A 288358-nucleotide genomic window follows, 5' to 3' on the forward strand; every position below is an offset into this window, starting at 1 on the left:
TTTTCATATTTTTTATCGCATGCGATTTTTTCAATTTGACTTATAATATTTTGTAATATTTTTTCACCTTACAACACAGGTTGGGGATATTATATAAGTATTGCAAATATCGTCCGATCCTCACGAACATTTTTACAAGGGTAGGGTTGGGCTCAGAAGGGCTAGGCCTATTGTTTTCAAAGATGTCCGCAATATATTAGGGGTTGAAATGGACCAACAACTAAAAACATTCCTGATTTTGCAGCCGTTATAAAGGTCACAAATAGAAACCAAAGGACACGAAATCTCGCATGAAGTTAGAGTTTAGGACAGCGGGTAGAATGGACCACTAATTTTGTGTGAAAAAATACCAGCATTACTTACAGGCGATATCCGAAATACTCAGAAGGCGAACTTCTGGTTTTTTATGCCAAATATAGTAGACAAGCAAATCATATAGATGAATCTAAATGATTTGATGAATCTTGGAGATACAGAGGGGCTTCTTGCTTTTCGATATAATTGCAAAATATTTAGGGGTTCAAATTAACCAAAAACATAAATGTTTTTTTCCGATCACACAATTGAAGCCAATCAGGGAAGAATTCTAGCATTTTGGATGACCATTGGATTATATTTAATCCAATCTTCCAATATCGAAATTTTCCAATATGGATTCGGACATAAGGGGGCTTCTAACATATTGGAGTGTTGTAGGGTATCACATGGTCGGCCCCGCACGACTAAAGCCTTTGCTTACTTGTTTTATTTTAAAATACATTTCTGTGGGTAATTTGCTTGAGTTTTATCGGTTTCGTTTCTATAGACCAGAACCGGAGAACAAAAATAATAATTTCATTATGGCGAATAACATAATTTCATTATGTCGAGATGGAAAAAAACTACGCGACAGATGTCTTCCCATTTTTGTCTTCTATGCTGTTATGTTGTCAAAAGTTAGTTAATAACACTGTACAACAAAATTTAATTTTTTCAATATTCAGCAGATTATGAAAGTAAAGTTAAACAAGTAAAATAGTGTCTCTCGGTTTTGCCGGCAGATGTATACCACCAGCCCTGAACTATGACTATTCTATTTGTACACCCTTTTTGGGGGAGGTTCCGAAGCAATTGACCAATAATGACCATTTGGTATCTGACCTAAGACTAATGTAAATGTTACAACGTTTCAGGTTTATATGTGCAAATTTTTGGAAAATGTGGAAATATGCCTGAGGTAACAGATATAGCGGACCGAAATATTCCATTTTTATACTTCATCTAATACAGATAAAAATATTGAAATGTTCAAAATTCGAAGGAAATCGAACATTTATATACAATTCTATGCGAAATCATAAATTTCGATAAATTTCATATTCATATCAAATTGTAAATTGTGACCCTTTGAGGGTTAGGTACCAGAAGGGTTTCGCAGATATATATTTTCTTCACAACAGATCGTGCATAAGCAAGACAATTTGGATGCGTGAAATCTTAATGGAGTTCGATGTTTATTTCGCTTTCTTTGAGGGTTTTGTTTTGAAAATCTAACCCTATGTGGGGGAGGTACCAGACCATATTTTTAACAGATTTTGTGTTGATGGAAATATTGAGATGTGCCAAGTTTGAATGGAATCGGATGTTAATTTCGTGTTTTGTGAGCTTCATAAGTGTTCAAAATGTTGACCCTTTGTGGGGGACGTACCAGAAGGAGTGGACCGATATATCCCGTCTTCACACCAGACCTTGGGTTAATAAAAATATTGTGATGTGTGTAATTTGGAGAGAATCGTATGCCTATTTCAAATTTTATGATAGTTTTTGTTATTCAAAACTTTGATCCTTTGCGGGGGAGGTACCAGAAGGAATGGTCTGATCTTTACGGTCTTTATAGCAGATTTTGTGTTGATGGAAATATTGAGATATGCCAAGTCTGAATTTAATCGGATGTTACTTTAGTGTTTTATGAGCTTCATAGTTATTAAAAATTTTGACCCGTTGTGGGGGAGGTATCAGTAGGAATCGGCCGATATATTCCATCTTTACACCAGATCTTCGGTTAATAAAAATATTGGAATGTGTGAAATTTGATATTGCCCATCTCCAAACTCGATCTAAGATTGACAAAAATATTACGATGTACCAAGTTTGGACCAAATCGTATACTCCCTTCGAGAGTCATCGTGCGCACCAGCCGGACAGACGGACGGACATTGCTAGATCGACTTCAAATGTCCTGAAACGGATTTGGTCCAAAGAGGCCTAGGGTCTAAAACCGTTATTTTGACTAGGCACGTTTTGACCGTATCAAATGATATATACCCTCTCTAGCCATATGGCTGTGGGTATAAAAAATTATGACGGATAATTTCGGATATTTCATTCATTTTATATAAGATACGTGTATAGTTTTTGAGGAAAATATAGAAAATATGGATGTTCTAAAAAGTTGTTATTTATGATCTTATGTATATTTTTGTAGTAGATCATTTTCTAGTATTTTCAACGATTTCGTATCTTTAGACCAAAACCGGAGATAGAAATTAATTCACGACACGTGTCTTCTCGTTTTTGATCTTCTATCATGTTGCGGTGTTAAAAGGTTTTTTAATGTCTGTTGTCTGGAAAAATTACACACCGTCTAAAGGAAGAGAAAAAATATCTATAGGCTAAGCCTGTAAATATTAAAATATTCAAACTCATAAAAAATCTTGAAATATTACAGATCATCGAAAGGGAAATGTACCCTTTCAAATTAGGGATCATTAGACATAGCCGAGCAAACGTTGGCCAAAATCAGATAACTTACAACTTCTTTTTTCTTAGAATTTAGAATTTTATGACACCTAACTCGCGCATGTTTCCGCAGATAGTGCCATTAAAATTAATAAGGTTTTTATGTTGATGTGACATCTCCAATCAAAACTTTCCATGCAGAATCCCAAAACAAAATTATTGGATTCCCATCTAGCAAACTAGCAAGCTTATTAAAAATTCATACTCAGTCTATTATTCCACAACATAAAAAATATCAACAATAATAGCGCTCCAAGACAATATAATTTTTGAAGAACTTATACAAAATGCAAATTGAGTTCACACAAATTAACATATGTAAAATAATTAAATCCGGACCTCGAGCCATCTTCAGGTTTTTTTATTTGTTGTTGTGATTTTTTTCTTATCAAAGACACACTGTTGTTGTTCCAATTTTTAAGAGCTTCGCATAGAAGAACTAACCACCGGAGGAATCTTACCTTCAATCAACACAGAAATAGTTTATCGCACAGAATTAGAATGGTTAAAACACAAAAATTAGCATCTTGAAATATTGAATTTTTTTTTTTTTTGAAAATGTGTTTCTTTAATTGAGGCAAATTCATGGTCAATGTTAAGTATTGATTAGATATGTGCATACGTTTGATGACAACCACGGCGACGCCGACCGCCACAATAACTGCCACCTATAAACCGTACAGTAGACTACAATAAATTTAATAGCCCATCGAAAAATATTGAAATATTAAATGTGCCAGTGAATGAAGTTTGAGGGCCTGACGTTATTAACGATTTGCATAACATTTGTAGTGTTCAGCATCTTGAAATATGAAAAACACCATGGTTAGTTAGTTTGTTTGCAAAGTGAATTTGATATAGGCCGTGACTTATTGAGCCACATCTTTAGAAATTTGTGGAATTTTTTCGAATTTTTGTGAATGGCAAACAATTTGTTAATGATTAGTTCTGTAACCCATAAACAAAGAGAATTTACAATTTGTTTTGTTCAATTCTCAGGGTCAATATTACTTCTCGTAATAAAATCAAGTTTTCAATGACTAGGCAATTTTTTAAAATACATTTTTCTGAATTACATCCGAATCAAAATGGACTAAAAAAACCTATTCGGAAACAGAATAACATGAGAAAAAAAGTAACTTCGGAAGGGTAAAACTAGAAAAAAATCATAGTGAATCACACAGAAATCGAACCATTAGGTCTCTAAATAAAAAATTCTGAATACTCATTTTCATAGGCCATGCGAGTGTGGGTCATTTTCAGAAAATTTGGTATTTAAACTTTTTATTGGGTACGATCCCCTTAGGTAGATGTACTATTGTATTATGTGTATTTTCGGAGGTTTTCATAGAGCCCTCCTTTAAGGATACCCTCCGTCGTATACACATTTATTCTTGAAAATTAGCATCGCAAGTTTCTAATAAAAATATAGGTCTATATTGACAGATTTTAAATCGTTATACTTTTGAAATAATGGAAGGTATATAAATTTCGAATCGGCTCTTGGTGGCAGGTTGGTAGATATTTTTTTGGTAGTTACTGTTGCAAATATATACTTAATGAACGCATTATTAGGTAATAAGATTTCTGTTTAGGAAATATATTGAGATGAGAATAATTTTAGGAATAAAATATATGAAGTTTTCTGAAAATTAGAAGATCTACTATCTATAGAAGAACTATGTATGGTCTCCTGTCTCTGAAATATCTGTTTAGATAATGGTTTTTAAATGTCTTCTATCTATAGAATATTTTAGGAAATCCTTTTACCGATGGAAGACTTTTAAAGGACTTTTTATGTGTTATAAGAACTATTTGTCAAATGAAGAATATCTCAATAATTTCTAAAGATTTTTTGTCTATAGAAGTCTTATAAAAGGACCCACATCCAATTTTTCTGTTCAAAACTATTTCAAAATCACCATATGTAAAACCTAGATACTAACAATGACCTCAACTACACACCAACAGTTATTGCATTATAAGATTACACGGTTTCAGGCTTATTCTCTCACCCAATACAACATTTTGTACAAATAAGTAATTTTCGTTCAATACCAGTACACATTTGCAAAACAACCACCAGAGACCTCAATATCAAATTTCGGGATTCCTGCTCTATGGATTTACTCAATGCCAAATTTAGTAACATTTAGTACTTTTTGTATAATTTTGGTACTCATTTGCAAAACGTTCCCATATTTCAATCCTACACACCAACAGTTATCTTAATATAAATTTTCATGGTTTCAGCTCTATCCAATAACAAATTTAGTACACTTCAACGGTAATCTTAACTCTAAATTCGAGCCCTATCGGTTAAAATAAATACAAAATGTTGAATTTCCAAAAGTTCATACATACACACAATCTACACTTCAAGTTTCAAAAACTACCTCCATACGTCTATCATACAATCCTATAGAAATCTTAATTTCAAATTTAAGAATTCCAGCTCTATCGATTCACCCAAATCGAAATTGTACTAGATTTATAACATTTAAGTACGTATAAGTATAAATTTCCAAAACTGGCTCTATATCCCAATCCAACATTAACATTGTTTATCAATTTCAGGATATCAGCTCTATTGATTCACCCAAATCAAAATTGTATCAAATTTAGTTCACTTAAGTACAAATTTTCATAACTTCCTACATCATACGGTTCAATAGAAATCTTATTTTCAAGTTTCAAAATCCTAACTCCACCGGTTCACCGAAAATTTAAATTGTACCAAATTTAGTAGCGAATATAAGTACGAATGTTTAAAACAACCTACATACTCCAATCCTACGATATATTATAAATTTTATTTCTAAATTGTACAACTCTAACTAAATAAATTTTATGATTCCAACTACTTCTTCCAAATTTTAAATTGTACCAAATTTAGTACAATTAAGTACATTTTCGAAAACTTCCCACATACCTCAATAATACAATGCAATACTAATCTTATTTCCAAATATCAGCTCTATCCGTTCATCAAAATTTGTACAAAATTTAGTAACACTTAATATTTTTTCTGCACGTAAGTACACATTTAGAATAGTAGCTCCATTTCCCAATTCTAGGAAATACATTTAAGTACTTTTCGTACACTTATAGTGCGAAAAACCCTTTGGTACATCTATTATACACTCCATGAGTGACCCTCATTCCAAATCTAAGAGTTCTAGCTCTATTGCTTACTCAAATACAAAGGGTACCATATTTAGTACTTTCCCTACCGTTCTGGGACGAATTTCCTAGAACCCAACCTTAACTAACATTTTCGGACCAAAATGTATCCTCTCCCAAAATTTCAAGATTTCAACTTCTGCCTTTTCGTATGGACGTTCATGAATATTTAAGTCAATCATTTACTTTATCCTTTAATCAGAGAGAGAGAGAGAGATAGAGAGAGAGAGAAAGCTCATTCGGAATTACCTCTCGTTGTGGTAATTCAGAATTATTCTCTCTGTGGAATTCTTGCCATCCCATCGTACTCAACGTCTATTTTCAACCATATGACTAGAGAGGATTTATATCATTTGATACGGTCGAAACGTTCCTAATCGAAATAACGGTTTTAGGTTTCTTGGGACCAAATCCATTTTAGAACATTGGGAGTCGATCTAGCGATGTCCGTCCGTCTGTCTGGCTGGTTTGTGACTCCGATAACTCTCAAAGGGAGTATCCCATTTGATCCAAACTTGGTATATGGTAATATTATTGTCAAACTTAGTTCGTGATCGGAGATGGACAATATCGGTCCACTCCTTTTGGTACCTCCCCCACATAAAGTTGAAATTTTCAAAGAAAATGTTTTACTTTAGAAAGAGAGAGAGAGAAAGGATAATCCGATTTTGTTCCACCTTCGCAAATCCTAATATTTGCATCAGTTCTAGGTCAGGTTCGCTCTATTAAGTATATCCGCCACAAAGGGTCAAAATTTTGAACGATAAAATGCGATGATTATTAACCCAAGGTCTGCTATGAAGATCGGTCAACAAAGGGTCAATATTTTGAATATCAATGAAGCTCCTAAAATACGAAATTAACATCCGATTTCACTCAGACTTGGCAAATCTTAATATTTTTATAAACACATGATCTGATATAAGATGGTAGAGATCGGATCGTATCTTCTGGTAGCCCCCCCATAAAGGGTGGAATAGATAAGCATACGGTTCTCTTCATATTTCACGCATCCCATTAGTTTTACTAACACAAGATCTGCTTTGAAAATGGGATATATCGCAGGATTATATCGATATATCCCATTTTCACAGCAGATCTTCTGTTATCAATGAGTTCAAATAAGCATCCAACTATCTTCAAATTTCACACATTTATACATTTTTGCTAACACAAGTTCTTTTGTGCGAAGCCCTTCTGGTACCTGACCCACTAAGGGTCATAATTTCCAATACTTATATCTGTCATAACTTGCGAAATAAGTCGACGATTCTTTATAACTTGCATATCTAAATATTTCTCTTAATCAGAAATCTGATATGAATATGTAATTAATCGGAATTTATGATTTCGTATTAAATTCGATACAAATGATGGATTTTCCTTAAAAGTGGAATATTTCCGTTCGCTGTATCTGGTACCTCACTCATATTTCCACATTTGTCAGAAATGTGCACATATCTCATATAAAGTATAGGAAGTAGACGATGCAGTCAAATATGGGACTTGCAATATTTATATCAAACATAGGTCAGATACGATAACTCAAGACTGGGGATATACACCTGCCGGCAAAATGGACTGATACTATGAAACTTGTTTTTTGTTTAACTTTTCGCACCCACAAATTTTGCCCTGCTGATTCCTTTAATGAAAGTACATATGAATGAAGTGGTATCTTAGGGTACCGCTCTATCTATGGAATAATTTTTATAGCCGATATGGGCTTTTTAGTGGCAAATAGGTCAGGTGGGTTATTCTATAGGAGCCCAAAAATACTTCCCTATGAACAAGGTCTGCGTCGTTATAAACGTCTCGGATCGACGTCTCTGAAAACGACCAGGAGGTATTCTATATAGATGGTCAGAAAAGGGTGTCTATACAATTTTGTCAAAGTTACTTAAATGGGATTGAAGTACATAGTCGGTTCTATATGTCCCAGACTCAACATTCACATTTACAAAAATGTCTTGTAAATAACGTGTATTTTAAAAATTCATCCATCAAAAACCGATTTAATAACGGCCTGAGAAACATATTTCCTCTTTTGCAATTCCATAAATACCAGTGTTGATTCTTTTCGTACAGCTACCCAATTCAGCTGAACAACCCTTATAATTCATCCCTTAAAATGTCAATAAATATTGTAGGGGGTTTTCGCACACAGAAGCAACATATGATGTCCTCGCATAACAAATCACTGCGCATGACCGACAAATGTCAGTTTGTTCATGACTAATCTGGAACTTGCTTCTGTTTATCGCCAAAAAATAAAGTCGCATAAATCGCATAGTCATAGACAGAAAAGTGAAAAATAGAGGTGACAAAGCCGGCTGAAAAAAAATTAAAAAAAAATATATAATTTAAACAAAGTGTGTTCGAAACCAAAGCGAAAAAGAAAATCAAAACAGAGGATTCTTTAGAAAAAACTAAAAACGCAAAAAGCACATAACACCTAATCATCATCATTACCAAACTTGCTGGATGGATAGTAGATTCCTCCCTTTCGCATGGCATGTTTTCGTTGTTATTGTTGTTGTCTGATGACCTTAAAAAAATATTGAGAATTAAGAGAAAAAGAAAAGCAGAAAAAAACAAAACAAATTAAATTAAATACAACGACTGTCAGAATGATACAAACGATTATTTTTAACTATTCTACTGGCTAATATTCTAATGATGTTTCATTCGGACTTGTATCGGTGTGTGTGTGCGACCGGCGTGTGTGTGTGTGTGTGTTTGTTGGTGGCTGCGTGTGTTAATATTTTTTTACTAATTTCATAATTTGTAGAATCTTGTGAATACGGATGAAAAATATTTTGTTTTTTTTTTCGGAAATTATAGAAAAAGTCTTTGGACCCATTCGACCCTCATTTCCTGATTTCCTCTATCTCATCTTTTTTTTTTTTTTTGATTTTTGTTTTTGCAAATTCTGGTTTGGCACCTTATTTCGTCATAGAAATCTGGCGCTAAGCCATACATGTGATATATCACGTTGTAGCTAAATGTTTAATTAATTGTCTTTTGAAGCCTTTGTCTTCTGAAACTAATTTCATTTCAATATTCGATAGAATTCAGAATTTGAAATCAGGTCTCAAATATTGGTTCCTATAGAGGAACTGATTGAAGTCTCCTTAGAAGGACATACGGGCGTATATATAGACCTAGTAGGGGCGTTTCTAAAGACGGCCAGGAGATCTATCTATAGACGGCCAGGAGATCTATCTAAAGTCGGTTAGGAGATCTACCTATAGACGGCCTGAAGGGCGTGTCCATAGATGGCCAGGAGATCTATCTACAGACGAACGTCTCTATAGCCGACCTATAGGGCGTCTCCATTCGAAACCAGAAGGCCGGGCTTCTCAAGAGACGACCTTAAGGACATCTCAATAGACGACCAGAAGGACATCTCCATACACGACATAAAAGGCGTCTCTAGAGACGACCTCAAGGGCGTCTCTATAGACGGCCCCAAGGGCGTTTCTATAGACGGCCCCAAGGGCGTCTCTATAGACGGCCCCAAGGGCGTCTCTATAGACGGCCCCAAGGGCGTCTCTATAGACGGTCCCAAGGGCGTCTCTATAGACGGCCTCAAGGGCGTCTCTATAGATGGCCTCAAGGGCGTCTCTATAGATGGCCTCAAGGGGGTCTCTATAGACGGCCTCAAGGGGGTCTCTATAAACGGCCTCAAGGGGGTCTCTATAGACGGCCTCAAGGGCGTCTCTATAGATGGCCTCAAAGGGTCTCTATCGACGGCCTCAAGGGCGTCTCTATAGACGGCCTCAGGGGCGTCTCTATAGACGGCCTCAAGGTCGTCTCTATAGACGGCCTCAAGGTCGTCTCTATAGACGGCCTCAAGGTCGTCTCTATAGACGGCCTCAAGGTCGTCTCTATAGACGGCCTCAAGGTCGTCTCTATAGATGGCCTTAAGGGCGTCTCTATAGACGGCCTTAAGGGCGTCTCTATAGACGGCCTAAGAGGGCGTCTCTAGAGACGGCCTAAGAGGGCGTCTCTAGAGACGGCCTCAAGGGCGTCTCTATAGACAGCCTAAGAGGGCGTCTCTATAGACAGCCTAAGAGGGCGTCTCTAGAGACGGCCTCAAGGGCGTCTCTATAGACAGCCTCAGAGGGCGTCTCTATAGACAGCCTAAGAGGGCGTCTCTATAGACGGCCTTAAGGGCGTCTCTATAGACGGCCTCAAGGGCGTCTCTATAGACGGCCTCAAGGGCGTCTCTATAGACGGCCTCAGGGGCGTCTCTATAGACGGCCTCAAGGTCGTCTCTATAGACGGCCTTAAGGGCGTCTCTATAGACGGCCTCAAGGGCGTCTCTATAGACGGCCTCCTGAAGGGCACCTCTATAGACGGCCTCCTGAAGGGCACCTCTATAGACGGCCTCCTGAAGGGCACTATAGACGGCCTCCTGAAGGGCATCTCTATAGACAGCTTCAGAGGGCGTCTCTATAGACAGACTCAGAGGCTGCTCCATAGACCGCCTGAAGGGCTTCTCTAAAGGCAGCCTGAAGGGCGTCTCTATAGACGGCCTCCTGAAGGGTGTCTCTATAGACGGGCTGAAGGGCGTATACAGCCTCAGGAGCGTCTCCATTGACAAAGTCGTCTCTACAGACGACCTATAGGGCGTCTCTCTAGACGGCGTCTTTACTACCTATAGGACCTCCCTACAGACGACCTATAGGGCCTCTCTACAGACTGCGACTCTACGACTTATGGGCCGTCTCTATATACGATCTATGAAACGTCTCTATAGACGACCTGTAGGGCCTCTCTACATACGATCTATAGGGAGTCTATATAGACGTCTTTATAGACATACTATAGGACGTCTCTACATACGACATATATAAGGCATAACAATGCCACAAAAATGTTATACTACTTGGAGTATAAAAACCCATTTTCCCGGTTCATCGACTGCCCCAAAATTGTTGTGCTATATTTTTTTTATTAGAAAGCCATTGAATTCAAATAAAAATATCAAAACAAATTTTTGATTTGTGCATTGAGGAAAGAATGAAATTGTCACAATATGTCATACGTCAATCGCAGTAAACCTGTTTAGGTGTTTCAATATTTTCAGATACGTTTGAAAATGTCATTATAACCAACAAAAAAATTCCAAAATATGCCGGGCCATCAACAATTATTGCGGTTTTTTTTTCGTTTGTTGTTCATCTGAAAGAACATAAAAAAATGTTGACTCCAAACCTGACCTGTTTAAGTGGATTTGTTGTTGTTGTTGTATTTTTTCTCATTAAGAAGATCTAATATAATCGTATATTTTGTGTTTTTCAATGGGTATTGAAAAGATACAATAAAAGAGAAACACACATACAGTTTCCTTGTTTTAATAGTTCAGGGTTAATGATTGTTTGTTTTAATAAAAAACTATTATTATTTTTTTTTTTTTTTGTATTCAGTTGAGGCGAAATTCTGACCAGTTTAGATCTTTTTTTTCAATAATAGTAATATAGCGGCCAAATGAAAAACCAGAATAGTTCAAGGGGATTAATAATGATTATTGATTGAAAAACAACAGAAGAAGGTCACACATTAAAAAAAAAACAAATTTAGAAGGCCAAAGTGGGGTTCCGATCGTTTTGAGTGCAATACATTAAAAAAAATAGGTGTAAACCTTATATAGTTCTTACCATAAGAATGAGTATAAACTTTGGATAATCGAAGGGTTCTATAAAATGGGAGGTAATCAAAACTGGATTTGCGTCAAAAAAAAAGTGACACCTGGTGCGTGGGTGTGAAATACAAAAGATTAAATTCGCTATATATGGCTACGAAGTTCAACATTTGTACACCCGGAACTTAAAGTAGGTATGGAGTATGAAGTTTGGAGGGTAAAAACATATGAGTCGATTTTTTTTTCAATTCCTACTAAACGCTGCTAAAAAGTACTAACTGAATGTGACATTAGTTTTATGTATATTATGTACTATAGCACCCAAAAATATTTTTGAAAAATCGTTCCAAAAGTTAATAAACGAAAATTGGTATTAATCTGTACATGAAAATGAAAGAGAATTTCAAATGGGCCCTTTATGGGGTTTAAATGGTACAAGGTGGATCGACCTCCTTATTTTTGCTCAATTTGTTCCTGTCTGCATAAATTGTTTTAGTTTAGTTTGTTACCTACTCCTGAAATCAGTTCCATACTCATATGACAAAAAAAAAAGAATCAAATGGTTTTAACATTTTTATATGCAGGACTTTTTGGATTTAACGAACTGTATAAAATTAGTCCTTTTCTTTTAGTTGAAAAACTTACAAAGACAATTATATATTGATTGAATTTAATTGAAAAAAAAATTAATTTTTTTGAACTTATAGTGTCTGCTAAAAATCCCAGAAAACAAAACACAATGTCCTTTGGGAATCCTCATTTTTATATCTAATGTCCTCGCTCAATTCACACCTATTGCTTTTTCTCCTTATGTAGCCCCCATATAACGGTATTTTGATGATTTTAGCGACATTATTTACCGGAATCGTTTCAAAGTTGGCATTTGAAGTTCGTAATAGATGCTGCTGCATAAAACAGAGAATGGGCCATGTAGGTCCACGTCTTCGTATAACCCCCATATACCGTACCCCCCGATATTCGGTATTTTGATGATTTTAGCGACATTATTTACCGGGATTTATAATGGATACTTCAGCCCATGCCAGAAAATTGTCTGTGCAGGTCCACGTCTTCGTATAGCCCCCATATAACGGTACCCCCTATATTCGGTGTTTTGATGATTTTAGCTACATTTAAACAGATTTTTCTTCAAGTTTCGCATTAAAATATTGTAATAACTTATGACAAAAGTTGCCTATGCAGGTCCACGTCGTCGTATAGGCATTCGGTATTTTTAAGATTTTAACAGAATTTTTAACCGATTTTATTTTTTTTTTTTTTTGGAAATTGTCAAATTTGTACCAAATGGTGGAGGGTATTAAAAGTTCGGCCCGGCCGAACTTACAGCTTTTTTACTTGTTATACCCTACAACACTACGTGATGGGGGTCAACAATTATGTAACACTTCGAAATATTGGTCCCCGACATAGGAAACTATATATGGATCTTCCTATCTCGCCGAACTGAATCGATCTAGCTATGTATGTCCGTCGGTCCATGTTAATTATCTATAGGCCGCAATTTTGACCCGATTCTCAGGAAATTGAAACTGTAGTTGGGGTCATGGTCAGAATAGAAGTCTTTTGCATTTGGAGAGGATCGCATAATATTTACGGGTTGAAATGGACCAACAACTGAAAAGTTTTCTGGTTTTAAAGTTGCTCTATAGGTCGTAATTATAGACAAATCGACGCGGTAGTTAGCATGGGGCTAGAGTTTACGGCTGGACAGAAATCTAATATTTTGTTTGATCAGCGGACAGTATTTAGCGTGTAAAATAGACCATAACTTTTATGTAAAACATGGTAGTAAATTAAAGTCGCAAATATCGTCCGATTTTCCCTAAATATTGTTTGGAGGTAGTTATAGGGTTCAAATAGACCAAAACATTTAAATTTTCCTGATTTTGCAGTCGCTCTACGAGTCACAATTAAAAACCAATCAACACAGAATTTTACATGAAGAGAGAGAGAGAGAGAGAGAGAGAGAGGGAGAGAGGGAGAGAGGGAGAGAGGGAGAGAGAGTAAGGAAAAGGAAAATGTCTAGCATTTTGGAAATGGATTTGAATACCAATCATTACGATAGAGAGGGTTAAATATATGGCAAATGCCCCGGCCAAAAACCAAAGGCTGTATGGCATTATTAAAAAAAAAAAAAAACGAAAAAATGGGTTTGGACCTAAGGAGGTTTTCCCATATATTGTAGTGTTGTAGGTCTGCCCGCATGACTATAACTTTTGCTTACTTGTTGTTTTTTTTGCAATTTTTACTTGACTTTTTTCGAGTTGATGCATGAAGTAACATAGAATTTAAATTTAGGTAGAAAGTGTCAAAGAAAGAAATATTCGACACAAAATTTCACCATAAATTTCCAAGTAAACTATGTATGTAGCTTTGACATTTTTCAAGATTATTACATTCGAAATTCGTATGTTAGAAGGACAATAGATGGGTTTTAAGTCTTTAAGTCTGTAATTTTAACACATTTCTATTTTTAGTCTCTTTCAAATTTACTTTCTTGAGAATCATACAATAAATAAAATTTCACTATCAAATGGCCAGTGATGGTTGTCGATCATACCTCCAAAATAATTTCAGGTTCTTAGGTCAAACTTTTTAATCATTTTTACAATTTTCGCCATATGTAAAGGGGCTAAAATATTTTGAGATATATTTTGGAACATTTAATATAGAGCTTTGAAAATTAATGGAAAGTTTTAGATTATTTCAAGAACCATTGGATTAAAAATTTTTTCACATCGGCCCACTTTTTGGTAGAGTTCCTATCTCCTACATTGCCTGAAATGCCTTTCGAAACCTTTTGGGGGCCAAACTGACAAAAATGAGATTTTCAAGCAAAATACTCTAAAAATATCAACAATTAATAAATATTTCTTTTCTTAGCCGCACTACATGCCCCTAACAAAAATCCAAAAATTTGTAATTCATAAACATTAACCGGTTTTGTGAGCTCTTAGAAAACCTACTTTGCCAAAATAGATCAAGCTATGTAATTGACGGCGAAAACACAATTACAAAGAAATTACAAAATATCAAAATAGGCCAATATCAGACATCGAATCAAAACAAAACCGAAAAGAAAACAAAAAGGAAAATGCAAAGCTAACCAACGGTCACTTGCTTCGCCAGTGGTCAGTCGGCAAAGAAATTGAAGGTCTAGTGTGGGCTAAAAAGCATTTTCTTGTTTTCTTCGTTTTTGGCCATTGTGGCTGTGAAAAGTGTTTTTTGTTTTTTTTTTTTTTTTGTTGGGGGTTTTCTCTATTTATTTACTTTTATTTTCTATTGAAGCACAAAAAAATATACCGCACAATTTGAAAGCATAGACAATTATTTAAGCTTTGCAAAAGACAAGCTTTAACAATGACGTCACTGAATGTAAGGCTTGGAGCTTCAACTAAGCCACACACACACAAGATCAGGTAGCAAAATCACATTCAATATTAAGCGGCAGCAAACCAAAAAAAAGAAAAAAAAAAAAAAAAAACAAAACAAAGTAGACAAACACGCATACAGGTGCAAAGTCAATATTAAAGCCAGGTTTAGACCGCTTAGCCACTCAGGCAGTCGGATAGTCAGTCAGCTAGTCAGTCAGCCAGTGTTTGGTTTTGGAGTTTGTTGTGATTTTTTTTGTGAGGCTGCTTTTGTTTTTGTTTTTGCTTTTGCGTTTTATGTTTTTTTGCTTTTGCCTTCTGTTTTCTTAAAGTCGAGAAGGCTTTGCATTTCAACTTAACAATCACAAAAGTTTTCTGCGCTCAAGAGAGCGGACGTGTAAACGCGGCTAAAAGCAATCCAACAAAAAATAAATCCATCTCCCTTTTCAAGAAAAAAAAATAACATCGTTTTCCCAACGTCTAATTTGCATTTTCCGATTCTAATGCAACCAACAGAAACAACAACTTAACACAATTTATTTTCGAAATTTCCAAAGAAGAAAAAAACAACGTGCTGTAATCTTATGAAAAATTAAATAAAAAAAACAAAACAAAAATAATAAAAGTGGAAAAAAATTTTAAAAAAAATCCCAACAAAAAATAAAACGTGCAAAATTTTTTTAAAATTAAAACAAAGTGTTTAAATATTGTTTAATTTTTTAACTAAATCACAAAAATTGCTCCCAAATCTCTCGTCATGGTTGAAGAAAATAACAACAACAGAGCTTCAGAAAATGGCCATTTGGCCCATGGCGCCCAATCAGCCAATGCCGGCAAGGCTACTCCTTTGACTTTCTATGAAAATTTGAAAAGTTGGGTGGAAGCCATTGCCGATGTAATGATGTTCATCCTATGCTCCATTGGCTTTATTTTAAAGGTGAGTAATGTCGGATTTTGAAATAATTTTGTTGTTTATAAGGAATATGATTTATGTTTAATTATGAAATTATATGAGCCATAAAAAAAATGCCAAAACAATTGTGTGTTGAGCCATTTTGATGTTTAATATCCACCAGTCCGCTCTGAACCAATTATGCTTGCATAAATCGCTATCACACATGAATTGTAATGTTAAAATTGTAAAACGACAATAACAATTTTGACCTTGACATCTAAAGCTTGCAATAAAGTCGGCTGAATTGTGAAAAATATGACCTGAAATCGGACAGGCTTATGGAAGTTTCTACAGATTGAGAGTCGATTGTAAGAAAACTGAAGTTTGGCGTTAATGTTGTTTAAACCTCTATTTAATTATGCTTCCATACTGAAAATATTGAAATGCAGACAGAATCGTTTTTTTTTTATAAATTTTTTAACATTTTAGACCTTAGAAGTTGTAGAATTTAAGGGTTTTCAATTTAATTTGTGATAAATTGGCTTCTTGGATAGAAAGTTCTGCTAAGGAAAAATTTATATACATTTTTTTTAAAAGTTAAAAAATCCAGACTTAGGATACATATTGTTTTTTTTTTTTTTTTTTTTTGGGAAATTGTCTTTTAAAATCACGAATCCGAGAAGTGATCTACCCACTGAGATGTTGGGCTAGAATTTATAAAAAATACATAAAATCGGCCGGCTTTGCAATTTTGTTTATTTGTTGAGAGAGAGAGAGAGAGAGAGATTTTTAAAACATATTTGGCTGAAAAATGTGACAAGAAAAAATAAAAAAATACTCGTACTGTTTCATTGGGTCAGAGGTCTTTTTCTGGTACCGCAGGTGGTTGGAACTCACAGGGAATCTCAACTCACTGCGTCACCATCATAGATCCTTCAGATCTTGTCGGGGGTAACTTCTAATCAAATCGGTTGCCGTTCGCCAGTGTCAAAGCGGAAGAGGTGAATAGGCCTTGCTCCTCGCAGTGAGAAAGCTACGTCCATGTAAATGTGGTAATTAGACTGCTCCATCAGTGTAGCACTTGTGTTGCATCGTGCCTTAAATTTTTCTCTCATTTTGGGTGACCAGTCCCGTGTTGTATGGAGCAAAACCTGGTAATAGTTTCGACTACGAAGTCTGACCGGAGACAATTCTGATGCCGCGGGTGTCAGGAGCCCCTAGATCTGTTGATCTAGCCTGACTATGGAGAGGCCCCTGTTTTGGGTGCAACGCGGTGGTTGTGGTTTATACCCAAATCGCGGGTAGAGCTTCGGCTCGATGTGGTGTTGCATTCTCAACCGGGTGCTGCGACCCATAGAGCAGCAGAGGTGTAAGATAGTTCTCAACTCCTTACCAAGAGGGAATTGAAGCCCATATAGATCTAGAACCCTGTGGAGGGCTACCACTCTCTAAGAGAACTCTGGGTAATTCCAAAGGGGCGCTGGCCGACGTATCGTATCGCGACCCTGTGCAATCATGATTGAAGCCGTCAAGGCGATAATCATGTAAAACCCCTCGACTTCATGTTTCATAGGGTCAATAACAAAATATGAATCGATTTGGCGAGCGTTAGCCACTCCAGAGCTCCGATTTGCTTATTTTCAATCGGGAGCGAAACTTGCTCGCAACCAGGATTGCTCGAAGAGTGGGAGTTTTATTATTGAGTCTACTCTTCACTCTTTTGTTTTGTGTGGAAAAACTTCCGAGTCAATCCTATTTGAAAAATTAGAGTGGGAGCAGAATTGCTCAAAATAGAGAGTTCGTTCTAAGAGTGAAAATGTGTGAAAAAAAAATATTTCAATGTTGCTCTGTACTGTAGAAGAGTGGGGGCAGATGGGGATGTGATCTTGTAGAATAAAAAAAATCCAGTATGGAAAGGTCAAAATTCGGGCGGGGCCGATTATATTATACCCCACACCAATATGAGCATTTAGTAGAGCTCACGTAACAAAAAAAAAATATGTTGGAAATTTATGTGAAGTAGATCACAACAACTATGAAACATGACATCGATAAGGAGATCATATTAGAAAATATTTATTGGAGCAATAGATATACCAGACCTAGTTTTACCAAATGGTAAAATTCGGATATATATGAAAAAAGCTATTTAATTTGGGCTGATATTACATATCTGGCGAGTAACAGCCGTAAAATCGAAAGAAGATTTATATCGGAGCTATATGCAAATCTAAACCGATCTCGATAAATTTTGACATACATATTTTCCAGCAGTATCTGATGCCCGGAATCAAATATCATTGTTGTGGAGTGCATAGTATGCATGTAAGGGACTCAGAAGCCCAAATCGCATGAAATATATGGGAGCTATACATATATCTGAACCGATTTTCACCAAATAATGTAATGTAATTGCCCAAATCCAGTTCATTTGGGCTGATATTAGCCATTTGGTGCACAATAAACCCAATATCGGATAAAGATTTGTATTAGAGCTATATACTAATCCGATCCGATTTTGATAAAATTGCGTAGAGTTATTTTTGAGCTCCATAAGTTATCTGATACCAAATATAATTCTTGTGGAGTGCATTTTACGCATGTGAGAGACTTAAAATCAAAAATCGGATAACATATATATGGGAGCTATAGCTACAGGATGAGATAAAAAAACTGCAACAAAGTCAAACGCCATAATTGTTACGTTTTTTTTTTTAATTTTTTTTTTGAATGAAAGCAAAAAATGTCGAAAATAGCATCAAATTTTAGAATCATTTTAGATTTTTTTTGGAATTGGTCACATTTGCCACGAATTATGGCCTTCAAACGACCACTGAAGCCGTCACACGCTGCGCGAATATTGCTCTGCGGCACTTTGGCCCATTCCCGGCGAAGCGCTTGCTTTCCAAAATACTCCAGACATAATAGTCCAACGGATTGGTATCCGGAGATTTTGGTGACCATTGTGCACTGGAAATGAAGCGATTATTCTCATTTTGTAAACATTCTTGGGTGGCGCATGCTGAGTGCGATGATGCTGAGTCCTGTTGGAGTGTCCAAGGTCTGCGGCCAAAATGTTTGCGTGCCCAAGGCATTAAGACACAATCCAGAATATTATCGCGATAATATTCAGCATTTATTCTGACGCCAGGGTCGATTAATACAAGCGGAGAGGGACCATCGGCTGCTGTGGTGGCCCACATCATCACCATGGCCGTCGCATGAGTTCTTATGGCCAACCGAAGGTGCACATTTTCCGCTGACCTCTTTGGCAAGTAAACACGATCATTTTGTTTGTTTACAAACCGCTGGACAACGAATGTTTTCTCATCGGAGAAAACCATATTCGCCAGTTCACCAATTTCGGCCAAGCAACTCTTTAGCTCTTTGATTCTATTTTCTTTCTGTTGCGGTGTAAGTCCTTGCACTTTTTGGAGTTCTTTACTTTTCGAACCATTCCTGCTGATGTTGCTTTTTTCTTCCGACCACTTCCTTGACGTCGGGCTACTCTACACGGTAACGAGCGATGGTGCGAGACACAGAAGATTTATTCGCATTGAAATGCTGGAGTGCTCTAACGATAGCCACTTGTGGTTTTCCAGCCAAATATAAAGAAAACACACTATCACGCTTGAATTCCGTCACGAATAACTTTTTTTCAGAAAAATTCTCACCAAAATTCTTTTGTACGCTTGTAAACAATGCAATGAGCTGTCACTCGAATAATTTTAACAGCTGTCGGACTAGTGGCTTATAAATGACTGCAGTCTGAAGTTAGTTGCAGTTTTTGATCTCACCCAGTATTCATATGCCTACAGAGGCATTAGATGCGGCCAAAACATTCCTCATCGAAATAATGGTTTTAGACGGAATCGGAATGGTTTTGTCTGTCATCAGATGCGAAAATGGACAATATTAGCAATATTTGATTAAATAACTTAATTTTTCTGGCCTTTGGGAAAATCAAATTAATCGTTCTAACTTGACCCATATTTTTGAGGCTCTACCTGACAATTTTTTTGGTCACATTTTGGGGAACTAAAGAAAAAATACAAAATGTTGACATTTGTGTTCCGTGCTTCTTGTGGAGTGGCGAGACACACAGGAACGAAAAGTCATAAAATCTCAATACCTTTGAATCATTTATTTCTAATATAAAAACACTCCATAGTATTTTGCTGTTTAAAGGAGATTCGATTATGCCTAAAATTGTCCTTAGAAAAAATATCTTAGCCATATTCTGGCTCTTCCTTGGAAAAACTAAAAAAATGTCCATACAAAGTCTTTTTGAAGTCCTTTAAAATATTTTTTACAAAATCAACGGTTACGGTTCTTTAATTTTTTTTAAATCCACGGTTATGACGAATTGCTTGAAAAAATAATTCTTAAAAAATTCACGATTGTTGTTGATTCTTATATTTTTTTTAAAGCTTCACAGTTTTGACTTATCCTTATATATCCTATTAATAAAAAAAATCTACGATTATTACAAAACGTGGAGAAAAAAAGCTGGTTTTTTAAGCCACTATTATTACTTATCGTTTAAATATATTTTTTTAAAAAAATCCTTGCTTATAATTAGTGTGATAAAAAAATCTATGACTTTTGCAAGTCAAGTAGAATTATTTTTTAAACACTTTTGTAAAATCCCCACACTTTGCGGATGGTCTATCTGTTAATTTTTTTTTTTTTTTTGTAAATATCGTGAATAAAATATTAAAAAACACAAATTTTGAATAAATCTTGGAAAATTATTTTTTAAGAATTAATGCACGATTATAACAAGTTCTTTATTATTTTTTAAAACTACGGTTATGACTAATTGTTTGAAAAAAAAAAATTTCTTAAAAAATTCACGATTGTTGTTGATTCCTATTATTTTTTTAAAGCTCCACAATTTTAACTTATCCTTATATATCCTATTATTAGTTTAATAAACAATAATTTCAAAAAATCTACGCTTATTATAAAACGTGAAGAAAAAAGCTGGTTTTTTAAAATCACGATTATGACTTATCGTTTAAAAATATTTTTTAAAAAATCCTTGCTTATAATTAGTGTGATAAAAAAAATCTACGACTTTTGCAAGTCATGTAGAATTGTTTTTTAAACACTTTTGTAAAATCCCCACATTTTGCGGATGGTCTATCTGTTAAAAAAAAAACTTTTTTTGTAAATACCGTGAATAAAATATTAAAAAACACAAATTTTGGATAAATCTTGGAAAATTATTTTTTAAGAATTAATGCACGATTATAACAATTCTTTAATTTTTTTCAAAAATCCACGGTTATGACTAATTGTTTGAAAAAAAAATATTTCTTAAAAAATCCACGATTGTTGTTGATTCTGATTATGTTTTAAAGCTTTACAATTTTGACTTATCCTTATATATCCTATTATTAGTTTAATAAAAAATGATTTTAAAAAATTTACGCTTATTATAAAACGTGGAGAAAAAACTTTTTTTAAACCACGGTTATGACTTATCGTTAAAAAATATTTTATTTAAAAAAATCCTTGCTTATAATTAGTGTGAGTAAATATAATTTAAAAAATCTACAAGTTTCCGAGTCATGTAGAATTATATTTTAAATACATTTGTAAAAACACTACCATTATTGCAAGATTATTAAATTGTTAACAAATATTTTTTAAATCCACATTTTGCGGATGGTGTATCCGCTAAAAAAAAAAAAAAAAAAAAAAAAAAAAACATTTTTTTTGTATATACCTTGAATAAAATATTAAAAAAACACAAATTTTCGATAAATCTTGGAAAATATTTTTTAAGACCTTTCCTTTTCTCTTCATATTCAATAGCTGTTTTCAAATGTACTGCAATAGCATACGGAATTTCTATACAGGGACTAAGTAATTGTGAATTTTTCCATTGGTTTTGAACAATACCGCTTAATTTGGGAAGCCCCCAACAAATATCATCCCCTCTACATGGCGTACAAAAAAACGAACAAATATTACAAAACAAATTAATTTTGTGAATTGGTGAAGCATAACATTCTACGTACATGCAAACACACTCACATTTTAGAATTTATTTATTTTAACAAAATTTATTTATTTATTTAACTTACGCTTAATGGAATAGAATTTCAATTAAGCATGAACAACATTTTCAATTTTTTTCAAAAATCAATTATAATTTATAATATTTAGAAGTGGCTAGATAGCTCAACGACCTTCGCAATGAAAGACTTAGAAAACAAACTTCTTGGGGCCAAAAAAAAAAGAGATGTCCAAAGTTCTTAGTTCCGAGTAAAATTGATTGCCATTAATGACAACGTCGCTCTAAACGCTAAACTGACTTCCTTAATCCAAAAAAAAAAAAAAAATACGACAAATCAAGATTTAGAATCGCGAAATTAATAGGTTCTTGTGAAACACAAATATATATGTGTTAAAATACATACATACACAAACATACAAATATATATAAGTATGTGTATAATCAAAATTCTTCTGGTGTTTAAAGAATTTGTAGATGTTTATTTTTTTATGGACCGTTGGCTCTCATTCTAATTCAAATTATTTTCATTTCGTTTTGTCTTCTTTTTCCGTTGGATTTAATTTGAATTTTTCTATGAATTATGGTTTATGCCATAATTAAAGCTGATCGGATCGAAGGTCAAGTTCGAGCATAAAATCGCGTTTAATAAAGGAATCTAAAGTGTTTAACTGGACATTAGAGAAAAATGTGTTTAATATGTTAAATTGGTGTTTAAATTGATATGGAGATATTGAAATTATAACATGTGTCTTGAAGCAGTAGACGAGTAAATAATGAAAGAGATTAATCATATATTGCATCAAAAGAGGTAGGATTCTATTATAATCTCTATCACAGTGTGGCGGATGGGTGGAGTTTATAAAACTGACGTCATTGAATCATTTCAAATAATCCTCATTGTCTCGAGCAAATATTTTCTAAAAGACAGCGATTTATAAAAAACTTCAAACTTCGTAAAATACCGATGCTTTACTTTTGAAAATTTTTAGAGATCGCAATAATTTCTAGGAGAACAATCACAACCTATGCAAAGTTTCTCAGCAATTGCCTTTCGTCGTCACAAGGGGAATTCAAAATCACGTTTGAAAATTTAAATCCCAATAGCCAAAATTTTGTTATTTTCACAGAAATGTTTTAGCCAATGACAATCTAAAATGATGCATTTCTGTCCTGTCCTAAACTTTAATCTCTAGAAAAATTCCGCTTCGATGTTTTTATAATTGTGACCTGTAGAGCTACTGCAAAATCAGGAAGAATTCAGTTTTTGGTCAATTTCAACCGCTTAATATTTTACGAACATTCCCCTGCGAAATATCCTGAGGATCGAGCCATAATTGTGACCTGCAGAGTGACAACAAATTAAATAGACATACGAACGGACACACATATACAGATCGACTCAGCTTGGCGCGATAGGAATGTCGATATACTACTTGGAAGGTATGCGTCTGAAATTACGAAGTTGTACAAACTTTTCAATCCAATCAAACTTATAATACCTCCAATACCTGTTGAAGTCTATAAATATTCAATATTGATCCATACTGTATCGGCTGAGTTTGGATGCTTGGAAATCTGAAACTCCATATTAAAGGTATTTTAAAATGATATACAATTTGCTATTTTGGGTTCGCATTGGGAATAAAATATTCCAAAAAAAAAAAAAAAACAAAAGTAAGTAACTCCTAATCTGGGAGATTCTGAGTACAAGTGATTTATGTTGTCATGGTGGAGGGTACAAATCTGCCAAAATTTGCTTTGTTATTTAAGTTTTTCCATTTGAGGAAGTTCTTTACAAGATTTGAAAATAAATATGAGACCTCACTCTTTTTGCTTCTGATTTCAGTATAACCTCTGTAAGCCTTTCAATGTGTTCAATATTACTATGCCCTCAGCCAAACGGCAACGGCCTCATGGATATAACGGTTTTAGACCCTAGGTTTCTTTTGGACCAAATCTGTTTCAGGACATTTGGAGTCGATCTAGTGATGTCCGTCCGTCCGTCTGTCTGGCTGGCTGGTGCGCACGATATCTTTCAAAGGGAGGATCTCACGCACATTTCACCATTTTCCAAAAATTATCCCATATCTCATAAAATTGGAAGAAAGTTGTCGGTATAGCCCAAATCTGCTACGTTGCAGCATTAATATCAGACACAGGTCAGATATATGACAATATTGGCCCACAAAGGGTCAACAGTTTGAAAAATCATAAGCCAAGGCTGGAAGTATACATCTGTCGGCAAAACCGACAGATACTATTTAACTAGTTTCGTAGTTGCAAAAATTTCGTCCTCTTTATACCCTACAACACTATGTGTTGGGGGTATTATAAGTTTGATTGGGCCAGAATTTATGTAACACCTCGAAATATTGGTTTCCCATATAGGAAAGTATATATGGATCTCCCTAGCTCGCCGAGCTGTGTCGATCTAGCTATGTATGTCCGTCCGTTCGTCTGTCCGTCTGTCCATGTTAATTTGTAATCACGCTACAAGTCGCAATTATGTTCCGATCCTAACGAAATTTTGCACGAAGGTAAGGTTAGGGTCAGAATAGAAGCCAATTTCTTTTGGAGATGATCGCCAAATGTTTAGGGGTTGAAATGGACCAAATACTGAAAAAATGTCGGATTTTGCAGTAGCTATACAGGTCGCAATTATAGACCAATCAACGCGGAATTTCGCATGTGGCTAGAGTTTAGGGCGGGGAAGAGGCCTACCAATTTAGGTGGTCATCGGATAATATTTAGCGGGTAAAATAGACCATATCTTTTGTGTTGAAAAAATTCAAAATTTTTCATTAAACCGCGAATATTTTAAATCCCGGCGAAATCACAAAGCCATGACAAGGTTACTTCTGACCTTTACATTGATGTTAACATCCAACAAATCGGATATATAGCAAAATATGTGCGATATATATGTTTATCAAAGAAGATATGCTTGAAAAATCTCTTATATGTCGAGAACGGCTGAACCGATTTCGACAGTTCTCATTTATTCAGAATGACCTCTTGGCAGGAAAGAAAAAACGTCGAAAAAATCGCATAAAAATATCTCTCTAAAGATGAAAACATTGATTTTGAAAAATTTTCTCATATTTTTTTAATTTTGTCATATTTTTGGCATATTTTCATTTTGAATTAAACATTTGTTAATATTTCTACAGGTTACAAAACTATGTAGTTAGGACATCAGGATACCATATACAGATCGCATTTATGGCCCGATCCTTATGAAATTTTGCATGGGGGTAAGATGAGGGTCAGAATAGAAGCCTACTCTTTTTGGAAATGATCGCCATATATTAAGGGTTTGAAATGGACCAAAAAACTGCAAAATTGTCAGCAGGTCGTAATTATCGCCCGATCCTCACGCACATTTGAATGGGGGTTACCGCACATTGCAAAGGCCAAGCAGTTTCGGATGGCCATCCAAAAATATTCAATGTGTGCAATAGTTTGCCAACTTTTGTAGACTAAATACGAAAATGTCCATTCCAGCGACATCTACCAATAAATTGGAAATGAGCAAATTCGTTTAAGTTGCTATTATCCGAAAATTAGAGAACGAAACATGATGGTTTTCTTTTATTATATGTCACAATATCTTGTGGAGTTCTTTCGAGTATCTCGCCTATATAAACTGTATGGTTTATTATAGTGTTGTAGGGTATTCAACGGTCGGCCCCGCTCGACTGTAGCCTTTGCTTACTTGTTTTTGGGTAATTTTAATAATAACATATTTTATGGAAAATAATTATCCTATTTCAAACCCTCCACCATACTATGGAGGAAATATTAAGCTTGTCATTTCATTTCTCGAAAAAGTGACTTTAGGCTCCATACATTATACATATTCCTGATAAATCTGTTTGTTGGTCATTTTGTGGCAATCATTCTAGTTTCCGAATGGCATAAAGTAGATGGGAAAAAATTTTACTCAAATGTATTTTAGGTTCTAGAATTTTTAATATTAAAATTGGTTCATATAGGTCCATTATTTTGTATAGCTTTATATAGCTGCATTCACAGATTTAAGATGTTTTAGTCATAAAATTAACCCAAATTCGCTTGTAAAGTGGCAGTTTTTATTCCTAGTCGGTATTTTTATGCTTTGTGTCACAATTTTCAGCAAAATGTTTCCTAATTTGGTATTTGGAACAAGTAATGGGTACTACCTCCTATGACAGGACAACGACTTCGTACCCCCATTTTCATATTTGTCCGATTTACTTACTTAATTCGTAGATAGCGAAAGGAGCATTCGATTGTGTACAAACTTTGCAAATCCAAATATTTTTGTCAGTGGTAGGTCAGGTGTGGTACTTTTTGAAACCTTTATCAGAAAGGGTCAAATTTTACTTTAAGTTATTTATAACCCTTACAAATCGAACACTCGTTAATGAACCTTAATATTAGGTATCAAATTATGTATTCCAATATCTTTAGGGCATCCGATAAGGTTTAAATTTTGCAGTATTTTCATTAATTAAATTCAATTTGGAAGAGCTGCATAGGTACGTTCCTTCTGTCCCCTTTAAAAGTTTACAAAAAAATTATATAACCAAAATAGGGTCCATCCCTCAGAAAATTTCAGGATTGCAACCATCTCCTTGCCTGTGGCGTTGCTTCAGTATTTCCATCGAAGGAATTATGATGGAATTTTTAATACGGGTTCGAAAAAGGGATAATGGAAAGTAGTTCTATAGCTTCGAGTTTCTTTTAAAAAATAATAGGTTTTAGAAATTCTATCAGTAAATAAAAATGCAATATAAATTGCCAGCTCCAGCACATAGCGATATATAGAGACATTGCGATTTGGTCCTCCGGTATGCAAATCGATATCATCTATTTGAAATCCTGTGAATTTAATTCTTATTCACTCAAAAAATCGAATTAATTCAATTGGCCCTCGAACCACTTCAAAGTTTGCATTCACATATTTAAAACAAATTACCTACCAGAAACTTCTGACAACAATCTCCAATATATATTTACATATTTTTTAAATTACATTTAAATTGATTTTTAACATCTACTGCTTAAGGCTGACACTGTTCTCCCAATGCAGAAAACCGCTCCAACAAAAGCGATCACAAGATACATCCATAAATTACCAAAGAAAAAAAGACCATCAACTAATAGATTTTATCTGATTTGATGCTTACATGTGATTAACTCAAGCTAAAGATGGTGCTTTAGTCCGCCTTCAACATAAATTTAAAATAAAAAACATATTCGAAAAAAATGAAAAAAAAAAAAATAAAACAAAAAAACAGACACCAAAACAATAACAACAATTAAACCTGTCGAAGCGAGCACCAAAAATAACCTACAGTAACCGGTAACTGGTTAGGGAAGGTCAGTGATGGTTAAAAAAATGCTACAGAATCACAAAAAGACAACAACAACAAACAGTAACAAGCTTCTCTTTTTTTGTTTGGATACTTCGGAGGCTGCGTAGTATGCAGTTATGGCTAGCGTCAATATCTGCATGAGCAAAAAAAAAATATTTATTCTTGCATTTTTTTCCTCTCAGCTTCTCAGCAAGCCAAAAAAACGCGCGTGGTGCATATAATTAAATAATTTCAATATAATTAAATAAAAATTGAAACGTTTTTTAATGACAATCAAGCAAAAAAAATACAGTCGTCTGAGAAACAACTACAAAATTTTCCATATCAATTTATGCTTCACCACGGGCAAAAGGGCCATTAACGCTCACCATCAACTGCCAAATCATCTTGAAACCCATCATTTTCCCCAGATACCCAACCAAGCGGCTGACCATTTAAATTAACAACACTCTCAGTCAAATCAACACCCAAGAGGAGAATCCCCAACTCAAGCTATATTGCCGGCTACGTCGTCAAGCTAAAAGCAGAGAGGGAGTCAGCTCGGCGAGTGCATAAAAACAACAGCAATAACCAAATTGCTAACAACAGTTTACTAAAGTACATAATGTTTCATTTATGAAAATATAATTTACGAACAGATGTTGTCGCTTCTTTATCAGCGTCTTTTTTCGATTTTTTTCTGTTTCTTCTTTTTTTTTTTGTTTGCGAATGATATGCGAGACCATAATTATGATTTTGAAAGACACAAGCTTACAGTTTTTTTGGGATATAGTCTTATGTGACCCATTCAGCCGGGTCTGAATTTAAATTTTCCTATAGAAAATATTCAACCTTTCTTATGGGAAATATCATTTAGCCTTCGTATATTAAGTTAGTCTTTTGTAACTTCTCGAAGTACCCACTTTATTCCCTAAAAAAGTCGATTTAGCCATCTCTGTCCGTGGAAATTATTTTAGCTTCCGAACGGAATGGATATACTAGGAGCGTAGAATTTTCCGTATTAAAAAATTGGGTCATATAGGTCCACGTATATGGTATATCTGTACCTGTACCGGTAGATTTAAAAAGTTTTGGGTATTTTGGTCTCAGTTTTAAACCGAATTGGTTGTTTGTGTTCTCAGTAAATGGGAAATATCCTTGCAAAGAACGTGTTGTATGACCCCCATATAATGTTACCTCCCTATAATCCATATTATATTGATTTTAGCGATATTAACCAACAGAGTTTTTCAAAGTCTGTATTTTGTCTTGACTGTAGATAATATATTCTCTAATAGAAAATAATATACAAATACCCTCTAGATATTGAAAATATCTATTCCGATTTCTTCCCAAATTTAGCAGACTTACCTCTAGATTAAATTCTACAAAATGCATTGCAGATGTTGCATATTTGGCTCTCAATATAGTCCAACATCCAACAGGGCTCGTCGTTGGATCAAACATACAGACACACATTTTCGTATAGCCCAATATAATTGTACCTCAAGATATTTGGTAAATCGATTTTATGATTTATGTCAAACGTTCCATTTTTCGACGACAATGTTTCAAATTTGGTATTTGAAGTTCGTAATGGTTACCACTTCCTATGACAGAAAGTTACCTATACAGGTTCAAATCTTCGTAAAGTTCCCATATTTTGCCAGCTTTACCAACATTTTTGCCAGCTTAATAATATCACCCTTTTTGGCAGATAATTGGCTATACAGGACCCTGCTGTCGTATAGCCTCTATATAACTTACCAGCAAGTGCCTGCTAATTCTCCAGCGTAAAGTCCTGGCCATATCCAATTTTTTCTGTCCAAAACCATTTTAAAATATCTAACCCTAGAAACCAATAGGAAACTTAGTATTGAATTTCAGGATTTCAGCTCTATCCCTTCACTCAATACCAAATTTAGTAAGATTTAGTCGCAAATTAGTACCATTTAGTCCTTTTCCAACAATAAATATACACATTCTAAAAACTACCTTCATACGTCAATTCCAGATACCAACAGAGACCTAAATATCAAATTTCAGAACTTAAGCTCTTTTCCTACACCCAATACCAAATTAAATACTCTTTAGTACCTTTCGTACAAATATAGTACACATTTCGATCGCTCAATTCCAACTACCATCAGAGGCCTCAATATCAAACTTGTGGATTCCAGCTCTATCCATTTACTCAACGGCGAATTTAGTACCATTTAGTACTTTTCGTACAATTATGGTACACATTTGCAAAACCACCACCAGATCTCAACCGCAGACACCAACAGTGACATCTATATAAAAATTAGTACCATTTAGTACTTTTCGTGCACTTGTAGTACATATTCCCGAAACCAACTCCATATCTCCAGGCTAAACATGAAAAGCGACTCCTATACCAAATTTCAGATTTCAATAACAAATAAACTACCATTTAGTACCATAAATAGTACCAAATAAACTACCATTCAATACCAAATAAACTACCATTTAGTACCATAAATAGTACTATTTAGTACTTTTTAAGCACTTCTAAAGTACATTCCCTAAACCACCTCTTTATTACAAACCTACCATCAACAGGGTCACCAAATACAAAATTTCAAAATTCCAGCTTCGTCCCTTCACCCTAAACCAAATTGTTTAAAATTTACTACCGCTTAGTACAGTTCGCAAACTTATTACACATTTCCACCAAGCCACCTTCATATGTCAAACTTTTTTTCCAACCTTGTTTTCCATATCCGAACTTTTCGTAACCTCCTAGTAAGAATTTCCAAAAACCCTTTGGTACATTCATCCTGAACTCCATCAGTGACTGTCATTTCAAATTTCAGAAGTTTAGCTCATTCCGTTTGTCCAATGAAAAGTATTCAACTTTTAGTAATTTTCGTACCCTTTTATTACGAATTTCCAAAAACCCTACTCACCGAGACTGACTCTCGTGGAAAATTTTAAGATTTTAGCTGCATCCATTTCGCCTGGGTCTTGATTATCTGTCAGTCAGCTATTCCACTATCCTTTTATATTTATAGCGTATACATATGTCTGTCCACGGTACAATAAAATCAAATTGAAAACGGCACCTCCCAGTATTTTAATGATTTTAGCTACATTCTTCACCGGAATTGATTCAAATTTGATATTTAAAGGTCGTTGTGGAAACTACAGCCTATGACAGAAAATTGTCTGTGCAGGACCACGTCTTCGTATAGTCCCCCTATATTGGTACCTCTCGATATTCGGTGTTTTGATGACTTTAGCTACATTATTCACCGATTTTTTTCAAGAGTCGCATTAGAATATTGTAATGACTTATGACAAAAGTTACCTATGCACGTCGTCGTATAGACCCTAATATAATGGCTACCTTCGGTATTTTTAAAATTTTAACAGATTGCAAAAAATTACCAAATTCGTTCAAAATGCTGAAGGGTATTCAAAGTTCGGCCGAACTTACAGCTTTTATATTTGTTTTCATTGTCTTCTCATAGTAGTTCTGACATTACAAGCCAAAGAGGTAGACCTCTATACTTGCAATTTTTTCAAAGTTACCCTACCTTCTCTTCATTGTACCAAGTGTCTGCCTATCTTTTAACTCACTTTTAAAGACAGATACAAATTTATCACAGGCTTTATACTTTTCCTTCGATGTTTGTTATGGAAATTGTTTTCGGCCCACGTTTTGTTATAGTGGGTAGGAGGTTATTTCTTGCAAACAATATTCAATGTAAGTCCAACATTTTTGGAATAGCCTTCTATGCACCCTAATTTATGGTTTTTTGGAAGTTTTGGTACCAATTTACAAAAACAAAAAAAAAAAATTTACTGGATATTTCCGTTTCTTTGTGGGTTTGCCCTGGAAAAAAGTATATTCTCTATAACATATATAATATATAACGTATCTTTCAAATTTCACGAAAATTGAGGATAGTTGTGGACTTGGCCATAAGTCAAATTTTCACATCGTGAAGGGTATAAAAGATGAGCCCAGCTAATCTTGACGTTTTTTACCAGAACTATTTTTAAGAGGTGATATCTCAAAATGTTTGCATAATATTCTTTTAAACATCAAAGTAGCCAATCCGGGCTAAATTGAAAATTTTCGAATTAATTTCCAGAAAATTCTTAATATATTTAAAAACTAAAATATTCGTATGCTAGTGTTAATTTTTGTTGTTGCTGGCACATTAACTTAATCATTTCAACGCAAAAGCTGTCAAACAGTCATGGGTTTCGATGGCTTTTTGCCGCCTTTTTTTCGGTTCAACCTGTTGAATTGGTAATGTAAAAATTATGCGTGAAGGTTTTTTTCTTCGTCGGTATTATTATTAAAATTCGAATGGTTTTTTAATGCATGCAAAATTATCAGACAACGGAGAAGAAGAACGCGGCAAAGGAAATCGAAAATTTATGACAAAAAAAAAATAAAGAACTGAAAAAATGTATCTTATGTTGTTATTATTTAACTTGAGCGGGGATATCACGTTTCATTTTAAGGCTGCTCTTGGAATTTGTATTTTAAGATGGCTGACTGGATCAATAGTAACTTAAACAAAAAATATAAATATTTTTAAAAAAGGAAAAATATGACAAAAATGAAAAAAATTAATAAAAATACTAATTTCGAATTTTGAAAAAATTGATCCCTTTTTTTCTTAAGGAAATTTCATGTCCTTGACCCCAATTGCCACCTGATATTCCACACAGCCAAAAAAGTACATGTAAACCAAAATTGAATCCATAAAATTAAATTATCAATTCCCTCCATTTTTTTTCAATATCCTCCCATTTTTATCGAATTAAAAATAAGCATGCAATTTTAGAAAAACCACAATGCAAAACATATAATTTTAGCATATTAAATATTATTAAAATAATCTCTTACAAAGCCATAAAAACCTACAAAGAATTAACTGAAACTTGATTTCTTCCCCTCAAAAAAAAAAAAAAAAAAAAAAAAATCCAAAATCAAAAAAGAAAACAACTCTGATTTATTGATACCCCATGATCAACATGACAGCTAGCCATCGACAGTACCTTCAATCCATCTCTCGAATGCCGTTGTTAATAAATCAATTATTTTGTTATGATAAACCAGATATGTGCTGGGCATCGGCCATCGGTCAACGAAAATTATTCATGGCACATTAAAGCGTTATACAAAATTATGGACAATAAGGTGAACTGGTTTTAAAAAGAAAGAAAAAAAACTCAAAACATAAACACCACAATTCAAAGGTGATTGAGAAGTATTTAAAATTTTTGGTTCAATAACTGTTTTTTTTTTTTTTCATGGGAGTTTTTTTTTTTTCTCAATAGCTGAATATCTTGTTAACCTTAGGTCATGTTCTCGATGCGTGATAAGGCCTATGATATTAGCTGTTAAGCAACCAGAATCGATAGCGGATTAGATAAACATTGTTTTCGAGTTGTTGAAAGTCTAGGCAAGTGCATTGAAATTTGTAATAACGATTTCCGTTACCTAAGGCATGTTGTAAATGGCCTTCTGAGGATGGCCTTTGGTGTTTAATTTTAACTAAACAAAATTAATAATTACGACTTTAACCAAAAATGTTCAAATGAATTGGTTGTAATATGCTCTCTGTTGAGTTTTGGAAAAAAAAACTCTATTAATGTCTGAAGAAAATATTGTGCGAAGGTCCTGGATTACAGCACCTGAAAAAAATATTCTTAAAGAATAAAAATTCAAAAATATTTTTAAATGCTCAATAAAATTTTTCCGCTTTTGTCTGTAAAAAAAATATAAAAAACGGCGATTAAAAAATGAAAAAAAAATATTAAAATTAAAAAATATATTTTTAAAAAGTAAAAAAATTAAAAGTATATAATTCCATTATGCCTATATATCATGAATTATTTAAGAACTTGAATTATGTCAAAATCTGTTATCCCCACCATACCTGGCATTTAGTGGGGAGCTTAACATGGGATGTACCAATTCCTGCAAATACTGAAAAATTTGCTAAACGGTTTTCTGCCGGTTACAAACCGAGGTGTTCATTTGAAAAACACGATGATGACTTCAAAATATCAATGACTGGAGAATACTGTTATATGGGGTTCATTTAAAAACCTATATTTAAATTGGACAGTTTTTTTTTCGAGGATCTGGTTTTACGGCAATAGGCCACAATGAAAACTGATATTGAAAAAAAATCGTAGATGCAAATTTATATCCAATTCTATTGAAAATAAAACGTGCTTCATCAAAATAGCGGTCTTAGACGCTAGATCTCTTTGGGCCAAATACGTTTCAGGGATTTTGTAGTCGATCTAGCGATGTCCTTGCGCGCGATAAGTCTCGAAGGGAGTATCCGTAATATTTGTATCAAACTATATAGATCAATTTCGGAGCAATATCGGTTCACTACCTCACAAAAGGTCGGAATTTTAAAAAAATATATATTTTACTACAGAGAAAGAAAAAGGATAATCCAAATTTGGTCCAACTTTGCAAATCTTAGTGTTTGAATCGGTGCTAGGTGAAAATGAAAATAGACAATATCGGTTCACTCCATCAAGTACCTCCTCCACAAAGCGTGAAAAATTTGAATTATTATAACTCTCATAAAATGTGATATAAGGGTCCGATTGTCTTCAGATTACACACCACAATATTTTTATTACCCACATCAATATTTCCATCAACACAAGATCTGTTATAAAGATCGTAAAGATCGGACCATACATCCCCCACATATTCTTCAAAGAAAACGAAATAAGCATCCAACTCTTATTAAAATTTCACATCTGGTACCTCACCCACACAGGGTAACAATTTTCAATACTCATATCTGTCTTAACTTGCTAAACAAGTTAGGGATACTTTACAATTGAACACTTCGGAACGCTATATCTGTTACCTTACGCATATCTCCACATTTTCCAAAAATGTGCACATATCTCATATAAAGTATAGGAAGTACTTGATATCGTCGTAATATTAATATTGTAATATCTTTATTAATTTTAGATCAGATATGAATTGGTCAATATTGACCAACTGGTTCGGAACTTTCCCAATAAACCTGTCGGCAAAACCGACAAAAATTCAAAATTGAAGCTTTTTAAAAAAGTTCAGATAATCTCTTAAAACATAAGAAAGAGACCCATACTCAAACAAGTAAGCAAAGGCCATTGCGGGGCCGACCATGTGATACCCTACAACACGACAATATGTTCGAAGTCTCCTTATGTCCAAATCTATTTTGGAAGATGTCGTTTTTGAAATAATGTCAAAGAGGCCTGCCCCGATGTTACCCTTAGGTTTTGACCCGGACAATTTGGCCAATAATTTTCACACGAAAGTTGTTGTTCATTTTACAGCTAAATATAATCCAAATGGTCATCCAAAATGCTAGACTTCTTCCCTGTCCTTAGCTCTCTTCTGATGCATAATTCCGTATCGATGGGTATTCATTTGCGGTCTATAGAGTGACTCCAAAATTAAAAAAATGTAAATTTGTTTAGTTCATTTGAGCCCCTAAATGTACACCTTAAAAAATAGGCTTTTATTCTGACCTTAACCCCATGCAAAATTTCGTGAGGATTGGACTATAATTGCGACATGTATATAATGCCCTCAAAACGTAGTGAAAATTTACATATCAAAATTGTAAGTCAATTTGAAAACATCGCATGCGATAAAAAATATGATAAAAATTGAAAATATGTGACAAAAAAATTACTTTTTTATTGGATATTTTTACGCGATATTCTTAGATATTATGCTTTTCTGATAGAGACCATTCCGAATTAATGAGAATTGTGAAAATCAGTCGAGCGATTTCTGACTTATAAACAGAATAACTAAGATATATTTATTTTACATGTATATTGTACCGATCTTGCTATGTATCCCACATGTTGGCTATCAGCTTCACTGTAATGGTCAGAAGTGACCTTTTTATGTATTTGTGATTTGGTCGGGATTAAAAATATTCGTCTTATGAATGAAATGAAATATTCGTCTTATAAAAATATTATTGTCTTATGACCGTCCAAGTTAGTAGGCTTCTGCCCAGCCCTAAACTCTAACTTCATGCAAAATTCCTCGAATTCCTAGAATTTTTTCTCTTTTTGGTTCGATCAACTTCAAATACAATAGGCTTCTATTCTGAGTCTAACCCCACTTCCATTTTTAATTTCGTGAGGATCGGGCCATAATTACGACCTGTAGCGTGACTGCAAATTAACATGGACAGACAGACGGACATAGACAGCTAGATCGACTCAACTCGGCGAGATAGGAGTTGAGTTCCCTATGACGGGGACCAATATTCCGAGGTGTTACATAATTGGTGGCCCAATCAAATTTATAATATCCCCAACACATAATGTCGTAGGGTACAACAATTCCATAAAAACTTTATATAATTGGTTTTTCTTCTTTTTTTCTAACCAAATTCATGATAATAGCTCTGATAGTCCTTGAATTTTGTTATTTAAAAATTGCAAAATTTGCCCGAAATTAATTTTGAATTGAATTTTGTTATTTAAAAATTTCAAGATTTTGTTTAAATGCCCTTTGGAAAATTTCCTAAAACTCCGTGGAAGCTTAAGTTCTTCAACATATATTTTCGTGATATTCTGTACACTCAGAATTGTCGAGCTTAAAGGGGATATCACGAAAATATATGTTGAAGACTTTAAGCTCCCACGGAGTTTTAGGAAATTTTTCCAAAGGACTTTTAAAACAAAGTCTTGAAATTTTTAAATAACAAAATTCAATTCAAAATTAATTTCGGGCACTCTTATAGAGTTTTAAAATTTATACCTCACATATTGAAAATCCAAAATTGCTCACGTAATATTTTAAGCAACAATATTGTCATCAACCTAAAATAAATTAACCATGCGAAAATAAATTTCCCAAAGTAAATCATATGTCTTCTTCATTTACAAATACATAATAGAAAATTGACGACTATTAAGAGATCCAAAAAAAAAAAAAACAATTTCTTCAATACCATTGAACAAAAATGATTCCAAAACTACAATTAACCTCAACGAGAAAATTGCACTTGTGAATAAAAAATAATATTTAACTAACCGTTCATTTGCATGCAAAAATTGTAATGTAATGTTGAGTTTTTTTTTTTTTTTGTTGACTACTTGATGGGTCGTTATTGTCGATTGGATGTTTAAACAAATAAAGTGCAAACGTGCACTATCATGACATGGCTATTTTGAAAACCATAGGAAAAAAATCTCAAAAAAAAAAAACGTGCATGCATTTCTGAAAAGGGTTTAGTAATCACTGAACATATCAATGGATATTGTTAAAGCATTCATGGGCCTTTGTCGAAAATTGCCTTCATTGTTATATTTCAAAGTTGCAAGTTGGAAAAGCTCAAGTCATCGCCATCATCATACTTTGTTGGTGTCGGAACTTAAAAAAAACGCAAAACAAAACAATGACATAGGTATATTTTTCATATTGTTTTGTGGTTGTTGTCCGACACACGAAAAATCAAAAAAATCACAAAAACTGCAACACTACTAATAACGCCGGCGGAATGTTGGATGACTGAACAACATTCCTTTTGTTGTTGATAATCGCTTTATTGGCATTGTTTGTTTGTCGGTTATGGCAAATTACACGGCCTGTGCGATTTCAATGGGACTTGCAACTCAAGTGCTGTTGGTGTTTTTGTAACTGGCATTCATATTTATTTGCTGGGTCGATTGATTACTTTTAATTGCAGTCATTGATATTTGAGTTATGGCTTATATTTGCCACTACTGTTATTACTTAAGTTAATCTTTATTAACCATCTCGATCGCCTGCAATTGAAATGAAGGCAACTTTGTACTTCGCTATTGGGTTTTATGGTCAATACAAAGTGCTTTCAAATTAAAATGAGGTTTTTATATATTTAGTTCGAATTGCTATTGCATTGGTTTGATGATGGAAAAGTTGTGCTTGTTTCTTAAGTCTTTTGTTTAGTGGTGGGAAATAGTTGTGGATTTTTTTTTATAACCTCCACCATACTATGGAGGGTATATTAACTTTGCCATTCCGTTTGTAACTCCTCGAAATACTCATGTCAGACCCAGCAAAGCATATCTATTTTTGATCAGCGTAAAATTCTAAGTCGATTTAGCGATGTCCGTCCGTCTGTCTGTCCGTCTTGCTGTCTGTTGTAATCACGCTATCTTTCGAACGAATTGAGATAGAAGGCTAAAATTTTGCACACATGTTTATTTTGCCAGTAGGCAGGTTAAGTTCATAAATGGGTCATGTAGGTCCATGTTTTCATATGGCCCCCATATAACGGTACCTCCGGATATTCGGTATTTTGATGATTTTGGCGACATTCATTCACCGAAATTGTTTCAAATTTGGTATTTGACGTTCGTAATAGATACTACAGCCTATGACAGAAAATTGCCTGTGCAGATCCATGTCTTCGTATGGACCCTATATATAAGTACCTACCGATATCCGGTATTTTTACGATTTTAGCGACATTATCCAACGGAATTGTTTCAAATTTGGGGTTTGAAGTTCAAAACGGATACTACAGCCTGTGACCGAAAATTATCCGTGCAGGTTCACATCTTCGTATAGCCCCCATATAATGGTTCCTCCCAATATTCGATATTTTGATGATTTTAGCGTCATTATTCACCGGAGTAATTTCAAATTACGTATTTAAAGTTCGTAATGGGTACTACAGCCTGTGACAGAAAATTGTCTATGCAGGTCACGTCTTCGTATAGTCCCCATACAAAGGTACCTCCCTATATTCGACATTTTGATGATTTTAGGTACAATACTCCCCGGAGTAGTTTCAAATTACGTATTTAAAGTTCGTAATGGGTGCTACAGCCTGTGACAGAAAATTGTCTATGCAGCTCCAGGTCTTCGTATATGCCCCATATATCAGTAACTCCCTATATTCGGCATTTTGATGATTTTAGGTACAATACTCACTGAAATTTTTTGAGATGTCGTATTTGAAGGTCGTAATGAATGCTACAGCCTGTGACCGAAAATTTTCTATGCAGGTCCAGGTCTGCGTATAGCTCCGATATAACGGTACCTCCCTATATACGGTATTATGATGCTTTAAGCAACATTTCTCACCGTTTATTTCAAGTTTCGAATTTGAATATGGTAATGGCTTATGACAAACAAAGCCTATGTAGGCTCACGTCGTAGAGACCACAATATAATGGCTATATTCGGTATTTTTAAGATTTTAACAGCATTTTTAACGGATTTTATTTTTTTGAAAATTTCCAAATTCGTTCCAAATGGTGGAGGGTATTCAAAGTTCGGTCGGGCCGAACTTACTGCTTTTTAACTTGTTATACCTTTAGCCATATCGGTAGAGAGGGTATATATGATATGATACGGTCAAAACGTGCCACACCGAAATAACGATTTTAGATCCTAGGTCTATTTGGGCCAAATCTGTTTCAGGGCATTTGAAGTCGATCTAGCGATGTAAATCAGCCTACTTGTCTGGATGGCTGCTGCGCACGATAACTCTCGAAGGTAGTATCCGCTTTGATCCAAACTCGGTACATCATAATATTACTATCAAACTTAGATCGAGTTCGGTAATGGGCAATATCGGTCCACCCTTTTTGTACCTCTTCACAAAAGGTCGAAATTTCTAAAGAAATTATTTTACTGCACAGGAATGATAATTCGATTTTGCTTCAACTTTGTAAAACATAATATTTGCATCAGTGTTAGGTCAGGTGCGAAAATGGACAATATCGGTCCACTCCATCAAATACTTACCCCCAAAAAATAAAGATGGTAGAGATCGGTGCATTCATTCTGATACCTCCCCCACAAATGGTCAAAGTTTTGAACAGTCAATACGATAATAAAATCCTTAATAAGCATATGGCTCTCTTCATATTTCACCCATCCCATTATGTCTACTAACTTATGATCTGAAGTGAATATTGAAAATATTCTTCTTTTGGTACCGACCCCACGAAGGGTCAAAATTTTAAATATCCATGAAGCTCAAAAAAAAAAAAAAAAAAAAGCGGAAATTAACATTCGATTACATTCAGACTTGGTACTTCTTAATATTTCCATTAACACAAGATATGTTATAAAGGTGGTAGAGTTTGGTACCTCCCCCACAGAGGGTCAAAGTTTTGAATAATCAAAACGATAATAAAATCCGAAGAAGGATCCGATTCACTTAATATTTCACACGTCACATTATGTCCACTAACACAAGATTTGCTGTGAAGATGGGATATATCGGTTGACCCTTTGTGGGTGAGGTACTTGATGGAGTGGACCAATAGACGTCCGTTTTCGCACTTGACTTAACGCTGATGGAAATATTAAGATTTGCAAACTTGGAGAAAAATCGGATCTTTCTTTTGTCTTTCTGTGCAGTAAAATATTATTTTTAAAATTCCGACCTTTTATGAGGAGGTATCAGAAGGAGTGGATCGATAATGCCCATCTTCGAACTCTATTTAAGTTTGACAATAATATTACGATGTAGCATCTTTGGACCAAATCGGTTACTCCCTTCGAGAGTTATTGTGCGCACCAGCCAGACATACATACGAACGGATAGACAGACTGACGGACGGACGGACATTCCTTGATCGACTCCAAATATCCTGAAACGAATTTTATCCAAAGAGACACAGGGTCTAAAACCGTTATTTCTGTGAAGCACTTTTTGGCCGTATCAAATGGCATATATTAGCCATATGGCTGAGGGTTTAAAACACATTTCAGAGTTAAAGCCGAATTCTCCTACATGACGTCAAAGAAAAAAATATTTCCTATTACATTCTACTATTAGTCGCCAAAGAACAAAAATCTATATTTCCATTTAATATCGAGTAAATGTGTCTATCTCTCATCCTCTCGCAACATGGTCAATTACAGTCTAACAACTTCTAGTTTTAAGAAACCTGCTTTTGCCACGTGTAGCTCTTCTAAAAATAGATTAATTAATTCATCTATAATTAAATAAATCAAATAATTAAGAATGACCATAAAAACCCCGGTTATTAAACAATAATAATTAAATACAATATAATACATATAATTATCTTCAGTCTAACAATATCTCTATAATATCCCGTCAATGTGATTATTCTAAATAACAAAAAAACTTGACAACTATTAAAAAAATTAATGATGTACTCAAAGTGACACACTCGACAAAAAGTTGTACTACAAAGTGACAAGACCAGTCCTTAACTACGTCAACCATGAGTCGTTGGAAATAATGCTGTGACGTAACAGACGTAACAGTAGAAGCAAAACAAGAAAACTGGTTGATAATCATTGCAAAAGGTACTGTGTTACTTTTGGAAAATAACATTAACAATTTTTGTTAGTAACTCGAATACGGATGGTAATATTATTTTCAAACTTAGATCGAATTGGGAAATGGGCAATATCAGTCTACTCCTTCTAGTACCTCCCACACAAAATGTCGTAATTTTCAAAAAAAAAAAAAAAATATATATATATATATATATATATATATATATATTTTCCTGAAAAGAAAGAGAAAGGATTAATTGATTTTGCTCCAATTTTGCGAATCTTAATATTTACATCAGTGCTTTGGACAATATCGGTCCACTCCATCAAATACCTACTCCCACAAAGGATCAACATTTTGAATAATTATAGCTCTTATGAAATGTGATGTAAGAGTCCGATTGTCTTCAAATTACACACATCCCTAAATTTTTAATAACCCAAGGTCTGGAGTGAAGATGGAGTATATTGGTCCACTGCTTGTGGTATCTCCCCCCTTTTGTGGGGGACGATATCATTTACGATATCCTAAAGCTCATAAAAAGCGAAATTAACATCCAATTCCCTTTGGACTTGTCACATCTCACTACTTCTACCAACACAAGATTTGTTATAATGATGGTGGAGATCGGACCATTCCTTTTGACATCTCCCCCAAAAAGGGTCAAAATTTTGAGTAACCGTGAAGCTCATAAAACGCGAAATCAACATCCGATTCCATTCACACTTGACAAATATCAATATTTCTATCAATACAAGGTATGTTAGAAAGATGGTAGGGATCGGATCATTTCTTCTGGTACCTCCTCCACAAAAGGTCAAAGTTTTAAATAACTAAAAGGATTATAAAATCCGAAATAAGCATCAGTTTCTCTTCATATTTCAAACATCCCATTATTTCTACTGACACAAGATATGATGATATATCGGCGTACTCCTTCTCGTACCTCCCCCACAACGGGTCAAAGTTTTGAATATCCTTGAAGCTCATAAAACGCGAAATTAACATCCGATTCCATTCAGACATGACACATCTGAAAATGTTTATCAACACTAGATCTGTTATAAAGATGGAAGAGATAGGTCTACTCCTTCTGGTACCTCCTCACAAAAGGATTAATGTTTCGAATAGCCAAAACGATTATTAGAATCGAAATAAGCATCCGGTTCTCTTCATATTTCACATATGCCATTATTTCTATTAACATAAGATCTGCTGTGAAGATGGGATATATCTGTCCACTCTTTCTGGTATATCCCCGACAAAGGGTCAAAATTTTGAATATTCATCAAGCTCAGAAAAAGCGAATATAAAATCCGGTTCCATTCAGACTTGAAACATCTCAATATTTCTATCAATAGAAGATCTGTTAAAAAGATGGTAGAGATCGGAACATTCCTTCCGGTACCTCCCCCACAAAGGTTCAATGGTTTGAATAGCCAAAACGATTATAAAATCTGAAATAAGCATCCGATTCTCTTCATAGTTTACACATCCCATTATTTCTACTAACACAAGATCTGCTGCTACTAACACAAGATCTGCTGTGAAAAAATGTATCGGTCCACTCCTTCTGGTATTTCCCCACAAAGAGGTCAAAATTTTTAATATTCATGAAGCTCATATAATGCGAAATTAACATCCGGTTCCCATCAGACCTCGCTCATCTCAATATTTCTATCAACACAAGATCTGTTATAAGGATGGAAGAGATCGGCCTATTCCTTCTGGTCCCTCCACACATATGGTCAATGTTTTGAAAAACCAAAACGATCAGAAATTCCGAATTAAGTATCCGATTCTCTTTATATTTCACACGTCCTATTCTTTCTATTAACACAAGATCTGTTGTGATGGAGGGATATATTGACCCACTCTTTCTGCTACCTCCCCCACAAAGGGCTAAAGTTTTCAATAACCAAAAGCGATCATAAAACCCGAAATAAGCATCCTGTCATCTTCAAATTTCACACGTCACAAATTTTTTATTTTCCCCAAGTGTGGGAGATAGGATATATCGGTCCACTTCTTCTGATCATCCCCACAAAGAATTAAAATTTTTTTTTTTTTTTTTTTTTTTTTTTTTTTTTGAAGATCATAAAACACGAAATTAACATCCCATTCCATTCAGATTTGTTAAATCGAAAATATTTCTATCAACACAAGATCTATTGCAAAGATGGTAGAGATCGAACCATTCCTTCTGGTACTTCTGGTACTGAAATTTCGTTCTATTTTCTTGTAATTTTGTCCATACCAATTTTTTGATCTGTATTAGATGAAGCATGAAAATGGAATTCTTTTGGCCACTATATCTGGTACCTCATTCACTTTTTAACATTTTCCAAAAAATATCATATATTTGACATAAAGCGAAGGAAGTAGTCGATATAGTCCAAACCTGGCACGTCGCAATCTTTATATCATATTTATTTAGGTCCGATACGAGATGGACATTATTGGCCCATTCCTTCGGAACCTACTCCAGAGAGGGTCAACAATTTGAATAATCATAACAGAAGTCAAAATATATTTAAATAATCGAACATTGGCTGAGGGTGTACATCAGACGGGAAACCTGAGAATGATACTTCTTAACTTGTTATACCCTCCACCATGGGTAGGAGGGTATATTAACTTTGTCATTCCGTTTGTAACACCTCTAAATATTCGTCGTAGACCCCATAAAGTATATATATTCATAATCAGCATAAAATTCTAAGACGATTTAGCGATGTCCGTCTGTCTGTCTGTCTGTCCGTCTGTCTGTCTGTCTGTCTGTCCGTCTGTCTGTCTGTTGAAATCACGATAGAGCCCACATTATTTGACGTAGACCTTTGAAATTTGGCACAAGTATGTGTATTGTCCCTAGGATGGTTGGTATTGAAAATGAGATATATCGGTCCACGTTCTGGTATAGTCCCCATATAACGGTACCTCCCGATATTCGGTATTTTGATGATTTATGCCACATTTTTTCACGGATTTATCTGAAAATTGGTATTTGTAGGTCATGACGGGTCCCTGAGCGTGTGGCGAAACATTGCATGTATAGGTCCACGTTTTGGTATAGCCCCCATATAACGGTACCTACCGATATTCGGTATTTTGATGATTTATGCCACATTTTTTCACGGATTTGTCTGAAAATTGGTATTTGTAGGTCACAACGGGTCCCTGAGCGTGTAGCAAAACATTGCATGTATAGGTCCACGTTCTGGTATAGTCCCCATATAACGGTACCTCCCGATATTCGGTATTTTGATGATTTATGCCACATTTTTTTCACTGATTTGTGTAAAAGTTGGTATTTGTGGGTCATAATGGGTCCTAGCTCGTGTGGCGAAACATTGTAATTATAGGTGCACGTGTTGGTGTAGCCCCTATATAACGGTACCTCCCGATATTCGCATTTTAATGTTTTTTGCCACATTTTTTCTAATGTTCTTTTACCCTAGGGTGGAGGGTATTAAAAGTTTGGCCCGGCCGAACTTAATGTTTTTTTACTTGTTTTTGTACAAATAGGGTTAATTTATTATATTAATTGTATGTTGTATGTTTCATAAAAGTTTTTCAAAAAAAAAAATCGAAAATTGATAAAATTTTCGAAGTGGGAACAATTTTTGGTTCCAGGTTGTTTATGGATCTTTACTTTTCATAAATACCTTTCAAAAATTGTTCAAAATATACCTTCTAGGTGCCTTCCATATAAATACATATCTTCTAGAGGCTACTCTTTTTACAAAATATCTTCCATTAGCAGAAACACTCCTTTTTTCAAAACAGAACATTTGATTTCTTCATGCCTACACAGCACCTACTACAAAATTTTTTTAAGTCTTGGGGTAACACAGTGAGATCATCCAACTCCTACCACGCCACCTACATTCGTATCCAAACAACAGCACCAAAGTAAATTTTTACAACTAATTAGCAACCTTTTTGTTTTTCAACAGCATAAATAAGACATCACTTAGCAGTTTATGTTGCTTTAAAAAAAAAACATAACTTGAAACGAAGCTAATTGAATATTTCACTTCGAAGAGAAAAAAATATGTTGGCAATCATGCAGGCAGTTATGACACAATTGCACTCAACACCAGCAGCAACAACAAAAACTATGTTTCCCTTATTTATGTCGCTTCTGCCACAAAAGAGAAACAACAGCAACAGAACAATTGCAATTTTTCCCCCACACTTTCAGCTGTAAATGCCGCTTTCATAACAACGGTGTTGGTAACGCCTCTCGTCATTGCACCGAGAAAACAATTTAATTAAACAAAAGACTTAAGAAACATACACGAAACATTAATGGGCAGCCGCAATTTTTCAGCGGCATTCTTTATGGGTGGCTTGTGCTGCAGGGGGAAATTCAGACATGCATTATTTTTGTATAAGGGAAGAATTATCGGTTTTCTCCAACATTCAAAATAGACAAATGAATAAATAATAATAGATAATAATTAATAAATATATAAATGGTAAATATGATGAATAGAAAAAAAAAAAAAACAATTGTAATCTCTAATCTAACTTCATTAAAAAAAGAGTAAAGTAATTGACTGAATGATAGACTGACTTAACGATTCATCAATGCCCAAATGAAACGGCTGAAGCTTAAATCTTGAATATTTGGAATTAAAAAAAAATTGGGTAAGGGTCACTCTTACTCCGTAGGGGTCAGATAATCCAGGATTTTAGGAATTTCGTACTAGAACGGTGCGAAAAGTATTAAAAGGTACTAACTATGGTACCCTTTGTATTTTTAAGAAAGCAGTAGAGCTAGAACTCTTAAATATACAGGGTGAGATGAAAAAACTGCAACCAACTACAGACTGCTTCAGAATTTTCAAGGAAAAAGGTTATTCGTGATGGAATTCAAGCGTGATAGTGTGATTTCTTTATATTCGGTTGGAAAACCACAATCGACTTTCGTTAGAGCACTCCAGCATTTAAATGTGAAAAAATCTTGTGGGTCTCGTAACTATCGCTCGTTGCCGTGATACTGGTAGCGTAGCCCGACGTCAAAGAAGTGGACGGAAGAAAACAGCAACAACAGTAGAAATGGTCGCAGTGGCCGAAAAATAGCTTGTGATCTCTACATATCGCAAAATTCCATTCGGCAAATATTGAAAAATGAACCTGGGGGTAAAGCCATTGAAATTCCAAAAAGTGCCAGAGCTTACAGCGCAACAGAAAGAAAATAGACTCAAAAGAGCTAAAGAGTTGCTTCGCTTTGTCGAAAGTGGTGAACTGCCGAATTTGCTAATCGTGTTTACTTGGCAAAGAGGTCAGCTGAAAATGTGCAACTTCGGTTGGCCACTAGATCGCAAGCGCCGGCCATGATGATGGTGAAGGCCGCCATAACAGCCGATGGTCGCTCTACGTATTAATCGACCGTGGCATCAGAATAAATGCCGAATATTATCACGAAAATATTCTGGAGGGTGTATTAAAGCCTTTGGCACGAAAAACATTTTGGCCTCAGACCTTGGACATTCCAACAGGACTCAGCACCATCGTACTCAGAACGCCCCACCCAATAATGGTTACAAAATGAGGTTCCTCGCTTCATTTCTAGCGCACAATGGCCACCAAATTCTACGTATATCAATCCGTTGGACTATTGTGTCTGGAGTAATTTTGGAAAGCAAGGTTGGCACAAAAAAATACCACAGTGTCGATCACCTCAAGCAAGCGCTCCGTCGGAATTTGACCAAAATACCGCAGAGCAACATTCGGCCAGTGTGTGACAATTTTATTGGCTGTTTGAAGGCCATAATTCGTGCCAAAGGTGACCAATTCGAACAAATCTAAACTTCTAAATTTTGATGCTATTTCGACATTTTTGACTTTGTTGCAGTTTTTTGTCTCACCCTGTATAGTACTATATTTGGTACAATTTGGAATTGGGTAAAGCGATCATGTTTGATATCTGAAATTTGGTTTAAAGGTCGTACTAAATTGGGTATTGGGTGAGGGAATAGAGCTGGAATTCCGAAATTTGATATTGAGGTCTCTGTTGGTATCTGGGATTGAAAAATGGTTTTGGAAATGTGTACTAAATAGTATTAAATTTGGTATTGGGCGAAAACGTAGAGCTGAAATTCTAGAATTTGAATTGATGTCACTGTTGGTGTCTGTGGTTGAGATATGGAGGCTATATTGGAAATATGAACTATACTTTTTCAAAAAGTACTAAGTGGTACCAAATTGGGTGTTGGGTGAAGGAATAGAGCTGGAATCCCGAAATTTGATATTGAGGTCTCTGTTGGTATCTGTGCTTAAGATATGAAGCTGAATTAGGTACTAGTTTGGTATAGAGTTGAAATCCTGAAATTTGATATTGAGGTCACTGTTGGTATCAAAGGCTTACATATGGAGACATTGGAATAGTTTTGACCAGAAAAATTGAATGTGGGTCTATTGTTCAATGGTTTTGTTAATATCCTCCTCAGGTAAATATTTTCCCATTATTCTTTCTGAAAGAGGAGGAAAGTCTGAAAATTTAGAACGATGTATGATGTTTCGATTCAGTCTGAAAATTTAAATCGATGTATGAAGTTTTTCAAATTGAACCAATTATGTTTTTTCAGCACTAAAAAGACCTAATATGGCCTGTTGGAACGAATTTAAAATTTTAAGGTGTATTTTTCGCTGACGAAGCATGGGATATTTGCTAGTAAATACTATGTTATTATTTATTATATAATAAATTATATTTTATATACTATAAATTTAAAATTATACACATGTTTATAACTTATTTAAATTTTATTAATATAAATAATATTTATTAATTTTATAAATTAATAATTATGAGTTATAATTTTGAATTATAAAATATAAATGATATATTATATATTATTGATATACCGACCAATACTTTGCCAATTTTTGTTTCAAGCATCCATATTTTTCCCATAGCATAAATCCCAATTCATTTTTATTTTTAGATTATCTCATACAAAAACGATAACTTCTATTGGCGTTTTGACACGATCTCAAACTCACCCATATGTTCTCTAATATCCATTTAATAATAATAACAACAATAGCAGCAAATCATTAATCAAGCACGAAGTGTTTAGAAAATATTGCATGAAAACCGTTTGGTTATTTTTTTCTTTTGATTTATTTTGCACACTCCCAAGCCAATATCGTGACTATCATGAAAAGAACGAAAATCATATGTCTGGGCATGAGTGGAGGAGATTCATGACAATGATTTATCGATTTTTAATAGATATTCTCGTTTGGAAATTTAAATGGCTATTTTAGATGATTTGTTTTTTTATTTATTTATTTATTCATTTTTTTTTTTGGCAAATTAACGGAAATAATGGCTCGTGTTGCGCATTTCCGTTGTTGTGCAAAAGAAACGGTTTAAAGGCAGAATTAAAGGGATGGAATAAAGTGATGCTATTAATTTTATCAATTATAAAAAATTAGTTATTTTAAAGCACATAAAGAAATTTTAAACAGTTAAGAATATTGAAAAAAATCTAATTTCGAAATTTTCTTTTATATTTTCAGGTAAATTTCTGAATATTTTTCTGACTCACGTAAGTTATAGTTATCAATATATAAATAAAGGAGTAGTGGTATGTACCTGACTGACTGATCTACAGTCAACGCCCACTCGAAACGTCTGAAGGTAGAATGGTTTTTGCTCGGGGGTAGTGTGGAATGTGATTAGGCTGGGATTTTGGGAATTCGTACTAAGTACTAAAAAATTGAATACCTTGTATTGGACAAACGGAATGAGCTAGAATTTGGAATGACAGTCGTTGATGGAGTGAAAAAGTGATAAAAAAAAGTTCTAAAATGATATAAAAATTCTAAAATGGTACTAGAATTCTAAAATGGTACCATTTGGTATTATGTGAACGGATATAGAGCTAAAACTAGAAATTCGGTATGGGAATTGGTGTTAGTTAAGGTGAACGGATGAAGCTGGAATTTTGAAATTTTGTATAGGGGTTCTTGTTTGTGGCAGATTTGTGATAAAGAGATGGTTTTGCAAATTTGTAATACAAGTGCACGAAAAGTACTATATTTGGTATTAGGGGAAAAGATAGTGCTTGCAGCTTGAAGTTTTATGTTAGGATCTTCGTTTATGTATAGCCTTAACATATGTAGGTGGTTTTGGAAATATTTATTATAATTGTACGAAAAGTACTAAATTGTACTTAATTTTGTTTTGAGTCAAGGAATAGAGATAAAATTCTGAAATTTCATATTTAGAAAACTGATGGTATCTGTGTTGGAGATTTGGCGGTGGTTCGGAAATGCGTCTTATATTCGTATGAAAAGTACTAAATGATACTAAATTTGAAGCAGAAGCTGAGATTTTGAAATTTTGTTTTGAGGTCCCTGTCGGTGGTTGGTTTGTGACAAAGAAGTGGATGTGGAATGGATGTACTACAAGTGCACGAATAGTACTTTGTTTGGTATTTGGTACTAAATAGTGCTATATTTGGTAAAATTTGATATTAAAATTAAAATTTTGAAATTTTGTATTTGGGGTCTCTTTTGGTAGTTGGTTTGTGTCAAAGAGCTGGTTTTGGAAATATGTTCTACAAGTGAATTAATAGTACTAAATAGCACTATATTTGGTACTAAATAGTTCTATATTTGAGGTTAAAATCTGAAATTTTCGTTTTAGGATCGCTGTTCATATGTAGCCTGGACATGTGGAGGTCGTTTTGAAATGATTACTATAATTGTACGAAAAGTACTGAATGGTACTATATTTGGTATTGAGTGAAGGGATAGAGATATAGTTCTGAAATTTAGTATTAAGATTACTGATGGTATCTGTGTTTGAGATTTGACGGTGATATGGCAATGTGTCATATATTTGTACGCAAAGTACTAAATAGTACTAAATTTGGAATTGGTCTGAATTGGCTGGAATCATCAAATTAGTTAGTTAGTATTTGGAATGGGATATTGAGGCGGTGTGGAAATGTGTAATTCTGAAATTTAATATTAGGATTACGGATGGTATCTGTATTTAAGATTTGACGGTGGTATGGAATTGTGTCATATATTTGTACGCAAAGTACTAAATAGTACTAAATTTGGTATTGGTCTGAAGGATAAGGCTGGAATCCTCAAATTTGTTATTGAGTATTTGGAATGGGATATTGAGGTGGTTTTGAAAATGTGTACTGGTTTTGGAAATGTGTGGGATTGGGTCAAGGAATCGAGATAGAATCCTGAAATTTGAATAGATATCCCTGTTGGAGTTTGTGGTTAAGATATGGATGCGGTATTGGAAATGTGTACTATAATTGTACGAAAAGTACTAAATGGTACTAAATTTGTTATTGGATGGAGGGATAGGTTTGGAATCCTTAAATTTGATATTGAGGTCTCTGTTAGTTCTGGTGTTGATGTTGAAGGTGATTTTGGAAATGTGCCCAATGGTAATAAATTTGGTATTCGGTCAAGTTCGAAAAGTACTAAGTGGTACTAAATTAAGATATGGTGGCGGTTTGCAAATATGTACTATAATTATACGAAAAGTAACAACTGGTACTAAATTTGGTATTGGGTGAAGGAAGGAGCTGGAATCCCCAAATTTTATATTGAGGTGTCTGCTGATATCTGGTTGAAATGATTTTAAAAATGTGTGCTATAATTGTACGAAAACTACTAAGTGTTAATAAATTTGCTATTTAGTAAAAGGATAGGGCTGGAATCCTTAAATTTGAAATTGAGCTCTCTGCAGGTTTGAGATTTGACCGTGGTTTGGATATTCGTCCAATATTTGTACGAAAAGTTCTTAGTGGTACTACATCAGGTATATGGGGGAATGGATAGAGATGGAATCCTAAAAATATGATGTGGATGTTACTGTTGGTTGCTATAGTTGAAAGACGGAGCTGGTTTTGAAAATGTGGACTATGATTGCACCAAATGGTACCAGATTCTGGCAATGGGGGAAATTCCAGAGTTGAAATTTGATATTAAAATCAGTGTTGGTATCAGAGTTCCTGATATGGAAATTGTTTTGAAAATGCCTAATTTAGCTGCACAGAAAGAAGAGATGGTTTTGGAAGTTCGTGCAAAATGCCACAAAATTCGCCGTGTTGGAATAAAAATTAAATTTTGTAATTTGTTATTAATTCCACTGCTGATCTAATGGTTGGCGAGTATAAATATTTGCGTAGTATAAATATTTGAAAAATATGGTACATTGTCCATTTTCGTACCTGACCAACAAATGGTACAAATATTTGAATTTACAAATCATCATTTCTTGTTCTGTGAAAATTGTGACTTTTTGTGTGAGAGCTACCAGAAGGGTGAACCGATATTGCCCATCTCCCTCTCCAAAGTTTGATAATAATATTTTGAGATACCAAGTTTGGACTAAATAGAATTTTCCCTTCAATAGCTTCAATATCCTGTCCAACAGCCAGCCACAGAAGACATACGGACAGACACCCGTACATCGACACTAAATGTCCTGAAATGGATTTGGTCCAAAGAGACCTAGTGTCTTAAACCGTAATTTCGATGAGGCACATTTTATATTCGATGAGGCACGTTTTGGAATTTAATTTTTTTTTTGGATTATTTAAGAAAAATTAAATTTTAAAAATTATATAAATATTATGAATAATTAATAAATTATTTTTTAAAAGATATGGAATGGATATTTTTATAAAAAATATTAAAAAAATAGAAGATATCGCTCATTTTCTCAAAAAATAACCATAGGTGGTTTTCTTTCTATACAAAATAGAAGTTCTTCTATATGCTGAATAATAAGGTCTTCTGTCTTCGGTTTTGATTTAGAGAAAGACTATTCTCATATGAAATTTCAGTGAAGTCTTTTACAGATATTGTTGAAAAAAAGTTTTCTAGCTGAAGAAACTTTTTAATTTGCACCGGTCTCTAGAACATCAATACATTTTTATTTCAATAGAACATCGTCTTTCTTTAAAAGGACTTCTATATATTGATATCCCTAAGGACATATCATTGTTTAACATTTATTTGGTCTAATGGAATTCTTTTTTCGGTTTTAATTTAGCTTTGAGAATATCTCTCAATTTTTTTTGAGCGTCTCTTGTTTCGTTGCTAAATTCTTGCTCTCAATTTTCAAATGTCAAAAGTCGATTTCAGATTGCGATATCATCTGCATCTTACTTGTAAAATATCTAATATATTTTTTTTTTTGCATCTGTTCTCAATGTTGGCTAATCTTATGTTGATCATACAAATACAGAAAATGTCACAGTTCTATTCGACCAATATGTCATTGGATAATAATTCGAAGGCTATCAAGAAAATGCAGAGCTAGAAAATTGTCTTAGCTCTAAACACAATATCCAAGTTATATTTTACATTACAAATTTGAACATAATCATAGTGATTTACTGCAATGCTCGGCTTAGTTGCTGGTTTACATTCTTGATCGCCAAGTTGTTGGCAATAGACCAGTTCCAAAGCGGCTCATGGCAGCAGCAGTTGGCGGAAAAACTGGTTTTGATTTTTTTTATAGAACAATTGTTAGTATGGAAAATGAAATTGAAAATCATAGATATTAAAAAGTTGTCTATTGACATCATTGGTGGCTGTTAGATTAATGGATAAAAGAGAACCAATAATGAAACTGAAATTGCAAAGTAGATGGTATAGACATTGCTATATGATGTACTTTGTACTCAAATTAAGATTTTTTATATATTTTCTTTTCTTCTTCTTGAGACCAGCCAGGGCCTCAATTATCGTTCTATGGGAAGAAATGTCAAAATGAAAAAATATAAATAAATATTTTTTAATTACTTATTTTTCGTAGAGCAGGAATCAATCCCAGAAATTTAAATAAAAAATATTTTTCAAACAAACTAATTTTCTGGGACATGGACCAAAGGACTAATTAAACAAAATATTTAGGAAAATTATATAAGTCTGGAGCATGGCCAATGGGGGGCTTAACCTCATATTGCTATTATTTGTAAAAATAATTTCCATTCAAATTCTGAATAAAGGAAAGGTACGATAAGCAAGGAAACTTCAAAAGTCGGACGGGGCCGACTATATGATACCATACACCACTATGCGTATTTAGTAGAACTCCCGTAACAATAAATTTTGTATTAGGAATTTATATGAAGTAGATCATACCACGTATGAACCTTATTCGAATGCCTACCATGGGTTTAGAGTAGTCACAATTTGGGAACTATATCGAACTCTGAATCGATTTTAAACACATTTGACAGAGGCAATTGTACTTCTAGTACCAAATAACTTTACTGTATGGTGCATCATATGACTTCGATAAGAATTATATTAAAACATATTCATTAGAGCAATAGATACCGGACCGAGTTTCAACAAATAGTAAAATCGGGTTGAATACGAAAAAATATATCCAATTTGGGCTGATAGTGAATATATGGGGGACAACAACAGCAAAATCAGGTGAATATACAGGGTGAGATGAAAAATTTGCAAGCACCATCAGACTGCTGTAATTTCTAAGCCACTCGTCCGACAGCTGTTAAAATTATTCCTGTGGTAGCTCATTATATTGTTTACAAGCGTTCAAAAACATTTCGTTGAGAATTTTCTAGAAAAAAGGTTATTCGTGATGGAATTCAAGCGTGATAGTGTGATATTGTATTTGGCTGGGAAACCACAAGTGGCTATCGTTAGAGTACTCCAGCATTTAAATGTGAATACATCTTTTGTATCTCGTACCATCGCTCGTTACCGTGATACTGGTAGCGTAGCCCGACGTCAAGGAAGTGGACGGAAGAAAACAGCAACATCAGCAGAAATGGTACAAAAAGTAAAGAAGCGACTTGATCGAAACCCGCGTCGCAGTGGCCAATAAATGGCTCGTGCGCTGAACATATCGCAATATTCCCTTCGGCAAATATTGAAAAATGAGCTCGGGGTAAAGCCATTGAGATTCCAAAAAGTGCAAGAAGTTACACCGTAACAGAAAAAAATAATAGACTCAAAAGAACTAAAGAGTTGCGAGTTGCTTCGCTTCGCGAACTTCCGAATTTGGTTTTCTCCGATGAGAAAACATTCGTTGTCCAGCAGTTTGTAAACAAATAAAATGATCGTGTTTACTTGACAAAGAGGTCAGTTGAAAATGTGCACCTTCGGATGGCCACCAGAACTCAAGCGCCGGCCATGGTGATGGTGTCATGGCCGTCATAACAGCCGATGGTCGCTCTCCGTTCGTATTAATCGACCGTGGCATCAGAATCAATGCCGAATATTATCGCGAAAATATTCTGGAGGGTGTATTAAAGCCTTAGGCACGCAAAAAATATGGTCGCAGACCTTGGACATTCCAACAGGACTCAGCACGCGTCACCCAAGAATAGAAAATGAGGTTCCTCGCTACATTTCCAGCGCACAATGGCCACCAAAATCTCCGGATACCAATCCGTTGGACTATTGTGTCTGGAGTATTTTGGAAAGCAAGGTTGTCACTAAAAAATACTAAAGTGTCGATCACCTCAAGCAAGTGCTTAGCCGGGAATTGGCCGAAATACCACATAGCAATATACGAGCAGCGTTTGATGGTTTCATTGGCCGTTTGAAGGTCATAATTTGTGTCAAAGGAGACCAATTCGAATCAAATCAAATCTAAACTTATTAAAAAAAAAAAATTGATGCCATTTCCGTCATTTTTGCTTTCATTCAAAAAAATTAAAAAAAAAATATGACGTTTGGCTTTGTTGCAGTTTTTCATCTCACCCTGTATATGAATTCGATAAGATAGTTGAACCGATTTTCACCAAAATTTTAAATACTTGCTTCTAGTCTGAATTTCGTCTGGTTTGATATTAGACATTTTTTCCACAATAATCCTAAAATCGGAAGCTATATTCAAATATAAACCGATCTTGACAAAACTTTGGGCACTTATTTCTGAGCTGTATCTGATATCTAGTACCAAAGACCATTGTTGTGGAGTGCATATTATGCATGTGAGTGCATATTATGTGCACATGAAAGCTATAGCTATATCTGAACTGATTTTCTCCAAATTTGTAGTACTTGTTTCTAGGATGAAATCAGTTGAAATTGCCATAATTCAGTCCATTTTGGCTGATATTAGCCAATGCCCAATAAACCTGAAATCGGGAAATATGTGTATATATGGGAGCTATATCCAAATCTAAACCAATCTTGATAAAATTTTAGGCACTAATTTCCGAGTTGCTGATAGGTACCAAAGATCATTGTTATGGGGTGTATATTAAGCATGTGAGGGACTTAAAATTGGATGAAACATATATATGGGATCTATAGCTATCTGAATCGATTTTCGTCAAATTTAATGTAATTGCTTTTAGACTGAATTCGGTCGGATGTGGCAAAATTCAGGTAAATTGTGCTGATATTGGCCATTTGGTGCACAATTAACCCGAAATCGGTTGAGCTAAACCATCGATTGAGCTAAATGCGGTAGAGCTAAATGCGACCTGCATTTTGTTCCCAGAAATTCATGGACAAACGGGCGGATGGACCGACTGACATGCATAAATCGACTCAGAAAGTTATTCTTTGAAGATCCTCAAAGGTAACTATGGATCTATCTCGCTTCCTTCTCGATGTTACATAAAAATGCACAAAGAAATAATTCCCTTTACCGCTTTGTGGTGTAAGGTTTAAAAAATTGAAAAATAAGCAACGCTATTTTATTCCATTCAATTATTGTTTAAAAAATGTTCAAAATAAAAAGTCTCTTCTGTTTACTTTATTATTCATTCGCATATACAAAACAAAAAAACTGCTAAAACATTTTCATTTTTATTTTCATGTATCTGTTCCTCATTCCTCAAAATTGTATAATTGTTGCTATTAATGTCTCGTTATTAGTTACACATCGATGCATTTTGGAAAAAAAAACGCCAAAAAAACACGTCGTAAATTTCATTGAACCTTACGGTGACACCTACGTAGATAGCTTGTCAGGTACGAAATACAACAACAACCAAAGCGTAATGCTTGAGCCCAACAACAACAAAAATGTCATGTGAACTTTATAGCTTAGCATAAAATGTCAATACACTTTGAATTGTCAACAACAACAATGATGATGTTGATGATGTTGATGATTGTTGCTGGTCTCTTGATAGATTGATAAAACAAATAACTCAAAAAAAAACGAAAATTAATGTGTTTGACCTGTAGTAACCCTGGCTTAGTTGGGTATTTTTAGAAATGGTTGGAGCTGTTTTTTGTTTTTTAAGAATAGTCTCATTTTATTGACATTGGAAAAATTCCAGTCAAAGTTAACAGCAATAAAATATGTTTGTTTAATATTTAAATTTTTGAAATATTTGTTTTGCAATATTTATGCAGAACTTATAAAAATAAAAAACAAGTTCCTTTTCATGTTGCAAAAAATTATTCTTGCATAGGTCACAAAACGTGTTAATATTTAGGGTGACATATGTGGGTATAACATAGAGAACCACTTAACAATCTAGTTTTTTTTTTAAATTTTAAAAAAAAAATCGATTTAAAATTCCGAGCTCGTGAAACTGATTCCAAGTTTGGTAGGAAAAAATAGAAAAAAATTATGAATTTAAAAATCCACGTTTTTTATAAAAAATTGCTTCATGGCTACTCAAAATGTTGACCCTTTGCGGTCAACGGAGTGGACCGATATACCGCATCATCACACCATGCCTTGATTTAGTGGAAATAATGGAACGTGTGCAATATGAAAAGAATCGGATGCTTATTTCGGATTTTATGATCGTTTTGGTTATTCAAAATTTTGACCCTTTGTGGGGGAGGTACCGGAAGGTTTAAAAATTATAAATTTAAAAATCCATGTCTTATATGAAAAATATTATAAATTTAGAAATCAACATTTTATAGAAAAAACTAAAAATTTAAAAAGCCACGTTTTTAATAAAAAAAATAAATTAAAAAATCCATGTCTTATAGGAAAAATTATAAATTTAAAAATCCACGTTTTATAGAAAAAAATATAAATTCAAAAATCAACGTTCTATAGACAAAAAATTATGAATTTAAAAATCCACGTTTTATAGAAAAAATTATAAATATAAAAATCCACGTTTTATAGGAAAAAATTTAAATTTAAAAAATCCAAGTTTTATAGGAAAAAATTTAAATTTAAAAAAATCACGTTTTATAGAAAAAATTATAAATTTAAAAATCCTCGTTTTATAGAAAAAATTATAAATTTAAAAATCCACGTTTTATAGAAAAAATTATAAATTTAAAAATCCACGTTTTATAGAAAAAATTATAAATTTAAAAAAATCCACGTTTGTAGCTCTGCTGGTCTTGGAAAAAATTTATTTCAAAAATCCACGTTTGTAGCTCTGCTGGTCTTGGAAAAAATTTAATTCAAAAATCCACGTTTGTAGCTCTGCTGGTCTTGGAAAAAATTTAATTCAAAAATCCACGTTTGTAGCTCTGCTGGTCTTGGAAAAAATTTAATTCAAAAATCCACGTTTGTAGCTCTGCTGGTCATGGAAAAAATTTAATTTAAAAATCCACGTTTGTAGCTCTGCTTGTTTTGGAAAAAAATCAATTTAAAAATCCGTATTCGTAGCTCTGCTGGTCGTGGAAAAACTTAATTTAAAAATCCACGTCTGTAGCTGGGATGGTCTGGGAGAAAAATTAAATTTGAAAATCCACGTCTGTAGCTTGGATAAAAATCAGTTTAAAATCCACGTTTGTAGCCCTGCTGGTCTTGGAAAAAATTCAATTTAAAAATCCACATTTGTAGCTCTGATGTTTAAGTTACAATAATTCTTAAAAAACATTCTCGTAGAAAACGAATAAAAAACAGTGACCCTCTCTTATCAGGCCATTCAAAAATAAACAAAAGACTTAAGACACGAACTTGATAGCTCTGCCCAAACACAGCAACTAAGGCCTCCTACATGACAATTTTTCACAATTGCATTTGATCAGTCCAAGATAAAAATACCATCGATTACACATGCAAAAAGCAACAACAACAATTTTCCATCTCTTCATGTATGTAAATGCCAACAACAACCAGCTAAATATGCCATCAGCATGGCAACATTCATTACTGCACCACACCACCACCATTAAATGATGCAATGGATACCCTCTCCGTCCTCTATAAATCCAAAGAAAAAATTTACCCAAAATTTCAAATGCAACAACATATCAAAGCCAAATAGACAACCAGCCTGTCAGACAACCAATGCTAGCACTTCCACAAGAAACAAGTAAAAAAAAAAAGAATTTGGTGGTTAGGCTTTGTTGCAAGTGTTCCAAGTGGGGACAAGAAGACTTCAAAAGAGGAGAGGTGTTTTTTTATCAATTACCAATCATTTTGTTAGCCGACAACTTTGCAGCAACAAACCATAATAACTCGTGATACACGATCCTCCAAAACGCCAAAAAAAAACAACAGCAGCAACAACTAAAACAAACATCTCTCATTGCCTAGGCAAGTCTAGTATAACCACTTTACTGACCTTCTTCAAGACGTCTTGAAAAAGTGAATATTGCAATTTGTTGTCTATTGTGTGAGGCAGGCTTGTTTTTGTTTTTGTATATATATATGTGTATAATTTATACAATTTATCCACCTGTGTTGGTGTGTGTGTGTGAATTTGTTATTAGCCACAACAATATCAACAATTACAAACAACTCGTTATTCTTTGTGCAAAAAAGAAAAGAGCTTTTTGTGTCTGTGTCTGTTTTGCAAACCTCTTGAGTGCCAACGAAAAATGCCGGTAGCTGGTGTATTGGGAATGAATATTTATCTAAGAGTACTTGTGAAAATCGAGGTTGAATTAGCTTTTTCATTTGGTTTTGTAAACTCAAAACAACACCATGGGCTTTAATCAATAATGGTACTTGTTGTGGTTTTAAGTGGCCATTCTTAAAACAAAAAGAACACAACGGAAATAGAATTTCAACATTATCGATATGGAGAGAAGGTAGCACAGATGTACCAATATGTTTTGAAATATTACATTCAGTATTCGATACAAACTAAAAGTATTGTGGGATTATTTTTATACCCTACAACACAATGTGTTGGGAGTATCATAAGTAGTTTGGATGGTATTTCAAAAAAATTCAATTTAAAAATCCACGTTTGTAGTTTGGATGGTATTTCAAAAAAATTCAATTTAAAAATCCACGTTTGTAGTTTGGATGGTATTTCAAAAAAATTCAATTTAAAAATCCACGTTTGTAGTTTGGATGGTATTTCAAAAAAATTCAATTTAAAAATCCACGTTTGTAGTTTGGATGGTATTTCAAAAAAAAAATCAATTTAAAAATCCACGTTTGTAGTTTGGATGGTATTTCAAAAAAATTCAATTTAAAAATCCACGTTTGTAGTTTGGATGGTATTTCAAAAAAATTCAATTTAAAAATCCACGTTTGTAGTTTGGATGGTATTTCAAAAAAAATCATTTTATAAATCCACGTTTGTAGTTTGGATGGTATTTCAAAAAAAAATCAATTTAAAAATCCACGTTTGTAGTTTGGATGGTATTTCAAAAAAATTCAATTTAAAAATCCACGTTTGTAGTTTGGATGGTATTTCAAAAAAATTCAATTTAAAAATCCACGTTTGTAGTTTGGATGGTATTTCAAAAAAATTCAATTTAAAAATCCACGTTTGTAGTTTGGATGGTATTTCAAAAAAATGCAATTTAAAAATCCACGTTTGTAGTTTGGATGGTATTTCAAAAAAATTCAATTTAAAAATCCACGTTTGTAGTTTGGATGGTATTTCAAAAAAATTCAATTTAAAAATCCACGTTTGTAGTTTGGATGGTATTTCAAAAAAAAAAAATCAATTTAAAAATCCACGTTTGTAGTTTGGATGGTATTTCAAAAAAATTCAATTTAAAAATCCACGTTTGTAGATTGGATGGTATTTCAAAAAAATTCATTTTATAAATCCACGTTTGTAGTTTGGATGGTATTTCAAAAAAATTCAATTTAAAAATACACGTTTGTAGTTTGGATGGTATTTCAAAAAAAAATCAATTTAAAAATCCACGTTTGTAGTTTGGATGGTATTTCAAAAAAAAAAAAATCAATTTAAAAATCCACGTTTGTAGTTTGGATGGTATTTCAAAAAAAAAAAAATCAATTTAAAAATCCACGTTTGTAGTTTGGATGGTATTTAAAAAAAAAAATCAATTTAAAAATCCACGTTTGTAGTTTGGATGGTATTTCAAAAAATTCAATTTAAAAATCCACGTTTGTAGTTTGGATGGTATTTCAAAAAAATTCAATTTAAAAATTCACGTTTGTAGCTCCGCTGCTCTTGGAAAAAATTCAATTTAAAAATCCACGTCTGTAATTGGGGTGGTATTTAAAAAAAATCAATTTAAAAATCCACGTTTGTAATTTGGATGGTATTTCAAAAAAATTAAATTTAAAAATCCACTTTTGTAGGTGGGATGGTCTTGGAAAAAAATTCATTATAAAAATCCACGTTTGTAGCTCCGCTGGTCTTGGAAAAAAAAGTTTAAGACAGGGCAGAAGCCAACCAATTTGGATGATCATTGGATAATATTTAGAGGGCGATAGGGTCAATAACTTCTGTGTAAAAAAAAAATCGATTAAATTGCGTTACCGTGATACTGGTAGCGTAGTCCGGCATCAAGGAAGTGGATGGAAGAAAACAGCAACACCAGCAGAAATGGTTCGAAACCCGCGTAGCAATGGCCGAAAAATGGCTCGTGAGCTGAACATATCTCAATATTCCATTAGGCAAATATTGAAAAATAAGCTCCGTGTAAAGCCATTGAGATTCAACAAAAAAGGGCAAGAACTTACACCACAACAGAAAGAAAATAGACTCAAAAGAGCTAAAGAGTTGCTTCGTTTAGCCGAAAGTTGAGAACTGCCGAATTTGGTTTTCTTTGGTTTGTAAGCACAGAAAATGATCGTGTTTACTAGCCAAAGACGTCAGCTGAAAATGTGCACTTCGGTTGGCCGCCATAACAGCCGATGCTCGATCTTCGCTCATATTAATCGACCGTGGCATCAGAATAAATACCGAATATTATCGCGAATGAATTCTGGAGGGTTTATTAAAGCCCTGGGCACGCAAACATTTTGGTCGTAGACCTTGGACTTTCCACCAGGACTCAGGACAATCGCACTCAGCACGCGCCACCCAAGAATGGTTACAAAATTAGGTCTCTCGCTTTATTTCCTGCGCACAATGGCCACCAAAATCTCCGGATACCAATCCGTCGGACTATTGTGTCTGGAGTATTGAAGGCTATAATTCATGCCAAAGAGGCCAGCTAAAAATGTTCGTTAGGCCACCAACGCCGGACATGGTGATGGTTTGGGCCATCACTTATATTAACCAACCGTGGCATCAGAATAAATGCCGAATATTATCGTGAAAATATTCTGAAGGTTGTATTAAAGCCTTGAGCACCCAAACATTTTGGACGCAGACCTTGAACATTCCAAACAGAACTGAGAACCATGTCGATCACCTTCGCCGGTAATGGACCAAAATACCGCAGAGCAACATTCGGGTAGCGTGCAACGGTTTCATTGGCCGTTTGAAGGCCATAATTCGTACCAAAGTGACCAATTCGAACAAATCTAATCTTATTCTAAAATCTGATGCTATTTCCGACATTTTTTGCTTTCATTCAATAAAATTAAAAAAAATTGTAAAAATTATGGCGTTTGACTTTGTTGCAGTTTTTATCTCACCCTGTACAAAGTAATGATGCCAGTTTCTACGCATATAACTCAAGAAAGGCGGGACCGATTTTGACAATTTTCACCAATTTAGAATGACCTCTTAGTAGAAAAAAATTAAATCTAACAAAATCACATAAAATATGCCAATAGAAATGTAGAAGACTCTCCCAGAGCTCTTATTGGCATAAAAAGTTTAAAGAAGTATTTTATTATTTTATAGACATGTATCTTTTCATGAGATATTCTAATGATAGAAGAATTTATCTATTCATACAAGACATATAAAAAGTCTGTTGTCCAAAACGGAAATTAGTTGCGCTTAGCTTAAATGATTAATAAATATAACAAACAATGATTTAATTACCAATTTGCATTTTGAATTAAATTAAAGCATAACTGTCACGCACACAGCTGTCTAGACTTCCGAAAGAGTGTGCATTGATCAAAAGCTTTCAGAGAGATAAATACATTTTTATCATTCTCCCTCTCTCTCCCTCTCTCTCTCTCTGTTGTGTTTCATTTTCCGTTTGCAATCGAAAATTTACTTTTCAAATTGAAAATGAAATTGTTTTGGTTTTCTTGGGTTTTGTTGCCGGGCATGGATATTAGATACCGTTTAGCGTGCATTATCTATGGCTATATTAGCTTTGGATCTTAGCCTTTAAACAGGCTCTGGCTATGAAAAAACATAAAAAAGCCGGTGAAATAAACAAAAAAGTAAAGAAATGAAAACCAAGCAACCACACTCACACATAAAGTTGAACTACGTCAACAAGCAACTGGCCGAATGTGTGTTTTTGCAAATCTGGCCATAAATGTTCATTGACTAGTCAGCCAGCTAGTCAGTCGGTCGGTCAGCCATGGTAACAGATAAAATTACATGGATGTGAGTCAATATTATTTCAGTAGCGTTGGATTCTTTTAAAACATTACTGGCTGCCTGGCTGATGTCGGTTTGTTGTGGTATTTTGGTTGGTCGTTTTTTTGTGGTTATTTTTTAAAGCCACTGCCAAGACAGTGGCATAATCCGGTGGAAGTAACACTTGCCGAACGAAGCCAAACAAAAACCACAACAGTCACAATTTGGCTATGGATTTTCTTTAGTGGAATTTATTTATTTTATTTTATTTATTTATTTATTTTTTTTTTTGTCGATGACTTTTGTTATTGTTTTCTTGTCACGTTTAAAGTTCGCACATTTTGACAGTTTGACATGCATTCGCCGACAGTTTAAATGGCCCGAGAGAGTGTGTCTGAATGGAAGAGAGACAGAGAGTTTGAAATGACAGCCAGTTATGATGCCTTGTTAAGGTTGTTAATCCATTTAGTTTGTTAAGTAATTACTGTCGGCATTTATTACAACTAAAAGTCGGGCTATAAATAATTGCTTAATTAGGTTGAGGTTTTGTGCATTTTATTTTTTTTTTTTTGAGGCTGAGACCTGTGCCAATTTAGAGGGAATTAAACATAATAATGTGTAGGTGTGATCCTCTGAAATTTAAGCAAATTATGTACATTAGTCTTACATTGTTTATTGATTGATAGGTAATAATTTGACAATTATACTTAATAAATGATTTAAAATCCTAAGGACTATTATAGCCCTACAAAAAATTAATAAAAATCAACGATTATGGTCCCAAAAAATTATTTGAAATACAAAATGATAGTCTTGCAAAATTTTTCAGAAATAAACAAGCGTTTTTTATTGACAAAAAATTTACAAATTTCTTTTGTTCAGAGACTCCCAATGAAATTTTACCTAGAATAATTCGTTCTTTGAAACTTTGCCCAAAAAATTAAGTCTAAGGCGAGATTTTTACTTAGATTGAATAAATGTTAAATTAACAGTAAAAAATCAAGCACAAGATTTCCACGTGTGGTACATAAATTTCGAATATAACTTTAAAAAATAAAAAATAACTCGAAAAAAGTCCAAGGAACAATTGATAAACAAAATTAGGGAATATTTTCGGATTTTTTTTTTTTTGGAACATTGATGTTATTGTGTTATTGATCGAAAAAAGGGTCGAGGAAAAATTGATCAACAAAAATAGGAAATATGTTAGAATTTTTTTTTTTTTTTTTTTGAAAATTAGTGTTTTTAAATTTTTGATCGAAAAAAAGGCTGAAGAAAAGTTAATCAAAATTTATATAAAATCCACATTTATTAAAAATTAATTAAAATTCCACGATTATAATCCTTTGCAATTAAAAAAAGCAGCAGGTTCGTCCGGGCCGAATTTTGAATACCCTCCACCATTTGAAACGAATTTGAAATTTTTTAAAAAAATAAAATCCGTTAAAAATGTGATTTAAATCTTAAAAATACCAAAAACCTTGGAAAAAATCAAGTGAATAATGTAGCTAAAATCATCAAAATAATGAATATAGGTAGATACCGTTATATCGGGACTATACGGAGACCTGGACCTACCTAGACAATTTCATTTCACAGGCTGTAATACCTATTAGGAACTTCAAATACGAAAGTTCAAACAATTGCGGTGAATATTGTACCTGAAATCGTCAATATACCGAATATTGGGAGGTGCTGATATATGGGGCCTATACGAAGAACAGGACCTGCATGTGGATTTTCAGATAATTAAATTGAAAATGTTGGCTACAATCAACAATACCGAATATGGGAGTACCGTTATGTGTGTGTATGTTTATTCGTTTTGACTCTAGCATGATTGCAACAGACGGATAGATGGACAGACGGACGGACAGAAAGGGTTTTATCGTCTTAGAATTGTAAGCTGATCTAGAATATATATACTTTGTTATGTCTAAAATTATTATTTCCATGAGCTACAAACGGAATGACGAACTTAATATACCCTCCATATTATGTATGCTGAAGTGTATAAAAATGTTTAAAAATCCACGTTTATAGAAAATTATTAAAAAAACTAATTCAAATTCCATGGTTATAATTCTTAAAAAAATATTTAGAAGTCCTTGAAAAAATATTCTAAAGATCCAAGATTATTATCCATCAAAGATGTAATGAAAATCCAATATATATACTTTAAAAATAATTTAAAAGTCCTTGAAAAAATATTTAACTATCCACGAAATTCCGAAACCTAGGTATTCCCTGCCTTACCCCCTGTTAAACATTACCATCGTTCTCCACTAATAAACAAACGTTGTTTTTATAAAAAAAATAATGGGATAAAAAATCTACGAAATCTTTAAAAAAAATATATAAAAATCCACGAAATCCTAGAAAAAAAATATTTAAAAACAAACGAAATCCTTGAAGAAAACATATAAAAATACACGAAATCCCTAAAAAATATTTAAAAATTCACGAAATCCTTGAAGAAAACATATAAAAATACACGAAATCCTTGAAAAAATATTAAAAAATTCACGAAATCCTTGAAAAAAAAAATATTTAAAAATCCACGTTTTTAGATCTGCTAGCCCATGAAAACAATTATTTAAAAATCCAAGTTTTTAGATCTGCTAGGCCAGGAAAACAATTATTTAAAAATCCACGTTTTTAGATCTGCTAGCCCATGAAAACAATTATTTAAAAATCCACGTTTTTAGATCTGCTAGTCCTTGAAAACAATTATTTAAAAATCCACGAAATCCGTGAAAGGAAATATTTAAAAATCCACGAAATCTGTGAAAGGAAATATTTAAAAATCCAGTTTTTTAGATCTGATAGCCCTTTATAAAAATTATTTAAAAATCCACAAAATCCTAGAAAAAAATTATTTAAAAATCCACGAAATCCTAGAAAAAATTATTTAAAAATCTACGAAATCTTTGAAAAACCCCACGTTTATAGAGCTGATAATCCTTAAATAAAACTATTTAAAAATTCACATTTAAAATCCTTATAAAATTATTTCAAAATCATTGTTTATAAACCTGGCAGTACTAGAAAAAATTGTTTAAAAATCTACCTTCAAAGTCCTTAAAAAATTTGTTTAAAAATCTTCGATTAAAGTCCTTGAAAAAATTATTTTAGGTCCACATTTAAAGTCCTGGAAAAAATAATTTTTAAATCCACGTTTATATATCTAATAATCCTTAAAAATATTTAAATATATTTTAAAATCCTAAAAAAAATATTTGAAAATCATTGTTTATAGACCTGGCAGTCCTTGAAAATTTTTGTTTAAAATTCTACTTTTAAAGTCCTTGAAAATTTTTGTTTAAAATTTTACTTTTAAAGTCCTTGAAAAAAATTTAAAAATCCACGTTTAAAGTCCTTGGAAATATTCAAAGATCTTGAATAAATAATTTATGTTTATATTCTAATAGTCCTTGAAAAGAGAATATTTAAAAATCCACGTTTAAAATCCTTGAAAAAATAATTTTAAAATCCATGTTTATATATCTAATAGTCCTTGAAACAACCTATTTAAAAATCCACGTTTAAAATCCTTAAAAAATTATTTTAAAATCATAGTTCATAGATCTGACAGTCCTTGAAAAACATATTTAAAAATTTACGTTTAAAGTCCTACGCTTAAAGTATGTTTAAAATCCTTGAAAAAAAGTTTAAAAACCAACGTTTATATGTCTCATGGTCCTTGAATATTCCTTGAATATTTTTTTAAATCCATCAGAGATCTGATAGACCTTGTTATTTAAAAATCCGTAATAATTATTTAAATAATATATTTAATAATAGATATCCCTCCTCCTATATTCGAGGATTTTCAAAATATTTTTCAAATTATTTGAAGTTCCTTTTTCCCTAAGAAATTCTACCAAAGGAACCTATTTCATTTACTCTGTCAGAACCGATATTTTCTTGTTACCATTCTCCAAACCCATAACTTCCTTACAATCAGCATACAACTTTGTTTAAAACCCCACATATCAAGCTAATTAACATTCACCTCTACGATAAATCAATGCGATCGAATGACATTTTTTGCACAATTAACCTTCAAGGCACTGGGGACAATGTCGCCCCAATACCAACCCTCACAACTGGTAACAAGAGCACTTTAAATTGTATCTCCACGATTTACATAAGTGATAGGAGTGCAAATAAACCAAAAAAAAAAAATAATGCTCTGATATTGCCATGACCTTGAAAGAATCAGCGACCTAAAGAGGTGACAGGTTGGTACTTTGCAGTCTGATGACATTTAAGTGCAATGCATTAAATTTCAAGCTGCAATCTGGAAGCGATGGTTATCGTCCAACCAACGTCCATCGTTCACCCGGTGATTATTCAGCAAACTTTTGGCGATTGTGCAGGGGTCTTCTTCTTTTCGTTCCACAAAAAAAAATGTCATCTGTATGAAATGTTGTTTGGTTTGTTTACTTCGTGTTCCCCGTGGAAGTTCTCCATTGTGGCAAACAACTTCAAGAAGACTCAACGGACGACAACAAAAAAACAGTCATAAAATGCTGCCATAAAAAACGAGGTGTAATGTTGCCGTTGTAAATCATGTTAATGACTAAATAATGGCATTTTGAATTTACTTTAATGACAGCTGGTTGGTCAATTCGGCAGAAGCTTGACAAATATGCCAACCGAAATGTTTTTAAACATAATAATAATTAAATAAAAATTGTCAACAACATACTTGGGCTGGCAGTCGTTTTTGTGGTGGGAATTTCAGAAAAGATGCTGAAGGGGAGAAATTATTTTTTTAAGCAGCGGAAGGAAGTTTATGGTTGATTAACATGTAATACTCGTAATTGAGGTAACGTTTTGGGGGGTGAACTGAAAATGCAAAATGAAGAAAAAATTGTATTTGGAGCATTCCCAAAAAAAATCCAAATTTTTACGAGATTTTGAAAAATAATTCAAAATTACAATTTTCCCTACCGGACTTCTGAGTAAGCAGTGTAACATTTGCCCAAACTTTTTAATTTTTTTTCTTGTTTTATGTGATTGGATATAATTTTTTCTATTGTGGAAAATATTTCTTCTTCACACCTGAGAGGCTGAAAATGCTTTCCTTTATTAAAATCCACCAATATTGTCCACGAATAAAGATCATCAAAAATATAGCTCTCCAAGAAAATCTAAAAATCCAATTCAAAAATTCTTTCAAAAAATATGTAGAAATTTACAAGTGTTATTCTCATAAAAATATTCTTAAATCTTCTATTATAGCTCTTCAAAAATATTTCAAAATTGATCATTGTTGTCCTTGTAACTATTATTTATTTATCCACAAAAAATCAAGATTAGTCCTTGAAAATTTTTTTTAAAAATCCTCGAAAACTGATCTTAAAGAAATTTCAAAAATTATTGTCCTGATATTTTTGAAAAAATGTATATCATCTAATAACGCTTAAAATTTTTTCAAATAAAAAAAATGGGAAAGATATTAAAATTCAGGATTAAAGCTATTAAAAAATATGTAAAAATCTGTCGCTATTGTCTTTAAAAAATTTCTTAAGTTACACGAATAAGCGCATCAAATTCACTTCTAAATGCCCTCGAAAAATATATAGAAATCCCCCAATATTATCCTTATAACACCCGTTTTAACCCTATAGCAACTATTTATAAATAATTTAAATAGACTTTAAAAAAGTCCATGATTATATTCCTTGAACAAATTTTTTAATAATCGACGATAATTCTTCTTGAAAAATTTTTAAAAATACACATTTTTTGTTCTGAAAATAATAATATTAAAGGATACACAATTATAGTCCTAAAAACTTTATTCAAACATCCAGAATTACTGTTTAAACCCTACAACACTTTGTGTTGGGGGTATTATAAGTTTGATTGGGCCAAAAATTATGTAACACCTCGAAATATTGATTTCCCACATAGGAAAGTATATATGGATCTTCCTATCTCGCCGAGCTGAGTCGATCTAGCTATGTATGTCCGTCCGTCCGTCTGTCCGTCTGTCCATGTTAATTTGTAATCACTCTACAGGTCGCAATTATGGCCCGATCTTCACGAAATTTAGAATGAAGGTGCGGATAAGGTCAGAATAGAACCCTATTTCTTTTGGAGATGATCGCACAATATTTAGGTGTCGAAATGGAAAAATTTCCTGATTTTGCAGTTGCTCTACAGGTCGCAATTATGGACCAATCAACGCGGAAATTTGCATGGGGCTAAAGCTTCGGGCTGGGCAGAAGCCTTCCGATTTTGATGGTCATCGGGTAATATTTAGTGGGTGAAAAGGACTATAACATTTGTGTTAAATAAAAGCCAAATTTCCATTATACCGCGAATATTTTTAGTCCCGGCGAAATCATAAATAGACGAACAGGTCAATTCTGACCTTTACGTAGATGCCGATAGTAAATATATCGGATATATATAGCGAAATATATACAATGTGTATATACAAAGGAAAGGAATGATAGATGGAATGCTTATATTTCAAGAATGGCTGGACCGATTTTGACAAATTTTGTCAATTCAGAATGCCCTCTTGACATAAAAGTGTGAAATCTAAGAAAATCGCATACAAATAAGTCAAAAATGATCTTAATATAGATTTTTTAGTATTTTGTGACATTTTTATTTTTTCATATTTTTGTCGCATGCGATTTTTTCAATTTGACTTATAATATTAAGGTGTAATATTTTTCCACCTTACAACACAGGTTTGGGATATTATATACAGATTGCAATTATCGTCCGATCCTCACGAAAAGGATAGGGTTAGGCTCAGAAGGGCTAGGCCTATTGTTTTCAAAGATGTCCGCAATATATTTAGGGGTTGAAATGGACCAACAACCAAAAATGTTCCAGATTTTGCAGCCGTTATAAAGGTCATAAATAGAAACCAAAGGACACGAAATCTCGCATGAAGTAAGAGTTTAGGACAGCGGGTATAATGGACCACTACTTTTGTCTGAAAAATACCAACATTACTCACAGGCGATAGCCGAAATACACAAAATGCGAACTTCTGCCTTTTTTGCTGATTTCGTTGACGAATATAGCCAAATATCGTAGACAAGAAGATCGTTTACAAGAGTCTAAATTTGGAGATACAGAGGGGCCTCTTGCTTTTGGAGATGATCGCAAAATACGACGGAGTGCGTAAATATTGGGCAAATGTCCCTGGTCAAAATGCTAAGGGTAATATCTGGGCAGTGCTCCGTCACATAATTTCAAAAGCGAAATCTTCCAAAATGAATTTGGACATAAGGGGGCTTCGAACATATTGTAGTGTTGTAGGGTATCACATGGTCGGCCCCGCACGACTATAGCCTTTGCTTACTTGTTTTAAAATGTTTTTTTAAAAATTCGTTATTATTGATCTTTACAAAAATTTTGTAATCATACATAATCCCGATTTTAGACCTTGACAAATTATTTAAGATTCCGCGAGTAGAATTATTTATTCAATTCTTCAAAAAATATTAAAAATTCCACGTTTATAGATCTGATAGTCATTCAGGAGGAATTATTTTTAAATGCACAACAATTGATCTTCAATTAAACAGCATTTAAACAGGTCATTTAAAAATCGATGTTAATAGACCCTCAACAAAATATTTAGAAATTAAAAAAAAATATTTTAAAATCCACAACTTCAGTCTTATTAACTTAAAATATTAAAAAATCCACGTTTATAGATCTGATAGTCGTTCTAGAAAAACTATTTATAAATTCACGATTATCGATCTTCAATAATTTTTCAAAAATCCCAAAATTATTGTTCTTGCAACAATATTCAAAAATCCATGTTTATGGTCCTTAAACCAATCATTTAAAATCAATGATGCTAGTCCTTCACAAAAATTATTTCAAAATAAATAATTATTTTAATTTATTAAAACAAATATTAATTTCACAAATCCACAATTATTGTCTTAAATACCATATTTAAAAATCAACGATTACAGTTCCGGAACAAATAATTTAAAAATCTAAAATTATGGTCCTTTCAAAAATTATTTTATTTTAATCAAAGATTTTTCACAAAATTTTCAAAACCAAAAAAATATTGTCCCTAAAATATTAAAAAAAATTAAGGACTATAGAACAAGAGATTTATTTCAAAAAAATATTTAAACATCAAGTATTACAGTTTTTTTTTTATAATTATTAAAAATCCCTGGTTGTCCTTTAAAAACAATGTCTTTAAATCCTTCATAAAAATATAGATCGCAATGTTCTTCAAAAATATGTATGATAAAACATATATGTTTTAGATCTACTAGCCATCTTCAAAAAATATCTAAAAATCCACGAATATAGTTCTTTGAAAAAATACTTAAAAATCCAAGATTATTGATCTTCGAAAATTGATCAAAAACCCCCAACAATCTTAAATCATCTTAAACAAAAATCCACGATAATCATCTCTAAAAATATTTTAAATCCACATTTGTATCCATTGGACAAATGATTTAAAATTCCACGATATAGTTTCAAAAATGACTCGAAAATCCAGCTTTGAAAACGGTCAAACAAATCTTTGAAAATCAAAATTTAGTTTTTCAAAAAATAAAAATTTCCTATTCCAAAATATTATTTGATAGTCCTTTAAAAAAAAATTATTCAAAAATCCACGTACACTGGTGGCCAAAACTAAAGCAACTAAAATCGCAAAGACAATAAATGTCCTGTAACTTTTACAAAAATAAAAAATCGTAACTATTTTTCCAGTTTTAAATGAGGTCTTTAATTCAATTTTAAGAAACTAAAAATAAATATACAAAAATAATTTTGAACGAAAAATAATATATGGAAAACTAAAATTACCCAATTTTTTGCTTGGTCAAAACTAAAGCAACTTTTTGATTTTTTATTTTAAAATAATTAAATTTTGGCTAACAGTCGATAGCATCCATTATTTTTGATAGCAGCTGCACACCTACGAGGCATTGAACCTATAACACGCTCAATTTGATCCTTGGGTATGCTTTTCCAGGCACCCCGAAAAATTTGTGCTTATTTATTTAGAAAATTTTGTGCTTATTTGTTTCCGAATCTCGCTTGATCTTCCTATCTACGATAATCCATAGGTTGTCTCTGGAGTTTAGGTCAGGTGATTGTGCCGGCCATGACAAAATATCGATTTTTGACTCCCGCAACAAATATTTGACATGTTTCGATGCAAGTTTGGGATCATTGTCATGCTGAAACACCCAAATGTGCCGAATATTTTACTCAGCGTAAGGGAACAACGTGATGTCCAACACATCTTTGTAAACAAACCGATCCATAACTTCCTTTCCTTCATGGATAGACCCAAGTCCATAGAAAGAAAAACAGCGCCACGCCATTTTTGACCCTCCCTCATGCTTCACTGTACCTTTGCAACACTGCGGCTTAAGTGCTTCATTTTTTGGTCTTCTCACCGCAACATTTTTCACGTCTGAGCCTTTAACATTAAACGTATACTCATCCAGAAATAATGTTTTTCCATTGAGCTTGATTCCACCTAATATTATCGTTTCCGAAAGCCTTTTTGATTTTTTCAGATATAAATGGCTTTTTTGATGTCTTACGGACATGCGGACCAGCTGCCATTACTCGTCTACGCACTGATCTCGAGCTTATATCCAATGATTGCTCTCTCACCAATCCAGTTGAACTCTTAAATGGTTGGTTTTTTATTTCTCTCACAATTTCTGGATCAGTACGGGTTGAAATTTTTCACGGCCTTCATCCGTTATAGACTGTTACTACTGATCCAGTTTCAAAAAACCGACTTAGTATACAGAAATAATTATGAAATCACATAAATATTTATGAAATATTTCTCGGAAATCATTTTCTGTGATATGTTGTTTTGATAGTCACTGATAATTTGCTGTTTTATTCAGGTACTGTATTTGCTTCTAGCCATTTTTAAAAATTTTTTGGGCGGTACTTAAAAAACGAAAAGAAAAACACATACTGTTGTAAAAAATTTCTCAAAAAGGATTTATGACAAGCGAAATTGTCGAAGGAAGCAAAAAGCGATAAATATAACAGTAAAAACAACTGAAATTGCAGCAGTTATATGAATGTACAACAGAGTTGCTTTAGTTTTGTCCAAGCCAAAATCGGGGTAATTGACTTTAGCATACATTATTTTTTATATAAAAAGGAATTTTGGTTTTTTGTTTCAGGTTTTTAAAAAGTGAATAAGGTACCTAATTTAAAACAAGAAAAACTTTGTCATTTCCTTACTTTTTAAAGAAGTTACAGGGCATTCATTCTCCTTGTAATTTCAGTTGCTTTAGTTTTGGCCACCAGTGTATATAGATCAGATAGTCCTACAAAAAATTATTTAAAAATCGTGATTGTTGTTGTTTTTAAAATTTTGGAGATTTTTATGATCGTAGATTGTTATTAATAATATTTTGACGCGAATTCTGTCAATTCTTTCAAAATTCCTTAAAATATCCGCCAGAAACCCTATATAAGCATTAATTAATATTAATGTTCTTCTCTCCATTAAAATTTGACACAATCTTTGGAGTTATGACTAGAATGAGTGGTCTAGAAAATAGTCGAAAATTTTCAACCATCTAATCTTCCTAAAATCGGCCATACAGTTTCCCAGAAAATAAAAACCCTTCATGTCGCCGATTTTTAAAACAGTTCCCCTTCCTGGTATATTTGGATTTTCGGTATTTTTCAAGTTTTGAATATTACAATAACACAATTATTGGTATTTTGAAGATAGTATTCCCTGAATTTGGCAAAATGAGCTATAATTTGGTATTTGGGCAAAATAAAAAAAAACATTTCATAACAGTATTTATTATTAGCTCGAATTTTGACATATTGCTCATGAAACACTGAATAATGTAAATTTGGAGTGCCTAAAAAAGCTAATCAGTCTCTGAAAACTAAAGTTTTTGCACCATAGGAGGTGTGTGAGGACTGATTATTTAAAAAATATATATTTTTTTTTTGGACCTGGCTATATTTTCCCTATTGAAATATTTTCTAATTTCTTTTTAATAACGAATATATTTTTTATAAAAAAAAAAATCATTATACGCAGTAAGGCAAGCTATGATATATGGCTTAAATTGGGCAATAATTTTGCCAAATATAATTTTATTCACTATTGATCATTAAATCAATTTTGTGATTTTTAAATACAATTTTTTACAAATGTTAAAAATACTTTTTTAAGTAAACAAAAACCCTTTTCCTCTTTGGACTTGTTATTTCACATTCCATTGCATTTTTAATTAAGATAATAAACACAAAACTATTCCAATTTAAAAATTCTCCTTAATGACATATTTTTGTATTTTTTTGCAGGATCTTTACTACATCGCCTTTGGCTACCCCGAAAAGGAATTAAATAATGACATCGCTTTGGTGACTGGTGGCGGCAGTGGTTTGGGCCGTTTGCTGTCGATGCGTTTGGGCAAAATGGGCACCAAAGTCATCGTTTGGGATATCAATAAACAAGGTAAGTATGAGAAAAACATACAACTTTTTTTTGTAGGAGGCACAAATTTCGTATTTTGAAGTCAATATATATGTTAAAGAAGAAAAATTAAATTTTTCATGGTGATAAGTGAGATGGAAACACTATAAGAGTAAAATTGAATATAATCTAATCAGTATAAATTTCATGAAATCCATTTTTATCATTTTGAAAATATGGCTATGTTTCACAGTAATCTTAATGCCGAAATACACAATTCTACCTCCTTTTACACTCAATATACTAAAATAAATATCTATGTATCTAAATCCAAGAAACCAACAGTGACCTCAAATAATATCAAATTTCAGGATTCAAGCTCTATTCAAGGGCAAATCTAGAAGCATATAGTAGTTTTCGCATAATAATATTCGCGTTGTCAAATCCACCTCCATCTCTCAAAACTAAATACCAAACATGGCCTCCATATCAAATTTAAGAAATCCAGTTCTATCCTAAGACCCAATCCCAAATTTATTACCATACTTTTCGGACATTTATTCTACGCATGTTCAAAACCACATACTTTTCTCCACTCTACTAAATTTCAGATTTCCATTTCTATTCCAAAACTCAACAGCAAATTGTATGACATTTTGTATTTTTCCAAAACAGACACTAACAGTGGCATTAATATCAAATTTCAGGATATCTTTTTTATTCCTTCATCTAATACCAATAACGTAACATTTAGTTCATTTCATACAAATAATGTAAGCATTTTCAAAACAATCTCCATATCGTAACCTCAGATCCTAACATTGACCTTAATATCAAAATTCAGGATTTCAGCTCTGTAATTTTCCCCCATAACCAAATATACTACTATTTAGTACAATATTAGTACACACACACACACCTACAGTGACATCCATATCCAATTTCAGGATTCCAGGTCTATCCCTTCACCCAACACCGAATTTAGTACCATTTAGTACTTTTCGAACAATTATAGTACTTATTTTCAAACTTATCTCCGTATCTCATTCTCAGATACCAACAGTGAATCTCAATATCAACTTTTATGATTTCAGGTCTTCTTTCCTCAATACTTTTTTCCTCATTACTTAATTTAATACCATTTACTACAGATACAGTATCAGTTCCTTCTTATAACCTCACCAAATTTCTGGATTTCACCTCTATTCCTTCACCCAATGCTTTTCAAACAATTATAGTACCCATTTTCAAACCAATTACCATATCTAAATCTTAGATACCAATAGAGACCTCAATATCAAATTTGAGGATTCTAGCTCTATCCCTTCACCCAATTTAGTTTCATTTAGCAATTTTCGTACAAATATAGGACACATTTACAAAACACCGCCAAATTTGAAACACACATAACATTAGTAATATAAATATCAAATTTCAGAATTTTATTTCTATTCCTATTCACCCAATACAAAATGTAGTACCATTCAGTAATGGTATCAAATATAGTACTATTTAGTACTTTTCGTGCATGTGTAGTATCCATTTCCAAAACCACCTCCATATCTTAACCGCAGACAACAAGAGTGACATCTACATCGAATTTTAGTATTTCTAATCTCTTTCTCCAAGCAATTCCAAATTTAGTACATTTCGTACAACTTTAGTACATTTTTTATAATCCACCTCCATATTGCATTCAAGATACCCACAGAGACCTTAACAACAAATTTCAGAATTTTATCTCTCTTCTTTCATCAAATACCAAAAATAGTACCATTCAGTACTTTTCGAAGATTTACAGTACACATTTCCGTACTTCATATGTCCAGACTGCACATGAACAGCGAACCTAATACCACATTTCAGATTTCAAGCACCATAGTACCAAATATAGTGATTTTCAATACCTTTAGTGCATCTATAGTTCGAATTTCATCAGGGACCCTTATTTCTGCCCTACACCCCGTCAGCGACCCTCATTTCAAATTTTAGATTTCTAGTTCTAACCGTTGGATCAATGCAATGGATTGAATTCTTGATACCTTTTAGTACTTTTTGTACACTTTTTTTTATTTCACCTCTACGTACCAAGATTAACCTACATGAAAAAATATCAAGATTCTACCTTAAGCAGAAACCTGGACATTTATTAATATTTTACTAACCGAACTTCAAATGCCAAATTTCAAAAAAATAATTAATGTCCAAACGAATAAAGGTAGGAATATAAAATTTTGTCAAGTTCAAAGATGGGCTATATCGATCCACGATATCGTATAGCCCCCATATATCGGTATCCCCCCATTTTCGGTATTTTGATGATTGTAACAAATTTTTCAACGAAGTTGCCTGAAATCCACAAATGGAGACTTTACCCCCTGGATTGTCTACATAGGTCCACGATATCGTATATCCTTCATATAACTGTACCTCCCTATATTCAGTATTTTTATGATTTTAGCTACATTTGTCAATGGGATTTTCTAAAAATCCATACTAGAAGTTCTTTCTAAACACTTTACCTCCTGGAAGAGAAATGTCTATATAGATCATCGATATCGTATAGCCTTCATACAGCAGTACCCCTGATATGTGATGTTTTGACGATTTTGGAGACATTATCTACCGGAGATGTTTCAAATTTCGCATTTAAAATTCGTAATGGGTACTACAACCTATGGCAAAAAAGGTCCACGTCTTCGTATAGCCTCCATATAATGGTACCCGACGATTTTCGATATTTTGACGATTAAAAAGATAAAGTTCGTAATAGGAACTACAGTCTATGACAGAAATTGTTTATGCAGGTCCAGGTCTTCGTATAGGTCCCATGTATCAGTACCTCTCTATATTCGGTATTTTGACGATTTTGGGTAAAATATTCATCGAAATTGTCGTATTTGAAGTTCTTAAAAGATACTAAAACTTGTGACAGAAAATTTTCTATGCAGGTTTAAGTCTTCATATAGCCCCCTTGGCACCTCACCCCCATGCGGTATTTTGTTATTGTAATGGCCTATGACAACAGTTGTCTATGCATATCCACGCCTTCGTATAGACTCGGCTATATTCGTTATTTTTAAGACATTAACAGAATTGTTAATGGATTTTATTTTATTTTTTTTTCAAAATTTCCAAATTCGTTCCAAATGGTGGAGGGTATTGATTTACTTATATATACTATATAAGTAGTATACTATTTACTATAAGGGATACAAAAATTGCAGTAAGATATAGTGAACACTCAAAATGTTGACTTTTTGTGGGGGAGGTGCCATAAGGACAACAAAAGTTGTCTATGCAGGTCCACGCCTTCGTATACCAATTTATTAACATTTAGTTCTTTTCATATAAATTTTCATTTATATGAAAAGAATCTCCATATCATAACCTCAGATACTAACAGTGACCATAATATCAAAATTCAGGATTTTAGCTCTGTAATTTCCCCCCATTACCAAATATACAACCATTTAGTACAATTATAGTACGCAGACGCCAATAGTGGCATCCATTTCCAATTTCAGGATTCCAGGTCTATAAATTCACCCAATACCGAATTTAGTACCATTTAGTACTTTTCTAACAATTATAGTACTTATTTTCAAACCTATCTCCATATCTCATTCTTAGATACCAACAGGTCCACGCCTTCGTATACACCCAGCCAGATTCGGTATTTTTAAGACTTTAACAGAATTTTTAATGGATTTTATTTTTTTTTTTTTTCAAAATTTCCAAATTTGTTCCAAATGCTGGAGGGTATTTAACGTTCGACCCGCCTGAAAAACACACAGCAATAAGGTTTTACAAGTGTTTTTTTTTTTTTTTTTTTTTTTGAAAAAAGTACCTTTTATTGCCATATTCCAGTTCTTTTAATTTTTGATATTTCTCCATTGTTTAATGTCACCTAATATAGCTATAAATAAGCATGTAATTTTTTAACCCATTTTTTTTCATTTCTTTCTAGGCATTGATGAGACCGTCAAAATGGTACAAGAAGCTGGTGGCTACTGTAAAGGTTATGTTGTCGACATTTCCCGCAAAGAAGAAGTCTACAAAGCAGCGGAAGTCTTGAGACATGAAGTTGGTGATGTAAGTACACTCATATGTAACAATAATAATAATAAGTAGTCACATTTGTATGTATGTTTGTATGTCAGCATATATACATAGCTCCAATGACGATGGCAATGTTAACCTTCTTAAGAAATAACATAAGTGCTCTTATTATTTATAAAAAAATAATAGTTTTTTTTTCTGTGGGGTCTTTCCTCATACTCCACAAAGGCAAACATCTATATAATAATAAATGTAATAAAAATGTATGAATAAGTGGTTCGTAACAACAACAACAACAACAAAAACAACAATTCCATAATTTTATATCATGTTACACATGACTTGATTTATAATCACAGTTACTGCCACTGGGTTATTACCGGGTAATAAGTTTCCCTATCGTTGAGATGTGATGTGGGCTGAGGCAACAACAACAACAACAACTGAAATTATTTTAAAATTAATGTAAAGCCATTTGTAACAGCAACAGCTGTTTGTGAGTGTGTGTGTGTGTGTTTGCATTTAGCATGAGTGGCATGACAGCATGAAAAATGTCAAAGTCAGCATGATATGTAGCAGACGATGGTAGGAAAAAAATGAACAAAACAAAAAAATGTTGAGCAGCAGCAGGCAGATAGGTCTTTATTTTGTAAATATTAATTTTCACCATAATAATGAAAAAAATCTGAAATTAATTTATCCCAACACGCAAGCTTTAAGACTTAGGATTAAATACTACCTAAAGTTCCAAATCATATGGAGTCTTCTCTTATACTAGTTTCCTGCTTGTAGCCAGACCTTGACCTACTTTTCAACTTCTGATTGGTACTCTATATTTTCTCTTCTTCATTCTCCATGGGAAAAGAAAATTAATGGCTTTTTAATTCAATTATTAAGCATATTTTTCAAATGTAATTATTTAGTTATACCCTACAACGTTAGTGTTGGGGTTTTATAAGTTTGATTGAGCCAAAAATTATGTAACTCCTCGAAATATTGGTTCCCACATAGGAAAGTATATATGGATCTTCCTATCTCGCCGAGCTGAGTCGATCTAGCTATGTATGTCCGTCCGTCTGTATGACAGGTCGCAATTATGGCCCGATCTTCATGAAATTTAGAATGGAGGTGGGGCTAGGGCCAGAGTAGAAGCCTATTGCTTTTGGAGATGATCGCATAATATTAAGGGGTTGAAATGGACCAAAAACTGAAAAATGTCCTTGATTTTCAGTTGCTCTACAGGTCGCAATTATAGACCAATCGAAGCGGAAGTTAGCATGGGGCTAGGCTTAGGGCTGGGCAGAAGCCTTCCAATTTTGATGGTTATCGGGTAATATTTTGTGGGTGAAATAGACCATAATATTTGTGTTCAATAAGAAACAAATTTTCGTTAAACTGCGAACATTTTTAATCCCGGCGAATTCACAAACAGGACAATTCTGACCATTACGTAGATGCTGGTAGTAAATGCATCAGATATATATATATATATATATATATATATATATATATATATATATATATATATATATATATATATATATATATATATATATATATACAAAGGAAGGGGATGTTAGCTAGAATGATTACAAGAATGGCTGGACTGATTTTGACATATTTTGGCAATTCAGAATGCCCTCTTGGCATAAAAGCATAAAATCTAAAAAATCGCATAAAATATATATATAATCGAATAATGATCTTTATATAGATTTTGTAGTATTTTGTAACATTTTTTTATTTTTTCACATTTTTTATCACATGCGATATCTTCAATTTAACTTATAATATTGAAGTATACATGGTCGGCCCTGCATTACTATAGCCTTTGCTTATTTGTTTTTATATGCCTACTGTAATGGAATGTAACTCAATATTTAATTAGGGAATTGTATTTATATTATTTTTTTTTTTTTTGCCTCCTCTTTCCCAGCAAAATGGGTCTTATTAAATAAAACAGCTCATTACCCAGAAAATATACTAATTTAACAAAAATCTTGATAAAGACAACCCGCAATGGAATGTAGAGACATGTCGTGCAAGGCATGTTACCAAAGGAAACAAAAGACTTAAGACACAAACCCTGTTGAGGAAACAACACAACATTTTAAAGAGAGAACTGCAACAAAAGGCAGCATAATGAACGGCAAGACACTGTGATACTAGATTTTACTACATCACAGGGGTAGAGAAGATGCGGTTGAACACTTGATATAGTAGGCCCAATTTTTCCCACGCAGTACCCTAAATTGTGAATAATCATACATTTCTAAGGTGTGGATCGAGCATTTCCTTCGCTGGAATAGAATCATGATATCGATAGTGATCAACAAATGTTGCAGGGCGGTTAGTTTCGTTTTGTAAAATATTGCTCTCTTAATTAGAAATTAATATGTAGTTTAGCCGTTGGGCGAACGCTCCAGACTTAAGTAATTATCTGATCTTCAGCAATAACAAGACAAATATTTATATTAAATAATTTGAAATTGAAAATTTTGAAATCTGAATTTCCAAAATCAAGTCTTGTTTTCAATCCTACATACCAAAATAATTTTTTTTATACCCTGAAAATCGAATTTCCGGATTTTATTGCCGACTTTTCGAACGGATCTACCCACAGTGAGCTTTCAGAGTTTCGACTAGACTTTCAACTACAATTTTCCAATGAATTACATTTTCATTTCGTATTTTTATGCTATGTTTATACCCTCCGCTATATAGCTTGAGTATACCCTCTCATTTGATACGTCCAAAAGTGTCTCATGAAAATAACGGTTTTAGACCGCTTTGGACAAAATTCAGGACATTTGTAGTCAAGCTAACGATATCCGCCCGTCCGTCTGTCTATCTAGCTGGCTGGATGGTGCGCACGACAACTCTCGAAGGTAGTATGCTGTTTGGTCCAAACTTGATACCTCGTAATATTGTTATCAAACTTAGATCGAGTTCGAAGATGGGCAATATCGGTCCACTCCTTCTCGCACCTACCCCACAAAATGCCACATTTTCGAAAAATGTTCTGCATATATAGGGTAACGATACTCCCATTTTGCTCCAACTTTGCAAATCCTAGTATTTGCATCAGTGCTAGGTCAAGTGGGAAAATGGACAATATCGGTCCACTCCATCAAGTACCTCCTTTATATAGGGTAAAAATTTTGAATAATTGTGACTCTTATAAAATGTAATGTAAGAGTCTGATTCTCTTTAATTTTCGCACATCACAATATTTTTATTGACCCAAGGTCTGGTGTATAGATGGAATATATCGGTCCACTCCTCCTGGTACCTCTCCCACAAAAGGGTCAATATTATAAATATCTATGAAGTTCATAAAACGTGAAATTAACATCCAATTCCATTCAGACTTGGCACATCTCAAATATCCATCAGCACAAGTTATAAAGGTGGTAGAAAACGGACCATTCCTTCTGGTACCTCCCCCACAAAGGATCAAAGTTTTGAATAACAAAAACTATCACAAAATTCGAAATAAGCATCCGGTTCTCTTCATATTTCACACATACCATTATTTCTACCAACACAAGATTTGCTGTGAAAATGGAATATATCGGTCCATCGCTTCTGGTACCTCCCCTACAAAGGCTCAAAATTTTGAATATCCATGAAGCTCAAAAAACGCGAAATTAACATCCAATACCATTCAGACTTGGTACATCTCAATTTTTCCATCAACACTTGATCTCTTATAAATATGGTAGAGATCGGACCATTTCTTGTGGTACCTCCCCCACAAAGGATCAAAGTTTTAAATAACCATAACGATCATACATTTCGAATCAAGCATCCAGTTCTCTTCATATTTCACACATGTCATTATATTTACCAACACAAGATCAGCTGTGAAGATGGGGTATATCGGTCCATCCCTCCTCCCCCACAACGGGTCAAAATTTTGAATATCCATGAAGCTCATAAAACGCGAAATTAACATCCAATACCATTCAGACTTGGTACATCTCAATATTTCCACCAACACTTGATCTCTTATAAAGATGGTAGAGATCGGACCATTTCTTGTGGTACCTCCCCCGCATAGGGTTCAAGATTTTGATAAACAAAACGCTAGAAGATAGCGAAATAAGCATCCAATTATTTTTCAATTTCACACACCCAAATATTTTTGCTAACACAAGATCTGTTGTGAAGATGATATACATCTGCCAACCACTTCTAGCACCTCACCCACAAAGGGTCACAATTTCTAATACTTATATGTGTTATAATTTGTGAAACAAGTCGGCCATTCTTTACAACTTGTTATATCTAAATATTTCTCGTAACAAGAAACCTGTGATGAATATGGAATTTTTTGGCATAAAATTGGTTATAAATGTTCGATTGTCTTGTAATTTTGCCCATACCAATATTTTTATCTTTATTAGATGAAGTATGGAAAGTATTCGGTCGACTATATCTGGTAACTCACGCACATTTTCTAAGAATTATTACATATCTCACAATTATCACATGTCTCTTTTGTTTTATATGGGAGGGCTCTCGAGTCACTCCAAAATTAGAGTGGAAGTTGAAACGCCCAGTAAAGAGAGCAAGAGTTCACTCTGAGAAGGATATGGAGTGGACAATTTTTTTCTGTAAGCGAGTGTGAGGGTGTGAGTAAAGGCAAAAAGGTTTTGATACTACTGTAGAGCAGGGCTGGCTTAAATTGTGTCGCAGACACTAACATCGAGAGAGTAACTCTCCATCTCTCGGTAAATATTGTGTGTGCTAATTCTTTGCGAAATTGAAAATTATTAAATCAAACGACCGAACTTCCTACGTCATTGAAAGCTGAAAAACTTCTGTATGTAAAACAAATTTGTTGTTGGTAGGCAAGCGAACAGTTCTGGTGGTGAGTTTATTGATCCATGGTAAGAGTTATGCTCAAAACTATGATTGTGTGTAAGGTGTGATGAATTTCCCATAGGCGGTGTGTTGGTGAACGCTGCTCTAGATTAGGGAGTGGGGCGATCGTGTTCAAATGTTACAAAAAGAAAAACAACAAAAGCCAAAGGGTTTCCCAATTTTGTGTACAAAAACAACAAACAACAACTAAAATAATACTCTGCAATAGTGCTCGAGTGAGTTTTGCTCCTACTCTAAAATATGCAAAGCATGCTCGCTCTTATTCGAGCGACATCCAAAAAGTTTTTCCTCTACTACCACTCGCTTCTCGAATCCGAGCAAGTATTTCGAATTTTCTACAAAGATTACACCTGGTGTGAGCATAGAAAATATCGGTTCAATATCGGAATATTGAATTTTATACAAGATAAAAAATGTATTATCTCGATTCATTCCATTCGATACATAAGACCTAAGAGTATATATGTAAGTGTTATACCATAACATACCATTTTAAGTTAAGGTTTTAGTTTTGACATTTATCTGGACGTAATCTATTTCAATATGTTTTGTGTCTTTTTTTGCCTTGAGGGCTGAAACTCTAACTTTCTTAAAGTGAAAACATTATTAAAAGTTCTTGGCTTGCCTTTCCTGAAGTTAAGCCAATAAGGGAATACTCCGGACATAAACAACCAATGTTTTTTTTTTTTTTTCTTTCGAAAATTTTCTTAAAAACAGGGGGTTAATGCCCTCCTATAACATTTTTAGCAATATTTCCTGGAGCTTATCATAACAACAAAAATTATAAATGCAAATAAGGTAAATCGCTAATATTGAACACTTTGGGAACAGGGTACAGGTTTAACTGGCCAAGAAACCAATGAACAAGACAACGACCTACAAAGTTGTATGTGTCTGTTTTTTTATTCATTTTCAAACTTTCATTTGCAAAAAAAGTTGAAATAAAACAGAACACGAATTTTCATTAAATACCTCATTAAAATTTTAAGCTACTTGGTAACAATGCTAAATGCAATTCCAGTTCAAACCGCAATTACGGCAAAGGTTTGCCATTCCGTTTGTCATTATGGTGACAGCATATAAATCATTTTGAAATAAAATGTATTGGAATCATTTATTTTTATAGTGAACCTTTCATTTTCCAAATATGACAAATATATGATATGACCAAAAAAGGTGTTTTGGGTCATGACTGGAAGGACCCAAGTGCGTCCACTACATATTGACCCCTTTTGGTAGCTATCCCTTATCGCCTTTTGGTAGAAAGTATTCAGTTAAATATATCTTATACACATAAGATCCTGAAAGTGACTCTATATATGGAAGACCTCTTAAAGACGTTTTTATTTTATTTTAAATTGAGTCATAAATTAAAGTAAATGTAAGGTACTGATATGGAAATAAACAAAAGACAGGTGATTGGGAATTTTGCATATTCTTAAATATATTAAAAATATATTACGTAACAATTTTAAATAACCCAGAACTCGGATTGTATTTCAAAGCCTAATTAAAGCTGTAATATATTTAGTGCCATTATAAATTGCAATACAAACGTCAACTGCACCTTTCCATTAAGATGAAATACCAACAAAACATATTACCGAATGTGACGAAATTCATCCATATGTGTATGGAGTAAATATCTTCTATAAATAGAGGATTTTTTAATGGTCTTCTAAAGAACGAACATTTTATTTTTACAAAAAGCCCTTTTAGAATTCTCTTTGGACAGAACACCTTTAAAAAGTCTTATTTTATGACTGTCGTAATGAAAATGTTAGGGAGGTCTTAAAAAATGTAATCTGCTGAATAAGTGGAAAAAATGCCAAAGAAACGTTGTGGTGGAATATCAAATAAAAATAGAATATGAAATAGATAATAGATCATCAATAATAAATTTGAAAATAATATTCAGTTTTTTTTTTTTTGAAATTGTTAATATGTTAAACAATTTATAATTTATTTATATATCTCAAAAAATGTAACTAGATATGGGAAAATTTACCACAAATTTGGAAACAAGTTAAAAACTATCAGTCGGCTTAGCCGACAGATGCATACTTTCAGCCAATGTTCGATTATTTAAATATATTTTGATTTGCGTCAAATTCAAATTTTTGACCCTCTATGGTGTAGATTCCAAAGAAATGGGCTAATATTGTCCATTTCGTATCGAATCTAAACAAATATGATATAAATATTGCTAAATGCCATACTTTCTTCATTTCATATGAGAAATGTGGCAATTTTTAGAGATTTTAAAATGTGCGTGAGTCATCAGATGTAGTCGACCGAAGTATTCCATTTTCATACTTCATCAAATACAGATAAAAATTTTGGTATTGACAAAATTACAAGAAAAACAAACATTTAAATCCAACTTAATGTCAAATCATAAATTCCATATTTATCTCAGGTTTCTGGTTGAGAGAAATATTTAGATATAGAAGGTTGTAAAGAATCGCTGACTTGTTTTGGCAGTTATGACGGATAAAAGCATTGAAATTTTGAGTCTTTGTGGGTGAGGTACCAGAAGGGGTTTGTAGATATATATCATCTATACAACAGATCTTGTATTAGCAAAAATATTTGTCTGTGTGAAATTTGAAGAGAGTTGGATGCTTTTTTCGCTTTCATTAAGTTTTTTTTTTAAACCTTGAACCCTATGTATGGAATCGGATATTTATGATTTGAATATTCAAAATTTTGAGCCCTTGTGGGGGAGGTACTAGAAGAAGTGAACCATCTTCACAGCAGATCTTGTGTTAGTAGAACTAGTGGGATGTGTGAAATATGAATGGAACCGGATGCTTATATCGGATTTTTAAATCGTTTTTGTTTTTCATAATCTTGAACTCTATGCGGGGGAGGTAGCAAAAGAAATGGTCCGATCTCTACCATCATTATAACAGATCTTGTGTTGATGGAAATATTGAGATGTACTAAGTCTGAATGGAATCGGATGTTGATTTCGCGTTTTATGAGTTTCATGGATATTCAAAATGTTGACCCTTTGTGAGGAAGATACCAGAAGGAGTGGACCCATATCTCCATCTTTACACCAGACCATGCTAATAAAAATATTGCGATGTTTGTAAATTGAAGGTAATCGAACTCCATTATAAGGATTTTTTAAAGAATATTTTTTTCAAGGCCCAATAAACGTGGATTTTTTAAAGAATATTTTTTTCAAGGCCCAATAAACCTGGATTTTTTAAAAAATATTTTTTTCAAGGCGCAATAAACTTGGATTTTTTTTAAAGGAGGCTTTTTCAAGGACAGAGAGGCGTGGATTTTTTTAAAGAGGCTTTTTCAAGGACAAAGAAGCGTTGAAAAAATATTTTTTTCAAGGACCAATAAGCGTGGATTTTTTTTAAAGGAGGCTTTTTCAAGGACAGAGAGGCGTGGATTTTTTAAAGAGGCTTTTTCAAGGACAAAGAAGCGTGGAAAAATATTTTTTTCAATGACTCTATAAGATATCTGGTACCAAATATCATTCCTGTGGAGTGCATATGACGTATGTGAGGGACATAAAACCCCAAATCGGATCAAACATACATATATGGGAGCTGAAGCTATATCTGAATTGATTTTCACGAAATTTAATATACTTGCTTCTAGACTGATTTCAGTCAGATTTACCAAAATTCAGGTCATTTGGACTGATATTGGTCAATTGGTGCACAATTAACACGAAATCGGTTGAAGATATATATGGGAGCTATATCTAATTTTGAATCAATCTTGATACAATTCGGCAGCGATATTTCTGGGCTGAATCTGATATCTGATACAAAATATCTTTCAGTCTGGTGGAGAGCATATTACGAATGTGAGGGACTTAAACTCCAAATCGGATGAAACATATATATAGGATCTATAGATATATCTGAACCGATTTTCACCAAATTTAATGTACCTGCTTCTAGACTGATTTCGGTCAGATTTGCAAAAATTCAGGTCATTTGGACGGATATTGGTCATTTGCTACAAGATTAACACGAAATCGGTTGAAGATATATATGGAAGCTATATTCAACGCAGATCCGATTTCGATAAAATTTGACAGAGGTATTTCTGGGCTGTATCTTATATTTGGTTCCAAATATCAGTCTTGTGGAGGGCATTTTACATATGTGAGGGACTTTAACATCTAATCGGATGAAACATAACTGTGGAAGCTATGGCTATATCTGACCCGATTGTCTCCAAATTTGATGTTTTTATGCTGAATTCCGTCATAAGTGCCAAATTTCAAACCATTTGGACTTATATTGTCCATTTAGTGCACATTTGGAACCATGTTGCAAAGGCGAAAGTATAGGCTATAATGTAGTATCTAAATCTTTATACCCCATAATGGGACCACTTTCGCAATTTTTTAGAAAAATAGCAAAATATAAAATATAAATCATATGACCATTTGTTGGATTGGGATTTCCATAAGTGACACCCATAAATATCAGTTTTGTAAAACATATTATCCATTTGGTGCACAAAATTGGTTGAAGATATATACGGGAGATATATCTAAATTTGAACCGATTCTCACCAATTTCATTGGAGTTCGTCCTTGGGTCAAACAAATATTTTTTGGAAAATTTCATCTCAATTGGATAACAACACGGACGGACAGGCAGACGAGCTGAAATGCATAAATCGACCCAGACTATGGGTCTATCTCGTTTCCTTCTCCAAGTTACAAACAAATGCACAAAGACATAATTCCCTTACCACAATGTGGTGTAGGGTATAAAAACTACTTGTGCAAGTTTGTCGATGTATAGTAGTCTTGAGAAAAATTTCCATAAATGAAAAACTTTTTTGTAAAAAAATATTATTTTACCTTAATTTTTTTTTTAATTAATAATATTTTCCATTTCCATGTAAAATATGAAAAAAATCTAAATTATTACGTAAACTCATAACAGCTTTTTAAATGGTTCAAGACCTTTTTTTCATACTTTGTACAGAAAAATAGACATTGCTATTATTTCAAGAAGACAAAAAAACACAAGAACATTAAAAACTTGATTTTTTTCTTGGCACTTAATTGCTTCTACGTTTGCTAACATTTTTACAACTTTTTTATGTTTTTTTTTCGCAGATTTTCAACAAATTCATTGTTCTGTTCAGCTTCTTTGTTTTTTTTTTTTTGCTACCCTGTGGCCTTTTGTGATATTTGATCTTTATTGTCAATTATCCAGCCAAGTATTATGGTTTAATTGTAGGCAAATAAGTGTGTGTGTGTGTGTGTGTGTGTTGCTGTATTTATTAGCGTCATTGTCTGGCCGAGTTGCTTTATAGCTGTCATATTTAATGATTTACTTGGCACATTCGTCATAATGCGATCGCTCGACGATAAGAAAATGAAAAAAAAAAACGAGAACGTGTAGCAAACCTTTGTGCCGTTGTTCGCTTGGTAATTTTCAGTTCGAAGACAAAGAAAAGGTATAAGAAATTATAGCCTCAGATACATGTCTCGATTTTATGTGGTGGATAAAGTCATTCTGCCTTTTTTTATGGAGAAGCGGAGTTTGTTCTGTTGCTAGAGCAAATTTTATGTATATTTATACCATGATTCATATATAGAGATTCGATTCTGATAAGGACGTGGCAACATGTAACAGTTATGTAATACCGGGAATACCCTCCATTTATTTGAATTTTAAAATGATTTTCTCCACGTGTATTTGAGCATAAAATTTAGGGAGTTATTGACCTGCCATTTTTATAGTTTTTCTATTTGGGGGGTCTTATAGGTAATTTTTATGTGTTTTCTCATAGTAACCATTGGAATCTGTTGATGTATTTGAAGTACTTACAAGGTCTCACAATAACGCTTGATAATTTCCGGCAGCAAATATGCCAAATCTTTTTTAAAATCATGGTTTCTTCAGCAACACCTCAGCAAAAATAAGCCAACTCATTTTAGATTCAAATTATTTTTATTTTTTGCATGACAAAGAACACGTCAGCTTAGTTAACATATTTAAGATTTGCGTTGTTTATTCCATAGCATCTCAAAAAATTTAATTGGATTATAAAAAAAAACAAAGCGAAAAAACATAACTGTTAAGGAAATTAATTCATTGGAGAAGTGTAGCACGTTTGTGTCTTAAGTCTTTTGTTTTCGTGCACAGAAGGGCACCGACACAGAGCTGCTGTCAACCAATTTTGTTAAAATGTTGAGGAACTAATTTATATTGAATATAGAAGATATGTCATGCCTATGGCTTAGAAAATATATTCTAAAGATCTGAATTGCAAGAGGTAAAATCAGTGATCGGAAATATGTTATTTGGTCGGAAATATGTTAATTTAAAACCGAATTGTCAAAATATTTTTTTTAATTCTCTCAACTTACAGTGATTTTAAGTATAGATTTTTTTTGAGTTTTTAATGGATTTGTATTTTTTTGACTAACATATTGACCTTGACCTTAATTGCGTGTTACAGTTTTTTTTTTCGCAATAATGTTTTGAAACCCATTAGACTGGGGCAGACTATGAATAAATGCATAACAAAAATGGTGTAAAATATCAAAACGGAAAGAGGTATCAACATACTCAGAAAAAGCTTAGTACTGGCTTTTGAACAACTCCATGAAGAAGCGCCGAAGGTTGCAAAATTTTCCTTATTTTCTAAGAAACAAAAAGCTTAGTGAGAAAAGGACAAATTTTGTAAAATGCCTTTGTCGAATAGAAGACTTACCCAAGATGACCAATAAAAGGTATATTTATCAATAGATGATATGTAAGTTCTTCAAAGAGATTTCCATCTATAGAAGCTAAGGAAAATATGTCTTATTTGGAGAAAAGTTTTTCATGAAGTCAGATCCTGTATATATCTACATTTACATATATATATATATATATATATATATATATATATATATATATATATATATATATATATATGTATATATATATATATATATATATATATATGTGTATACAAAAGAGTAGAGTTATGCATGAGTGGTTGATCACGCCCAGACAAAATGGTCATGAATTAACTTTGAAATTTTGCTTGTGGGTTAAAGTTTAGGGTGAGATAAGGCTGGATTTTTTTGGAAATTCGAACTATAAGTGTACCTACAGCACTAAAAGTTACAAAAAATCAAACCCATTTTATTATTCGCTAATGGGATGATACCATTTGGTGAACGGATGGAGTTACAATTTTAACAATTAATACTGGAATACATTTTGGGAAACATAGGGTTGATAGAAGGAGGTAGTTTTTGATATGGTACTAAATGTGGAACAACTTGAATTTGAGTACCTGAATGGAGCTGAAATTATGAAATGTTAACATTGGGTCACTGTTAGTGTGTACGGTTAAGATTTGATTGCGGTTTTGGAAATATGCACTAAAAAAGTTCGGAAAATAGTAAATTGTACTAAGTTTGGTACATTAGGAAGTTTGGCGTTGGAAGTCTGAAAATTGGTATTACGGTCACTTTGGCTAAGGTAGGGATTGATTTTTGCGAGTTGATTTGGGAACACATATAAAAAATACGAAAGAAAAACTAAATGGTACTAAATTTGATATTGGCTGCACCAATAGTACTCGAAATCTGAAATTTGGAATGCGGATATCTGTAATTGTGCAGGATAGACTTACTAAAGTTTTTTTGGAAATTCAAACAACAAGTATATCAAAAATGCTACAATCAATAAATTTGGTATCATTCGGATGAGCGGATGGAGATACAAATCATAAAATTTGATATGGGAATCATGTTTTATTATTGATAAAAATGTTGCTTTTGGAAATGTGCATTAAGTGTAACAGCTGTACTAAATGGTATTAAATTAAGTACACTTTGGTGTTCGGGTTAATGGATGGAGCTGACATTTTGAAATTTTGATAATATAGTCACGGCGGTGGGGTAGGGTTGAGATTCGGGGGTGAATTTGGGAGTTAATGCTAAAGAGTACAAAAAGTACTAAATGGTACTAAATTTGGTATTTGGCATATGAAAGTGAGAACCTGGATGTATTATATTAAATATAGCAAATTTCGGCACATCCGACCGAATTATGGCCAGAAGCAAGTGCATCAAATTTGCTGAAAATCGGTTCGGATATGGCTATATCTCGCATAATAGGATCCTTACAATAATGATGTTTGTAATTTTTGGGCACAAAATATAGCCTTAGTCATATAGCTAGATATCATTTGATACGGCCAAAACGTGACTCATCGAAATAGCGGTCTTAGACCCTAGGTCTCTTTAGACCAAATCCGTTTCAGGACATTTGGAGTCGATTTAGCGATGTCCGTCCGTCTATCTGTCTGGCTGGTGCGCACGATAACTCTGGAAGCGAGTATAGCAATTGGTCCACATTTTTTTTTTTTTTTTTTTTTTTTTTTTCAATTAAAAATATTTTACATTGCAGAACAAGACAATCCGATTCTGCTCCAAGTTGTGAATCCTAATATTTGTATCAGTGCTATTTCAGGTGCAAAAATGGACAATATCGGTCCACTCCATCAAATACCTTCCACACAAATGGTCAAAATTTTGAATAATTATAACTCTTATAAAATGTGGAATAAATGTCCGATAGTCTTCAAATTTCACACATCAAAATGTTGTTATTAGTTCAAGTTCTGGTGCGAAAATGGACAAAGTCGGTCAACTCCATCAAATTCATACTCCACAAAGGGTCATAATTTGGAATGTCCATGAAGCTCATAAAACGCAAAATTAGCTTCTGATTCCATTTAGCTCGGTTTTGAGAAGCTCGGTTTTGAAGATGAAATATATATTGGTGGCAATATCCTGAAGCTCATAGAATGCGAAATTAACAACCGATTTCATTCAGACTTGGCACATCTCATCATTTCTATCAACAGAAGATATGCTATAAAGATGGTAGCGATCGGACCATTCCTTCTGGTACTTCCCCCACAAAGGGTAAACATTTTGAATGAAAAAATGATCATAATATCGGAAATAAGCATCCGCTTTTCTTCAAATTACCCACATCAAAATATTTTTATTAACCCAAGTTCTGGCGTGTAGATGGGATATATCAGTACACTCCTTCTGGTACCTCCCCCACAATTTGTCAAAATTTCCGATATTTCAAATTTAATGATAAAATAATGGCTGTAAAAATATTGACATATCAATGTTTTTTTCCGGAAATGGGCGAAAGGTTTTAATATTTTCATAAAAACCAAAATTAAAACGAATACGTTTAAATTCGAACAATTCTGATTTTTTTTGTATTTATTTATTTATTTATTTATTTATTTTTTTTTTTTTTTGGTCATGCTTTTAATTGTATATATAGAATTAACAAGTAAAAAAGCTATACATGCTATAGAACCAATTAGGAACTTCAAATACGAAATTTTTAACAATTTCGGTGAATATTGTACCAAAAATCGTCAAATACCGAATTCAGGGAGGTACTGATGTATGGGGCTATGCGAAGACCTGGACCTGTATAGACAATTTTTTGTCATGGGCTGTAGTACCCATTACGAATTCTAAATACGAAATTTGAAATATCGAATATCGGGGTTACCGCTGTATGTGGGCTATACGATATCCTAGACCTATATATACATTTCTCTTCCAAGGAGTGAAGTGCTTAAATAGAACTTCTAGTATGGATTTTTAAAAAATTCCATTTTAAAAAAATAGCTAAAATTATCAAAATACTGCATATAGGGAGGAACCGTTATATTGGGGATATACGATATCGTGGACCTATATAGACAATACTTTTCCAGGGGACTTTTGAATTTTCAGACAATTTCATTGAACAATTTGACTACAATCATCAAAATTCCAAATGTCGGGGGTACCGTTATATGGGGCCATATGATATCTTGGACCGATACATTCCATCCTAAAACATGACCTGTATTTTTATACTCCACACCACATAGTGGTAAGGTTATTATGTCTTTGTGCATTTGCTTGTAACATGGAGAAGGAAGCAAGACAGACCCATAGTTACTTTTGAGGATCTCCATAGAATTACTTTCTGAGTTGATTTATGCATGTCAGTCCGTCCGTCTGTCCATGTATTCTTGTGAACAAAATGCAGGTCGCATTTATTACGCGATTGAGATGAAATTTTACAAACAACATTTGTTTGGCACAAGGACGAACCCTATTAAAATTGGAGATAATCGGTAAAAAATTAGATATAGCTCCCATATATATCTTTGTCCGATTTGCCTTTTATTGTGAACCAAACATCTAATATTTGCTCAAATGGGATGGAATTTTGCACATACACCCAAATTAGGCCTGAAAACAAGTATGCCAAATTTTATCGAAATCGGTTCATATATAGCTATAGCTCCCATATATATTGTTCATCCGATTTGTTATTTTTGTCCTCCGCAGCCGTAATATGCACTCTACAACAAAAATATTTGGGGAAATATATCAAATACAGCTCAGAAATACACTTGCTAAATTTTATCGAGATCGGTTCAGATTTGGATATAGCTTTCATATATAACTTCGTCCGATTTACCTTTTATTGTGCACCAAACGTCTAATATTTGCCCAAATGGGATGGAATTCGGCACATACGACTGAATTGAGTCTAGAAGCTAGTGTGCCAAATTTGGTCAATATCGCTTCTGATATAGCTATAGCTCCCTTATATATTGTTCATCCGATTTGTTGTATTTGCTACCCACAGCCGTAATATGCACTCCGAAACAACGATATTCAGGGAAATATATCAAATACAGCTCAGTAATATCTTTGCCAAATTTTATAGAGATCGGTTCAGATTTGGATATAGCTGTCATATATATCTTTATTTGATTTCAAATTAATTTTGCACCAAATGGGCAGTACAAGTCCGAATTTAAAGATACAAATGCTTCGGCATATTAGTCCATTGAACTTTAAATTATAATTATAATCATAGCGTGTATGATTGAATTCTCCCGTAAAAACTTTCAATTGTTATGTGGGGCTCTACTAAATAAGCAAAGTGGTGTAGGATATCATAAAGTCGGCCCCGTCCGACTTTGGGACTTTCTTTACTGGTTTTTACTTTCCTAAATGCAACATAATTCAAACATTCTTGTTTTAGTTTCTAATATATTTCAAAATAGTCAAATATATTTTTGTTTGCCATTGCGAAATCCATTGCCAGAATCGAAAAAAAAAATAATCGTTTATTCTGAATACCAAACTGCAGCGAAAACCCACAATTTATTAGTCAATATTTGCCGCACGCTTGTGTCTTAAGTCTTTCGTTTCATTTGACATATATGCCAATTAAATTAAATCTATGCTCGCATATTTCGTAACTGTTCTTAGCACATTATGGCAATAGCAAATTATGCAATATATCATGGTTTAAGACATTTTAAATAAATGGCTTACCAAAAATTCTAGTCTCACAAAAAATGTCGATTATTACAAAATTTTTGCAAATTTTTTTCAATTTTTTTTTTCTTCGAAAATTTTTTGCAGATTTCATTGCTGATCAACAACGCTGGCGTTGTGTCCGGTATGCATTTGCTTAATACACCCGATCATTTAATTGAACGTTCCTTCAATGTAAATGTTATGGCTCACTTTTGGGTAAGTGCGAGTGTGTGTGTGAGTGTGTGGTTAGAAAGAACTGTGTGTATGTGCGAGTCCATTTGCAACAAGTTTGGTGGCACCAATACGTTTGGCCTCACAAGAACATGTTGTGTGCATTGCAACGCACTCGAATTATTCTTGTGTTGTAATAATATTGACTCCAACCAAACTCTGAGGCATTTTGGATTCTTGTTAACCTTGTTGTGGGGTTTTGAATTGTTTGTCTACCTCGCCATGGTGTTGAGCAAAGTAAATTTAATATTTGTTTTTGTTGCGTTTTTTTTTTTTTTACAGACCACCAAAGCTTTCCTACCCAAAATGATTGAGAATCAAAGTGGCCATATTGTAACCATAGCCTCATTGGCTGGCCATGTTGGCATAACCAAATTGGTCGACTACTGTGCCAGTAAATTTGCTGCGGTAAGTTGTGTCTGTTGTTATTTGAAATCTTGTTTCTTTGTTGTTTTTTCCAATGATTGAAAATTCTTTGAAGAAAATTTTGCAATGTACCCATGCCTATGTGTGCGTGGCAAATGTGGTTTTGTGTTGGCCAACATTGATTTGTTGTTTTTGTGTGTTTTTGTTTTTTCTTTCCACATCCCCAGGTTGGTTTCGATGAAGCTTTACGCTTAGAACTTGAAGTCCTTGGTCACACCAATATCCAAACCACATGTGTCTGCCCGTTCTTTATCCAACAGACTGGCATGTTCGACGATGTGAATGCCCGGTAAGTTGAAACGTAGAATTAATTAAAAAAAATCTGGTTTTGAAATTAAAAATTATTTATTTATAATATATTATTTCGAAAATACGTAATAATATGTAAAAAAAATTGTCTGATATCTCATAAGAATGCAATCAATTGTGGATACTTCAAACCAAAAAAAAAAGTGAAAGTGTTTGGAAACCTGAAAGAAAACCTTGTCGATGTGTGGGAACACGTGCCGACTATAAAATCTTTAAACTTTAGAAGATCCTATATCAATGGAATAACTTAAAAATCTCTTAAAGTATCTCATATCTGGAAACTGAGGGTAGGCCCGAATTTTAGTGGATCAATAGCACTAAGAATCTAGTCAAGGACATTTTAAAAATATTTTTAGGGTCATGGTTGTTCATTTAAAAAATATTAAAGACCTAAATGAGTTATTGTCGTATATTTGTTAAAAATAGTTTTTCGGAGGCTATGAGGGCTATAATCTGTAATTTTTATACCCTACATAGTGGTAAGAGTATTATGTCTTTATGCATTTGTTTGTAACATGGAGAAGGATACGAGATAGACCCATACTTACTTTTGAGGATCTCCATAGAATCATTTTCTGAGTTGATTTATGAATGTCAGTCCGTCCGTCCGTCTGTCCATGTATTCTTGTGAACAATATGCAGGTCGCATTTATTATCCGATTGAGATGAAATTTTCCAAACAACATTTGTTTGCCCCAAGGAAATTGAAATTGGAGATAATTGGTAAAAAATTAGATATAGCTCCCATATATATCTTCGTCCGATATGCCTTTTATTGTGCACCAAACGTGTAATATCAGCCCGAATAGCATGGAATTTTGCACAAACAACCAAATTAGGCCTGAAAATAAGTATGCCAAATTTGATCGAAATCGGTTCAGATGAACATATTTTATGACCATTATTCAACGACAAACAGCGCTGAGATTTTGGATTTTTTAGAGAATATTTTTCAAGGACCCACAGGACAATAATATTGGATTTTTAAAGAAAAAGTTTTAAAGGATTAGAGGGACAGATTTATGACCATTATTCAACGACTAACAGCGCTAAGATTTTGGGTTTTTTAGAGAATATTTTTCAAGGACCCACAGGACAATAATAGTGGGTTTTTAAGGAAAAAATTTAAAGGGCTAATGGGCAGTTTTTTAAAATAGTTTTTAAAAACCAAAAGAGTAAAAATTTGGAAAAAATAAAGGAATAGAGAGACAGATTTTATGACCATTATTCAACGACCAACAGCGATTTTTAGAGAAAATAGAGACCCACAGGGCAATAATCGTGGATTTTTAAAGAAAAAGATTTAAAGGATTGAAGGAACAGATTTTTTGACCATTATTCAACGACCAACAGTGCTGGGATTTTGGATGTTTTAGAGAATATTTTTCAAGGACCCACAGGACAATAATATTGGATTTTTAAAGAAAAAGTTTTAAAGGATTAGAGGGACAGATTTATGACCATTATTCAACGACCAAGAGCTCTAAGATTTTGGATTTTTTAGAGAATATTTTTCAAGGACCCACAGGACAATAATCGCGGATTTTTAAAGAAAAAAAAAATTAAATATTAGAGGAACAGATTTATGATCATTATTCAACGACAAATTTTTTAAATAAAATTGTCAAGGACTTACAAGACATGGATCATGGATTATCATGGATTTTTAAAGAAAAAGTTTTAAAGGACCAATGGAGCAGTTTTTAAGAATAGTTTTCAAAAATCTACAGAGCTCAAATTTGGGATTTTTTAAGAAAAATTTTAAGGGTCAACAAAGCCATAATCCTGGATTGTTTTTATACCCTCAGCAATATAGCTAGAGAGGTTATACAGGGTGAATTAAAAATAAACTGCAACAAAGTCAAAAGCCATAATTTGTTACATTTTTTTTTTTTAATTTTATTAAATTTGAGCAAAAAAGGTCGGAAATAGCATCAAATTTTAGAATAAACTTCGATTTTCGATTTTGAATTGGTCAACTTTGGCACGAAATATGGCCTTAAAACGGCCAATAAAACCGTCACACGATGCCCATTGTGCTATGGAAGTGAATCGAGGAACCTCATTTTGTAACCATTCTTGGGTGGCGAATGTTGGAATGTCCAAGGTCTGCAGCCAAAATGTTTGCGTGTCCAAGGCTTTAATACAACCTTCAGAATATTTTCGCGATAATATTCGGCATTTATTCTGATGCCACGGTCGATTAATACGATTGGAGAGCGACTATCGGCTGTTATGGCGGCCCACACCATTACCAAGATTTATTCACATTTAAATGCTGGAGTTCTCTAACGATAGCCATTTGTGGGTTTGCATTTGCCAAATATAAAGAAATCACACTGTCACGCTTGAATTCCATCACGAATAACTTTTTTCTGGAAAATTCTCACCAAAATGATTTTGTACGCTTGTAAACAATATAATGAGCTGTCACTGAAATAATTTTAAAAGCTGTCGGACGAGAGGCTTAGAAATGACAGCAGTCTGAAGTTGGTTGCAGTTTTTTCATCTCACCCGGAACATCAAAATCGTTTCAGATATAGCTATAGCTCTCGCATGTGTGTTTCATCCGATTTGGGGGTTTAAGTCCCTCACATACGTTATGGTATTTGGTACCAGATATCAGATACGGCCCAGAAATACCTCTGCCAAATTTTATCAAAATCGGTTCAGGTTTGGATATAGCTCCCATACATATCTTCACCCGATTTCTGGTTTATTGTGCACCAAATAGTATATCCAACCGAATTAAGTCTAGAAGAAAATACCTGAAATTTTAACAAAATAGGTTCAGATATAGCTATATCTCCCATATATATGTTTCAACCGATTTGGTCCCTCACATAGGTAATAAGTCCCTCACATACGTAATATGCACTTCACGACGATGATATTTGGATATCAGATACAGCCCAGAAATTTTATCAAGATCTGATTAGATTCGAATATAGCTCTCATATATATCTTCAACCGATTTCGGATTAATTGTGTACCCAATGGCCAACATTCCTCCAAAAGTTCTGAATTTTGGCATATCCGACTGAAAGAAACAAGTACCTCAAATTTGATGAACATCGGTTCAGTTATAGTTATAGCTCCCATATATATGTTTCATCCGATTTGGGGTTTTAAGTCCTTTACATGTGTAATATGCACTCCACAACAATGATATTAGATACCGGATAAAATATACATCCTCTGCCAAATCTTATCGAAATCGGTTGAGTACGTACGTATTCATTAGATTTTACGGGTATAGCTCCCCATATTGATTATATGAGCCTAAATTGAATAGATTTTATCAAATTTAATTAAATTTTACCATTTGGTGAAACTCGGTGTGGTATTTGTATTGCTTCAATATATATTTTTTAATTCGGCCCCGACCGACTTTTCACCTTTCCTTACTGATTTTTTATTAATATACATAGTTCCACTGCCAATGGGAACATGGTATTATGATACACAATATTGCATTTCTTATCGATAACATTGGATTACTCGATAAACATAACCTGATATTATACAATGTTTACATTATGAAAATTGAATTCTTAAGAATTTTCTCATAAAAAATGTAATTCGAAATAAATTATATTGACATTTATCACCTTATTATATCAACTTTTAATATTTGTTTTTTAAATATCTCAGTAAATTATAATTTTTTTTCATTGCAGATGGGTGCCCACTTTAAATCCCAATGATGTTGCCGATCGTGTCATTACTGCCATAAAGAAAAATGAAAAGATTGCCATAATTCCAGGATATTGTAAATTCCTATTATCTCTCAAATGGTTAGTAGGAAGTCAAATTATTTAAAAAAAAATCAAAAACCTAAAATTCTATTTCCCTTTCTAGGACCTTCCCATGGGGTTGTGTGGGTGGTTTACTCAGACGTCTGGTGCCCGATGCTTCACCACATGGTATTGCCCAGAAATCGTTGTTGAATGTATACAAAAAATTATCAGCAACAGCAAGTCCTGCAACAGCTGTCACCAGTATAACAGATATCTCATCGACATTTAAGGAGCCTGCAGCGCTCACAAAAGCCGGAACATTGTTAATAAAACGTTCACCCTCACTGGGTGAAAGAGTGTTGTAAGGCGATAGTTTGGCCCTGCAGACATATTAGATAGATATAAGGGTGGCTGATTGTTTTCAACATGTGCACGCTTGCTTGCTAGCCCGCCGAAGACAGTCACAACAACAAAAAAATTTAGTCTAGTAAAACCTAAGAGGTCTTAGCTTATTAAGTATTCCCATCTTTGTTTTTTCAATTTCCTGAATGCTTTTAATTTATTTAAAAAAAGAAATTTGGCATTTGTATTTCTGTACTTCTTTTGAAAGAATACAGTGGGACAAAAAAAGGGATTTTTGAAAATATTGGATTTAAATTATCTTTGATGTACCCATATCCTACAGAGAGAGATAGGTTACAAATATATCTCCCATAAACTAATGGGAAGAAAATTGATGTACTTATGTTACGTTTTGTCCCACTGTATTTTACTTTTGTACCTAGTTTAAAGAAGCGTTTTTTCGTATATTTTCTAGTATTAGTTGTAGTTAGGCAAAATCAAAAGACAAAAAGTTTAAAACAAAATGTTTGATGAAAGAGATCGAAAGTGTGCTCAAGACGAAGTCCTTGTAAGGCAAAGAGAGATATTGAAATCATTTTTGTCTTCTAATGAAACCCAAAAATGCAATCACCTGGAATCACTGGAAGACTTAAATTTTAATCCTCTCTCTCTAAAAGAAAGTATTTTATTCTCTAAGAATAGGCTTTCTTATTACCCTGGATGCCAAACATTTTATTTTTTTGCTACAAAATTAAAGTAAATACTTTTAAGTGATATTAATTGTAGTTATAGTTCTTAGTTGTAATTGTTTTTATTTTTCTAATATTTCTTTGAACAATCAGCGAAACGAAAACAAACAAATCAGGGTTATATTTTCAAATTTTAGTTTTAAGCGTTTTTTTTTTTTTTTTTCCTACAACAAACACATTTCATATTTCCACTTTTTTTCTATATGTATTGTTTATAAGTCGGTTTAAGTTGCAATTGCATTAAGGCACTTTATAATCCTCCCCCTTCATTTCATCATTTTCCAATCCAAAACCATTCCCATTTGGACCAGCATAAACTAAAAACAAGCATTTCTATTCCCAAATATCCGAACCCCTACTCCTCCCATCCATCCCATCCCTAGATTCCTTTCTTAATCTAACCAAAGATTCCTTAATAAAGAATTTTCGTTATTGTTCCATATCAATTTAATTTTTAATATTAATAATTCAAATACAATTCCTAGTTTTTCAAAGAACACTACATCTCTCTAATGTGGGGGTAATTGATCGTTTCCCAATTGTTATTAATACTTGCTCAACAATGTATTAGGTTTGTTGAAGCCATTCCGCAACTTTACTAAAGCAGCCCATCCACAGACGAATTTGTTCGACGAACTGTTCGTCGAACAAAAATTTCATTTGCCCACCAACGAGTGCGAACATGCTCGCGAACATCATTTGTAAACAATTTTCATCGAGTAAACATGTCATCAGAGATCGACCGCGACACAGTCATTGCCTTGATGGCAATACATGTTTGTTTGGAGGAAAAAAAAAAATAAGGAGGAAGTTAAAAAAAGAAAACACAGCATATGGATGAAACAATGGTATGCAAAGCGCCAAAAGTTCACACATACAAAACTCTTAAAGGAACTGAAAGAAAGTTCTCGGTTGGATTTAAAGAATTTTCTTAGAATGGACGCTGAAACATATGCAGCTCTATTAAATTTGGTAGCTCCAGAAATTCATCGGCAGGATACTACAATGAGAGAAGCAATAAGTGCAAATGAAAGGCTTTCAGCGACTTTGCGCTTTTTGGCAAGTGGCCAAAGCTACGAAGATTTAAAATTTTTAACTGGAATTTCTCCCCAGAGTCTTGGACGCATAGTTTTCGAAACATGTGGCGTAATAATTAAAATACTTAAGCCGTATATAAAAGTAAGAATAAAAATGTTTTATTTAAATATTAATTTCATTTAAGTCTAATATTAATAATCCTTATACATATTCATCGCTGTTGAATAAATCATTATACGAAGATGCTGCCACGTTGTTATTTTGTGTGATCAATACTGGGCGTGTTGAATTATCATCTACAGAGTAGTGCGACATAAAGGAAGATGTACTGGTGGAGTCACTTGTTAGGGGAGTGCTGACTCGAATAATTTGTCGGGGATAAACCGGCACTGGCGCATGACAATTAATATTATTCTGGAAGTTTTCAATGCTTGACACAGATGAATATGTTAGCATATTCATACTGCCTTGCATTAGGAGCTCATCAATTCCTTTTTTTGCAAAAAGCTGTTGCTCTTTTGTCAGCTGCCTGAACATCGCAGCCCATCCTTCAGCGAAAATGTCAGCGTTGTCTTTTGTTTTTATATTCTTTACATTGTCCAAGTGCTCTACTGCTTTTTGCAGAAACTGAGCTCCTTCGTCACGTTTGCGTTTAGTGGTCTTTGGCTACAAAATATTAAAAGAAAAAGAAAATATAATAATGTAATAATGTATTTATTATTTTATTTTTTTAGATGCCTACTAATGAGGATGAATGGAAAGATATTGCGAATGAATTTGAAAATCAATGGAATTTTATTAACTGCATAGGGGCCATTGATGGAAAGCATGTGCACATCAAAAAGCCAAAAACGTCAGGCTCGTATTATTTTAATTACAAGAAAACGTTCAGCATTGTACTGTTGGCTGTAGTTAACGCAAATTACGAATTTATTTGTGTGGAAGTCGGAGCAAATGGAAGAGCATCAGATGCTGGAGTATTTGCCCAATCGGAGTACAAAAGGCGCTACGATGAGCAATCCCTACGTATACCCAAACCGCGGCAAATTAAAAATGCGTCATATGAACTACCATATGTGTTAGTAGGGGACGACGCCTTTCCCCTCTCATCGAATTTAATGAAGCCCTACAGCCGCCAAAAGCTGGAAAAAGAGCATCTCATTTTTAACTACCGCCTTTCAAGAGCTAGGCGTATAGTAGAAAACGCTTTTGGAATTATAAGCAGCAGATTTAGGATCCTTCTAAATACTATATCCTTGCAGCCAGAAAAGGCTTCTGTAATTGTTTTATGTTGCTGCTATTTACACAATTATTTGTCCAAGGAGAATGCCCGAGTTTATTTGCGTGGAGCAGCAGATCCCGACAAAATGTCTGACCAGCAAATGGACGATTTGAAGCCGTTGAAAGGCAGTAATTATACTGATGATGCCAAAGAAATTCGCGAACATTTTCGCGAATACTTCAACACAATTGGAGCAGTACCTTGGCAAAATGACCGCATTTAATATTTTATATTTTTCTATATGTATACTTCAAACTTTGCTAATAAATATATGTTTATAAACAATTGTTTTTATTCTAAATATACTTACTATTTCAATTTCAAAGCTGTCGTCAAATGTGTTTATTCCGTCAACTGAAGTCTCCTGATCTTGAAGAAAATTCAGCTGATCGAAATACCATATGCTGGGTTTGTATACGTCGTCTGTTCCAGCTCCAGACTTTTCGCTCCTTTTAATTTTGTGCAGTTCCCGTCTATATGATGCGCGCAACGAATTCACTTTTTTCTTCACAGTTTCAATGGATGCATGTTCATCCACATTTTTATATTTATTTAATAAAACTTCCCACGATTTGTTTCTGGCATTTTTATTTTTATATATGTCGCTTTTTGTTTGCCACAATGCTGGTTCATTTTCCAGGCAATTAATAAATTCCAATAAAAATTGTTGTGACATTTTAAGCACGTCTTCACTCTAAAAAAATATTTTTCAACTGATGTTCGTCGAACACTGCCATCCACTGTGTCAAATGTTCGTGCGAACACAAAAAAGATTGAAACGTTTTAATTTTTGGCGAACAAAACGTCGAACACAAAATTCACTAACACCAACAAAAAATTCACTAACACCAACGATGTAAACAACACATGTTCGTCGAACAAATTCGTCTGTGGATGGGCTGCTTAAGGCTGACCACCACGAATACATAATCCCAAATCAACCATTCTGCCATCAATTAATTCCCTTTGGAAGGATAAAAACTTACCGTCTTTGCCTGTCGCGGACTTCTTTCTTTGTTGTTAATAAGCATCTAAAACTTCTTACCCATGATGCACCAACGAACACTACATCTACCTAATGTAGGGATAATTGATCGTTTCCCAATTGTTATTAATACTTGCTCAACAATGTATTAGGTTTGTTGAAGCCATTCAGCAACTTTACTAAGTCGGACCACCACATACTTGCTCCACAAACAATGTATCAGCTTTGTTCGGGACCTTTCCCCAACTTTACTAAGGCTGAACACCAAGGATGCACAATTCCTGGTCCATCAATTAATTCCCTTTGGAAGAATTAAAATTTACCATCTTTGGCTGTCGCAGACTTCTTTCTCTGTTCTTAATAAGGAGCTCAGACTTCTTACCCGTGATGCGCCAACGAACACTACATTTCTCTAACGTAGGGATAATTAATCATATCCCAATTTTTATAAATACTTGCTCCACAAAAAATGTATTAGCTTTGATGGGTCCATTCCCCAACTTTACTCAGTCGGATCACCACGGATGCACAATCCCAGGTCCATCAAGTAATTCCCTTTTGAAAGAGCTAAAATTTGCCGTCTTTGGCTGTCGCAGACTTCTTTCTCTGTTGTTAATAAGCAACTAAAACTTCTTACCCGTGATGCGCCAACGAACACTGCATTCTTCTAATGTAGGGAAAATTGATCACTTCCCAATTGTTATTAATACTTGCTCCACAAATAATGTTTTAGCTTTGTTGGGGGCCTTTCTCCAACTTTACTAAGGCTGAACACCAAGGATGCACAATCCCTAATCAACCCTTCTGCTATAAAATAATTCCCTTTGGAAGAATTGAAATTTGACATCTTTGGTTGTCGCAGACTTCTTTCTTTGTTGTTGATAAGCTACTAAAAATTCTTACCCGTGATGCGCCAACGAACACTGCCTTTCTCTAATGTAGGAATAATTCATCGTTTCTCAATTGTTATTAATACTTGCTCCACAAACAATATTCCCCAAAATATATAAATGACACTGCTATCCATCAAATGTTAACAGCCATGATCCACGGGCAGTGTTTTACAACAACTACATATATTGGCTCCATTTAAAAATTGAATATCCTCCACGAGCAATAATCCAACAATCAGCAATATTATTCCTCGAGTAATATTAGTTTTGTACTTATCCTCCACTTGCCCATATATGTTTTTCAAAATTAAAGATCAATTTAAATTTATTGATTCAATAACTTCCTGATTGGTATTCCAAAGAACTTCTCCTTTTGAATGCAATAATAGAATGACAAATTTGCAATCAAGTTCTTCTAAGCAAACACTACCTTTTTTCTTGCACTGATGCTTCTTCTTATTACAATACTGGTTTTCACTCTCAATTTATTTTTCTTTTAAAGTTCCCATCTCTCTTTCTCTCTCCGTTGTGTGATTGTTGCTATTTTTGCTATATTCATTTTTGTGCTAGTGACAAGGGTATTGCTTTATTTAAAATTAACAAGAGAAAGAGAGAGCAACAAAAAGTGCAAAATAACAGAGAACAGTCTATCTGTGGGGTATGTTCAGTCAAAACTTCAGTGATACTGCTGTAGTCAATATTTTGTTACACACTTCTTTCATTATAAACACCATGCTGGTCCAACAATCCCATCCTTATTTTCCTATCCCAAATCCAAATTTCATTACCCATTACCACGTTCCAATCTGCACAGCTATATCATATTGTTCTTTTTTTATATCTAATCTCTTATCTCCCATATCTTTGTTAATTTAGTTTCAACTTATTATATAAACTTAACAGAAAAAGTATTTAGACGAAGAACAACAAAACATAAAGAAAATAAATCAAAAATACATAAAATGTTACAAATCTGTGTTTTATTTTTTTATTTCGTGATGGAATACATATAGAGTAAGGCAGAATGAACGCGTGGATTTTTGCGATGACAGAATTGTTATCGATAAAACAAGAATTATGGGAGCGTTCAGTATCGACAAAACTGTTCCCTTAGAGTTGTTTATAACCTCGGCCATATGGCAAGAGAGGGCATATACAGGATGAGATGAAAAAACTGCAACCGAATTCAGACTGCTGTCATTTGTAAGCCACTTGTCCGACAGCTGTTAAAATTATTCCAGTGACAGCTCATTATATTGTTTACAAGCGTACAAAAGCATTTTGGTGAGAATTTTCCAGAAAAAAAATTATTTGTGATGGATGTGATTGTGACGTGATAGTATGAATTCTTCAAAATTGACTGGAAAACCACACGTGGCTCCAGCATTTAAATGGGAATAAATCTTTTGTGTCTCGTACCATCGCTCGTTACCGTGATACTAGTAGCGTAGCCCGACGTCAAGGAAGTGGACGGAAAGAAAAGAAGCGACTTGATCGAAACCCGCGCCACAGTGGCCGAAAAATGGCTCGTGAGAATAACATATCGCAATATTCCATTCGGCAAATATTGAAAAATGAGCTCAGGGTAAAGGCATTGAAATTCCAAAAAGTGAAAGAACTTACATCGCAGCAGATAGAAAATATACTCAAAAGGGCTAAAGAGTTGATTGGCTTGGCCGAATTTGGTTTTCTCCGATGAGAAAACATTCCGTATCCAGTAGATTTTAAACAAACAAAATGATCGTGTTTACTTGCCAAAGAGGTCAACTAAAAATGAGCACCTTTGGTTGACCACCAGAACTCAAGCGCCGGCCATGGTGACGGTGTGGGCCGCCTTAACAGCCGCTCATATTATCGAGCGTGGCATCAGAATAAATGCCGAATATTATCGCGAAAATATTCTGCAGGGTTATTAAAGCCTTGGGCACGCAAACATTTGACCGCAGACCGTGAACATTTCAACAGGACTCAGCACCATCGCACTCAGCACGCGCCACCCAAGAATGGTTACAAAATGCGGTTCCTCGCTTCATTTCCAGCGCACAATGGCCACCAAAATCTCCGGATACCAATCCGTTGGACTATTGTATCTGGAGTATTTTGGAAAGCAAGGTTGGAACTAAAAAATACCAAAGTGTCGATCACCTCAAGCAAGCGCTTCGCCGGGAATGGACCAAAATACCGCAGAGCAACATTCGGACATCGTGTGACGGTTTCATTGGCCGTTTGAAGGCCATCATTCGTGCCAAAGGTAACCAATTCGAACAAATCTAAACATAATCTAAAATTTGATGCTATTTCCAACATTTTTTGCTTCCATTCAATAAAATTAAAAAAAATGTAAAAATTATGGCGTGTAACTTTGATGCAGATTTTTTTTAACTCACAGTGTACCTTGCCCCCAAAGGTTCAACATTTTGAATAATTATCTCTCTTATAAGATGTGATATAAATTTCCGATTGTCTTCAAATTATACACATCACAATACTTATATTAATCCAAGGTCTGGTGTGAAGATCGAGTACATCGGTCCACTCCTTCTGGTCCTTCCTCACAAAGTGTCAAAATGTTAAATAACCAGACCGATCATAAAATCCGAAATAAGCATCCGGTTCCCTTAATATTTCACACGTCCCATTATTTCTACTAACATAAGATCTGCTGTGAAGATGGGATATATCGGCCCATTACCTTTGGTATCTCCCCCACAAAGGGTCAACATTTTGGATATCCATAAATCACGAAATTAACATCCAATTCTAATTAGACTTTGTACGTCTCAATATTTCCATCTATACGAGATCTGTTATTAAGGTGGTAGATATCGGACAATTTCTTCTTTCTACCTCACCCACAATAGGTTCAAGATTTTGAAAAAAATTCGCTCAAAGAAAGCGAAATAAGCATCCAACTTTCTTTATATTTCACACACAGAAACATTTTTCCTAACACAAGATCTGTTGTAAAGGTGATATATATCTGCGGACCCTTTCTTGTACCTCACCCACAAATATTCTCACAATTTTTTTTTAGATCGATATTTTGCATACAAGCCGCAGTTGAAGGTCATAATCACAGTTTACAACTGAATGGACTAGAATCCTCTTTTGTACAGGCTTTGACAAATGACTCAAGTTGTCACATTGTGGAGGGCAAAAAGCCGAGTTTACTTCGGATTGAAAATGACATCTCAGCTATGCTCTTTTACTTATTTATTGTCATTTCATACTTATAAACTAAACATTTGTTCTTCTCTCCCTCTCCCTCTCTCTCTCTCTCTCTTAACTATAAAAATGGATTGCTCTGTTTGCGATTAATTTCCTTGGGAACGACATATTTTCGAATGGGATCATTGTATATTGGACTTTCCATGAAGTAGCCTCTTGCCTGATCGGCCTCAAAACGGGCATATTCACGGGCATCCTTGGCTCGGATGCAGCCCCATATAATGCAGATGATGATGAGTCCTAAAATAAATGTTGCCAACATTACGAAACCAATTACGCTCGCATAATTAATCGGTTCGCATTTGTTGATCTGTATCAGTAGATAATTTTCCAGATGATTAATCATTTTGTAGGTGAAATAGTGGTCACACTCAATGCCGAATTCATTTTCTACTCGGGCCAGGCAGCGATTCTCAATATCTACAAAAAAAAAAAACAAAAGAGTAGATAAAAATTCCACAAAATTAGATTTTGTTTTGAAAACCTACCCAATTCCTCAGTGACATAGACCGCGGTAAAACGTTCATGTTTCTCCGCCTTGCCACATATATCCGTAACATTCGGACACTTGCCCGACGCCGTCTTCTCCTCGATCATACAACTGACACACGGCTCAAAGAATGTGCAAAACTTATTGTCCGTCTCTGAGCCGATTTCACAATACCTGCCCACATACGGTTCGTCACAAACACATTCACCACACTCACAATAACCGCGATCGGAACACACCTCACCCATGGGACCAATACAGCCATCGGTGCTCTCTTTACAATTACAACGATTGCCGGACCAGCCATATTTACAAACGCACTGGCCGCACACGCAGTCCGCACGTTCAGGATCACAGTCAGCGTTACATTCAGGGCATTCACAGAATTTACCCTCATATCCGGGGAAGCAGAAACAGGTGCCGCAGTCACATTCGCCACGATTCGAACAAACGGGACCAAGATCATCGGGTTGTTTTATATCATAGGGTTTGCGACAAAGTCGCTCAATGGCTTCGAGGGTCGTGGCATTAGTGGCGTCTGTGGGGCAGGTACAAAATGGACCAGTCCTGAAAATAAAAAAATAACAGCAATAATTTAGTTTAGTCGATCGGCTGGAAAAGGGCAAATATTTAGCACAATTTGGACAGTCAGTTAGTCAAACCAACAATTGAACCGTAAGGTTATGTTTCCTTCCTCACATTTGTACATTTAGTCATTCGAAGCGGATAAAGAATCGGACCATATGTTAATGTTTTCTTTTTCGCCTTACTACATTTGGTGCAATCGAGGCGGATAGAAATGCGAATCAACAATCGAGTCGTAAGACTGTGTTTCCTTCCGAGCTGGGTATAGAATCGAATCAATAACCGAATCGTAAGGTTGTCTTTCTTTATCTTTCTTACTCGCCTTTGTACATTTGGTCCTTCGAGTCGGATAGAGATTGGAATCAACAATCGAAACATAGTTGTGTTCCTTTCTCGCCTTTGTACATTTGGTTCTTCGAGTCGGATAGAGAATCGAATCAACAACCGAACCGTAAGGTTGTCTTTCCTTTCTGGCTTTTGTACATTTGGTCCTTCGAGCCGGATAGAGAATTGAATCAACAATCGAAACGTTAGGCAATGTTTCCTTTCTTGCCTTTGTACATTTGGTCCTTCGAGCCGGATAGAGAATCGAACTGTAAGGTTATGTTTTCTTTCTCGCCTTTGTACATTTGATCCTTCGAGCCGTACAGAGAATTGAATCAGCAATCGAAACATAAGGTTGTGTGCTATTCTCGCCTTTGTACAAACTTATAACCAATAAATGGACTTCTACCCTCAGAAGCCTTATTGAATGTTATCTACCCGAGCACACCCATGAATTACGTATAGAAGATGTTCTATTTATAAAGAACCTGGAGACGATGAAAGACCTGTGGAGTGTCCTTTATTTTTATAGGGCCTGCATAAAGTCTTCTAGCGCTGAAAAATTTGCTGAAGGTTAGAAGTCCTGAGGAAGTTCTTCTAGCCAAAATAGGGCGTAGAACTCATTTTGGCTGAAATAGAGATTTGTTGAAGCTCTTTTAACCACAGACGACCTCTTCCTTTCTCTCCTTTGTTCAGTAGGCCTTCCGGCAAATGTATGACCGATAAATGGTATTCTAGCCTCAGAAGACTTATAAAAGGTAATCTACCCGAACACACCCATGAAATACGTATAGAAGGTCTTCTATCTATAAAGAACCTGGAGACGATTTCTAAACATGGAATACCTGTGGAGTGCCTTTTATTTTTCGAGGGCCTGCAGAAAGTCTTCTAGCGCTGAAAATTTTGCTGAAGGTTAGAAGTCCTGCAGTAGTTCTTCTAGCCAAAATAGGGCGTAGAAGTCATTTTGAGCTGAAATAGAGATTTGCTGAGGCCCTCTTAACCCTAGACGACCTGTAGAAAGACGTTTGTCCATAGTAAACCTACTGAATATCATCTTATTCCAGAAGAAACATACAGAAGGCCTTCCCAAAGATCTTCATGCCATTGAAGATCTTTAAAAGAACCTCTAAAAAACCCCGAAATCGGTCTTCTTGCCGTGAGAAGACCCATAGAAGGTCTTCTTCTATTTATAAAGAACCTGGACACGATTTCTAACCATGTAAGACCTGCGGTGTGTCTTCTATATTTAGAGAGCCTGCAGAAAGTCTTCTAGCGCTGAAAATTTTGCTGAAGGTTAGAAGTCCTGCAGAAGTTCTTCTAGCCAAAATAGGGCGTAGAAGTCATTTTAGATAAAATAGAGATTTGTTGAGGCCCTTTTAACCCTTGATGACGCGTAGAAAGTCGATTATCCATAGAAAGCCTATTGAATGTATTTTGCCATAGAAGACCTGTCAAGGGTCTTTTATCCATTGATAAGGCCTATATAAAGTCTTTTAACCACAAGGGTCCCGTGGAAGATCTTCCGGCCATTGAATTTCTTTAAAAGAACCTCTGGACTCATAGAAGGTCTTCGAAACATAATAAACCGAAAACGACCTTCTTGCCATGAGAAGGCCCATTGAAGGTCTTCTATTTATAAAGGATGTGGAGATATTTTCTAACCATGTATGACCTGTGAAGTGTACCTTATTCTTAGAAGGCCTGTAAGAAGTCTTCTAGCGCTCAAAAGTTTGCACAAGGTTAAAAATCCTGCAGAAGTTTTTCTAGCCAAAATAAGGCGTAGAAGACATTTTAGCTGAAATAGATTTGTTGAGGGCCTTTTAAGCATAGACGTCGTTTGTTCATAGAGAACCTGCTGAAGATCTTATCTTAACTTTAAGAGACCTATGGAAGATATTCCGGCCATTGAAGATCTTTAGAAGAACCTCTAGTCACAGGTGACTTATAAGACTCACGGAAGATCTTCAGAACATAAGAGACTCGGAAATGGCCTTCTAGCCCCGAGAAGACCTGTATAAGCTCTACAGATAGTCCATAGCTACAGTGGGTATTCTAACCTTAGAAGACTTGTAGAGATCCTTCTATCTATAGAAGTGCTTCTACGAAATGTTCCTTGTTATGAAGGGCCGACCTCTGAAAGGTTCTCGACCAATAAAAGAGCAAAAGTTACCTCAATAATTTTTCACCATAGAGGGCCTGTAGAATGTCGTGGTGCATTGGAAACCTGCTGAAGATCATATTCCAAAAAGACCTACAGAAGTCTCCCATCCCATAGAAGACCTGTCAAGGGTCTTTTATCTATTGAAAGTCTTCTACCCCCAAGGGAACTATGGAAGGTATTTCCTCCATTGAAGATCTTAAAAAGAACCTCTAGCCACAGGTGACTTTTACGATTCACAGAAAATCTTCTAAACATAAAAGACTCGGAAAAGGCCTTTTAGCTCCGAGAAGACCTGTAGAAGTTCAACAGATGGTTTGTAGCTACAGAAGAACTCCAGTGGGTATTCTAACTTTAGAATACCTGTAGAAGTCCTTCTATCCATAGAAGTGCATCTGTGTAATGTTTCTTTCTATAAAGGTCCGATCTCTGGAAGGTTCTCTACCCATAAAATACCAAAAGTTATATCAATAAGGTAGAAAGTCGTGGTACATTGGAAACCTGAGGAAGATCATATTTCAGAAAGACCTACAGAAGTCCCCCATCCCATAAAAGGACCAACCTCTAGGAGGTTCTCTTCCAATAAAAGGTCACCTTATGGGCTTCTGCATTGAAAATCTTGAATAGACTATCTTTATATAATGGGGACCCTTGATATGCGGTCTATGTATATCCATATCTTACCATGCCGGATCACACTGGCACATGCCACACTGCATATAGCCATTGTCATTGCACTGGAAACGTGAGTATTCATCAGTTGGATCAGACTCCTCGGCACAGGGACAGGGCTTTTGTATCTCCACCTCGATTTCCATGAACTCATTTAGGGCTGACTCTTCGATGCGAATTTTATGGGTCTGAAATGTTGCAAAATTCCAAAAAAAAAAAAATACAGAACATAATGGGAAATTGAATTCGACAAACTTACATAGACCCCAGTTTGGGGGAAATCGGTGAGGGTTAAATTTATGTAAAAGTCTACCGTTGTGCCTAGGGCCACATCATTGCAGTAATTGCGTTTCAGCAATGTTGGAAATTGCCCGCCACAATCTGTTTCGTACTCCACTCGGATGAAATCGGGACTGTTGTCCGAAAACTGGGTTCGCTTGATGAAATTTTCGTAGCTGTAAAGAAAAATGGAGATAAAGTGATTTTTGGTTTTGGCAAACCAAACGAGTTCAGATTGCCAGAATCGGAATTATGGATATTATATTAAATTAAGTTTTTCTGGAATTTTCCAAATTTTCAGTTTTAAATTCAGAATTTGTTTTTAAATTTCACTAAAATGAGAGAAGAAGTCGTTGGTCTACTCCGAAGCCCCCTCCTATTTTTTTGTTTTTGGCTTCCCCTTACCTCTTCTGGATCAACTCCAAAATATTCGACGAATCTGCACTCAATATCTCCACATTACTGATTTCCTTCATAAGACTACTGAATTCCCGATATGTGGGCACCACATCCTCCGTCACAGCGAATATCACACTAATCTTCCTTTCCAACAGCTCACGATAGATCTCCTCCAGCGACGGATAATCATAGACCAGGGAACCCAAATACTCTCCCTCACCGCTCAAATGACATCGCTTGTCATTCTTTTTGGTTATGCCAGCCAAAACGCCATCACCGGCAAAGTGCATAAAGCCATCGGTTACCAAAATGACCACCTTACGAGCTTCCTCTTTCCAGCCGATTTCCTTGGGACACACCAACACCTGCATTAGGGCATCTAGACCACCCTCAAGATTATCTAGATTTCCGGTGACTCTACTTGCATTTACCGACTGCACAAATTCCTTTGCATTCTCCGTCAAAGCCAAATGATGACGATACCCGTAGGTGGGTTCACACACCTGCCGCTCCTTGGCACAGGGATTCTCTCGGAGCTGTGGCATTATCATTGGCATTTCGGGTTTATCGGCAAAGCTACCGAAACCCAAACGATAATTTGTTGTAAGGTTTCGTAATGTTGTTGCCAGCTCGAGGCCAAGTTTTATCAATGTCTCACGATCATCACGCATCGTCCAGGTGAGATCCATAAGAATATACAGATCTAGCGGATTGTATCGTGCCGGCCGATACGAGAGCTTGATGCGTTCTGGATGGGCTGAAAAAAAAGAAAGAGAAATTTGATTTTGTTTAGCAATCCTCCTGCAAAGCATGATTTTAGAAGGATGACGTTGAAGGTCAAAATATTGAGAAACGGCTGAAGCTAGAATCTCTTGGGTGAGGGTCACTCTTGGTCCAAAGGTGTCAGAAATTCATACTAGAACGGTACGGAAAGTATTAAAAGGTACTAAATATGATACCCTTTTTAATTTGAAGGAGCAGTAGATTCATAACGATTCATCAACGCTCAGAAGAAACGGTTGAAGCTAGAATCTCTTGGGTGAGGGTCACTCTTGGTCCGAAGGGGTCAGAAATTCGTACTAGAACGGTACGGAAAGTAATAAAAGGTACTAAATATGATACCCTTTTTATTTGAAGGAGCAGTAGATTCATAACGATTCATCAACGCCCCGACGAAACGGCTGAAGCTGGAATCTCTTGGGTGAGGGTCACTCTTGGTCCGAAGGGGTCAGAAATTCATACTAGAACAGTATGGAAAGTATTAAAAGGTACTCAATATGATACCCCTTCTATTTGAGGAAGCAGTAGAGCTAAAACTCTTAAATTTGGAATGAGGGCCACTGATGGAGTACATGATATATGTTCCTGAGGGTTTTTGGAAATTCGCACCATAAGCGTACGAAAAGTACTAAAATGTACTACATTTGATACCATTTCGTATCATGTGAACGGTTATAGCTAAAAACTTAAAATTTGAAATGGGAATCAAATTGAGGTGTAGGGTCGACGTAAGAAGGTAATTTTGGAGGTGTACACTTATGTACATTAAAAGTACTAAACGGCACTAAATTTGGTACAATTCGAATTTGGAGGATTAGTGCTGGAGTTGGAATCCTGGCGGAATATGGAGGTAGTTTTCGAAATTTTTACTTATGTGCACGAAAAGTACTAAATGGTACTAAATTTGGTACAATTTTTATTTAGGTGAGCCAACAGAGCCGAAATTCGGACATTTAAAAATAAGACTAGTATTGTATGTTAGGACTGAGGAATATAGGTAGTTTTGGAAATTCGTACTAATGTGTACTAGATAGTACTAAATTTGGTACAATTTAAGTTTTGGAAGAACCAATGGGGTTGAAATCGTAAAATTTAGAAATAAGATTACAATTGCACTGTTGGACTGAGGAATGTAGGTAGTTTTGAAAATTCGTACTTATGTGTACTAAATGGTAATAAAAATAGTACAATTTGGATTTTGGGGAAACCAATAGATTTGGAATCCTGATATTTGTAAATAAGATTACTATTGCATTGTTGGACTGACTTATGTACTTATGTGTACTAAATTTGTTACAATTTTAATTTTGAAAGAACCAATGGAGTTGAAATCGTGAAATTTAGAAATAAGATAAGATACTATTGCATTGTTGGATTGTGTTATGCAGGTTATTTTAAAAAGTCGTGTTAATGTATACTAAATGGTACTAAATTTGGTACAATTTAAATTTTGAGTGAACCGGTAGAGTTGGAATCTTGAAATTTGAAAATATGATTTATATTGGACCGTATGATGTAGTTAGTTATGAAAATGTGTCCTCAAGTATACTAAATGGTACTAAATTTGGTACAATATGGCTTTAGGTGAACCTATGGAAACGGAATTCTAAAATTTGGAATTGGAATTACTGTGGGAGTGTAGGTTTGGGGTATATAGAAAGCTTTCGAAATTCCTACTTATGTGTACCAAATGGTACTAAATTTGGTACAATTTGGATTTGGGTGAACTAATAGAACTGGTATCCAGAAAATTGGAAAGTGGATTACTGTGGGAGTGTAAGATTGGGGTATGTAGGTAGTTTTGGAAATTTGTACTTATGTGTAATAAACCGTACTAAATTTGGTACAATTTGGATTTCTGATGAACCGATGGAGTTGAATTTCTAAAATTTGAAAATGGGATTACTGTGGGAGTGTAGGATTGGGGTATATGGGAAGCTTTGGAATTTCGTACTTATGTGTACTAAATGATACTAAATTTGGTACAAATTGAAATTTTGATGAACCAATCGAGCTGGAATTCTGAAATTTGGAATGAGAGTTATTGATGGCCTATAAGATAGATGCACCAAAGGGTTATTGGAAATTCGAACTTTAAATTTAGGATATGTTCTGAAATGGACCTATATTTCTAAAATGGGTCCTTTTGATAATTTGTGAACGAAAAGAACTAAAAACTTGAAATTTGGTATAAGAATCAAGGTTGGGCTGCAAGTTTCATATATGAAGGTGGTTTCGGAAATCTATAATAAGTGTGAGAGCTATACTAAATGGTACTATGGCAGCAGTTCGGCTTAGGGTGAACTGATGAAGCTGGAATGTTGAATTTTTGTGTTGAAATCCCTGTTGGTGGTTGGTTTGTGATACAGAGGTGGTTTTGGATGTGTGTAGTACAAGTGTACGAAAAGTACTAAACAGTACTATGTTTGGTACAATTTGATATTGGGTAAACAGATAGTGCTTGAAATCGGAACATTGATATTAGGGTCATGTCTAGCCTGAACATATGAAGATAGTTTTGGAAATGTTTACTATAATTGTACGAAAAGTACTAAATGGTACTAAATTTGGTTTTCGGTGAAGCGATGTGGATAAAAATCTGAAATTTGATAATAAGATTACTGATGGTATCTGTGTTTGGAATTTGGCGGTGGTTTGGAAATGAGTCCTATATTTATACGAAAAGTACTGAATGGTACTGAATTTGGTACAATTGGATAAGGGTAGAAACGTGGACACATGATGTTGGTTTTGAAATGTGTACTACAGTTGTACAAAAAGTACTATGTGGTACTAAATTGGGTATTGGGTAAAGGACTGGAGAAATCTTGAATTTTGATATAGATACCACTGTTGGAGACTGTGGTTAAGATATGGAGGTGGCTCTGAAAATGTGTACTATAATTGTACGGAATGTACTAAATAGTACTAAATCTGGTATTGGGTGGAGGGAAATTTGGAATAAATTTCCCTTTTGGTGGAATTGATTTATGGAGGTGATTTTGGAAATGTGTAGTATGATTGAAGGGATAAATGTGGTATCCCGAAATTTAATACTAAGGTCTCCGTTTGAATCTGGAATTGAGACTTGATGGTGGTTTGGAAATATTTGTACGAAATAGCACTAAATTTGGTATAGAGTGGAGGAACAGAGCTGACATCTTGAAATTTGATATAAATTATACGGTGGTGTCGGTGGTTGGATATGGAGGTGGTTTTAGAAATGTGTCCAATATTTGTACGAAAAGTACTAAAGGGTGCTAAATTTGAAATTGGGTTAGGGGGTAGAGCTGAAATCTCGAAATTTAATATTGATGTCACTGTTGGTGCCTGGTAAAAAATGTGGGAATAAATTGAGTAAAAGGATACAGCCGGAATTCGAACATTTGATATTTAGGTCTCTGAAAATTTAGTACGATGTACGAATTTTTGATTTTGAGTATTATCAAGTTAAAAAGCAATAAGTTTGGCCGGGCCGAACTTTGAATACCTGTCCACCATTTGGAACGAATTTGGAAATTTTCAAAAAATAAAGTCCTTAAAAAATTCTGTTAAAATTTTAAAAATACCGAATATAGCCGTTATATTGGGGTCTATACGCCGTGGACCTACATAGGCATTGTTTGTCATAAGCCATTACCATATTCGAATTCGAAACAATTTTCTGTCACAGGCTATAGCATCCATTACGAACGTCCAATACGACATCTCTAAAAATTTCGGTTGGTATTATACCTACCGATTATAGGGAGGTACTTATATATGGGGCCTATACGAAGACCTGTAGCTGCATAGACAATTTTACGTCACAGACTGTAGTTCGAACAGTACGAACTCTAAATACGTAATTTGAAACAATTCCGTTAAATAATGACGGTAAAATAATCAAAATACCGAATTTTGGGAGATACAGTTATATGGGGGCTATACGAAGACGTGGACCTGCACAGACAATTTTTGTCATAGGCTGTAGTATCCATTACGAATCTCAAATACCAAATTTGAAACAATTCCGGTGAATAATGTCGCTAAAATCATCAAAATACCGAATATCGGGAGGTACCGTTGTATGGGGCCTATACGAAGACGTGGACCTACATGGCCCATTTACGAACTTAACCTGCCTACTGCAAAAATAAACACGTGTACAAAATTTTAGCCTTCTATCTCAATTCGTTCGAAAGATAACGTGATTACAACAGACAGACGGACAGACAGACAGACGGACATGGTTAAATCGACTTAGAATTTTACACTGATCAAGAATATATATACTTTGTTGGGTATGACATGAGTATTTCTAGGAGTTACAAACGGAATGACAAAGTTAATATACTTTGTAAAATGTGGCCTTTTGTCTGTACCAGAATGTGTGAACCAATTCCCCCATCTCCGCATTGGATCCAATTTTGATAAAAATTATTACAACGAACCTTCGAGAGTTCTCGTGCGTACCAACCAGCCTGACAGGCAAACGGACGAACTGCAATAGATCGACCCCAAATTTCCTAAAACGGATTTTGCCCAAAGAGACCTAGGGGCTAAAGACGTTATTTCGATGAGGCACGTTTTGGCCGTATCAAATGATATATACCCTCTGAGGGGAAAATGATTCGTACTTTTAGGTATTTTTAGTACTTTTTATTTCGAAATTATAACAATCACGTTTTATTGAATCTTTTCGCACCAAAAGGGATCCTCATGCGAAATTTTACGATTCTAGCCTCATTGGTCCATCTGGACTTTGAAGAATATGATAATTAGACATAAGCACCACTTTACTTTATTGGGGGAAGGTCTGCAATATTTAGTGTCAATTCTACCTTTTGTTGTACAAAAACACTCTAATCCCAAAAAATATTAGTTTTTAGGCTGGTCCGAATACCCCTTAAATATTTTTTACTACATAAATGAAAAATCCAACTCTTCTCTCACTTTTCTGATAAGATTTCTAATCAGTTTAATAACTTACCAAAATTTCATTCAGCACCTCCTACCCCACCCCCACATGCACACACGCACTTTACACAAACATCAACTGTGTGACACAACAACTAAAATCATAATCAAAACAAAACGTGTCAAAACTCTATCCGACTTAATCACAAATGTCAACAAACAAATGTCAAATTAATAGGTGACATAAATACCGCACAATCTTGCTCTCATCACCTGAAAACAGAAACAACAACGCTGAGAATGACAACAAGAACAACATTGGCAACGGTAGGCATTGTCAACAGCAAAAAAAAAAAAAACAGAAAAACAAAGAAAAAAACTAGTAAAAATAATAACAATAACAAATAAACAAAGAAACTCGATCTAAAACAAACCGCGTAGCTAAACCCCGGAGAGCAAAAAAAGGAAAAGTGGGACATTAGTACCCCCGAAAAAAATCGAAAGAATTCTGATAACAACCTACCGTAAATAAAATCCAAAGTTCTACAAATACAACACAACAAGGTAGCTTCTCCAAAAATATGTGTGTCCGTACATACTCGTATTAGATAACATTCTAAGGTCTCATCTTATCTAGCCGCAGACTGGGTCGATAGAATGGGAGACCCAATTGTTTTGAGAATGAGAGACAGTGTCTCAGCATTTTGCAATTTCGAAATTCTCTTTCCTAACAGAGACACAAACAATGAAATGCATGATAAGAGACAAGCTAATATTTTTTATCAGTTCCACCGGTCTCCGCAATGAACAGTTAGTTATTCATTCATTCACTGAGTCACTTTTGTTGTGGACATTTGATTTTATTGATGACTTATAGCCACCAGGGAAGACAGAGTCGATAATTTTTTATTTTTGTTTTTTTTTTTTTTTTTTTTTTTTTTTTTTTTTAAATCAAAGCTCAAATGTCTTATAAATTCAAGAAGAACATTTCAAACCCTGTCGGTATGGATAATGCTGGAATCTAGAAAATCTGCAACAGGGCCGATGAAAAGAGGTAGTATATTGCTCTGTTCCCGAACAGCAAGAATGTAAAAAATTTTACTACGACGGCCAATTTTTCCATTATTATATCAAAAAAACAATTGCTAGTAGAATCTTGGAGGTTCTGGAACAGAGAGAGAAATGAGTCATTTCGGTCCACGTTTTCATATAGCCTCCATATAACGATACCTCTCAATAGTCGGTATTTTAGCGACATTATGCTCCGAAATTGTTTCAAATTTTGTATTGGTAAAAAATAACATATGCAGGCCCACGTCTTCGTATAGGCCCCTACATATCGGTACCTCCCATGATTCGGTATTTTTATGATTTTAGCGACATTATTCACAGGAATTGTTTGGAATTTCGTATTTGATGCTCGTAATACGTACTACAACCTACGACGCAAAATTACCTATGTAGGTCCACGCATAGTCCCAATATAAAGGTACCTTCCAATATTCTGTATTTTTATGATATTGGAGACATTATATACCGGAATTGTTTCAAATTTCGTATTTAATGTTCGTAATGGGTACTACAGCCTCTAACGAAAAATTTAGCATGCTGGTCTACGTGTTCGTATAGCCACCATTTGAAGATACCTCCCGATATTCGGTATTTTGAAGATTTCAGCCACGTTTTTCACCGGAATTGTTTCACATTTCGTATTTGAATTCCGTTATGGATATTTCAACCTATGCCAGAAAATTGTCTATGCAAGTCCACGTCTTCGTATACTACATGATGGTATTATCGACATCGTTAAATTATTTTTTTTATATTTCGTATTTTAAGATCCTAATGGGTACTACCGCCTATGGCAAAAAATCACTTATGCATCGTCTTTATTTAAACAGTATATTTCGACGAAATTTTGCTAAAGATTTTCCATTTCCTTCCATATGGTAGAGGGTATTGAATGTTCGGCCCGACCGAATTTAGGTGCTTTTTTACTTGCTAGTACTCAAAATGCATAATTAGATAAGTTTGTAATTTTTTTATAAAAATTTCAATTTTTGTATATTTTTCAAGTTTTTCTGTGTTCGGAATGAAAAAAGTAGGAAAATGTTTACCTTTTTACCCCAAAAAAAGTCTTCAAAATATTTAATTTTGAACAATGGACCCACATTTAATTTTCCTGTCCAAAATTATTTCAACGTCCCCCTAGAAACCAACAGTGACCTCCATATCAAATTTTCGAATTTCTGTTCTATACCTTCACCCAATACCAATTTTGAGTGACATTAGCACCCATATCGAAAACTATCTACATCTGATCATCCTAGAAACTCAGAGTATTATTTAGTTCTTTTCGAACAACTATAGTAGGCATTTGAAAAACCACCACTAGATCAACAACACCAGATACCAACAAAGACTTCAATATAAAATTTCGGGATTCCAGCTCTATGCCTTTACCCAGTTCCAAATTTAGTACTTTTCGTACAATTATCGTACACATCTCTTTAACCACCACTGCATCTCAACCTTAGAAACCGACAGTGGCATTTACATTAAATTTCAGGATTTCAGCTTTTACCAAACTTAGTACCATTTAGTACTTTTCGTTCAATTATAGTACACATTTCCAAAAAATACCCTCCATATACCAACAGAAACCTTAATATGAAATTTCAGTATTCCAGCTTTATACATTCACCCAATACCCAATTTAGTACCACTTAGTACTTTTCCAACAATTATAGTACGCATTTCCAAAATCACCTCCATATATCCATTCCAGATACCAACTGAGACTTCAATATCAAATGTTAGGATTCCGACCAAGTCCCCACACCCAATATCAAATTTAGTATTATTTAGTACTTTTGGGTACAATTATAGGATATATTACAAAAATCAACTCCATATCGCAATTCCAAATACCATGAGAGGCCTCAATATCAAATTTAAGGATTCCAGCTCCATCCCTTCCCCCAATGCCTTATTTCGTACAATTATAGTAAACATTTCCAAGATCAACTCCATAGGTTAACCCCAGACACCAAGAGTGTCATTAATAACAAATGTCAGGGTTTCATCTCCGTTCTTTCACTCAATACCATATTTAGTACTTTCCGTGCAATTATAGTATGCAGTTCCAAAACCACGTCCATATATCAATTCCGGATACCAACAGTGACATCCATATCAAATTTAACAATTTCAGAAGTATTCCTTTACTCTAATTCCTTTACTCTACTTTGTACTATTCGCACGAATATAGAACGCATTTCCAAATCTCCAACAAATCTCAAGCACAGATACCAACAGTAACATCCATATCGAATTTCCGAAATTTTAATCTATCCCTTAACCCAATACGAAGTATAGTACCATTCAGTACTTTTCGTACAATTATGGTATACATTTACGAAACAACCTACACATGAACAATGACCCTAGTACCAAATATAGTACTTTACAAAGTGCCAAGTGGTACCATTTTAGTATTTCTTTTCTTTCGTATCATTTTAGAGCTTTTCGTAACCTTAAAGTTCGAATTTCCAAAAAACCCTTTGGTACATCTATCCTGCACGACTTTCATTCTAAATTTTAGAATTGTAGCTCATAGCATTCGACAAACAATCATTCCATTTTTAGTACATTTAAGAACTTTTCGTACACTTTTAGTACGAATTTTTGTACATTTTAGTATTTTTTTCTTTTACGTACGTATTGCCAAAAAACACATACTTATCACACGCCTACGCACCAAGACTAACCCTTGTGCAAATTTTCAAGATTATAGCTTCAGGCGTTTCATCTGGCCGTTGATTCTCAAAAAGCCAGGCATTCAGTCAGTTCCTTCACTACTATTTTATACATGTATGAGCCTCTTAAAATTTATGAACTTTTTTTTTTAAAAAATGTTGGCCAAATGAAAATTTTGAAAATGTTGTGGATAAAAATACCCTAGAAAAAAATATATTTTTATTTACTTACATTTCACCAGCTTAACATAAACGCGCTGCGGCTGTACCTGTGTAGCACGACTACTACTCGCCTCATAATCCTTAAGGGGTGCATCGATGAGGGTATGCAATTCCGGTTCATTTTCGTAAATGTAATCAGGTCGGCAACCATTCTCCAATAGTTGGGTGCGATTAAGGCAGCGATAACGCAGTTCATAAAGCTTCGATTGTTGAAGAAATCATAATTTGGGTGTGTGTGAGATATCAATTGATTATGAAATAATATTAGTATTGTTGGAGATTGGTGGCATGATGAGTCGACGATAAAGAAAGTTCAATGGAAACTAAATTAATAAATTCAAAATGAAGCAACATTAGATACGTGAACTATTTTCCACTACAGATTTTTGTATAAAACGGTATGGTCCATCCATTCATTTTCCAAAAAAAAAAATATTTATGTAAAAATTAACACTCGAGTCTCACTAAGGTGGGAAACAGTCTTCTGGCACTGTTTTTGTTTATAACAATTTTTACTAAACCTACTTTGCCTAATTTTACTACTACCCTATTACAAAAATTAATCATCCTCCTAATATTCAACACTCTGACTAATATTTCTATTCAAAACACACATTGGACGCCTTTTACAATAATATGAAATTTAAAATTGTTGATATTTTATTAATATCCAGAAAAGGATATCCTTTCTCATTCAAGGGTTTAAAATCCTTCTCGAAATATTCAAAGTTCAGTCAATTATTTTTATATTCAATCCGCATGTTGGGCGCCATTTTGGAAATAAAAAAGTTCGACATTTTTAGATTTAATTTTTTCCAATCTTTAAACAAGCTCGCACCTAATTCAGGGTTATTCATATTTAATATTTTTATTCAATCCGTTCAATATTTATATTAAACCCACAAATTAGGCGCCATTTTTGAAAAAAAAAATATTTTGTTTTTAATTTTAAGACAAATTTTTAGCATGGTAAAGGAGTTAATACCTTCTCGAACCTTCAATACTGTCACCAGTTAATATTTATATTCAAATCACACCTAGAGCTCCGCTTAAGAATATTAAAGAAATTTTAAATGCTGAATCTTGAAAATTTTATTAATTGTCAGGTAAACTCCTTCCTAATTCAATTCAATCCTCTGTCTATTATTTATATATTCAATTCACATGTTGGGTGCCATTTTTGAAAAATACACAAATTTAGACTTTTTGAAATTTCATTAGTTTTTAAACATTGGACCCCAATTTTGAACAAAATAACAAAACTACAAATTTTGAGTTTTTAACTTTTTTATCATTTTTAAAATTATTATTTCATATTTATGCCACAAATTGGGCGGCGTTTTTAAAAAATGAAAAGAAACTCCATCCAAATTCAAGAGTACTACTAATTGTTTCTTTAAATATCCGACACTCTGACTAATTAATATTTATTTTCCACCCACATATTGGGCGCGAGATTTGAAAAATAACGAAATGGCATATTTTGAGTTATTGAGATTTAACTACTTTGTAAGTAAACCTTTTGCTGGTTTGAGGATTTTGAATACTTCTCTGATTATTCGACACTCCGACTAATTATTATTTACAGGGTTAGACAAAAAAAATGCAACAAAGTCAAACGCCATAATTATTTTTTTTTTTTTAATTTTATTTAATGGAACCAAAAATTTCGGAAATTGCATCGAATTTTAGAATGAGTTTAGATTTGTTCGAATTGGTCACCTTTGGCAAGAATTATGGCCTTCAAACGACCAACCGTCACACGCCGAACGAATGTTGCTCTGTTTACAAACTGCTGGACAACGAATGTTTTCTCATCGGAGAAAACAAAATTCGGCAGTTCACCACTTTTGGTCAAGCGAAGCAACTCTTTAGCTCTTTTCAGTCTATTTTCTTTCTGTTGCGGTGTAACTTAGTGCACTTTTCGGAATTTCAATGGCTTTACCCCGAGCTCATTTGTCAATATTCGCCGAATAGAGTATTGCGATATGTTCAGCTTGCGAGCCATTTTTCGGCCACTGCGACGCTGGTTTCGATCAAGTCTCTTCTTGGCTTTCCAACCATTTCTGCTGATGTTGCTGTTTTCTTCCGTCCACTTCCTTGACGTCGAGCTACGCTACCAGGATCACGGTAACGAGCGATAAAACGAAACACAAAAGATTTATCCTCAAGCAAGCGCTTCGCCTGGAATGGGCCAAAATACCGCAGAGCAACATTCGGGCAGCTTGTGATGGTTTCATTGGCCGTTTGAAGGCCAAAGGTGATCAATTCGAACAAATCTAAAGTTATGCTATTTCCGACATTTAGTCAATAAAATTGAAAAAAAAATATAAAAATTATGGTGTTTGACTTTATTGCAGTTTTTTTATCTCACCCTGTATAGTCATTGGGCGCCATTTTCACAAAAAAAGAAATTGCTTTTTTTTTTAATTTTTAAATAAACTCCTTGCAAAAGAAAGTGTTTAAAAATTTGATTATTCAACATACACGTTGGGCTCCATTAAAAAAAACAACAGCATTTCAAAGTCGGATTTTTTTTACTAATTTTCTCATGAACTCCTTGCCAATTAATGGGTTTTTAGGCTTCCTCTGAAAATTCAACACTGTCTAATATTTAAATTCAAGTCACACATTGGACCCATTTTCAAAAATGTAACGAAATTGCAAATTTAAAATTTTTTAATTTTTAAAATAACTTCCTGTTTATTCAAAGTTTTTGAATAATTCTCTGATTATTTAAAACTCTGAGTAATTAGTGTTTATATTCAACTCACACGTTGGGCGCCATTTTTGAAAACAACTAAACAAATGGCAAATCTTGAATTTTTGAAAATTTCATTAATTTTTAGACGAGCTTCCTTCTAATTTTGGGGTATTAAAATTGTCTCTGATTACTCGACATTCTGACTAATTCACATTTATGTTCAAACTATACGTTGGGCGCCATTTTTGGAAAAATAACGATAGTGCAAGTTATGCATTGTGAAAATGTTTTAAATTTTCCAGCCAACCCGTTGCTAATTCTAAGGTTTTTAATTTTGTACGCATGGCCTGAATAATCGATAATTACTAACTAAAAATAAACGTCTACTTTGGGTCACTTATCAAAAAATACGCATGTTTTTCCGCAAACGAAATCAATTGTTGATTAGATTTTCATGGATTGCACAGTGGAATGTAGGCATTAAAATTGGATTTTCCATTTTTATTTTCCTTCGACTTATCATACCAATCTTTTTTTATTTTATTTTATTTCATTTAATTTTTTTTTTTTTTTTTTTTTTAAATTTCGATTTTATACCTTATCCGTACACCAGGCACACGACATATCCGCACTCAAACATCGTTCACATGTATCCTCGAAAATGCAGGGATTATCTGGGACATGAATGCAAACAAAAATGAGACAATAAGGAAAAATTATTTAACACAATTTTTTTCTATTAATTTTGCACAATTTGTTTAATTAATTTTCCATTTAACACTTTCTGCATCACACATACACACACCTGCTTTTATGGCAATAAAATTTAAACAAATTACGACAAGAATGAAAATTTTATATAATTCACACATTTTGCCAATATTCGATTCATAGATTGATATTCGTTACTATTATTGCTATTGTTGTTGTAATTCGTAGTATTATTTTATTGTTGTTGTCGTTGCTGTTATTATACTGAAGTGTCGCGGCACGTATTAGCGTCGACTAATTAACACGGCTTGGTGGCACAATAGCCATGCTTACGTTACCATTATTTTAACAATACTGAAAGTAAGAGAGAGAACCACCCAACCGAACCGAACACCGCCACCCATTGAAAATTGTTAATAATATTTTGTTCTTGAGTTTAGTTTTGGCATGAGTGGGTCGTTCTATCGCTAGACTTCGTTTTGTTATTGTTTTCCTGTTGTTGTTGCAGTCGTTTGCTTATCAAAAAAAAAACTTTGATAAACAAACAGAGAAATTTTGTAGGAATTATGTTTTGTGGAGCAGGGTTAAACAAAAAACAATAATGAAAGGAAAAAGTGAAAATGGGGTTGTCGCTGAGAAGGAAGGTGGGGATTAAAAAAGGTATTTGAATGCATTATGTTTTCAATTGATAAAATATTGAATGTAAATTTGGTTAATGATAAATTATAATAGTATTATTTGGCAAAAATAATAATTTCCATAAAATTTTGAAAATTAAGTTTATTATCAACTTAATTTTCAAAATTTTATGGAAGAAGAATATTTTTCTGACTTAAGTCAATGGAGTTTAGGTTAATTTCGGCTTAAAAATTTAACTGGGTCACCATGGATCCCTTTTTCTTGTGTGAAGAATTCAGCCAGTGACTTAAGTCAGAGAGAAGATTTTTGATAGTAAAATGTGATTGGTTAAAAGTTATAGGAAAAATAACAGTAAGGCTACTATGCCTATTTAGTATAACTCCCGTAACAAAAAAATTATATAATGGGAATTTATGTAAAGTAGATCATAAAAACTATGAACCAAATAACATTGCTGTATAAAGCATGACATAAGTTCGATAAGGATTGTATTAGAAAATATTTACTGGAGCAATCAATGTATCGAACTGAGTTTCGCCAAATGGTAAAATTCGCTTGAATATGAAAAAAAATCTATCCAATTTGACCTAATAAAATCGGATTAAGATGCATATCGAAGCTATATAAAAATCCGAACCTATCTCAGTAATGGTATTTTCGAGCAGTATCTGATGCCCGGTATCAAATATCATTATTGTGGAGTGCATATTACGAGTGTGAGGGACTTTAAACCCCAAATCGGATCAAACATGTATATGGGAGCTATAGCTATGTCTAAACCGATTTTCTCCAAATTTGTATTTGCTTCTGAATTCGGTCGGGTGTGCCAAAATTCATGTAATTTGGATTGAAGATATATATGGGAGAAAAATATATATAAGAAAAATTCTTTTCGGGATATTAAACGCTTGTCTATCATGATCATCCAAACCACAGGTTGGGCGCCATTTTTTTTTTTTTTTGGAAAATAGCAAAACTGTCACAAAATCACTAAATCTACATACAAACTTTCTGTTAATTCAATAGTTTTTCATATATGGCTTATTTTGAGAACTTTTGTAAAGAATATTTCTTCCTCTGATACTTTCTATTTAAAATATCGGCTTTTATAACTTTCATATATTAATTCGAAAAAAGGGCAAGGAAATGTTGATCAAAAAAAAAAAAAATTAGGAACATTTTCAACGTTTATTGTGGCAACATTGATGTTAATAATTTTTTTTGTAATGGAAATTGAGATTTATTTTCTTTGGTGAAAAATATTGAAATTCGATGAAGAATATTCGTGCCTTTGACGCCAACTTTCTGAAAAGATGTTTTGTATTATAATTTTGCATAAACCCATATGAAGTTTCACTGGTTTTTATACCGTACACCATATAGTGGTAAGGGTATTATGTCTTTGTGCATTGTATGTAAAATTTTGAGGATCTTCATAAAATCACTTTCAGAGACGATTTATGCATGGCAGTTTTTAAGGACCTCAAGGTTTGTTTTTTTTTTAATATTTTTTCATATGCCTTTATGGTAAGAATTAAAAAAGGGCTAAGTTTTTTTCATAGGACTTTATGGTGAGGATATATTAAAAATATTTTTTTTTTTCAAAGACAGTAGGAGTGATGTTTTAAAAATATTTTTTCAAAAGACTTAACGCTTGATTTTTTCAAGGAATCTTAAGGCATGTTTTTAAGATGCATCTTTTCCAAAGTATCTTAAAGCGTAAGTCTTTTAAAAACATTTTTGTTGAATGACCAAAAGGTGTGAATCCTTAAAAATATTTTTTAGAGATTTCATTTTTTTAGAATATCTTGAAGTCCTTAGTTTTTGGGAATGTATTGTGCCGAAATTTGTAAACTTCAAGGGAGCCACCAAAGCTGTATTCCTGGTCTTTTTCATTATTTGTCATTAAATACTACTCTAGGTTACAGAAAAGTCTAAATCTTAACATAGAGCTCGGAATTAAAAAAACACTTTTTTGTTTAAACTAGTGAAACAAACCATCATTTCTGAAAATGACGTTAAAATCAAAGTCATCAAATTTCACTATCAATCTCCAGGGAAAATAAATCTATATTTCCATTCAGTTTCAAGAAAATGTTTGTTTAAATTTTGAAAAACAAAAAAACAAAAAAAATAAATAAATACCGCAAACATATTTCCTCTATTTTTCATGAATTTTTATTCAGTCCTTTTTTTAGATGATGCGTGAAAGAACAAAAAAATCATTTTAGGCATAAAGTTTCAAAGGTCGAAATATTTTACGCACAATTTCATTAAAAGTCTCAGAATAAGCCCTATGCAAAGGTTTATTAGTTTTGAAGAAAAATACACTCGGATTGAATATATTACCAGTGAAAATTAAGTGTTTACTTTTTAAAGCTTATTTAACATTCTTTCATTTTCAAGTCAAAACCTCCCTTAAATCTTATTTTTTTTTGTTTAAAGAGGCAAAGTAAGAAAGATTCTAGATCAGTGTCTAGTTTCATATGGATTTTATAATATTCGGTTTATAGATCAAAATCCCAAAAGAGTTTTGCAAGAAGCTGTAATCAGCCGAAGATATACATTACAAATACAAAATTTATATATATACATTAAAAATTATACATACGCATAAGCTTAAAGCTTTTATAGAGATGTTTGATCACTTCAAGACACCATTGGTATAAAAATTTGCTCATGTCGAACATAGGAAATATTTCCTCGTTTTTACCAATATTATTAATATATTCTTGATGTATAATAGTAAATGTTGGAACCATTCTCCAACTTTACTAAGGCTTACCACCACGGATGCATAATCCCTGGTCACCCCTTTAGCCATCAATTAATTCCTTTTGGAAAACTAAAACTTCTTACCCTTGATTCACCAACAAACAGGTAATGATCTTTTTTCAATTGTTAGCTATACTTTCTTCACAAACAATGTGCTGAAAAATATAAATGGCACTGCTTTCCATCAATTGTTAACAGCAATGATCCACGGGCAATATTTTACACCAACTACATATATTGGTTCCACTTATAAATCGAATATTCTTCACGAGTAATAATGCAAAAATCTGTTTGTTTCAAATCTGTGTTATTTAATGAGTAACATTAGTTTTGTACTCTTCCTCCACTTGTTCATAATATTCTTCCAAAAAAGATCAATTTATATTTATTGATAAAATAACTTATTTATTGAAGTTCCAATCAACTTCTCCTTTTTATTGCAAAAATGGAATGATAAATTCACAATTAAATTCTTCTTTGCAAACAGTACCTGTTTTTCTTGCATTGTTGCTTCTTTTAATTACAATACTGGTAAGCACTCTCAAATTCTATGCCTTTTAAAATTCACAACTCTCTCTCTCTTTCTATCTGCTGTGCGATTGTTGCTATTCTTGTTCTAATCACATTTATGCTAGTGACAACGGTATTGCTAACCAATATCCCATTATTTACAATATGCATAGCAAGAGAAAGAGAGTGAAATAGGGGAAGAATAACAAGGAACAGTGTTTATGTGGGGTATGTTCAGTAAAAGCTGCTGTAGTGTTTCTCACATAAACAGTAGGTTTAGGTAAGATTTCAAGTAGTCGAATGTCATGACATATAACATTGTGGTTAAAAGGGAATTTTAATAAAAGACTTTAAGGTGTGAATTTTTCAAAATTATTTTTTTAAAGGACAGGAAGGCATGATTTTTTCAAAGGTGATTTTTCCCTAGAACATAAAGGTGTGAATTGTTTAAAAACAATTTATTTTTAAAGACCTCAAGGCCTGGATTTTGTAAAAGTATTTTTTTCATGACAAATAACTTTGTGGTTTAAATGTTGTTTTAACAATTTTTTTTGGAAAAAAAAATATTGTCACGGACACTATGTTCCTAAAAGTCAAGGATTAGAGCAATAATAGTGCGAAAAATTTAAGACATGTGGAAAAGGCGTAAACTTGCCACCTCTATTTAGTTTACATTGCGATAAAAACTTTTAAAACAATTTTTTTAACTTTTTCCCTCCATTTACACAATTTAATGACTTGATAGTATAATTTTGGACATAAAAGCTATAAATATTCGCAGAAATTATTATAAAAAATCAAGGATTTTTGAGCAGGACATTTTAAAAAAAGCTGAAATTTAACGTAATTTTGTAGTGAAATTGCTGCCAATTCGTCACAGCCTTTGCCATAATTTTACTATGCTGTGGATAAGAAAACACCACAGCACACTTGGAAGTCGCATTCGTCAAAAAAAAGAATGAAAACGGTTGATCTGACGTGTTGCTTTAACTGTCTATTCACATATGCTCTGTTCCAGAACCTGCAATTTATTTTCAATATCCTTAAGGGAAAATCGGTTATCGTTGTGAACATTTTTATATTCCTGCAGATCTAGAACAGACCAATAACTACGGTTGTGTCGTTATCACAGTCACGAAAACCACAAAACAATTGCTGCGCTATGCTTCGAGTTTCTGTGATTACCTGGGCAAAGTTTCTGACAATAACCAAAAATACACCTAACGCGAACCAAGTGAACTAATCTAATTAACAATGCTGCTGGTTGCTGTCTATGGTGCCAAAAATTTATTATTTACTCTATACGCCTCAGAGTATACTTTATTTTTATTAAAATATATGGGTGAGCTACTATTATCGATAACAAAAAACTTTATCAGAAGAACACAATTTTAATGTCCAGCTAATACAACAGATGGCACACCTTATTGGTTATTGTGGCTGATACAGATTTTTATATTAGGAGCCTTCGGTTCAAATAAATTAAAAATAAAACAAGCAAAAAAGTAGCTAAGGTCCGGCCAAACTTTTTATTCCCCTCACGATTTGGAAGAAACTTGAAATTTTTCAAAAAAATAAATTCTGTCAAAAAATACCGCTCAAATGAAAACCGTTATATGACGTCTATACGAGGACGTGGTCCTGCATAAGTAATTTGTGTAATAGGCTGTAGTAACAGTTCCGTAATTTACAAACGAAATTTGAAATAATTCCGGTGAATATTGTCGCAAATCATGAAAATACCGAATATTTGGGGGTACCGTTATATGGCCCTTACACTAAAACGTGGACCTATTAAGACAATTTTCATGCCTTGTGTGGATTTTAAGACAATTCCATTGAAAATTTGGGCGAAATCATCAAAATACCAAATATTTGGAGGATAAATTTATATGGGGTCTATACGATATCATGGACTTACAGAGACAATTCTCTTCTAGGGGATAAAATTATCACAAGGAACTTGTGTGAATTTTCAGACAATTCCATTGCAAAATATGACTAAAATCATCAAAATATCGAATATCGTGAGGTACCGCCATCTGGGGGATATACGATATCGTGGACCTATATGGATAATTCTCTTCCAGGGGATAAAGTGCTCACAAGGAACCCCTTGTGTGGATTTTCAGACAATTCCATTGAAAAATGTGGCTAAAATCATATAAAAACCGAATATCGAAAGGTGCCTTTATGTGACAATTCTCTTTCCACAAAGAACTCCTTGTGCAGAATTTTAGACAATATCATTGCAAAATGTGGCTAAAATCATCAAAATACCGAATATCGGAGGGTGCCGTTATATGGGTGCTATACGATATCGTGGACCTATATAGATAACTCTCTTCCAGAGGATAAAGTACTCACAAGGAACTCCTTTTGTGGATTCTAAGCCAATTCCATTGAGAAATGGGGTTAAAATCATCAAAATACCGAATATCGGGTGTATGCGGGATGTACGATATCGTGGACCTATATAGATAATTCTCTTCCAGGGGATAAAGTACTCACAAGGAACTCCTTGTCAGGATTCTCTGACAATTTTATGGAAAAAATGTGGCTAAATTCATCAAAATACCGAATATTGGGGGATATTGTTATATGGGGGCCATACGATACCGTGGACCATCATCGAAATTGACCTGTCTGCAGACAAAACCCTGATCTGTGGAAAATTTTAGCATCCTAACTATATTCGTTTTGTCTCTAGCGTAATTGAAACAGACGGACGGGCGTCATGTCGAAAATTATTATTTCGATGGGTTACAAACGGAATAACGAACACTCCATAATATGTATAAAATTAACATTGATTAACTGAATTTATTTGTGTTACTATACCGGCTTTTAAAAAACTCATTTTTTTATTAAAACCCCAACTTCAATCGATAACAAACACTGACTTCCAACTGGAGTTTGTTATCGTTGCCCTTTGGAGCGAAAAAGACGTTTACCAACACTGAACTGTGACACAGGACGAATAAACAAAACAAAGCAAAATAAAGGAATTTGTCGGCATTTAGTTGAACAAAAATTGTGCGGTAGTGGTAGCGCGTAAAAATCTCGTTGCAATTGTCTATGAAAATCTTCGGTAATTATTCTTAACTTTTATGCAATAAACAATTGATAAAGACTACAGTGTTATAAAATATTGAAAGAAATCAGTGAATGTATTAAGAAAATCTCGAAAAACAAATCAAATTATCAATTGTCTGCCAAACAAGTAAAATTTCCAATCAGACAAAAGAAGTGGGAGAAAAAAATGCGGTAGTCAGTCAGAAAAGTTGTGGTAGTCTCAGTAGATTTGCTGGGAAAAAATACTTGTGAACTATGAAAAATGTTTCGTATTTATAGAAAATCAAAGCAGTCTGTTGAAAAAAAAATTTCTAATAATTAAAAAATTATTTGCCAAAACCATTTCATTTGTTCGTGCCATAATAGAAAAGCCAAAAGGAGTCGCATTTCTTGCATTTAACGTGTGCGTGTTCGTTCGTGTGTGCGTTTTTGTGTTTATCGGTGTTTGTTTTTCCCTATTCGGTTGTCGCATGAACTCTTCGTTGCTGACAGAGACGCCAAATTCCCTCTGTTGTGGCATTGATTTTGTGCAAAAAATAACAACACAAAACAGAGAGCAACTTTACTGCTCCCAAAAACTCTCGGTCGCTCTCCCGGCAAAACAAAACGGAATTTTCTCCAGCCCTTTTGCAAGGGGCCATTGAAAATACCGTGTCTCTTCTTAACATGTGCATTTTTGTCTAACTCTCAGAGAGCTGAGTATTGAAAACAACGTCTCTGCTCTGGCTCTGCTGCAGAGGGTTTGTGAAATAACAACAAACAATGAAGAAATTATTGTGCGCGTAAAGGAGTAATGAAATAAAACAAAATAACAAACAATTTTGTGCATGGATTTTAAACATTTTATAACAATTAATAGATTTATTAAATATTTTATTATGGATTAAACATATTTGCATGGATATTTAGTGAAAAATTCAAAAGCGGCGCCTAATTCAGTTACAGTTACCGGCATTATCAAGGTTAGTAAAACAAGCTACTTAAACAAATATTAATCCAATTGGAATTCTCGCCAAGTTATGAATTTGTACGTGGTTGTCCAATATTCCTCCAATAATTGCATTGCCCTCAGATAATGCAGCAACTACCTAAATAGGTCTAGCAGGTCTACACATTTCTGCTCCTACAATGATATTACTGGTATTATTTCCATTGCTAATTGATCCTTTTGACAAATGTCCTATGAAAGCGGGTTTGATTAAATTGGAAGAAGACTCCAAGCTATCGAAAATCGGAAGGTACTGAGATATGGACCCTTAATCTGAACGTAGACCGATACGTATGGCATATTCTATATTTTCTACATATATAGTGGACTGTACAAAACTGTATTTTTTTTATCACAGTTTTAAATTTTGGTAGATGATTGGAATTTCACCGTTAGACCAAGTTCACATCAGTCTCAAAGTTGATACAAATATTGCAATATGCAACGATTGATCTTAGGCACAGACTTCGTCCACCTAATATGGAATTCAAAATTTTTATCTATGTTTTTTGAGAAATTGGAATCTTGTTGGTCAGGTAACAGACAGAGTGAACATGTATCTCGTAAATTAAGGGGTACTTAGTAATGCGACTTTTAGTGTTAATATTTATGTATATTGAAAGAAAAAGAATGCGAATAAACACCGATTCAAGGTTGAAGTTTCAATTCATATTTTAATTCAGGAAAAAAAAACTCATTGGCTTTCTAGCTACAGAGCTCTATCGAAATAATGGGATTACGCTTCGACCTATAGACCTATTTCATCTGTCCATCTAGCGGTGTCTGTTCCTTTGGCTGTGTTGATCCGATTTGGTCAAAACTTAGTACATCGTGATATTATTAACAAACTTAGATCAAGTTCGGAGATGGGCAATATCGGTTCACTCCTTCTCATAGCTCCCCCAAAACGGGTCAACGAAATAAACATCCGATTATTTTCAAACTTGGCACATTTCAATATGTCTACCAACATCCGTTATGGTGTGAATATGGAATACAGCGGAACACCCAACAAGCTATAGTCGATTTATCGGTATCTGTCTGCGAGATAGAAGGTCAAACATCCGGCCACGTTTTCGTATAGCCCCCATACGACGGTACCTTCCAATATTCGGTATTTTGATGATTTTACAGACATTTATTATCGGAATTGTTTCAAATTTCATATTTGAAGTTCTTAACTACAACCTATGACAAAAAAAAAACAACTTTTGCAGGTCCACGTTTCCGTATAGCCTCTATATTACGGTACCTCCCAATATTCAGTATTTTTATGATTTTAGAGACGTTATAGACCGGAATAGTTTCAAATTTGGTATTTAAAGTTCTTAATGGGTACTACATCCTATTAATACAGCCCCCATACAACGATACCTTCGGATATTCGTTATTTTGATGATGTAAGTGACATTATCGAACGGAATTGTTCAAAATTTCGTATTTGAAGTTCGTAATAATTACTACAACCTAAGACAGAAAATTGTCTATGCAGTTCCCCGATCGTATAGCCCACATATAACGGCACCTCAATGACGTACAGGGTGAGATAAAAACTGCAACAAATTCCATAATTTTTACATTTTGTTTTTAATTTTATTGAATGAAAGTAAAAAATGTCGGAAATAACATCAAATTTTAGAATAAGTTTAGATTTGTTCGAATTGGTCAGCTTTCGCCTTCAAACGGCCAATGAAACCATCAATTCGCTTCTTTACTTTTCTAACCATTTCTGCTGATGTTGCTGTTTTCTTCCGTCCACTTCCTTGACGTCGGGTACGAGACACAAAAGATTTATTCACATTTAAATGCTGCAGTGCTCTAACGATAGCCACTTGTGATTTTCCCGCCAAATGTAAAGAAATCACACTATCACCCTTGATTTCCATCACGAATAATTGTTTTTCTGGAAAATTCTCTATGCTTTTGTACGCTTAAAAACAATATAATGAGCTGTCACTGGAATAATTTTAATAGCTGTCGGACGAGTGGCTTTGAAATGGCAGCAGTTTGAAATTGGTTGTAGTTTTTTTCAAGTCTCCTTGTATATCTTCAACCGATTTGAGGGTTATTGTGCAGCAAATGGGTTATATCAACCCACCGGGACTAGATTTTTGCACATCTCACCGAATTCAGCTTGGAAGCCAATACTTCAAATTTGATGAAAATCGGCTCGGATATAGCTATGCCTCCCACATATATGTTTCATTCGATTTGGAATTTTAGTCCTTCACATTCGTAATATGCACTCCACAACAATGATATATGTTTCCAGATATCAGATACAGCTCAGAAATACCTCTGCCCAATCAAATTTGGATATAGCTCCCATATATATCTTCAAGCTATTTGTGGGTTGTTGTGCACCGAATTTGTAATATGAACCCAAATTGGATTGATCGGTTTCCATATATCTCTTGCCCCGACATATATAATCCTTCTCGAAGTCATACTATGAACTCTTGCAATATTATTTGGTACGAGCGGTACAGATGCCTCCGTCAAATTTGGGAATCGATTTAGAGTTGAATATACCACCCAAATCTCTCTGATTCCAAATTAAAAAAAAAAAACAAGTAAAAAAACACTAAGTTCGGTTCATTCGGTTCGTTTGAACTTTGAATACCGTCCACCATTTAGAACGAATTTGAAAATTTTCGAAAAAGATAACATTCGCCAAAAATTCTGTTAACATTTTAAAAATACCGAACATAGCCGTTATATTTGGGCCTGTACGCCTGCCATTACCATATTCAAATTCAAAACTTGAAATAAACGGTGAATAATGTATCCAAAAATCATCAAAATAACGTACATAGGGAGGTACCGAAGACCTGGATCTGCATAGACAATTTTCTGTCACAGGCTGTAGCTTCCATTACGAACTTCAAGTATGACATCTCAAACAATTTCGTTGAGTATTGTTCCTAAAATCGTCAAAATACCGAATATAAGGAGGTACTGATATATGTGGCCTATACGAAGACCTGCACCTGCATAGGCAATTTTCTGTCACAGACTGTAGTTCCCATTCCGAACTCTAAATACGTAATTTGAAACTACTACGGTGAATAATGACGCTAAAATCATTAAAATACCGCATATTGGGAGGTACCGTTATATGGGGGCTATACGTGGAGGGTATAAAAAATGGTTCACATCAATTTCCAATATAATCGTTTATTTAACTCCACCAAATATGCGTAGTAGTGCAGTCGCCCGACTTTTGACCTTTCTACTGCTTATAATTCATTAAATTTCACATAAGCATCGTTTTTAAAAGAAATAATCAGTTACTTATTTTCCTTGATCAGAAATACAAAATAAAACCATAATAAAGGAAAATCGGGTTATAATCTATTGCAAAATATTATAAAACTACGATAAAAGTTTCCATAGTACTTCCAAACAAGACAAAGAAATATTCTTCACACCATTGTTTTTTCTTTTCTTTCTGCATTGCCTTAAGTTTTTGTCCCAGTTTTTGGATTTTATTTGGCTCTAAGTGTTGGGCATTTAAGAGAAAGATGGCCATCGGTGCAAGAAACAAACAAACAAACAAATATGCTTTGTTGTGGTGTTGCTTTGAATGGTCCACACAACTGCACACACACACACTCACACTCACACAGCGACAGAAATAATTTTATATTTGCTGCAATTTATATTTTGTTGAGACGATTATTCATAGTTTTATCCCCCATTCACCCTCCCAAACAACTGCTTATTTTCTAAAATAATTCGCTCATAAAATTTGTTTACTCATTTTGTTCTTATTGCAGCAGGAGAGGCAGCTACTGCTTGCTTCCTAGCCTCAATCTACGTCTGTTGCTAGAGGGGGGGCTGCTCTGTCAGTGCAGTCTGTTTGGCCGTTTTTTCTTTGGCTGTTTTTTTGCTATCCAGAAGTTATTACAGCTCGTTTTGCTTTTCACTTTTTCTTTTGCCACCATCATCGCCAAACACCAGAAGGACGGCGACAACAACGGCAATGGCGACCACCAGCTTTTGTTGTTCTGATAATGATGAACATTTTGTGGTGCTGATGGCATTTTTCGTTCGTTTTCACTCCAACTTTTGTTCCAAATTTCCTTAATAGTTGTGTTCTTCGTTTTGTTGTTGTTGTTGTTGCTGCGTAACAAATATTTCATTCCTTGTTCTTTTGTGTCACAAACATTCACTGCAAGCGAACAACAAAGCAAGATGAATCGTTTAAATTTTGAATTATTATTAAAAAATGTCTGGCAATGAAGGAAAGTAATATGGACATGGAGTGGAGATCATTGGACCCTTCATCTATGGAAGATTTTCAGCTGTCTCCTATAAAGAAAAGTCCTTTGAGGTCTTCTTAGATACCTACTATGGTCTTGGATGTCTTCAGTGGTCCTCTATCCCTAAAAGACCGCATTGGCCTTCTAGCCATAAAAGACCTCAAAGGTTTTCTAGCCATAGAAACCTCATTGGTCTTCTAGCCATAGAAGATCTCATTGGTCTTCTAGCCATAGGAAATCCCAAAGGTTTGCTATCTTCAGAAGACCTCATCGCTCTTCTAGCCATGGAAGACCTCAAAGGTTTTCTATCTTTAGAAGACCTCATAGGTCTTCTAGCAATAGAAGTCCTTAGTGGTCTTCTATCCCAAGAAGACCCTATTGGTCTTCTAGCCATAGAAGACCTCATTGGTCTTCTAGTCATAGAAGACCTCACTGATCTTCTATCTTTAGAAGACCTCATTGGTCTTCTAGCCATAGAAGTCCTTAGTGGTCTTCTATCCCAAGAACTCCACATTGGTCTTCTAGCCATAGAAGACGTCATTGGCCTTCTAGCCATAGAAGTCCTTAGTGGTCTTCTATCCTAAGAAGACCACATTGGTCTTCTAGTCATAGACGACCTCAAAGTTTTGTATCTTTGGTAGACCTCTTTGCTCTCCTTTTCCAAGAAAACCTCACTGATCTTCTAACCATAGATGACCTAATTGGTCTTCTAACCATAGATGACCTAATTGATCTTCTAGCCATAGAAGACCTCACTGATCTTCCAGCCATGTGGTCTTCTAGCCATAGACCTTGCTGGTCTTTTATACTTAGAAGCCCTCATTGCTCTTCGAGTCATAAGGGATCCCATAGGCCTTTTTGCCATAGAATACCTCAAAGGTTTTCTATCTTTAGAAGACCTCATTGGTCTTCTAGCCATAGAAGACCTAATTGGTCTTCTAACCATAGATGACCTAATTGGTCTTTTAACCATAGATGACCTAATTGATCTTCCAGTCATAGAAGACCTCATTAGTCTTCTATCCTAGAAGACCTCATTAGTCTTCTATCCTAGAAGACCTTATTGGTCTGCGGTCTTCTAGCCATAGAAGACCTATTGTTCTTCTAGTGATAGAAGATCTCATTGGTCTTCTATCCTAAGAAGACCACATTCGTCTTTTAGCCATAGAAGGTATCAACGGTCTTCTATCCTAAGAAGGTCTCATTGGTTTTCTATCCTAAGAAGACCCCATGGGTCTTCTAGCTATAGAAGACTTTATAGGTCTTCTATACCAAGAAGACCTCATTGGTTTTCTACCCATAGAAGACCTCTTTGATCTTCTAGCCATAGAAGACCTCTTTGGTTTTTTAGCCATGGAAGACCTCATTGGTTTTCTAGCCATAAAAGACATAATTTGTCTTAGAGCCATTGAAGACCTCATTGGTCATCTAGCCATATAAGCCCTCATGGGTCTTCTAGCCATAGAAGATCTCATTGGTCTTCTAGCTATAGAAGATCTCATTGGTCTTCTAGCCCTTGAATAGCTCATTGGTCTTCCAGCCAAAGAAGACCTCATTGATCTTCCAGCCATAGGAAACCACATTGGTCTTCAAGCCATTGAAGACCTTATCGGTCTTCTAGCCCTTGAATACCACACTGATCTTCTAGCCCTTGAATACCACACTGGTATTTTATCATTGGTTTTTTTGGGCACAGAAGACCTCATAGGTCTTCTAGCCTCAGAATGTCTCTTCGGTCTTTAGCCCCAGAAGACCTCATAGTTATGGTGTTGTTGAAAACAGCAGTATTTCAGTATTTAAGTTTTTCGTTTCCATTTTGCCAGGAATTTATTTTTTTCCCATATTTACTACTGCCACATTCACGAGTGACGACGATGTTCGGCATTGGCATGAAATGGAAAAATGGTTTTGATTAATTGCTTAAATAAAAAGTTTATTGTAAATTTTTCAACATCGCTGCCAGAATTTTTCGCGTTTGTTTTACATTTTATTTTAGTTAGTGGCACATAACTTTAACTACAACGAAAGTTAGGAAAAAGTAAAGAAACGAAAAAAAAAAAAAAAATCAGACAACAACTGGGGTCTCATTCATGGCGCTGTGGTGGAAAACAACAAACCATTGAGAAGGGAAATTATTAAATGAACCATTAATTACCCCATAATATATACACTCAAAACGCTGTTTTTTGTGAATAAGGGCCATGGTGCGAGACAACCACAAAAAGCACAAATGAAATGCTGAAACGCCTTTAAACGAAAAAAAAAAAACGTTGCTTAAAAACAGCAACGAAAAAATTGCTTAGAAAAACTTTTGAAGTTAAAGTTGTTAAAATAAATGACATTGTAATGTTAGATCTTTAACGTTTTTTCCAAGAGGCAAGGGAACTTGGAAGAAAACCAAGGTAAACTTTAATGGAGAAAAGAGAGGAAGGAAGAAAAGGAAACCAAAGCGGCATGATAAAGGAAGTGTAGTCTAAAACAATATTTGGAAGAAAAGTGGGATGATAATAAAATATGCGTTAAATATGTATGATTATAGCTCTGAATAACCTTGAGCACTAAAAACCAACAGTAACCTCAATATAACATTTCAGAATCCCATCTCCATTCCTTCAAAATTTAGTAACATTTAGTATGTACATATATTCTGAAAAATCTACAGCGCTCTATCCTAGACACCAACAGTGATCCGAAATACCTCCATATCTCAATTGGAGATAATAATTTAAGGATTCCAGCCCTATTCCTTTAACTAATTAGTATTATTTAGTACCTTTCGAACAACTATAGTAGGCATTTTAAAAATCATCTCTATATCTCAATTCCAGATACCTACAGTGTCCTCAAAATCAAGTTTGAGGATTCTAGACGTATTCCTTCACCCGGTACCAAATGAAGTACAATTTAGTACTTTACGTACGAATTTGTAAAAGCATCGCCAGATATCAACAGCGACCTCAATATCAAAATTTCAGGATTCCCGTTCTCCCCTTTCAACCAGTACCAAATTTAGTAGCATTTAGTACTTTTCGTAATAATTTTCTGAAATACCTTCAGAAAATATTCTTTAAAAATCCACGATTATAGCTCTGAAAGACCTGTAAAAATATTCTTTAAAAATCTACGATTATTGCTCTGAAAGACCTGTGAAACTATTCTTCAAAAATCCACGATTATATCTTTGAAAGGCCTGTAAAAATATTCTTTAAAAATCCGCGATTATAGCTCTGAAGGACCTGCAAAAACATTCTTTAAAAATCCATGATTATAGTTCTGAAAGACCTTCAAAAAATATTCTTTAAAATCCACGATTATAGCTCTGAAAGGTCTTCAACAAATATTATTTTAAAGTGCACGATTATAGCCCTGAAAGACCTGTAAAAATATTCTTCAAAAATCCACGATTATAGCTCCGAAAGGTCTTCAACAAATATTCTTTTAAAAATTCCATGATTATATCTTTGAAAGGTCAACAAATATTCTTTTAAACTCCACGATTATAACCCTAAAATACCTGTAAAAATATTCTCCAAAAATCCACGATTGTATCTCTGTAAGACCTTCATAAAATTATTCTTTAAAAATCCAACATTATAGTTCTAAAAGACCTTCAAAAAATATTCTCTAAAAATCCACGATTATAGCTCCGAAGGGTCTTCATCAAACATTCTTTTAAAAATCCATGATTGTAGCTCTAAAAGACCTTCTAGAAATATTCTCTAAAAATTCACGATTATAGCTCTGAAAGACCTTCAGAAAATATTATAATATTAAAATAAAAATCCAAGATTATAGCTCCGAAGGACCTTCAAAAAGTATTCCACGATCATAGCTCTTTCAAAAATATTCTCTAAAAATCCACGATTATACCTCTGAAGAACCTTCAAGAAATGAAAATTTATTAAAAATCCACAATTATAGATCTAAAAGACCTTAAAATAAATCCTTAAAAATCCACGATTATAGCTCTAAAAGACCTTCAAAAGAACCTTCAAAACATATCCTTTAAAAATCCACGATTATAGCTCTCAAATATTATAGCTCTGAAGGAATTCAACATATGTACTTTAAAAATCCATGATAATAGCCCTGAAAGACCTTCAAAAATCAATTCTTGAAAAATTCACGATTATAGCTCTGAAATACCTTAAAAATACTTTACTAAAATCAAAAAATATTCTTCAAAAATCAACGATAATAGCTCTAAAAGACGTTTAAAATATTCTTTAAAAATCCACGATTATAGCTCTGAAAACCCTTCAAGAAATGAAAATTCATTAAAAATCCAAATTATAGATCTAAAAGACCTTAAAATAACTCTTTAAAAACCCACGATTATAGCTCTGAAAGATCTCCAAAAAAGACCTTTAACCTGCAAGACCTTTAAAAACTGTTATTTAAAAATTCACGATCATAGATCTGAAAGTTCGCTTCTCAAAAATGCGATTCAGATATTCGATGGCTACTCAAAAAATATTTCTCAAAAAATAACGATTCTGCCTTTGTAAGACCTTCAAATATATTCGTTGTTCTACACTTAGACTGCCAGTCAGAATTTTCAATACCTCCCGCTCCTCTGCCTCCTCCATCTATTATAATTTTAACTTATTTATTTAGCACTTTCTAAAAAAACTCTATCCACTAATTGCAAGTCATTTCACTCATTCAATCCGCTTAATGTGAATTAAGTCCAACAGAAACTCCCACCCGCAGCCCTTCCCCCTCATCCCAAGAATTAAAAAATTAAAAGAATTTGGTTATTTCTTTTTCGGGTTTTCTAATTCTTCTTCCATTCTCCATCGTGCATTCGTTCATTTATTCATTCATTAACATTTTTAAATGTTGACGTTGGCGCTGCAGCTCCAGCTGCTGTTGCTGCGGCTACTACTTTTTGTGTTTAATTTATGAATTTAGTTGGAATCTTTTTCGGTAGAGCGAGGGTGGGGGACATGGTGGTAGGGGTGTGAAAACACTAAATTATGTACATACAATGTTTTTTTTTTGTATTTCGTTCATCGTTTAACTTTTTTTTCGAAATCATAAATTATAGAGCTACCCAGTCAGCCATCCAGCTAAGTAGCAACGAAGAAAAGTAAAAGTTTTGACTTGTGCTGCAACCGCCCCATTTATTGTTCCAATTTGTGGCAGTAGTAGTAAAAGTTGTTGTTGTTGTTATAATTCATTTCTTTATAGTTTTCTAAAAATAATATTTTATTTTAAATTGCTATTTAAGGACATGCATTTTGTTGTTTAACAAGGAGGAAATATATCTACACGTACATATATATTCGTTTAATGGATTTTATTTTAAAGGGGGGTGGTGCAATTAAAGATATAAAAATTTGGGTGAGAAACGTGTATTTAGGTCAATATTGAATTATTATTAATTGCTGAAATTATTAATGGGGATTTTGAAATTTATAGTTCATATTTTGTATTGATATCAAAAGCTGTCTGACAAAACCCGTTTATATTTTTAAAGGACGTAGAGCTATAATCGCGGATTTTTAAAGAATATTTAGTGAAGGTACATCCGAGCGACTTGGATTTTGTTTAAAGAATTTTTATAAGGGACCAATATTCCAGAACTTTTTGTAGGTTTTCCTTTTTCAAGGATCAAATGAAAAATAAACGTGGATTTTTTAAAGAATATTTTTTCAAGGACTATCAGAGCCATAAATGTGGACTTTTGAAAGAATATTTTTTCAAGGACTATCAGAGCCATAAACGTGGATTTTAAAAATTTTTTTAAGTACTATCAGAGACATAAACGTGGATTTTTAAAGAATATTTTTTCAAGGACTATCAGAGCCATAAACGTGGATTTTTAAAGAACATTTTTTCAAGGACTATCAGAGCCATAAACGTGGATTTTTAAAGAATATTTTTTCAAGAACTATCAGGGCCATAAACGTGGATTTTTTAAAGAATATTTTTTCAAGAACTATCAGGGCCATAAACGTGGATTTTTTAAAGAATATTTTTTCAAGGACTTTCAGAGCCATAAACGTGGATTTTTTAAAAAAATATTTTTTCAAGGACTATCTGAGCCATAAACGTGGATTTTAAAAAAAAAAAATTTTTCAAGGACTATCAGAGCCATAAACGTGGATTTTTTAAAGAATATTTTTTCAAGGACTATCAGAGCCATAAACGTGGATTTTTTAAAGAATATTTTTTCAACGACTATCAGAGCCATAAACGTGGATTTTTTAAAGAATATTTTTTCAACGACTATCAGAGCCATAAACGTGGATTTTTTAAAGAATATTTTTCAACGACTATCAGAGCCATAAACGTGGATTTTTTAAAGAATATTTTTTCAAGGGCTATTAGAGCCATAAACGTGGATTTTTAAAGAATATTTTTTCAAGGACTATCAGAGCCATAAACGTGGATTTTTTAAAGAATATTTTTTCAAGGACTATCAGAGCCATAAACGTGGATTTTTTAAAGAATATTTTTTCAAGGACTATCAGAGCCATAAACGTGGCTTTTAAAGAATATTTTTTCAAGGACTATTAGAGCCATAAACGTGGCTTTTAAAGAATATTTTTTCAAGGACTATCAGAGCCATAAACGTGGCTTTTAAAGAATATTTTTTCAAGGACTATTAGAGCCATAAACGTGGCTTTTAAAGAATATTTTTTCAAGGACTATCAGAGCCATAAACGTGGCTTTTAAAGAATATTTTTTCAAGGACTATTAGAGCCATAAACGTGGCTTTTAAAGAATATTTTTTCAAGGACTATCAGAGCCATAAACGTGGACTTTATAAGATTATTTTTTCAAGGACTATCAGAGCCATAAACGTGGACTTTATAAGATTATTTTTCCAGGGATTATCAGAGCTAAAAATCAAAGCACCAAATGGCAATTAAACTTCGATTTTTTAAAAAAAAATCTTCATTGACGAAAACACCAATAAACGTCGATGTTTTAAAGATTTGTTTTCTAGGACCAAATGACCAGTAAACGTGGATTTTCTGGGCCATATTTGTAAACTATTGGCAATAGGTTTAAAGGCCTTTAATATTATTTTTAGGCACGAGATTTTTAAATCCTTTTACAGAACCTCTCAGAAAATGTATACCAAATCTCTAAGGCTATCCCCAATCATTCAATTTCGTATTTTCCAAAATTTCCCCTCTCAGCTATCCATTCCGGTAACGCAATAAAAATAAAATTGATTGCCTTGTTCTGAGTATCACCACTTCACCAAATAATTACCATTAAAATACAATCCTTTAATGGCCACATTGGCGAAATGTTAATAAAATTAATTGTATTTTTCACTTTGAAATAGGCCCATAAACATATTTTAGTTGTTTTCTATTTTCGTCCCCCACTCCCCACTTTCAGCTGCCGTAAAATAAACATTTATTTATACCCTTTAATGTTTTAGTTTTTTTTGAATAAACAAACATTAAAATTTCCATAAAAATGCTTTGAATGCTTTGTAGCTGTGGCTATGTGAGTATCGGTGTGTGCTTTGGCGATGAAAAGAACAGTCCGCAAAACGACTTGCAACAAAAATTTTCTGTCATCATCATCATCGCCATCAGTAGCAACAAATAAAATTATTTAACTGAAATTGAAATGACAATTGTCGTGGATTTTTGAGAAACGTTTTTTTTCAAGGACCAATAAACGTGGATTTTTTAAAAGAATATTTTTTCAAGGACCAATAAACGTAAATTTTTAAAAGAATATTTTATCAAGAACCAATAAAAGTGGATTTTTTAAAGAATATTTTTTCAAGGACCAATAAACGTGGATTTTTTAAAGAATATTTTTTCAAAGACCAATAAACGTGGATTTTTTAAAGAATATTTTTTCAAGGACCAATAAACGTGAATTTTTTAAAGAATATTTTTTCAAGGACCAATAAACGTGGATTTTTTAAAGAATATTTTTTCAAGGACCAATAAACGTGGATTTTTTAAAGAATATTTTTTCAAGGACCAATAAACGTGGATTTTTTAAAGGATATTTTTTCAAGGACCAATAAACGTGAATTTTTTAAAAGAATATTTTTTCAAGGACCAATAAACGTGGATTTTTTTTAAGAATATTTTTTCAAGGACCAATAAACGTGGATTTTTTAAAACAATATTTTATCAAGGACCAATAAACGTGGATTTTTTTTAAGAATATTTTTTCAAGGACCAATAAACGTGGATTTTTTAAAGAATATTTTTTCAAGGACCATCCCAACGATAAACTTGGATTTTTTAAAGAATATTTTTTCAAGGACCATCCCAACGATAAACTTGGATTTTTAAAGAATATTTTTTCAAGGACCAATAAACGTGGATTTTTGAGGAATATTTTTTCAAGTACCATCCCAACGATAAACTTGTTTTTTTGAAGAATATTTTTTCAATGACCAATAAACGTGGATTTTTTAAGAATATTTTTTCAAGGACCATCCCAACGATAAACTTGGATTTTTTAAAGAATATTTTTTCAAGGACCAATAAACGTGGATTTCTTAAAAGAATATTTTTTCAAGGACCAATAAACGTGGATTTTTTTAAAGAATATTTTTTCAAGGACTAATAAACGTCGATTTTTTAAAAGAATATTTTTTCAAGGACCAATAAACGTGGATTTTTTTAAAATAATATTTTTTCAAGGACCAATAAACGTGGATTTTTTAAAAGAATATTTTTTCAAGGACCAATAAACGTGGATTTTTTAAAAGAATATTTTTTTCAAGGACCAATAAACGTGGATTTTTTAAAAGAATTTTTTTTCAAGGACCAATAAACGTGGATTTTTTTAAAAGAATATTTTTTCAAGGACCAATAAACGTGGATTTTTTAAAAGAATATTTTTTCAAGGACCAATGAACGTGGATTTTTTAAAAGAATATTTTTTCAAGGACCAATAAACGTGGATTTTTTAAAAGAATATTTTTTCAAGGACCAATAAACGTGGATTTTTTAAAAGAATATTTTTTCAAGGACCAATAAACGTGGATTTTTTAAAAGAATATTTTTTCAAGGACCAATAAACGTGGATTTTTTAAAAGAATATTTTTTCAAGGACCAATAAACGTGGATTTTTTAAAAGAATATTTTTTCAAGGACCAATAAACGTGGATTTTTTTAAAAGAATATTTTTCAAGGACCAATAAACGTGGATTTTTTTAAAAGAATATTTTTTCAAGGACCAATAAACGTGGATTTTTTAAAAGAATATTTTTTCAAGGACCAATAAACGTGGATTTTTTAAAAGAATATTTTTTCAAGGACCAATAAACGTGGATTTTTTAAAAGAATATTTTTTCAAGGACCAATAAACGTGGATTTTTTAAAAGAATATTTTTTCAAGGACCAATAAACGTGGATTTTTTAAAGAATATTTTTTCAAGGACCAATAAACGTGGATTTTTTAAAAGAATATTTTTTCAAGGACCAATAAACGTGGATTTTTTAAAAGAATATTTTTTCAAGGACCAATAAACGTGGATTTTTTAAAAGAATATTTTTTCAAGGACCAATAAACGTGGATTTTTTAAAAGAATATTTTTCAAGGACCAATAAACGTGGATTTTTTAAAAGAATATTTTTTCAAGGACCAATAAACGTGGATTTTTTAAAAGAATATTTTTTCAAGGACCAATAAACGTGGATTTTTTAAAGAATTTTTCAAGGACCAATAAACGTGGGATTTTTTAAAAGAATATTTTTTCAAGGACCAATAAACGTGGATTTTTTAAAAGAATATTTTTTCAAGGACCAATAAACGTGGATTTTTTAAAAGAATATTTTTTCAAGGACCAATGAACGTGGATTTTTTAAAAGAATATTTTTTCAAGGACCAATAAACGTGGATTTTTAAAAGAATATTTTTTCAAGGACCAATAAACGTGGATTTTTTAAAAGAATATTTTTTCAAGGACCAATAAACGTGGATTTTTTAAAAGAATATTTTTCAAGGACCAATAAACGTGGATTTTTTAAAAGAATATTTTTTCAAGGACCAATAAACGTGGATTTTTTAAAAGAATATTTTTTCAAGGACCAATAAACGTGGATTTTTTAAAAGAATATTTTTTCAAGGACCAATAAACGTGGATTTTTTAAAAGAATATTTTTTCAAGGACCAATAAACGTGGATTTTTTAAAAGAATATTTTTCAAGGACCAATAAACGTGGATTTTTTAAAAGAATATTTTTCAAGGACCAATAAACGTGGATTTTTTAAAAGAATATTTTTTCAAGGACCAATAAACGTGGATTTTTTAAAAGAATATTTTTCAAGGACCAATAAACGTGGATTTTTTAAAAGAATATTTTTTCAAGGACCAATAAACGTGGATTTTTTAAAAGAATATTTTTTCAAGGACCAATAAACGTGGATTTTTAAAAGAATATTTTTTCAAGGACCAATAAACGTGGATTTTTTAAAAGAATATTTTTTCAAGGACCAATAAACGTGGATTTTTTAAAAGAATAAGTTAATTGCTGTTTGTTTCACCCTGTCTCCTCAACATCATTCATTCTCCCATCTTTTGTTGAACATATTAATTTAATTGCTGTCTAAACAAGTCTTTTTTTCGAATCCCATAAATTCTCACTTTCCATGTCTACAAGCCTTACATTTCTTTTTCGATCCGAAACAACAGGTCTAATATTAAGTTTCGTTGGCTCATTAGGAGTTCACTCTGACTAATGAAGTGTTCTCCCACTTAATTTTAAAGAAGGAAAACAGAAAAAACACCTCAAGAACTATAGATTTTCCACTTGCTTGCACACACACCGAACTACATTAGGCATTTAAGAACAGGTCGGTGTTTGGGGAAGTGAACACCGACCACTCCTCCAACTAAGCCATCGACACAAACATCCAAACATCCAACCAACCAAACCCAGCAATTGAGAAGCCGCAGCAGTCATTTAATTAAACACAAAAACTGAATATATATGACGGATTGAATTTCATGTTTGTTTCCGTGTCGAATTGCAATGCAATTAGCTTCATTTCGCAAATTAATGTTTTGTATAATTTTGTCGTTAAAATGGAATACGAAATGATGATGATGAGGACGACGATGGTCGGACGGTTGGTTGGCGGGAATATAAAACCGCAAAAAGGCAAAATACAGGCTGAAAGCCACCCCGGATCGGAGAGGGGGGTTTGCAAAACGCATAAATATATGTGGAGGATGTACGAATTGCAGAATGCTGGTAGCTAGCTGATGAATGCGACTGCCTAAGTTATGGCTTGTACAAATGCAAAAGCCTTACGCCTCTCAGGCTACAATCAACAGAAAAAAAAGAACAGCAAAAATAAAGTAATAAACTCAACAATGTATAACAAATTGTTTCTGGAATATTATTTAAATAATATTATAAACAAAAAAAATACACAAATTTATGATTCTTTAGATAAATCAAATTATGTTGTTTTTTTTCCTGCGTTTTGTTTTCTATGGTGGCATAATTCTTGGTTTTTTATGCATAAGGATGTTGATTTCTGGCGTTGCTAGATTTATAGAAGAGTAAATGGTACAGTGATGTATAGAAAAATATTCTCAAAAATTCAAATTGTTTGGTTATTTGGACCTCGAAAAATATTCTTTAAAAAATCCACGTCTATTAATCCTTGAAAAAATATTCTTTAAAAAATCCACGTCAATTAATCCTTGAAAAAATATTCTTTAAAAAATCCACGTCTATTAATCCTTGAAAAAATATTCTTTAAAAAATCCACGTCAATTAATCCTTGAAAAAATATTCTTTAAAAAATCCACGTCTATTAATCCTTGAAAAAATATTCTTTAAAAATCCACGTCAATTAATCCTTGAAAAAATATTCTTTAAAAAATCCACGTCTATTAATCCTTGAAAAAATATTCTTTAAAAATCCACGTCAATTAATCCTTGAAAAAATATTCTTTAAAAATCCACGTCTATTAATCCTTGAAAAAATATTCTTTAAAAAATCCACGTCAATTAATCCTTGAAAAAATATTCTTTAAAAAATCCACGTCTATTAATCCTTGAAAAATATTCTTTAAAAATCCACGTCAATTAATCCTTGAAAAATATTCTTTAAAAAATCCACGTCAATTAATCCTTGAAAAAATATTCTTTAAAAAATCCACGTCAATTAATCCTTGAAAAAATATTCTTTAAAAATCCACGTCTATTAATCCTTGAAAAATATTCTTTAAAAAATCCACGTCTATTGGTCGTTGAAAAAATATTCTTTAAAAAATCCACGTCTATTAATCCTTGAAAAATATTCTTTAAAAAATCCACGTCTATTAATCCTTGAAAAAATATTCTTTAAAAATCCACGTCTATTAATCCTTGAAAAATATTCTTTAAAAAATCCACGTCAATTAATCCTTGAAAAAATATTCTTTAAAAAATCCACGTCTATTAATCCTTGAAAAAATATTCTTTAAAAAATCCACGTCTATTGGTCCTAAAAAATATTCTTTAAAAAATCCACGTCTATTGGTCCTAAAAAATATTCTTTAAAAATCCACGTCTATTGGTCCTAAAAAAATATTCTTTAAAAAAACCACGTCTATTGGTCGTTGAAAAAATATTTTTTAAAAAATCCACGTCTATTGGTCGTTGAAAACATATTCTTTAAAAAATCCACGTCTATTGGTCGTTGAAAACATATTCTTTAAAAATCCACGTCTATTGGTCCTTGAAAAATATTCTTTAAAAAATCCACGTATATTGGTCCTTGAAAAAATATTCTTTAAAAAATCCACGTATATTGGTCCTTGAAAAATATTCTTTAAAAATCCATGTATATTGGTCCTTGAAAACATATTCTTTAAAAAATCCACGTTTATTGGTCCTCCAGGTCTATTGGTGCTTGCAAAAATATTCTTTAAAAAATCCTTAAAAAATATTCTTTAAAAATCAAGGTCTATTGGTTCTTGAAAAATATTCCTGAGAAAATCCACGTCTATTGGTCCTTAAAAAAATATCCTTTTAGAAAATCCACGTTTGTTGATCTATGCTTTTGCCACACTGTGCGAATCAAAGCCTTTGTCAAATAATTTCTAATTCAATATCAATAGCAAATTGAACTGATTTCATTATTTTTTCAAATATCTAGCACACATATCCTATGTGATGTGCCACCACAACAAGTCTACGGAGGAAACTCTCAGACCCCCAGATTCAAAGGAAAATTCAAAAGCAATAGATAAATGAAAATAAAAAAACCAAAACGAAATACGCATAATTTAAAATATTTGATTCAGTGAAATGCTCATGGCATTGCTCATTGGCTGCTGCTGCTTGCTTGCCAGCTCGCCAGCTCGCCAGCTCGCCAGTCAGCCAGCCAGTTAGTCGAAATGCGTGTGGATGCCACAATTTTTTCGTTCCATGGAATAAAGTCTTCTCTCTTGTAATTCAATGTTGGGATAATATTATCTTGAGTTGCTTGGGAGGGAGAAGGAGTTGGTGTATGCTAGGCGGTTGGAGGAGTGCTCTTGGTTGTGGTGTTAGCTATGTCGATGGTGGCTCTATGGTGGCGGCACAATTCTTATCAATTTGCCACGATCGGCAACCAGTACCAAAGAACATTTACAATTTTATTCCAATTTCGAATGCCATAGCTCCTCTCCCAAACTCACCACCCTAATGTCAATGGCATGAATAATTTGTTTGTGTTGCGACATTGATGCTACAGTTGGGTCCGTGTAAGTGAAAATTGGTTTTTGAAACATTTTTTGGAACTCTTAATTTATTTGTAATAAATGTAATTTTTAAATAGGAAGTCTTGAAATGCATTCCATTCAGAATTCTATTAGATTATGGGATATATAATAGCCGTCATTTTTTTAGCCACAAATTCAACCGGATCATATTTAGAACCATTTAGGTTTTTGTAAATATCAAATATAAATTTAGACAATCCAATGGTCATACCAATTTCCTAAAACCGGCCTTATCCCACTCATTCACACGGCAACGATCCTCCTGCAAAATTATAGAATTCTAGCTTAAGTCTTTCAAATTTAGTGCCTATGGTACCTTCTTAGTACTCAATATTCCCTACATTTTGAATCGAATTTCGAAAAATATGCTGACGTTGTCAGGAGAAAATAGTGTTCTAAATTTCAGAATTTTATCTCTAAAAGTCCAACTTACGTCTTTTTTAGTAGTATCTTTCAGTACGAAAAGTACCCCTGTAGTAAGCATTTAACAAAAAGAACGCTTCTACCACCCCTTTACCACAAGAGTTACCTTGAAAGTTTCAAACGTCTGGATCCTACCCTTCCTACAAGGACAATTTCGTACCATCAAGTACTTTTTTCGCCTGTGAAGTGGGAATTTTCCAAAGTTTTATAGCATCTCTCTCAACAAAATTGTAAAGTTGTAGCTCCTTTCTAAGATCTGGATCTTAGAAGTCACTTAGTAACAGTGCTGTATATTTTGTGTCCTTTTTAGTACTTTTCATGCCCGATAAGTCCGAATTTCCCTACTACGTTAGTTCTACAAAGATTTAGGGGAAACATATCATTTCAGGGATATACATATATGCTCTAATGCTGAGGTTATGTATACATGCCTCAGAACAACGACAGATCTTTCTCTACCATTAATTGGAGGCTATTATTTGTCATTCCTTTTGCAACACCTCCAAATATTTGTCATAGATCCCGTAAAGCATATAGTTTTTATCTTAAACTAGCATAAAATTTTATCTTAAACTAACGATGTCCGTCCCCTTTTTCCTCTGTTTGTTGAAATAACGATACAACCGACATTATTTGACGAAGAGCTCGGAAATTTGTTTTGGTATATTGGTTCAACGATGACTTCCGATCATATACAAAGTGAGATGAAAAAAAAAACTGCAACCAACTTCAGCTGTCATTTCTAAGCCACTCGTCCGACAGCTGTTAAAATTTTTCCAGTGACAGCTCATTATATTGTTTACAAGCGTAGGAAAGCATTTTAGTGAGAATTTTCCAGAAAAAAAGTTATTCGTGATTGAATTCAAGCGTGATAGTGAGATTCCCTTATATTTGGCTGGAAAAACCACAAGTGGCTATCGTTACAGCACTCCAGCATTTAAATGTGAATAAATCTTTTGTGTCTCGTACCGTCGCTAGTTACCGTGATACTGGTAGCGTAGTCTGACGTCAAGGAAATGGACGGAAGAAAACAGTACCAACATCAACAGAAATGGTTTGAAAGACGGAAGAAGCGACTTGATCGAAACCCTCGTCGCAGTGGCTGAAAAATGACCCGTAAGCTGAACATATCGCAATATTCCATTCACCAAATATTAAAAAACGAGCTCGTGGTAAAGCCATTGAAATTTCAAAAAGTGCAAGAACTTACACCGCTACAGAAAGAAAATAGACTCAAAAGAGCTAAAGAGTTGCCTGTCCGAAAGTGTTGAACTGCCGAATTTGGTTTTCTCCGATGAGAAAACATTCGTTGTCCAGCAGTTTGTAAACAAACAAAATGATCTTGTTTACTTGCCAAAGAGGTCTGCTCAAAAATGTGCACCTTCGGTTGGTCACCAGAACTCAAGCGCCGGCCATGGTGATGGTGTGGGCCGCCATAACAGCCAATGGTCGCTTTCCGCTCGTGGCATCAGAATAAATGCCGAATATTATTGCGAAAATATTCTGGACTGCAATAACTGCCGATTGTCGCCCCTCGCTCTTGCTAATCGACCGTAGCATCAGAATATTATCGCGAAAATATTCTGGATGGTTTATTAAAGCCTTGGGCACGCAAACATTTTGGCCGCAAACCTTGGACATTCCAACAGGACTCAGCACGATCGAACTGAGCACGCGCCACCGAAAAATATGAGTTTCCTCGCTTCATTTCCAGCGCACAATGGCCACCAAAATCTCTTGATACCAATCCGTTGGACTTTTTTGTCTGGAGTATTTTGAAAAGCAAGGTTGGCACTAAAAAATACCCAAGTGTCGATCGCCTCAAGCAAGCGCTTCGCCGGGAATGGGCCAAAATACCGCAGAGCAATATTCGGGCAGCGTGTGACTGCGGTTTCATTGGCCGTTTGAAGGACATAATTTGTGGCAAAGGTGACCGATTCGAACAAATCTAAACTTATTCTAAAACTTGATGCTATTTCCGACATTTTTGCTTTCATTCAAAAAAAAAAAAAAAAAAAAAAAAAAAAAAAAAATTAAAAATTATTTGACTTTGTTGCAGTTTTTTATCTCACCCTGTACGAAAAGTACTAAACATGTACGAAAAGTACTAAATGGTACTATATTTGGTATTGCGTGAAGGGATCATGATAAAATTCTGAAATTTGATATTTAGATTAGATATTGAGTGAACAGCTCGTGCTTGAAATCTGAAATTTGTTATTACGGTCGCTATTCATGTGTGGCCTGGACATATGGAGGTTTCGGAAAAATATACGTGTACACTATACACGTACGAAAAGTACTGAAGGTTCTATATTTTGAGTGAAGCGATAGAGGTAAATTTCTGAAATTTTGTTTTTAGATTACAGATGGTTGTTCTGTGTTTGAGTTTGGCGCTGGTGCGTCCTATTTCTGTACGAAACGTATTAAATGGTACTAAATTTTGTATTGGGTGAAGAGATGGGGGGATGAAATCCTCATATTTGATATTGTGGTCCCTGTTGGTAACTAGGATTGAGGTATGGAATGATCTTCCAAATGAGTTGTAAAATTTTTCGAATAGTACTAAATGTTACTAATTTTGGTACTGAGTGAATGTTTAGAGCTGGAATCCTGAAATTTGATATTTAAATATTTAGATGTTAAAAATTTAATGGTGGTCTTTTCGTTGACAAAGTGGCGGACACTTCCTAGTGTTGAAGAAAATTAGTGCATTGTGATCTGAAAGGACTAAAAATGATATGTATTTTTTTACTTAGCCGAACTTGGTTAGTAAACCTAGTGGTTGGTGGCGGAATTTTTTGTTTTGTCCCATCAAAAGTACTCCTAACCCCAAGCTATTTACATATTACTTTACCAAATGCATGTCCCCCAAAGTATGTTTAACATTTTGTATTTATACGCCTCCAACTGTAGATCTACGTATGCATGCTAGCGTATATTCCTCTCCATATTCTATTGGCAGGCGGATATGAATCAATAATGTTTGGCATATCAAAAGCTGAGTGTGATTGCCTTTAATGTTTTCTTATTTGAAGTTTTATTTTTTTGAGAGTAGGGGGGAGGTGGGGAGAGAATGATATCGAAACGCAAAAAAAAACACACACAAGCATTGCAAGTCAAAAAAAAAAGAAGGCGCTTAAGTTATTCAGAAGGAGTTTACGAAAAGTAGAAGTAGAGCTGCTGCTGTCTGATGGTGATGTGAGCTCCGATGATGATGATGATTGCTTGCGGTATTATTGGTGGCGGTGGTGCTCTTCTGGTGTCGTTGCTGATGCCTACGGAGTTTTCGAGCAAAAGATATGCAATTTTATGCGATGCTTAAATAATGGCGACAATTGAAAAACGATAAATCGTTTTAATATTAAACAAAACTCACTTGGATTTACATTTCTTGCTGCTTCGGGGTGGTGGTGGTTTGATGGTGCTATTTCTCACTCCATTATAAAACCACCAAGCATCCATCGGAACAATCCCAGAAACCACAGCAAATCGCATAAGTGTCGTATCAAATCCAAGCCGAAACAAAAAACAAACCGAAACCAAGAAAATTTATTAGTCTATGGAGGAGCGACGACTTTGGCTGGCATTATGTCTGGAGGCTAATCATATTTGATTGAGATTAATTTTCCTTCTTCATCTAATTGATTTCGAATTCAAACCCACACACACACACACACACAGAAGAAACGAGCACACACTTGCACGCTTACATTAGCCACCACATGTCAGTCAATCTTTATAATGTCACTCTAATTCAGGCCGTGGTTTTCGTTTTGATTTCTTTCGAATTTTGCAATTGAAATGAGGACTAGGATAAATTGCAGATGAAGTAGGCGAATTCATGCCGTACATGTTTCGATGGAATGGATGATTGTTGTCGTGATTTCCAAAAACAAATATTTTTTTCAATATTTCAAAAAAGTGAAAGGTCTATTGACGAAAAGAGAATGTTCCCATTGAAGGCAATCATAATTTAAATGAATCAATGGGAAATAAAATTCAATGTCTCGGAGCCATAAAAAAAGATTTTTAATAATTGGTAATTATAGGTTTGTCGGCGGAATTTGGAAATGGGGGAAATCGGCAAACTGTCTATTTCATCTTTAAAAGGAATTTAAAATCAATATTATAGCCATATAAGTGCTACTGATGGTTTATAGAAGAGCTATGATACGTCGTCTATTCATAAAATACGACTCAGAGGCTAGAGAAGCGCTTTCACAGGTTTTATATTCACAGAAGAGCTATTAGAGGTCACAGAAGAGCTTTTAGAGGTCTTCCGTAGAAGGTCTTCTATTCATAGAAGAGGAGGTCTTCTATTCATAGGTGAGCTCTCAGAGGTCTTCTATTCATAGAAGAGCTCTCAGAGGTCTTCTATCCATAGAAGAGCTCTCAGAGGTCTTCTATCCATAGAAGAGCTCTCAATGGTTTTCTATTCATGGAAGAACTGCCGGAGGTCTTCTATCCATAGAAGAGCTGCCGGAGGTCTTCTATTCATAGGTGAGCTCTCAGAGGTCTTCTATTCATAGAAGAGCTCTCAGAGGTCTTCTATCCATAGAAGAGCTCTCAATGGTTTTCTATTCATGGAAGAGCTGCCGGAGGTCTTCTATCCATAGAAGAGCTGCCGGAGGTCTTCTATCCATAGAAGAGCTGCCGGAGGTCTTCTATCCATTAAAGAGCTCTCGGAGGTCTCCTATCCATGGAAGAGCTCTCAGAACAGCTGCAGAAGTTCTTCTGGCTACAGAACAGCTCCAGAAGTTCTTCTGTCTATAGAACCGCTGCAGAAGTTCTTCTGGCTATAGAACAGCTGCAGAAGTTCTTCTGGCTAAAGAACAACTTTTTTTTTTTTTTTTTTCTTTTTTTTTCTTTATTGATAATATAATAATTATTAAAGTTCATTATTTACATAGTTCCACGAAGCTATTATAGGCTTGTATGTGGAGTAAGAAGTGATTACAATTTTCAATGATTGACTAAAATTAGCTGTAGACTTCAAATATTATTATTTTATTGCTTATAATTATTAATTACTTATTTAAATAATGATTTTTGAGTAATTTTATTCTAATTTTTTTGTTGCATTCCTGCATTATAGCATTTGGTAGTTCATTTAAGATGGTAGGCAGACTAACAGATAGTGCATGTTTTCCATAGTCATTTTTAAATGCTGGGACTATATATCGGCCTTCAATTCTGCGTCTAGTGTTTTGTTCAAGGTTTAGTTTCTTCGCTAAGTTTGCGTCTTCCATGAATTCTTTTATGATTGAAATCGAATATAAATCCTTTATATTAAGAATTTTTTGAGTTGCGTACAGTTGTGTGGTTGGCCTGTTGTTATTAGTTCTGTGTTGTGTGCTGGCTGGTTGTTTTTTGCTTAATGATTTGACAATTTTGTTCTGTGCAGATTGCAGAACACTGCATATTTTTGCATTTCCCCAGGCAGTAATCCCATGTCTGAGATGAGATTCCACTAACGAAAAATATGCTTGTTTAATAACATAATAAGGTGCGCAATTTCCGAGGTGGTATAGAGCGTATGATGATTGCCTCAATTTTGTTTGAACATGGTGAATATGAGACTTCCATTTAAAATTATCATCTAGATGAACGCCTAGATATTTATAAGTTTCAACTATTTCTAGATGCAGAAGTTTTTCTGGCTATAGAACAGCTGCAGAAGTTCTTCTGGCTAAAGAACAGCTGCAGAAGTTCTTCTGGCTATAGAACATCTGCAGAAGTTCTTCTGGCTATAGAACATCTGCAGAAGTTCTTCTGGCTATAGAACATCTGCAGAAGTTCTTCTGGCTATAGAACAGCTGCAGAAGTTTTTCTGACTATAGAACAGCTGCAGAAGTTCTTCTGGCTATAGAACAGCTGCAGAAGTTCTTCTGGCTATAGAACAGCTGCAGAAGCTCTTCTGGCTATAGAACAGCTGCAGAAGCTCTTCTGGCTATAGAACAGCTGCAGAAGTTCTTCTGGCTATAGAACAGCTGCAGAAGTTCTTCTGGCTATAGAACAGCTGCAGAAGTTCTTCTGGCTATAGAACAGCTGCAGAAGTTCTTCTGGCTATAGAACAGCTGCAGAAGTTCTTCTGGCTATAGAACAGCTGCAGAAGTTCTTCTGGCTATAGAACAGCTGCAGAAGTTCTTCTGGCTATAGAACAGCTGCAGAAGTTCTTCTGGCTATAGAACAGCTGCAGAAGTTCTTCTGGCTATAGAACAGCTGCAGAAGTTCTTCTGGCTATAGAACAGCTGCAGAAGTTCTTCTGGCTATAGAACAGCTGCAGAAGCTCTTCTGGCTATAGAACAGCTGCAGAAGTTCTTCTGGCTATAGAACAGCTGCAGAAGTTCTTCTGGCTATAGAACAGCTGCAGAAGTTCTTCTGGCTATAGAACGACTTTCCCTGTCGTCTCTAGAAACGACTTTCCCTGTAGTCTCTAGAAACGACTTTCCCTGTCGTCTCTAGAAACGACTGTCCCTGTCGTCTATAGAGACGACTTTCCTGTCATCTATAGAGACGACTTTTCTGTCGTCTACAGACACGACGACTTTTCTGTCGTCTACAGACACGACTACTTTCCTGTCTTCTATAGAGATGACTATTTTCCTGTCGCCTCTAGAAACGACTTTCCTGTCGTCTATAGAAACGACTTTCCCTGTCGTCTATAGAGACGATTTTCCCCGTCGTCTATAGAGACGACTTTCCCTGTCGTCTATAGAGACGACTTTCCCGTCATCTATAGAGACGACTTTCCTGTCGTTTTCAGTCGTAAAAATATGACTTTGTAGCTGTTATAACCGTCCATTCTTTCATATACAGTGCCAACATTATAGCCGTCTTTGGAGTCACATGTAGAGTGGACAATGTCGAATTTCCTGTCTTCTATGTTTGCTTCCTATAAAAAATGTCGAGAAAAATCAAGTCTATAATTGCCCATTCAAAGTCCATTGTCTCCCTTGTAACACATTTCCTATTCAATAGAATTTCCAATTATCTCGGTCTTTAGTTTTAAGTCTTTTCAAACTTTATGTCCTTTTATTTGCAATCGAAATGTTGCCACTTGAAAACTTAACAAATTTATCCGTTTCTGGTTCTTCAACGAAATACAGGACAACAAAAAATCAAATACAATCCTTGCAAAACAACAGCAACCAAGCCGAGAGAAAGATAACTAAAGGAAAAAGTTATGTCCGCACAGGAATTTTTCAAATTTCATTAGCATGTTTTAAATATGTTTTCCAGCTAACTTTTAATTCTTTTGCCACAAATGACTTTAAGAAAACAAATAGATAAAATATTTAATAATCCTCTTTTGAAGCAAGCCAAGGAGAAAACGGTAACAACAAATGGCCAAAAGCAAAAGTAAGGCAGGCAAAAATAAAAAAACAAAACAGCAAAATAAATCTTTTGCAGGCGAAGAGAATAAGTCTAGGCCAAAAATAGAACAAAACAAAATGAAAACAAATCCTTTAAAGTCGTTTACGATTTTCTGTGGCACACACAAGGATAATAGCCTCAACCTCAACATCCAAGGAAGAAATAAAAATTCATCCAACAAAAAATAAAGAAATAAACAATGAAACAGAAGTTCTTGTGTCTTACCTATGGCCACAGAATAAAATCTTCAGGAAAAGAAAACGACAAGAAATGCCTGGGAAAGTTTTCGACAATCTTAGTAGAGGAAATGAAAACAGAAACATGATTTTGTTTTGCAAAATTTTTCGGGCAGATTTGGAGTTTTCTTCTGTTTCGTTGGAGTTTTCTTCTGTTATGAGGAAGAAAAAAAATGGAGAACATTTTCCAGACGTTTATAGAGACAATCTTCCTTTAGTCTATAGAGACGACCTTCCTGTCGCCTATAAAGACGACTTTGTGGTCGTCGAGAGAGACGACATTACTGTCGTCGAGAGAGACGATTTTTCTGCCGTCCTGAGAAACGACTTTACTTCTTTGTCGTCGAGAGACACGATTTTATTGTCGTCAATAGAGGCGACTTTCCGGTCGTCTATGGGAACGACTTCATTGTAGTCTAAAGAGACAATTTTCCTGTCGTTTATGGAGACAATTTTCCTGTCGTCTATGGAGACGACTTTCCCGTCGTCCATGAAGACGACTTCACTGTCGTCAAGAGAGACGATTAAACTGTCGTCCATAGATACGACTTTCTCGTCGTCTACAAAGACGACTTTCCCGTCGTCAATAGAGACGATTTTACTATCGTCGAGAGAGACGTTTCTGCTGTCGGCGAGAGAGACGTTTCTACTGTCGTCAAGAGAGACGACAGTTTAGTCCACTATGTCTGTAGAGACGACTATCCTGTCGTCTATAGAGACGACTATCTTGTCGTCTATAGGGACGACTATCCTGTAGTCTATAGGGACGACTACCCCGTCGTCTTTAGAGACGACTTTCCCGTTGTCTATTGAGACGACTTTCCCATCGTCTATAGAGACGATTTTCCCGTCGTCTATAGAGACGACTTTCGGGTCGGCCATGGAGACGACTTCACTGTCGTCCACAGAGACAACCTTCCTGTCGTATATAGAGACGACTTCACTTTCGTTCACAGAGACGACCTTCCTGTCGTATTTAGAGACGACCTTCCTGTCGTATTTAGAGACGACCTTCCTGTCGTCTATAGAGACGACTTTCCCGTCATCTATAGAGACGACTTTACTGTCGACAAGAGAGACGACTTTACTGTCGGCGAGAGAAACGACTTTACTCTCGTCTATGGAGGCGACTTGCCTGTCATCGAAAGAGACGAATTGCCTGTCCTTCAAAAGAGACTTTCCTGTCGTCTATATAAACTACTTTCCTGTCGTCGAAAGATGCGACTTGCTAGTCGTCTATAGAGATGAGTTGCCTGCCGTCTATAGAGACGACTTTCCCGTCATCCACAGAGACGACCTTCCTGTCGTCTATAGAGAAGTCATTCCTGTCCTATTGAAACGACTTTCTTATCGTCTATAGACAACAACTTTTCTGTCGTCTATAGAGACTGTCGTCTACCATCGAGAGGGACGAATTTACTGTCGTAGCCGAGAAACACGACTTTAATGGCCTCAAAAGAAGCGACTTTCCTGTTGTCGAGAGAGGCGACGTTCCTGTCATCGAGAGAGACGATTTTCCTGTCATCGAAACACGACTTTTATGACTTCAAAAAAAGCGAGTTTCCTGTTGCCAAGAGAGACGACTTTCCCATCGTCAAAGCTAAACGTCTTCTCTCTGTCGTCCGGAAAGATTATCATAAATTGAACCACAAATAGCTCGTCTACAATTCAATCAAATCTAATCCTGAATTTCTTTACAAAATATATCCTTTTGCGAAAATGACCCACAAATATTTCAAGGATTTTTATTTTCTCAAACAAAGAACATATTTACCTTCGGCATGTCTTGTGACTACATATTTGCTCGTGGTCTCCCCATAAATTGAGTTTTCAAATTGCTTGCTGCTTGCCTTCTTCTTGTTGTATGTGTGATCCTTAAGATTAATTAAAAAACTTGCACAGAATCGTATTTGCATAGAAAGGACAGCAAGACAAGAAACAGCATTTGAGGCATGGAATATTGAAACAATGGACAAACAAACATTCCCCCATGCAAATTTTTGGGGCCAAAAGGACGATGCTGAACAGAGGAGTTGTGTGCTGCCAAACAAAACAATCTCTCAATGACAATAAAATGAAGATATAAAATTCAAGTTTGTTCACCAAACCGAAAAAGTAGGTGAATGAACGGACAACAAAAGGATGAATGGATCTGTGGATGGGTGAATGTTCGTCCGTTCGTGTGTGGATTTGAATGTCTTAGTTACGCACATGGAAGAACTGAGTGGCTGGCTGGCTGGCTGGTCTAAGACAAATGACAATTTACGGTTTCTTTCGGTCTTTTGTTTGGAAATTGGTTTCAAACTTTTTTCTTTTTTTTTTTTTTTTTTGCTGGAGAGGTAATACAATACCAACTTATGTTTTAATTAAGAACCAGATTATAATTGAATTGAATGTTGGATATGTTTGCATTGTGTGCTGTGGGGGAATATTTGCACCAGGTTGTTTGTCGAAATTTGGTATTGAAATGAAGAAAGACCATCTATGAAGAATGTCTTTAAATGGCAAAAGGGCATTTAACATTCCAGGCACGTGTGTTGGGCACATGTATCCATCAAAATTATTGAAAAGACGATATTTTAAAAATTTGCCAGTGTAAGATATAATGTTATATACAGAGTGCAGTTTTAAGACTGGTGTTCTTGACGCTTCGAATGCAGACTCTCAGGCATTATTTTTTAATTTGACTCCTAGATAAATATTGATTTAAATATGTTTTTTTTTGGAAATTTCAAAGTCTTAAATTTGGTCGTTTGCCACGGTTCGTTGAACGATCTAAAATCCTAAAATAGAACCAGGTAGATTAGAAACTTCAAATACAAAATTTCAGACAATTCCCTTGACCAAAATGGAGGAAAGTAATCAGAATACAGAGTATCGGGGCCAAATCAATATTGTTTGGAAAATGCCATCTCAATCGGATGATAAATCACAAAAATGCATGGATGGACGAACAGACGGACTGACATGCATAAATCGACTAAGAAAGTGATTCTATGAAGATCCTTGAAAGTAACTAGGGGCCTATCTCGTTTCCTTCTCCATGTTACAAACAAATCCACAAAGGCTTAACACCCTTACCGCTATGTGGTGTAGGGTATAATAATGTGAAGAATACAAAATGAGCATCAAAAATAAATGTCACAACTTATTTTATGCAGTAAATGGTAAATATTAATCCCTCCACAGTCCAAAAATTATTGAGCGATTTTTGCATGAAAATCGGAGGCGTGATAAGGGCAGAGCAGCGCCAACTATTTTTATACTCCATATTATTTATACCCTGTATATCATTTGATAACCCCAACACATGCCTCATCGAAATAACGGTTTTAGACCCTAGGTCTCTTTTGACCAAGTCGATTTAGGAATGTCCGTCCGCCCGTCTGTCTATATGGCTGGTGGTCCAAACTTGATAAATCGTAATATTACAGTCAAACTTAGACCGAATTCGGAGATGTGCAATACCGGTTCACTCCTTCTGGTACATCCCCCGCAAATCGTCAACAATTTAAAAAAATATTTTAATGCACAGAAAGAGCAAAGAAAACCTGATTTTGCTCCAACTTTACAAGTCCTAATATTTGCTAGGTTAGGTGCGAAAATGGACAATGTCTGTCTACTCCATCAAGTACCTCCTCCCAAAGGGTCAACATTTTGAATAATTGTAACTCTTATAAAATGTGATATAATAGTCCGATTGTCTTCAAATTACATACATCACAATATTTTTATTAACCCAAGGCCTGGTGTGAAGATGGGATATATCGGTAAACTCTCTGTGGTACTTCCCCCACAAAGGGTCAACAATTTGAATATCTACGAAGCTCATAAAACGCGAGTTTAGCTTTCGATTTCATTCAGACTGGACACATCTCAATATTTCTATCAACACAATATCTAATATAAAGATGGTAGAGATCGGATCATTCCTTCTGATACCTCCCCCACCAAGGGTCAACATTTTGAATAACCAAAACGATGATAAAATCCTACATAAGCCTCCGGCTGTCTTCAAATTACACACATCACAAAATTTTTTATTAACCCACGGTCTGATGTGAACATGGAATCGGTCCACTCCTTGTGGTACCTCCCCCACAAAGTGTCATGAAGCTCATAAAACGCGTAATTCTCCGATTTCAGTCGGACTTGGCACATCTCAATATTTCCATCGATACAAGATCTGTTATAAAGATGGTAGAGATCGGACCATTCATTCTGACCAACGTTTGAATAACAAAAACGAATATAAAATCCGAAATAAGCATCTGGTTCTCTTCATATAACACACCCCATTATTTCTACTTTCTGCTGTGAAGATTGGCATGTAGCGGTTCACTCCTTCTGGTACCTCCCCCACAAAGCGTCAAAATGTTGTATGTCCATGAAGCTCATAAATCGCGAAATTAACATCCGATTCCATTCAGACTTGGTACAAAGATGGTAGAGATCGGACCATTTCTTCTGGTACCTCACCCACATAAGGTTCAAGATTAAAAAAAAACGCTCAAAGAAATAGAAATAGTTGGATTGGTAACTTGAGCGGAATATGCCATACATTCCTTAATGATTTAATATTTATGTCCCGAATCCGCATCCTTATACTGGCCTCACAACTATTTTCTTCTTCCTTCCTGTGTATATTTAACTTGACACCCTCCCCCTTGCCATGCCTTCAACAACTGCGAACAGTTTCCATGGTCACATGTAGCTGCTTCAGGTGAATTCATTAATTAGTGGCAGTAGATATCAATTAAATAAAAATTTGTTGCCAAAAATTTTCTTTCATTTACAAGTTTTAATTACATATTTTGAAATTAAAACCAACAACAACAACAATACAACAACAACAACAACAACAAGAAAAACACGAAGCCATGGAAAATATTCTCCCAAACCAAAACAACAGTATATGGACATACATATTCGTATATTTGTTTAAAAACATTTTTCGGCCAAGCTTCGCTCTGCCATAAGGAACAACTTTTCTCCACATTTGTTGTTGCTTTAGTTTTGCGTTTTTGGGAGAATCACTCGTTTTTGTTGTTGTTGTTTTTGGTCCAACAGTTTTGGGAAAATGTTAATGAAGTCTTCTTGTGGTCGCCGGCTAAGGTCAGGACAGGTCAAAAGGTTGTCTGCTCGGAGCATATCGTTTTGTTGCCTGCAATAATTTAATTAAATTCCCCTGGTAGAGAACAATGCGAGCGTTTTACAAACTTCGTCCATACTCGGAATGAACAGCACTCCGAACGCTCTCCAAACGGTGCGTAGTACCCACAAGCCAGTGGGAAAACTCTGTGGAAAAACGGCAGCAGCAACAACAACAATGGAAAGTTGGCAAAAGCATCCCAGAAAAAAAGTTTTCAATTAAAAAGTCTGTGTACGCATCCAACAACAGAAAAAAAAACGACAACGACAACGACAACTCCAACTAAAAAACATAGTACAATTAACCATATTTTATTCGAAAAAATGAATGTTTTTAAAAACCAGGAGATAATTGAAAAGTTGCAAATGTTTGACAGAAAAAGTGACATTGTTGCATAAAACCAAAGGGGAAAAAATTATAACAAATTAACAAACAAATGGTTGAGCAAAAAAAAAAAAAAACAAAAAAAGAACTGGAAAATTATTAAACCTGAGGTAAATGAAATATGAAAATGATGTAGAATATGCAACGACAGCAAAATCTTTTTCGAATGCTCTGAGGGGAAATCGACATGAAAAGAAACAAGGTAGAACGTATTTGTCGGTTTTTGTATGCTGCTGTATAGATCAAGTCTATAAACGTATATATGACCCCAGTTTTGAATTATGTAAAATTGCACTACCACAGCTTAATTCGGTTATTACATTTCCTAGCTGGTAATTTTGAGTGGGCTGGACCAAGGGGTTAATTCACTTTCGAACTAAAATGTCCGTTTTAAATTTTTTCCATTTAAAACTGGCCTATATTTCTTTCGAAATCACTTAGGGGATGGTGGGAAAACTTTTGCGTGGAAAATGTAGAAAAATATCGGAAAAGTAAAAATTTCGCAGGGAAGACACCCTCATTACCCTTATTAGTTTAGTTATGGTTCCAGAGGGACCTGTCATCTATTTAAAAATAATTATATGATTGCTTAATCAACGCCCAGTAAAACGGCTGAAGCTAGAATCTTGAAATTTTGGGTGAGAATCTTGAAATTTTGGGTGAGAATCTTGAAATTTTGTCCGCAGGTGTGAGAAATGGCTGGGGTTTTAAAAATTCGTTCTAAAACGGAAAAAAAGTACTAAAAGGTACTAAATACAGGGTGAGATAACAAACAACTTCAACAAACTCAAAGACCATAATTTTTACATTTTTTTTTCAATTTTATTGTATGAAAGCAAAAAATGTGGGAATAGCATCAAATTTTAGAATAAGTTTAGATTTCGTTCGAATTGATCACCTTTGGCACGAATTATGACCTTCAAACGGCAAATGAAACCGTCACACGCTGCCCGAATGTTGCTCTGCGTAATTTTGGCCCATCCCCGGCGAAGCGCTTGCTTGAGGTGATCGACATTGTGGTATTTTTAGTGCCAACCTTGCTTTCCAAAATATCCCAGACACAATAGTCCAACGGATTGGTATCCGGAGATTTTGGGGGCCATTGTGCGCTGGAAATGAAGCGAGGAACCTAATTTTGTGGCCATTCTTGGGTGGCGCCTGCTGAGTGCGATGGTGCTGAGTTGCTGCTTGGAATGTCCAGAGTCTGGTGCCAACATGTTTGCGTGCCCAACGCTTTAATACACCCTCCAGAATATTTTCGCGATAATATTTGGCATTTATTCTGATGCCATCGACCATCGGCTGTTATGGAAGCCCACACCATCATCATGGCCGGCGCTTGAATTTCGGTGGCCAACCGAAGGTGCACATTTTCAGCTGACCTCTTTGGCAAGTAAGCACGATCATTTCGTGCTGGACAATGAATGTTTTCTCATCGGAGATAACCAAATTCGGCAGTTCGCGACTTTTGGGCCAAGCGAAGCAACTCTAGCTCTTTTGAGTCTATTTTCTTTCTGTTGAGGTGTAAGTTCTTGCATATTTCGGAATTTCAATAGCTGTACCCAGAGCTCATTTTTCAATATTTGCCGAATGAGCTGCAATTTGTTTAGCTCATGAGCCACTTTTCGGCCACTGCGACGCGGGTTTTGATCAAGTCGCTTCTCTACTTTTCGAACCATTTCTGCTGATGTTGCTGTTTTCTTCCGTCCACTTCCTTAACGTCGGGTTACGCTACCAGTATCACGGTAACGAGTGATGGTACGTGACACAAAAGATTTATTCACATTAAAATGCTGGAGTGCTCTAACGATAGCCACTTGTGGTTTTCCAGCCACATATAAAGAAATCACACTATCACGCTTGAATTCCATCACGAATAACTTTTTTCTGGAAAATTCTCACCAAATGCTTTTGTAAGCTTGTAACAATATAATGAGCTGTCGCTAATATTCATGAAGTTCAGAAAATGCGAAATTAACATCAGATTTCTTTCAGACTTTGCACATTTCAATATATCTATCAGAACAACATCTGCTATAAAGGTAGTGCAGATCGGACCATTCCATCTGGTACCTCCCCCACAAAGGGTTAAAGTTTTGAATATCCAAGATGCTCGAAAACCGCGAATAAGCATCCGATTCTTTTGAAATTTCATACGTCTCAATACATCTGTTTAAGCAAGATCTGGTGTGAAGATTGCAGCTATCAGACCACTCCTTCAGCTACCTCCCCCACAAAGGGGTAGTGTTTTGAATAACCAAAAAGATTTAAAAATCCGAAAACAGCATCCGGTTCTTCTCATATTTCAGACATCGCATTAGTTATACTAACACCAGATCTGCTGTGAAGATGGGATATATCGGTCCACTCCATTCGATACATTACCCACAAAGGGTCAAAATTTTGAATATCCATGAAGCTCATAAAACACGAAATTAGCATTCGATTCCATTCAGACTTGGCACATCTAAATCATTCCTTCAACACAAGATCTGTAATAACAAATATAAAAGCTGTAAGTTCGGTTAGAACTTTGAATACTTGGTATAAATTTGGCATTTTTCAGAAAAATATAATCCGTTAAAAATTCTGTTAAAATCTTTAAAATACCGAAAAAATCTGTTTACAATGTAGCTATAATCATAAAAATACCGTATATAGGGAGGTACAATGGGGGTTATAAAACGTAGACCTTCACAGACAATTTTCTGTCATAGGCTGTAGTATTCATTACGAACTTCAATTCCGAAATTTGAAACAATTCCGGTAAATAATGTCGCTAAAATCATCAAAATACCCAATATCGGGAGGTACCGTTATATGGGGGCTATACGAAGACGTGGACCTATATGGCTCATTTTCTGTCTTAAGCCTATTATGAACTTCAAATTCCAAATTTGAAACAATTCCGGTAAATAATGTCACTAAAATCATCAAAATACCGAGTATCGGGAGGTACCGTTTTATGGGGGCTATACGAAGACGTGGACCTACATGGCCCATTTTCAATACCTAAAGTCCTGCAGACATAATACATATTTGAGTAATATTTTACCAACCTAATTCATTTCGTTCGGAAGCTAGAGTGATTTGTACAGACGGACGGACATCGCTAAATCGACATAGAATTTTATGCTGATCAGTTGATTTTAAAAGAATTTAGCTCATTTGCCTCTTAGACCAGACTCGGTGCCAAAAAACTAAATGACTCATTTTCTATCTGCTATCAGAATGTAAGGGGGCTTAATACAAAATTAACCAGTTTATATACTGATAGCATTGGTTTCAATTATAATGTATTGGTTTTCTCCGAAACTTGGTTAAAAACATCTATATTAAATAGTGAAATATTATGTTCAAAATATCAAATATTTAGAAAAGATCGTGTTTGTAAAAAAGGTGGTGGCGTCCTTATTGCAGTTGATACCAAATATACCACTAATTTAATTGATCTAAATGATTTTCTTGATATAGAATTTGTTTGTGTTTCCATTGAATTGGGCAAATCTAAATTGTTTGTAACTTGCTCTTATATTCCCCCCTCATCTTCACTTGACATTTATAATCAGCATTTATCAGAAATAAATTTAATTGCTGAAAAAATGAAAGATTCCGATCGCATTCTGATCCTTGGTGATTTTAATATGCCCTCCATTAAATGGCTTCCAATGCCAGATTCTGAAGCTTTGATTCCTTTGCCATCTGAAATGAACTGTACCCAGTATACATTTGATGTTGTAAATAGTTTGTGTGACTTAAATCTTTATCAAATAAACAGTGTAAAAAATTCGCATGGCAAAATTCTTGATTTGGCGTTTGTAAATATAACACAGCATTTTGATATATTCAGAATTCCTCCAATATGCACTCCTGAAGATATATACCATCCAACTTTATATATCTCCATGACTCACAGTTATGTAATTGAAGAAAGTCAGTCCGACTCATTTAAAACTGTCCTTAATTACAAAAAAACTAATTTTCGAAAACTTAATACTCTCATTTCCTCCATAAATTGGGCTTCTGTGTGCCTGTGTAACAGCCATACAGATTTAGAATATGTAATTGATAAATTTTATGATATTTTAAATAGATTTAAACTGGAATGTGTTCCAACCACTAGAGTTAAAAATTCAAATAAATATCCATGGATAACCCCTGAGTTATCAAGTTTAAAAAATTCTAAAAATAAGCTTTTTCGTAAATATAAAAAATCAGGCATAACAATAGACTATACTAATTACTCTGTTGCTAGATCTAAATATACTTTAGAGTCTCGACGATTGTATAATCTTTACCTAGACAAGATTAAAAATAATGTTAAATCCATTCCTAAATCTTTTTATGATTTTGTTAATCTAAAACGAAAAGTTTCTTCAAAGCCCTCAGTATTGAAATATAACAATAAAGAATTTGTCACAGGCACAGATATTGCTGAATGTTTCGCAGATTTTTTTGCCACAACCTATTCCAGTACATCTTGCCAAATTAAAGATTCGTATCCTTATAAGTTATCACAGGCTGATCAAATTTGTATGCCTTTTCTACAACGTCATGATGTGTCCAATAGTCTGCGTAGTTTAAAATCGATTAAATGTCCAGGACCGGATGGCATACCTAATATAATTCTTAAATATTGTTCAGAAACATTAGCACTTCCGTTAACTATATTGTTTAATTATTCACTTAAATTTGGTCACTTTCCTACTTTTTGGAAAAAATCGTATATTATACCTTTACATAAGTCTGGTAGTCTTACTAATGTGTCAAATTATAGAGGAATTGCAAAATTAAGTGCCATACCAAAATTGTTTGAAAAATTAATTACTGCAGTAATTTCACAGAAAATTCAATCTATATTGAGTCCATATCAGCATGGTTTTCGTAGTGGTCTTTCAACTACAACAAATTTTATAGAATTTACGTCAACAGTAATAAAAGGATTTGTTCAGCGTAAACAAACTGATACAATTTATACCGATATTAGTAAAGCTTTTGATAGGGTTAACCATGAACTCCTAATATATAAATTAAATTATATGGGTTTCAACACAAACTTAGTCAAATGGATATCATCTTACTTACAAAATAGATCACAACTAGTTTTGTTTGAAGGGTATCTATCCAAAACGATTAACGTTCCATCGGGTGTTCCGCAAGGAAGTCACCTTGGACCGGTCCTCTTTCTTTTATTTATCAACGATTTACCTAATTCCATAAATTACTCGAAATTGTTAATGTACGCAGATGATGTTAAATTATTCATTTCCCATAATTGTGATAAACGAGCGAGTTTACTTCAAAACGATTTAGATAGCCTTTTTAAATGGTGCACGTTAAATTGTATGGAGTTAAATTTAAGCAAATGTAAGCATATGTGCTTCTCCAGATCTTCTTCTCTGATATTAAAATATAATATTGACGGTCATTCATTATCAACTGTAGATTCATTTGTTGATCTTGGCCTCTTGATGGATCCAAAATTAAATTTTAATAGCCATGTAATAACAATGGTAAATAAAGCAAATGGTGTTTTAGGTTTTGTTAAACGGTGGGCCAAAGATTTTTCTGATCCATATATAACAAAACAGTTATTTACGTCTCTTGTTAGACCTATATTGGAATACGGTTCTGTTGTATGGGATCCTCAATATGCAATATACTCAGATAAAATAGAATCCGTGCAAAAACAATTTCTGCTATTTGCCTTACGAGGTTTACATTGGAATAGTGATTTTGTTTTGCCTTCTTATGCTAGCAGGCTAAAATTAATTAGATTGCCTACACTTAAAAGCAGACGTATTATGTTGAACTCCATGTTTGTACTAAAAATATTAAATGGTAATATACCCTCAGATTTTCTGATTTCATCTATTAGAATTAATGTTCCGTTTAGATCTAGTAGATACTACCAATTATTATATACTGATTTTCACCGCACGAATTATTCAATGGGCGAACCTCTTAGTAAAATGTGTGTTGACTTTAATTCTGTGTACTGTAATGTAGATTTTGGTATGAGTTTAGAAGTTATTAAATCTAGAATAATTTTATTTTTAAACAATTAACATACATGTTTTATTATTTGACAAACTAGCTGATGAATTAAATTCTGTAGCTGGTTTTAAATTTCCTACTGAATTCCCATTATGATGCGGATCATGATGTGTACGCGATCCCTCCGTAAAGGAAGGTCGCCCCCTCGGTCGGCAGGGGTGGGAATGTGAGGCGTGGGAACGTTCGAACAAAAAAAAGAATATATATACTTTGTGGGATCTAAAATGTATATTTCGAGGTGTTACAAACGGAATGGAAAACTATACCCTCCATACTATGGTGGAGGGTATAAAAATGGTTTAGACCGGTCCATTTCTTCTAGTACCTCTCAACGAGAAACCTGAGATGAATATGGAATTTATGATCTCGCATAAAATTAGATATTAATGTTCAACTTTCTTGTAATTTCGTCCAAATAGACTTAGGGTATGGAGCGAGTCACATTTTTATACCCTACAACACTATGTGTTGGGGGTATTATAAGTTTGATTGGGCCAAAAATTATGTAACACCTCGAAATATTGGTTTCCCCACATAGGAAAGTATATATGGATCTTCCTATCTCGCCGAGATGAGTCGATCTAGCTATGCATGTCCGTCCGTCCGTCTGTCCATGTTAATTTGTAATCACTCTACAGGTCGCAATTATGGACCGATATTCACGAAATTTAGAATGGAGGTGGGGTTTGGGCCAGAATAGAACCCTATTTCTTTTGGAGATGATCTCATAATATTTAGGGGTTGAAATGGACCAAATACTGAAAAATTTCCTGATTTTGCAGTTGCTCTACAGGTCGCAGTTATAGACCAATCGACGCGGAAGTTAGCATGTGGCTAGAGCTTAAGGCTGGCCAGACGTCTTCCAATTTTGATGGTAATCGGGTAATATTCAGTGGGTGAAAAGGCCATGAAACTTGTGTAAAATAAAATCAAATTTTCCATTAAACCGCGAATATTTTTAATTCTGGCGAAATCACAAAGAGACGAACAGGTCAATACTGACCGCTACGTAGATGCCGATAGTAAATATATCGGATATATACAGCGAAATATGTACAATACATATATACAAAGGAAGGGAATGTTAGCTAAATTGCTTATATCTCAAGAATATCTGGACCGATTTTGACAAATTTTGTCAATTCAGAATGTCCTCTTGGCATAAGAGAATAAAATCTAGAGAAATCGCATAAAAATGTGCCAATAATGGTGTTATTATAGATTTTGTAGTATTTTGTGACATATTTTTATTTTTTCATATTTTTATCGCATGCGATTTTTTCAATTTGACTTACAATATTGAAGTGTACATTTTGTAAAATTGTTTCACCTTACAACACGGGTTGGGGTTATTTTATATATATTGCAATTATCGTCCGATCTTCACGAAAATTTTCACAAGGCTAGGGTTAGGCTCAAAATAGCTATTGTTTTCAAAGATGACCGCAATATATTTAGGGGTTGAAATGGTCCAACCACTAAAAATGTTCCTGATTTTGCAGCCGTTATAACGTCGCAAATAGAAACCAAAGGACTGTGGGTAGAACGGACCTCTGCTTTTGTGTGAAAAAAAAATACCAAGATTACTTACAGGCGATATCCGAAATACACAAAAGGCGAACTTCTGGCTTATATCATAGACAAGCAAATCGTATAGATGGGTCTAAATTTGTCGATGCAGAACGGCTTCTTGCTTTTGGAGATGATCGCAAAATATTAAGGGGCTCAAATGAACCAAAACAGAAAAAGATTACTGATCACACAATTGAAGTCAATCGACACGTGTGAGAAGAGAGTTAAAGACTAAGAAGAAGTCTAGCTTTTTGGATGACCATTGTATTATATTTAGCTGTAAAATGGACCACAACAACTAACACCACGATGGAATGCGCAAATATCCCTGGTCAAAATAGTAAGGGCAATATCTGGGCAGTGCTCCATGACAAAATTTCAAAAGCAAAATCTTCCAAAATGGACTTGGACATAAGGGTGCTTCTAACATATTGTAGTGTTGTAGGGTATCACATGGTCGGCCCCGCACGACTGTAGCCTTTGCTTACTTGTTCATTTGTGATATATACTTTCTACAGGCATAAATTTGAGACAAAAGATAAACAACCGAGCTTGACCTACATTGCACTTTTTTGGGATGTTCTCTTCCCCAAGAGCTTTATTCTTCAATTGATTTTTTTTGTTCCGAATCTTTTATAATTAAGTACGAATGTTTTTAATATCAGTTTTTTTTCTTTACAGGTGTAATTATGAAACATTTTTAACATTAAAGGTAAGTAACGATTTTTTACCATACGAGATCTGCTCGATATAAATATGTAGTTGATATTAGTTTTCTATCGAAATATGAACTTCTGAACAGTTCCATGGATAAACAATCCATATCTTCCACGCATTATTTCCACGAATATATGGCTTTAAGTCGCACGCCAAATTTTCGATATTTCAACAACCGCAAAGTATACTCGTATATGTAACTCCACTGCTATTATTGTATTTTCTATTAAAGCCCAAGTGGAGTATATCTGTAAATGTCCTATGGAAATATCAAAAGCCTTTGGTGCAAATTTGAAATGAATAACCCTGTCATATTCTCTTTTCTCGAGAATTCATTAATTTTTCTCTGAAAATAATTAGTGGATGTAGGTATTTCATCATCAATATAAAAAATTAACAAATGTTTCCTGATTTCGAAATGTATCACTTATCCTCATTTAAGTTGTACTCCAACCTGCATAACATAATATGTTTGTGCTCTAACAAGTTTTTCTTAAAATTATTCTTTCAATATTTTCTCCGAGGAAAACTCGAACAACTATAAAATACACAAAATCCGGTTCATTTTCACTTCTCGCTACCAGTATCACTGCTGGTATTTTCTTCATTCATTATTTTGTTGAAAATAACAACGTCAACGATAACATATTCACACACACACACACTCACGCACATATTTAAAAAAAAGTTTATTGATTTCTTTTTGTGTTGCTTCAGCCAGCGGCATCATCTGCAGCTTAGCAAACACACACACACATCGACATAAAATGTTTTCCTTGGCAATATAAAATTGTTTGTAATAGGGTAGATCGTAGCATTTTTTACTATTTCTATAGCAGTTCGCGATAATAGGTTTTCTATGAAAACCAAACTTTTTAGAGGTTTGCCATGGATAGAAGAACTCTTGTGGGTGGACCTTTGCGAGGCCTTCTGTGAACAGAAGACTTTTAAATGGTCTTCTGTGGATGGAAGGAGTTTAAATGATCTTTTGTGGTAAGATGACCTTTAAGAGGTCTTCTATGAATAGAAGACCTAAGAGGTCTTCTATGAATAGAAGACCTGCAAACATCAACAGGTCTTCTATGGATAGAAGACCTTTGACAGGTCTTCTATGGATAGATGACCTTTGACAGGTCTTCTATGGATAGATGAACTTTGATAGGCCTTCTATGGATGGAAGACTTTTAGCAGGTCTTCTATGGGTACAAGACCTTTGACAGGTCTTCTGTGAATTGATGACCTCTGACAAGTCTTCTTTGGATAGAAGGCCTTTAGCAGGTCTTCTATGGATAGAAGACTTTTGACAGGTCTTCTATGGATAGAAGACCTTTGACAGGTCTTCTATAGATAGAAGACCTTTGACAGGTCTTCGATAGATAGAAGACATTTGACAAGTCTCCTATGGATAGAAGACCTTGGACACGTCTTCTATGTATAGAAGTCCTTTGACAGGTCTTTTATGTAGAGAAGACCTTTGACAGGTCTTCTATGGATAAAAGACCTTTGACGGGCCTTTTAAGGACAGAAGACCTTTGACGTGTCTTTTAAGGACAGAAGACCTTTTACAGGTCTTCTATGGATAGAAGTCCTTTGACAGGTCTTCTGTGAATAGATGATCTTTTACAGGTCTTTTATGGATAGTTGACCTTTGATAGGTCTTCTATGGATAGAAAACCTGTAGCAGCTCTTCTATGGATAGAAGACCTGTAGCAGCTCTTCTATGGATAGAAGACCTGTAGCAGCTCTTCTATGGATAGAAGACCTGTAGCAGCTCTTCTATGGATAGAAGACCTGTAGCAGCTCTTCTATGGATAGAAGACCTGTAGCAGCTCTTCTATGGATAGAAGACCTGTAACAGCTCATCTATGGATAGAAGACCTGTAGCAGCTCTTATATGGATAGAAGAGACCTGTAACAACTCTTCTATGGATAGAAGAGACTTGTAACAGCTCTTCTATGGATAGAAGAGACCTGTAACAGCTCTTCTATGGATAGAAGACCTGTAGCAACAGCTCTTCTATGGATAGAAGACCTGTAGCAACAGCTCTTCTATGGATAGAAGACCTGTAGCAACAGCTCTTCTATGGATAGAAGACCTGTAGCAACAGCTCTTCTATGGATAGAAGACCTGTAGAAACAGCTCTTCTATGGATAGAAGACCTGTAACAACAGCTCTTCTATGGATAGAAGACCTGTAACAACAGCTCTTCTATGGATAGAAGACCTGTAACAACAGTTCTTCTATGGATAGAAGACCTGTAACAACAGCTCTTCTATGGATAGAAGACCTGTAGCAGCTGTTCTATGGATAGAAGACCTGTAACAGCTTTTCTATGGATAGAAGACCTGTAGCAGCTCTTCTATGGATAGAAGACCTGTAGCAGCTCTTCTATGGATAGAAGACCTGTAGCAGATTTTCTATGGATAGAAGACCTGTAGCAGCTCTTCTATGAATAGAAGACCTGTAGCAGCTCTTCTAGGGATAGAAGACCTGTAACAGCTCTTCTAGGGATAGAAGACCTATAACAGCTCTTCTAGGGATAGAAGACCTGTAACAGCTCTTCTATGGATAGAAGACCTGTAACAGCTCTTCTATGCATAGAATTTTTGTTTGAATTTCGCACTCCACCCCATTGTCCTGGAGAACCATCTCTTGTATTCACATGTTAAGTGATACCAGCCACATATTTTTTAAATTTTTAATTTACACATACAAACACACACATGCGCACGCACACACACATATATGCAACATGTTGATTAAGATGTTTATATGAAGGATATTGTTGAGTATTCAAGTTTTGTATTTATTTTTAGATTTGATCCTTTAAGTTTAACGATGAGTATCCTTGAATGGAATATTTTCCTCGCATACATTTTCAACCAGGCATGATTGGAGGCACAGCAGATGCCCGCCCGCCTGCTCCCACCCACCATATTTTTAAGAATGATAAATTTATTTTCTTTTGTGGTGTTTGGAGGGTATGCTCCAAATCATCATGGTGTGAGAAAACAGAAAAATAATTGACATTTTTATTCATCACAGATTTATTTGAAAATAAATTCGAAAAAAATTCTGTATGAAGGATAACACCTCCTTTCATCCTTTTTCCGGACACACACATGTGGGGTGGTGCAGTCATGCATGGAAGATGTGTAGCACCAAGAATTTTAAATGCTATCGCATGTGATGCTTGCATGTATGTGTGTTTCGATGTTGGAACATTTGGTATCCTTCAAGGAGTTTGATTTTTTGTATTTTCTCCTGCCACCATGACGTTGAAGAACTTCAAGACAATATGTCATTTTGATTTGCCAAGCCTACGGAACAGCTGCTATACCTTGGCCCACATTTCTGCAATCACAGTGTTGCTTTAGAATGAACCTGAACCACAAAATGTGCCCAAATGTGGCTGGCTGGCTGAGATGAATTTGAATTCAAAAAACACAACTATTTGTTATCTTTTTTCCAACAGCCGTCACAATATCATGACATTACAACATGGACCTTCTGCCTTGACCTGCATTCCACCGCGTTATTGTTGTTGAAGATTTCGTTTTCATTTTCCCCTCCTTGCATACCCCTCAAGTTCATCGGCCATTGTTTTAGTTGTTGTCTTCCAAACAACAGACACCAGAATTGTGTTTTGTTCTTAATTTATAAAAAAAATAACTGGTGTCTTGAGCTGCTGACAAAAAAAAAACAATTGAATATGATTTCCCAAGGCCAAAAAAAAGGATAATGAATGGAGTGTGAAAGGAGCCTGCAACAGATATGCCACCACGTGTAAAAACAATGGTTGGTAAACAAATTTATTCTTGGAAAGCGATGAGTAATTATAGACCGTTTTCAATAATTATAAGTCTTGTAAAATACGGAATCTATGTATTTTCGTATAATTTACCGCATCCGCAAGTGTGGAAATGGAAAATATCGTCATCTCTTTCTGGTACATATCCCAGAAAAGTGCTAAATTTATGCAAAAGAAAATTTAAAATATCTAAAATTTAGCAAGAGGACCTGATATAGATCAAAAGGACCTGATAGGACCTGGTTAAAGAATAATTTACCCTCAGCAAAATGACCATACGGCCTCAGCCATATGACCATACGGCATCTATACTTCATCGAAAAAATCAGTTTTAAGACCAAAACTATAGTCCGACGAAATGAGTTTCAGGACATTTGTAGTAGACCGGGTTTTGTCCGTCTGTCTGGCTGGTAAGCACGATAAATCTCGAAGGTAGTATCCGAAGGAAATGCCAAAAATTTCAAAGATAAATAATTTACCTCAGAGAAAGAGAAAAGATCATCAGTCCGATTCGTTTCAAACTCGGCACATTTAAATATTTGTACCAACCCATCTTGTGTGAAGATGAGATATAGCAGAGCAATCCCTCTGGTACCTTATCTACAAACCATATACCATATATTCTAAGTCTAAATCGATTTAAATGGTACCTCTTAGTAATTAATGTTTGGAAAATGTAAGCCTCATTTTCTTATGGATTTTTTATTCTTGATTTAGAATTTTTATAAGTTCTACCTCCTATGAAGTATAGCACCTCCGGATATTCAGTATTTTGATGTTTTAAGTAACATTTTCCCCGTTTTTTTTTTTAAATTCGGTATTTATAATGACTGTACATTGCCTATATAGATCCAGGATTTCCAATAGCCCCCAGTAAAGCGGTAGCACCAGATATTTTTATGACTAAAGTAAACATTTCCACGGAATTGTTTCATATTCGGCTTTTGACAAAGAAGATTTTTTTGCAGAACAGTTTTTTTTGTCGGTTCACTTTTTGTTATAACTCAAAGGCCCAACTTTTTTGAGGCAATTCTTTGAGATATATAATATTGCGAGCATTTAATATAGAAATTTCAAAACGTATAGCGATTCTGGAATTACTTAAAGAATCATTGATTTAAAAAATAGGTTATGTCACCCCATCTTTTGCTATAGTCCCTTACAGGGGGTAAACTCCGCTTTTTACGTTTTCATCATATTTCCTATTTAATTATGCCAATTTTTGGTATTTTTTATTAATGTAGGTCATGCATCAACTCGAAATAAGGCCGAGGAAAACCGAATAAAAAAATTAGAAATATTCCCGACTGATGACCTCGATACCAAATTTCAAATTTTTTTCCTATTCCATCCCACCACCCAACGGCATATTTTGGAGCAATTTTCACTTTTCGAACGTTCATGGTACAAATTTCCAAAACCACCTTCTTCTCTCAACTGCAGACACCAACAGTGACATTGGTATTAAATTTCGGGATTTCAGCTCTATCCCTACATCCAATACCAAATATAGTAGCATTTAGTACTTTTCGAACAGTTATAGTAGGCATTTTCAGAACAAACTCTGTATCTCAACCCCAGATTCCAATGAATATCTCGATGTCAATTTTCAGGATTTCAGCTCTGCAATTTCCTCCATTACAAAATTTCCTACTATTTACTACGCATATAAAAAACTAGCTCCTTCTCTCAACCACAGGCACAAAGCACACCAACATTCATTTAAAATTTCCGGATTTTAGCTCTATTCATTCTGCCAATACAAAATTTAGTACTATTTAGTACTTTTCGTACACATTTCCAACACCACCTTTATATCTCAATCCCAGTTTCCAATAGAGACCTCATTATAAAATTTCGGGATTCTAACTCAATCCCTTCACCCAAAACCCAATTTAGTACGACTTAGTACTTTTAGAACAAGTATAGTACACATTTGCAAACCACCACCACCAATTCTCAAAAACAGATACCACCAGTAATCTGATTATTAAATTTCAGAATTTTAACTATATCTCCTCACTCAACACATCAAATCTAGTACCATTTAGTACTTTTCGTACAATTATATTACACATTTCAGAACTACCCACATTTGTCCAGACTACACATGAACTGCGACCCTAATACCAAATTTCAGATTTCAAGCACTATCTGTTCGGCCAATACTAAATTAGACCAAATAAAGTACAATTTAGTACTTTTCGTACACATTTGCAAAAACCACCTCTTTATCCAAACCTACTACCAACAGGGACCCAAATACAAAATTTCAGCTTCATCCGTTCACCGAAAACGGAATTGTACCGTTTAAGCATTTTTCACTTTAAGCACTTTTCATATCCCTTAATTTCGAATTTTCAAAAACCCTACATCCATCCCGCACTCCCTCAGTGACTCCAATTTCGAATTTCAGATTTTTAACATATTCTGTTTGTCCAATACAAATGATTCAGTTTTTACTACATTTTAGAACTTTTCGTACCCTTTTAGTACGAATTTCGAAAAAGTCATCCTCGTGCAGAATTTAGAGATTCTAACTTCAGCCATTTCGTCTGCGCGTTGATTCTAGATTAGTCAGTTATTATACCATCAACTATATGGCTACAGAGGGTATATATGATTTGATAGGCCAAAACGTACCTCATCGAGATAACGGTTATAGACCCTATATGTCTTTGGGCCAAATCCGTTTCAGGATATTTGGAGTCGATCTAAGGGTGACCGTCCGTGCGTCTATTTTGGTTCAAACTTGGTACATCGTAATATTATTGGCAAACTTATGTTGAGTTTGGCCCACTCCATCAAGTACCTCCCCGCAAAGGGTCAAATTTTCGTATACTCTTAACACTTATAAAATATGAAATAAGAATTCGATTGTCGTAAAATTTCACATATCCAAATATTTCTTCCATCACAAGATCTGGTGTAAAAATTGAATATATCGATCCATACCTTCCAGTACCTCCCCAACTAAGCGTCAAAATTTTGAATTGTCATGAAGCTCAATAATCGCTCATGAAATGCGAATTGTGTATCCGATTCTCTTAATATTTCACATATTCCAATATTTTTACAAAGGCAAGGTCTGGTGTGATGGTGGAATATTTAGAACCACTGCCTGTGGTACCTCTCCCACAAAGGTTCAACATTTTGAATAATTATATCTCTAATAAAATGTGAAATAAGCATCCGATTATCTTCAAATTTCACACATCCCAAATGTTTTCCATGGCTTCTTTTGAGGATCTTCATAGAATCACTTTCGATTCATGCATGTCAGTCCGTCTGTCCATCTATTTTTGCGAACAAAATGCAGGTCGCACATATTATCCGATTGAGATGAAATACTCTAAACAATATTTGTCTGGCCCAAGGACGAACTCTTTTAAAATTGATGAGAATCGGTTCAAATTTAGATATAGCTTCCATACATATATTCAACCGATTGCGGGTTAAATGTGCACCAAATGGACAATATTAGTCCAAATGACCTGAATTTCGGCACATCAGACCGAATTCAGTCTAGAAGAAAGTACATCAAATTTGGTGAAAATCGGTTCAGATTTAGGATTTTAAGTCCCTTATATGCGTTATATGCACTCCACAACAATGATCTTTGGTACCAAATATCAGATACAACTCAGAAATAGGTGCTCTGCTGTATTCTTGTCCATTCCCGGCGAAGCGCTTGCTTGAGGTGATCGACACTTTGGTATTTTTTAGTGCCAACCTTGCTTTCCAAAATACTCCAGACACAATAGTCCAACGGATTGGTATCCGGAGATTTTGGTGGCCTTTGTGCGCTGGAAATGAAGCGAGGAACCTAATTTTGTAACCATTCTTGGATGACGCGTGCTGAGTGCGATGGTGCTGAGTCCTGTTGGAATGTCCAAGGTCTGCGGCCAAAATGTTTGCGTGCCCAAGGCTTTAATACACTCTCCAGAATATTTTCGCTATAATATTCGGCATTAATTTTGATGCCACGGCCGATTAATGCGAGCGGAGAGCGACCGTAGTCTGTTATGGTGGCCCACACCATCACCACGGCCGGCGCTTGAGTTATGGTGTCCAATCGAAGGTGCACATTTTCAGATTACCTCCTTGGCAAGTAAACACGATCATTTTGTTTGTTTACAAACTGCTGGACAGCGAAATTCGGCAGTTCACCACTTTTGGCAAAGCGAAGCAACTCTTAAGCTCTTTTAAGTCTATTTTCTTTCTGTTGCGGTGGTAGTTCTTGCACTTTTTGGAACTTCAATGGCTTTACCCCGAGTTTATGGTTCAATATTTGCCGAATGGAATATTCCTATATTTTTAGCTCAAGAGCCATTTTTCGGCCACTGCGTCGCGGGTTTCGATCAAGTCGCTTCTTTACTTTTCGAACCATTTCTGCTGATGTTGCTGTTTTCTTCCGTCCACTTCCTTGACGACGGGCTACGCTACCAGTATCATGGTAACGAGTGATGGAACGAGACACATAAGATTTATTCACATTTAAATGCGATAGCCACTTGTGGTTTTCCAGCCAAATATAAAGAAATCACACTATCACGCTTCAATTCCATCACGAATAACTTTTTTGCTGGAAAATTCCCACCAAAATGCTTCTGTACGCTTGCAAACAATATAATGAGCTTTCACTGGAATAATTTTAATAGCCGTCGGGCTAGTGGCTTAGAAATTACAGCAGTTTGTAGTTGATTGCAGTTTTTTCAACTCACCCTATATTTGTCATTTCATACTTTTCCACATTTACAAAACCACCGTTTTATCTCTATTCCAGATACCAACAGAGACCTCAATATCAAATTTCTGCTTCATCTCTTCACTCAAAATCCGATTTAGTACCAATTATTATTTTCGTACATATACACACTTCCAGAACCACCTTTAGGTATCAAATTTCGTTCCAACTTTGATCCTCATATCAAATTTTAAGTGTTTAGCTCTATCCGTTCACATAATACCAAATGGTGCTATTTTAGAAGTTCAGTACCATTTTAGACCTTCTCGTAACTCTAAAGGTCGAATTTCCATAAACGCTTTGGTATATATATCTTACACCCAATCAGCGACTCTCATTCCAAAATTTCAGAATTCTAGCTCTATCCGTTAGACAATAGATTCTTTGTTCGGTACCTTTTAGTAAACCTACTTTTTAAATTTCGAAAAAACCCAGCCTTACCCCACCCATACACATCAATATTGATCCACATGAACAATTTCCACATTCTGCTTTCAGCTGTTTCGCCTAGACGTTTATGAATCGGTCACCAACAAGATAAAAAGCCGTAAGTTCGGCCGGGCTGAACTTTGAATACCCTCCACCATTTGGAATGAATTTGGAAATTTTCTAAAAAAAAATCCTTAAAAAATTCTATTAAAATTTTAAAAATACCGAATATAGCCGTTATATCGGGGTCTATACGACCTACGGACCTACATAGGCATTGTTTGTCATAAGCAATTACAATATTCAAATTCAAAACTTGAAATAAACGGAGAATAATGTAGCTAAAATCATAAAAATATCGTATATAGAGAGGATCCGTTATATCGGAGCTGTGCGAAAACCTGGACCTGCATATACAATTTTCTGTCACAGGCTGTAGCATCCATTACGAACCTAAAATACGACATTTCAAACAATTTCGGTTTGTATTGTACCTAAAATCGTCAAAATACCTAATATAGGGAGGTACTGATATATGGGGCCTATACGAAGACCTGGACCTGCATAGAAAATTTTCTGTCACAGACTGTAGTTTCTATGACGAACTTTAAATACGTAATTTGATACAATTCCGCTGAATAATGTCGCTAAAATCATCTAAATACCGAATATCGGGGGGTACCGTTATATGGGTTTTATACGAAGACGTGAACCTGTTTTTTTTCTGTCTTAGGCTGTAGTACCCATTTCGAACTTAAAATACCAAATTTGAAACAATTCCGGTGAATTATGTCGCTAAAATCATCAAAATACCGAATATTGGGAGGTACGATTATATGGGGGCTATACGAAGACGTGGGCCTGCATAAACAATTTTCTGTCTTATGCTGTAGTATCCATTTCGAACTTCAAATACCAAATTTGAAACAATTCCATTGATTAATGTCGCTAAAATCATCAAAATACCGAATATCGGGAGGTACCGTTATAAAGGGGGTTATATGAAGACGTGGACCTGCATAAATAATTTTCTGTCATAGGATGCAGTATCCGTTTCGAACTTCAAATACTAAATTTGAAACAATTCCGATGAAAAATGTCGCTAAAATCATCAAAATACCGAATATCGGGAGGTACCGTTATATGGGGGCTATATGAAGACGTGGACCTGCACAGATAATTTTCTGCCTTAGGCTGTAGTATCCATTTTAAACTTCAAATACCAAATTTGAAACAATTCTGGTAAATAATGTCGCTAAAATCATAAAAATACCGAATATTGGGAGGTACCGTTATATGGGGATATAAGAAGACGTGGACCTGCACAGATAATTTTCTGCCTTAGGCTGTAGCATCCATTTCGAACTTCAAATACCAAATTTGAAACAATTCCGGTGGATAATGTCGCTAAAATCATCAAAATACCGAATATCGGGAGGTACCTTTATATGGGGGCTTTTTGATAACGTGGACCTACATGGCCCATATACGAACTGCCTACTGGAAAAATAAACATGTGTGCAAAATTTTAGCCTTCTATCTCAATTCGTTCGAAAGATAGCGTGATTACAACAGACAGACAGACGGACATTGCTAAGCCGACTTAGAATTTTACGCTGATCAAGAAGATATATACTTTGTTGGGTCTGACATGAGTATTTCGAGGAGTTACAAACTGAATGACAAAGTTAATATACCCTCCATAGTATGGTGTAGGTTATAAAAATTTATTTATTTATATTTTTAAGGATTTTCCAAAATTTTTGACCTATAGATGACCTTTTCGAATTCTTATTTAAATAAAATCCTTTCGAAATTATGTGAGGCATTTTATTCAAAATTTCCGAATTATGTGGTATATCATATCTACCGGATCGAGTTTACATGCAGGGTTTCTGCTCAAATTTTTGTGAGAGCATTGATTGCAATTCTCTCTTCGCTGTCAAGCGTCAGGGAGACAATTTGCATTCCATTGACCCCTCTTCTTTCACTGAACAATCAATGCACCCTAAAAATTCTGATGAACATTCTACGAATTTTCAAAATATTTAGTTGTCTGACAACATAATCAAATAAGCCTTTCCCACATGTCTCCGATAACGGCAATCAGAATGCTATGATATCTGCTCCCTTCTAAAGCAATCAGGATTGCACATTTCGGTCTTCTGCTCGGCGACAATTTTTGGTGATTTAATTTAATTTACTCGAGCGAAAAGTGGTTGAAATGCAATACATCATTCATTCATTCATTATGACGACATCACCCTGATTTCGGGCTTGTTTTCAAAACTTTAAATATAAATATTTGAAGTACTTCTTAAAATAATAAAAAAAAACTGACACCGAAAAATTGAGGAGAAGCAACTGTTACAAAACAAAAGCGAAAAAAAAATCCCGAAACAAACACTTGAGCGCGCACACATACTTCAAATTTCACGCAATTCACAGCGCGAGCATTGAAGACGACGATAAGAAGGATGTGTGTGCCTCTGTCATCTTTTCTTCGTGGCTGGGGCTATGTGATTGCAGCAGTATTTTGCCCATTCGCAATGAGAAGAAATTGCATGCCAAGAGAACAAAAATAGTAGCGTTTTTTTTTTTGAAATCACAAAAAAAAACTATTCATGATGCCTCCGAGAAGAAGAAGAAAAAGTGAAGGAGGAAATCTTGTCTCGTCTTGACATACATATGTATATACCACCTACATGTGAGTGATGATGATGATGATTATTATGACGAGAGCTACAAGTGTAGAGTGTTTGTTGGTTGCTTCAATGGCTGGCGTGGATGGTGTCATAGCAACATCATCAGCCAACTACAATATAAATCACGCTCGTCATCCTCATCCTCCTCCTCCTGCTGCTCCTTCTCATCTGTGACACACAATATGACATTCTGAATGTTGTCATATTTCTGTGCCATTTTCCCTCTCTCTCCTCCATTTTTACGAACATAAATTGCCATGCTTTAGGTGTAATATTAAAAATACGTATGAGAAGACGATATTGTTATTTATATACATAGATACGACAGAGATACCTAGTTTTATTACATCACCACAATTGGAATACAAATAAAGTCCTTAAACATGAGACGGGAATAGATGGATTGCTCGGTGTGTATAGTGCAGCTTACTAACACCTCGAATAAAGGGAAGTGTGTGTCAGTTTTCGCATCCATCATAGTGTGTGGGCTATATTTGTGTATCAGAGGTGTTGGGAAGTGTGCCTTTGGGGCCTGATTCTTAAATGGGTAACATATATAAGAAGAGCCGATAGTGAGGGGTGTATACTGGTGTTAAATATTATCCAGTCGCATTTATCGAAAAATTATGGACAGTCATCTTCAAAATATCGTCGTAAAGTTAAATTAAACAAGTAAAAAAGCTGTAAGTTCATCCGGGCCGATCTTTGAATACCCTCCACCATTTGGTACAAATTTAAAAATTTTCAAAAAAAAAATCCGTTATAAATTCAGTTAAAATCTTAAAAATACCGAATGTAGCCGTATATTAGGGTCTATACGACGACGTGGACCTGCATAGGCAACTTTTGTCACAAGCTATTACAATATTCAAATGCGAAACATGAAAAAAAATTTGTTTATAATATAGCTAAAATCATTAAAATACCGAATATAGCAGGAGGTACCATGGGGGTTATAAAACGTGGACTTGCACAGATAATTTTCTGTCATAGGCTGTAATTCCGGTAAATAATGTCGCTAAAATCATCAAAATACCGAATATCGGGGGGTACCGTTATATGGGGGCTATATGAGGACGTGGACCTGCACAGAATTTTTTTTTAATGGGCTGTAGTATTCGTCATTACGAACTTCAAATACTAAATTTGAAATATTTCCGGTAAATAATGTCGCTAAAATCATTAAAATACCGAATATAGGGAGGTACCATGGGGGCTATAAAACGTGGACCTGCATAGACAATTTTCTGTCCTAGGCTGTAGCATCCATTACGAACTTCAAATACAAAATTTGAAATAATTCCGGTAAATAATGTCGCTAAAATCATGAAAATACCGAATATCGGGACGTACCGTTATATGGGGGCTATACGAAGACGTGGACCTGCACAGACAATTTTCTGTCATAGGCTGTAGTATTCATTACGAACTTCAAATACCAAAATTGAAATAATTCCGGTAAATAATGTCGCTAAAATCATGAAAATACCGAATATCGGGACGTACCGTTATATGGGGCTATACGAAGACGTGGACCTACATGGCTCATTTTCTGTCGAAGGATGTAGTATCCATTACGAACTTCAAATATCAAAATTAAAGCAATTCCGGTAAATAATGTCGCTAAAATCATAAAAATACCGAATATCGGGGGGTACCGTTATATGGGGGCTATACGAAGACGTGGATCTACATGGACCATTTTCAGTACCAAAAATCCTGCAGACATAATACATATTTGAGTAAAATTTTATCAACCTACTTCATTTCGTTCGGAAGCTAAAGTGATATCCACAGACGGGCAGACGGATAGACGGACGGACATTGATAAATCGACATAGAATTTTATGCTGATCAAGAATATATATACTTTGTGTGGTCTAAAATATAAATTTCGAGGTGTTGCAAACAGAATGACAAACATAATATATCCTCCATACTATGGTGGAGGGTATAAAACTTGTGGTAGCCAAGACATAAACCACCACTTTTACAAGGGATTACAAGGAGGGAATTAATTATCAAGTTCGACGATTTTTTATCTAGTATATTAGAACGCGAAAGAACAAAATGAATTCGAGAGTGACTGGCAATGCAATTTATAAAGAATCCCTGAACTCTTGCGCAATTTATGACTGATAAAAATATTGAAAGTTGTGAACTTTTGTGGGTGAGGTATCAGAATGTGTTCGCAGATATACAGGGTGATATGAAAAAACTGCAACCAACTTCAGACTGTTGTCATTTCTTAGCCACTCGTCCGACAGCTGTTAAAGTTATTCCAATGACAGCTCATTATGTTTATTCCAAGCGTACAAAAGCATTTTGGTGAGAATTTCCCAGAAAAAAAGTTATTCGTGATGGAATTCAAGCGTGATAGTGTGATTTCTTTATATTTGGCAGGAAAACCACAAGTGGCTATAGTAAGAGCACTCCAGCATTGTGAATAAATCTTTTGTGTCTCATACTATCTCTTGTTGCCGTGACACTGGTAGCGTAGCCCGACGTCAAAGAAGTGGACGGAAGAAAACAGCAACATTAGCAGAAATGACTCGAAAAGTAAAGAAGCGACTTGAATGAAACCCGCGTCTCAGTGGCTGAAAAATGGCTCGTGAGCTGAACATATCGCAATATTCCATTCGGCAAATAATGAAAGATTAGCTCTGGTTAAAGCCAATGAAATTCCAAAAAGTGCAGGAACTTACACCGCAACAGAAAGAAAATAGACTCAAAAGAGCTAAAGAGTTGTTTCGCTTGGCCGAAAGTGGTGAACTGCCGAATTTGGTTTTCTCCGATGAGAAAACATTCGTTGCCAAGCAGTTTGTAAAAAAAATGATGGTGTTAATTTGTCAAAGAGGTCAGCGCAAAATGTGCACCTTCGGTTGGCCACCAGAACTCAAGCGCCGGCCATGGTGATGGTGTGGGCCGCCATAACAGCCGATGGTCCCCTCCTCTCGTATTAATCGACTGTGGCATCAGAATAAAGGCCGTATGATATCTGGGCACGCAAACATATTGGCCGCAGAATTTGGACATTCCAACAGGACTCGGCACCATCGCCGAAGGAGGGGACCAATATTGCCCATTTCCGAACTCGATGTAAGTTTGACAAAAATATAACGATGTACCAAATTTGGAACAAATCGGATACTAACTTTGGATACTTCAGCCAACCAGACGACATCGCAAGATCGACTCCAAATATCCTGAAACGGACTTAGTTCAAAGAGATCAAGGTTCTAAAATCGTTATTTCGATGAGTCACGTTTTGCTTGTATCCAATGATATATGCCTTCTGTAGCCATATGGCTGAGGGTATAAAAAGAAGATAAATGCATCGGCGTTCTGAATGTTTACATCGAAATTTAACCTAACTAAAGGGTACAAAATTCTTCTCTTCCGCACTTTTGGAAATTGTGCGATTAATATAAAAATATCTAATGCAGGAATTCCGAGGAATATTAGTAATTAAGGATTTTTTGTTCCACATATTTTAACTCTCAAGCTAGTCCACAAAGAGGTATTTTTGTTTTTTTTTTGTTTTTAACAAAAATGGTTAACAATTTATTTAAACGGGATTGTAGCAAGTCAATGTATCTTACAAAATTATTTGTAATAAAATTCTACAATAAGTCCAAATTTAGTATTATTTAGTGCAATGATAGTACGCATATCCAGAAGCAGATCCTCCTCTCAACCACAGGCACCAAAAGTGACATCAATACCATATTTCAGGATTTCAGCTTGGTACTAAATTTGGTATTGAGTGAAGGAATAGTCTCAATACCAAATTGAGTACCAATTAGTTTTTTCGTTTTCGAACAATTGTAGTACAAGTATCCGAAACAACCTCCATATCTTAACCACAGACACCAACAGTGACATATATATAAAATTTCAGGATTTTAGCATCATTCCTTCACCCAATACTATATTAAATAATATTTCATACTATTTAGTGATTTTTCTAACAATTATAGTACACATTTCCAAACCTACCTCCATATCTCAAACCCCGAAACCAATAGAGATCTCAGTATCAAATTTCAGCAGTTTAGCTTTATCCCTATATCACCCAATACCAAATATAGTATCATTCAGTAATTTTCCCGGTACCAAATTTGGTACTATTTAGTACTTTTCGTAAAATTATAGTACACATTTCCAAAGCCACCTCCATACCTCAATTCCAGGTACAAACAGAGAACTTAATATTAAATTTAAGGATTCCAGCCCTAATTCCTACATCCAGTACCATTTAGTATTTATGTACAACTAAAGTACTAATTTCCAAAACAACCTCCATATTTTAATTCCAGACACCTACAATGTCAGATTTTGGGGATTCTATCCCCATTCTATCACATAATACCTAATTAAGTACCGCTTAGTACTTTTCGAACAATTATAGTACATGTTTCCAATGCCACCTGCATATCTTAACCAAATATACCAACAGTGATATTTATATCACATTTCAGGATTTCATCTCGATTCCTTCACTCAATATCAAATTTAGTACCATTTAGGACTTCTCAAATAATTATAGTTCGCATTTTCAAAATCACCAGTAGATCTCAACACCAGATGCCAAGAGAGACCTTAATATCGAATTTGACGATTTCAGCCGTATATCTTAACATAGTACCAAATTTTAGTACTATTCTGTAATTTTCATACAAATATAGGACGCATTTCCGAAGCACCACCAAATCTCAAATATAGGTACAATCGGTAGTCTAAGGGTCAAATTTTAGAATTGTATCTCTATCACTTCACCCAATGCTAAATGTAGTACCATTCAGTGCTTTTCGTACAGTTATTGTACGCATTTCTAAAATTCTAAATTTCAGATTTCTAACACTATTGGGGTAACATCAATACCTAATTGTACCAAATATAGTACTATTTAGTTCTTTTCGTGCACTTGTCGTACATATTTCCAATAACCACTTCTTCACCACAAACCTATCACCAACAGGGACTCCAATACCAAATTTGAAAATTTCAACTTCATCCTTTCAACCTTTCACTCTAAACCAAGCTGTTCCTAATTAAGTACCATTTAGTACATTTTGCACACTCAGTACACATTTCCAATACCACCTTCATATGTCAAATATACTTTCCTAACTTGATTCTCATATCAAATTTCAAGTTTTTTGCTCTATCCATTCACATAATACCAAATGGTACCATTTTAGAAAATTGGTACCATTTAAGAAATTTCCGTAACCGTGACGTTCGAATTTTCAATACGCCTTTAATACATCTATCCTGCACTCTATCAGTGACTCTCATTCCAATTTTCATTCTCAAATGCTGGCTCAATTCGTTTGTGCAATACATTCAACTTTTAGTACATTTTAGCACTTTCCGTACCCTTTCTAAAAACATAGCCTTATCACACGCCTATGCACCAAGACTGGCCCTGGTGCAAATTGTTGAGATTCTAGCTTTAGCCGTTTCGTCTGGGAGTTGATTCTCTCTCAGTCAGTTATATCATTACTCGCCTATGTATTTAGACTAGGATACTGCGCCAGATTACTTCAATATAGCCTGCAAAGTATTTTAATATTTTTTATTTTATTTTATTTTATTTTTGTAAATTGTTGTTGCAAAATCGTCAGGCGAAATCCCATTATTGTTGTTTTTATAAAAACAACGTTTGTTTATGAGTGGAGAACGATGGTAATGTTTACCAGGGGGTAAGGCAGGGAATACCTAGGTTTCGGAAAGAGCCACCAATCCTCATCAGTTCCCTTGTTTCTTGTCTGGGATATTCTCCCCAGAAGTTATTTAAAAAATAACTTCTATGACAAAAAACATTTTTTACCCAAGTGACGAGATCGTAAGCTCAATAGAAGAGGAACAAATTTCATTAATTTGTTATGAAGCCTGAATTTTATTTTTGGATCCCTTTTATTCATCCCACTTTCCTATGAAACCCGCGACTTCCAGCAAATCGCCACTAAGGACCCATGAAAAGGATATTTTTATTTCCACTTTGTTTTTATCTCCAACTCGGAACAATTGGCACATACTGGCGTCTTGTTAAAACCTAGTATTGTTGGTGCCATATCTTGCCACAAGTCCTACTTTTTTTTAAAGAAACCATGTTACTGTTGTTGCTGCTGTTGTTGTTTCTGTTCTGTTTCAAATCTTACATTTAAAGAGTAAATATTTTTGTCCAAAGTGTCGGTATGTGTCAACTTTGCGTAAGTGCCAGAGTTGTGAATGTGTTGGGGATTTTTAAAAGGTTTTTGGTTGTTGCTGTTTTTTTTCTTTCGTTCTTCTCCTTTTTTGTTTTGTTTTCTTCAACGCCTCAATGAGGACAAGCCTCTGGCTGACTGCAATGGGTTCACTTTATTTATAGACTTTTCCAACAATGGCTTGTGACACACATTCAGACGCATTTGACTGGTGTTGTCCTCTTGTGGAAATGGCTGAAGACGCCGGGAGCATGTAGGAGTTTAAAGTAGTCGCCACTGGGATGCGCTATCAGGACACTGGTTGATATTACATTTCTACTGCCTGAAAAAAATGAAGCAGTTTTTTCTCTAGTTTAAATCCTGGAAAAGAGTTCTACGGAAATCTAAGGATGACAGTTTTTAAAAAGTCCGAATTTAGAAATTATGAAATACTTAGTTCGACAAAAATATGTTAACGACAGAGACAATTTTTACTAATCTGTATTTATGAGAGTAAGTGACATTGTGTTAGAAATTTATGTTCTCTGGAATGCGTATACAGATTTTGATTCCGCAAATTTTATATGAAAGCTGATGTTAATACAAGGTTTTTATGTTTTGCAACTAATTTAGTAGGTAACTGACTAACTGATTCTACGTCCAATCGAAAAAAAATGGTTTTGGATTAACGGATAAAGCTGGAAATTTAAAATGTCCGTTGGTGGCTAGAGTTAAAATAAAGAGGTGTTTTTGGAAATGCGTAGTACAACGCAAGGACGCCGAAGGACGCCTGCAAAATCTCGTAATGGTTATTTTTGTAATTTTTTGTCCGTTGGCCCACACCGAAATTATTTTGAAATGTATTTTATGAGAAATACTAAATGCTACTGAGTTAGGTATTAGGTAAAGGGAAATTTGAAATTTGGCATTGGTGTCGCGGTTAGTTTTAAGGCTATATATTTGAAGATACTTTTGAAAATACGTACTAAAAAGTACGAAATTTACTAAATGGTACCAGAAGTATAGTTTTTTTCTTTCCAAGAAAGAATTAGTAAAATATAACGCTATGTAGTAAATTATCCCATCTTAATCTAACCGCCAGCGACGTGGACAAGGTGAAATAGTTAAGCTATAAGGGCAATGGAAACTCCGACTTAAAGTCATAGAAATATTCTACCATAGGGATGGATCGAAAAAACCGTATCCAGATAACCATTTGGTTTTCTTAATTTTTGTTGTGGAGTCTCCCTGGAATGTGATCCCTTCTATTGTTACGCTAATTGAGCCACTGAAGGCATCAACTATCAGTCCCATCGTCAATTTCTGCAAAATATATTCTGCTGATGGCGTTTTTATACCCTCAGTCAGAGAGTTGATACGACCAAACCGTGCCTCATCAAAATAACGGTTTTAGACCCTAGGTCTATTTAGACCAAATCCATTTCAGAACATTTGGTATCGGTCTAGGGGTGGCCGTCCGTCCGTCTGTTTGGCTGACTGATGTGCACTATAACTCTCAATGGGAGTATCCAATTTGGCCCAAAGTTGGTACATCATAATATTATTGTCAAACTTAGATCGAGTTCGGAGATGGGCATTATCGGTCCACTCTACTACTTTTTGCCAAAATAATTTACTGTAAGGAAAGAGAAAAGATAATCTGATTTTGCCCCAACTTTGCAAATCTTAATATTTGTATCAGTGCTAGGTCAGGTGCAAAAATGGAAAATATCGGATCACTCTATTAAGTACATCCCCCTCAAATGGTCAAAATTTTGATTAATTACAACTCTCATAAAATGTGGTGTAAGAGTGCGATTGTCTTCAAATTTCACACATCCCAATATTTATATTAACCCAAGATATGGTGTTAAGATATATAAAAATATCGGTCCACTTCTTCTAGTACCTTCCCAAAAAATGGTCGAAATTATCAAAAAAAAAAAAAAAAAAAAATATTTTTTGCACAGAAAGAGAAACGATAATCCGATTTTGCTCCAACTTTGCAAATCTTAACATTTGCATCAGTGCTAGATCTAGTGCGAAAATGGTCAATATTGGTCCACTCCTTCTGGTACCTCCCCCACAAGAAGTCAAAATTTTGATAATAACAACTCTCATAAAATGTAATGTACGAGTCCGATTGTCTTCAAATTTCACACATCCTAATATTTTTATAAACCCAAGATCTGGTGTTAAGATGGAATGTATCGGTCCGCTTCTTCTGGTACCTCCTCCACAAAAGGTCGAAATTTTGAATATCCATTAAGCTCATAAAACGCGAAATTAACATCGGATTTCATTTAGACTTGGCACATCTGAATATTTCTATCAACACAGGATCTGTAAAAAAAAAACCGTTGAGATCGGACCATTCCTTCTGGTACCTCCTCCACAAAGGGTCAATGTTTTGAATAACGAAAACGTTTATAAAATTCGAAATAAGCATCACGTTCTCTTTATGTTTCACACATCCCAATATTTCAACTAACAAAAGATCCGTTGTGAAGATGGGATATATCGGTCCACTCCACACAGGCTCAAAATTTTAAATATCCATGAAGCACATAAAATGCGAAATTGACATCGGATTCCATTCAAGTCTTGGTACATTCCAATATTTTCATCAACAAAACACAGTCCAAACCTAGCACGTCGCAATATTTACATCATATTATTTAGGTCCGATACGAAATGATCAATATTGGCCTATTACTTCGGAACCTACTGCATAACATTTGAATAATCATAACAAAAGTCAAAATATTTTTAAATAATCGAACATTGGCTGTCGTCAAATTCCACTTGTAACACAATATCCCACATACTGGAATATTAATCCTGTACTTTGAACCAATGCTTTCTTTAAAATTCATAGTAGGGGTTAGTATCCCCCTCTCCAAAATTTTTCAAATTTTCGTATTCAGATTCCTTGGAATCTATCCAATTAAGGTATAAAGTGCCTCCGCAATATTGCAGATAACAACACGAGGATTATTTTGGCCAAAAATGATAACTCTCAAGCCAGTCACCAATGGTGTATTTTTGGTCCTTTTTCAAAGTATCTAAAGAAGTATTAAAATATCTGACTGACCGTATAATCAACACCCAGACGAAACAACTGAAATTTGACATCAGGCCGATCTTAGTGCGAAGGCGTATGATTAGGTTCGGTTTTAGGAAAATCGTACCAAAAGGCTATGAAAACTACTAAAATGTAAAATGAGATAAAATGGAATGCGAGTCACTGATGGAGTGCAGAATAGATCATGTTTTAGGAAATTCGAGCTTTAAGTTTACGGAAACCTTAAACTATTAAACATCTAAAATGGAAGCATTTGGTATGATGTAAACGGATAGATCTAAAATCTTGAAATTTGGTATGTGAATCAATGTTGGAAAGTACGTTTGATATTTGAAGGTGGTTTTAGGAATTTGTACAAAGTGTACGAACTGTACAAAATGGTGCTAAAATTTAAAAGGTTTGGTTTAGGGTGAACGCGTGAATATGGAATTTTGAACTTATGTATTGGGGTCACTTGTGGTGTCAGGTTTGTGATAAAGAGGTGATTTTGAAAATGTGTACTACAAGTGCACGAAAAGTACTAAATAGAACTTTATTTGGGACAATATGGTATCGGGTGAACATATAGTGTCTGCAATCTGAAAATATGCATTAGGGTCGCTCTTCATGTGTAGCCTGGATATATGGAGGTGATTTCCGAAATGTGTTCTATAATTGAACTAAAAGTACTGAATGGTACCACATTTAGTATTAGGTGTAGGAATAGAGATAGGGATAAATCCTAAAATGTCATATTGAGATCTCTATTGGTATCTGTTTTTGAGATTTGTTTGTGTTTTGGAAATGCATTCAAATACATTGAGTGGAATCCTGATCCTGGGTGGAATTGGGCTGAAATCTTGAAATTAGATATTATGGTTACTGTTGGAATCTGAGATTGATTTTGAAAATGTGTACTTTAACTGTACGAAAAGTACTACATTTTACTAAATTTGGTATTGCGCGAAGGAGTAGAGCTAAAATCCTAAAATGTGATATAGATGTCACTGTTGTTTTCGGTAAGAGTACTAAATTTGGTCTTGGTATAAGGGATAGAGATAAAATTCTGAAATTTTATATTTAGATTAGTGATGGTATCTGTGTTTCAGATTTGGCGGTGGTTTGGAAATGCGTCTTATATTTGTACGAAAGTGCTAAATGGTACTAAATTTGCTATTGGGTGAAGAGATAGGGCTGGAATCCTCAAATTTCCTATTGAGGTCTCTGTTGGTATCTGGAATTGAGATAAAGATAAGGCTTTGGAAATGTGTACCATAATTGTAAATGCTACCAAATTTGGTATTCGGTGAAGAAACAGAGCTGAAATCCTGAAATTTGATATGGATGTCACTGTTGGTGTCTGTAGTTATGATATGGAGATTATTTTAAAAATGTGTGGTGGAACTAAATTGGGTATTGGTATTAAAGATATGGATATGGAATGTCGAAAATTGATTTTGAGGACTCTTCTAGTATATGGAATTGAGATATGTATGTGGTTTTAGAATTGTGTACTACAATTGTTCTCAATGTACTTAGTAGTACTAAATTTGGTATGAGTGAAGGAATAGGGCAGGGCTGACATCCTAAAATTTAATATGGAAGAAAGATTTTTCGAAAAGAACTAAATGTTACAAAATTTTGTTATTGGGTTACAGGAAATAAAAAATGAATGTCAGTCTTGATGTCGGTACTTGAGAGAAGGAACTTGTTTTGGAAATGCGTACCATTATTGTACAAAATATTACTGAATTTGGCAATAGGGGGAAATTACAGAGCTAAATTTCTGAACTTTTATGTTAAGGTCACTGTTGGTATCTGAGGTTTAAATATGGAGATTGTTTTGAAAATGCGTACTTTAACTGCACGAGAAGTACTGAATGATACTAGACTAGTATTGGATGAAGAGATAGAGCTGAAATCCGAAATTTGATATGGATATCACTGTTGGTGTGTGGGGTAGAAAAGGAGAAGGATGTGAATTTGGGAATACGTAGCTTGAATCCTGAAGATACCGTGGAGGCATCGTTATATGGGGGCTATATGAAAATGTGGACCTACATGGCCCATTTACAAACTTAACCCGGCAAAATAAACATGTATGCAAAATTTTAGCCTTCTATCTCAATTCGTTCGTGATTACAACAGACAGACGGGCGTAGAAAATCGACGCTGATCAAGAATATATATACTTTGTTGGATCGGACATAAGTATTTCGAGGAGTTACTAACGGAATGATAAAGTTAATATACCGTCCATAGTATGGCACTTGCTAGCATAGTATAAAAATGGGCAATAACAATTAGAATTAGGATCGTATACAAATGGGAACTAGGTATTCGATTTCCTTAAAATTTGGTACATCTCAATATATTTCAAATTTAATTTCCAATATGAAAATTGTCCCGTTTTTCATTTAGTTTCCTTTCGAATGATTTAGCACGTCTTTTTATACAAATCATCTTCAAATCATATGCAAAAATGGTCAATATCGGTCCACTTATTGTAGGTTCAAGAGTTTGGATTGACGTCCTAATAACATTTAACTGTAGAAACTCATTTTGCAAAATATTTGACCGATCGCCCAAATAACGGCACTCAGAGATATTTTTTTTGGCTTTCTGGTTCTCTAGCCCCTAACCCTGACGAAATTTATATAATTTCTTACTTGATTTAGCGTGGGCCTTGAGTAAATATATAAGTCCATATATTTCGGCTATTTTAGGCCTATACAAACCACCACACAATACCCAGTAACGCACAACATAGCCATACGTAGCGTGTCATAGACAGGCTCCCTTTCTCACTTCACTCTATCTCACAACCCGTGTGTTAATTGCAATTTACGCAGTCTAGAATGCTTTGACCTCTCCCCTCTTTCCCCCGTCATATCTCGTTTGGGTTGAGTTGACTTGGTTGGTTGGGCTGTCTTGTTTAGAAGATCTAAGTGTTTTAACTGTGCGAATAAGTGTTTCTGTTTGAATGGTGTTGTAGGTATGTACCTACGTATGTGTGTGTTTGTCGTTATATGTGTTTGTTTTTAGTCCTTTTCTCCCAAGTTTTTTTTTTCTTCTTTTTTAAGGAACACAACACTTTTACAAATAGAAGACCTTATTGCCATTAGTTGTTCTTGTCGTCGCCGTTGTTGTTGCTTCATCGTTTGTGATGTTTTATTCGATGTCGTTGTTGTTGTCGTTGTTATTTTCCATCTTCATCTGCACTGTGTTGTTTTTTTTTTTTTTTTTCAAAAGGCTTGCACACACACAAAAATGAATGACAACATTAGCAACAACAGCAACTACAAGAATGAAGATGACAGCAACAACAACAACAGCATATAAGACACAATCACACGGTACTTTTATACAATTCCGCATTGCTACATGTTGGAAATACATTTAAAAATACATATGTACATACATTTTGGTGTATAGTCCTGTGAGCCTAAATTAGAGTGAAACAAGGCTATAACCGAGATTTTTATGGGTCAGCAATGGGCCCCAGGACCACAGTTTGAGGGTATGTCGTTATGTCGTATGTCGGACTTGATCCAAACTTGGTACATCGTAATATTGCTGTCAAACTTAGATCGAGTTCGGAGATGGGCAACATCGGTCCACTTCTTTTGGTACCTCCCCCACAAAAGGTTAACATTTTTGTAGAAAATAATTTAATGCATAGAACGAACAAGATGAAAAGTAACAGTCGAGTTTATTGACAGATTTATATCCTCTGCCAATGTTCGATTATTTAAATATATTTTGATTTCTGTTATGATTATTCCAATGTTTAACCCTCTATGGGGAGAGTTTCGAAGGAATGGGCCAATATTATCCATTTCCTATGAAACTTAAATAAATATTATATCAATATTGCAATGTGCCAGGTTTGGACTATATCGACTGCATCCTTCATTTTATATGAGATATGTGATATTCATAATTCATCTAATACAAATCAAAATATTGGTATGGACAAAATTACAAGAAAATCGAACATTTATATCCAATATTGTGCGAAATCATAAATTCCGATAAATTCCATATACATCTTAGGTTTCTGGTTAGAAGAAATATTTAGATAGACGATCAAGTTGTGAAGAATCGCTGACTTGTTACGCAAGTTTTGACAGATAAAAGTATTAAAAATTGTGATCCTTTGTGAATGAGGTACCAGAAGGGGTTCTCAGATATATATATAGTGAGATAAAACAAGTAAAAAAGCAATATGTTCGGCCGGGCAGAACTTTGAGTACGCTCCACCATTTGGGACGAATTAGGAAATTTTCAAAAAAATTAAATCCATTAAACATTCTGTTAAAATCTCAAAAATACCGAATATAGGAATCTGCCGATATATGGGGGATATACGATATTATGGACCTTTATAGGCAATTCTCTTTCAAGAGGTAAAGTACTCACAAAGAACTCCTTGCGTAGAATTTCAGACAATTCCATTGAAAAATGTTGCTAAAATAATCAAAATACCGAATATCGGGCGGCACCGTTATATGGGGGCTATACGATATCGTGGACCGATCTTCCAACTTCGAACTTGACCTGCCTGCAGATAAAAGACAGATCTGTGTAAAATTTTAGCTTCCTATCTTGATTTGTTTTGACTGTAGCGTGATTACAACAGACGGACAGACGGACCGACCGAATTACGCTGATCAAGAAAATGTATATACTTTGTTGGGTCTAAAATTATTATTTCGCTGAGTTACATACGGAATGACGAACTTAATATACCCTCCATACTATGTATCGTGGAGGGTATAACAAATGCAGCAAAGTCAAACTCCATAATTTTTAAATTTATTCAAATTTTATTGAATGAAAGCAAAAAATGTCGGAATAGCATCAAATTTTAAAATAAGTTCGAAAATTTTAGACTTGGTCACTTTTGACAAGAATTATGACCTTCAAATGGCCAATGAAACCGTCACACGCTGCCCGAATGTTGCTCTGCGGTATTTTGGTCCATTCCCGGCGAAGCGCTTGCTTGAGGTGATCACCACTTTGGTATTTTTTAGTGCCAACCTTGCTCTCCAAAATATTTCAGACACAATAGTCCAACGGATTGGTATCCGGAGATTTTGCGATTGTGCTGAGTCCTGTTGAAATGTCCAAGGTCTGCGGCCAAAATATTTTCGTGCCCAAGGCTTTAATACACCCTCAAGAATATTTTCGCGATAATATTCGGCAGTTATTCTGATGCCACGGTCAATTAATACGAACGAAGAGCGACCATCGACTGTTATGGCGGCCCACACCATCACCATGGCCGGCGCTTGAGTTCTGGTGGCCAACCGAAGGTGCACATTTTCAGTTGACCTCTTTGGCAAGTAAACACGATCGTTTTCTTTGTTTACAAACTGCTGGACAACGAATGTTTTCTCATCGCAGAAAAACCAAATTCGGCAGTTAACCCCCTTCGGCAAAGCGAAGCAACTCTTTAGCTCTTTTGAGTCTATTTTCTTTCTGTTGCGGTGTAAGTTCTTGCACTTTTTGGAATTTCAATGGCTTTAACCCGAGCTCATTTTTCTATATTTGCCGAAGGTAATATTGCGACATCTTCAGCTCACGAGCCATTTTTCGGGCACTGCGACGCGGGTTTCGATCAAGTCGCTTCTTTACTTTTCGAACCATTTCTGCTGATGTTGCTGTTTTCTTCCATCCACTTCCTTGGCGTCTGGCTATGCTGCCAGTATCACGGTAACGAACGATGGTACGAGATACAAAAGATTTATTTACATTTAAATGCTGGAGTGCTCTAACGATAGCCACTTGTGGTTTTCCAGCCAATATAAAGAAATCACACTATCACGGTCGAATTCCATCACGAATAACTTTTTTCTCGAAAATTCTCACCAAAATGCTTTTGTTCGCTTGTAAACAATATAATGAGCTGTCACTGGAATAATTTTAACAGTTGTCGAACGAGTGGTTTAGAAATGGCAGCAGTCTGAAGTTGGCTGCAGTTTTTTCATCTCACCCTATATATCATCTTCACTAGAGAGTTGGTTGTTAATTTCGCTTTCTTGCAGCGTTTTGTTTCTTAAACCCTACGTGGGGGAGGTACCAAAAGAAATGGTCGATCTACATCATTTTTATAACAGATCTTGTGTTGATAGAAATATTGAGATGTGTCAAACCAGAATGGAATCGAATGTTAATTTCGTGTTTTATGAGCTTCATGGATATTCAAAATTTTGACCCTTTGAGGGTGAGGTACCAAAAGGAATGGACCGATATATGCCAACTTCGCAGCAGATCTTGGGTTAGTAAAAATAATGGGATATGTGAAATATGAAGAGAAACGGATACTTATTTCGGATTTTATAATCCTTTTGGTTATTCAAAATTGTAACCCTTTGCGGGGGAGGTACCAGACGGAATGGTCCGATCACTACCATCTTTATAATAGATCTTGCGTTGATAGAAATATTGAGATGTTTCAAGCCTGAATGGAATTGGATGTAATTTTGGCGTTGTATGAGCTTCTTGGATATTCAAAATGTTGAAAATTTGTGTGGGTAGGTACTTGATGGATTGGACCGATGGGATCCATTTTCGCACCTGACCTAGCACCTATTGTCCATATCTGAACTCCTACTAATTCTTTTCTTGGAAGAAAACTATACTCTTGGTAGCATTTAATGTCAGTCTGTCTGTCTGCCTGCCTGCCTGTCTGTCTGTCTGTCTGTCTGTCTGTCTGTCGGTCTGTCGGTCTGTTTGTCTGTCTGTCTGTCTGTCTGTCCGTCTGTCTGTCGGTCTGTCTGTTGTAATCACGCTTTCTTTCGAACGAATTGAGATAGAATGCTAAAATTTTGCACACGTGCTTATTTTTCCAGTAGGCAGGTTAAGTTCGTAAACGGGCCATGTAGGTCCACGTATACCTCCCGATATTCGGTATTTTGACGATTTTAACGACATTATTAACCGAAATTCTTTAAAATTTGGTATTTGAAGTTCGTAATGGATACTACAGCCTAAGACAGAAAATTTTCTATACAGGTCCACATCTTCGTATAGCCCCCATATAACCTCCCTATATTCGGTATTTTGATGATTTTAGCGTCATTATTCACCGGAATTTATAATTTCAAATTACGTATTTAGAGTTTGTAATGGAAAATACAGTCTGTGACAGAAAATTGTCCATGCAGGTACAGGTCTTCGTATAGGCCCCACATACCAGTACCTCCCTATATTCGGTATATTGACGAGTTTAGGTACAATACCCACCGAAATTGTTTGAGACGCGCATTTGAAGTTCGTAATGGATGCTACAACCTATGGCAGAAAATTGTCTATGCTGGTTCAGGTCTTCGCACAGGGATAGGATATTTTGACGATTTTAGCTAGATTATTCACCGTTTATTTCAAGTTTCGAATTTGAATATGGAAATGACTTATGACAAACAATGCCCATGTAGGTCCACGTCGTGGACACCAATATAACGGCTATATTCGGTATTTTAAAATTTTTCAAAATTTTTTAATGATTTTATTTTCAAATTCGTTCCAAATGGAGGAGGACATTTAAAGTTCGCCCCGGCCGAACTTACTGCTTTTTAACTTGTTTTTTTTTCAGATATATACACCTAAGGTTTTGACCACTTATATGTGTATATCCCTTTTGGGGAGAGTACAAAAAGATGGGACCTACATAAGCAAATTGTTCAGACTCCTCAGCGAGTACACTTTAACCCTGTTCCACTGTTCAAGGCGACGCAACACGACATAACAAGAAACGACGACAAAACGTGTAACACAAATGTGTGTGTGTTTGTGTGTTCTATCTATTTGAGTTACATCAAGTGTGCAAAATGGATGTGACACAAATTTCCTGAAAAATTCATTCATTCGTTGTTTTGTTGCTGTTGTGCCTTTTTTGCGTCTTACATTCCTTGTTTTCTTGTCGCACTTTCTATTCACATATTTACTTTATGTTTCCATGTAATTTTTTGTTGTTTTTCTTTTTTTTTTTTTTTTTTTTTGTTGTGCAATATTATTAAAATGTTCTTATTATGTTTTGCCTATTTGTACTGACGGCTGTTGTTGTTGCAGTTGTTATTTTCTATTGCCATTAGAAAGGTTCTACATATGTTGTTATTGCGACATATCAGAGGTGACGCAGTTACTATATAGGGGTTGAGGTGTAAAGCAAGATGTGTACAAAAAAAAAAAAAAAAAAAAAAAAGATACGCACTCGACAGGTGCATGAGTGCGTATCTTTTTTTTTGTTGGGGAATAGTCCAAAAGGGGATGGTCGAAAATCTCTGTTAATATATAAAAGTATCATTTTGACAATCAGAAATGAACCAAAAACAACAGTAGATATAGAACATATGTAAAAACAAGTAAGCAAAGGCTTTAGTAGTGCGGCGCCGACCATGTGATACCCTATAACACTATAATATATTGAAAAACTTCTTTAGGTCTAGAGTTAAGTCAACTATGTGAAACAATACCATACTGCACTGACCCACTAAATATAATTCAAGGGTCATCCTAAACCCTAACTTTATACAAAATTCCGTGTCGATTAGTGACCTGCAGAGCCACTGCAAGATCAGAAAAATTTTAATTTTTGGTCTATTTGTATCCCTAAATATTCGTTTTGAAAAACAATAAGTTTTAATTCTGACCTTAACTCTATCCTCATACAAAATTTTGAGAATCGGACGATATTTTCGACTTGAATATAACATTCCCAAGACATAGTGTTGTAAAGTGAAAAAATATTACCAAACTTAAAATCCAATATTGTGAGTCAAATATGAACAAATCCGATAAAAAAAATATGACAAAAATAAAAAATTATTATTAACTTTTTATTTGGATATTTTCACGCAATTTTCATAGATTTTATCGTTTTGTGGCAAGAGGTCATTCTGAATTTGTGAGAATTGTGAGTATAAGCGGTCTAACCAACATAATCTTCCTTGATATATGCGATTATAAATATTTTGCTATACAGGTTGAGATGAAAAAACTGCAACCAACTTCAGACTGCTGTCATTTCTAAGCCGCTCGTCCGACAGCTGTTAAAATTATACCAGTGACAGCTCATTATATTGTTTACAATCATACAAAAGCATTTTGGTGAGCATTTTCCAGAAAAAAAGTTATTCGTGATGGAATTGAAGCGCGATTTCTTTATATTTGGCTGGAAAACCACAACTGGCTATCGTTAGAGCACTCCGGCATTAAAATGTGAATAATTCTTTTGTGTCTCTTACCATCGCACGTTACCGTGGTACTGGTAGCGCAGCCTTGTCGTCGGGAAGTGGACGGAAGAAAACAGCAACATCAGCAGAAATGGTTCGAAAAGTGAAGAAGCGACTTGATCGAAACTCACGTCGCTGAGGCCGAAAAATGACTTTTGAGCTGAACATATCGCAATATTCCATTCGGCAAATGTTGAAAAATGAACTCGGGGTTAAGCCATTGAAATTCTAAAAAGTGCAAGAACTTACACCGCAACGATTAGAAAATAGACTTAATAGAGATAAAGAGTTGCTTCGCTTGGCCGAAAGTGGTGAACTGCCGAATTTGGTTTTCTCCGATGAGAAAACATTCGCTGTTTTGCAGTTTGTAAACAAACAAAATGGCCTCAAAAGAGGTCAGTTGAAAATGTGCACCTGTTGTTCGGTGATGGTGTGGGCCGCCATAACAGTCGATGGACGCTCTCCGCTCGTATTAGTATGGTATCAGAATAAATGCCTAATATTATCTCGAAAATATTCTGGAGGGTGTATTAAAGCCTTGGGCACGCAAACGTTTTGGCCGCAGACCTTGGACATTCCAATAGGACTCAGCACCATCGCACTCAGCACGCGCCACCCAAGTATGTTTACAAAATGAGGTTCCTCGATTAATTTCCAGCGCACAATGACCACCAAAATCTCCGGATACCAATCCCTTGGACTAATGTGCCTGGAGTATTTTGGAAAGCAAGGTTGGCAGTAAAAAATACCAAAGTGTCGATCATCTCAAGCAAGCGCTCCGCCGGGAATGGGCCAAAATTCCGCAGAGAAACATTCGGACAGCGTGTGACGGTTTCATTGGCCGCTTGAAGGCCATAATTCGTGCCAATGTTGACAAATTCGAACAAATCCAAATTTATTCTAAAATTTCATGCTATTTCCGACATGTTTTGCTTTCATTCAACAAAAATTTAAAAAAAAAATTGTAAAAATTATGGCGTTTGACTTTGTTGCAGTTTTTTCTATCTTACCCTGTATATCTTCGACCGATTTCAGGTTTATTGTGTACCAAAATGGCTAATATCAGCCCATCCTAGAAACAATTACTCCAAATTTGGTGAAAATCGGTTCGGATATAGCTATAGCTCTCATATATATATATGTCATCCGATTTGGAGTTTTTAGTTCCTCACATGCGTAATATGCATTCATCAACAATAATTTTTGGTACTAGATGTCAGATACATCTCTAAAATAAGTGTTTAACATTTTGTCAAAATCAGCTTTGGATGCAGCTCCCATATATATTTCTATCCGATTTCAGGTTTTTTTGTGCCCTTCCGTCGGAATTCAGCCTAAAAGCAAGTGCCTCAAATGTTGGTGAGAATCGGTTTAGATATAGCTATAGCTTCTATTATATGTTTCATCCGATTTGGTGTTAAAGTCCCTTACATGCCTAATATGCACTCCACAACAATGATATTTGATACTGGACATCAGGTACTGCTCGAAAATACCTCTATTAAATATTATCGACATCGGTTCAGATTTTTATATATCTTCGATATACACCTTCATCCGATTTTACGGTTATCGGTTATTGTAAGGCCAAGTAATGTGTGTGACCTCCCTCCATACATCACAAACTTGATTTAAAATTTTATTCAAAACGTCGTACAGTTTTCAAAAAAGGATATATTTAACTCACGTTCAACATGTTTTTCGAATTCACATATTCTGATGGTTTTGACGGGTAATTGCCACTTTAAAATAAATATTTTCCACGATATATTTTTCTTCTGCTGGCTCTCGCTAAACGTTTTATGCATGAAGCATTTTCTTAAGAAATCGAAATAACAAGCTTAGTAAAACGCTTAATATCGAACAAAATCTCCTAACAAAAAATTCATATGTAACCATGTGTTTCCTTCAGCATCTTAATTCCTGTTTCATACCCCCCCCACATATCGCAAACACACACACATACACGCAATCCTTTGGCTGTCATTTGCACATCCTTTCTGGGGAAGAAAAAAAAAACACAAATCTTTTTTCTGCGGCACTTGGTCCCTTAAAGGCATTTAAAGTCATTTCTATTGTATATTCTCCTGCACTTCGTTGTTTTATGAAAGGAAAAAACGCTCACATGTTTCAATTCCTGGCATCCAACTTCCTTTTCCTTCTGCTTTCAATCCTGCCTTACAATGAAATTTAGCGTATCAAGTGTTTTTGTGATGCTACAGTGTTTTTTTGAATAACTCAAAAGGACCCCTCTGTTTCCCATCTCGCCTTTTCTATTGTTCTGGATTTGATAGGTGTTGGAGGATAATAAAGTAAGGCATGAAATATTTTTTTTCTTAAAACATTTTGAAGACATAAGAATTTAATACTTGGTCCTTTGAAAACATATTCTTTTATAATCCAGGTCTATAATTCCTTGAAAAAATATTTTTTAGAAAATCCACGTCTATAATTCCTTGAAAAAATATTTTTTAAAAAATCCACGTCTATAATTCCTTGAAAAAATATTTTTTAGAAAATCCACGTCTATAATTCCTTGAAAAAATATTTTTTAAAAAATCCACGTCTATAATTCCTTGAAAAAATATTTTTTAAAAAATCCACGTCTATAATTCCTTGAAAAAATATTTTTTAAAAAATCCACGTCTATTGGTCCTTGAAAAAATATTTTTTAAAAAATCCACGTATATTGTTCCTTGAAAAAATATTCTTTAAAAAATCCACGTCTATTGTTCCTTGAAAAAATATTCTTTAAAAAATCCACGTCTATTGTTCCTTGAAAAAATATTCTTTAAAAAATCCACGTCTATTGTTCCTTGAAAAAATATTCTTTAAAAAATCCACGTCTATTGTTCCTTGAAAAAATATTCTTTAAAAAATCCACGTCTATTGTTCCTTGAAAAAATATTCTTTAAAAAATCCACGTCTATTGTTCCTTGAAAAAATATTCTTTAAAAAATCCTTGAAAAAATATTCGTTAAAAAATCCACGTATATTGGTCCTTGAAAAAATATTCTTTAAAAAATCCACGTCTATTGGTGATCCTTGAAAAATATTCTTTAAAAAATCCACGTCTATTGGTGATCCTTGAAAAATATTCTTTAAAAAATCCACGTCTATTGGTGATCCTTGAAAAATATTCTTTAAAAAATCCACGTCTATTGGTGATCCTTGAAAAATATTCTTTAAAAAATCCACGTATATTGTTCCTTGAAAAAATATTCTTTAAAAAATCCACGTCTATTGTTCCTTGAAAAAATATTCTTTAAAAAATCCACGTCTATTGTTCCTTGAAAAAATATTCTTTAAAAAATCCACGTCTATTGTTCCTTGAAAAAATATTCTTTAAAAAATCCACGTCTATTGTTCCTTGAAAAAATATTTTTTAAAAAATCCACGTCTATAATTCCTTGAAAAAATATTTTTTAAAAAATCCACGTCTATTGTTCCTTGAAAAAATATTCTTTAAAAAATCCTTGAAAAAATATTCGTTAAAAAATCCACGTATATTGGTCCTTGAAAAAATATTCTTTAAAAAATCCACGTCTATTGGTGATCCTTGAAAAATATTCTTTAAAAAATCCACGTCTATTGGTCCTTGAAAAAATATTATTTAAAAATCCACGTCTATTGGTCCTTGAAAAAATATTATTTAAAAATCCACGTCTATTGGTCCTTGAAAAAATATTATTTAAAAATCCACGTCTATTGGTCCTTGAAAAAATATTATTTAAAAATCCACGTCTATTGGTCCTTGAAAAAATATTATTTAAAAATCCACGTCTATTGGTCCTTGAAAAAATATTATTTAAAAACCCACGTCTATTGGTTCTTGAAAAAATATTATTTAAAAATCCACGTCTATTGGTCCTTGAGAAAATATTCTTTAAAAATCCACGTCTATTGGTCCTTGAGAAAATATTCTTTAAAAATCCATGTTTATTGGTGATCCTTGAAAAAAATATTCTTTAAAAAATCCATGTTTATTGGTGATCCTTGAAAAAAATATTCTTTAAAAAAATCCACGTTTATTGGTGATCCTTGAAAAAAAAAATACTCTTTAAGAATCCACGTTTATTGGTGATCCTTGCAAAAATATTCTTTGAAAATCCACGTTTATTGGTCCTTGAAAAAATATTCTTTGAAAATCCACGTTTATTGGTCCTTGAAAAAATATTCTTTGAAAATCCACGTTTATTGGTCCTTGAAAAATATTCTTTGAAAATCCACGTCTATTGTTCCTTGAAAAAATATTCTTTAAAAAATCCACGTCTATTGTTCCTTGAAAAAATATTCTTTAAAAAATCCACGTCTATTGTTCCTTGAAAAATATTCTTTAAAAAATCCACGTCTATTGTTCCTTGAAAAATATTCTTTAAAAAATCCACGTCTATTGTTCCTTGAAAAATATTCTTTAAAAAATCCACGTCTATTGTTCCTTGAAAAAATATTCTATTAAAAAATCCACGTCTATTGTTCCTTGAAAAATATTCTTTAAAAAATCCACGTCTATTGTTCCTTGAAAAAATATTCTTTAAAAAATCCACGTCTATTGTTCCTTGAAAAATATTCTTTAAAAAATCCACGTCTATTGTTCCTTGAAAAATATTCTTTAAAAAATCCACGTCTATTGTTCCTTGAAAAAATATTCTTTAAAAAATCCACGTCTATTGTTCCTTGAAAAAATATTCTTTAAAAAATCCACGTCTATGTTCCTTGAAAAAATATTCTTTAAAAAATCCACGTCTATTGTTCCTTGAAAAAATATTCTTTAAAAAATCCACGTCTATTGTTCCTTGAAAAAATATTCTTTAAAAAATCCACGTCTATTGTTCCTTGAAAAAATATTCTTTAAAAAATCCACGTCTATTGGTCCTTGAAAAAATATTCTTTAAAAAAATCCATGTCTATTGGTCCTTGAAAAAATATTCTTTAAAAAATCCATGTCTATTGGTCCTTGAAAAAATATTCTTTAAAAAATCCACGTCTATTGTTCCTTGAAAAAATATTCTTTAAAAAATCCACGTCTATTGTTCCTTGAAAAATATTCTTTAAAAAATCCACGTCTATTGTTCCTTGAAAAAATATTCTTTAAAAAATCCACGTCTATTGTTCCTTGAAAAAATATTCTTTAAAAATCCACGTCTATTGTTCCTTGAAAAAATATTCTTTAAAAAATCCACGTCTATTGTTCCTTGAAAAAATATTCTTTAAAAAATCCACGTCTATTGTTCCTTGAAAAAATATTCTTTAAAAAATCCACGTCTATTGTTCCTTGAAAAAATATTCTTTAAAAATCCACGTCTATTGTTCCTTGAAAAAATATTCTTTAAAAAATCCACGTCTATTGTTCCTTGAAAAAATATTCTTTAAAAAATCCACGTCTATTGTTCCTTGAAAAAATATTCTTTAAAAAATCCACGTCTATTGTTCCTTGAAAAAATATTCTTTAAAAATCCACGTCTATTGTTCCTTGAAAAAATATTCTTTAAAAAATCCACGTCTATTGTTCTTTGAAAAAATATTCTTTAAAAAATCCACGTCTATTGTTCCTTGAAAAAATATTCTTTAAAAATCCACGTCTATTGTTCCTTGAAAAAATATTCTTTAAAAAATCCACGTCTATTGTTCCTTGAAAAAATATTCTTTAAAAAATCCACGTCTATTGTTCCTTGAAAAAATATTCTTTAAAAAATCCACGTCTATTGTTCCTTGAAAAAATATTCTTTAAAAAATCCACGTCTATTGTTCCTTGAAAAAATATTCTTTAAAAAATCCACGTCTATTGTTCCTTGAAAAAATATTCTTTAAAAAATCCACGTCTATTGTTCCTTGAAAAAATATTCTTTAAAAAATCCACGTCTATTGTTCCTTGAAAAAATATTCTTTAAAAAAATCCACGTCTATTGTTCCTTGAAAAAATATTCTTTAAAAAATCCACGTCTATTGTTCCTTGAAAAAATATTCTTTAAAAAATCCACGTCTATTGTTCCTTGAAAAAATATTCTTTAAAAATCCACGTCTATTGTTCCTTGAAAAAATATTCTTTAAAAAATCCACGTCTATTGTTCCTTGAAAAAATATTCTTTAAAAAATCCACGTCTATTGTTCCTTGAAAAAATATTCTTTAAAAAATCCACGTCTATTGTTCCTTGAAAAAATATTCTTTAAAAAATCCACGTCTATTGTTCCTTGAAAAAATATTCTTTAAAAAATCCACGTCTATTGTTCCTTGAAAAAATATTCTTTAAAAAATCCACGTCTATTGTTCCTTGAAAAAATATTCTTTAAAAAATCCACGTCTATTGTTCCTTGAAAAAATATTCTTTAAAAATCCACGTCTATTGTTCCTTGAAAAAATATTCTTTAAAAAATCCACGTCTATTGTTCCTTGAAAAAATATTCTTTAAAAAATCCACGTCTATTGTTCCTTGAAAAAATATTCTTTAAAAAATCCACGTCTATTGTTCCTTGAAAAAATATTCTTTAAAAAATCCACGTCTATTGTTCCTTGAAAAATATTCTTTAAAAAATCCACGTCTATTGATCCTTGGAAAAAATATTCTTTAAAAAATCCACGTCTATTGATCCATGGAAAAAATATTCTTTAAAAAATCCACGTCTATTGATCCATGGAAAAAATATTCTTTAAAAAATCCACGTCTATTGATCCTTGGAAAAAATATTCTTTAAAAAATCCACGTCCATTGATCCTTGAAAAATATTCTTTAAAAAATCCACGTCCATTGATCCTTGAAAAATATTCTTTAAAAAATCCACGTCTATTGTTCCTTGAAAAAATATTCTTTAAAAAATCCACGTCTATTGTTCCTTGAAAAAATATTCTTTAAAAAATCCACGTCTATTGTTCCTTGAAAAAATATTCTTTAAAAAATCCACGTCTATTGTTCCTTGAAAAAATATTCTTTAAAAAATCCACGTCTATTGTTCCTTGAAAAAATATTCTTTAAAAAATCCACGTCTATTGTTCCTTGAAAAAATATTCTTTAAAAAATCCACGTCTATTGTTCCTTGAAAAAATATTCTTTAAAAAAATCCATATTTATTGGTGATCCTTTGAAATAATATTTTTTAAAAATCCACGTCTATTGGTCCTTGAAAAAATATTCTTTAAAAAATGCACGTCTATTGGTCCTTGAAAAAATATTCTTTAAAAAATCCACGTCTATTGGTCCTTGAAAAAATATTCTTTAAAAAATGCACGTCTATTGGTCCTTGAAAAAATATTCTTTAACAATGCACGTCTATTGGTCCTTGAAAAAATATTCTTTAAAAAATCCACGTCTATTGGTCCTTGAAAAAATATTCTTTAAAAAATCCACGTCTATTGGTCCTTGAAAAAATATTCTTTAAAAATCCACGTCTACAGGTCCTTGAAAAAATATTCTTAAAAAATCTAACTTTATTGGTCTGTTATTCCTTGATGGAATATTCTTCCTTAGGTCCTCAAAAAAATATTGTTAAATATTCACTTTGTTATTTTAACACCGCCATCCTTTGATCTATTTTCATGTTCCTTAATCGCCCATATCCATCATATCTGACATCATGGCCGTCAACGTCTTCAGAGAGACTTTGCGTTTCAATAATACATTTTGAAAGTCATAAATTTAACTTCCTCTCCTTTCATAACTCGCTCCCAAGGACGGATGAGCACGCCACGTCCTTCTGCTGATGCATGGCATTTTGGGGACGTTTTTTCTGCTGCTGCTGGTATTTTGGCCAGGCCGGATGACCAACAACCAGACACACCATTGGCGTGTTGTAACAACATGGTGTGCGATATCGTTGGAGTGGGGGAGGGATAGAGGAGGACCGAGTTCAGTGCAACAAAATTTGCATTATTACAAAATGCATAATTTGTATTGTAATTTGTTTTCAAAAATATCAAAAAAACCCATCTTCTTTTTTACGTCTTTCCATCGTTTTTTTTTATGGTCTTTGGGGGCCAGTGAAGTTTTGTCGGCATTCTTTCTTTTTTGTTTCTCCATTTGTTATTATCGTTTTTATTGTTGTTCTTGTTGGCTCTTGGCTGTTGGGGTAGGCATTTGCCCTTTCGTTTTTGTTACTTTTTTTAATTTTAGCTTTCCTTGGTGTGGTTCCTTTGTTGTACTGCCGCCAGCAGGAGTTGTTGCTTCAGAAAAATATCTCCAGTAGCCGGTAGCTGGCTAGGGGTCGTAGGGGGTACAGCGCCGTGAATTTCAAGTCAAATTATGTAATTTCCACTTGATATCTTTCAGAATTTATGTACTACTTTTTCCGGCATAATTTCATCCTGCTTTAGCATTTTGTGTGTGTATCGTTGCCCTTTGCTGCCTTACCGCGCTGCAATGCAACGCATTTGCCATGACTCCACATTCAGTGAACTGAACTGTACTGCTGAACTCTACTCTACTCCACACCACTCTCACCTCTGCTACTTAACTTGGCTACATCACAATTTCGCGTTCCATTTGAAAGCCAACAACCGCTACTGCAGTCGCAACAGCAGTGTCAGAGCGCCAGCATGAAGAAGGATTTAAAGTGAAACCAAGTGACCCAGAAAAGAATCAAAGTGTCGTAATTTGTTTTAAGTTTTTCGACCCAAAATACTTTTGTGTGTTGAGCGTGAAAAATTTTGACAGGAAACGGAAACAGAGAGTTTTGTGAAAAATTGTTGCCGTAATTGGGCTAGAGTGGTTTGTTCCAGCTCTTGTTATTGCTGTTTGTTGTTGTCGTCGCTAGTTTATGTGCATGCATGTTCAGCCATTTTCATCGTCATTAAATTTTGCTGAAAATTTTCCCATTTTTCTTAGCTTAGCATTTAGGGGAGGGGAAGGATATGCTACAGTTTTGTTGTTGCGTACCATGTAATTGTCGGATTAATAAATTGCAAAGCATTTTAAATTTTTAGACATTTTTTGTGATTCATGTGGAAAATAATATTTTCGTTGTCTTGCCAGGAGTTCCTTGAAAAACATACAAGTCGGTGGCAAGGAAATCTTTAAGATATTCTTTAAAACGGGGTTTAGTTGTGGATCCTTGGCAAAACTTTTTTTAAAAATCAATGATTTGTTGTCAGGAGGTCCTCGAACCATATCTCTTGGAAATTCTAGGCAACAGGTCTTTGACAACATTTTCTTAAAATAATCAACTACGAAATTTTCTTAAATACCTTAAAATTTGTGATCAAAGAACCCTTGTCAAAATTAACAAGATCTGGTAGTTGTTAAAGATGTCCTTGAAAATCTACATAATTTGAAGGAATACAAAATTTTTGGTAAAATGGTCCCAGACAATTTTTTTGGAATTGAAAAATTAATTTTTTCTCCAAAATTTTTCTGAAAAATCAATTTCCTTGGCAAAATAGTTAAAAAGGCATTTGACAGTTTCTTTGTAAATGCCATTTTTTTGGATCAGAATGTCGGTTTTTTTGGTTTTGAGGCATCTTTGTTATTTTTTCAGGATTTCTTTTGCAAAAGTTTTCAAAAAAAGACCACGTTCGTGGTCAAGAGATCCTTTGCAATTTTTTTTTTTATGTGGGATTTTTTATTGCTTGGTCGATGAAACCTTCTTAAAAATTAATCGTTTTATTCAGGAGACATTTGATAAATTTTTGAAATGAAATCAGAATTTTAACGTCACTAAAAAAATGGTCATAAATTATTTATTATTATTAATATTATTCGATTATTGTCTATAAATATTAAAAATAACACGATTTTTGGTCAATTTTTTGGATCGGAAGTCTTCTACAATTCTTCTTATAAAGAAACGCGATTTTTATCAGCCGTCCGCAATTTTTACTTAAGACGTCTTGACAAAAATGTTAAAGAAAAACCACAATTTTTTCGTTTTGAAATATTTGCGGATCTTTTCCTTCCGGATCCTTTACAAAATATTATGAAGATTTTACAATTTTTGGTCAAGTTGTCAAAATGCCAAAAAGTTTCTGAAAACTCCATTTATGTTCAGTAGATCCTTGGCAATCTTTGTAAAAAAAGTCATTGACATCTTCCTTTGCGAATTCTCTGTTTTTTTTTTTTTTTTTGTCAGAATTTTTAATCAGGGTTTCCTTGACTACTTTTGACAAAATTTCTGTATCTGTATTTGACTTTTGGTCAGGACATCCTTAACTTTTTTCATTGGAAAAAACAAGATTTTTGGCCAGAATGTCTTTTAATTTTTTCAGTAAATTTCGATATTTGTTACATTGCCCCTATTCATGACTTATCCAAGGTTTTGTACAGGAGGTCCATGATAGATGCTCTTAAAAAATATTTAAAAAAATCAGGATGTTTATTTTTGAACTTCTTGAAAATCTTTTCCTTAAACAATATTTGTTACATTGCCCCTATTCATGACTTATCCAAGGTTTTGTACAGGGGGTCCATGATAGATGCTCTTAAAAATATTTTAAAAAATCAGGATGTTTATTTTTGAACTTCTTGAAAATCTTTTCCTTAAACAACTTACGGGCAGGTCCTCAACCATACTTTTGGTTTCGAAAAATAAACATTTTTTAATCAGAAGATCGTCGATGAAATTTTCTTAAAATCCACAATTTTTGCCTTCAACAAAATGTTCTTGACACCCAAGATTTTTTCCTTTAAATCGTTAATAATATTCCTGAAACTCTTGGACCAGAAGGTCGTTGATAAAATGATCTGTAAATCCACCATTTAGTTTTCAAATAGATTATGATTTTTTTTTGTTTGAAAATTTTTTTTTTATATCTGAAGGTCCTAGACAAAATATTCTTGATTTATCGGTGGTTTTGGGCAGGAGGTCCTTAACAAACTTTCTTGAAAGATCCGGAGTTTTGATCTGGATAATGTTGACAACATTTTCTTATTTCGGTCTGGAAAATCGTTATTAAAATGTATGGTAAATTTATGGATTTTATGGTAAGAAGGTCTTTGACATTTTTTTTTTTTTTTTTGAAAATCTACAATTTGTGTTCCGGAAATCTCAAAAACAGGTCTATGATAATTTTCTTGAAAGATGTACTTGTTTTAATCGGATTCTTCCAAATTTTTTTTAAATTTCTTTTCATTTTTTTTAATTTAAAAAAAATAAAAAAAAATTCACGACAAAATACAAAAAAAAATTCATGAAAATCAACGATTTTTATAAGGACGTTCTTTACAAGGTCCGGAAATTTCTTGAATAATTCATGATTATTGATTTTAAGACCCTGGAGAATTGTTTCTTAAAAAAATCGAAGTCCTTGAGAAAGTTTCCTTTAATATTTAAAATTTTTTTCTTAAAAAATTTCAATCTCTCATAATTTTAGCGACTTGGGACAGAAGGTCATTGCTAATACTTTCTTCCAAAATCATCGATATTCGGCCTGAAGATGTCTTAAAAAAAATTCTTCACAAATTCCAAAATGTTGGCTAGGACTATTTTTTCATGAAAATTAAGGATTTTTAGGCAAGAGGCACTTGATAAACATATAGTCAGGAGGTCGTTGGAAGGATTTTCTTGAAAAACCCACAATTTCGGATCTTGAAAAACCCACAATTATCAAGAGATAAAAAATGTAAGCATTTAAAAATATTATTAAAAAAAATGCGATTGTTGTCCAGGAAAAGCTATTAAGACACAGATCAGAAGAACTTTCATTTCATGATTGGTCAAGACTAATAAAGCCTTCTGAGCTATAATAACAGTTTATATAAAAAAGCGAAGTTTTCGGTCATTATTAAAAAAAAAAACTAAACAAAAAATATATTTCAAGGACATATATTTTTAATTCCCAATTTTTGTCCAGGAAGTTCTTGAAAAACCATTTTCTAAAAATTCCAATTTTTCAAAAACTTTTTGGAAATTATTTTTTACGAATCCGCGATTTTTGTTCCTTTTTGTACGAAAGTCCTTGAAATAAAAAAAAAAATATATATATATAAAAACAATAATGGGATAAAGCCTGACCCTTTTGCAACAACAAAATACTATGGTATCCCGAAAAAACAAGCCAACATTGTTCTAGAATTAAAAAAAAATTTTAGTATTTGGCAGTATCGAAATAAATATGGGGAAAGAGTTGTTCTGTCGGAGAATATTTGAGATTTTCCAAACAAAATGTTCAGAATGCTCCCTGCCTTCGTTGGGGTTTCAGTGGCATGTGCTTGAAGAAAATAGCTATTGTTTCTAATTTTGAAGCCGACCTATAGTCACATTCGTCTACCACCCTAATACACTTTACCTAATGCCATTCTCTCTTCACATATTTCACCCAACATAAAATCACAAATTCTTTAATTCATAAATATCACTCTCTTATTTTAATATCTCTCATCAAATTAAACTCTCTCACTGTCATTCTCTCTCCTTCTCTTCCTCTCTCTCATCTATCAATAGAAACTCTCCAATATTCTCCCATTCACTCCCACTTTAACTACAATTTTGTTTTTATTGTATTTTATATTTATTGTTGTAAATTCAAAATATTAATTACTTTTAAAAGAAGATGGATTTAGAATAAGAGTTCAGTTGACACCGAGATCTTAATATGATAAAAACATTTTGTTTTTTTTTCGCTAACCATACATTTGAATAATAAATTAAATAAAAATTTGTTTGTAAAAATTAGAAAAACATTTGTTTTAATTTTCAATAAAAAAAGGAACATAAATGTTTTACAAGCATAAAACATAACTCTATGTGTCATGGAATACTCCGAAATACACTGGTGGCCAAAACTAAACCAACTTAAATCGCAAAGACAATAAATGTCCTGTAACTTTTACAAAAATAAACAAATCGTAATTATTTTTCCAGTTTTAAATGAGGGGTTTAATTCACTTTCAAGAAACTAAAAATAAAAATACAAAAATAAGTTTGAACGAAAAATAATATGTGGAAAACTAAAATGACCCAATTTTTGCTTGGTCAAAACTAAAGCAACTTTTGATTTTTTATTTTAAAATAATTAAATTTTGGCTAGTAGTCGATAGCATAACCATTATTTTTGATAGCAGCTGCACACCTACGAGGCATTGAATCTATAACACGCTCAATTTGATCCTTGGGTGTGCTTTCCCAGGCACCCCGAATTCTTTAGAAAATGTTGTGCTTATTTATTTCCGAATCTCTCTTGATCTTCCTATCTACGATACTCCAAAGGCTTTCTAAGGAGTTTAGGTCAGGTGATTGTGCCGGTCATAACAAAACATGAATTTTTGACTCCCGCAAACAATATTTGACAAGTTTTGATACAAGTTTGGGATCATTGTCATGCTGAAACACACAAATCAGCCCAATATTTTACTCAGCGTAAGGGAACAACGTGATGTCCAACACATCTTTGTAAACAAACCGATCCACAACTTCCTTTATTTTATGGATAGACCCAAGTCCATAGAAAGAATAATAGCGCCACGCCATTTTTGACCCTCCACCATGCTTCACTGTACCTTTGCAACACTGTGGCTTGAGTCCTTCATTTTTTGGTCTTCTCACCGTAAAATTTTTCACGTCTGAGCCTTTAATATTAAACGTAGACTCATCCCAGAAATAATGTTTTTTCCATTGAGCTTGATTCCACTTAATATTATCGTTTCCGAAAGCCTTTTTGATTTTTTCAGATATAAATGGTTTTTTGATGTCTTACGGGCACGCAGACCAGCTGCCACTACTCGTCTACGCACTGATCTCGAGCTTATATCCAATGATTGCTCTCTCACCAATCCTGTTGAACTCTTAAATAGTTGTTTTTTTATTTCTCTCACAATTTGTGGATCAGTATGGGCTGAAGTTCTTCACGGCCTTCATCCGTTATGGACTGTTACTACTGATCCAGTTTCAAAAAACCGACTTAGTGCACAGACATAATTATGAAATCACATAAATATTTATGAAATATTTCTCGGAAATCATTTTCTGTGATATGTTGTTTTGATAATCACTGATAATTTGCTGTTTTATTCAGGTACAGTATTTGCTTCTAGCCATTTTTAATTTTTTTTTGGCAGTACTTAAAAAACGAAAAGAAAAATATATACTGTTGTAAAAAACTTCTCAAAAAGGATTTATGACAAGCGAAATTGTCGAAGGAAGCAAAAAGTGATAAATATCACAGTAAAAACCACTGAAATTGCAGCGGTTATATGAATGTACAACAGAGTTGCTTTTGTTTTGTCCAAGCCAAAATCGGGTTAATTGACTTTACCAAACATAATTTTTTATATAAAAATGAATTTTGGTTTTATGTTTTAGGTTTTTAAAAAGTGAATAAAGTACCTAATTTAAAACAAGAAAAACTTTCTCATTTTCTTAATTTTTGAAAAAGTTACAGGGCATTCATTCTCCTTGTAATTTCAGTTGCTTTAGTGTTGGCCACCAGTGTATTGGACATAAGCTGAGCATATTCCGTTCAGAGAGTAATATGAATTGTAATGAAAACCTGAAACAGCCCCAAAAATGTTTGACAGAAATCGTCAATGTTATAAATTTATATAGATGTGGATTAAAAAAATAAGAGCGGAAATCTTAGATAACATCGGGAGGTCTACTTCTAAAAGTGGATCGGTATGTATGTCGTTTTTAATACCAAATATTCGAGTCATGTCGATCACCCTTGTAAAAGTTAAAAGCTCTATCCCGCCCTTACATCTAAACCCATGCAAAATTCCGTGTCGAATGGTCAGAAAATATTTCTCCATTTTTTGTGAATTTCAACCCCTAATACTTTGCGAACATATCAGAAGGAGTGGGCCGATATTTACCATCTTCAAATTACATTTTTTAGTAAAAATATTAAGATGCGTCAAGGAGGGGACCGACATATCCCATCTTCACAATAGATCTTGTCTTGATAGAAATAATGAGATGTGTAAAATTTGAAGACAATCGGACTCTTATTCCAAATTTTAAAAAATTACATTTTTGGCCCTTTGTGGAGTGATTCGATATTGTCCATTTTCGCACCTGTTGTTGGAGCAAAATCGGATTATACTTTCTTTTTTTAAATTTAGACTTTTTGCGGTGGAGGTACCAAAAGGAGTGGACCGAGATCTCCCATTTCCGAACTTGATCTAAGTTTGATAATAATATGACGATGTTCCAAGTGTAGGTCAAATCGGAAACTCCCTCGAAAGTTATCTGGTGCGCCGATTAGCCAGAAAGACGGGCATCGCTAGATCGACTCCAAATGTCCTGAAATGGATTTGGTCCAAAGAGACCTAGGGTCTGAAACTGTTATTTGCATGAGGCACGTGTTGGCGGTATCAAATGATATATACCCTCTGTAGCCATATGGCTGAGGGAGTAAACATTTAAAGAGTTTAACCAAGCGTGTAAAAAGAGGTCTCCGGATTTGTTGCCAAATGGACAGGTATGCCGAGGTGTCAGAGAAGTCTTTACAACAAATAAATGACGACGACAAGGATGATGAAATGGTCAAAGTGGAATTGCCAGCAAACCCACGCAGCAAACAAATATTCATACAGATGTAAGCCAATGAGTAAAACTACTCTAGTCCAAGTCCGTTGGTATTGGCATAAAAGGCGGAAAGTGTCAGTATGTCCCCCCTGCAAAGTGAATATTTCTCGTTCGCTATTTCTGTATGTTTGTCTCCGCAACATATCGAAGTGCATGTATATTTTTCCGCCTCTATGCAGAAACTAAGTCTTCAATTCTTTTGGCCGATGATTGCTGGTGGATGGAACGATGGAATTTGAAAAAAGCGGCTTAAGTTTTGGGCTTCTTTGTTGTTGTTACTTCTTCCTGCTTAACAACACCACATCGTTGGATATTTGGACCTATGACTTCAAATAAAAACGAAAATCGAAAAATACCAACCATCTCAATGCGATTGATAAGGTGCAGTCATCGGTCGCCACTGGAGTGGATTTACAGCAACACTCTGTCGCCGCCCAATTGCAAAGCATATTCAAAGGTATGTCGCTCGCTGCTCGCCAGGTACTTAACGGCGCACAAACCTTTGCATTCGCATTCAAATGTCTCGGCATTTCTTGAATGGCGCTGTAATGTGTAAAGTAGTTACCGCAAACGTGACCCCATTAGCAGCTTAAGAGACATTTCAAATGAGGTAAGGGGAGAAGGGAGAGAGGTCGGGCGACAACGAAGAGGAAGCCAGCTGTGAAGGAAAACTAAAATCATTGAAGCTTTCGGTATCTTAATACTTTAATGCCGGCTTTTCATAAGTACTGCTCCCCACAAGCACAGGCTGCAACAGCAACGACAACACCGACGACAACAAATGGATAAAAACCCCAACACACCTACGAATCAATAACCAGTGCGGATTATGAGCATTGCCAAAGATGCAGTTGACACTAATGATGAGGGAATGACGTTATAAGTGTATCGTCGTCGTAGGCATATTTAAGTGGCGGAGGTGTTTGTTTAATTTTGGTCATATTGTGTATGGTATCTTTCTTTCATCTTTAAAAAAAATATTAAAGGTTATGTAATAATTATTTGATGGAAGAAATTTCAATAAATTTATGTTGTGAAACTCTGGAACACACGAAAAAAATCGTGGATAAATTGATTGTGGTGTAGGCGCGTCTGGAATTAATAGAAATAGTCTCCGAAAAAACGTATTCTGACTTCTGTTATGATTATTCCTCCTCCTCCTATGGAGTAGGTTCCGAAAGAACGGGCCAATATTGCCCATTTCGTATCGGACATAAATATGGTATACTGGGTGAAATGAAAAAAACTGCATCCAGCTTCATACTACTGTCATTTCTAAGTCATGCGTCCGACAGCTGTTAAAATTATTCCAGTGACAGCTCATTATATTGTTTACACGCGTACAAAAGCATTTTGGTGAGAATTTTCCAGAAAATAAGTTATTCGTGATGGAATTCAATCGTGATAGTGTGATCTCTTTACATTTGGCTGGAAAACCACAAGTGGCTATCGTTAGAGCACTCCAGCATTTAAATGTGAATAAATCTTTTGTGTCTCGTACCATCGCTCGTTACCGTGATATTGGTAACGTAGCCCAACGTCAAGGAAGTGGACTGAAGAAAACAGGAACATCAGCAGAAATGGCCGAAATGGCCCGCGTCGCAGTGGCCGAAAAATGGCCGGTGAGCTGAACATATCGCAATATTCCATTCGTCGGCAAATATTGAGAAATGAGCTCTGGGTAAAGCCATAGAAATTCCTAAATGGGTAAAGCCATAGAAATTCCTTACACCGCACCGAAAGAAAATAGGCTCAAAAGAGCAAAGGAGTTGCTTCGCTTGGCCGAAACTGGTGAACTGCCGAATTTGGTATTTACCGATGAGAAAACATTCGTTGTCCAGCAGGTTGTAAACAAACAAAATTATCGTTTTTATTTGCCAAAGAGGTCAGCTGAAAATGTGCATCTTCGGTTTGCCACCAGAACTCAAGCGCCGGCCGTGGTGATGGTATGGGTCGCCATAACAGCCGATGGTCACTCTCCGCTCGTATTAATCGACCGTTGCATCAGAATAAATGCCGCATATGTGTATTAAAGCCTTGGAAATGCTAACATTTTGGCCGGAGACCTTGGGCATTCCAACAGGACTCAGCACCATCGAACCCAGCACGCGCCACCCAAGAATGATTACAAAACGAGGTTCCTCGCTTCATTTCCAGCACACAATAGCCACCAAAATCTCCGGATGCCAATCCGTTGGACTATTGTGTCTGGAGTATTTTGGAAAGCAAGGTTGGCACAAAAAAATACCAAAGTGTCGATCACCTCAAGCAAGCGCTTCGCCGGAAATGGGCCAGAATACCGCAGAGCACCATTCGGGCAGCGTGTGACGGTCTCATTGGCCGTTTGAAGGCCATAATTCGAGCCAAAGGTGACCAGTTCGAACAAATCTAAACTTATTCTAAAATTTGATGCTATTTCCGACATTTTTGCTTTCCTTCAATAAAATTTAAAAAAAAAAAATGGAAAAATTAAGGCGTTTTACTTTGTTGCAGTTTTTTTATCTCACCCTGTATATATTAGATGAAGTGGAATACTTCGATCCACTTTATCTGACACCTCACGCACATTTCAATATTCTCTAGAATTGATCATATATCTCATATCAAGTGATATAGTCTAAATATGTGTTGGAGGTACCAGAAGGAGTGGACCGATATTGCCCATCACTGAACTCGATCTAAGTTTGATATTAATACTACGATGTACCAAGTTTGGATCAAATCGGATACTCCCTCCGAGAGTTATCGTGCGTACCAGCCAGACAGACAGCCCTAGATCGACTCCAAATGTCCAGAAACGGATTTGGTTCAAAGAGACGTGGGGTCAAAATTTGTTGATGAGGCACTATTTGACCGTATCAAATGATATCTACACTCTGTAGCCATATGGCTGATGTTACTAGTGGAACGGATCTAATATTTAAAGGTGGCCTTTTCGTTGACTTAGTGTCGGGTAGTTCTTTCATACGTGTTTATTTGTCAACTTGTAGTGGCCAGAACAAAACCACTCATTTGTAGTGAGTTTGTTTGCTGGGATATGCTTTCAAAGTCTTAAATTCTTGATGGTCCTTAAGAGAATACCATCAATAGGTCTTCTATAGATAATAGTCCTTCAGCAGTTTATCTTAGTGAATTAAAGACCTTCAATAGATCTCCTACGTTTGCTAGGATGTGCTTGTGCCTAGCTTTTGTATGAGAGCTTGGGTTATTGCAGATGTTGACCCGTTCTGAGGAAGGCAACAGAATGAGTGGTCCTATATATTCCATTTTCACACACCCTGTGGTAAAAGAAGGAGCAGGTCGATATCAACCATCTTCCCAACAGATCTTGTGCTGATAGAAATATTGAAATGTGTCGAGTTTGAAAGGAATCGAATGTTCATTTGGCGTTTTATGATTTTCATGGCTCTTCAAAATTGTGACCCGTTGTGGATGTGCTCCCAAAAGATGTGCTCCGATATATGCTATTTGAACATGATCTTCATGGCTTTTCAACATTTTGACCCGTTGTGGAGGAGGTACCAAAAAATGTGAGCCGATATATCCCATTTTAACACCAAATCTTGTATTAATAAAAATAATAGAATGTTTGGGCATATAATACCTTTTCGTAGGATTTCACGGCAGACCCTTTACTCGTTTTCGGGAAGAAGACTTTTGAGGGTACATTTAAAATATCAAAAGTCCTGCCCCATGTTATTAGGTCTCATTTAGCGAAACTATCTTCAACAGGTCTTTTTTTTTGTAGGAGGCTCAGAGGTGGTCACAGTGAATAGAAGACCTTGAGCACGTCTTCTATGTATAGGCCTCAACAGGCCTTCTTATGCCTACAAGAGGCTACCCTATTCTGGGACATCCTAGTCATCCTTCGGGGTTGTTGTGGCATGATTTTTTCTTCAAATAATGATAATAGTTTCTTCTCACCATCAAGGCGAATAATTTGATGTTGCCCGCCCACAAAAACCATGGCTGCGGAAAAAATTTAAAATAATTTTATTACATAAAATAAAACTAAATATAAACTATAAAAACGGAGAGAGGGGAGGGAGGGAGCTCTAGCTCATATGGAAATGTGATAAATAAATATTCATTCCTCTACTGCAGTACTATCGTTTTTCTTCTACTCTGTCCCCATTAAATTCTACTTTCTCTAACCCAATTCCGAAGCTAATAAGTTTTTGTGCTAAGGCACGAACGAACCAAAGAACGGAGAACTAAAGTGCACTTCATCAAATTTTGGTCGCATGCCAATTTTCTCAACATGTCCTACTGCTGCTCCTCATCAGCCATCGTCGTCGACATCGTCATCGTCAACATCATTGTCGTTGGTCGTAGTCATCATCATATGTTCGAAGTACTAAACGACCTTCCCTATAAACATAGAAGAAGACGTAGAGCATTACATCTTTTAGTCAGTCTAGCAAGGAGAGGCGAGAAGGGGAGGCAGGAGAAGAACCAGCATAGAGCTTCAGTTCCAATGTTTATTCCATCTTTTTTGCATTAGAGGAGTACCGAAGAAAAACCTCAAGAATAATACACTTAACATACATTTTTATGGATAGTCACAATTTTCCAAAGTGTGTGTGTGTGAGAGAGTGAGTGAGTGTATGTGTGTGTTTTGTTGAAGGACGTCCAATTACATGCCATGTAATGATGGCAAGGGAAGTGGTCATGATTATAATAGTTTTTTTTTGCAGGATGCAAAGTTAGGGCACTGGGAATGATAGAAGAGAGGGTGGGAAGGGGGGAGGGCTGTGGATAACCTAATCAAAGATAGATAGAGAGAGAAGATGTCATTGAAGATAATAATTGCCCATGAAGAGGAGCAGGGGGGAGGGGGAAGAGAAAAACCATGACTTACTTAAGTAATCGTGAGCAGCCTTCCCCCCTCCTCTGCCAATAAAAACAGCCACTCAACTGCATGTTGTTGTTGTTGTTGTGCCAGGAAAATATAGGTCAAAATACTTTTAACCTGCAAAAATTAAGTTGACTCAGGTCTGGAGGTCTTATATTTTACGCTGCCGTAATTTCAACAACGACATTTTAAAAGAAACGGCACTTCTTGGAGGGAAAATACGAAACCAAAAAAGACCTTTAAACAAAAATCTGACTTACTCCTCCCTGAAAGCTGTCACTCGACTAGCCTAGCTATGCCTACAAATGAAGGAAACAAAGGAGAACAAAGAAACACACACCAAAAACAGAACTTGAGGCACTTGCCTCTCGAGTTTGGTGCCATTTTTCTGGTTTCGAAAATAAGTTTTTCCACCTCGCACAGCACCCAACCATCCATCCAGCCATCCACCCATCTACCCACACACTGTCACCACAGCTAATGGTTCGTGTTTTGTCATCATTACCTTAACATACAACAACGACAATTACAGCGAACGGCGGCAAACGATGGCATAAAAACCACAAGAACCACTAGTTCTGTGCAGATATTTAACACGCCAGACTTGGTTGTAACCCCGTTGCCACCCTTTCCTCTTCCACAACTCTTCATGTGTTTCCGGCATAAACCTTAAGTTTGTAATATTGGTTATTGTCATAGTAGTGGTGGTGGTCGCCAGGTTTGGTTTCTAGCTGCTAGATAGGCCTTAGATAGGCCATTTTTGGCTCCCTTCTTCTTCCCTCTTGACTACTTTAATGGAAACTATTGGTCTTTTTCTGCCCTCGACCACACACTTTTTTTTTCTACAGACATTAAAGTTAATTTGAAATCGCTTTTAAATTAGCTTAATTCGCATTAAGACAGACCCGTTTTACCATCACCAACCACCCCACCCCTTCTCACCCACACCGTAATCAATCTTTGTTTGGCAGCAGCTGCTTTGGTTTGACCATCGACTTGGTTGACTGTGTGTAGGTTCGAAGAATTTCTTGAAAAGTTTTTAGTTTGTCAAGAGTTTGACTTCTGAGTTACTTGAGTTGCTCTGGGGTATGCATGTGTGTGTAGGTGTTGGGAGAACGGTTATTGGTGCTAATTTACCAGCTTGGCTACTTGTCTTCATAATTTTTCAATTTTCCGTCTCTCCATTACGGGAGACGTGTAAGGATCATCTATTAATGTTGTATATAACCAGGAGAACCGAAAAAATTCGTCTCTCTCTGAAAACTAGAGAAGGTCGATCTTCGTGCAGAGGCCCTATTATGACATTTTATGCAAAAAGCCCTGTAAAATTTACAACATTCCATAAATTCTTCGTTATCTCTACCCCTCTCTCTCTCTCTCTCTCTCTCTCACTATAGAACACCAAACAAGTCTTTATTCTACCAAAGGTATGTGGATGATCTACAGGGTTGCCCATATTCGACGGACCCATCTGGCAACGCCATAACTTTTGACAGAGATGTCACATCGCTTAATGACACACCGCGTTTGAAGCGTCAGTCCAATGAGATTTTTACCATGAACCAATACACGCCACGCGAGCGCTCTGAAATAGTTTAAATTTACATTCAACAGAAGAAGTCAATTGTGAAAACTCAACGTATTTTTAAAACATTAAAAAATGTGAGAAGTGCGCCTTCTAAGAACACCATTAAGCGTTTATAAGAAAAATTTTCGACTGGTAAGGCTCCTTCTAATCCGAAGAGGCCATATAAAAGTCGACATGGACATGGCTCGGTCCACTTTACAACGGATTATTCGCATTGATTTGCATTTGTTCCCGTACAAAATTCAATTTGTCGATTGAAATGGGCCCAAAGGGCCCAAAGGTTCGTCGAATATGGGCAACCCTGTAGAAGTAATGAGATGTGGGAAATATAAAGAGAACGGATGCTTATTTCGGATTTTATGATCGTTTTGCTTATTCAAGAAATGGACCGATCTGTACCATCTTTATAACATATATTGTGTTGTTATGTGCCAAGTATGCATGGAATGGAATGGGATGTTCATTTCGAGTTTTATGAGCTTCATGAATTTTAAATATCTGAACCCTTTGTAGGCGAGGCACCAGAATTAGTGGACCGATATATTCCATCTTCTCACCAAAACTTGGCTTAATAAAATATTTTTATGCGTTTAATTTGAAGCCAATCCTACGTTTGCATCACATTTTTATAAGAGTTATAATTATTCAAAATTTTGACCCTTTGTGGGGAAGATATTTGCTGGAGTGAACGGATATTGCCCATTTTCGCACCTGCCCTAGTACAGAATATATGGAGTTGCAAAATTGGAGCAAAATCGGATTATCCTTTCTCTTTCTGTTCAGTAAATTATTTTCTTTATAATGTTGACATTTTGTCGGGGAGGTATCAGAAGGAGTGGACCGATATTGCCTATCTCCGTAGTCGATAACAATATTACGATGTACCAGGTTTGGACCAAATCGGATACTCCCTTCTAGAGTTATCGTGCGCACCATCCAGCCACGCAGTCGGACATCGCTAAATTGACTACAAATTTTCTGAAACGGATTTGGTCCAAAGAGACCCAGGATCTAAAAACCCATATTTCGATGAGACAGGTTTTGGACGTAGCAAATGATATACTGGATGAGATGAAAAAACTGCAACCAACTTCAGACTGTTGTCATTTCTAAGCCACTCGTCCGACAGCTGTTAAAATTATTCCAGTGACAGCTCCTTATATTGTTTACAAGAGTACAAAAGCATTTTGGTGAGAAATTTCCAGAGAAAAAGTTTTCCGTGATGGAATTCAAGGGTGACAAGTGGCTATCGTTACAGCACTCCAGCATTTAAATGTGAATAAAACTTTTGTGTCCATCCATCGTACCATCGCTCGTTACCCTGATACTCGTAGCGTAGCTCTACGTCAAGGAAGTGGATGTAAGAAAACAGCAACATCAGCAAAAATCGTTCGAAAAGTAAATAAGCGAAAGTAAATAAGCGAAACCCGCGGCCGTGGCGGCAGTTGCCGAAAAATGGCCGGTGAGCTGAACATATCGCAATATTCCATTCGTCGGCAAATATTGAGAAATGAGCTCTGGGTAAAGCCATAGAAATTCCTAAATGGGTAAAGCCATAGAAATTCCTTACACCGCACCGAAAGAAAATAGGCTCAAAAGAGCAAAGGAGTTGCTTCGCTTGGCCGAAACTGGTGAACTGCCGAATTTGGTATTTACCGATGAGAAAACATTCGTTGTCCAGCAGGTTGTAAACAAACAAAATTATCGTTTTTATTTGCCAAAGAGGTCAGCTGAAAATGTGCATCTTCGGTTTGCCACCAGAACTCAAGCGCCGGCCGTGGTGATGGTATGGGTCGCCATAACAGCCGATGGTCACTCTCCGCTCGTATTAATCGACCGTTGCATCAGAATAAATGCCGCATATGTGTATTAAAGCCTTGGAAATGCTAACATTTTGGCCGGAGACCTTGGGCATTCCAACAGGACTCAGCACCATCGAACCCAGCACGCGCCACCCAAGAATGATTACAAAACGAGGTTCCTCGCTTCATTTCCAGCACACAATAGCCACCAAAATCTCCGGATGCCAATCCGTTGGACTATTGTGTCTGGAGTATTTTGGAAAGCAAGGTTGGCACAAAAAAATACCAAAGTGTCGATCACCTCAAGCAAGCGCTTCGCCGGAAATGGGCCAGAATACCGCAGAGCACCATTCGGGCAGCGTGTGACGGTCTCATTGGCCGTTTGAAGGCCATAATTCGAGCCAAAGGTGACCAGTTCGAACAAATCTAAACTTATTCTAAAATTTGATGCTATTTCCGACATTTTTGCTTTCCTTCAATAAAATTTAAAAAAAAAAAATGGAAAAATTAAGGCGTTTTACTTTGTTGCAGTTTTTTTATCTCACCCTGTATATATTAGATGAAGTGGAATACTTCGATCCACTTTATCTGACACCTCACGCACATTTCAATATTCTCTAGAATTGATCATATATCTCATATCAAGTGATATAGTCTAAATATGTGTTGGAGGTACCAGAAGGAGTGGACCGATATTGCCCATCACTGAACTCGATCTAAGTTTGATATTAATACTACGATGTACCAAGTTTGGATCAAATCGGATACTCCCTCCGAGAGTTATCGTGCGTACCAGCCAGACAGACAGCCCTAGATCGACTCCAAATGTCCAGAAACGGATTTGGTTCAAAGAGACGTGGGGTCAAAATTTGTTGATGAGGCACTATTTGACCGTATCAAATGATATCTACACTCTGTAGCCATATGGCTGATGTTACTAGTGGAACGGATCTAATATTTAAAGGTGGCCTTTTCGTTGACTTAGTGTCGGGTAGTTCTTTCATACGTGTTTATTTGTCAACTTGTAGTGGCCAGAACAAAACCACTCATTTGTAGTGAGTTTGTTTGCTGGGATATGCTTTCAAAGTCTTAAATTCTTGATGGTCCTTAAGAGAATACCATCAATAGGTCTTCTATAGATAATAGTCCTTCAGCAGTTTATCTTAGTGAATTAAAGACCTTCAATAGATCTCCTACGTTTGCTAGGATGTGCTTGTGCCTAGCTTTTGTATGAGAGCTTGGGTTATTGCAGATGTTGACCCGTTCTGAGGAAGGCAACAGAATGAGTGGTCCTATATATTCCATTTTCACACACCCTGTGGTAAAAGAAGGAGCAGGTCGATATCAACCATCTTCCCAACAGATCTTGTGCTGATAGAAATATTGAAATGTGTCGAGTTTGAAAGGAATCGAATGTTCATTTGGCGTTTTATGATTTTCATGGCTCTTCAAAATTGTGACCCGTTGTGGATGTGCTCCCAAAAGATGTGCTCCGATATATGCTATTTGAACATGATCTTCATGGCTTTTCAACATTTTGACCCGTTGTGGAGGAGGTACCAAAAAATGTGAGCCGATATATCCCATTTTAACACCAAATCTTGTATTAATAAAAATAATAGAATGTTTGGGCATATAATACCTTTTCGTAGGATTTCACGGCAGACCCTTTACTCGTTTTCGGGAAGAAGACTTTTGAGGGTACATTTAAAATATCAAAAGTCCTGCCCCATGTTATTAGGTCTCATTTAGCGAAACTATCTTCAACAGGTCTTTTTTTTTGTAGGAGGCTCAGAGGTGGTCACAGTGAATAGAAGACCTTGAGCACGTCTTCTATGTATAGGCCTCAACAGGCCTTCTTATGCCTACAAGAGGCTACCCTATTCTGGGACATCCTAGTCATCCTTCGGGGTTGTTGTGGCATGATTTTTTCTTCAAATAATGATAATAGTTTCTTCTCACCATCAAGGCGAATAATTTGATGTTGCCCGCCCACAAAAACCATGGCTGCGGAAAAAATTTAAAATAATTTTATTACATAAAATAAAACTAAATATAAACTATAAAAACGGAGAGAGGGGAGGGAGGGAGCTCTAGCTCATATGGAAATGTGATAAATAAATATTCATTCCTCTACTGCAGTACTATCGTTTTTCTTCTACTCTGTCCCCATTAAATTCTACTTTCTCTAACCCAATTCCGAAGCTAATAAGTTTTTGTGCTAAGGCACGAACGAACCAAAGAACGGAGAACTAAAGTGCACTTCATCAAATTTTGGTCGCATGCCAATTTTCTCAACATGTCCTACTGCTGCTCCTCATCAGCCATCGTCGTCGACATCGTCATCGTCAACATCATTGTCGTTGGTCGTAGTCATCATCATATGTTCGAAGTACTAAACGACCTTCCCTATAAACATAGAAGAAGACGTAGAGCATTACATCTTTTAGTCAGTCTAGCAAGGAGAGGCGAGAAGGGGAGGCAGGAGAAGAACCAGCATAGAGCTTCAGTTCCAATGTTTATTCCATCTTTTTTGCATTAGAGGAGTACCGAAGAAAAACCTCAAGAATAATACACTTAACATACATTTTTATGGATAGTCACAATTTTCCAAAGTGTGTGTGTGTGAGAGAGTGAGTGAGTGTATGTGTGTGTTTTGTTGAAGGACGTCCAATTACATGCCATGTAATGATGGCAAGGGAAGTGGTCATGATTATAATAGTTTTTTTTTGCAGGATGCAAAGTTAGGGCACTGGGAATGATAGAAGAGAGGGTGGGAAGGGGGGAGGGCTGTGGATAACCTAATCAAAGATAGATAGAGAGAGAAGATGTCATTGAAGATAATAATTGCCCATGAAGAGGAGCAGGGGGGAGGGGGAAGAGAAAAACCATGACTTACTTAAGTAATCGTGAGCAGCCTTCCCCCCTCCTCTGCCAATAAAAACAGCCACTCAACTGCATGTTGTTGTTGTTGTTGTGCCAGGAAAATATAGGTCAAAATACTTTTAACCTGCAAAAATTAAGTTGACTCAGGTCTGGAGGTCTTATATTTTACGCTGCCGTAATTTCAACAACGACATTTTAAAAGAAACGGCACTTCTTGGAGGGAAAATACGAAACCAAAAAAGACCTTTAAACAAAAATCTGACTTACTCCTCCCTGAAAGCTGTCACTCGACTAGCCTAGCTATGCCTACAAATGAAGGAAACAAAGGAGAACAAAGAAACACACACCAAAAACAGAACTTGAGGCACTTGCCTCTCGAGTTTGGTGCCATTTTTCTGGTTTCGAAAATAAGTTTTTCCACCTCGCACAGCACCCAACCATCCATCCAGCCATCCACCCATCTACCCACACACTGTCACCACAGCTAATGGTTCGTGTTTTGTCATCATTACCTTAACATACAACAACGACAATTACAGCGAACGGCGGCAAACGATGGCATAAAAACCACAAGAACCACTAGTTCTGTGCAGATATTTAACACGCCAGACTTGGTTGTAACCCCGTTGCCACCCTTTCCTCTTCCACAACTCTTCATGTGTTTCCGGCATAAACCTTAAGTTTGTAATATTGGTTATTGTCATAGTAGTGGTGGTGGTCGCCAGGTTTGGTTTCTAGCTGCTAGATAGGCCTTAGATAGGCCATTTTTGGCTCCCTTCTTCTTCCCTCTTGACTACTTTAATGGAAACTATTGGTCTTTTTCTGCCCTCGACCACACACTTTTTTTTTCTACAGACATTAAAGTTAATTTGAAATCGCTTTTAAATTAGCTTAATTCGCATTAAGACAGACCCGTTTTACCATCACCAACCACCCCACCCCTTCTCACCCACACCGTAATCAATCTTTGTTTGGCAGCAGCTGCTTTGGTTTGACCATCGACTTGGTTGACTGTGTGTAGGTTCGAAGAATTTCTTGAAAAGTTTTTAGTTTGTCAAGAGTTTGACTTCTGAGTTACTTGAGTTGCTCTGGGGTATGCATGTGTGTGTAGGTGTTGGGAGAACGGTTATTGGTGCTAATTTACCAGCTTGGCTACTTGTCTTCATAATTTTTCAATTTTCCGTCTCTCCATTACGGGAGACGTGTAAGGATCATCTATTAATGTTGTATATAACCAGGAGAACCGAAAAAATTCGTCTCTCTCTGAAAACTAGAGAAGGTCGATCTTCGTGCAGAGGCCCTATTATGACATTTTATGCAAAAAGCCCTGTAAAATTTACAACATTCCATAAATTCTTCGTTATCTCTACCCCTCTCTCTCTCTCTCTCTCTCTCTCACTATAGAACACCAAACAAGTCTTTATTCTACCAAAGGTATGTGGATGATCTACAGGGTTGCCCATATTCGACGGACCCATCTGGCAACGCCATAACTTTTGACAGAGATGTCACATCGCTTAATGACACACCGCGTTTGAAGCGTCAGTCCAATGAGATTTTTACCATGAACCAATACACGCCACGCGAGCGCTCTGAAATAGTTTAAATTTACATTCAACAGAAGAAGTCAATTGTGAAAACTCAACGTATTTTTAAAACATTAAAAAATGTGAGAAGTGCGCCTTCTAAGAACACCATTAAGCGTTTATAAGAAAAATTTTCGACTGGTAAGGCTCCTTCTAATCCGAAGAGGCCATATAAAAGTCGACATGGACATGGCTCGGTCCACTTTACAACGGATTATTCGCATTGATTTGCATTTGTTCCCGTACAAAATTCAATTTGTCGATTGAAATGGGCCCAAAGGGCCCAAAGGTTCGTCGAATATGGGCAACCCTGTAGAAGTAATGAGATGTGGGAAATATAAAGAGAACGGATGCTTATTTCGGATTTTATGATCGTTTTGCTTATTCAAGAAATGGACCGATCTGTACCATCTTTATAACATATATTGTGTTGTTATGTGCCAAGTATGCATGGAATGGAATGGGATGTTCATTTCGAGTTTTATGAGCTTCATGAATTTTAAATATCTGAACCCTTTGTAGGCGAGGCACCAGAATTAGTGGACCGATATATTCCATCTTCTCACCAAAACTTGGCTTAATAAAAATATTTTTATGCGTTTAATTTGAAGCCAATCCTACGTTTGCATCACATTTTTATAAGAGTTATAATTATTCAAAATTTTGACCCTTTGTGGGGAAGATATTTGCTGGAGTGAACGGATATTGCCCATTTTCGCACCTGCCCTAGTACAGAATATATGGAGTTGCAAAATTGGAGCAAAATCGGATTATCCTTTCTCTTTCTGTTCAGTAAATTATTTTCTTTATAATGTTGACATTTTGTCGGGGAGGTATCAGAAGGAGTGGACCGATATTGCCTATCTCCGTAGTCGATAACAATATTACGATGTACCAGGTTTGGACCAAATCGGATACTCCCTTCTAGAGTTATCGTGCGCACCATCCAGCCACGCAGTCGGACATCGCTAAATTGACTACAAATTTTCTGAAACGGATTTGGTCCAAAGAGACCCAGGATCTAAAAACCCATATTTCGATGAGACAGGTTTTGGACGTAGCAAATGATATACTGGATGAGATGAAAAAACTGCAACCAACTTCAGACTGTTGTCATTTCTAAGCCACTCGTCCGACAGCTGTTAAAATTATTCCAGTGACAGCTCCTTATATTGTTTACAAGAGTACAAAAGCATTTTGGTGAGAAATTTCCAGAGAAAAAGTTTTCCGTGATGGAATTCAAGGGTGACAAGTGGCTATCGTTACAGCACTCCAGCATTTAAATGTGAATAAAACTTTTGTGTCCATCCATCGTACCATCGCTCGTTACCCTGATACTCGTAGCGTAGCTCTACGTCAAGGAAGTGGATGTAAGAAAACAGCAACATCAGCAAAAATCGTTCGAAAAGTAAATAAGCGAAAGTAAATAAGCGAAACCCGCGGCCGTGGCGGCAGTTGCCGAAAAATGGCTCGTGAGCTAAACATATCGCAATATTCCATTCGGCAAATATTGAAAAGTGAGCTCGGGGTAAAGCCATTAAAATTCCAAAAAGTGCAAGAACTTACACCGCAACAGAAAGAAAATAGACTCAAAAGAGCTAAAAAGTTGCTTCGCTTGGCCGAAAGTGGTGAACTGCCGAATTTGGTTTCCTCCGATAAGAAAACATTCGTTGTCCAGCAGTTTGTGAACAAACAAAATGATCGTGTTACCTTGCCAAAGAGGTCAATTGAAAATGTGCACCTTCGGTTGGTAACCAGAACTCAAGCGCCGGCCATGGTGATGGTGTGGGCCGTCATAACAACCGATGGTCGCTCTCCGCTCGTATTAATCGACCGTGGCATCAGAATAAATGTAGAATATTACCGCAAAAATATTCTGGAGGGTGTGCCAAAGCCTTGGGCACGCAAACAATTTGGCCGCAGACCTTGGACATTCCAACAGGACTCAGCAGCATCGAACTCAGCACGCGCCACCCAAAAATGGTTACAAAATGGGGTTCCTCGCTTCATTTCCAAGTTCCCCTCTTACGTAATCGCCAAGAATTCATATATATTAACAAGTTAAAAGGTATCAGTCGGTTTTGCCGTCGGATGTATACCCTCAGCCAATGTTCGTATATTTAAATATATGTTACCTTCTGTTATGATTATTAAAATTGTTGACTCTTTACGAATTGGGTTCCGATGGAATGGGCTAATATTGTCAATTTCGTATCAAACCTAAATAACTATGATATAAATATTACGACGTACCAGGTTTGGACCATATTGGTTACTTCCTTCACTTAATATGAGATGTGTTATAATTTTTAGAAAATGCTAAATCACTACCACTTTATAGCAGATCTTGCGGTTTTAGAAATATTGAGATGTGCCAAGTCTGAATGGAATTGAATGTTAATTTCGCGTTTTATGAACTTCATGGATATTCAAAATTTTGACTCCTGGGGGGGAGTTACCAGAAGGAAAGGACCGATATATTTCATTTTCACATCTGACCTAGCACTGATGCAAAAAATCGGGTTATTCTTTCTCGTTCTGTGCAGCAAATTTTTTTCTTTGAAAATGTTGACATTTTGGGAAGGTACCAGAAGGAGTGAACCGATATTGCCCATCACCGAACTCGATCTAAATTTGACAATAATATTACGATGTACCAAGTTTGGATCAAATCGGATATTCCCTTCGAGAGTTTTCGTGCGCACCAGTCAGACAGACGGACGGGCGGACGGACATCGCTAGATCGATTCCAAATGTCATGAAACGGATTTGTTCCAAAGAGACCTAGGGTCTAAAACCGTTTTTTGATTAGTTTGACCGTATCAAATGTTATATACCCCCTGTAGCCATATGGCTTTGGGTATTAAAACACAGTTTAGGCCGTATTTTGTGTGAGTTTGTGGACAATTTTCCAACAAATTATACTTTTAGAAAGATGGTGGCAAATACAAAGATATGCTTCATCAAATTTTACTATAAGTTAAAATTATTTTTTTTAATAAAAAGTATCGGTATTACCTTTTCCAATATCTTGACTAGTTTTTTAGCCTTTTTCGTCTTAATATGTTTACTAAAGAAACAACGTTCCAATAAGCGAGAGTATAAAGACCGACCTTCCGAAATCCTTGGCATGAACAATGTAGAATGTTGCATAGGATATTTTAACATGTTCTTATAGAAGATAGAAGATCGGCGGAAATTTTAGTGGAACATATCTGGATATTTTTCTAGTTCTGAAATTTTTCTAGCAGTTAGTCTCTCGTATTTGTCATAAAAAATCTGAAAACTCTCGCAAAAACTATCCCAATATTGTTTGGAACACAAAAAACTCGATGTTGATGTATCTGCATTACACAAGTGACTACTGCAACTCCCAGGCCCTCCATCCCCCCATTGCCCCATAGCCTGTTAGCACATATTTCTTCATAATCCTTGATCTGAATATTTTTCGACATTTTTCATTTCTCTTTTCATTCCTATTTTGTTACATTCTTTGTCGTTTCTCATATTTTATAGAGTGTTGTTCCTCCCACTTTGTTGTTATCACACCTACCAAACTATCATTGTCCCCTCGCCCTCTTTGGTACATGGACCCAACAAAAACCATGGGATCGACCAACCAAAGTTATGGCACAGCCATGCAGCCTAAACCCCATCATCGCCTTTGTGAAGTAGTTCCATAATAGAATATTGTTTTTTTTTTTGAGTTCGAATTTATGGCACATCCTTGTTTTTGAGAGGGAGAGGAGGAAACTATACAAGTGACTACCAGCCACAAGTAACACTGACAACTTTCGTCTGCCTAGTTTGCCAACAAGAAATTGAGTGTTTGACTGGTGGTGGTTGGGGGGTATGGCGAAGAATCCTTTAAGTAGATGTATAAACTTGCAAACTTTGCATAAATTCAATTTTTGGTTTCTTTCATCATTAACATTTTTCCCCTTGTCTCTCGGGGTTTGCCCTTCCATTTTTGGCTTTTCCTATTTTACCATGTCAATGGTACTAGTTGCCAATATATACTAGCAATGGGGAATTGTTATTTTTGTTTCTATGGTCGTTTACTACAGACTCCTTCCCATCTGGGGACGAAAGAAGTAAAGCAACAAAAGTGCAATGACCTTTTTTTTTAATAGCCACCAATGTCGATATTAGGTGAATATATTTCAATTAAAAGTCGCTCTCTTAATCACTTATGTTTATTTTTTGCCACATTCCAATTCTTCAGACTACCACAGTCTACCTCCAGATTCTACAGATAAAGGATCGTTCACAAGACTTCTTTAGGTCTAGAGTCCTTTATAGTTAAACAGTAGCTGTGAATAAATGTATGTAAAAAATGTATATTCATTTTTATACCCTCAGCCAGGGTGGGACAAAAAAAAAAACTGCAACAAAGTCAAACGCCATAATTTTTACATTTTATTTAAAATTTTATTGATTGAAAGCAAAAAATGTCGGAAATATCATCATATTTTAGAATAGGTTTAGATTTGTTCGAATTGGTCACATTTGGCATGAATTATGGCCTTCAATCGGCCACACGCTGCCGAATGTTGCTCTACGGTATTTTGGCCCATTCCCGGCGAAGCGCTTGCTTGAGGTGATCGACACTTTGGTATTTTTAGTGCCAACCTTGTTTTCCAAAATACTCCAGACACAACAGTCCAACGGATTGGTATCCGGAGATTTTTGGGGCCATTGTGCGATGGAAGTAAAGCGAGGAACCTCATTGTGTAACCATTCTTGGGTGGCGCGTGCTGAATGCGATGGTGCTTAGTCCTGTGCGCACCAGTCAGACAGACGGACGGGCGGACGGACATCGCTAGATCGATTCCAAATGTCATGAAACGGATTTGTTCCAAAGAGACCTAGGGTCTAAAACCGTTTTTTGATTAGTTTGACCGTATCAAATGTTATATACCCCCTGTAGCCATATGGCTTTGGGTATTAAAACACAGTTTAGGCCGTATTTTGTGTGAGTTTGTGGACAATTTTCCAACAAATTATACTTTTAGAAGGATGGTGGCAAATACAAAGATATGCTTCATCGAATGTTGCTCTACGGTATTTTGGCCCATTCCCGGCGAAGCGCTTGCTTGAGGTGATCGACACTTTGGTATTTTTAGTGCCAACCTTGTTTTCCAAAATACTCCAGACACAACAGTCCAACGGATTGGTATCCGGAGATTTTGGTGGCCATTGTGCGATGGAAGTAAAGCGAGGAACCTCATTGTGTAACCATTCTTGGGTGGCGCGTGCTGAATGCGATGGTGCTTAGTCCTGTTGGAATGTCCAAGGTCTGCGGCCAAAATATTTACGGGCCCAAGGCTTTAATACACCCTATTAATATTCGGATGATGCCACGATCGATTAATACGAGCGGAGAGCGACCATTGGCTGTTATGGCGACTCACACCATCACCATGGCAGCGGCTTGAGTTCTGATGGCCAACCGAAGGAGCCCATTTTTAGCTGACCTCTTTGGCAACTAAACATGATCATTTTGTTGGTTTACCAACTGCTGGACAACGAATGTTTTTTCAACGGAGAAAACCAAATTCGGGAGTTCACAACTTTCGGGCAAGCCAAGCAACTCTTTAGCTCTTTTGAGTCTATTTTCTTTCTGCTGCCTTGTAAGTTCTTGTACTTTTTGGAATTTCAATGGCTTTACCCCGAGCTCATTTTTCAATATTTTCCAAATGGAATATTGCGATATGTTCAGCTCACGAGCCATTTTTCGGTCACTGCAACCCGGGTTTCCATCAAGACGCTTCTTTACTTTTCGAACTATTTCTGCTGATATTGCTGTTTTCTTCCGTCCACTTCCTACGCTACCAGTATCGCGGTAACGAGCGATGGCACGAGACACAAAAGATTTATTCACATTTAAATGCTGGAATGCTCTAACAATAGCCACTTGTGGTTTTGTAGAACATATCATGAGCTGTCACTGGAATAATTTTAATAGCTGTCGGAGGAGTGGCTTAGAAATGACAGCAGTCTTAAGTTGGTTTCACTTTTTTCATCTCACCCTGTATGGCTACAGATGGTATAAATAATTTGATACGGGTAAAATGTGCCTCATAGATTAAACGGTTTTAGACCTTTGGTCTCTTTGGACCACCAAATCCTTTACAGGACATTTTAAGTCGATCTAGCTATGCCCGTCCGTCTGTCTAGCTGGTGCGCACGATAACTCTCGAAGGGAGTATCCGATTTGATCCAAACTTAGTACATCGTAATATTATTATCAAACTTAGATTGAGCTTGAAGATGGGCAATATCGGCCCACTCCCTCTGGTACCTCCCCCACAAAAGGTAGAAATTTTAAAACAAATATTACTGCACAAAAAGAGAGTTTCATCAGTGTTACGTCAGGTGCGAAAATGGACAATATCGGCCACTCTATCAAGTACCTCCCCCAAAAAAATGGTCCACATTTTTATTAATTTTAGTTCTTATAAATTGTGACATAAGAGCTCGATTGTCTTCAAATTTCACACATCCAAATATTTTTATTAGCCCAAGGTATGGTGTAAAGATGGTGCATCGATCAACTTCTTCTGGTAACTCCCCACAAAAGGTCGAAATTTTAAGAAAATATATTTTTTGCACAGAAAGAGAAACGATAATCCGAGTTTGCTCCAACTTTGCAAATCTTTATATTTACGTCAGTGCTAGGTCAGGTGTGAAAATGGACAATATCGGTCCACTCCATCAAGTACCTCCCCCACAATGGGTCAACATTTTGAATAATTACAACTCTCAAAAAATGTGATGTAAGAGTCCGATTGTCTTCGAATTTCACACATCTCAATAATTTTATTACCCCATGGTCTGGTGTTAAGATGAAATACATCGGTCCACTGCTTCTGGCTTTTTCCCCACAAAAGGTCGAAAATTAAAAAAAAAAAATAAAAAAAAAATTCTGCACAGAAAGAGTAATAATTCGATTTTGCACCAGCTTTGCAAATCCTAATATTTGCTTCCGTTCTCGGTCAGGTACAAAAATGGATTATATGGAGTGGACCAATATTATCCATTTCAAGTGCTTCCACACAAACGGTCATTTTGAATAATTATAACTCTTATACAATGTGATGTAAGAATCCGATTGTCTTAAAATTTCACACGTCCCAATATATTTTTAAACTCAAGGTCAAGACGGAATATATCAGTCCATTCCTTTTGGTACCTCCCCCACAAAGGATCAAAGGTGCGAATATCCATTAAGCTCATAAATGGTGAAATTAACATCCGATTTCATTCATATCAACAAAAGGTCTGTTACAAAGATAGAGATCGGACAATTCCTTCTGGTGCCTCCCCCACAAAGGGTCAAAGTTTTGAATAACCAAAACGATCATAAAATCCGATATAAGCCTCTGGTTCTCTTAATATTTCACACATTCCATTATTTTTACTAACATTCAACCTGCTGGGAAGATGGAATATATCCGTCCACTCCTTGTGGTACGTCCCGCACAAAGGGTCAACATTTTGAATATCCACGAAATTCATGAAACGCGAAATTAACGTCCTTTTCCATTCGGACTTGGTACATCTCAATATTTCTCTCAGCAGAAGATATGTTATAAAGATGGTAGAGATCGGACCATTTCTTCTGGTACCTCTCCACATAGGGTTCAAGATTTTGAAAACAAAACGCTCAAATAAAGCTAAATAAGCATCTAACTCTCTTCAAATTCCACGAAACCACCTCCATATTTTGATGCTAGATACAAACAGAGATCAAATTTGAGGATTCCAGGCCTACATTTTAACCCAATACCAAAGTTTCGTACCATTTAATACTTTTCGTTCATATATAGGACGCATTTCCAAACCACCGCCAAATCTCAAACACATTTACCACCAGTAATCTAAATATACACTTTCAGAACTTTATCTCTATCCCTTCTCTCAATACCAAATTTAGTACCATTAAGCACTGATTGGTGCTAAATTCGTACAATTATAGTACACATTTCCGAAACCACCTCCATATATCTTGGGTACACATGAACAGCGTCCGCTTACACCAAATTTCAGGTTTCAAGCACTATCTCTTCACACAATACCAAATTGTACCAAATATAGTACTATTTAGTACTTTTCCTTCACTTGTGGTACACATTTCCAGAACCACATAATTATAACAAACTTACCACCAACGGGTACACCAATACAAAATTTCAAAATTCTAACTACATCCGTTGACCCTTAACTAGACTTTTTTCAAATTTAGTACCATTTAGTACAGTTCGCACACGTAGTACACATTTCCCAAGCCACCTTCGTATATCAAACGATCTTTTCATACTAAATTTCAAGTTTTTAGCTCTATCCATTCATATGTTACTTTTTCTGGAGGCTTTCGAAACCAAATTTCCGATTACAAACAATATATGTTCGCCCAATACCAAATTGTACCAAGTGTAGTACTTTTTAGTATTTTTCGAACAATTATAGTACATAATTCAAAAACTACCTCTTTATCACAAACCTGCAGCCTACAGGGAACCCAATACAAAATTTCAAAGTTCCAACTTCATATGTTGACCCTAAATGATTTGGTACAGTTCGCACACGTAGTACATATTTCCGAAACCACCTTCATATATCAAACTATCTTTCCATCCTTGATTCTCATACCAAATTTTAAGTTTTTAGCTCTTTCCGTTCACATAATACCAAATGGTAGCATTTTAGAAGTTTACTACAATTTTAGCACTTTTCGTAACCTTAAAGTTCAAATTTCCAAACACCCTTTGGCACATCCATCCTGCACTCCATCAATGACTTTCATTCCAAATTTCAGAATTCTACCTCATTGTTTATGTCGAATGCAAAGTATTCAATTTGTAGAACATGTTAGTACCATTTTTGTACCCTTTTAGTACGAATTTTCAAAAACCCAGCCTTATCTTACTCCTACGTACCAGGACTGGGCGTCGTGCAAAATTTCAAGATTATAGCTGAAGTCGTTTCACCTGGGCGTTGGTTCTCACTCAGTCAGTTATATCACGACTCACGAGTTTCTACCGATCATCTGCGACAGAATCTTCCCATCTACAAAAGATTCAACCGATCTTCTATCTCATTTACCTCTGTCTTTTGGAATATGCAATTCATACATTCTCTTACCCTTCCCTGCTAGAATTAAGTGCCGCCATAGTTTGCCCCTCTACACAATTGTCTGGTGTCGCTTGTTATTTACCCTGCCACCATTTTCCGCCATTGATTTTGGCTGACATGCATTTCCAAAAGTGTTGCTGTTATTTGCATTGTGCCCTCTTTTGCGATTTTATTTATTACATGACAGAATATGAAACAAAACAAAAAAAGAGCAAAAATAAAAACCCTGTTAATGTCCCCTTTTGTTAAAAAATATAAATATCAATGTTTATTGCCACTATTGTCTGCTTTTTTGCCAGGATTTTCTTTTCTAGGTCAATATGAAAAAAAAGAATGTGTATAACGAGTAATCCATAAAACAATAAACTTGTCAAACAATGAGAATAAATGCTTGAATTGCTGTTGTTAAATTTGGCGAGTGAGGAAGAGGTGGAGGGTAGGGTACGAAATTTGTGAGGGAATAATCTCTTCTTAAACTGGGTTAATCGTTGCGAATGCAGCAGCAAGGACAATGTGAAAACTGTTTTATAGATCAAGTACCTTATGATGGGGATGTTTAATTTTTAAATGTTTTAAAGATAAATATTTAGGGATTTATAATTTAAATAATTAATAATTAAAATTTTCTTTATGTTTTCTTTGCAGGTAAGAGAATACGGATCAATGATGTGGTGATAACAAGTGAGTAACTAAACACAATTTAAATCATGGTCAGCTTTATGTGATAATTTTTGGAAAATGTTAAATTGTGAGTGAGTTACCAGATATAATCGGCCGAAGTATTCTATTTTCGTACTTCATTTAATACAGATTAAAATATTGGTATGGGCAAAATTACAAGAAAATCGAACACTCATATCCAATTTTATGCCAAAATTCCATATACATCTTAGGTTTTTGGCAGAGAGAAATATTTAGATATGGCTAGTTGTAAAGAATCACTGATTTGCTTCGCAAGTTATGGCAAATAAAAGAAATAAAAATGCGACCATTTATGGGGGAGGTATCAGAAGGGGTTCGGAGATTCATCTTCACAACAGTTCTTGTGTTCGAAAAATGTTGGTATGTGTGAAATCTGAAGAGAGTTGAATGCTTAGCTCGCTTTGAGCGTTTGGTTTTTCAAAATCTTGAACCCTACGTGGGGGAGGTACCAAAAGAAATTGTCCCATTTCTACCATATATATTACTTATCTTGTGTTGATGCAGTGGACCGATATATCCCATCTTCACAGCAGGTATTGTGTTAGTGGATATAATGGGATGTGTGAGGTATGAAGACAATCGGATGCTTATTTTGGATTTCATAATCGTTTTTGTTATTCAAAACTTTGAACCTTTGTGGGGAGTTACCAGAAGGCAGATCTTGAGTTGATGGTAATATTGATATGTACCAAGTCAGAATGAATTCGAATGTTAATTTTGCGCTTTATGAGCTTCATGAATATTCAAAATGTTGACCCTTTGTTGTGGAGGTACCAGAAAGAGTGGACCGATATACCAATTTCACACCAAACCTTGGGTCAATAAAGAGTTATAATTTTGTAAGAGTTATAATTATTCAAAATTTTGACCCTTTGGAGGGGGGGGGGGAATACTTGATAGAGTGGACTGATAGTGTCGATTTTCGCACATGGAAATATTAGGATTTGCAAAGTTGAAGCAAAATCTCTTTCTGTGCAGACAATATATTTTTTGAAAATTTCGACCTTTTGTGGGGAGGTACCAGAAGGAAAGGACCGATATTGCCCAGCTCTGAACTCGATCTAAGTTAGTTAATAATATTACGACGTACAAGTTTGGAAAAAATCGGATACTCCTTTAGGGAGTTATAGTGCGCGCCAGCCAGCCAGACATCGCTAGAACAGGTTTGGTTCAAAGTCTATGGTCTAAAACCGCTATTTCGATTAGGCACGTTTTTTTAATATGGTTTATTTAATTTAATATGGTTTATTCTGAGATTTATAGTGAAATGTTTTGTAGAATATTTTTTTCTTATGACTCCTTCCGCTTAAAATTTGGGAATATTCTCGAGTTTTTTTGAAAACATTCATGCAAATATTTTTTCATATTGATATATGAAAATGGAGTTGTATTTTCTTCAGTAACTTATGGTAAAATTTGGCGAAGGCTATTTTTATTTCTGACGTCATCCCTCTAAAATGAAGCTTTGTTGGAGATTTTTCCATCAACTCACATAAAGTACGGCTTTAACCCTAAAACGTGCCTTCAATATATATGAATACATGGCGTATAGGTATAACTTAGGCTTTTGACGTCTTTTAGGACTTAAAGAAGAATATTATGGCAAATAGTTTTATAGTTTATTTCGACTTGGTAGGATCCAGGTTAAAGGGAGTTTTTTTTTTACCAGATTTAAAAAAAGGACCAAAAATACCCTTTTTTTGACTGGTTTAAGTGTTAAATTAAACTAAAATAATGTACCGTATTTTTATCTGCAATATTACATGTCTGAAACGCAAGGATTCCAAGGCATCGGAATCCAAAAATTGTATACAATGTCGAAGAGGAAAACTTATCCTTTGCTATGTAAGCTAATAAGCGTGTTTTCCTTTTTAGCTTTACTTTTATAATCTGCTGCATTTTCCGGAATTATTTTGTTCTTTGCACACTTATATTAAGTACTTTTTGTGTAAACTTAGTACACATTTACAATACTGTTTCATATCTCAATACTAAACACCGAAAGTTATCGGAATAAAAAAATTCACGGTTTCAGCTCCATCCATACTCACCCAGTACAAGTACTTTTAGTACTTTTCATGCAAATACAGAACGCATTTCCAAACAACCGTCAAATCTCTAATACAAATACCATCAGTTATTTAAATATCCAATTTCAGGATTTCAGTTCTGTTTCTTCGCCCAATAAAAAATTAATACAATTAAGTACATTTGATACAATAGTAGTACACAATCCAAAGCCCCATATCTTTACCTAACACCAAATTTAGTACGAATTTCCACACCACCGCTAAATCTCAAACACAAGTACCATCAAATTTCAAAATGTTTCTTCTTTCTTTCTCCCTTCACCCGATACGAAATGTAGTACCATTTAGTACTTTTCGTTAAATTATGGTACTCATTTCCAAAACCACCGTTAAATATGAAACACAGATACCATCAGTAATCTAAATAACAAATTTCAGAATTTTATATCCATTCCTTTCAGCCAAGGCCAATTTTCAGAATATTAGTTCTATTCGTTCACTCAAATCTAAATTTTACCAAATTTAGTACCTTTATTACAAATCATGTCATAACAGCTCCATAGAAATCTTATTTCCAATTTTCAGGACTTGAACTCTATTTATTCTCCCAAAATATAAATTTTACCAAATTTAGTAACTTTTAGTACACATAAGTACGCAATCCCAAGACTACCTACATTTCCTGGAATGCAATAGTAATCTTATTTCTAAATTTCAGAATTCCAGTTCTATCGGTTCACCTAAACTGATATTGTACCAAATTAAGTACCATTTAGTACTTTTCGTGCGCATTAGTACACATTTCGAAAACTTCTTTCATATCCCAATCCTATCTAAATTATACCCATTTTGTACATATCAGTTTTGTAAAACCGAGTAAAATCCGGATTTTGTGTTCAAACTTACGGGTCAAATAACCGGGTATTTTCTCCACGAAAGAACTACTTTACAAATACCTATGTCTGTAATAGCTTTAGACATAATCACCATTGTTATGTGCATTATATCCGCTACTTTCAAGGGCTTATGCCCGCTACTTCCGGGGTTTATGATCGATTTCATTTATATAATTGTTAATGGTATTATGACTCGGCACCGTTGTTTCTACTCCCTGAAGTGCTTCCAAAGTTTAGAAGCTCTTCTAGGGCTTTAAAAAAATTCATAAAAATCCAATCCGAGCAATTTATTTAAAATACATGTCTAGGTACTCTTGTTGAGTCCTGGAAAAAATCAGTAAAAAACGGCTAAAGAGCCCCATCTTTGTACAATAATTACAAATCCACGTTTAGGAACTCGTGCTGTGCTCTGAAAAATGTACTAAAAATTTAAGTGTTTGTCAACAAAAATTATGTGTTTGAGTTGTATCTGAAAAAGGTGTGAATTCTCACTTCCCCCCTATGTTTGTTATCCTTGGATCTCTTCGATAACAACACTCTTGACAGTTCTTGTCTTTTTTTTCTTTCTTTTTTGTGGTTCATTAAGACTAAATGACATCTGCCATAGCATCATCCATCCATACATCCATCCATCCAACCAACCATGTACTTACATTAAATGAGAATGTGTGTGTTTGTGTCCAACCACAAACTACTCCCTATTTGTAGAATTGTCCCTAATAGAAGCAAACCCCAGCGTGCACTCATACATCCGACATAACAATTTAACATCATTACCATATTGCTGACACCATTCACTTGTCCCTGATATTAGGGCAATGACCGACCGACTGATCGAACGAACGAACGACCATGCCATCGCTCGTCCGACCAAAGAACAAACGACTGCTGTAATTACCAAGGTACCTCCTACAAATTCTTATCACATTTTGTAAACTGAAACCCCCCCCCCCCCCCCCCCTCCGTGTCCATAACCAGAGAGCGAGAGATACTGCAATTAGCACGATGTCTGCTGTTACTCTTTGAGGGTACTAAAGGGAGGGAGGAGGATTTTTTCCATTTAAATTTCAATATTTTTTTAGAGCAGAGCTGAGAAAAAAGAACCCATTTAAATGAAAAATTGACATTAATTAAATGTATTTGGCAATCACAAATGATAAGTGCGACAGACCACAGAAAAAAGGAAACGTTGATAATAATTTTGTGTGGCAACGCCCCTTTGGGCCACGCATTTTTGCAGCAGTAACCCCCCTCCAGATGCAATTAAAACAGCAATTAACAATTTTTTGACAAAACTCTTTTTCTTCGAGGGGAGGGGGAAAAACGGGGACAAATGAATAGCCAATGGCTAGAAAACAAAACTAATGACAACACCTTTTGCTATCATTCTTCGAAATCATTGAACTGAACGAAATGAATAGCCTGCTATTAGGCTGGATTGCAGGCAGACAGGCAGGCTGAATGACCAGTAGGGGCTGGATAATGGTGGGCGTTTACACATGCGTGCGAGAGTAGTCAAAAGTCATTTGGGAAGCCAGTCAGCCAGCCTGGCATGCCATTCAGCCAGCCTGCCATATGGAAATTGTTGCTGCGGATATAATAAAACATTAATTTGTGACTCGCAACAACATGCCGAAGAAAAGTACAATCAACTTTTTACAAATGTAAATCATTTCAACATTCGCATGAACTCGAACATACACGCGCATACACACGCACACACATAGCCTCACTCCTAAACATGCATATGAGCCTTGTATGAGCTCTTGTATGATGTTCAAAGAGGGTAACCGGTCATATTTTAATAGAAGGCGTAGCCTATTAAAATGAAATGCGTTTGTTTTCAGATATATTGTTTCTGCAAGGTGGTCGTTTTGTTCCGACCGACCTCCGTCCTTCCATCCGTCCCAACCTTCACATGGATCCATCTGACAGGCTTTTGCTAGTCTTCATACATATTAGTCGAAGACGAAAACAAAAGGTGGCAGTCTTACCTTTAAATTTGATTGCATTTCACAGCAATAATACTTACATTGTAATCTTTGCATGGCCAAAGGGAAAAGAATGGAGGGTGGTATGGGAATTATAGGGTTAAAATGGAAAGTGCTAGAGATCTTCATAAATTTAAATTTTTAATAAAATTTTTCCAATGTCAACAAGATCTCCAAAATTGTAATTTTTAAACCATTATTTGGAGCGCAACAATATTTCAGAAATTTGGATGTTTTGTGATTTTTTTCAGAGTTGACTACGACTTCCCAAATTTGGATTTTTAGTACATTTTTTTCTGAGTTCAACAAGGGCTACTTTCTATAATTTTCCAGACCTCAACAAGACTTTATGTACTTGGACAATTTTTTCGGAGCTCAACAAGAGGTCCTAAACGAAGGTTTTTTTATATTTTTTTCAGATCACACCTGAAACCTCTAATGGAGGATATTTAATTATTATTTCGGGACAAAGTTAAAGCCTCTAAACTTGAATTTTAATGAATCTTCCCAGACCCCAAAAATGGACTAAAAGTGGATTTTTAACGAGTGCTTCGGAGTTGCCTAGGAGTTTCCAAGCGTGGATTTTAAGTGAATTTTTGAGAGCCCTTGACGAGGTTCTAAGCATGTTTGCTTTCGGAGTCCAACAAGAAGATGTAAACGTGTATTTTTATAATTTTTATTGTTTCAATTGTTTCAAAACACGGATTTGAAATGAATTATTCGCAGTTAAAAAATGTTTTAAGTTTCAAAATTCACAGTTCTAAAGGTGGATTTAGATTGGGTACCTCTGAGGCATCAAAAGCTCCTAAATTTTGGATTTTCTAATTAATTTTTTAAGACCCCCACTAATTAATTTTTTAACTCCTGGATTTTTTATAATTTTATAGATGTCAGCAAGAACTTTTAAACGTCGGATTTTAAAGAATTTTTCGGACCTCAACAAAAGCTCATAAATATAGGTTTGTAGTCCATTTTTTCAGAGTCTATTAGAAGACACCTAACGTGGATTTTTAACGATCCCTCACAAATGGTCAACATTTTCAATAAATATAACCTTAACGAAATGTGAAAGATTGTCTTCAAATTTCGCATATCTTAATATTTCTATCAACACAAGATCTGGTATGAAGAACGAGTAGAGTAGACCTTTCCTTCTTGTGCCTCCACCACAACAATTTCGAACAACCCTGAAACACACATTTTAATATTTTTAATAACGAAAGATCTTGTGTGAAGATATAATGTATCGGACTACTCCCTTTGGTAACTCCCGCACAAAAGGGTTACGAATTTGAGCTCATTAAATGACATCCGATCCCCTTCAAACACAGCACCTCCAAATATTTCTATTAACACAAAATCCACAGTAAATATGGGATGTATCGCCATCCATTCCTTTGGATTCAAAAGGCTCATAGACAAACATAGGTTGGGTTTATACATCTGTCGGCAAACTCGGCTGACACTTTTTAATAAATATCCCCGGAGATCAACAAGTGCTCCGGAATGTGGATTTCTAAAGAATTTTCCAGAGATCAAGAAAAGTTTCTGCGAGGACATTAATGTACAGGTTCATAAAACTTGGCGATTAACAATTCATAAATTGTCAAGCTCTAAGAAAGAACCCAAAAGCTTAAAATCTGAGGCATATGTTTTAAGGACCAATTGAACAGTAAATGTGCATTTTTATACCATCACCCATATGGCTACAGAGGGTAGACATCATTTGATACGGCAAAAACGTGTCTCATCAAAATAACGGTATTGAACCCTAGGTCTCTTTGTACCAAATCCGTTTCAGGACATTTGGAGCCGATCTAGCAATGTCCGTCCGTCTATCTGGCTGGCTGGAGCGCACGATAACTCTCGAAGGGAGTATCCACTCTTTTCCAATCTTTATACATCGTAATAATATTTTATCAAACTTAGATCGAGTTCGGAGATGGGCTATATCGGTCTACTGAAGTCCACGATTTAAGCTTTTAAAAACCTTCATGAAGTATCATTTGACAGTCCACTATTTAACTCCGATGTCGACTCCAAAATATTCTTAATAAAAACACGATTGTAGCTTTGAAACAACTTTATGGAATATCCTGTGAAAAATTCCAGATTATGGATCTGAAAAACCTTAAGAAAACGTCCTTAAAGAAATCCTCATAAAAGCTCCGAAAGACTATTCAGAATTTCCATTCCTGAAAGGGTCAACATTTTGAATAATTATAACTCTTATAAAATGTGATGTAAGAGTCCGATTGTGTTCTAATTACATACATTAAAATATTTTTTTTACCCAAGTTCTGGCGTGAAGATGGAATATATCGGTCCACTCATCTCCCAACAAAGGTTCAACATTTTGAATAGCCATGAAGCTGTTAAAACGCGAAATAGACATCCGATCCCCCTCAGATTTGGCACAGCTCAATATTTCTATCAACCCACGATCTTTTATAAATATGGTAGAGATCGGACCATTCCTTCTGGTACCTCCCCCCACAAAGAGTCAAATTTTTGAATAACCCAGACGATTATAAAATTCAAAATAAGCATCCGATTCTCTTCATAATTCACACATCCCATTATTTTTATTTACACAAGATCTGCTGTGAAGATGAGACAAATCTGCGAACCCATTCGGGTACCTCCCCCAGAAAGGGTCAAAATTTTGAATATACACGAAGCTTTTAAAACGCGAAATTAACATTCGACTCCATTCAGATTCGACACAGCTCAATATTTCTATCAACACATGATATGTTATAGAGATGGGAGAAATCGGACCATTTCTTCTGGTACGTACCTCACAAAGGGTCAAAATATTGAAAAATGAGCCTCCGATTCCTTTCAAACTCGGCACATCCCAATATTTCAATCAACACAAGATCTTTGGAGAAGATGACAGATAAGGGCCCTCCACCACTGGTACCTCCCCCACAACGGGTTAAAATGTTGAATATTTATATCTCCCACATAATGCGCAATAAGTAGATCATTATTTTCAACTTTCACAAATATCAATATTTGTATTTACACAAGACCTGGTGTAAAGATGGGCGATATATCTATCCATTCCTTCTGGTAAGGATAAATTTGTGTATAACCAAAACGCTCATTAAATGTGATATAAACTTCACACATTCTAATATTTCTACAAATACAATATCTGATGTGCATATTTAGATATTATTGGCTTATTCTTGGTACCTCCGCCACAGAGCGGCTTTAATTTTGACTAACAAAAAATTTTACTGATACTAGATCTGGTACGAAGATTATAGATATCGGTCTGGTACCTCCCCCCAAGAAGGGACACAATTTTTAATAGGGATGTTTTTCAAGGACTTTTTGATTAATACAAGAGGATTTTTTAGGGATACATGTTTAAGGACCATATGAACAATGTACCTGAAATGTAAATAAACACCCGCTACCCAGTAAACGTCGATTGTTTAAAAACTGGGATATGTAAGAACATCTGTTCATAATGGCATATTTTTTAAGGACCAACTGACCAACAAGGTAGATTTTTTTCAAGTTTTTTTTATGGATATTTTTCCAGGGCAATCGTGAATTTTTAAATATTATTTTAAACGGTTAACTGAACAACAAACGAAGATATTTTGAGAATATTTTTCAAAGACCAATGTCCCATCGATGGAAGCTTCTTGTGAGCTATAGAGATTATAAGAATATTTCATGGAACATTTGTGCAATTAAATGTGGATATTTTAAAAATGTTTTTCATAGACCTACTGACCAATGAACGTTGATTTCTTAAGCGTATTTTTCAAAAATAATTTGAGCTTTAAACATGTACATAACATTTTTGCAATAACATTCCGAACTATAATATGTAAACGCAAAATACCAAAGTGTCACCTCAAGCAAGCGCTTCGCAGAAATGGACCAAAATACCGCAGAGCAACATTCGGGCAGCGTGTGACAGTTTCATTGGCCGATTGAAGAGCATAATTCGTGCCAAAGGTGACCAATTCGAACAAATCTAAACTTATTCGAAAATTTGATGCTATTTTCGACATTTTTTATTTTTCATTCAATAAAATTAAAAAAAAATGTAAAAATTATGGCGTTTGACTTTGTTGTGTTTTTTTTTTCTCATCCTGTATTTACAGAAGATCTGTAAAGGGCTCGTCTATCAACTGACAAACTGTGGGTGATTCTCTGTAAATTGAAAATCTGCAGCAAGTCTTCCTTCTGTGAAGATCATATAGAAATGACTTACGCGAAGTGTTCTGTCCATGGGAGCCCTAAAGAACGTCTTATACTTATGGAAGATTTTTTATGAAATGTCTTTAAGAAGTCCTTCATCCATAGGAGGCTTATGGTAGGACTTTTATATTCTATCTATAGGTCTCCCATAAAATGCAAAATAATTACACTATGCGACTAAATTCAAATCTACCTAAAATAAGAATAAAAAATAAATAAATAAAAATAAATAAAATAAGAATAAAACCGGAAACACGAGTGATTTTTAAGATTATTTTTCCAAGGACTACCAAACCAGTAATTTTTTAGAGAAAATTTTCTAAAGGACCAACTGACCAAAAAACTTCAATTTTTAAATTTGGATTTGAATACTTTTTTAAGGAGAATATTTTTTCAAAGACCAACAGACCAAAAATCGTGGATTTTTGGAGAATATTGTTTCAGGGAGCAACAGACCAAAGGACGTGGAAATTTTAAGAATATTTTTTCACTTTTTTTAATTGGAATTTGATTTCTTTTGAAGGAGAATATTTTTTCATGGATCAACAGACCAAAAAATGGATTCTTTAAGAATATATTTTCAAGACCAACAGACAAAAAAAAACTTGGATTTTTAAAGAATATTTTCTTCAAGAGCCAACAGACCAATAAACGTGGATTTTCTAGAATATTTTCCCAAGGACCTGCCCTCCAATAAACGTAAATTTTTAAAGAATATATTTTTCAAGGACCAACCCTCCGATAAGCGTGGATTTTTAAAAAATATTTTTTCAAGGTCCAACTGAAACGTGGATTTTTTAAAGAATATTTTTTCAAGGATTAATAAACGTGGATTTAAAAAAAATATTTTTCAAGGATTAATAAACATGGATTTAAAAAAAATATTTTTCAAGGATTAATAAACGTGGATTTAAAAAAAATATTTTTCAAGGATTAATAAACGTGGATTTAAAAAAAATATTTTTCAAGGATTAATAAACGTGGATTTAAAAAAAATATTTTTTCAATTACCAACTGAAACGTGGATTTTTTAAAAAATATTTTTTGCAGCGACCAACTGAAACGTGGATTTTTTAAAAAATATTTTTCAAGAATTAATAAACGTGGATTTAAAAAAATATTTTTTCAATTACCAACTGAAACGTGGATTTTTTAAAAAATATTTTTCAAGGATTAATAAACGTGGATTTAAAAAAAATATTTTTTGCAACGACCAACTGAAACGTGGATTAAAAAAAAAACAGACAAAAAAATTGGATTTTTAAAGAATATTTTCTTCAATGGCTAACAGACCAATAAACGTGGATTTTCTAGAATATTTTCCCAAGGACCAACCGACCAGTAAACTTGGATATTCTAGAATATTTTCCCAAGGACCAACAGACCAACAAACGTGGATATTTAAAGAATATTTTCTAAAGGACCAATAGACCAAAAAAAACGTGAATTTTTTCAAGAAACAGCTAACTTACAAACATTAATTTTTAACAAAATCTTTCAAAGAAGACCTGTTACAGCTTTTTTTTTTTTGAGAAGTATTTGAAGGTCTCCTTCCTACTGAAAACCTTTTAAAAGTCTTATATTTCCCAAAAATGTTACCATATGCTCTTGAGTGTGACCATATTGACTGACTCCGGGCTTATTTTAAAATCCATTGAAATGACATTTGTCTCCGCTACTGATTTAACATCAAAACCCATTTAATTAATTTAATTGCTGTAATAAAATATATTTTTAATACAGTTAAAGCGATTAAAAACAGCTACCCCCGATTTTACAACAAGAACAGATGTTACAAATCTTCTGCTTCGGTTGATGACCACTAATTAAACGCTTACCAGATTTTATCATACCAACCCTCACTCCAGTCACCCAGGAAAAAAATGTAATACCACAAATGACCAATTCTTCTTCATTCACAGCGAAGCAAAAGAAGAAGAAGAAGAAAACAATCACAACCGGCAAAGAATGTCGAATGGCTGGATGGTTGGTAGAAGCACCACAAACCGTCCAGTACTTATACTGGACATGCAACATGCAGGCAGAACGTTGTGAACACAAAGAGAAGGAGGTGGGTGCAGGGGCAGAATAGTGGTTGTTATATTGAAGTGAGAGCGACGAAGGCGGTTGCCGCGACGGCGGCAACAGCGAGTAACAGATGGTTCGGTTAAATGCTTGAATGCACTTGCAATGGTTTATTATCCATCCATCCACACGTTCGAACATACGGACAAACTGACGGTCGGTGGGACTCACACGGCCTGAGTGCATTGAGCAAAGCCATCGATTTATATTTTTTCCTTTTTTATTTGTAGCGAATTTTTTTTCTGGGGTTTTCTCTCTCTGTGTGTCGTTTTGGGTTTTCCCTTCCATTTTTTGCCAGCAAATCAAATAGCCAGCCCACGAAATGCATTGCTGGCCCAACAGCGGCCACTTACACAGCTAATAATACATTTACCGGCAACAAAACAACATTGCCAAGGAACTGTAGTAATAACTTCAATACATGTTGTAATGAGTTTGAGTTGAGAAGTTTTACATCTTCACCGACGTCGAATGGTGGATTTACTTTGGTCAATTGGTTATTTTATGTTACAGTGGGTCAAGGACCCTGATTGAGAATAGTTTTTTCTGGGGCCATCTGGGCTTAAACGTTTTTTTAAGGACCAACTGAAACGTGGACTTTTTAAAGAATATTTTTTCAAGGACCAACTGAAATGTGGATTTTTTAAAGAATATTTTTTCAAGGACCAACTGAAACGCGGATCTTTTTAAGAATATTTTTTCAAGGAACAACTGAAACGTGGATTTTTTAAAAAATATTTTTTCAAGGGCCAATTGAAACGTGGATTTTTTAAAAAAATATTTTTTCAAGGGCCAATTGAAACGTGGATTTTTTAAAAAAATATTTTTTCAAGGACCAATTGAAACGTGGATTTTTTAAAAAAAATATTTTTTCAAGAACCAACTGAAACGTGGATTTTTTAAAAAAAATATTTTTTCAAGAACCAACTGAAACGTGGATTTTTTAAAGAATATTTTTTCTAGGATCAACTGAAACGTGGACTTTTTAAACAATATTTTTTCAAGGACCAACTGAAACGCGGATTTTTTAAAGATTATTTTTTCAACGACCAACCGAAACGTGGATTTTTTAAAAAATATTTTTTCAAGGACCAACTGAAACGTGGATTTTTTAAAGAAGACTTTTCAAGGACCAACTGAAACGTGGATTTTTTTTAAAGAATATTTTTTCAAGGACCAACTGAAACGTGGATTTTTTAAAGATTTTTTTTTCAAGGACCTATAAACGTGGATTTTTTAAAGAATATTTTTTCAAGGACCAATTGAAACGTGGTTTTTTTAAAGAATATTTTTTCAAGGACCAACTGTAACTTGGATTTTTTAAAGATTTTTTTTTTCAAGGACCAACTGTAACGTGGATTTTTTAAAGAATATTTTTTCAAGGACCAATAGACGTGGATTTTTTAAAAAATATTTTTTCAAGGACCAACTGAAACGTGGATTTCTTAAAGAATATTTTTTTAAGGACCAATAGACGTGGATTTTTTAAAAAATATTTTTTCAAAGACCTATAGACGTGAATTTTTTAAGGAATATTTTTTCAAGGACCTGTAGACATGGATTTTTTAAGGAATATTTTTCAAGGACCAATAAACGTGGATTTTTTAAAGAATATTTTTTCAAGGGCCATCTCAAAAAAATGCTGATATTTTAAAGAACGTTTTTTCAAGGGCCATTTTAAAGAAATGCAAATTTTTTAAAGAATATTTTTCAAGGACTATCTCAAAAAATGCAGATTTTTTAAAAAAAAAAAAACATTTTTGCGGAATCCACGCAATTCTCCAAAATATCTTCTCGTCCCGCAATATACTGCGAATATTTTCTCTACACCTTATAATTTCACACACAGCAATTTCGATTTACGTATCTGTATGTTCGTGTTGTGCGTTTCCTTTTCTGGCCAACAAGTGTGAGCGAGTGTGGAAAGCAATTAAAATTAAAAGTTGCCAAGACCATTGACGAGGGCGACGACCAAGACAGCTAAATAAAGTACGCGCCAGCTAGCCATTCGGTAAGCCCAGCAGAATTACCCAGCCATAATACGGGCATTCACAACACCTATTACTCTAACGTTTACGGATAAGAGAGGACACCAGTTGTGGTGGTGAACGGAAGGAAGATAATACTTCAATGCCCAGGAACATAAAATAAAACAACAACCGAACAGAAGAAAATAAAAACGCAACCTGAACATTTCATGTAACATGTAACAACACCATCAGCAACAACATCAATGGCACAACAATACAACTCCGCCATACAATGACGACGACAGCACCAGCAATGGTGACGGACGACGGTAGTGGCGGCGGCGACCATACAACACACACGTTTGAGATTGAATTGCGTGTTGTGTATTTAAATGAGTTTCCAACACTTTAGCAACTACAAAATGCCATTTAAATCGCTTATTCGCCTGCAATGCCAAGCTTGGGTGTTCGTTGTTCATCCCCATTTCCCTTTTGATTTCCCTTTTTGCAGCAAAACACCCAGTTGTTGCAATCACATCCCATCGACACGGACGGGCGACATGTATGACCAATGCCAGAACGAAAGGTGCATGCAGAAAGTTCTCGCAGTGGAGTGGGGAATGGGAGGAGAGCAAATTACAGGAAAGTGAAGTTGGAGGTGCCATATTTAAAGGACAAGATCTGGATTTAGGCTTCCAAAATTCTTTTGACCACAGAATAGCTGTTACTAGTCTTGTGGCCCCAGAAGAGCTGTTACTGGTCTTCTGGCCCTAGAAGAGATGTAACCGATTTATTTGGCGCCAGAAGAGCTGTAATAGGTCTTCTGGCCCCAGAGGAGCTGTGATAGGTCTTCTGGCCCCAGAGGAGCTGTGATAGGTCTTCTGGCCCCAGAGGAGCTGTGATAGGTCTTCTGACACCAGAGGAGCTGTGATAGGTTTTCTGGCTCCAGAGGAGCTGTAACTGGTCGTCTGGCGTCAGAAGAGCTGCAATAGGTCTTCTGGCCCTAGAAGAGCTGCAATAGATCTTCTGGCCCCAGAAGAGCTACAGCAGGTCTTCTGGCCCCAGAAGAGCTACAGCAGGCCTTCAAGCTCCAGAAGAGCTACAGCAGGTCTTCTGGCCACAGGAGAGCTGTAACAGGTCTTCTGGCCACAGGAGAGCTGTACCAGGTGTTCTGGCCACAGGAGAGCTGTAACAGGTCTTCTGGCCACAGGAGAGCTGTAATAGGTCATCTGGTCCCAGAAGACCTGTAATAGGTTTTCTGGCCCTAGAACAGCTGTAATAGGTCTACTGGCACCAGAAGAGCTGTAATAGGTCTTCTGGCAACAGAAGAGCTGTAATAGGTCTTCTGGCAACAGAAGCGCTTTATTAGATCTTCTGGCCCCAGAAGAGCTGTTACTGGTCTTCTGGCTCCAGAAGAGCTGTTACTGGTCTTCTGGCTCCAGAAGAGCTGTTACTGGTCTTCTGGCCCTAGAAGAGCTGTTACTGGTCTTCTGGCCCCAGAAGAGCTGTTACTGGTCTTCTGGCCCCAGAAGAGCTTTTACTGGTCTTCTGGCTCCAGAAGAGCTGTTACTGGTCTTCTGGCTCCAGAAGAGCTGTTACTGGTCTTCTGGCTCCAGAAGAGCTGTTACTGGTCTTCTGGCTCCAGAAGAGCTGTTACTGGTCTTCTGACTCCAGAAGAGCTGTTACTGGTCTTCTGACTCCAGAAGAGCTGTTACTGGTCTTCTGGCTCCAGAAGAGCTGTTACTGGTCTTCTGGCTCCAGAAGAGCTGTTACTGGTCTTCTGGCCCTAGAAGAGCTGTTACTGGTCTTCTGGCCCCAGAATAGCTGTTACTGGTCTTCTGGCCCCAGAAGAGCTGTTACTGGTCTTCTGGCGCCAGAAGAGCTGTTACTGGTCTTCTGGCTCCAGAAGAGCTGTTACTGGTCTTCTGACTCCAGAAGAGCTGTTACTGGTCTTCTGGCTCCAGAAGAGCTGTTACTGGTCTTCTGACTCCAGAAGAGCTGTTACTGGTCTTCTGGCTCCAGAAGAGCTGTTACTGGTCTTCTGGCCCCAGAATACCTGTAGCTGGTCTTCTGGCCCCAGAATACCTGTAGCTGGTCTTCTGGCCCCAGAATACCTGTAGCTGGTCTTCTGGCCCCAGAAGAGCTGTTACTGGTCTTCTGGCCCCAGATGAGCTGTTACTGGTCTTCTGGTCCCAGCAGGTCTGTTACTGGTCTTCTGGCCCCAGATGAGCTGTTACTGGTCTGGAATTTAATCTTTCTAATGGCTCCACTTTATTATCTGTTGGTCAATATGGCATCTCTATGCGTCACTTGATTGTTGTATCTGTGTATGTGTGCGTTAGGGGAAGTGAGTGATTGCAGGTTATGCTTACAACTCCTCTTTAGGCAGGTAACTTCATCACCATTAATGCATTCCTCAAACCAGGCAACTTCTTCTGGCCCTGTAGTCAAAACGTCATCATTACGAGTACTTAATACAACATGATTGTGATGCTGTTGTTCTTGTTGTTGCATTTTCGTTGTTGTTGTTGTAATACAAAGTCATCAAACACAAGAGAAAAAAGTGATGAATAAAAACAGCTTAAATGTTCTGCTGCACTACGACGACAACGGATATTGTAGTTGTTGTTTCTGTTCGTCAGGGTTTTGTTCGGTGTTATTTCATAAGCAGTGATAGCTTCGGGTAATACTTCTTCCTTTTCGGGATCTCCACTGCTGTCTTTTGTTGGAGTTGTTGTTGTTGCATTCTTCGACAAGCTAGCTGTTACAGACAGCGGCAGCATCAGTATCATCGTCATCGCCGTCCTTCCAGCAGCCGGAGCTTCATCATCATTATTTCGCTTTTTAATACTTCCCCAGCAATTTGACCAATACCTAAATGGAGTTGGAAAGGAAAGCCGGCAACAGCACCGACATCCACATAAGCAAAAAACTCACTCCGGGATGAAGACAGTACAAAAATGGCTAAAATTTGAAATGCTAGAACGCCTCTTCAAAACAGCCATGCTTCCATCATACCTGTCTTACACTTTACGCCTTGTTCTCTCATTCGTTTGGCTGTTGTCGCTTGTTTTTTGTTGTTAATCATCATTTCGGTTCTCGGGTTTTGTTGGTGTTTTTGGTTGTCGTTTCGCCACATTGTTTCATTGCAAAACCACCAACTGTGAGTTATGTTCGGCCATTGCTGGCTGATGCTGGTTCAAGCAACAACATTTTTGTTTTAATCATCATTACTTCCAATACATTATTATAATTGTTGTTATTGTTGAGTGGTTGTATGCGCAATCCCCCCCAACTTCTATCACCCTCCAAAATTGTAATGCTTCCACACTTTCGAAAACCAAGAACAAATGTTCGATTCTCTCCTTTTACTTCTTTATGATGTTGTCTTGTCTTGTTCCAATCCCTGCCATTCTGAAGATCTTACATCAGAAAATTAAAAAAGGGGAAAAAAGAAAAACAAAAAATGAAGGAAAGTCCATTAAAGGCTGACCCGTACCATGGATACCCTACAGTAGACCTGTAACAGGTCTACTGGCCTCAGAAAAGCTGTAACAGGCCTACTAGCCCCAGAATAGCTTTAAGAGTCTAATGACCTCAGAAGAGCTGTAATAGGTCTAACTGACCTCAGAAAAGCTGTAATAGGTCTAACTGACCTGAGGAGAGCTGTAAAAGGACTAATGGCCTCAGGACAGCTGTTCTACTGTTCTACTGGCCTCAGAAAAGCTGTGAAGAGCTGTAACACGTCTACTGGCCACTGAAGATCTGTAACAGGTCTACTGATAATAGAAGAGCTGTAATATGTCTACTGGGCCCAGTAAAACTATAAAAGGTCTTCTGGCCCTAGTAGAGCTGTAACAGGTCTTCTCGCCCCGGCGGAACTGTAGCAGGTCTTCTGGCCCCAGATGAGCTGTAGCAGGTCTTCTGGCACCAGAGGAGTTGTAGCAGGTCTTCTGGCCCTAGAGGAGCTGTAACAAGTCTTCTGGCCCTAGAGGAGCTGTAACAGGTCTTCTGGTCCCAGATGAGCTGTAACAGGTCTTCTGGTCCCAGAGGAGTTGTAGCAGGTATTCTGGCCATAGTAGAGCTGTAACAGGTATTCTGGCCATAGTAGAGCTGTAACAGGTATCCTGGCCATAGAAGAGCTGTAACAGGTCTTCTGGCCCCCAGTAGAGCTGTAACAGGTCTTCTGGCCCCCAGTAGAGCTGTAACTGGTCTTCTGGCCACAGATTGGCTGTAACAGGTCTTCTGGCCCCCAGTAGAGCTGTAACAGGTCTTCTGGTCCCAGATGAGCTGTAACAGGTCTACTGGTCCCAGATGAGCTGCAACAGGTCTTCTGGCACCAGATGAGTTGTAACAGGTTCTCTGGCCCCAGAGGAGCTGTAGCAGGTCTTCTGCCATAGAAGAGCTGTAACAGATCTTCTGCCCCAAATGAGCTGCTACAGATCTTCTGGCCCCAGATGAGCTGTTACAGATCTTCTGGCCCCAGATGAGCTGTTACAGATCTTCTGGCCCCAGATGAGCTGTTACAGATCTTCTGGCCCCAGAGGAGCTGTAACAGGTCTTCTGGCCCAAGCTGAGCTGCTACAGATTTTCTGGCCCCAGATGAGCTGTAACAGGTCTTCTGACACCACATGAACTATAACAGGTCTTCTAGCCCTCGGGGAGCTCTTACTGATCTTCTGGCTTCAGAAGAGCTCTAACTTATATTCTGGCTTCAGAATGGTCCTTCTGGCCCAGAAAAGGCATATTCAGAAAACCTCCAAAAATCTTCGATCTGGAATATTTAGTACTTTATGTTACAAAAGAATGGCTCAACTCTGCATATCTTCCCCTTCCATGTCAGTGCATTGCACACAGCATTTAAATACAAAAACATCAGCAACAACAACATCGACTTAAAATTCCAATTATCAATTAAGTCAACTTTGGAGTGTAGAAAAAGTCATAAAAAATAACATCAATATAAACGTTAAACACATCCTAAGAGTGTTAAAACTTACTTTTTTTCTTTTTCTTTCATCGTTCATCCTTCATTTTACTCTTTTTTATTTTCTTATTTTGCGTTTAGTTGCGAAGAAAAAACTTCTTCATTGCCTTATTGAATGCTATCAACAGTGGTTTAATTATTTGGTTTGAGAAGTTGTTTAAAAATTTCTAAAAAGAACATGAAAAGTAATCGAATGGAATCTAATGCCTATTTCGCATTTTATAGAGTTATGATTATTGGATATTTTGACCCGTTGTGGGGGAGGAACCAGGAGGAGTTGTCCGATATATTCCATCTTCCATATTAGGATGCGCTGTGGTTTTTAAAAATTTTGACACCTTTTAAGGGAGGTTTCAAAGGCAGTGACCTCTTTTTTACATCAGATCTTATGTTGGTAGAGATATTGAGATGTTCGAAATTTAACTTGTTAGAATGGGCCGTTATCGTAAATTTTTGCAGTAGCACTGATAAAAATATTAGCATTTGAAAACAACAATAGCAGCACTGTCCATAGAACTGCTGTAACTGATCTACCAGCTCCAGATAAGCTGTAACAGGTCTTCTGGTCCCAGATGAGCTGTAACATGTCTTCTGGCGGCAGATGAGCTGTAACAGGTCTTCTGGCTCCAGATGAGCTGTAACAGGTCTTCTGGCTTCAGATGAGCTGCAACAGGTCTTCTGGCTCCAGATGAGCTGTAACAGGTCTTCTGGCTCCAGATTATCTGTAACAGGTCTTCTGGCTCCAGATGAGCTGTAACAGGTCTTCTGGCTCCAGATGAGCTGTAACAGGACTTCTGGCTCCAGATGAGCTGTAACATGACTTCTGGCTTCTTTCTTGTTCTATGAAGGAAATTGTTTTATTTGCAAATGTGGACCTTTTGTGCGTTTGGTACCATAATGAGTGGACCGATATTGCCCATCTCCGAACTCGATCCAAGTTTGATAAAATAAATATTATTATTTACCACGTTTGGACAGCCAGGATGGTCGGGAGTTCGTCCCTAAACTCTAAAAACTTAATTTAGATTAGGCACATTTTGGTCGTAACCGTTACAACATCTGACCAGAGGCTTTTTCTGGAACCGCCGGTTGTTGGGAATCCCAGGGAATCTCAAGTCTCTGTCACATCATCACAGATCTTTATCGGGGTTACTTTGAAAGAAATAAATAGGCCTTGCTCCTGGTAAGGGGGAAAGCTACGACCATGTAAACGTAGTGATTAGACTGCTCCTATTTCCTGATCGCGCCTCTATCATTACGGATGACAGGTCCCGCGTTGTATGGAATAAAAACTGGTAGTAATATCGAATACGAAGTCTGGCTGTAAGTTCATTTGATGCCGTGGCTGTCAAGTCTGATTACGGATAGCCTCCTTCTTTGGATGCAACGCAGTATTTGTGGTTTATATCCAAACCAGGGGTAGAGCTTCGACTCCATGTGGACTTGCAGTCTTAGCAGATGTATGAAACAGTCCTCAACCCTAACCAAGAGGAAAGTTAGGCTCATATTGCTGATTTTCGAATTGGTACCTGCGGAATAGACTTGGAACTCTGCGGATGGCTACCACTCTCTAAAAGAGAATTCAACTCGTCGTATCGCGTCGTAATGGTGCATAGTTGGAGCTGCCTTCATACCCTCCCGTGGAGGGTATAAAAACTCTTTTTTTTTAAGGAACCACCGCAAGCCAAATCTTCTGATTTGAGGTACCACACACTATACACTTCTCCTCGTGAGCTGAACATATCGCAATATTCCATTCGGCAAGTATTGAAAAATGAGCTGTTGAAATTCCAAAAAGTGCAAGAACTTACACCGCAACAGAAAGAAAATAGACTCAAAAGAGCTAAAGAGTTGCTTCGCTTGGCCGAAAGTGGTGAAGGGCCGAATTTGGTTTTCTCCGTTGAAAAAAGATTCGTTGTCCAGCAGTTTGTAAACAAATAAAATAATCGTGTCTACTTGCCAAAGAGGTCAGCTAAAAATGTGTGCACCAGCGCACAATGGCCACAAAAATCTCTGGATATCAATCCGTTTGACTTTTGTGTCTGAAGTATTTTGGAAAGCAAGGTTACCGCTAAAAAATACCAAAGTGTCGATCACCTCAAGGAAGCGCTTCGCCGGAAATGGGCCAAAATACCGCAGAGCAACATTCAGGCAGCGTGTGGCATTCGGGCCGTTTGAAGACCATTATTCGTGCCAAAGGTGACCAATTCGAACAAATCTGAACTTATTCTAAAATTTGGTGCTTTTTCCGATATTTTTGCTTTCATTCAAAAAAATATTAAAAACAAAATGTAAAAATTATGGCGTTTGACTTTGTTACAGCTTTTTTATCTCACCCCGTAGAAATCAATACCTATTATGTTATTATTATTATTATTATTATTATTATTATTATTATTATTATTATTATTATTATTATTATTATTATTATTCTTATTATTATTATAATTTTTATTATTATTATTTTTGTTATTATTATTATTATTATTATTATTATTATTATTATTATTATTATTATTATTATTATTATTTTTGTTATTATTATTATTATTATTATTATTATTATTATTATTATTATTATTATTATTATTATTATTATTATTATTATTATTATTATTATTATTATTATTATTCTTATTATTATTATTTTTGTTATTATTATTATTATTATTATTATTATTATTATTATTATTATTATTATTATTATTATTATTATTATTATTAATTATTATTATTATTATTATTATTTTTGTTATTATTATTATTATTATTATTATTATTAGAATTACTATTATTAATATTATTATTATTGTTATTATTATTGTTATTATTATTATTATTATTATTATTATTATTATTATTATTATTATTATTATTATTATTATTATTATTAGTATTATTATTATTATTATTTGTGTTATTATTATATGATTATTATTATTATTATTATTATTAGAATTACTATTATTAATATTATTATTATTATTGTTATTATTATGATTGTTATTATTATTATTATATTATTATTATTATTATTATTATTATTATTATATTATTATGATTATTATTATTATTAGTATTATTTATTATTATTATTATTATTATTATGATTATTATTTTTTGTTATTATTATATTATTAGTTATTATTATTATATTATTATTATATTTTTATTATTATTATTTTTGTTATTATTATTATTATTATTATTATTATTATTATATTATTATTATTATTATTAGTTATTATTATTATTATTATTATTATTATTTTTGTATTATTAATTATTATTATTATTATTATATTAGAATTTATTATTACTATATAGTATATTATTGTTATTATTATTTATATTATTATATTATTATTATTATTATTATTATTATTATTATTATGTTATTATTATTATTATTATTATTATTATTATTATTATTATTATTATTATTATTATTATTATTATTATTATTATTATTATTGTTGTTATTATTGTTGTTATTATTATTATTATTATTATTATTATTATTATTATTATTATTATTATTATTATTATTATTATTATTATTATTATTATTATTATTATTATTATTATTAGTAACAATTGTTTAACAAAATCAAGAAGGAAGCAATACCAATATTTACTTTCAATTTAAATTTTTTGAGATTTTCATTCATAAATTCTTCCCCAACAATATATCCTGAGGAGATATACCCAAGAAAATAGTGCTCATTATTGGTTAATGATATAAAAATTAGTGATGAACTTCTTCGTTAATCAATCAATTCATTTATGTCTTTGTTGTTAAATTTAAAATTTTTAAACCACTGTTCCTGCACGGAAACTACAACATCTTCGTGCTGCAGACGAGGCAGCCACATAAATGTTAAAATAAATAAAAATAAACATCAGAGAAGCATTTTTTTTATTTATTTTTCACTTGTTCGATATTTTTATGAAACAGTTGAAGAAACATGAAAAATTTCTTGTATTTTTATTACTTTTATATTGCTTGCTGCCGGACGTGCAGGGCTGCTGCTGCATAGTCGGTTGGTTGGTCAATTAGTTGTTGTTGTAGTTCTTGTTGCTGTTTGCGGTTGTTACATGTTGGCTGTACTGGCTGCCTTTGTATTTGTCTTTTTTGCCTCAGTTGTTCAGTGCGTCTTCAGTAGCACTTTTAGGCATTTCTGTCTTCATTTTATAGATTGCCAAACAATTCGGATGGACTTCGTATACGATATTGTTCTTTGGACTCCAGTAAATGTTTTCTTCTTTTTTTTTTTGCTCCGCTCTTTTAAGTGCCATCAATTCCTGGATGTTGTGGCCAATGTTTAATTTGAGCATTTTGTAAATACATGTGGTTCCCAAAAAAAAAAAAGAAGACGGAAAACAAAAGAACATTAACATCAGCTGAAGCCTGACCGAATGCAACAGTAATAATAATTTCTACCCAGCATTCGAAGTCCTACATCCATTATCTGTCAGAACAAGCAAACTATTGGATGCTGTTGTTGTGGGTAACCAGGTCGCAAAAGAATCATCCAATAACAGGAGCATCCATCGACCATCGACTGCAACAATAAAAGCAACACAGGAACCAGGCAATAAATGAGATAAAACATTAATTATTATTAATTGCTTTTTGTGTTCCTTTTGGTTGTTGCCGTTGTTGTTGTTCTTGTTCTTGTTGCTGTAGCATTTTTTGGTTAACAATTGTTGTGTGTGTTGTGCGTTTCGTAATCGAAATTTCACTTTGGCCATGAGCAGAATACAACAGAAACAAAAGAACAATTCAAAAGGATTGTGTGATTCGAGGACATTAATAACGGTAGGTGGGACAGTGTTTTAAGGATAAAAAGGGGGATCATAGAAAGACAGTGGAAGACTGAAGAGCTAAAGGTCTTCTAGAGACCAAAAAAACCTTATGGTCGTTTAGAGAGCATGGAAAGCCTCAAGGTCTTCAAGAGCCGATTGAATACCTCAAGGTCTTCTTTAAACCCTAAAAGAGCTCAAGGTCTTCTAGAGTCTTCTAATATCTCAAGGTCTTCTAAAGATCATAGGTCAACTCAAGGACTTCTAGGGACTTCAGAAAATAACTAGGTTTTCCTCACCTCAAAGTCTTTTAGGAACCATAGAAGACCTCGAGGTCTTCTAAAGACCGTAGAAGGCCTCAAGGTCTCTCACGGACCATAGAAGACCGCAAGGTCTTCTAATGACCATAGAAGGCCTCAAGGCCTTATAGAGACCATAGAAAATCTCAAGGTCTTCTAGAGGCCATAGAAGACCTCTAGGTCTTGTAGAGACCATAGAAGACCTCAAGGTCTTCCAGAGACTATAGAAGACCTCGACAGGCCATAACAGACCTCAAGGTCTTCCGAAGACCTCAAATTCTTCTACAGGCCATAAAAGACCTCAAGGCCTTCTAGAGGCCATAGAAGACCTCAAAGTCCTCTAGAGACCATAGAAGACATCAAGGTCTTCTAGAGACCATAGAAGACCTCAAGGTCTTCTAGAGACCATAGAAGACCTCAAGGTCTTCTAGAGACCATAGAAGGCCTCAAGGTCTTCTAGAGACCATAGAAGACCTCAAGGTCTTCTAGAGACCATAGAAGACCTCAAGGTCTTCTAGAGACCATAGAAGACCTCAAGGTCTTCTAGAGATCGTGGAAGACCTTAAGGTCTTCTAGAGACCATGAAATAATATATCCATAGAAGATCTCAAGGTCCTCTGGAGACCATAAAAGACCTAAAGGTCTTCTAGAGACCATCGAACTCTCAAGGTCTTCTAGATACCACAAAAGACCTCAAGATCTGCTAGAGACCATAGAAGACCTCCAGTTTTTTTATAGATCATTGAAGACATCAAGGTCTTCTAGAGACCATGGAAGATCTCAGGGTCTTCTAGAGACCCTAGAATACCTCAATGTCTTCTACAGATCCTAGAAGAGCTTATGGTCTTCTAGGGACGACAAAAGACCTCAAGGTCTTCTAGAGACCTAAAGGTCTTCTAGAGATCATAAGGTCTTCTAGAGATCATAAGGTCTTCTAGAGATCATAAGGTCTTCTAGAGACCTAAAGGTCTTCTAGAGATCATAAGGTCTTCTAGAGCCCTTAAGGTCTTCTAGAGCCCTTAAGGTCTTCTAGAGCCCTTAAGGTCTTCTAGAACCCTTAAGGTCTTCTAGAGCCCTTAAGGTCTTCTAGAGCCCTTAAGGTCTTCTAGAGCCCTTAAGGTCTTCTAGAGCCCTTAAGGTCTTCTAGAGCCCTTAAGGTCTTCTAGAGCCCTTAAGGTCTTCTAGAGCCGTTAAGGTCTTCTAGAGCCCTTAAGGTCTTCTAGAGCCCTTAAGGTCTTCTAGAGCCCTTAAGGTCTTCTAGAGCCGTTAAGGTCTTCTAGAGCCCTTAAGGTCTTCTAAAGCCCTTAAGGTATTCTAGAGCCCTTAAGGTCTTCTAGAGCCCTTAAGGTCTTCTAGAGCCCTTAAGGTCTTCTAGAGCCCTTAAGGTCTTCTAGAGACCTTAAGGTCTTCTAGGGACCTTAAGGTCTTCTAGAGATCTTAAGGTCTTCTAGAGATCTTAAGGTATTCTAGAGCCCTTTAGGTCTTCTAGAGACCATAAAAAATCTCAAGGTCTTCTGGTGACTGTAGAAGCTCTAAAGGTTTTCTATGGCCTCTTCTGTTTATGAGAGGCCTCCGGAATGTACTGTAGTTTTATTTGTCTCCCTTTCCGCATCCTCTCCCCACCGGCCTACTGTGCAATATTCTGTAGTCCTTGATGTTATTGTCGTTTGTTTGTGGCAATTCTGTTTTCGGTTAACATCTTTCACATTTGTATCTGCACTCTAGAATCTTCATGGTGTGGCGTGTGTGTCCGTGTGTTTGTTTGTCAAAGAAAAAGAAAGGCATGGGTGTGGGTTTTGCTGCCCATCCCTGTGTCCATCCATCTCTGTACCATTTGGTACTAGCTGTTTTTGATTCTTGTTCTCCATTGCCCACTGAACTTACCTTCTGTCTTCTGTTTACAAAGAGCAATTCGTATCAGTAGCCAAAGATCTGTTATTTGTGGGTTGGGTTTACATATTCGGGAACATTTCTTAGCTTTCTTCGCGAACCATCCCCCCATATGGAATTGAGTCAATTCCTGGCGATGCTAATCTCTGTTGTGAGATACACCCTTTGTGAAATAAATGAGGAATGCCCAAACAAAAAATAACTGGAATGTATTTTGGGCAAATTTTTCGCCGACTTTGGCCACAGAAAAAAAATGTGTTGACCAGCCTCTTTTTCTCGTTGTTTTGGGGAATGTGAAATAATTTGGAAATATCGCAAGACATCTGTCGATGGCTTTTCGAAAACTGTAAAATGTTCATTAAACCAATTTTTATTTTGTTAATTATAACATTTGTAAAGAAGGCCATCATCATCGTCAAGTGGTTGGGGATAATAATAAAAACGAAAAACAAGTACCTGGGAGAATGTTCGTGACAAGCTTCATATCTGGCCATCTTTTTTTCCGCCGTATATTACTTTATTACCAACAAAACTATTTCAATTGGTTACAAAATGCCAAGATTATCTTCTCAGTTACTTTTCAATATTTTTCTATTTGCCACTGGAAACTGATACGAAAAGTTACCTTACCTCACATGTTACCGGAGTAGATGTCGATCAAATGCCTAGGATTAGTTGCTCTGAAGGCTGTATTAAAAAAGGTAATATTGAGGGGTATTCTTTTTTCATTGTTTTTTTTTTCAACATTCTCAAGCACGCTCTACATTTTACATCTTGATTGGTGTTGTTCTTGTTCCTACTCCTTTGCCTTGGGCGCAAAAAAATAACCTGACAGGGATAACACTTCTTCTCGTATCAGCAAAGGATAATCATGTTTCTGACGCCAGCTATTAAGGCATTAAACAATTACTGTCAATATTGATTGGAAACACATAACTGACATAAGAGTAGAAAATCATAGGTTTTAGACAATTTCGTAGAAATATGTTGTTGTAGTTAGTTTTTTTTTTTCTTAACATTGCCAGGATATGAACATAAGAGAAGAACATTGTATGATATATTAAAGATGCCGACAGATGTGAAAGACACATTTTATTACATCTGTGATTTCGCTTTTTGTTAAGTAAAAATAATTGCTTCCAAAGAAAATACTGCAGATCAATAAACATAGATTTTTTTTAAAGAATATTTTTTCTAGGACCAAAAAACGAGAATTTTTTAAAGAACATTTTTTGAAGGACCAAACAATGTGGATTTTTTAAAGAAGACTTTTTTCAAGGACCAAGAAAACGAGGATTTTTTACACAATATTTTTTCAAGGACCAGCAATTGTGGACTGGTGAATAAACGTGGATTAATAAACGTAGATTTAAAAAAAAAAAATATTTCTTCAAGAATTAATAAACGTGGATTTTTTAAAGAATATTTTTTCAAGGATTAATAAACGTTGATGTTTTAAAGATAAAATTTTCAAGGATTAATAAACGTGGATTGTTTAAAGAATATTTTTTCAAGGACCAATAGCCCTGAATTTTTTAAAGAATATTTTTTTCGAAGACCAAAAAAACATGGATTTTTTAATGAATATTTTTCAAAGACCAAGTAAATATATATTTTTTTAAAGAATATTTTTTCAAGGACCAGCAGATCGTGGATTTTTTAAAGAATATTTTTTCAAGGATTAATAAACGTGGATTTTTTAAAGAATATTTTTTCAAGGATTAATAAACGTTGATGTTTTAAAGATAAAATTTTCAAGGATTAATAAACGTGGATTGTTTAAAGAATATTTTTTCAAGGACCAATAGACCTGGATTTTTTAAAGAATATTTTTTTCGAAGACCAAAAAAACATGGATTTTTTAATGAATATTTTTTCAAAGACCAAGTAAATATATATTTTTTTAAAGAATATTTTTTCAAGGACCAGCAGAACGTGGATTTTTTAAAGAATATTTTTTCAAGGACCAACAAAACGTGGATTTTTTAAAGAATATATTTTCAAGGACCAAGAAAACGTGGATTTTTTAAAGAATATATTTTCAGGGACCAACGGAAACGTGAATTTTTTAAAAATACTTTTTCAAGGACCAAGAAATCGTGGATTTTTAAGGAATACTTTTGCAAGGAACAAGAAAACGTAAATTTTTAAAAGAGATTTTTTTCAAGTCCTAGAGAACTTGCATTTTTTAAAGAGAATTTTTGCAAGGACCAGCAGAACGTGGACTTTAAAGAGCATTCTTTGTAGGACCAATAAACGTGGATTTTGTTGAAAGAATATTTTCTCAAGGACTCTCAGAGATCGGGAATTAATTAAAGAATATTTTCTCAAGGACTCTCAGAGATCGGGAATTAATTAAAGAATATTTTCAAGAATATCAAGGACCACATCAACAATAAATGTAGATTAATATTTTTTTTTTTTTGGTAGGACGACCAGATTTGAATTTTTAAAGAATATATTTTGTTAAGGATCAATAAACGTGCATTTAAAAAAATATATATATTTTTTCAAGGACGACTAGTCTTGAATTTTTTTAAAGAATATATTTTTTTCAAGAATCAATAAATGTGTTTTTTTAAAGAATCTCTTTTCAAGGTCCTTGAATAAATATTCTTTAAAAACCCAGACTAATTGCGCTGTGGGTCCTTAAAAAATATTTTTTTAAGAAATCCACGTTTATTCGTCCTTGAGAAACTATTTTTTAAAAAATACATGTTTATTGAATTTTGTTCATGAATTTTTTTATTATACCCTCAGCCATATGGGTAGAGAGGGTACATATAATTTGATATGGTTAAAATATGCCTAGTCGAAATAACAGTTTTAGAACCTACTTCTCTTTGGACCAAATCAGTTTCAAAAAGTTTGGAGTCGATCTAGCGATGTCCGTCCGTCTGTCTGGCTGGTGCGCACGATAACTCTCGAAGGGAGTATTCGATTTGGTCCATACTTGGTACATGGTAATATTTTTGTCGAACTTAGATCGAGTTAGAAGATGGTTCGTCTCCTTCTCATACCTACCCCACAAAAGGTCGGAATTTTCAAAGGGTTAATATTTTGAATAATTATAACTCTTATAAAATGTGATGTAAGAACCCGATTATCTGCAAATGTCACACATCCCAATAATTTTATTAACCCAAGGTCTGGAATAAATCGGTCCACTCCTTCTGGCACATCCTCCACAAAAGCTGCAAATTTAAAAAAAACAATAATATTTTCTACACAGAAAGAGAAGAGGTAATCCGATATTGTTCCGACTTTGCAAATCCAAATATTTGCGTCTGTTATAGTTCAGGTGCAAAACTGGACAATATCGGTCCACTCCATCAAGTACCTCCCCCACAAGAGTCAACATTTTTGAATAATTACAACTCTTATAAAATGTGATGTAAGAGTCCGATTATCTTCAAATTTCACACATCCTAATATTTTTATTAACCACTTCTGGTACCTCTCCCACAAAGGCTCAATATTTTGAAGCTCATGAAGCTCACAAAATGCGAAATTAACATCCGATTCCATTCAGACTTGGTACATCTCAATATTTTTGACTAAGGGGACAAGTTTTCAAGAACCAACTGAGGTATAACTCTTTCTTTTTTTTGGCAAAAAATGGCAGAATTTTTATTATTTATAATTCGAGAAAATTTTTTTAATTACTATCGGAGCTCTAGTCATTAATTTTTACAACATATTCTACCAGGAGGTGTATGGTATAAAATAAACTTTTTTAAAACTTCAAAATAATGTTAATAACTCTGTCCCCTTTATACCACATGTGTCAATCAATTGTAATTGATTATTATTGAATAAAAATTAAGACTGAGGTGTTATTCTCGCCAATGTAAAATTTGTTTCCTTATCCACTTGGCGTATAAAGGACATTTTAAAATCTGGCAATAATCTTTACATTGACGGCACAAACTTTGATGTATCTCAACAAATCCGGGAGATATGGTTAATTAAAAATGTATGAAAATAGGAGACAAATTTTGACCACCTATTTCTAGGGGCCGTAACTTCAAAATAAATAGCTCGATTATGATAAATTGTGTAACTACTAACATTTAGTTTGGAATATTTTTTGTTTATATTGTTATTGGAAATACTGTTTTTTTTTTGTTCACAGCCCTTAACACGCATTCTAATTGCACAAATGAACAAAACATATTTTTCTTTCTTTTCCGATTTTTTTCCACGGCATTATTTTTGTTATTCACAGAACTCCACGCTGATTTTACAGACTTGTGTATCTGTCTGTGTGTGTACTACCTCTACATATCAAGTTCTGTCTCAATTTTTCTACCCTACAACACTATGTGTTGAGGGTGTTATAAGTTTGATTGGGTCAAATATTATGTAATACCTCGAAATATTGGTTTCCCACATAGGATCTTCCAATGCCATATATGGATCTTCCTATCTCGCCGAGCTGAGTCGATCTAGCTATGTAGGTTCGTCCATCCGTCTGTCCATTTTAATTTGTAATCACTACAGGTCGCAATTATGGCCCGATCTTCACGAAATTTAGGATGGAGGTGGGGATAGGGTCAGAATAGAACCCTATTTCTTTTGGAGATGATCGCATAATATTTAGGGGTTGAAATGGACCAAAAACTTAAAAAAATTTTTTATTTTGCATTTGCTCTACAGGTCGCAATTATAGACCAATCGACGCAGAAGTTAGCATGGGGCTAGAACTTAGGGCTGGGCAGAAGCCTTACAATTTTGGTCATCGGGTAATATTCAGTGGGTGAAATAGACCATAACATTTGAGTTAAATAAAAGTCAAATTTTCCATTAAACCGTGAATATTTTTAATCCCTGTGAAATCACAAATAAGCGGAAAGGTCAATTCGGACCGTTACGTAGATGCCGATAGTACATATATCGGATATATATATAGCGAAATATATACAATGTGTATATACAATGGAAGGGGAAGTTAGCTAGAATGTTATGTTTCAAGAATGGCTGGTGATAGAAAAGAGGCCTGTTGCTTTTGAGATAATCTCAAAATATTTAGAGGTTCAAAGGAACCAAAAACAGGAAAATGTCCTTATCACACAATTGAAGCCAATCGACATACCTAAGAAGAGAGTTAAGGACAGGGAAGAAGTCCAGCATTTTCGATGACCTCTGGATTTTATTTAGCTGTAAAGTGGACCACAACAACTAACAGCACGGCGGAGTGCGTAAATATTGGGCAAATATCCCTGGTCAAAATGCTAAGGGTAATATCTGGGCAGTGCTCCGTGACATAATTTCAAAAGCGAAATCTTTCAAAATGAATTTGGACATAAAGGGGCTTCTAACATATTGTAGTGTTGTAGGGTATCACATGGTCGGCCCCGCACGACTATAGGCTTTGCTTACTTGTTTGTTGTATGTTTTTTTTCCTTAATTCCCCAAAAAGGGGACAAAAATTAAAAAATATTGAGGGAGAAGTGTAAGATGTTCTTTAGCATAGTATGTATGCTTAACTTACTTCAGGACTTTCTCCATTTTCAAGACAGTGGATTCAAGGAGGAACATTTGAATATGCTTTCAGCAAACAACAAAGTCTTGGACATTGGACTTAAATATTTGTGCGTATCTTGTAGGAGGCCAGATCTTCCAAAGACCTATAAAAATCCTTCGTTTGTAAAATTCCAGTGAAAAATATTATGAAAAGTACTCTCATAAAAAATTAGAGGTCTCCTATGTTCTGAAGCGGATTTGGTCCAAAGAGACCTAGGGTCTAAAACCGTTATTTCGATAAGGCACGTTTTGGTCGTATCAAATGATATATACCCTCTGTAGCCATATGACTGAGGGTATAAATATATATGGGAGTTATATATAAGACTGAAGAATACCAGGTTTAAACTAAATGGGATACTAGAGGGGAATGTCTTTTGAGATACTTAATATTGCTAAATTTGCAATTTTTTTAAATTTTTAATGGGTACCAGAAGGACAATGAGTGGACGGTTTTATCCATGTTCGCATTTGATCCAAGTTTGACAAAAATATTATGATGTGCCAAATTTGGACCAAAATAGCTCAGTGCTACGATCCAGACCGATCCATCGACATTTTCAAACGATATATATCCTCTTTAGCCATAAGGTTGAGAGTATATGAACTTATATTAATGGAAGATTTTCTATTGATTGAAGGCCTTCGAGGGTTTTGAATTTAGGCAAGCCATCTTGCAGGTTCTCCTTTAACATATAAATGACAGTACATCCATAGAACGCATTCCCAAGATCTAAGATGGTAGTTTATATAACATTTTAAACGTTCTCTCCTTTGCTTTAATCCCTGCTAACCACAGTGTCTCATTCAGAACCGAAATGCATATTGCAACTTATCCCGACACTGGCAGTATGTGTAATACATTACTGCCACGCATATTGAGGGCGAGTGGTCCCGTTTTTTGTGTTTCGCTTTCTTCTTTCCCTGCTGCCGCCACACAAGTCTCCATTACCCGAAACTGACTGAAATATGTACTGAGATTTACTGGTTGCTGGCTACAGTCTTCTTTTTTTTTGTGTCTTCATATCCTCCTACTTCAACACTTTCGTTGCAGTTCTTGCTGCTTGTGAAACATTATCGTCGCTGAGCTTTACAAAAAAATAAGGTTGTTGTTGTTATTTTTGCCGCCACCATATTAACTCATGTCGTTCTCGTATTTGTTGCCAAAGGATTATTTAGGATAATGTGTCTGAGGATTTTTAATAAGGCTTCTCGCCGTAGAGTGTGAAGTTTCACATGAGTGTGTTATCCTGTCGACATTACGCCGAACAGCAAAACAATGCGGCCGAGAGACAAATTGAAAATAAAATAGAAAACCAAAAAAACGCGACTTGGCATAAAGTAGAAGATCTGCCCTTAAGTAAAACGTAACGTAACTTAATGTTGCTGTTTCACTTCTCATTTATCTGTTCGTCTGTCTATCTGTCTGTATGTCCGTCTGCTTGATGACTTTGCTTTTAATGTAAAAGTCAACAGCTTTATTTTAATGCTAATGCCACATCGTTCTTTTTTGGTTTTGTGGGTGAGTCATTCTTAATGAATAGGTGCTGTATTTTAGGAGATCATTTTGAAATTAGGAATTTATAAAGGTTGTTTTAAAAAGTAAGTTTTCAAAATTGAGGTTCCTTTTTCATGAATTAATTAAAAAGAGTACAGTAGGTTATGACTTTTATACCCTCAGCCATATGGCCAGAGAGGGTATATATCATTTGATTCGGCCAAAACGTGCCTCATCGAAATAACTGTGTAAGACCCTAGATCTCTTTGGGCCAAATCCGTTTCAGGACATTTGGAGTCCATCTAGCGATATCTTCTCTGAGAAGATCAGAATGTCTTCTCCTAGAAAACCATAAGGTCCTCTCCTCACCAAAAAGCCCTCTCATACCAAAAGATCTTCTCGTAGAAGTGCAAAACGTCTTCCCATAAAATACCAATACGCCTTGGATATTTGATCCAAACTTGGTATATTTTAATATTATTACCAAACTTATATTGCGTTAAGAGATTGGCAATGGGTTCACCTCTTCTCCACTTCTCCACAAAAAAGTCAAAATTTGAAATAAAATATTTTACTGCACAGAAAGAGAAAGAATGATCCGATTTTGCTCCAACTTTGTGAATCCTAATATTTTCATCAGTGCTAGGCAGCTGCTGAAAATGGACAATATCGGTCCACTCCTTCAAGTACATTCCACATAAAGGGTCAAAATTTTGAGTAATAATAACACTTATAAAATGTGATGTAAGAGTCCGATTGTTCTCAAATTACACACATCACAATATTTTTATTTACCCAACGTCTGGCGTGAAAAAGGAATATATCGGTCCATTCCTACCCCAAACAGGATCAATATTTTGAACATCCGTGAAGCTCATAAAACGCCAAATTAACGTCCGCTTCCATTCATACTAAGAACATTTCAATATTTCTATCAACACAAGATCTATTATACAAATGATGGAGATCGGAACATTCCTTCTGGCACCTCCCCCGCAAAGGTCAACATTTGTAATAACCAGAAGGATTATAAAATCCGAAATAGGCATCCGGTTCTCTTCATATTTCACACATAACATTATTTCTACCAGCACATGATCTGTGAAGATGGAATATATCGATCTTCTCCTCCTGGTACCTCCCCCAAAAAGGTTAGCAATTTTGAACATCCGTGGACTTCAAAAAACGCGAGATTAACATCCAATTCCATTTAAACTAGGTACATCTCAATGTTTCCATCAACACAAGATCTGTTATAAAGTTGATAGAGATCGGACCATTTCTTCTGCTATCTGCCTCACAAAGGGTCAATGTTTTGAATATCCAAAAATATTATAAATTCCGAAATAAGCATCCGCTTCTCTTCATATTTCACACATCACAATATTTGTATTAACCCAAGGTCTGATGTAAAGATAGGCAATATCGGTCCACTCCTTCTGGTACCTCCCCCTCAAAGGGTCCAAAATTTTGAATATCCGTGAAACTCATAAATCGCCAAATTGACATCCGATTCCACTCAACTTGTCACATCTCAATATTTCTATCAACACAAGATCTCTTATAAAGATGACAGAGGTCGGACCATTCCTTCGGGTACCTCCCTCTCAAAGGATCAAAGTTTTGAATAACCAAAACGATTATAAAATCCGAAATAAGCACCCGGTACTCTTCATATTTCACACATCCCATTATTTCTACAAACAGAAGATCTGCTGTGATAATGGGATATATCGGTCTACTCTTTCTGGTACCTCCCTACAAAGAACCAACATTTTGAATATCCATGAAACTCATAAAACGGGAAATTAACGTCCACTTTCATTCATACTAGGCACATTTCAATATTTCTATCAACACACGATCTATTATAAAAATGGTAGAGATCGGAACATTCCTTCTGGTACCTCCCCCACAAAGGGTCAACATTTTTAAAAATCAAACCAGTTATAAAATCTGAAATAAGCATCCGAATCTCTTCATATTTCACACATCACAATATTTGTATTAACAAAGGTCTGGTGTATAGATGGGCAATATCGGTCCACTCCTTCTGCTACCTCGCCCTCAAAGGGTTCAAAATTTTAAATATCCGCGAAACTCATAAAACGCGAAATTAACCATCGATTCCATTCAGACTTAACATATCTCCTCAATATTTCCATTAACACAAGATCTGTCAAGAAGATGGTAGAGATCAGACAATTCCTTCTGGCACCTCCCCCACAAAAAGTCTAAGTTTTTAATGCCCAAAAGGATTATAAAATTCGAAATAAGCATCCGGTGCTCTTCATATTTCCCACATCACAATATTTTTATTATCCCAAGGTGTGGTGTAAAGATGGGTAGCAGCGGTCCGCTCCTTCTGATACCTACCCCACAAAGAGTTAAAATTTTGAATATCCGTAAAACTCATAACACGCCAAATTAACATCTGATTCCCTTGAGATTTGGTAGATTTCAATATTTCTATCAACACAAGATCTCTTATAAAGATAGATATAAATATCCAAAAGGATTATAAAATTCAAAATGAGCATCCGGTTCTCTTCATATTTCACACATCCCATTATTTCTACAAACACAAGATCTGCTGTGAAGATGGGATATATCGGTCTACTCTTCTGGTACCGCCCACAAAGGGCCAATATTTTGAGTGTCCATGAAACTAATAAAACGCGAAATTAACGTCCGATTCCATTCAGACCTGGCACATCTTAATATTTCTATCAACTCAAGATATTTTATAAAAATTGTAAACATCGGACCATTTCTTTTGGCACCTTCCCCACATAGAGTTCAATGTTTTGATAAACAAAACGTTCAAAGAAAGCGAAATAGGCATCCAATTCTTTTCAAATTTCACACATTCAACTATTTTTGCTAACGCAAGTTCTGTTGCAAAGATGATATACAGGGTGAGATAAAAAAAACTGCAACAAAGTCAAACGGCATAATTTTTACATTTTTTTCTAATTTTATTGAATGAAAGCAAAAATGTCGGAAATAGCATCAAATTTTAGAATAAGTTTAGATTTGTTCAAATTGGTCACCTTTGGCACGAATTATGTCCTTCAAATGCCCAATGAAACCGTCACACGCTGCTTGAATGTTGCTCTGCTGTATTTTGGCCCATTCCCGGCGAAGCGCTTGCTTGAGGTGATCGACACTTTGGTATTTTTAATGCCAACCTTGCTTTCCAAAATACTCCAGACACAATAGTCCAACAGATTGGTGGTATCCGGAGATTTTGGTGGCCATTGTGCGCTGTAAATGAAGCGAGGAACCTCATTTTGAAATCATTCTTGTGTGGCGCTTGCTGAGTGCGATGGTGCTGAGTCCTGTTGGAATGTCCAAGGTCTGCGGCCAAAATGTTTGCGTGTCCAAGGCTTTAATACTCCCTCCAGAATATTTTCACGATAATATTCGATTAAAACGAGCGGAGAGTGACCATCGGCTGTAATGGCGGCCCACACTATTACCATGGTCGGCGCTTGAGTTCTGGTGGCCAACCGAAGGTGCACATTTTCAGCTGACCTCTTTGGCAAGTAAACACGATCATTTTGTTTGTTTGGCACGTGCTGAGTCCTGTTGGCACGTGGGTGGCACGTGCTGAGTCCTGTTGAAACGTCCAAAGTCTGCGGCTAAAATGTTTGCTTGCCCAAGGCTATACATCCTCCAGAAATTTTTCGCGATAATATTCGATTAATACGAGAGGAGGACGACAATCGTCTGTTATGCCGGTCCATCACCATGGCCGCCGCTTGAGTTCTGGTGGCCAACCGAAGGTACATATTTTCAGCTGACCTCTTTGGCAAGAAAACACGATCATTTCCTTCTGGAATTTCAATGGCTTTACCCCGAGCTCATTCTTCAATTTTTGCCGAATGGAATATTGCGATATGTTCTGCTCGGGAGCAAATTTTCGGCCACTGCGACGTGGTTTTCGATCAAGTCGCTTCTTTATTTTTTGTACCATTTATGCTGAGGTTCCTGTTTTCGTCCGTCCATTTCCTTGACGTCGGGCTACGCTACCAGTATCACGTTAACGAGCGATGGTACGAGACACAAAAGATTTATTCACATTTAAATGCTGGAGTGCTCTAACGATAGCCACTTGTGGTTTTCCAGCCAAATATAAAAAAATCACACTATCACCCTAGAATTCCATCACGAATAACTTATTTTCTAGAAAATTCTCATCATTCTAGAAAATTCTCTCATCGTCGGACGAGTGACTTAGAAATGACAGCAGTCTGAAATTTGTTGCATTTTTTTATCTCAACCTGTATATATGCGAACCCTTCTGTGATCTCACCCACAAAGGGTCACAACTTCGATCGACACTTTGGTATTTTTTAGTGCCAACCTTGCTTTTCAAAATATTCCAGACACAATAGTCCAACGGATTGGTGTCCGGAGATTTTGGTGGTCATTGTGCGCAGGAAATGAAGCGAGGAAGCTCATTTTCTAACCATTCTTGGGTGGCGCGTTCTGAGCGCGATGGTGATGAGTCCTATGCTTTCATACACCCTCTCGAATATTTTCGAATATTACCTTCACTGCCAGAGCCAGGTGATATATGCGAACCCCTTCGGGTACCTCACCCATAAAGGGTCATAATATTCAATACCTATATCTGTCATAACTTGCTTAACAAGTCAGCGATTCCTTACATTTTCCAATGTCTAAATATATGTCTCTCAAGCAGAAACCTGAGATGAATATGGACTTAATGATGTCGCATAAAAATGGATATAAATGTTCGATTTTTCTTGTTATTTTGCCCATACAATAAAAAGAGGTTTATAATTTTCTAGTTATTTATTTTGAAACCCCTAAGAGTCTCTCTATGGAAATTCACCAGCAAAACCTCCCCTCAATATGCTAGACTCATTCATGTTGACCAAATTTGTAATTTTTTTTTTGCCAGATATTTTTCCATTCTTAATTACTTTTAAATCTTTGCTTTTTTGCCTCTTCGCAGAACCGAAAAAGACATTAATTTTACATTTTCCAATTTTCTCTTAATCTCATGGCATTTAAGTTTAAAGTCTTAATTTATTTCCATCAAACTTTATTAAGTCCATTCAAAAGAATTTTGCCGTCTTCATTTGTTGCTGTTGTCTTTTGAGGTAATTTTACATTCATTCAGTCAGTCAGTCAGTCAGTCATCACCAGCAGCAGCATCAGCATCGTCATTTTCAAAATTAGAAATTTAAATTATCTTTTCTCTGATGTAATTGTCGGTCGGTCGGTCGGTCGCTCGGTGTTGGTCAAACATATTTAATTACTTGAGGTTTTTACAAGAAACCGAAAAACACACACACACACGTACTCACTCACACCATTACAAAGCAAAGATTAGAAGAGATATGAATTTTTGCAAAATATTATGATGTTGTGTCAGTTTTGACATCTGACAGCATTTCGGGGGTAATTTTTACATTTGGAGTTTAAATTGTGAAGATTGAAAGTTTAAAGAATGTTAATTATATTGTGTCATAATGTTAAGCTAATAAACATGCGAGAAGAAGAAGATGAAGATTTAAAAACTGATAAATTTTAAAGAGGAAAAATAGCATACTTTAAAATGGCCATAACTCCTTAAATATTGACATTTCGGGGTTTTTAGCTATAATTTGTGATCACTTTTTTAAAGGGGAAAAATAACATACTTTAAAATGGCCATAACTCTTTAAATATTGACATTTCGGGGTTTTTAGCTATAATTTGTGATCACTTTTTTTAAAGGGGAAAAATAGCATACTTTAAAATGGCCATAACTCCTTAAATATTGACATTTCGGGGTTTTTAGCTATAATTTGTGATCACTTTTTTAAAGAGGAAAAATAGCATACTTTAAAATGGCCATAACTCCTTAAATATTGACATTTCGGGGTTTTTAGCTATAATTTGTCATCACTTTTTTAAAGGGGAAAAATAGCATACTTTAAAATGGCCATAACTCCTTAAATATTGACATTTCGGGGTTTTTAGCTATAATTTGTGATCAGTTTTTAAAGAGGAAAAATAGCATACTTTAAAATGGCCATAACTCCTTAAATATTGACATTTCGGGGTTTTTAGCCATAATTTGTGATCACTATTATAAAGGGGAAAAATTGCATACTTTAAAATGGCCATAACTCCTTAAATATTGACATTTCGGGGTTTTTAGTTATAATTTGTGATCAGTTTTTTTAGAGAGGAAAAATAGCATACTTTAAAATGGCCATAACTCCTTAAAAATTGACATTTCGGGGTTTTTAGCCATAATTTGTGATCACTATTATAAAGAGGAAAAATAGCATACTTTAAAATGGCCATAACTCCTTAAATATTGACATTATGGGGTTTTTAGCTCTAATTTGTGATCACTATTACAAAGAGGAAAAATAGCATACTTTAAAATGGCCATAACTCCTTAAATATTGGCATTTCGGTGTTTTTAGCTATAATTTGTGATCACTTTTTTAAAGGGGAAAAATAGCATACTTCAAAATGGCCATAACTCCTTAAATATTGACATTTCGGGGTTTTTAGCTATAATTTGTGATCACTTTTTTAAAGGGGAAAAATAGCATACTTTAAAATGGCCATAACTCCTTAAATATTGACATTTCGGGGTTTTTAGCTATAATTTGTGATCACTTTTTTAAAGGGGAAAAATAGCATACTTTAAAATGGCCATAACTCCTTAGCTATAATTTGTGATCAGGTTTTTAGCTATAATTTGTGATCAGTTTCTAAAGAGGAAAAATAGCATACTTTAAAATGGCCATAACTCCTTAAATATTGACATTTCGGGGTTTTAGCTATAATTTGTGATCACTTTTTTAAAGGGGAAAAATAGCATACTTTAAAATGGCCATAACTCCTTAAATATTGACATTTCGGGGTTTTTAGCTATAATTTGTGATCAGTTTTTTAAAGAGGAAAAATAGCATACTTTAAAATGGCCATAACTCCTTAAATATTGACATTTCGGGGTTTTTAGCCATAATTTGTGATCACTATTATAAAGAGGAAAAATAGCATACTTTAAAATGGCCATAACTCCTTAAATATTGACATTATGGGGTTTTTAGCTCTAATTTGTGATCACTATTACAAAGAGGAAAAATAGCATACTTTAAAATGGCCATAACTCCTTAAATATTGGCATTTCGGTGTTTTTAGCTATAATTTGTGATCAGTTTTTTAAAGAGGAAAAATAGCATACTTCAAAATGGCCATAACTCCTTAAATATTGACATTTCGGGGTTTTTAGCTATAATTTGTGATCACTTTTTTAAAGGGGAAAAATAGCATACTTTAAAATGGCCATAACTCCTTAAATATTGACATTTCGGGGTTTTTAGCTATAATTTGTGATCACTTTTTTAAAGGGGAAAAATAGCATACTTTAAAATGGCCATAACTCCTTAGCTATAATTTGTGATCAGGTTTTTAGCTATAATTTGTGATCAGTTTCTAAAGAGGAAAAATAGCATACTTCAAAATGGCCATAACTCCTTAAATATTGACATTTCGGGGTTTTAGCTATAATTTGTGATCACTTTTTTAAAGGGGAAAAATAGCATACTTTAAAATGGCCATAACTCCTTAAATATTGACATTTCGGGGTTTTTAGCTATAATTTGTCATCACTTTTTTAAAGGGGAAAAATAGCATACTTTAAAATGGCCATAACTCCTTAATATTGACATTTCGGGGTTTTTAGCTATAATTTGTGATCAGTTTTTTAAAGAGGAAAAATAGCATACTTTAAAATGGCCATAACTCCTTAAATATTGACATTTCGGGGTTTTTAGCCATAATTTGTGATCACTATTATAAAGGGGAAAAATTGCATACTTTAAAATGGCCATAACTCCTTAAATATTGACATTTCGGGGTTTTTAGTTATAATTTGTGATCAGTTTTTTTAGAGAGGAAAAATAGCATACTTTAAAATGGCCATAACTCCTTAAAAATTGACATTTCGGGGTTTTTAGCCATAATTTGTGATCACTATTATAAAGAGGAAAAATAGCATACTTTAAAATGGCCATAACTCCTTAAATATTGACATTATGGGGTTTTTAGCTCTAATTTGTGATCACTATTACAAAGAGGAAAAATAGCATACTTTAAAATGGCCATAACTCCTTAAATATTGACATTTCGGTGTTTTTAGCTATAATTTGTGATCACTTTTTTAAAGGGGGAAAAAAACTTTAAAATGGCCATAACTCCTTAAATATTGACATTTCGGGGTTTACAGCTATAATTTGTGATCAGTTTTATAAAGAGGAAAAATAGCATACTTTAAAATGGCTACAACTCCTTAAATATTGACATTTCGGGGTTTTTAGCTATAATTTGTGATCACTTTTATAAAGAGGAAAAATAGCATACTTTAAAATGGCCATAACTCCTTAAATATTGACATTTCGGGGTTTTTAGCTATAATTTGTGATCAGTTTCTAAAGAGGAAAAATAGCATACTTTAAAATGGCCATAACTCCTTAAATATTGACATTTCGGGGTTTTTAGCTATAATTTGTGATCACTTTTTTAAAGGGAAAAAAAAACTTTAAAATGGCCATAACTCCTTAAATATTGACATTTCGGGGTTTTTAACCATAATTTGTGATCACTTTTTTAAAGGGGAAAAATAGCATACTTTAAAATGGCCATAACTCCTTAAATATTGACATTTCGGGGTTTTTAGCTATAATTTGTGATCAGTTTCTAAAGAGGAAAAATAGCATACTTTAAAATGGCCATAACTCCTTAAATATTGACATTTCGGGGTTTTTAGCTATAATTTGTGATCACTTTCTTAAAGGGAAAAAAAAAACTTTAAAATGGCCATAACTCCTTAAATATTGACATTTCGGGGTTTTTAGCTATAATTTGTGATCAGTTTCTAAAGAGGAAAAATAGCATACTTTAAAATGGCCATAACTCCTTAAATATTGACATTTCGGGGTTTTTAGCTATAATTTGTGATCACTTTTTTAAAGGGGAAAAATAGCATACTTTAAAATGGCCATAACTCCTTAAATATTGACATTTCGGGGTTTTTAGCTATAATTTGTGATCACTTTTTTAAAGGGGAAAAAAAACTTTAAAATGGCCATAACTCCTTAAATATTGACATTTCGGGGTTTTTAGCTATAATTTGTGATCAGTTTTATAAAGAGGAAAAATAGCATACTTTAAAATGGCTACAACTCCTTTAATATTGACATTTCGGGGTTTTTAGCTATAATTTGTGATCGCTTTTATAAAGAGGTAAAATAGCATACTTTAAAATGGCCATAACTCCTTAAATATTGACATTTCGGGGTTTTTAGCTATAATTTGTGATCAGTTTCTAAAGAGGAAAAATAGCATACTTTAAAATGGCCATAACTCCTTAAATATTGACATTTCGGGGTTTTTAGCTATAATTTGTGATCACTTTTTTAAAGGGGAAAAATAGCATACTTTAAAATGGCCATAACTCCTTAAATATTGACATTTCGGGGTTTTTAGCTATAATTTGTGATCAGTTTTATAAAGAGGAAAAATAGCATACTTTAAAATGGCTACAACTCCTTTAATATTGACATTTCGGGGTTTTTAGCTATAATTTGTGATCACTTTTATAAAGAGGAAAAATAGCATACTTTAAAATGGCCATAACTCCTTAAATATTGACATTTCGGGGTTTTTAGCTATAATTTGTGATCACTTTTTTAAAGGGGAAAAATAGCATACTTTAAAATGGCCATAACTCCTTAAATATTGACATTTCGGGGTTTTTAGCTATAATTTGTGATCACTTTTTTAAAGGGGAAAAAAAAACTTTAAAATGGCCATAACTCCTTAAATATTGACATTTCGGGGTTTTTAGCTATAATTTGTGATCAGTTTTATAAAGAGGAAAAATAGCATACTTTAAAATGGCCATAACTCCTTAAATATTGACATTTCGGGGTTTTTAGCTATAATTTGTGATCACTTTTTTAAAGGGAAAAAAAAACTTTAAAATGGCCATAACTCCTTAAATATTGACATTTCGGGGTTTTTAACCATAATTTGTGATCACTTTTTTAAAGGGGAAAAATAGCATACTTTAAAATGGCCATAACTCCTTAAATATTGACATTTCGGGGTTTTTAGCTATAATTTGTGATCAGTTTCTAAAGAGGAAAAATAGCATACTTTAAAATGGCCATAACTCCTTAAATATTGACATTTCGGGGTTTTTAGCTATAATTTGTGATCACTTTCTTAAAGGGAAAAAAAAACTTTAAAATGGCCATAACTCCTTAAATATTGACATTTCGGGGTTTTTAGCTATAATTTGTGATCAGTTTCTAAAGAGGAAAAATAGCATACTTTAAAATGGCCATAACTCCTTAAATATTGACATTTCGGGGTTTTTAGCTATAATTTGTGATCACTTTTTTAAAGGGGAAAAATAGCATACTTTAAAATGGCCATAACTCCTTAAATATTGACATTTCGGGGTTTTTAGCTATAATTTGTGATCACTTTTTTAAAGGGGAAAAAAAAACTTTAAAATGGCCATAACTCCTTAAATATTGACATTTCGGGGTTTTTAGCTATAATTTGTGATCAGTTTTATAAAGAGGAAAAATAGCATACTTTAAAATGGCTACAACTCCTTAAATATTGACATTTCGGGGTTTTTAGCTATAATTTGTGATCACTTTTATAAAGAGGAAAAATAGCATACTTTAAAATGGCCATAACTCCTTAAATATTGACATTTCGGGGTTTTTAGCTATAATTTGTGATCAGTTTCTAAAGAGGAAAAATAGCATACTTTAAAATGGCCATAACTCCTTAAATATTGACATTTCGGGGTTTTTAGCTATAATTTGTGATCACTTTTTAAAGGGAAAAAAAACTTTAAAATGGCCATAACTCCTTAAATATTGACATTTCGGGGTTTTTAACCATAATTTGTGATCACTTTTTTAAAGGGGAAAAATAGCATACTTTAAAATGGCCATAACTCCTTAAATATTGACATTTCGGGGTTTTTAGCTATAATTTGTGATCAGTTTCTAAAGAGGAAAAATAGCATACTTTAAAATGGCCATAACTCCTTAAATATTGACATTTCGGGGTTTTTAGCTATAATTTGTGATCAGTTTCTTAAAGGGAAAAAAAACTTTAAAATGGCCATAACTCCTTAAATATTGACATTTCGGGGTTTTTAACTATAATTTGTGATCACTTTTTTAAAGGGGAAAAATAGCATACTTTAAAATGGCCATAACTCCTTAAATATTGACATTTCGGGGTTTTTAGCTATAATTTGTGATCACTTTTTAAAGGGGAAAAAAAAACTTTAAAATGGCCATAACTCCTTAAATATTGACATTTCGGGGTTTTTAGCTATAATTTGTGATCAGTTTTATAAAGAGGAAAAATAGCATACTTTAAAATGGCTACAACTCCTTAAATATTGACATTTCGGGGTTTTTAGCTATAATTTGTGATCACTTTTTTAAAGGGGAAAAATAGCATACTTTAAAATGGCCATAACTCCTTAAATATTGACATTTCGGGGTTTTTAGCTATAATTTGTGATCACTTTTTTAAAGGGGAAAAAAAACTTTAAAATGGCCATAACTCCTTAAATATGACATTTCGGGGTTTTTAGCTATAATTTGTGATCAGTTTTATAAAGAGGAAAAATAGCATACTTTAAAATGGCCATAACTCCTTAAATATTGACATTTCGGGGTTTTTAGCTATAATTTGTGATCACTTTTTTAAAGGGGAAAAATAGCATACTTTAAAATGGCCATAACTCCTTAATTTTTGACATTTCGGGGTTTTTAGCTATAATTTGTGATCACTTTTTTAAAGGGGAAAAATAGCATACTTTAAAATGGCGATAACTCCTTAAATATTGACATTTCGGGGTTTTAAGCTATAATTTGTGATCACTTTTTTAAAGGGGAAAAAAAAGCATACTTTAAAATGGCCATAACTCCTTAAATATTGACATTTCGGGGTTTTTAGCTATAATTTGTGATCACTTTTTTAAAGGGGAAAAATAGCATACTTAAAAATGGCCATAACTCCTTAATTTTTGACATTTCGGGGTTTTAGCTATAATTTGTGATCACTTTTTTAAAGGGGAAAAATAGCATACTTTAAAATGGCGATAACTCCTTAAATATTGACATTTCGGGGTTTTTAGCTATAATTTGTAATCACTTTTTTAAAGGGGAGAAAAAGCATACTTTAAAATGGCCATAACTCCTTAAATATTGACATTTCGGGGTTTTAGCTATAATTTGTGATCACTGTTATAAAGAGGAAAAATAGCATACTTTAAAATGGCGATAACTCCTTAAATATTGACATTTCGGGGTTTTAAGCTATAATTTGTGATCACTTTTTTAAAGGGGAAAAATATCATACTTTAAAATGGCCATAACTCCTTAAATATTGACATTTCGGGGTTTTAGCTATAATTTGTGATCACTTTTTTAAAGGGGGAAAATAGCATACTTTAAAATGGCGATAACTCCTTAAATATTGACATTTCGGAGTTTAAGCTATAATTTGTGATCACTTTTTTAAAGGGGAAAAATAGCATACTTTAAAATGGCCATAACTCCTTAAATATTGACATTTCGGGGTTTTTAGCTATAATTTGTGATCAGTTTCTTAAAGGGAAAAAAAACTTTAAAATGGCCATAACTCCTTAAATATTGACATTTCGGGGTTTTTAACTATAATTTGTGATCACTTTTTTAAAGGGGAAAAATAGCATACTTTAAAATGGCCATAACTCCTTAAATATTGACATTTCGGGGTTTTTAGCTATAATTTGTGATCACTTTTTTAAAGGGGAAAAAAAACTTTAAAATGGCCATAACTCCTTAAATATTGACATTTCGGGGTTTTTAGCTATAATTTGTGATCAGTTTTATAAAGAGGAAAAATAGCATACTTTAAAATGGCTACAACTCCTTAAATATTGACATTTCGGGGTTTTTAGCTATAATTTGTGATCACTTTTTTAAAGGGGAAAAATAGCATACTTTAAAATGGCCATAACTCCTTAAATATTGACATTTCGGGGTTTTTAGCTATAATTTGTGATCACTTTTTTAAAGGGGAAAAAAAACTTTAAAATGGCCATAACTCCTTAAATATTGACATTTCGGGGTTTTTAGCTATAATTTGTGATCAGTTTTATAAAGAGGAAAAATAGCATACTTTAAAATGGCCATAACTCCTTAAATATTGACATTTCGGGGTTTTTAGCTATAATTTGTGATCACTTTTTTAAAGGGGAAAAATAGCATACTTTAAAATGGCCATAACTCCTTAATTTTTGACATTTCGGGGTTTTTAGCTATAATTTGTGATCACTTTTTTAAAGGGGAAAAATAGCATACTTTAAAATGGCGATAACTCCTTAAATATTGACATTTCGGGGTTTTAAGCTATAATTTGTGATCACTTTTTTAAAGGGGAAAAAAAGCATACTTTAAAATGGCCATAACTCCTTAAATATTGACATTTCGGGGTTTTTAGCTATAATTTGTGATCACTTTTTTAAAGGGGAAAAATAGCATACTTTAAAATGGCCATAACTCCTTAATTTTTGACATTTCGGGGTTTTTAGCTATAATTTGTGATCACTTTTTTAAAGGGGAAAAATAGCATACTTTAAAATGGCGATAACTCCTTAAATATTGACATTTCGGGGTTTTAGCTATAATTTGTAATCACTTTTTTAAAGGGGAGAAAAAGCATACTTTAAAATGGCCATAACTCCTTAAATATTGACATTTCGGGGTTTTAGCTATAATTTGTGATCACTGTTATAAAGAGGAAAAATAGCATACTTTAAAATGGCGATAACTCCTTAAATATTGACATTTCGGGGTTTTAAGCTATAATTTGTGATCACTTTTTTAAAGGGGAAAAATATCATACTTTAAAATGGCCATAACTCCTTAAATATTGACATTTCGGGGTTTTTAGCTATAATTTGTGATCACTTTTTTAAAGGGGGAAAATAGCATACTTTAAAATGGCGATAACTCCTTAAATATTGACATTTCGGAGTTTTAAGCTATAATTGTGATCACTTTTTTAAAGGGGAAAAATAGCATACTTTAAAATGGCCATAACTCCTTAAATATTGACATTTCGGGGTTTTTAGCTATAATTTGTGATCACTATTATAAAGAGGAAAAATAGCATACTTTAAAATGGCCATAACTCCTTAAATATTGACATTTCGGGGTTTTTAGCTATAATTTGTGATCACTTTTTTAAAGGGGGAAAATAGCATACCTTAAAATGGCGATAACTCCTTAAATATTGACATTTAGGAGTTTTAAGCTATAATTTGTGATCACTTTTTTAAAGGGGAAAAATAGCATACTTTAAAATGGCCATAACTCCTTAATTTTTGACATTTCGGGGTTTTTTAGCTATAATTTGTGATCACTTTTTAAAGGGGAAAAATAGCATACTTTAAAATGGCGATAACTCCTTAATATTGACATTTCGGGTTTTAAGCTATAATTTGTGATCACTTTTTTAAAGGGGAAGAATAGCGTACTTTAAAAAGGGCCATAACTCCTTACATATTGACATTTCGGGGTTTTTAGCTAGAATTTGTGGAGCATTTTTTAAAGGGGAAAAAATCGCATACTTTAAAATGGCCATAACTCTTAAATATTGACATTTCGGGGTTTTTACCTCATAATTTGTGATCACTTTTTTAAAGGGGAAAAATAGCATACTTTAAAATGGCCATACATCCTTAAATATTGACATTTCGGGGTTTTTAGCTATAATTGTGATCACTTTTTTAAAGGTGGAAAAAATAGCATACGTTAAAATGGCCATAACTCCTTAAATATTGACATTTCGGGTTTTTAGCTAAATAATTTGTGGGATCACTATTATAAAGAGGTG

The 288358-nt window shown here is 34.8% G+C and overlaps 3 protein-coding genes and 1 long non-coding RNA gene across 7 annotated transcripts in view; 2 read left to right on the plus strand and 2 right to left on the minus strand.

The window, feature by feature from the left end:
* Positions 1-15376: 15376 nt before the first annotated feature.
* Positions 15377-102328, plus strand: LOC131806324 (estradiol 17-beta-dehydrogenase 11-like). The gene is made up of 9 exons (XM_059130298.1): positions 15377-15940; positions 73476-73629; positions 77558-77682; positions 94016-94126; positions 94424-94549; positions 94735-94856; positions 98557-98673; positions 98738-100886; positions 101480-102328. Exons 1-8 carry the CDS (start codon positions 15761-15763, stop codon positions 98979-98981), a joined length of 1179 nt encoding a protein of 392 aa, XP_058986281.1. The 5' UTR covers positions 15377-15760; the 3' UTR covers positions 98982-100886; positions 101480-102328.
* Positions 100878-103865, minus strand: LOC101891872 (uncharacterized). The gene is made up of 2 exons (XM_011294152.3): positions 102338-103865; positions 100878-101411 (listed from the first exon to the last, which is right to left on the minus strand). Exons 1-2 carry the CDS (start codon positions 102701-102703, stop codon positions 100947-100949), a joined length of 831 nt encoding a protein of 276 aa, XP_011292454.2. The 5' UTR covers positions 102704-103865; the 3' UTR covers positions 100878-100946.
* A 3233-nt stretch (positions 103866-107098) lies between these two features.
* LOC131800434 (integrin beta-nu-like) lies at positions 107099-128833 on the minus strand. Of its 2 annotated transcripts, none has more exons than XM_059130316.1 (8): positions 128613-128833; positions 125001-125077; positions 121710-121899; positions 112047-112797; positions 111622-111817; positions 111375-111550; positions 107622-108190; positions 107099-107553 (listed from the first exon to the last, which is right to left on the minus strand). In XM_059130316.1, exons 2-8 carry the CDS (start codon positions 125025-125027, stop codon positions 107192-107194), a joined length of 2271 nt encoding a protein of 756 aa, XP_058986299.1. In that variant the 5' UTR covers positions 125028-125077; positions 128613-128833; the 3' UTR covers positions 107099-107191. The 2 variants fall into 2 exon arrangements, with proteins under 2 accessions (XP_058986299.1, XP_058986298.1); XM_059130315.1 differs by lacking the exon at positions 128613-128833 and adding an exon at positions 125209-125570.
* Positions 128834-132065: 3232 nt separating this feature from the next.
* The window catches only part of LOC105262501 (myb-like protein P), a 651308-nt gene continuing 495015 nt past the window's right edge, over positions 132066-288358 (plus strand). For 2 of the 3 annotated variants that reach the window (XR_009344004.1, XR_009344006.1), the window contains exons 1-2: positions 132066-133075; positions 172957-172987. This is a non-coding gene — a long non-coding RNA (myb-like protein P). The remainder of the gene's footprint in view (positions 133076-172956; positions 172988-288358) is intronic. The other variant, XR_009344005.1, reaches the window with a different exon arrangement.

Source organism: Musca domestica, unplaced genomic scaffold (assembly GCF_030504385.1).
Source record: "Musca domestica strain aabys unplaced genomic scaffold, Musca_domestica.polishedcontigs.V.1.1 72, whole genome shotgun sequence".
Taxonomy (NCBI): Eukaryota; Metazoa; Arthropoda; class Insecta; order Diptera; family Muscidae; genus Musca; species Musca domestica.

What these genes read in the sequence shown, in the direction of transcription:
- LOC131800434 (XM_059130315.1), bottom strand. Translation starts at nt 125,275, where the DNA reads ATGTGTGAATTATATAAAATTTTCATTCTTGTCGTAATTTGTTTAAAT. An exon ending in TCCCCCAAACTGGGGTCTAT is followed by an intron (nt 111,551 to 111,621) that starts GTAAGTTTGTCG and finishes GCAACATTTCAG; the next exon opens with ACCCATAAAATTCGCATCGA. An exon ending in CTATGTCACTGAGGAATTGG is followed by an intron (nt 107,554 to 107,621) that starts GTAGGTTTTCAA and finishes TTTTTTTTGTAG; the next exon opens with ATATTGAGAATCGCTGCCTG.
- LOC101891872 (XM_011294152.3), bottom strand. Translation starts at nt 102,703, where the DNA reads ATGTCACAACAATTTTTATTGGAATTTATTAATTGCCTGGAAAATGAA. An exon ending in ACAGCTTTGAAATTGAAATA is followed by an intron (nt 101,412 to 102,337) that starts GTAAGTATATTT and finishes AATATTTTGTAG; the next exon opens with CCAAAGACCACTAAACGCAA.
- LOC131806324 (XM_059130298.1), top strand. Translation starts at nt 15,761, where the DNA reads ATGGTTGAAGAAAATAACAACAACAGAGCTTCAGAAAATGGCCATTTG. An exon ending in TGAGACATGAAGTTGGTGAT is followed by an intron (nt 77,683 to 94,015) that starts GTAAGTACACTC and finishes AATTTTTTGCAG; the next exon opens with ATTTCATTGCTGATCAACAA. An exon ending in ATGTTATGGCTCACTTTTGG is followed by an intron (nt 94,127 to 94,423) that starts GTAAGTGCGAGT and finishes TTTTTTTTACAG; the next exon opens with ACCACCAAAGCTTTCCTACC.